The sequence below is a fragment of the Hyaloscypha bicolor genome (assembly GCF_002865645.1).
Source record: "Hyaloscypha bicolor E unplaced genomic scaffold K444scaffold_142, whole genome shotgun sequence".
Lineage (NCBI taxonomy): Eukaryota > Fungi > Ascomycota > Leotiomycetes > Helotiales > Hyaloscyphaceae > Hyaloscypha > Hyaloscypha bicolor.
Window position 1 is genome coordinate 771,570 of NW_020194644.1, and position 268,171 is coordinate 1,039,740.

The 268,171-nt window shown below is 36.6% G+C and overlaps 47 protein-coding genes across 47 annotated transcripts; 25 read left to right on the forward strand and 22 right to left on the reverse strand.

Annotated features, from left to right (window-relative positions):
- Positions 1-12,555: 12,555 nt before the first annotated feature.
- K444DRAFT_619087 (uncharacterized protein) lies at positions 12,556-13,154 on the reverse strand. Its single transcript, XM_024881453.1, has one exon. The coding sequence runs from the start codon at positions 13,143-13,145 to the stop codon at positions 12,735-12,737; it is 411 nt and encodes a 136-aa protein (XP_024730459.1). The 5' UTR covers positions 13,146-13,154; the 3' UTR covers positions 12,556-12,734.
- A 9,507-nt stretch (positions 13,155-22,661) lies between these two features.
- K444DRAFT_700794 (uncharacterized protein) lies at positions 22,662-23,441 on the reverse strand (the record flags this gene model as incomplete). The annotated part of the gene is made up of 1 exon (XM_024888023.1): positions 22,662-23,441. One exon carries the CDS (start codon positions 23,439-23,441, stop codon positions 22,662-22,664), a length of 780 nt encoding a protein of 259 aa, XP_024730460.1.
- A 2,421-nt stretch (positions 23,442-25,862) lies between these two features.
- On the forward strand, positions 25,863-26,324 carry K444DRAFT_635342 (uncharacterized protein; the record flags this gene model as incomplete). The annotated part of the gene is made up of 1 exon (XM_024883853.1): positions 25,863-26,324. One exon carries the CDS (start codon positions 25,863-25,865, stop codon positions 26,322-26,324), a length of 462 nt encoding a protein of 153 aa, XP_024730461.1.
- Positions 26,325-26,531: 207 nt separating this feature from the next.
- On the reverse strand, positions 26,532-27,938 carry K444DRAFT_700796 (uncharacterized protein; the record flags this gene model as incomplete). Its single annotated transcript, XM_024888024.1, has 1 exon — positions 26,532-27,938. One exon carries the CDS (start codon positions 27,936-27,938, stop codon positions 26,532-26,534), a length of 1,407 nt encoding a protein of 468 aa, XP_024730462.1.
- A 2,449-nt stretch (positions 27,939-30,387) lies between these two features.
- K444DRAFT_668131 (cysteine proteinase) lies at positions 30,388-31,579 on the forward strand (the record flags this gene model as incomplete). The annotated part of the gene is made up of 2 exons (XM_024887374.1): positions 30,388-31,468; positions 31,548-31,579. 2 exons carry the CDS (start codon positions 30,388-30,390, stop codon positions 31,577-31,579), a joined length of 1,113 nt encoding a protein of 370 aa, XP_024730463.1.
- A 19,112-nt stretch (positions 31,580-50,691) lies between these two features.
- K444DRAFT_484197 (HET-domain-containing protein) lies at positions 50,692-51,804 on the reverse strand (the record flags this gene model as incomplete). Its single annotated transcript, XM_024873069.1, has 1 exon — positions 50,692-51,804. A coding segment is annotated over one exon (1,113 nt), but the record flags the coding sequence as incomplete, so codon positions are not given.
- K444DRAFT_149971 (uncharacterized protein) lies at positions 51,702-52,781 on the reverse strand. Its single transcript, XM_024870597.1, has one exon. The coding sequence runs from the start codon at positions 52,559-52,561 to the stop codon at positions 51,920-51,922; it is 642 nt and encodes a 213-aa protein (XP_024730465.1). The 5' UTR covers positions 52,562-52,781; the 3' UTR covers positions 51,702-51,919.
- A 20,035-nt stretch (positions 52,782-72,816) lies between these two features.
- On the forward strand, positions 72,817-75,057 carry K444DRAFT_541350 (uncharacterized protein; the record flags this gene model as incomplete). Its single annotated transcript, XM_024875790.1, has 3 exons — positions 72,817-73,521; positions 73,602-74,262; positions 74,384-75,057. 3 exons carry the CDS (start codon positions 72,817-72,819, stop codon positions 75,055-75,057), a joined length of 2,040 nt encoding a protein of 679 aa, XP_024730466.1.
- Positions 75,058-80,735: 5,678 nt separating this feature from the next.
- Positions 80,736-83,839, forward strand: K444DRAFT_655979 (uncharacterized protein; the record flags this gene model as incomplete). Its single annotated transcript, XM_024886052.1, has 4 exons — positions 80,736-80,855; positions 80,898-81,195; positions 81,253-82,177; positions 82,242-83,839. 4 exons carry the CDS (start codon positions 80,736-80,738, stop codon positions 83,680-83,682), a joined length of 2,784 nt encoding a protein of 927 aa, XP_024730467.1. The 3' UTR covers positions 83,683-83,839.
- Positions 83,840-112,500: 28,661 nt separating this feature from the next.
- K444DRAFT_150037 (ATP-binding cassette sub-family D protein-like protein member 1) lies at positions 112,501-114,977 on the forward strand. Its single transcript, XM_024870598.1, has 5 exons — positions 112,501-113,104; positions 113,159-113,417; positions 113,466-113,693; positions 113,742-114,144; positions 114,190-114,977. The coding sequence occupies exons 1-5, from the start codon at positions 112,592-112,594 to the stop codon at positions 114,914-114,916; spliced, it is 2,130 nt and encodes a 709-aa protein (XP_024730468.1). The 5' UTR covers positions 112,501-112,591; the 3' UTR covers positions 114,917-114,977.
- On the reverse strand, positions 114,915-115,774 carry K444DRAFT_150049 (uncharacterized protein). Its single transcript, XM_024870599.1, has one exon. It carries the CDS (start codon positions 115,714-115,716, stop codon positions 115,039-115,041), a length of 678 nt encoding a protein of 225 aa, XP_024730469.1. The 5' UTR covers positions 115,717-115,774; the 3' UTR covers positions 114,915-115,038.
- A 1,784-nt stretch (positions 115,775-117,558) lies between these two features.
- K444DRAFT_635349 (uncharacterized protein) lies at positions 117,559-117,909 on the forward strand (the record flags this gene model as incomplete). The annotated part of the gene is made up of 1 exon (XM_024883854.1): positions 117,559-117,909. One exon carries the CDS (start codon positions 117,559-117,561, stop codon positions 117,907-117,909), a length of 351 nt encoding a protein of 116 aa, XP_024730470.1.
- Positions 117,910-118,925: 1,016 nt separating this feature from the next.
- On the reverse strand, positions 118,926-120,951 carry K444DRAFT_668137 (uncharacterized protein). The gene is made up of 2 exons (XM_024887375.1): positions 120,824-120,951; positions 118,926-120,736 (listed from the first exon to the last, which is right to left on the reverse strand). The coding sequence occupies exons 1-2, from the start codon at positions 120,901-120,903 to the stop codon at positions 119,110-119,112; spliced, it is 1,707 nt and encodes a 568-aa protein (XP_024730471.1). The 5' UTR covers positions 120,904-120,951; the 3' UTR covers positions 118,926-119,109.
- A 1,185-nt stretch (positions 120,952-122,136) lies between these two features.
- On the reverse strand, positions 122,137-123,236 carry K444DRAFT_150090 (uncharacterized protein). The gene has a single exon (XM_024870600.1). The coding sequence runs from the start codon at positions 123,081-123,083 to the stop codon at positions 122,199-122,201; it is 885 nt and encodes a 294-aa protein (XP_024730472.1). The 5' UTR covers positions 123,084-123,236; the 3' UTR covers positions 122,137-122,198.
- A 5,574-nt stretch (positions 123,237-128,810) lies between these two features.
- Positions 128,811-129,380, forward strand: K444DRAFT_619096 (uncharacterized protein). The gene has a single exon (XM_024881454.1). It carries the CDS (start codon positions 129,035-129,037, stop codon positions 129,353-129,355), a length of 321 nt encoding a protein of 106 aa, XP_024730473.1. The 5' UTR covers positions 128,811-129,034; the 3' UTR covers positions 129,356-129,380.
- Positions 129,381-130,376: 996 nt separating this feature from the next.
- Positions 130,377-130,830, reverse strand: K444DRAFT_150117 (uncharacterized protein). The gene is made up of 2 exons (XM_024870602.1): positions 130,691-130,830; positions 130,377-130,633 (listed from the first exon to the last, which is right to left on the reverse strand). Exons 1-2 carry the CDS (start codon positions 130,737-130,739, stop codon positions 130,470-130,472), a joined length of 213 nt encoding a protein of 70 aa, XP_024730474.1. The 5' UTR covers positions 130,740-130,830; the 3' UTR covers positions 130,377-130,469.
- On the forward strand, positions 130,831-131,764 carry K444DRAFT_150116 (uncharacterized protein). Its single transcript, XM_024870601.1, has one exon. It carries the CDS (start codon positions 130,922-130,924, stop codon positions 131,528-131,530), a length of 609 nt encoding a protein of 202 aa, XP_024730475.1. The 5' UTR covers positions 130,831-130,921; the 3' UTR covers positions 131,531-131,764.
- On the reverse strand, positions 131,369-132,585 carry K444DRAFT_619098 (uncharacterized protein; the record flags this gene model as incomplete). Its single annotated transcript, XM_024881455.1, has 1 exon — positions 131,369-132,585. A coding segment is annotated over one exon (784 nt), but the record flags the coding sequence as incomplete, so codon positions are not given.
- Positions 132,586-132,978: 393 nt separating this feature from the next.
- Positions 132,979-133,652, reverse strand: K444DRAFT_646734 (putative 40S ribosomal protein S8-B; the record flags this gene model as incomplete). The annotated part of the gene is made up of 2 exons (XM_024885238.1): positions 132,979-133,520; positions 133,589-133,652. The coding sequence occupies 2 exons, from the start codon at positions 133,650-133,652 to the stop codon at positions 132,979-132,981; spliced, it is 606 nt and encodes a 201-aa protein (XP_024730477.1).
- A 2,981-nt stretch (positions 133,653-136,633) lies between these two features.
- K444DRAFT_619102 (uncharacterized protein) lies at positions 136,634-137,160 on the forward strand. Its single transcript, XM_024881456.1, has 2 exons — positions 136,634-136,769; positions 136,822-137,160. The coding sequence occupies exons 1-2, from the start codon at positions 136,663-136,665 to the stop codon at positions 136,982-136,984; spliced, it is 270 nt and encodes an 89-aa protein (XP_024730478.1). The 5' UTR covers positions 136,634-136,662; the 3' UTR covers positions 136,985-137,160.
- A 222-nt stretch (positions 137,161-137,382) lies between these two features.
- On the forward strand, positions 137,383-141,963 carry K444DRAFT_635354 (uncharacterized protein; the record flags this gene model as incomplete). The annotated part of the gene is made up of 7 exons (XM_024883855.1): positions 137,383-137,769; positions 138,000-138,026; positions 138,072-138,342; positions 138,400-138,600; positions 138,652-140,404; positions 140,459-141,243; positions 141,305-141,963. The coding sequence occupies 7 exons, from the start codon at positions 137,383-137,385 to the stop codon at positions 141,961-141,963; spliced, it is 4,083 nt and encodes a 1,360-aa protein (XP_024730479.1).
- Positions 141,964-142,441: 478 nt separating this feature from the next.
- On the forward strand, positions 142,442-144,802 carry K444DRAFT_599409 (pyruvate decarboxylase; the record flags this gene model as incomplete). The annotated part of the gene is made up of 7 exons (XM_024878571.1): positions 142,442-142,486; positions 142,599-142,852; positions 142,929-143,156; positions 143,222-143,707; positions 143,760-144,028; positions 144,077-144,637; positions 144,686-144,802. The coding sequence occupies exons 2-7, from the start codon at positions 142,759-142,761 to the stop codon at positions 144,797-144,799; spliced, it is 1,752 nt and encodes a 583-aa protein (XP_024730480.1). The 5' UTR covers positions 142,442-142,486; positions 142,599-142,758.
- K444DRAFT_619105 (uncharacterized protein) lies at positions 144,711-145,657 on the reverse strand (the record flags this gene model as incomplete). The annotated part of the gene is made up of 2 exons (XM_024881457.1): positions 145,406-145,657; positions 144,711-145,348 (listed from the first exon to the last, which is right to left on the reverse strand). A coding segment is annotated over exon 2 (299 nt), but the record flags the coding sequence as incomplete, so codon positions are not given.
- Positions 145,658-145,891: 234 nt separating this feature from the next.
- On the forward strand, positions 145,892-147,066 carry K444DRAFT_599412 (uncharacterized protein). The gene is made up of 3 exons (XM_024878572.1): positions 145,892-146,048; positions 146,112-146,293; positions 146,356-147,066. The coding sequence occupies exons 1-3, from the start codon at positions 145,967-145,969 to the stop codon at positions 146,869-146,871; spliced, it is 780 nt and encodes a 259-aa protein (XP_024730482.1). The 5' UTR covers positions 145,892-145,966; the 3' UTR covers positions 146,872-147,066.
- Positions 147,067-147,082: 16 nt separating this feature from the next.
- K444DRAFT_700834 (uncharacterized protein) lies at positions 147,083-148,296 on the reverse strand (the record flags this gene model as incomplete). The annotated part of the gene is made up of 3 exons (XM_024888025.1): positions 147,083-147,702; positions 147,750-147,906; positions 148,036-148,296. 3 exons carry the CDS (start codon positions 148,294-148,296, stop codon positions 147,083-147,085), a joined length of 1,038 nt encoding a protein of 345 aa, XP_024730483.1.
- Positions 148,297-150,640: 2,344 nt separating this feature from the next.
- Positions 150,641-152,467, forward strand: K444DRAFT_635358 (HET-domain-containing protein; the record flags this gene model as incomplete). Its single annotated transcript, XM_024883856.1, has 2 exons — positions 150,641-152,327; positions 152,385-152,467. The coding sequence occupies 2 exons, from the start codon at positions 150,641-150,643 to the stop codon at positions 152,465-152,467; spliced, it is 1,770 nt and encodes a 589-aa protein (XP_024730484.1).
- A 12,509-nt stretch (positions 152,468-164,976) lies between these two features.
- On the reverse strand, positions 164,977-168,090 carry K444DRAFT_571585 (TPR-like protein). The gene is made up of 4 exons (XM_024877318.1): positions 167,645-168,090; positions 167,271-167,591; positions 166,981-167,210; positions 164,977-166,922 (listed from the first exon to the last, which is right to left on the reverse strand). The coding sequence occupies exons 1-4, from the start codon at positions 167,770-167,772 to the stop codon at positions 165,154-165,156; spliced, it is 2,448 nt and encodes an 815-aa protein (XP_024730485.1). The 5' UTR covers positions 167,773-168,090; the 3' UTR covers positions 164,977-165,153.
- A 1,096-nt stretch (positions 168,091-169,186) lies between these two features.
- Positions 169,187-171,244, forward strand: K444DRAFT_571589 (HET-domain-containing protein; the record flags this gene model as incomplete). Its single annotated transcript, XM_024877319.1, has 2 exons — positions 169,187-169,990; positions 170,828-171,244. Coding segments are annotated over exons 1-2 (1,131 nt in total), but the record flags the coding sequence as incomplete, so codon positions are not given.
- A 782-nt stretch (positions 171,245-172,026) lies between these two features.
- K444DRAFT_599424 (putative oxidoreductase) lies at positions 172,027-173,378 on the reverse strand. Its single transcript, XM_024878573.1, has 2 exons — positions 172,395-173,378; positions 172,027-172,339 (listed from the first exon to the last, which is right to left on the reverse strand). Exons 1-2 carry the CDS (start codon positions 173,089-173,091, stop codon positions 172,122-172,124), a joined length of 915 nt encoding a protein of 304 aa, XP_024730487.1. The 5' UTR covers positions 173,092-173,378; the 3' UTR covers positions 172,027-172,121.
- Positions 173,379-173,704: 326 nt separating this feature from the next.
- Positions 173,705-175,398, forward strand: K444DRAFT_655985 (uncharacterized protein; the record flags this gene model as incomplete). The annotated part of the gene is made up of 5 exons (XM_024886053.1): positions 173,705-173,818; positions 173,887-174,447; positions 174,508-174,534; positions 174,803-174,918; positions 174,971-175,398. The coding sequence occupies 5 exons, from the start codon at positions 173,705-173,707 to the stop codon at positions 175,335-175,337; spliced, it is 1,185 nt and encodes a 394-aa protein (XP_024730488.1). The 3' UTR covers positions 175,338-175,398.
- Positions 175,399-179,477: 4,079 nt separating this feature from the next.
- On the forward strand, positions 179,478-180,357 carry K444DRAFT_635365 (uncharacterized protein; the record flags this gene model as incomplete). The annotated part of the gene is made up of 4 exons (XM_024883857.1): positions 179,478-179,482; positions 179,577-179,664; positions 179,757-179,974; positions 180,165-180,357. The coding sequence occupies 4 exons, from the start codon at positions 179,478-179,480 to the stop codon at positions 180,355-180,357; spliced, it is 504 nt and encodes a 167-aa protein (XP_024730489.1).
- A 3,968-nt stretch (positions 180,358-184,325) lies between these two features.
- On the forward strand, positions 184,326-185,451 carry K444DRAFT_541272 (uncharacterized protein; the record flags this gene model as incomplete). The annotated part of the gene is made up of 3 exons (XM_024875781.1): positions 184,326-184,362; positions 184,416-184,640; positions 184,715-185,451. 3 exons carry the CDS (start codon positions 184,326-184,328, stop codon positions 185,449-185,451), a joined length of 999 nt encoding a protein of 332 aa, XP_024730490.1.
- A 276-nt stretch (positions 185,452-185,727) lies between these two features.
- On the reverse strand, positions 185,728-186,261 carry K444DRAFT_646739 (putative antigenic cell wall galactomanno protein; the record flags this gene model as incomplete). The annotated part of the gene is made up of 1 exon (XM_024885239.1): positions 185,728-186,261. One exon carries the CDS (start codon positions 186,259-186,261, stop codon positions 185,728-185,730), a length of 534 nt encoding a protein of 177 aa, XP_024730491.1.
- Positions 186,262-187,841: 1,580 nt separating this feature from the next.
- On the forward strand, positions 187,842-188,770 carry K444DRAFT_541279 (DUF125-domain-containing protein; the record flags this gene model as incomplete). The annotated part of the gene is made up of 4 exons (XM_024875782.1): positions 187,842-188,020; positions 188,068-188,335; positions 188,382-188,472; positions 188,523-188,770. 4 exons carry the CDS (start codon positions 187,842-187,844, stop codon positions 188,768-188,770), a joined length of 786 nt encoding a protein of 261 aa, XP_024730492.1.
- Positions 188,771-189,797: 1,027 nt separating this feature from the next.
- K444DRAFT_571599 (uncharacterized protein) lies at positions 189,798-196,684 on the forward strand. The gene is made up of 2 exons (XM_024877320.1): positions 189,798-195,594; positions 195,645-196,684. Exons 1-2 carry the CDS (start codon positions 190,056-190,058, stop codon positions 196,349-196,351), a joined length of 6,246 nt encoding a protein of 2,081 aa, XP_024730493.1. The 5' UTR covers positions 189,798-190,055; the 3' UTR covers positions 196,352-196,684.
- A 94-nt stretch (positions 196,685-196,778) lies between these two features.
- K444DRAFT_541453 (uncharacterized protein) lies at positions 196,779-196,946 on the forward strand (the record flags this gene model as incomplete). The annotated part of the gene is made up of 1 exon (XM_024875797.1): positions 196,779-196,946. One exon carries the CDS (start codon positions 196,779-196,781, stop codon positions 196,944-196,946), a length of 168 nt encoding a protein of 55 aa, XP_024730494.1.
- A 789-nt stretch (positions 196,947-197,735) lies between these two features.
- Positions 197,736-199,733, reverse strand: K444DRAFT_599434 (uncharacterized protein; the record flags this gene model as incomplete). Its single annotated transcript, XM_024878574.1, has 3 exons — positions 197,736-197,955; positions 198,016-199,438; positions 199,485-199,733. 3 exons carry the CDS (start codon positions 199,731-199,733, stop codon positions 197,804-197,806), a joined length of 1,824 nt encoding a protein of 607 aa, XP_024730495.1. The 3' UTR covers positions 197,736-197,803.
- A 5,249-nt stretch (positions 199,734-204,982) lies between these two features.
- K444DRAFT_700866 (uncharacterized protein) lies at positions 204,983-206,059 on the reverse strand (the record flags this gene model as incomplete). The annotated part of the gene is made up of 2 exons (XM_024888026.1): positions 204,983-205,267; positions 205,317-206,059. 2 exons carry the CDS (start codon positions 206,057-206,059, stop codon positions 204,988-204,990), a joined length of 1,023 nt encoding a protein of 340 aa, XP_024730496.1. The 3' UTR covers positions 204,983-204,987.
- A 4,108-nt stretch (positions 206,060-210,167) lies between these two features.
- K444DRAFT_700869 (uncharacterized protein) lies at positions 210,168-211,724 on the forward strand (the record flags this gene model as incomplete). Its single annotated transcript, XM_024888027.1, has 2 exons — positions 210,168-210,388; positions 210,907-211,724. Coding segments are annotated over 2 exons (1,039 nt in total), but the record flags the coding sequence as incomplete, so codon positions are not given.
- Positions 211,725-212,670: 946 nt separating this feature from the next.
- Positions 212,671-214,484, reverse strand: K444DRAFT_619114 (aquaporin). Its single transcript, XM_024881458.1, has 8 exons — positions 214,117-214,484; positions 213,999-214,067; positions 213,909-213,942; positions 213,805-213,848; positions 213,665-213,753; positions 213,296-213,604; positions 213,083-213,223; positions 212,671-213,002 (listed from the first exon to the last, which is right to left on the reverse strand). Exons 1-8 carry the CDS (start codon positions 214,383-214,385, stop codon positions 212,911-212,913), a joined length of 1,047 nt encoding a protein of 348 aa, XP_024730498.1. The 5' UTR covers positions 214,386-214,484; the 3' UTR covers positions 212,671-212,910.
- Positions 214,485-217,139: 2,655 nt separating this feature from the next.
- Positions 217,140-218,884, forward strand: K444DRAFT_541419 (putative glycerol kinase; the record flags this gene model as incomplete). Its single annotated transcript, XM_024875795.1, has 4 exons — positions 217,140-217,321; positions 217,369-218,357; positions 218,408-218,574; positions 218,642-218,884. 4 exons carry the CDS (start codon positions 217,140-217,142, stop codon positions 218,882-218,884), a joined length of 1,581 nt encoding a protein of 526 aa, XP_024730499.1.
- A 4,394-nt stretch (positions 218,885-223,278) lies between these two features.
- K444DRAFT_599444 (alpha/beta-hydrolase) lies at positions 223,279-225,003 on the forward strand (the record flags this gene model as incomplete). Its single annotated transcript, XM_024878575.1, has 5 exons — positions 223,279-223,835; positions 223,888-223,968; positions 224,020-224,083; positions 224,131-224,640; positions 224,668-225,003. 5 exons carry the CDS (start codon positions 223,279-223,281, stop codon positions 225,001-225,003), a joined length of 1,548 nt encoding a protein of 515 aa, XP_024730500.1.
- Positions 225,004-227,218: 2,215 nt separating this feature from the next.
- On the reverse strand, positions 227,219-230,415 carry K444DRAFT_541375 (uncharacterized protein; the record flags this gene model as incomplete). The annotated part of the gene is made up of 4 exons (XM_024875794.1): positions 227,219-227,987; positions 228,037-228,263; positions 228,328-230,078; positions 230,157-230,415. 4 exons carry the CDS (start codon positions 230,413-230,415, stop codon positions 227,219-227,221), a joined length of 3,006 nt encoding a protein of 1,001 aa, XP_024730501.1.
- A 1,772-nt stretch (positions 230,416-232,187) lies between these two features.
- Positions 232,188-233,872, reverse strand: K444DRAFT_541337 (putative glutamate-1-semialdehyde 2,1-aminomutase; the record flags this gene model as incomplete). The annotated part of the gene is made up of 3 exons (XM_024875788.1): positions 232,188-233,303; positions 233,375-233,559; positions 233,623-233,872. 3 exons carry the CDS (start codon positions 233,870-233,872, stop codon positions 232,188-232,190), a joined length of 1,551 nt encoding a protein of 516 aa, XP_024730502.1.
- Positions 233,873-234,224: 352 nt separating this feature from the next.
- On the forward strand, positions 234,225-234,905 carry K444DRAFT_541367 (uncharacterized protein; the record flags this gene model as incomplete). The annotated part of the gene is made up of 1 exon (XM_024875793.1): positions 234,225-234,905. One exon carries the CDS (start codon positions 234,225-234,227, stop codon positions 234,903-234,905), a length of 681 nt encoding a protein of 226 aa, XP_024730503.1.
- Positions 234,906-235,590: 685 nt separating this feature from the next.
- On the forward strand, positions 235,591-236,536 carry K444DRAFT_668157 (TauD-domain-containing protein). The gene is made up of 3 exons (XM_024887376.1): positions 235,591-235,817; positions 235,864-236,202; positions 236,280-236,536. Exons 1-3 carry the CDS (start codon positions 235,716-235,718, stop codon positions 236,451-236,453), a joined length of 615 nt encoding a protein of 204 aa, XP_024730504.1. The 5' UTR covers positions 235,591-235,715; the 3' UTR covers positions 236,454-236,536.
- Positions 236,537-242,773: 6,237 nt separating this feature from the next.
- On the reverse strand, positions 242,774-245,468 carry K444DRAFT_571618 (HET-domain-containing protein). The gene is made up of 3 exons (XM_024877321.1): positions 245,285-245,468; positions 245,086-245,234; positions 242,774-245,036 (listed from the first exon to the last, which is right to left on the reverse strand). The coding sequence occupies exons 1-3, from the start codon at positions 245,407-245,409 to the stop codon at positions 242,815-242,817; spliced, it is 2,496 nt and encodes an 831-aa protein (XP_024730505.1). The 5' UTR covers positions 245,410-245,468; the 3' UTR covers positions 242,774-242,814.
- Between the last annotated feature and the right edge of the window lie 22,703 nt (positions 245,469-268,171).

Sequence of the window (268,171 nt, forward strand, 5' to 3'; positions counted from 1 at the left end):
GAAATATATTCCCCTATAATTCCAATAATGATTATCGGGATTTGGACTTAGATAAAGGCTTAAGATATTATTCCGATTTTCATTATGTTCATATTAAGGAGGATAATAAGGGCGATAAAATGATTTCATATCATTTATTACGGGAATATTCTTGGGCCCTAATATCATAAGGATATCCTATTATTGGATAATATTCTTGAAGATAATTCAATTTCAATGATTCGGAAAATCTTTTCCCATATAAACTCCAATAAAGATCTAGAGTCCATATTTTTCTCTATATATGAGAAATTGAAGCCAATAATTATTCTTAATTTTTATTCTCATTATCCTCTCTCAAATTCTTCAATCTATCAATAAATCCGAATATTATTCACTCTTATATTCATATTATATTAATGAAAAAAGGGCTTTACGGAGGTTAAATAAAAGATAATATTACCGTATAATAAAGCTAGTATACAGTTTTTCCTATTAATAGCTACTAGCTTATATAACTTATTCCAATTATTTAATTAACTAGTATTTCCTTTATATTATATAAGAATATCCGAATTTAAGGAAAGTTTATAAATATTAGTAATACTAGAACTATTTCGGGTATTTAGAATATTTATAATCTGGTATCTAGCTTAAAGCTTCTAAATTTCTACTATTACCTTCTTAAGTACTACTAATTACTATAATATAATTAGTAATAGGGTATTATATTTAGTTATTCGGAATAAAGTACTATAAACTAAAAGAATTAAAATAATACTATTAGGTCTAGCGGAATTATTAATAGCCTTAAAAACTATTTAAAGTATAGTATTCTTATTAATTTTATTAATTTCGGCTATAATAATAAGGTAAGTATATTAAATTAGGCTATAATAGTATTTTATAATTCTAATAGAATTATAAGCTTCTATTAAAATGATTTTAACCTTAGTTCCTATAGTATTCGCAAGCTAAATAAACTTCTTACTAGTAAACTACTTTCCGGTATTTGCTATAATCTAATTAGGAAAGCCTAAATAAATATTAATCTAATACTATTTTAGGATATCCCAAATATATAATATACTAATATTTTAAAGCTATTAGCCGGCTTAATATCTAGTGCCTTTATTAATAATATAAAATATAAGTTTACTAAAAATATAGAAAATATTAATCATAATAGAATAATTAAAGCTAATATTATTTCTTAAATTAAACTTGAATTATTCTAGTAATTATTCGAATTTCTGGTATTACTTATAGTATTTTATGAGATACTTAAGGGCTTCTATATTAATATTATAGCCTGTTTATTCTAATATATTTCAGAGCTTACTAATAGATAAATAACTAAAATAGTAATATAAATATTATAATTTAATCTTTATAAGAAAGCAGGAATTATAAATAAAGAATTCGGAAATAAAGCTTTATAAAATAGTATTTTAAAGCAGGAAAAAATATCTAAAACATTATATTATAGATATAAAGCATCTAGTAAAAGTAATAAGATAATTAGTAAGATTATTAAAGTAAACTTCTAGCTTGTCTATATTAGTTAAGCTAAGTAGAAATAGAGTCTTTATAAGTATAATATAGAATTATACTTGCCTAATTAATATTCTTATTATTATAGATCTAATAAAGGATATAGATCCGATACTAAACTAGATATTAACTTAATCTTTAGTAGTTTTATTAAGTTAAATACTACTATTAGTCTATTATAAAGTTTGGAATTAGTTAGAACTAGTAATTAAGAATCTAGAGGCTTTAGTATTAATTATAACTCTATAAAAATAGTAAGTATTATATTTTAATATATTATTAATTATAAATATCTGGGTATTTTCTATTTATTTAATAGGCTCTAAAGTATAGTTTTTGTCTATTATTTAATATAAAAAAAAAGAGAAATAAGGTTATTTATAAAAGTATTAGTTATAGGAATAATAGAAATAAGGACTATAGAAATAGCTAAGAAGCTCTTAATAGAAGTAAAATAGAAATTAAAATAATATTTCTTTCCTTTATTTATTTCTGCTAATAAGGCTTTAAAAGTATTACTTACTAGTTTGTCCTTATTATTCTCGTTATTCTCTTCTTTTTTAAATTTAGTAATATACTATATATAAGTATTACTAAAGTATTTATTAAAATTGCGGGTATTTCGGGATCTAAATTAGTAAATATTTCTATTCTTGAATTAAGCCTTCTTAGCCTCTTATTTCTCTAGTATATGCTTTTATAAACGGTATTTAGGTCTCTTATATATAAAATACGACTTTAGAATATAATTATTATAATTACGGGGCTTAAAGTAATTATTACGGGTTCTAAAGTTATAACTAGGTCTATATTAATAATTTCTAAATAAATAGTAGTTTAGAGAGTTTTGAGAATAATATTATTAATTAGTAAAATAAGTTTTAGTAATAATTTATTACTTTTTCTTATAGGTAGTAATAAATAATTAGAGCTTATTAATAAGCTAGCCGAGATTATTAGAAAGGTCTAAGACTATATATTAGTATACTAGTAAGCCTTAATAAGAGGTAATAATTTTATTATATAGGAATTCGGTACTTTATAAGGCAGGAATAAGGCTATACTATAATTTATATAGGTTATTAATTAGTATTTAAATAAGCCTAAATATTGTCTTTTTAGGATTCTTTACTATTATAGTTACTAAGGTAATAGCGTTTTATTTATCTAAATTTCAATAATAGAAACCGGGGCTTTTAAAAAAGCTATAGATATTTATATAGGCCTCTTTATATATATGGCTTAAAAGCTAGTTATTATAAAAGTAGTCTTATATTAGGCCCTTTAATATAATAAAAAAAGCTCTTACTAGTATCTTTTCTGAAAGCTTTATATATTAGTAAATATTAAGAAAAATAGTAAGTTTATAATTGAAATTACTATTAGTTCTATTATATTTCTATATTTCCGAATATATCTTTATTATTTCCCTAATAAGCTTCCTAGTAGAAATAATAGATATTAATTAATAATAGTTCGGGTTTAGTAATAATACTAGTAATAGTAAAAGTAGAAGTAGTAAATAGCCTTAATTTAGAAAAGGTAAATAAATAGCTTAATTTCTTAACTAAGATTATCTAGTTCACTTATATCTAGTTTTATCTAAAGTAAAATAAACTAATATAATAGGTTCCTAAAGAAGATTTATTCTAATTAGATTATTATTAATAATATTAGCTTTATTTTATATATTCTTTATCTTTTCTTAGGTAAGATTAATAAAGAATTATATAATAATAAGGTTTCTATAGTTCTATTTAATATAGATACTATTATACTAAAGTTAGACTCAAAGATTTTATATAAGCATATAATTAATTAGACTATATACTATAGTATTAAAGTTTTTAAAGTTATTCTGGAATAGATCCTATAAATTATTATTACTTTTCTTATATAAAGTATACTAATATATTTTAGTAATTATATATTCCTGAAGTTCAGCCTTTATTATAGTTACTAGATTAATACTATTCTCCTATTTCTTAATTAGTTTCTTTCCCTTATTAGTATCTATACTAAACCGAGTTCAGGTTCTCCCTAGTATATATATATGGTTCGTAATAGGAGGGATTTAAAGATAAGGTAATTTATAATAGATTTGTGGAAAGGATTTAGTAATAAAGATATCCAGATATCTAGTTTAGATATCTGGTTAAGATACTAGATACCTGGTTTAGATACCTAATTAAGATACTAGATACCTGGTTATTAAGATACTAGATACCTAGTAGTTAAGATACCAGATATCTAGTAGGGTATTAAAGTAAATATTTTGCCTTTAAATATTTCGTCCGTAATAAGAAATTTAGGAAGTGAAATATCATGATTCCGAGAGGATCTAAAACTCAAAGAACTTGATTTAATAATAAAATCAAAGTAGTAGTTAAAGAGCTTTAAGAATATATATAAGATATATATTCTAGAGAAAGAGTCTTATAAATACGGGTATTATATAAGTAAAAAAAATAGTTTTCAAGAAAGTAGTCTTAGGGCTAAAAGAAGTTAGTTTTAAAAAATAGTAGAAGTTAAATAAATAAATAGTTAAATGGCTAATTACTTATTAATTAATAAGAGCTAGATATCTTCTTTATAAGCTACTAAATACTTTTATAAAATTAATAAGTAGTTCTTTCCTTTAATATAAAATAGACTAGATTTGTCTTAGGCTACTAAATACTTTTAGAACTAATCTAAAATCTTCTCTAATCTATATATATAAACTAATTAGTATTAGTTTACTAGTAATATATAGTACTATTATATAGGTATGAAAATACTAGTTATATTAGTTAGTAAAGTTATTATTATTTAGAAGTAAGAATTATAGAATTATAGTATTAATATATAATTCCTAAATCTACTAAGCCTAAAGGAATCTAGTTTACTAGTCGAGTTACTAATAGAATACGAGGTTATATAACTATATCCCGTATCCCATATCCTATTACCTATATCCTATTACTTATATCCCGTATCCCGTATCCCGTAACTATATACGTAACTCGTAAAGAAATAGCTATATTAATAATAATAGACCTAAGCTTTAAAAACTAAAAATAAATATAAAAATAATATACTTTTATTAATTTCTATAATATTTCTATTTTATTTATATAATATTTCTAAAATATAAAAATATATTTAAAAAGAAAATAATAAGAAGCTAAATCTAATTAGAATATATAAGTATTTTATTTAAATGAATCCTAGAATAAATATTTATATAATTAAGAATTAGATTTCTTTCTAGCTTTTTTGCTCTATATTTTATAAGCTAATTTTTATAATTTTATTATAAAATAAGGCTTTTTTTGGCTATTCTTTAGTTTCTAATATATATAAAATAAAATATATATTTCTTTATTTCTTATTTATAATTATTTAGGAAATATAGCCTTAAAAATACATATATATTTCTTATATTTCTTATATTTCTTTATTTAATAAGATATAGTTTATATAAATAAAAGGCCTAGCTTAAACTATAAAATTATGTCTTTATATAAGATATATAATAATAAGATAATATATAAATAATTAAAATAAGTAAGCTATAAAGTAATATTTATAAATATAACTAATTTCGAGATTTAATTCTAGTAAAAGCTAATTAATACTTTTTTCTAAAGCTAGAAGTATTTCCTTATATATTTCCTAATATTTAACTAAATATATAAAGCCCTTTATTTAATTAAGAAATATAATTCTATATAATTTATATAATTCTAATTATAAGTTTTATCTAAAATAAGAAACTAGATTTATAATATCTAATATTTATTTATATATTATTATATATATTTATTATATTAATTTCCTTTTTAGGCCCTTATTTCTAAAAGTCCTAAGTAAACTATAAATAGCTTTATAAATATTTCTTTAAAACTTTTCTAGTTTTAGCTTTTTCTAAAAACTTTTTATAATTACTTTATTATTATATTAGATAATAGAATTAAAAATACAATTTACTAATTCTATCTAATTAATTTATAAATTATTTTTAATAATTTCTTTTTATAAAAATAATACGAATATAATATATTATTATTAAATATAAAGCTTTTCCGGTTTTCTAATTAGTTTATGAATTCTAATTTAGCTTTTATTTATAAATAAATTATTATTTTATAGGCCCAAAAATTTAGAAAAATTAATTCGATTTTCTAGTTTATTTATAAATTTCTTTTTAAAATTTTCTAGATATTTCTAATATAGAACCGGTTCCGAATTTATAATTATTATTTGGAAAAAAAAATATTATAAAAAGGCCTTTTTTTCTCTATTAGCTAATCTTTTTTTCCTTTAACTATAATATTATATCTAGTTTTTCCTTATTTCTTACTTTTATTTTCTAAGTTTTTTTTAAGCTTTTTTTAAGCTTCTTTAAACTTCTTTTAAGCTTTCTTCTAATTTTTTTTTATTTCTTTATTTATTAAAATAAATTCTTTTCTTAATATTTATTAGCCTATTATTATCTATTTAGCTAATATTTCTATAGCCTTAATTTGCTTTTATTATTTTTAATATTTCAAGAATATTATTAAATTTCTCGACCTTATTTATATTCAGAATAATAATAATTTAATATATAATTACTATTATTCTAAAAATAAGAAATATAATCCTATAAGTTAGAAATTTTTCTTTTATTTCTTATTCTAATATTATTTAAAGTTTTTTTTAAATATATATAATATAATTGAACTATTCTTTTAAGCTATAAATATATATAAGTATTTTATTTAACTTTTATTTAAAAAAGAAAAGGCTATTATTACTTTTTTTTTATATTAAACTATATATATTTCTTATATTAAAGCTATTATTTAAAGCTAATAAATTTTTCTAATAATTCAAGAAATAAGTTAAATATAAAGTATTTTCAAAAATATAATTAATATTCTTTAATATTAAATAAGCTTATTTTCTTTTTCTTTTTTACTAATAAATAATAGCTTTTTAGATTAATTACTATTTATTTCTCGAGAAAATCCTAATAAGAATAATAATAAGAATAATAGAAAGTAATTATAAGAATAAGATATTTATAAAATATAGAAATTAGAGTTTTTAAAGTTTTTAATAATTTTTATATAGTTTTTCTAAGAATAAATATATGATTTTTTAATAGTTTTCTAATAAAAGTATTTATTTTTTATATTTCTATTTAGCTAATAATATTATAATATTACTTTCTTTTAAGTATTCTTATAATTCTTAAGCTATATTTTCTCGATTATTTAATAATTCTTATATATTATTTACTAATAAATAAAATATTCTCTTTCTTTTCTATTTTTTTTATAAACTATAATAGATTTTATTTTAAATTTCTTTTTATTTTTAATCTTAACTAGTTCTGGTTCTACTATAGTACTAGCTTATAGGTATTATAATTCTAAAAAAGAAATATAGAAAATATTATAGATATAATATAATAGTAATAATTCTAAGTAATATATTTATTTATATATTTCTATAATTTCTAGAATTTTAAAAAAGGTAAGATATTTTTTTACTAGCTTTATATTAAATTATAGCTATTAAATATTCTTTATATAAAATATAACTTTATTATATATATTAAACTTCTTATTAATATATTTTTTATTATAATACTTTTTCTATATATTTATTATTTCTTACTATTATTTCTCTAGTATTTCCTGTTTCATTTAAATTCTTTATACTTTTTCTTATATTACTAAATTTTCTATATATTTATTATTTCTTACTATTATTTCTCTAGTATTTCCTGTTTCATTTAAATTCTTTATACTTTTTCTTATATTACTAATACTTTTCTTTCTAGAATATTATTCTTAATATATAATTTAATACTAGAATAAAATTTATATAATATATAAAATAGAGAAATCTCTATTATTAAATATATAAAGTTATTATATATAAATTTTATAAAAATAAGCTTTATTATCTAGTTATTTTATTAGTAATTAGTATAATATCTTAAATATTATTCTAGAATTTAGTTTAAATTCTTTATTTATTTATTAGTTTATAAATAAAATATTTTATTTAATTATTATTAAATCTTTAAATAAAAATATAAACTTAATTAGAACTTATTTATAAAAATAAATTTTTTATTAAAGGTTATATTTATAAATATATTAAAGTTTTTAATAATATAATATATAAATAGCTTTACTAGTTTAGAAATCGAAATCTTTTTAGTAATTAGAATATATTATATTATTTTTATATATTTATTAATAATAATAAATATAAAATTATATATCTTATTATAAAACCTAAAAAGAAATCGCCCTATAATAAAATCTATAGTAATTTTTTATTATAGCTTAGAAAAGATAAAAAATAAACTAAATATATTATATAATAAACACTTTTTTTAGAAATACTTTTTTTTAGAAATACTTTTTTTTAGAAATACTTTTTTTTAGAAATACTTTTTTTTAGAAATACTTTTTTTTTAGAAAATTTCTAATATTTTACTAATACTAAAATATTTACTTATAGAATTATTATAATTCGTTTATAATAATTCTTTTTTAGGAGCTAGTTTATTTAGTATATAAATAATATTCTAGGATTTTAATAACTCAAATATATTAAGTTCCTAAATCTTAATAATTCTAATAAAAATTCTTTTTAAAAACTATTTATATTATTAGTATTATACTAATAAATTAAGCCTTTAATATTATAATAGTAATTTAAATAATATCTTTTTGCTTTTCTTATATTCTATTTGAACTTAGTTATTTATATAGCTAGAATTTATAATATATATTATTTATAACTAGTTATACTAGTAATAAACTCAAGTAATAATATTTCTAATATTATTTTATTACTAAAATAGACTTTTCGTTTCAGAATTCCTTAATATTTTACTATTAAGAAATATTTATTTTTTCTTTTTTGGGCCTTATATTATAATATTATAAAAATAATATAATATTCTATTACTATTATTTATAAGGCTTTCTATTTTATATTTTATAGCTTATTATAAAATATAAATAATAAAATATTTCTATTTATATTTATTATAAAGTCTGGTTTCTTTAATAACCTATTAGTAAAGTTATTATATTCTAGCTAATATTTTAAAATAAAGTTAAAAATAGCTAGTTTTTTTACTTATTTTACTTATTTTATTTATTAATTATTTAGTTTTCTTCTAGTTATAAAATATTTTAAATTATTATAATTTATTTTAATAATAATACTATATTAAATATATATTAGATAATATTACTAAATATAAAATACTAGAATAATAACTAAAAATTTAGAATTATATATTTTATATTTATTCTTAATTATAATTATTTTTTTATTAAAAAGCTAGGAAATTATATTTATAATTACGAATCCTAAAGTATTTATTTTTATATAAATCTTTATAACTAGATTAAAATAATAAAGAATTAATATTATTATAAATATAATTTTTAGTTTTCTAAAAGTCTTATTTATTTTATTTATCTAGCTAAAATAATATTATAGTTTTCTATTAGTTTTTAATAAATTAGTTAATTCTTTTATTATCCTAAAGTATTTATAGATAAACCTTTAGTAAAAGTTAATAAAACCTAGTAATACTTAGATTTTCTAAATATTATTTTTCGGGGCTAGTTATTTCCTAATAGCTATAATCCGGCTAGCTTTTATTTCTATATTATCTGGGCTAATTATAAATTTTAGGAACTTTATTTTTTTTATATTAAACTCGTATTTTACTAAATTTATAAAGAACTAGTATTATTATATATTATTTTAGGTTTTCTAAATAAATTATATAAATAATATCTATAAGGCCTATTAATATATAATTAATATATACCTGAAATATTATTAAAATATTAGAGAATTTAAAAAATATAATATAATACTTAAAATAATTATAATATATTTATTTTTTTATTTTTTATTTTTTATTCTCTCGGATTTATAACTAATAATAAGTATTTTTTTAAGTTTAGCTTTATATATATCTTTATTTTATAAAGTCTATTTATTATTTTACTAATAAGTAATAATAGTATTTAGTTCTTAATAGTAATCCTATTTAGATTCCAGTAATTAATATATAAATATAGGCTGCTTTTTTTTATTAGAATAAATATAATTAGAATACTAGCTAGACTAATAAAATAATAGACTTATTTTCTTTTTAAGCTAATATTAAAATATTCCCGAAAAGCTTTAAGCTTTCTTTTTAATAAAATATATATAAAGCTATATAATAGTTAGAATTCTAATTCTGGGTTTATATAATATTTTATTATATAATAATTAGATAATATATTTATAGTTTCTATAAAAAAATATTTAGAAAAAATTCTAATATTTTCTAGAAAATATAGTTATTTCATTTATAATAATAGTAATAATTCTTTAGTTATTTATTATAGAATAAGTAATTAATAGAAAAATATATATCTTATATTTTATTATTTTAGTAAACTTTCTAGTATTTAGAACTTTAATTTTCTATAATTAAATCTAGTATTTTTATATTATTTTCCTAAAGGAAATTAGAGAATTAACCTAGTAAAGCTATAGGAATTCAAGTATTATATTAATATAATTTAGATTAAAATTATATAATATAAAATATATATTAGCTTTTCTTTAGTTCCCTAATATATTCTTAGTAATAATTCTAAAAATATAATCTTTATATAAATAAATCCCGGTTTTCTCTAATAAAATTAGGGGAATTATTTTTAATATTAATAGAATTCCTATATCTAAAGCTAGCTTTCTCTTTATATAATTAGCTTCTATATTCGAATTAATTAATATTATAAAAAAGAAACTATAATAAAACGAAAACCTATATAAAGTATACTAGAATATAAAACGTGACTTAATAGTAAAATAATAAGATTAAAAGTATAAATAGTAAAGTATAAATAGTATATAGTATATAAAAGCTTAATTAATTAAATATAGTAAAGGAATTATTATCTAGAACTATAGAAAAACCAGCTTTCTTATATAATTCCTATAAGTTATATATAAAAGGCCGCGGCCTTTATTATATAACTAAAATATTAAAACTATTAAAATAAAGCAATTTTAATAAAGTATAGCTTGCTATATTATAATACTTTAATCCGGTATTTACCTTTCCTTATTTTAATAATAACTTTAATTATTATTCTCGTTTTATAGGCTTTGCCTTTTATAATATAAATAAATATAACTATTATAGAATATATCTATTTCCTGGCTTTTTTAGTTTTAGGTATTTATATATTTTATAGCTAGACTTATTATAGTTATAATAAGTTAGTTTTTTCTAATTTAGGCAAGTAATAATATAATAACTCTTTTTTAATAAATAAAGCAAATTATATCCGGTTTTATAAACCCTAATATAAGTATTATATTAGATTCTATTACTATATTTTTATTATTCCGGTTTTATAAACCTTATAATAGAAATCTATTTCTCTTCTATTTCTCTTTATTATTTCTTTTTTTCTTCTTCTATTTTATTTCTTATATTATTTTATTAGCTTATTATTATATTTCTATTAAATAAATAAGTTTAAGTTATTTTTAATTCTTATAGCTATAGAAATAAGCTTTTTTCTTTCTTATAAAATATTCTTTTAATAATTAATCTTATTCCGAATCTCTTATCTTAAGCTATTAAATAAATTATTTTATTTTTATAATAAACTTATATATTCTAAATTATTTAATAGACTATCTAAATAAAATATAAAGGCTTAAATACTTTAGCCTAGTTACTATTTAATATTTTTAAACTTAATAAAGATATTATTACTATAGTTTCCTAGATCCAAAATAGAATTCTTTATAAATTTAATAAAGGTTTCCTAATTTGTAATATTAATACTTACTAATTACTTCTTATATTTCTAGATATCTCTAGTTATATTCTTAAAACAGGAAGTATAATATATAACCTTTATTATATTTATAGCTTAGGTAATTCTACTATTTTTATATTACTTTAGCTTTACCTAATAAAAGAAGTCCTAGGCTTCTTTAATACTTTTCCTTTTATAAATTAGTAGTTCTCGGGTTTTTAAAGCTCTTTAAACTAAAAATACTACCGGAAATATAATAGGCTCTATATTAGATATCTAAATATCTTTAAAATAACGAATCTAAACTTCTAGCTTTTCTAGATCCTTTTTCTATTATATCTCTGCTTCTAACTTAATAATATAATAGTAAGCCGCTACTAATTTCTCTATTATTATTATTCTACTAGCTAGTTCTAGAGGCGTCTAAGTTCTATTTCCTTTTTCTAATTAGGTAATACAAAGAATACCTAATTAGGCATTTCTCTAAATACCCGGCTAGGTCGCCCTAGTAGTAATAAAGGCGCTTCTTCTAGTTAATATTCTGGCTATTAATAATTTTGTCTATTAATGGCTTAACTATCTTATAATAAACTACTTCCTGAAGGTTAAATTAATTAGAATATAAGATATGTAATAGCAGGGTAATATATAAGTAGTTAAGGTAAGTAAGCTATAGAGTAATACTTATAAGTATAACTAATTCTAAGAATTAATTCTAGTAAAAGACTAATTAATGCCCCTTTCCAAAGCTAGGAGCATCTCCCTATATATTCCCTAGTACTTAGCCAAGTATGCGAAGCCCTTTACTTAATTAGGAAATACGATCCCATGCAATCCGTACGATTCTGATTACAAGATTTACCCAAAATAGGAAACTAGATCCATGACATCTGATACCTGTCCATGCGCCACCACGTGTGCCCATTACACTTTGCTTAAAAAGTTATTAGTTATCTATTACCTTTTCGCCCTGAGCCAGGCCCCCTTACTAGCGTGGACTATGTCTTACCGGACGAAGGGATATGTATATATACGCTCCTGTAAAGCGCCGAAGGCGCCGAACGCCGTGCCCCTAGCCTATTAAGGTCCTAATATTAGTAGAGAAATAAGCTTTAGAACTCCCAGAACTAGCGCTCTGTCTAGTTATACTCGAAGAATCACGATTGGCACCCTAAAATCTGTCTGGGGGATTCGATTGAACAGCTACATATCGACTAAACACAACACGAAACCACATTTAACGGAATCATTCCAAATACCTCCAACAAAAGAAAAGGAGATCCTCCTCACCAACACCACAATCACCCATTTTGTCCTCCTCTACGCTCCATCGGGCTCATGCGACATCCCATAAAATCAAGCAAAGCCGTGCTTCTGTCTCTGATGAGTTCTCAACTTCTCGGCACGGCAATATCCCCTTCCGCCATTGTTGGTGCATCCAATCCAGAGGCAATGGTATTTGATCCCGAGATGGACAGCCTCGATGTGACGCTGGAGGTCACTTGGTCGAGTGAAGGATTCCGTGCAAGATGGCCACGAACAGGGCATGCGTTGGACGACCGGCGTGGTCAGAGAAATTGGCGCGAAGCTCGCCGCCATTTGGGACTGCATCATCTGTGTGGGATCCTGGGCCCAGGAGTTCTGTTGTTGCATCGGCAACGGGGTAAACTCCATAGGATATACCTGGTTCTGGAAAGCTTGAGGACTTCCCATTGCCATGCTGTGATCCCAGTTGTTCGAGTAAGGTTGGAACACCGTACTCGCCATCAAAGGTCCCATGCTATCGAAGTAGGGAGGAACTGAAGATGCGGCTTGTTCGTGGTAGACAAGGGAACTCAGTGGTTGTGGTTGTGGTTGCGTGCCGACAGGATGATGATGACTATCCTGCGTGGGCATGAGTAGGCTCCCATTGAGGCCCATCGAAGCACCATTGAGATTGGCAACTCCGAGATTCTGAGGGTAGCCATTGGGCGTCTGCACATGGCTATTCAGGACCTGAGTATAATGTGGCCCCTGCGGCAAGATTTGCTGATCGTGGAACGGCTCTTGGTGGAAGTCTAAGGTTCCATGAGGGTAATCCCTTGCTTCAATCTCGGTTGGGATCTGTGAATACTCATCGGAAGCGACACCAGCTGACGGTACGTTGATGTCAAAGTTGGGGATAACCGGAAGTGACCGATCAGGTCCATGCCACGTGACTTCGCCCAGCTTAGGCAGAGGTGAAGGGAGAAACCATATTGAAGGCCTACACAATGCTTAGTAAAAAAAATTAAGACTCACCTGGCTGGGTGGCCAGGGTGTGTCACATGATCCTGAAATCCATTGGTTGTGGGTTCCTGGAAGGATGAGGCGGACGGTGGTGGCGAGGAGGGCGAGGGCGAGGGCGAGGGCATGATGAGTGACAAGGATGTTTTGGGGCCAATGAAAGGTCGAAAGAAAAATCACGAAAGTGGATAGAAGTTCGCTTCAATTGGACAACTGGCCAAAAATCAATTGAAAATTGGGGAGGGAGAACTCGCCCTTTTCTAATCGCGGATGGAGTAGTCGCCTTGCTCCGTTAGCTAGTTGCGCCTCAATTTACAGCCTTGCCACGTATCTTAACTTGGACCTTGTCCGTGGGGTAGCATACTTGGTAGTCCTCATAACTAGACTCACAACTAGCGCAGAAAGTTGTTATGCTCAGGTGTCCATACAAAGGTGTCTGGCCACACTTATATTTCTCCTCAAATTTGACACGACGAAAGAGCACTTGAAGCTCTCCTCCGTCAATCATACCCCGTCATCTGACCATCATGATCAGGCTCCGGCAGACCGAAACTCGTTGGGCAAGGAGCTTTCCAACACTTGTCGCATCGTCAATTGCATCGTATACTTGCACCTACGAGCGTGGGAAGGGTCCTTGTAACAAAGTATTTTCCAGGAAATGTGATCTACAGTCGGTCTCCAAACCCTTTCGTTACCATGTGACTAATATCTCTTCAAGCCGTCATTAAAGAAACCATACCAAACCTTCAAAGTGTCTCAAGTGCAACAGGGGCTTTCCATCACCCAAGGACCTCGACCGACACGATAGTTGTGTGCACAACAAAACAGTGATATACTTCTGTCCCCACGACTGGTGCAGAGACTCCATAAAACCCACCGCAGAGCACTGGTTGATCTACGGCTTTCCAAGAAAGGATCATTGGCAGAAGCACATGAAGCAAGAGCACTCCGCGTCGCGGGATCTAATACAAGCTCTGCAAACGCAGGGTATTCCAATGGCGGTTCTGAAAGATGACAGCTGGATCCTTGTCTTGCCCAAGCAGTTAGGGACTGGCTCTAGGGAACCTGGAAATGTCGGCATTCAACATGGAGGACCCAGTTAAAACGCAAGATCATTCCTCATTTGAGGTCAAGATGTGTGCCATACGATCACGACACATATAAAACTCGCAAACAATCAGATGGCAAACATAGCTTCGAGTTCTGGCTGTCACAAATCTATATCTCGAAGACAATCTTCCCTCTTGTCTTCCTACTCTCCGCCTTCAATAAGGCATTCTCCAACTTTTCCAACGGCGGTACACTATCGAGCACCGGCAGAAATCTTCCTCCGTCCATCAACCTCGTCACCCCACTCAGCTGTTTTCCGTCTGGCTCCATGACGAAAAACATGTTCTTCACATACTTCGCCTGCAACCTTCAGGTCTGTTCTGCTCGGCGGCTGGAAAACTATGACCAATATCCCACCGTCCTTCACAACCCACCATGCATCCTCCAGTCCTTTGCCACCAAAACAGTCAACTGTCAAATTCGCCTTTTCCCCCTCCTCCCCTGCCAAGCCCTCACATCAGTGCTCCTATAGTCCAACACCTCCTTCGCACCAAAAGTTTTTACAAACTCCACATTCCCAGCACTACAGGTTCCCACAACCTCAGCACCATATCAAATCACTAACCTCACAACCCATGTCCCCACCACTCCACTAGCAGCAGTGACAAAAACCTTCTTCCCTTCCCTCTTTTCCCAGCCTCGGCTTTCGGCCCTCCATGAACAAACAGGGCCGGCCACGCTGTCTGGGCACTCATCGGCACACTGGCCGCTTCAGCTCAACCCAGTCTCTTGGCTTGAGTGCCTGCTCATCGGTTGTCACAATCGTGTATTCCCGACCCGCACCAGCCCGCAAATAATTTGTGCGAGCCCAAACTTTAGAGCCGGGTTTGGATGGATAGCCTGCGGGAGAGGTGATATTGTTCCGGACACGTCGTAGCATGGGACTGCCCAGACTGGGAGTTTAGTGTCTGAAGAGGGAGGTGGAGCGGGAAAGTTGGTAGGCTAGGCTAGTTAGTTGTTGGTGATTGCGACGGCATGGACGCGGAGGAGGTCTTCGGTTTTGTTTGGTACTGGGATGGGTAGCGGGGAGTTGCTAAGAATATTCGTTAAGGGTGAGGGCCAGGCTTGAGGAAAGTACGGATGGTGGTTGGAAGGTTTGAGGTAGCCCTATTTTGAATGTGGGTTTCGGAAAGTTTGGGGATGGTGTAATTCATTTGGTCTAATGGCTTGGATTTGACGACTGAGATTTATCATGAAAACAAGTCCCTTGGGATTGAAAGATGCAGTTATGAAACATGGACTTACTCTCATATTCAATGCTTCTTTTTGCAGACATTATCTGATGGCCATGAGCACAACTTGGTTCCATCTCTCCGCCCTCTCCGAAGTGTTGGGCATGGGTTCTAATAAGGAGACATCCGCAGAGGCTGTAACTTCTCATGAGTCATGACGCTGGCGCACATTCCAAGGTGCATTCCGTAGCGGTACGGCCTCAGTAAAGTGTATCCCATGGACACCTATCACTTATTACGGACCGTATATCACGCAGTTCGAGCAGGGATACCAGGGAAACCAAGACTCCCAGGTCGATGTGCGTGTGTCAAATCTTGACCAAGAGAAAAAATTGCGCTCTAGTCACAATCTTCGATATCGACGTCTGTCCCTCTACTTTGAATATATATGGCCCCGGGTATGCATCCATCGAATTAACCGGTCACATACTGCCAGTAATGTACGATCCAGAACAAGAATTATGGGAGTCACCCGTTATCACTATGGCGCATTTTGGTCCGAAAGGACTGAATTCAGATATGACATTTCCACAGAGATTTCCGGCATTCTGGCAGCGAGTTCTTCCACAACCATTTCTGTCTGGCTCTCTATGGGGGTAATTATCTCTCCAGGGTTTGGGTATATAGTGGGAACGCAGGTCGTTTGCCTTCTCCTCCAGCTCGTTGAGGGGCATACCACTATTTTCAAAGGGCGAGGGATTGTTACAAGAGTAGAGAGAGTTCTGCTTCTTTAATGTATGCGCTTGAATGTCAGACAGGTGGATTGTAGGGCTGGAAAGGCTGAGAATTCACCGTGGATTTGATGATAAAGGTTACTCGACAAGAGGAATAGCGGGGACCTCGCTACTACGAGGGCGGTGTGGATTTTGTTTTGTTGAATTTAAATAATTTGTAGAAGATTGATATCATAAACAACACCGCTTTTGCTCCTTGTGCCTATTAGTTGTTACTTGTTGTCTCCCTCCCCTAGGCTAAGGAGAGAATATAAACGCAAGTATAACTATGGATAAACATTTGTCTTTTGGTGTTAAATGAGTTAATCTTCAACCTGCTATAGACGATCCTCAAAAACAAAAAGAAAATGCACCATATGGATCGTGCCGCTCCTATCAAATCAGCGCAATGCCAAGAAATTAGTATACCGTCATCTCCTTCCCGTATAACCTAAGTATATGTCGAGTGAGTGTAATACTACGAAAGATCCTAAGAGTCGATTAATATTGCTCTTGATATATCATTCCACTCCCCCACACCAATTATTCTCATGTCTATGGCTTCTAGTGCAAATTAATGGCAATATCCCCCTAGATAGAGGATTTATTATTCCCATGCCTGAGAGAATGTTATAGATAACGCTGATGATGATGATATTTATTTCCGTCCATAGGCTATGGTTGGCCAACCTCCCGAAGGGCATGGGGACGTACTAAGCTTATGGAAATGTTTATATTCAGAGTTATCCCCGTAGACCTTATAGAAAGCATTTTAACCCGGCGAACCCGGCGTACCGAAGCATATGACTTGGACCTCCCACGGCCAGCTGGGGTGGCCACCAGAGAATATAAGCTTGACCGTAGAAAGGTGTCTAGAACCTTTGTATCAAGTCCCAGTTGCCCGAACGGGATTAAAAGCTTCTAGACAGACCTACTACCGATATTCCAAACCCTTTCTTACGGCAGTGAGTAGGTAGGCACGCGCAAAGGCGCAATATTCAAAGCCCGCCCAAGTCCAAAACCGCCCTCCTAACATCTCTCAACGTGAACTCCAGAAGAAAACCACAGAAATGGCAACTTCTTATCATCTTCGGTCCGAAGTCTCTCCTTCAAAGCTTTCACCAGTTGCTGTATAATATAGGTCATTTCTTTAATAAGCCCGAAATTTGATCACAGCCACGGACCACGGTTGAGGTCTGGAATCTCGGTGACTAGCTTCTTCAACAATGGGCATTGAAGGGCCAAATAGTTCATGAGCCAGAGCGAGTCACGCTCATAGTCCAAGTATATAGGGCCCCAGGCCGCCTTTAGTGAGACCGCTGAATGGCAACTGATATCCTCGCAGAGCTGCTTGGCGGGCCTCTTGGCTGACATGGAGAAGCGGGGTGGGAAGAGAATGAGCATCCATGCACCGATATCTCCGTGTGATGAACTTGTCAATTTCCATTGTTGAGTAACCTAACCCGCCTTACAGACTTTGAGGATTCTGAGGACGGGGAGTGCCAAGTCCCAGACCTCATCTCGAAGCTCTTTCGGTAGCTTGGGGAATAAGGCGAACTTGGAGAGGGCAACGATGAATGTTTCGACATAATCGTTTGATCTTCCGAAGCCATATTACTTAGGCCCTGTTTCGCACGGACGCACGTCTTTTGATTGCTAGCAACTGCCAACAACCATTACTAGAGTTCAATACTCAATATTCAAAGCTAGTATTCGTATAATTTAGAGGTGTTTCGCAAGATACAAATACTTAATAATTATTGTAATTACGGAGGTTTTAGCTTTTTTTCTACTAGCTAATTTAGCCTCGATTTTAGCCTTATTAATCTCTTATTTATTTCTTTCTTAATTAGCTATCTTCTAATTCAAAGTACTTTCTTCTTTACTAATATTTCAGTACTATTTATAATAGTATATAATTGCTCTTAATACTAGTATAAATAGTTATAATTAAAGAGGTTTAATAACTTATAATAATTTTTTTAAGAAGAAGTTCTTATTAGAATTTTATTATAATATATAATAGTCGGTATTATTAATAGTAGTTTAAATAATAATTAACTTGAATTTAGTATTAAACTTATTCTAGAATAACTTTATTATATTAAGAAATAATATAATTAATAATTAAATAAAAGTATACAATAAAGCTTTCTAGAATTAGGGCATTAATAATATATATAATTACCTAAGGCCGAGCTTTAAATATTTAGTTTTTTTAGAACTGCTTATAATAAGTAATTCTAAAAAGACTAGGATTTATATAAGAATAAATACTAGTAATTAAATACTAGTAATAATTACTAGTATATAAAAATTTATGAAATACTAAAATCCCTTATAATTAAAAGCTAGTATTTAATTATTAACCAAATACTACTATTTAAAAGTTATAAAACAGGGCCTTAAGTAATTTATGAATTTGAAATAAATAGTAAAAATATATATTCTAAAAGTATTTTAGTATTTATTAGTAATAATAGGCTTAAATATATAATTAGTAATAAAGAATATTAAGAAATAGCTATTTTACTAATAATAAAAGCTAAATATAAAAATAAAGTAGCCTTTATTAGAGAATTAATACAAGAATTATTTTGAGATATTCGAAATAAATTTAAAAATAAAGAATTAATTTATTTATTATATATATTAATAATAAGAACTTATAGTAAATTCGTAATTATAAATCTTATTTATATAGAGATTATAATATAAAGTATTAGAAATACAAGGTATTTTCTTATAATATATTATATATAAGTTATTAAAGGGCTTATAAAGTTTTATTTCAATTTCTTTATAGCTTTTCTTGTTTTTATAAGCTTTTATGAGTTTATATAGCTTAATAAATACTAAATACCCTCGAATTCTTATAAATATAAATAAGTTTAATAATTAGCTTTATAATATATTTCTTTATATATTTTTTATTCTGAATTCTAATTCTAATTTATTAAATAGCTAATTAAAACTCTTTTTTTCTTCTAATTTAATAAATTCTTTAAATATATAAAAAATAAAAAGAATATATAATATAATTTACTATTTAATTCAAATAATAAAAATAATAAATTACTTATATTAGTTTATATTCTTCTAGTATTTTCATTTATTACTTTTATATTCTTTATAATTAGCCTTAAAAAGCATTTAATTAATACTAGAATTAAAGCTATTTATATATTTAAAAACAAGAAATCTTTAAACTAAATTAGAAAAATAATAAAAATACCTAAAATAGCTTTTTATTAATTTATTATTATTATTAGAAAGTTTAAATAATAAAAGAATAAAAATATATTATAATCTAATTAACTTGTAATTCTTTTTAATATAATTAAATATATTCTTAAAGTTATTTTTTTAAAATTCAATAATAAAAGACTTTTCTTATATAATAATTATATTAAAATATTTTAAAAAGTTCTTATATATATTAAAGCTATTTTTAATATAAATTAATAATTAAACTTAATTCAAATAACCTAAATATATTAAACTAATTAGCTTAGTATTTAAAAAAAGTATTAGATATTTAAGAAATAAAAAAAATATTATTATTATAAATAAGATTATAATATAATTAAAAAATAAAAAAAATAAAAATATAAAAATTATTTAAAGACATATATAATAAGTATTATATAAATTAATATTAGAAAGGCTTTTCTGAATTTATATTTTGGAATTACTTTTATATAATAAAAAAAAGCCTCATTATATATAAGAAAAAAGATTTCTTAAAAAAAGAGAAATAGAAAAGCTAATTTAAATATAATGAATTTATTAATTAAGAAGGCAAATAAATAGAAATAAAAAAATGTAAAGGAAATAGCTAAATAATTAAATAAAAGCATATAAATAAATTCTTAAAAATATATAAAAAACTTGAAAATATAGTAAGATTATTAATATATTTATAATAAAGAATAATTAATATAATACTAATTAGAATAAGTATTAAAAGATAATTCTTATTAAGAAACTCTTGCTTTTTATAAAAGAATATTAAAAGAATTAATTCGATATAATTATTTAAAAATATTATATTAATATATAAATCTTATTATTAAGAAATAATTTATAACTTATAAGAGATTATAAAAATACTTTAGTTAATAAACTTATCTAATCTTAATATAATTAAAAAGACTTGATTTTATATAAAAAAGGAAATAATAAAGCAAGAGCTAATAACTAATAAAAAGAAGCTTAAAGTAAAGTAAGAGAAGTACTAATAATACTTACTTTAAAATAAGATTTAAGAGTAAATTGAGGTAATTCCTTATTATATAAAAGAGATAATTTATTTAAAAGGGGGCAATAAGTATAAATTTTCTCTTAAAGAAGAGAAAAAGAAGGGTGAAGAAAAAGTTCCTATATACTAGATTTAGAGATTTGTATATTGTGACGGCTGGTGTCACATGGTTGCTACGGGTTGGTTTCAGCTAAGGTTCCAAGCTAAGTTCCCAAGCTAAGGTTTAAACCAAGCTCGGGTTCCAAACCAAGCTCGGCGTTTTCAGTGGTCTTGGCCATATCTACTTATTCACTGCCACACCTCACTCCTTTTCCCCTTAGCTTTAGATCCTCAAGACATTGGAATCTTAGATCTCTGTGCATTTGCCATTGCTTTGTTCCTGCCGTCACATATATATAGAATCAAAGTTATCAAAAAACAATTAAAATTAGAGGCTTTATAAGCAATAGCGGGGTAAGCCACACTTTCAGAGAATCCTTACAGGGCTTACAGGAGACCAGGAATAGCTATAGGGAGATTAAAGTAAGACCTTACAGGCCCTTTAGTGGCCTACATAAAATATATTATGAAAAACACCCTGTATTCCCGATACTTTATGCCGCTATCTACGTACTGTAGATTGAACTCGCGTCATAGAAATTTATCGTGGATCTAAAATTTGAAAATGAAAGTATGACAAAGATTACGGAGATCGCGGCATAAAGTGACGGGATTATAGGGCATTTCGACACCGAGCCCACTGTAGAGTTCAATTCAGGTGTTGCGCACGCTATAAGGCCCTATATCTCCAGGCTATATGCCCTAAAAACACACCGTGAAACATTTGCAAGGTTACGGGGATCTTTAAGGGCATTTAGCACTGCTGGCAGAGCAACTATAGCGCTTGGATACTAAAGGGCTAATTCTGTTAAGGTAATTAGCAAGTAAGCCCTTGTAAATACTGGGGATAGGCTCTTGAAAGATGTGGCACCCGTTATCAAAGGCTTATGGCTTGTTTTCAGGGCAGTAGCCTAGAAATACAAGGGCTTTTAGCGGCTGAGTTCGCTAGGAAACGAGTGCTACGGTGGAGTTCTAGTATTAAGGCCCTATAATCCCGTCACTTTATGCCGCGATCTCCGTACGTGCCCCTCCCCCCGTTTCCCGCACGAGTCACTGCATCAAGACGCGACATCATCTAGTCTTCTCAACAAGCATCATCCCACGGTCGCGAACAGAGTAGCCTACTTTCTGCGAATCAAAGAGGAAACTGAAACACGTACCGACCACTTGGAAAACTTAAGATCAAATGCCGTCCTCTCACTTCTGTGTTTAGAATAAGCCCAAGGAAAAGAAAGAAGCTTCGATGGTGTTGATTATAGAGCGAAATTTCTCGCACCGGAAACAATATCACATCGAAACTGGGTTCTCACAATACATTCATCACTGACAGCGAATAACATGGATGAAATCCCAATGCATTCCTTATGAAGCTATGGCTTAATAAGCATTATCGGGCGCCTATCTAGATAAATATCCCCTGGGGTGTTACTCCCGTGGCCTGTCATCCCCATGGTCTATCAATATTTGTTATCCTTGCCATATTGTTCATGCAAGAGGCCAATCTATCGCAGTTCCGCACTCAATAGCGAGACACCTCCAGCAGTTAACTGAGTCACTTCCCAAGGTAGCTATACGGACTTCCAAGAATGGGAAGACGCACCATCTAGTCACCGATTCTTGCCTTCATTTGTTCTTCGGTAACGAACTCCATCTGTGGAAGTGTACCCTCTTTCTCAATATGCATTTTCTTTTTCCATAAATATTTGAGGCTTTCCCGGATCTGCAATTCCTGAATTTGCCTGTAGAGAACTTCCCGTGAGCCCCATCCTTCTAGTGGAGGCCACACCCACGTCACAGCGGATAGCTTCGGAAACCCACACAAAAATTCGACTATATCTTCTCGGTCGAGGTAGAAGAGAGGTATCCGGTGAATGGCCATGTGTTGGATCTTTGCTCGCATAACTTCAACATCTTGAGGAAGTGTCGGTGTGCTAGCCAGTCGACGCCATCCGCCCGTGAAAGCCGCAAAGCTGGTCTTGAGCTTAATATAGACTGTGTCGCGCTCCCAATCGAAGTAAATGGGATGATTCAACAGACCATCGAAAGCGCGCTCGTATCTGCCGAGTGCGATCTGGCGGGAACGGGAACAGGTATGGAGAAGAGGAGTCGCGACCACATTGATGTTGGCTTTGCTTACGGGGTCATGGCTGAACAGAATGGGTTCTTGGTCTGTGTGGGTAGGTCGGTGACATAGTAGAGGTAGGATGCGGGGATCTGGAAACGTGAATTTCCAGACCATGTCTCTGAGCTCTGGGGGGAGTTTTGGGAAGAGAGTGAACTCTCTAGATGCATCGGACGCGGTGTTCGCGACAGCGACTGAAGCGACCGGAGCACGGGGCTCTATGTTTGCAATCGCCCGGGACTCTCTGGTTGTTACCTCCATCTATGAATAACGTAAGCTCAGATGCTCGATGCTGTAACGATCTTTCTGCTGGCAGTAAACTCCAAGGAATGCGATTTGGGTTCACTTTCAAGAGTACGGCATGTTGAGGTGGAAGGTTCGTTGGTAAAAGAGGACGGTACTTGCATTTAAATACTTGGAAGTCTGGGTTGTTCCTGTTAAGGTTGTTCTGATGTGGCGACAGTGCGAAAAAAATTCCTGTTCCCTGGGTTAAGGGGTCTAATTTATGCATCCCCTGAGAGATGTAAGCAAATAACTGTTTAAATTCCTATTCACATTTAATACGGCGAGTTTTGGCTCTGCGGAATAAACAGGTTTCGTTGTGCCCAACATTAAATATTGAAGTGAGGTTATTGTAAGATCACGCTCTGGTGACAATGCGCCTCCCTGATGGCGGCGTCAACGAGCACGATCCCTCATAATCCAACTCGTAGATAACAAGTTTCTCTTCTGTTCTTGTCCTGAACCTGGTAGTGACCCATTGCTAATGCAACGCAAGTCCTATGTCCAAAGCCTTCCTCCAACTTTAGCACCCTGAGCTGTATGTACATTATTCATCTCCGTTGCTGCCGTGTTGCGTCGTTGATGAATACGATAGTGGGAGGCTTTCTGTAACTTCTCTTAACTTTTTAATCTTTCAACCAATGTCGCTGAAACTTTGGCATAAATTCTGCTTTCGTGATCAGAAAACTTTCAGAACCCTCCCCTTTCGGCTGCTGGATAGTGATTGTTTCCAAAGAATCTATCCAGGTCTGTACCGTCAGTATGAACATTAATAGGCTTCTAGCAGCAGCGAATTCGAAATGTCGATGTTTTGTTTCGCACTCGAGATCGATATAAGGGGGGCGTCCTCTATATCCCTTTGGCGAATTTGTTCGAGGACCGAAAATCAGTGAAGCGCAAAGTTTCCTACCTCCAATCAAAGTAAAATGGCGCACCAAATTGATTCTTGAAAGCAAGCTCGTATTGACAAAGAGCTATGTTTCGGGGGCGGGAGCAAGTGTGGAGGAGAGGCGTGGCAATTCCATCGGCGTCGGCTCTCCATTTGCAGACTTCATGATGAGTGGCATTAACTGTGACGTTTCGAGGAGCCGAATCAAGAAGGAGAAGGAAAATGAGAGGATATGCAACGAGAACAAAACGGTGATAACAGAGATGGCCGAGCATAAGAGAATATGCGACGGGAAGAAGAAGGGACGGCAGAGAGGGTTGATAGAGCAGGGGAAATCAGAAAGACGATAAGCAGAATTTAGTACTCATTATGGCAAAAAAAATGGCAAAAAAATCTTAAATCCTTATCCGTTTCACTTTCAACTTCAAAAGGTGTTCACTGTTAAGCCTTTGAGATTTTTGAGACAGTTCCATCTGTCTTTCAACCATTCAAAGGATCCTTCATTGTAGACCTTGTTCATAGATCAATGTTATAAATGGCAGCATTGCGCGCTTTGTTCACGATGTTGCCTTCTTTCTACCTGTGTAAAGAAAGAGAAATCCCCATTATCTCATGACTAAATTGTCTTCTGCTGGCTGGTAAAACCGAGCAAAGGCCATACAACATGTATGAAAAACTCCAATCAAGAACAGGTCATTCTTGCACTTGAATATCAATTTCTTTCTCCAAATCCTTCCTGCAGTAGAGTCTCAAGTCTATTTGACCAATACTCTTCAAGAATGCTGAGACTGAGCAAGCTATACAACCCTATTCATGAATTGAGCAGTGGGCAACCGACCAAATCCTCTGTGCCTCTGCGCTTTTTGAACCCCTTGAGGGGATGGTCTTTCATCAAAGGGACCGATCCATACGTGCGCCAACTCAATTATAACCTTCAATACCTTGTAAAGGGGGAAGGGGTAGGAGACACGTGGTCCAGGACTTCCTCTCCACTACGTGCAAGAAACCAGAGTTCTTGCTTCCAGTTCCTGATTGCAGGTATCTTCGCCACAGTGTCACCCACTTTGCCATCTACATTCTCAACCTTTACTTTAAGTAGGCCACTCTCTAGTTGCTTGGCTCTTCCGTGCTGTCGTCTTCGAAAAGAGAGTCCATGCTAAAATAATCCCCATAACCCACAGTTTGACTTTCGAGTCCCCTCCTTCCTCTGAAGAGTAATTCCCGTAAAGGAAATCCAGGTCATCCCAGTTTCCCTCCTCGTTCTGTCCTTGCTGAAGATTTTCGACATACCTCCTTGCCTCCCATATTAGTTTCGGATAATCGCCATCTTTATCCTCGCTTTCTGGTTGATCTTCCTCTCCTGCTAGTCTGTTCTGAATTCACAATTAGAACATTATCAGAACAACCAAAGGCTAAAGCAGTAAATAATTCACTTCCTGTTTATATAATGTATAATTGCTCGCAACTAGGACTAGTTTCTTAACAACTAATTCTATCCGGAAGAGCCTACAATGGCCAGACTTTCAAAGATTGCCGGATATGTCATTGCAGCTGTTGTTGTACTCACAATTGTCCTTTCCGAAATTGCTGAACGCAAAGAGGCCGCAGATATAAATGCAGCTCTCGACGATCTCTTGGCGTCTCTGACAAAGATTTGTGCACGACTTGAGCTCGAGAAACTCAACCGCATAACAAGGAGTCCATGGATCGTGGCTGCCACCATTCCGCAACCCTGGGAGATACCTCAGCCCTACCGTAAAACGCCCGGAGATTGCGAACCAGACTGGGCAGCTATTGGCTTTGAAGAAGCCGGATCCATCTACTTCGACTTGATACATGGCAATTCGTCCTGTGCTACCACGTCAGAGAAGCCAGCAAGTGCTCTGGCTTCCCATACAGCAGCTTATATTTCGGAACAGCCAACTTCAACTAGCAAGTTTCCTCGGGAGACAGGTCTTTTGAGTGGTGGCTGAGTCCGAATGAAACAATTATTTGGAGGAACTTATATCCATAGATAGACCAAAATAATGGCCCTCGGGCATTCTAAAAAAGCTCAAAACTGCTTTGTGACATTAGGGCAGATGAAAATTTAGCTCAAATTGGATGGAAAGACTTTATGAAAATATCCGAGATATTGAATTAATTCGACTTAAATTTGAAAAGGGACCTTGATTATTTTATCATTTTCGTCTTTTTCGAGGACGTTCATCTCCTTCAACGCGTTGTCTGTCGGGGTTACGTTTCCTCGCCCGGGCTCTCGATGTGGCAGCAGCAGGTGGGTTGTTTGTGGCTAGACTGTTCCCTGCATCTAACAGTGAGTCGTTCCCAGTTTCCGTTGACGGGGTGTTTGCGATTGTCGAGTTGGTTTCTGCTACCTCGGGCTGACTTTGGACTCGAACTTGAAGTTCATCCGGTTCCACATCAATGGCTTGCTCGGTAGTCCCCAAGTGGCTCAGTAAAGCATGTGTTCCAGGTCGGCGTGCTGGCTGTGGTGGCGATGAATTGTCTACTTCTGTCTCAGCTTGACTCCGAGAAGCCAGGGAATTTTGCACGACCCCCCGAAGTCGGATATTGCTTCTTGTGCCGGTTCGTTTTTCAAGCCACTCGGGAACATCAAAGAGTTCTTCCGGTCTGAAAATCCATGGTGGAGGTCGATCGCCCTTTTGCTCATCATCATCAGAATCTGACAGTATTGAGCTTGATGCGTTGCTATTGAATTCCTGCTGGTGCCTCCAATATCTGTCATAAAAGTCTGGCACTTCTCGCAAGTCCCGGAACCAGACGTTGCAGAGTGGGCACTTGAAGACTTCTTTCTCATCGGACTCTGCTCTCTGGGCAAATAGCTCTTCCATGCAGTTCAAGTGGAACATGTGTCCGCAAGGGAGGGAGTGTGGACCGCCACATTCTTCTATGTTGTCCAGTGGGTACTGACACATTGCGCAGTTGTCAATCGGTTGGGCTAGAGAAATAACGAACACTTTGCTGAAGAGGTCCATGTAAGGGTTTTCAACGCCCCCTATGATGAATGGCTGTTTACCGACCGCCATTCTTACTTTCACTGCCCGATATTGTTCGTCGCGAATATTCTGGACCCATCTCTCCGTCCTTCTCTTTGCTCTCAATCGTCGCACTTCCTTTCTGTTTTTGAATCTCAATCTTCGCTGGGTCCTGAGCGTTCCTGAATTCGGAGTCTGCTCTTTTGTTCTTGCATCTGCAAGACTAATCTCCTCCAGAGCCCTTCGATTGTACAATGCGGCTGCCTCGTCAAACCGCGCATTGTAGACCTCATCTGGTTCTCCTAGAGTCATTCCTTCTTTCACCTTTTCAAACAATAATGATCGCGGTCCTTCATTCTCGGGAATTGGATGCTGTGTTCCGAATCCATGCTCCTGTCCCAGTCCACAGAAAGAACAGCGCTTGTCTTTCCCTGCCCAGAACCAGTAGTCTATCTTTCTGTCGTATATGCAGTTGTTGTTGCATTTTCCCCCTGATTTGGGAGTCCGATGGTAGTTATGAGAGGTTGCATGCCCGCATTTGGAAAAGTAGAATGTAAACTGGCCGCAGTGGGGTTGAAATGAAGTTGGCATAGTTGCATTTGAAATTTGCTGTGAAAAATCTCTCAGAATCGTTCAAAATTGAGGCTTTTATTTTCCCCAACAATTCAGATTTGCACATAAGTAGTCATGCGTTCCGCGGTGACCTAAGGCTCCCCTTTATCTCTTCGTCCTCTGAAAGCGTACTTGTGGGACATGATTTGGTTTTCGAATAAAGACACTTGACCTTCGGCGGCACCACCGACAATGAGAATAAAGTAATAGTAGTTGCGCTAGTATGATTCTCAATCCGAAGGCTGAACAACAAAGAAGACTATGAAACTCTGCCGAATTTCCAGGCTCTGCAAAGAAAAGAACCTACTTCAAATAAGGGGTTGTGGAGCCTGAGAGTTTCTAAAACTAATAAATTCGGTTTCATCTGGTTTCGGCAAGTATTTATTTTGGTCTTTATTTTGAGCACCCTCCTGTATTTTCAGGCGGGACTGACACCGACGTTACCGCCTATACTTAACACAATTTAGGTGGATTCGAGCCTTTTTAATATTACTTTCTTATTTAGAAATTTGAGGCTAGTTTCTAAGTTCTTAAGATTTTTAAATATAACTTTTTTAATTTTTAATTTTTTAAAATTATTTAAATTCTTATATATATAATTATAAAAGTAATAAGAGCTTTAATAAGCTTAATATATATAAAAAAAAATTCTGAAAAGACTTTAGTATAATTTAAGTAAAGCGGCCGTAAAATAGTTATTAAAACTTATATATTTTTAACTTTTCTTTGTTTTGATTTAAAAAAAATATTAAATTTAATTACTTATATAAGATCTTTAAAAATAGCCCATATAAATCTATAGAGAATTTAATAGAGAATTAAATTAATTAATAGGAATTTAAATAATTACTTTATTTAAAAATCTCAAAAGCCAAGTGCAATGTGCGAATGCGCAATGTCATGAAAAATCGGGGTTTTGGCAGTACAGGGTTAGAGGCCTCGGTAGATAGCGCTAGTATGTTTTTAGATTCAGTAACAAGGCGAGGCTCCACCACAACCACTGCTTTTATCACCCCCACAAGCAAGAACTCCCCATTCCCTTCCTAAATCCCAACACCAACACCCAGACCACCCATCCCCAATTCCCAAGTTTCTGGACGCCATAGGTGACTCCAACCCGCCGCTGCTCGTTAAAGAGCACCCAAAACAGCCTCAGCTGAGGAATGTCAAGCTGCCCATCTAATGAACCACGCAGAAAACGCAACAACCCTCCCCGCTCAAGATCCCGCCCATCTGAGACAACTACTGATACCGCGGAACGGCACGCGCGTTTTCTGTCTGTCGGTTGCAGGCCTAGGCCGGTCTGATGGCTTGCGGGGTGGGGCGAGAATGACTTGAACCTTGACGAATCAGTAAATCAATCCTGCACCATAGGTCCCAGTTCATAGAAAACAGTAACAGCTGAAACCCAGATGCAAGCCATCAAAGATGTGGCTCGAATGGGCATTCGCATGGATCGCTCGACCGTCGAAGACAATGAGCTACAGGGGTGGTAAAGATTAGTGATAGTTAATAAGCCGGCACTTCTCGCAGAGTCTCCTACGATACCGACACAGGCAGTCTCGGGGCAGCATGCCAGACGATGTCTTTGCAGAGGGAGGCTTGGTCTTCGCCTTGTAAGGCGATACACGTTGTATATGGAGGATAGTATATCAAAGCTAGAATATCGGAGCTATTGAGAAGATTGCTTGATTACGGTTTGTTTGGTGAAGTTATCTGGGAGTAATCGATATTTATATAAATGTTGTTAGGGGAGGGGCTTTCTGCTTCTCTAATATTTTAGGCAGGTCCTCGTCGCATAGAAAACAACCAAGCTTCGTACGCCCCACATATCCCATGACAGATGACAAATGGTTTTAGCACGCCGTTTCCAGGTGTGAGAGGCTATCTTCGCACCCATACGGCGAATTCTAGCTCCGACTACATTTGTTCAAACCCGAAGGCCTAGATCCTCTTGGCCGCAGTGCGTTGTGATGCTGCTAAAATGAGGTCTACCAATGGGATGATGTTGTCGATCAGTGTACGAGGTTCATCAAGGGTCTAAGTCGCATAAAGCCTCCATGCGCCGACTTACCTAGGCTAAGCTATCCTGAATCTCAAAGCTGTGGCATTTAAACCGAGTAGATTATCGATTCATTGGTACCGGATGGAGTTGTCTGCTCAACGGAACAAGCCGTCTATACCCGGGGCATTGCCCATCGGGCTCAACTTCAGCTACGCCACCACGTTCAGCCTACTTGTTATCGAGAGACAAAGCCTTCAACAATACTAGCCAGCTGTTCTAGATCTACAGCTACAAACAAGAGTTGAGCATAAGTAGCACTCCAAATCTCTCAATCTTTGCCCTCTCGATAGATATATATCTGAAACTCATCCATTCAAAACAAGCTTTCCAATCTCAATTTCATCTTAGCGGTTTCCGAGGACAATGGCAAAAGAGGGCTATAGATTGGGGAATCTTCCCGATGAATACGATTCGCGTGATTATCCAATCTTCCCTGCAAGCGAAGTTCAAGACCTCCCATCTATCATGACGAGTACTTCAGAAGCTGGCCATGGCCCTCCAAAGCCTTTCATCCTTCCAGATCTCCCGCCAATCTATAATCAACTTTACATTGGTAGCTGTACAGCAAATGCATCATGCGCCGCATTGCGTTATGCAGAAAGGAAGTCTTCAGGCAGGCAGTACAAAGACTTTGAGCCATCTAGGCTCTTCGCCTACTACTATGGCCGTATTGATCGTCGCCCCGAAGAGCTTGGGAAAACCGAAGAGCTCGCAGACATCGAAAAGCGGATCCAAGAGAGGATCAAAAAGGATACAGGGTCCAACAACCGCAAAATCATCCACACTTTCCTGACGCAAGGAATCTGCACAGACGCCCTGTGGCCTTACGGTACGCCATCCAGTGACAAAAGCACCCACCTATTCAACGACACCTCGAAGCTGCCTAACCCGTGTGAGCCCAAGGACTGGAACAAGGTATCCTGGCAAGCCAATCCTGTCAGTCACCCCCACGACGGCAAAGGCCCCGCTGGCGAGAAGGACTTGATTCCTCGCAACATCAGCTATTACCGCATCTACGACCCAAGTGTCACACCCACGGTGGATCCCAAAACTCAGATGCCTATCTCAAACTGGCAGATCATCTACAACAACCCCCCAGTGGCCTTGCTTGAAAAATCCCTGTCCAGCGGCTTCCCCTTCATCTTCGGCTCTCGGCTGTACACTGGTGCCAGTCTGGAAAGCAGCGAGATCGACAAGAACGGGGTCTTCGTTAAGCCGCCGACAAAAAACTTCAAAGATGAAGGAGGACATGCGCTGATGGCGGTGGGCTTTGACTCCTCGAAGAGATTATTCTTGGTACAGAATTCCTGGGGTAAGGATTGGCCGGCTGATTGTAAGGATGAGAAGATGAAGGGTCGTTTCTGGATGCCGTATGAGTGGTTTGAGGCAGTGGTGGATGGGTTACCGATTACGTATGATTTCTGGGTTATCAAGTGTGGGACTGGTAAGTAATTGTTATAAGTAGGTATAGGTACAGATTCGTCAGGTATTCTATTAATAATTATTTATTATAAATAAAAAAGCTTATATTTTTGAGAAAATTAAAAAGATTTAAAAGTAATTTATTTTTTATAATTATATAGGGCTAATAATTTTAATAATTTCAATAATATTAAAGAAAATAATAAAATTAGTAAAATAATTATAAAAAGCTTTTAATTATATTTATATAAGCTTAACTTTTTTTTTAAAAAAAAAGTATTATAAATTCTATTATTAAATAGCTATATTATATTATTCTAATATTATTAAAAGTATATAATTAATATAATTAAGGCAAAACTTAATTAAAAAAACATATTAAATCTAATTTAAATTAAATTTAAAACTTCAACTTCGAATTTTTTAGAATAATATAATAAGCTTTTCTTAATTATATATATTTTGTAAAATATTTTTATTTTACTAGTTATTAGAAGCTTAAAAAGCTTTTATTTTATTTTATTTATATATTAAAATATTCGAATTTAGACTCTAATTTAATTTAAAGAAATAAGAAATAATATTATATAAGCTCGGACTAATTAAATAAAAATATTTTTATTAGCTAAATTATTAAAATTATTATAATAAAATTAAGTTTTTTATCTAAGGAATATAATAATTTATTTAATAAAAGCTGGTTTAGGAATTTCGAATTAATTAATAATTTTTTAATAATACTATTAAAAACTTATATATTATTATTTTAAACTAGTTATAAAAATATTAGTTTTCGGGCTTTATTAAAATTATTAACTAAATTATAGCTTTATTCTCTTCTTATTTCTTCTTTAAATTAGCTTTTTTTTATATATAAAAATAAGGTAATTAGTCTAAATATATTTCTTAATTTAATATATAAAAATTAATAAAGTTATGGTTTTTAATTAAATATATAATTATCTTAAATTCTTATATATATATATATCTTTATTTTTCGACTTGGAGTTTTTCTAGTGAAATTTCAAAGCTTATTATGCGACTATACAAATTTCTACTAAGCGGTAATAGCGCTAGAAATATTGGCAGAATCAAGCTTATTAGTGGAATTAGAGACAGTCGGACTGCGGAATGAATTGTCTCGAGACAGTTCGCCTGGGGTACTGAGGCCCACAGCTAGCTAGCGGACAAATCCGAGAAGCGAAAAGTGATTTTCTGATTTTCTGATTTTCGCACTGGCGCCCCGCAAAACGCAAAAATAGTAAGGGCGTGCTTGCTTATCTAATTAACGAAGTAAAGAGCCCTATACACTACCGTGTAAAATCGTGCCAAAATTAGGCCGGATAAGGATAAATTATGAAATGAGTATTTATTACAAATACTATATAGTTAGGTAACCACAGGCTATAAGCCCTTCTAGGATAACAGCTAATAATAGGGGTCTAATAACTTCCTTAATCATTTTTCCCGAGATTAGAAATAAGAAAATAAAACTATTCAAAATAACTAAGAAGCCGGCTAATTACTTTTTTTTGTAATTAATTAATAAAATCATATAGGGATAATATTACTCGAGTTTTTAGTACTTATATTACAAAAAGATATATTATAATAGTTAAGACATACCCTGAACTTAATTCCTATTAAAATAACTTAGTGAATTTTATTAAAATAATACTATAACTTTTAATAAATCTATTATTATATTATAAAGCTATTACTAAATAGGCTTATATAAATATTAATTAAGAAGAAATTACAAATAGATTAAAAGATTTATATAGAATCTTAGTTAATCTGTATATGGTCTAATAGTAATTATAAGAATGAAATATCTAAATATATACTTAAATAGTAGATATGCCTTTTCTTTATATATAGATTATAATCCTGTATTATCTAGGAGATATAGATAAGGAAATACTTGAGGATCTTGAGAATTATAGTTATATAGCTTTAATTACTAGAGTTATCCGTATATATAAGAAGCTTGGTCTTATTTATTATATAACTATAATAAATAGGCAAGTAGTAGACAAGTAACTATTTATAATACTATAGAGTAAGCTAAATAATAGGCGGGTTATAGGTTATAGATAGCGGTATTTATATATATACTTCCATTAATAAGGTTTATTAGTAATCTAATTAGTTTTTCTATACTTTACTATTTTGCCCTAGCTTAGAAGGTTAGGGCCTTGTTTACTAATATATTTTATTATCTATAGGAAGAGCTTATATATAATATTATGACTCCTGGATCCTAAAGTAATTATACTATAAATATAACGGATATAGTCTAAGAAAAGAAAATATATTATATCTAGGCCAGACTAGATTTAGTTAATTAATAGATATAATAAGCTATTACTATTTGGAATTAAGATATATGCTTATATTAATACTTATTTATATAATATTATCTGAATATATATCGGAATCTCTAATTAAACTACCTATTCGGTTATATAGTAATATCTTTAGATTTGTATTTAAATAGGCTATTACTCTTACTTCTTTAGGGCTAATCAAGGCTCTGAACTTTCCCTTATTACTAAAGTATACTTTATATTCTTGCAGATAGCTAATCCGTTAGTTATATATATAGAGAATTACTTTATTTCTGGGAAAAGTACCGAGAATTAGCAGGTTGAATCCTAGTAGCAGGAGCTTTAGAAGAGCTAGCTATACTAGTAGTATATAAGTAATTCTGTTTCCCTATATCTGCCTTTTATTCTTTCTATTATTAGGAGAAAGTATTAGATACTAATAATTATACTACTTTTTATTAAGGCTATTAGGTTTAGTATTATAGTACCGGATTATATAACTAATTCTGATTAGTATATATAGAACTACTTTTAGGAACTGGCTTATACCGGGAATTATAATTACTAATACCTATAGGACCGGATTACTTTACTAGTACTTTATATATAATAGATCTAAAATAAGGTATATAGGTTTATGGACTTATGAAATATCTATAGGATTAGAAAAGACAAATCTAGGCCTAATATAGTAGCCGGCAAGCTATTTAGACTATATATGAGGCCCCTAGGCGGGATATAGTACTAGGATTACCCTATAGATATAGAGCTTTATAATATAATCCTTAATAATTATTTAGTTTAGAATAAGTAATATAATCTTATATAGCTCTATATAAATAGTTTATTTATATACTAATATAAATATTAATAAGTTTCTACTAAGAGAAATATTAGAGTAATACTATTAGAAGCTTATATCTTATAGTATAAATATAGCTAATATTTATATAGAAGATACTAATAGAAACGGCAACTAACTATATATTTAAGCTTATTACTAGCTCTAATATATAGTCCGGATATATATAGCCTTAGGGCAGCTACTAATATTAGGAGAGTCCAAGAAGCTAACTAGTAAATATAATACTACTATTATACGGAATAGAATCCTTAAGTAAGTTGTCCTAATAAATACAAAGTATATAAATAATATATAAGCCGGAAGAATATCCGTATAGTTTCTAATAATCTAGAACTTTACCCAGAAATAGCCCTTTATTAGTAATACTTCTAATAATATGGGATAATTAAACGAGCCAGTTATAAAGTAACTAGGTATATTAAGATAAGTATTATTTATTATTAAATATATTATTTTCGAAACCCTTTTCTTACTTTTAAAAATAGTATTAATAGAATTATTAAGTTTATTTACTATATAAATATTCTATATTCTTAAATTCTTATCTCTTAAAATAGTACTATTATTTCTCAAAACCTGCCCTAATACTATATATCCTATAGCCAAATACTAGTATAGTAATATCTAATATTACAAGTTCTATTAATCTACTAATAATAAATATAATATAGAGGCCGCTGCTTTACTTGCCTAGAGTAATAATACTAGTAGACTTAAATCTTATAGCTCTGGAATTCCGTCCGTATTTGCCCTTCTCTTTATACCTGAAATACTTTAGATCTCTAGCTTTTCTTAGTATTCTTATCCTGTATCTTTTCTTCCAGGAATATCTATTATACCTATTCCTCTAGTTACTATTACTATATAGCTACTAGATACTAGTTCTGTTCTATTCCAGGCTCCTCCTATTCTAATAGCCCTATAACTACTCTCTTCTATATTTCCTTTTATTACAAGCTATATTACTTAATCTAACTATTTTTCTAGTAGTACTTATACTACTATATAAGCTTAACGGGCTATAAATACGAGAGTTATTTAGGCTACTACCCAGGCTATAGCTCCTTATACCGGTAATAGGCTACCTGGAGCCCTTTAAGGTCTTATAAATCAAAATATAGCCGGATCTAGTTTTATGAAATTATAGACCGTGGTTTTATAGCTAGTTCTCTATAAGTAGACATTTAATAATATAAAGAATTAGAGAGCTAAGTAAAGAACTATCTAACTTTCTAAAGAAGTTAGTAATAAGTTTTCTTCTATTTCTTTTACTAGATTCTTTATATAAATTCTAATAAATATTTTTTAATAAATAGCTTTTAATTTAAAATAAATAATTAAGTCTTTTCTATTCTTTCTAATATAGTTTCTTAATAGCTATTCCCTTACTTCTTTCTCTATATTAGCGGACCTATCTGCTATTATTAATTTATTAATAATATAAATAAACTAGTATTCTATACTAGTTCTAATAGTAAAAGAGCCCAGGAACTTATAATCTTGCCAGGTTCTATCTAAACTATCTTTAACCTTTCCTGCTATAGTATATATCTAGGCCCTAAGAATATCTGAATAATTTTCCTTGTTTTATACTAGGATAAGACTCTATATAAAGATATCCGTTTTGAAATTATTTATAAAAAGCTAGAAAATACTTAGAAAAAGACTTTATATAAAGATCTCTATCTTAAAATTACTTATAAAGAGCTAGAAAATACTTAGAAGATATAATAACTTAAGGAAATTAAATAATAAACTAAGAAGGCCCAGAGAGCCTAGGAGAATATTACCTGCTAGTATAGATATAAGACTTTGAAAGTAAGAAGGAATCTAATAAACTAGTAGGTAAATAAAGATATATATATAATTCTTTTCTTTAATTCTGGCTTTTATTCTTTATTTCTTCTATAGACTCTTTTTTATTTTTAGGTTTAATTAACTTATATATACTAGGATTTTTCTCTATTTACTAACTTCTAAAAGCTATAAGATAATATAGAAAGTACTACTAAAAGTATTACTAAAGCTAATCCTAATAGTAATAATAATAATAATAATAGTAGGCTATTAAATTCTTCTTTAATTTTACTATTCTTTCCTCTAGTAAAGGGAACTATAATTAATCTCATAAACCATATAAGTATTACTTTATAATAATAGGTATATTAGAGATATAAATATACTATTTCTCTTCCTTATTAGATATAGAGAATTAACGAGTATAATATCTTTAGCTTTATAAGTAAAACCCAAGATATCCGGGCTATTATTAGTACTTTACCTATTATCCCGGACGGAAGTCTAACTATTATTATTAAACTTTCCAGACTAATTAACCTTATTTCTCCTAAGCAAACCTATTATATAAAATCTAATAAATTATATATAAATATCCGCCAAAGTTAAGGTAATTAAGAAAAAATAGGCCTAATATTTAATATACTTTTTCCTATATCTTATAATTAGCTTAGTACTATTTTGGATCTTATTTCCTTATAAATATATATATACTTAGAATTTATAATTAATACTTTAAAGTAATACTCTTTAATTAGTTCTTATATAATTTAAAAGTCAGACTACTAAATTTAATACTTTTATAATACTTAAATTTACTCAAGTTTATAAAGTCTTATAATTATTAGAGCCTTTATAATTCTTTGCCTTTTAAGTTTAATACCTAAATAATATTATATACTTTGCCTTTAATATAGAAGAGGCTCCTAAAAGTCTAGAGTTATAAAGGAATTTTTATATTAAGGATATATTATATTATAATAATAAAATTACAGGTATTTATATATAAATATATAATATATTAGACTAGCTATACTAAAAATCATACTATATTTATATATAAAGTTACTAATTACTTTATATTAATACTAGACCTATATAGTTATATAATTTTATATAATTAGCTAGCTATAGAAAAGCCCTAAAGCCCAAAACTCATAAAGAGTCTCAAGGGCTTTAGTGCTTCCGGACTATTACTAGTATCCGGTACTTTTTGGGAAAAAAGTATAATATATTTTATAATAAATAATCTATTATGAATTATTTAACCTTTAAGTTAAGCAGGAAATCTGAGGGCCAGGCTCGTAATTCAAGTCTTATTAAGATTATTAAAGTCTTTACTAGCTAGTACTATAGATTTAATAAAAATATTACGGGAATTCTATAGGTTCTATTCTAATCTATCTAGAAAGTATATATAATATATCTCCTTATTTATTTCAATATTTATATATAATTCCTAAGAGCCAAACTATTACCTAAGGAAAGAGTAAGAAGGCTAGACTAATACTTTTAAAAACCAAGGCCTTAATAAGTTTATCTAGAAAAGCTTACTAATTTTTCTAAAGATAACCTAAGAAAAGTTTAAGTTTATTATATATTATAACTTATATAACTAGAGATAGGGACTACTCTAATAGGCTAGAAAGAGTTTCTTATATAACTCACTTTATAAGGTATTTATTAGTAGGCAATAAGATAATAGAATAAATTAGTATATTATAAAACTATAGTATTAAATTCAGTATAGAACTAATCTCTGTCTCTTCTATAAGGTCCAGGGAAGCCCCCTCTAAATAGGAGGCCCCGATAGCATATATATAATTAGTAATTTATAAGCCTAATATATATAATATAAATAGTAGTTAGTTGGGATATTAAAGGGCTACCGAACTCCCTAATTAATACCTATAATATCCGAGGTTTATTATATATCCTTAAGTTATATATAATCCTGTATATATTATAACTATACTTCTTTTCTAGGATCTTATCCCCAAGATCCATTAATCTATCCTAGTAAATATTTAATTAATTATTTATTTAATTAATATAAACTTCTAGTATCTTAGGAGGTAGTTTTACTAATATAATCTAGATAATAGATATAAAAATTATCTAATTAGATCAGGGCTAAGTAAGCGAAAAGGAAGGGTAATTATATCCCAGGTATAGGAGCTAGCCAGTAATTATAATTTCGTTTAGGATCTAAGTATTCTAATTAGCTCGATCCAAAGTACTAAGATACTATCCTATAAAACTAATACTACTTATTAGATCTTGTATTAGAATAATCTAAATAGCTATATAAAAAGTATTTAATAAATATTTATATAAGAAACCTATATAAATATTTCTGAGGTCTTAGAGATTATTTATAGGCTCCTGGGAGTATATATTAATTAGTTATACTAGTTTCTGATTAGGACTAGTACGAAAACTAGTAGTTAATCCAGGTAATTCTCTACTTCTATAAAAGAACTTCTTTATATTACTATATACTCTTTTCCTTTCTAATAACTATATATATAACTTTTTCTATTATTACCTTCTAGCCTCTTCTTCTGCCTTTCTCTAAGTCTTCTTTAATTATTTTTAATTAATTCTATAATATCTTCTTCTAGCTTTATTATTTATTCCTATAATAATAAGTATAAAGGTAATCTTATAGCCTTCTTTCTTATTACTAGTAAATACTTGAAATATTTCAAGTATTTACTTATTAATTCCTTTATCTTATATATTATAGTACCTGGTAAGAAGAATTATAACTATTATAATAAGAGTTCTAAGTCTTATATATTAGTAAGTTCTTTAGCTTTAATATTTATTAAAGCTAATATAATTTCAGATTCCTTACTATTTATTAGAGGCTTACTAGTCCTGGGAAGATATTATTATAACTTTTAAGAAATTTCTTAAAATATATCCTAAATAGTATTATACTAATAAGAATAATATTATTAATTGGATTTTCGAAAACTAGAAGAATACTAATAAGCTTCGGAATTCTTCTTCCTGTCTTAATAAGGCAGATAATAATATTACTTAGGTTAGTATTCCAAAAGTAAGTTTTTTCTAATATACTTAGATATTTACTAATTCCTTAAAGGAATACTATAATATCTACCTTTAAGGTATTAACCTTATTACCAAGCTTACTACCGAGATTACTAAGTAATCTACTACTAGTACTTTAAGTACTAATAATATAATATTTATAGCTATTTGGGATCTGACTTTAGAAATTCGGGCCTTCTATAAGGTATATATAGCTATTATAAGTTCCTTACTTGCTTCTTTTAATATCCTTAATACTAATATTATTATAGTATAATTATATCTTATTAAGAGATAAGCGGATTCCGGAAAGTATTAGCTAATTCTTTACTAAGTCCTAAATAGGACCGGTATTTGGTATTCTTATTTTAGGAATTAGAAATTTATAAGAATTAGAGTTTATTTATTTAAGATACCTATAGCTAGTCTATCTATAATAAATCTTTCTTAATCCTAAATCTTTTTCTAATAATTTAAATATAATTCTTATAAGCCTTAATAAAACTCTAGAAAACCTTTATAAGTAAAAAACCCAGGGAAAGAATATCTCTATTACTATTCCGGGCCTTTTCTTGGCTATTTAGGTCTTCTCTTTCTTTTAAGTAGCCTTTTTCTTAATAGTCCAGAATTCTTTTTAACCTTAAGAGATTATTAAGAAATAGTTTTGGATTCTAAGCTATGGTTTCGGTTATATGATTTTAGAAGTTTCTTGGAATTTTCAAGATTAGAGAAAGTAGATAACTAGATATTATAATCTTTAGGCTAGACTTTTTATTTAATTAAATACTATTACTTCTTGCTTCTATTATCTTATTAGTAATTAATAATAGCTTCTATTTCCTATTCTTATTCTTTATTATTATTTACTAATTCCGGAAGTTCTCCGGAAGAATATAGGTATGGCTCCTAATTCTTTTTTGCTATATACTTTTTAAGAAAAGAAATATAGAAAGTTAGATATAAATAATTATATATACTTGGTAGTTCTAACTTATATACCGAATTACTAATATATTTAAGGATCCTAAATAGACCTATAAATTTTGGCTTAAGCTTTCTTGCCTTAAGTTTAATATTTCTCGTTAATAGTATTACTCAGGCTTCTTTAGAATAGTATTTAGCTAACTAGTACTTATTATAATAGGTTTCCCAGTTATTTTATATATAATACTATAAATTCTTAAGTTTTCTCTATTTTATTTTAAGGGTTTCTAGCCTCCTATATATAGCTAGTACCTTTTTTATAATCCTGTCCTTAGGATTTCATAGAAATTAAAAGTAGTATCTATAATATATATAAAAAGATATATTTTATAAAACCTAATATTTTGAGTTATTATATATAAATTCCGTAAAAAATAACTTCTTAAACTAGTTATTCTTTTAGGTATTATAATAATATCTCAGATAGTATTCTAGGGCCTAGTTCTACTTTTCTATCTAACTATCTATCTAAGGATAGTAAGCTATACTTAAATACTATTTATATATTAAGTAGAAGTAGAAAGCGGACTAGAACTAGCTAGTAAATACCGTTTTTTGGTCGGAAATAATTCTATTAGGGAAGCTAAAGATTAAGAAAACATATTCCTATATAATCTTAGTAAGCTCCGGAGAATTAATAGTCTTATAATATATAATATATCTTACTATTTTAGAGTACTAATTAATAATTATAAGAATTATATTAAAATCAGGATCTCTTACCGGGTTCTTATATAGTAGTAGACCTATAATAAAATCTATAGAGATCTTATCCCAGAGTCTTTTAGGCTATAGTAAACTGCCAAGCAGGCTATATAGCAAATGCCTCTTTATCTTAATTCTCTAGTAAATATTATATTCTTAATAATAATTACAAATATCTCCTTCTATATTCTCCTAATATTAGGATCTTCTAAGAAGTTCAAGAGTTTTCTCTATTCTATAATATCTAGCTATTAGGTTATTATAATAAAGCTTTATAACTTCTTAATATAAAGCGGGATTATTAGGTATAATAATTCTTAAATAGTACCTAAGTAGGCCCGAATTATTTTTCTAGATTTCTTTTCCCTTAGTATCTTTCTTACTAAGCCTCTATTTTATAATATTCTAATATCGAGAATTATTTCTCTAAGCTACCTAGATAATATCCAGAAGGAATTTAGATAAAGGGGCTAGTACTATGGTTCTTTTAGTAGCTATATATATTTATATATAGGGAATTAGATATTTATAACTATCTAATTTAAAAACTCGGAAGACTAAAAAGTCTTTAGTTCTATTAAGTAATATAATTATAGATATTCTTATTACCTTAGCTATAATAGCAGAGCCTTTAAGGCATTTCCCTATATCTTGCTTTTTAACTAATTTTATAGTTAAGGAATCTATAAGATAATTTATCTATTTATCTTATAGTAAATATTTCTCCTTAGCTACTATAGATATAGTAAGTATTAAATAATACCTATTCCAAAGAGAGAACTCTTTAGATATCTATAAGGACCTCTGAATCATAACTATAAAAGCTTCCTTTAACTTATTCTAAAAGGTCAGAAGCCAAGTTATATTAATAGAACCTTCTTTATAATTAGGTCTTCTACTAGGCCCGTCCGCTGGATTTAAGGCGCCTCTATAGTAAATAATATTAAAATTATATATTATAAGGTATATTATCTAATATACTTAATAGCTCTCTAGATACTTTATTTCTATAAAGTATTAAAGGTTATTATAGTCTATAATAACCTTAATTATAAACCTGGACCCTTTAAGATAATAGCGCCAATATTTAAAGGCTTTAATAATTATAAGCAGCTTCCTATTATGGGTGCTATAGTTATATTTAGCTCTGGAGAGTTTCTGGGACTAGAATATTACTAGATACTAGTATTTTTTTGGGCTATTACTAGGATTAACTTATTATAAAATAGTACTAGTAATTACGAATTTCGATATATTAGTTTTAATACGAATCTTCTTAGAAGAATTAAAATAGACTAGGACAGGTATTATAATAAAAGCTTTTTTTAAAGTCTTAAAGCTTTTAGCTACTTTATCTATTTATATAAAGGGACCGGATTTCCGGCCCTTTTCCATTCCTTTTAAGAGGTCTATTAAGCCTATAGTTACCTGAGAGTAATAGTAAATAAACCTATAGTAGAAATTAGCAAATCTAAGAAATACTTAAATATTATAGAATAACTCTGGTTCTGGCCATTTAATAATACTATGGACCCGTTTAGGATCCGTATAAATACCTTCTATTCTAATAAGGAAGCCCAAAAATTTGACTTCCTTAATATTAAACTCGTATTTACTAAGTTTATAAAATAGGTTATTTTTATATAGCCTAGTAAGTACCTAGTAAACGTAATTATGGTATTTATTCTTATTTTGGGAGTAAATAAGAATATTATCCAAATAAATAACTATAAAATAATCTAGAAGCCCTATAAGTATAATATTAATATATACTTGAAATATGGCTAGTATATTAGTTAGCCTAAAAGATATTATAAGATATTTAAAATGGCTATAGTAGGTCCTAAAAGCCATCTTCTACTTATATTCTTTACGAATTCTTATCTAATAATATATATCTTTAAGATCTAGCTTTATAAAGATCTTAGCTTCTCGGAGCCGGTTAAGGGTCTTATTAATAAGAGAAAGCAGATACTAATTCTTGATTATAACTTGGTTAAGTCTATAATAATTAATATAATGGTATAGTTCTCTATTCTTCTTAGGAATAAAAAGAATAGGTATTCCTGCTAGGCTTTTACTAGGCCTTATCTAATATTTATAAAGTATATCATGCAAATATAGATATAATACTTCTAGTTAGGTCTCTAATAAATTATATAAAAGCCCGTACGGGACCGTACTATTTATATTAATAGAGTATTTAATACTACTAAGATTAGGAAGTTCTAAAGCTTTATTAGGATTAAAAACCTCTAAGAAGTCTTTATATTTATTATCCCGGAGATAGATAGGTACTTCTAAGGTCCCTTTCCGGAAAGTATTAATTTGCTATATTAAAAACTCCTATTTAGTATTACTAGAACCGTATAATAAAGTAGAGACCTAGTAACTATTATAAATATATAAAGCCTACTATTTAGGATAGTTATATTTGCCTTTAGTCAAGAATAAGACTTGAGGTACTAGCTCAGGATACCGGTTAAGCTCCTTACCGAATTCTTTTAATATTAGGATCTTAATATTATTAGGCTATATAGGTATATATATCTATTATTTCTTAATATAGTCTATATATTATATAAGGGTTACTTTATAAAATTCTATACTAAAGACGAGGCTATAAGAGCCAATATTCTTATATCTATAAAACTAGAGCTTAAAAGAATATATCTTACTATAATTATCTATAATAAATACTTTAAGATTATAGGCTTAATAGACCTTAAATCTATTTCTATAAAAGGTTATAAACTCTTGGTTATATTTAGCTAAGGTAGTAAAGCCCCGGCTTTGAGTCTAATTATTATTAAGGAAGTTATAGTCTAATCCGGTATTACCGAGTCTGCTATATACTTCTGAGATACCTACTTCTAGCTATATTAATCTTACTTAAATAGTTATATAAAGTAATATACCTTTTTTATTATAGCTAAAATTATTAATATTTAAGATTTGGCCTTCCCTTTTCCCTATTTCTTAGAAGGGTTTTCTCTAGAGTACTTTTCTATAATAATAGTATTAACCTACTTTTATAGACGCCTTAATTCTTCTATGATTTTGGCCTTATTAGGGTTCTACCGAGCCTATTTAGTATACTTGAAATACTTTATACTTCCTGAGAAGTATCCTTTCTATTTATAAGTCTAATAAACTATACCTAAAGTAGAACTAGTACTTTATTAAGGCCTTAAAGAGGCCAAAGTACTACCTGAGGGTTTCTTATATAATTTTCGGAACTTATTCTTCCTTTTTTAATAGCCTTATAAATCAGAATTTACTAAGTCAGAGTTCTTAGGGGTAGAATTGCCCTTACTAGACTCCCCTACCTTTACTTTCCTTAATTTAGAATAAGTAGTATATTCTGCTTTCTAAGCTTTCTTAAGCTATTCAGAAATAGATACTACCTTATTTTCTAAGAGAATAGATATAAGTATCTAATGAGTCTTATAATTAGATAAAGTAGTATTAAGAGTCCGGATCCGGTTCCTTTTAGGGCATGGGTCCTAGTTAACTTCGAGACTAATTATCCGAGTATATAACTCGGTAACTATCTTACTATCCTTCTAATAAAGATCTCGGAGTTCCTTAAAGGCGTCTTATTAACGGGTTTGAGGTACTTAGAATATATTAGCCAAGTAGGCCTTAAATTACTCCTAATAGACCTTATATAATAGTAGGCTTTGCTTTATTATAGTCTCCCAAGTATTATAAGGTTTGTCCCTAAAGGCACTTATAGCAGAGTTAACTCTAGAAAAGTATCTATTATAAGTCTAAGGCTAGGTTCTAAAGACTGCCTCCTAGAAGGATATAAATATCCTCTATTTCTTAAGGGACTTTCTATAATATAAGTCAGGTATCCGGACCTTGAGAAGCTTCTCTCGGTCTAAATATATCTTTAGGATATTATATAGTAGCTCCTAATAAATAGTATCGAGATTACTCTCAAAGCTTATTATATTAGGAAAGGAAGTAGGTTCTAATCCTATTTCAGGAAGTTCCCTGGTAGGAATTACCGAGGAAAAAAAAGTGAACTTATAAATAGAGTTTCTATAAGATATAATAAACCGTAAGATATCCCTAAAAATACCCTTATATTACTCTAACTATAGGATATACTAGTTAATTATATCTACTAATTCTTGCTTTCGTTAGAGCGCTTCGACTTTAGTATGCAAGCCCTATTCCGTAGCTTGGGCAGTAGTAATTCGGGCATTAATCTCGGCGTCTTAATTATTACCGGAATTATTTCCGTTATTATTACTAGCTCTCGGAGGCTCCTGAGGGGCCCTATTAAAAGTATTAGACAAGCCTTTACTATTACCCATATCGGGATTAATCTAATTGACTTCCTCTATAGGAATAGCTTTAGTAAGGGGTCATATATTTCGCAGATTTCGAGATATAATTACTTATTAAACTACTTTCTTTAAGGGTAGAGAGATTAGCTTATAAGGTATTTATTAGTAGGCAATAAGATAATAGAATAAATTAGTATATTATAAAACTATAGTATTAAATTCAGTATAGAACTAATCTCTGTCCCTCCTATAAGGTCCAGGGAAGCCCCCTCTAAATAGGAGGCCCCGATGGCATATATATAATTAGTGATTTATAAGCCTAATATATATAATATAAATAGTAATTAGTTAGGATATTAAAGGGCTACCGAACTCCCTAATTAATACCCGCGATATCCGAGGTTCGTTATATGCCCTTAAGTCACATACGACCCTGTACACATTACATACTTATATAACTAGAGACAGGAACTTGAGTTCATTATATGAAATTATCTATATATAGAGACTCCTGCTATAAACTCCTTATTTAGATTAATTAGTTAAATCTATTTTTAATACTAAGTCTTTATTAAGGCAATTTCCCGCTTCCAGAGGCTTTAGATAAAATAGCTAATAAGTTTCTTAGCTATTAGCTAAGACTTATTAGCTAGAAAATCTATAAGTAGTAAATAAGATTATAAAACAGAACTCTCCTAACTATAATACTAAGACATTTTACTATAGTATAAAGTAATTAGATATAGAAGCCTTATTAAATATAATATATCTTAAACTATAAGTTTATAAGATAAATATAGGAAGTCTTAGTACTTAACTAGTATTATAGTCTAGCCTGAAGGCGCCTATTATTCTTTATATCTAATTTAATAGGAATAAGAAGTACCTATACTTTAACTCAAGAAATAATTAGGACTTTTATATAAACTTAGAATAGCGGTTTATTTTATAGAAAGAGAATAGACCAGAAATACTTATACTATATTAATCTTTGGAAAGGGTTATAGTAAATACTATAACTCCTGAAATATTTTCGAGAAAGCTTTCCCGAACCAAAATAAACTAGTTTATAATCCCGAAAGATCTATAGAAGTCTTATATATCCGAGAATATAAGTATTTAAGGTAAATACTATTTGAATTCTAACCTATAATAAAAGGAAAATAAAATATATAAAATAAAATATATAAAATAAAAGTAAAACAAAATACCCGGGTATTTAATAAATAGAAAGCCCAACTATAAGTTATAAGAACTAGTACTAACTAGGCATATATATAGTAATATTAAAGAAGAAGTAAAGTAAGAGAAACTAAAAAGTAAGTTAGTATATATTCCGTAAAAGCAAATAAAAAGACATCTAAATAGCCCAAAGGCAAAAAGTATATATTAAAGAAATCGAGATCAGAGAGAGAAGAGCTATTTCTTATAAGAATAAATTAGTATATATTCCAAGATAAAGAATAGGAGTACTTAGTAGTAGCCCAAAGGCTTTTATAAGTATTAAAGGAGAGGAGGAGGTATTAAAGTTCGGAGGAATCTAAATAGGAATTAGCCTCTTTTTTAGAAGTTTAAAAGAGGATATTCCTAAAGGGCCCAAAAGTATAAGAGATATTAGAAAAGAAGAGAAGGAGATATTAGAGAAAAAGAGGAGGGATCTAAAATTTAGCTTTCTAAGAAATAAGTAGATTAAAGACTTATAATATAGGAGTTCTAAATAAAAGTAACCCGGAAGTAGTAGTCAGGTACTAGCTTTTGGTATTATTAGTAGAAGTATTAAAAGAGGAGGGGTTTAGAGGAGGGATTTAGAAAAGGGGTTTAGAGGGGTTCAGAGGAGGAAAAGAAGGTTATAAAGTAATTAGATGCCAGCTCTTAATATTAATAGAAGAAGTATTAAAGGAGGAGGGGTAAGGAAAAGGGATTCGGAGAAGGGGTAAGGAGGAGTTCGGAAAAGGAAAGGAAGGTTATAAGGCAATTAGATACCAGCTCTTAGTATTAATAAAGGTATTAATAAAGGTATTAATAGAGAAGGTATTAGTAGAGGGCAGAAGCTCTTGGTATTAATAGCAAAGTCGAAAAAATATAGAAAAAGAATAGAAGTTTTAGAGTAAAAATAGAATAGAATTATAGTTTTATAGAAAATAAAGTTATTAGTATAAGATAGTTATATTATTATATAATTCTATATTTACTTTTGCTATTTATTAAGGATATATATTTCTCAGGAGAAAGTATTACTTAGAATTCTTGAGCCTCTCTAATTTAATAACTATATATTTAAAAAAATAAGAAATAAATATAATTATATATACTAGAATAAGAGAATTCTTCTTATCTAAAAATTATAATTATAGTATTACTAAATATAGAGATATAGAAGTTTATATAATAAGCTATATATAGAGATTTAAGGAGATTTAAATTATCTCGAATTATTTATAATTAGTAAAGTAAATTAGCTAACTATATGAATTAAATATAGTTTAATTATTATTAGTATACCTTAGCTTTTGCGAATTAGTAAAAGAAAGAATATTTATATCTTTATTTTTATAACTATAATATCTAAAATTATAATTTTTTTAATATTTAAATATATTTAATCTAGGGCTATTAAATACTAATATTTCCATTTTCAGGTATTATTTATTATAAATTTATTCGGATTTAAATAATTATATTAAATATATATCTTTATATCCTAAAAGTAAATAATAAAAATATAGCTATACTAGCTTTAATCTTAGCCTTAACCTTAACCTTAACCTCCTTCTAAAAATAACTTTAATTCTAATATATAATACTATTATTAAAGCTTTCCTTTATTAAAGACATATTAAATATGGCTTTAGATAGCGGCTCTAGTAAAGGCAAAAGTAATAGAAAAGGCAATAAAGCTATAAATAAGTAGAAAGATAATATTTATAATATGCCCTCTAATAATCCAGACTCAGTTTATAATATCCTCTCCTATTAATATGTTTAATTAATAAACCCCTTTACTTCTTAATCTTCTCCTTATATATAACCTCCTCCTTCTCTTCTATAATAATACTTTAATCTTCTTATACTATCTAATAATACTACTAAAGTAGTAAAGCAAATTAATAATAAGGCTAAAATTAGAGAGATAAAGCTATACCAGGGCAGGAAGCTAAAGGAATTAGGAAAAGGCAAGGCAAATCTAGAGGCAAGCTTAGTATATACTTGCGAAACCAAATCCTCTCAAGTTTATACTACTTATAGTAATAAGAAGAGACCGAGGGGCCCTTTTAAATACTATATAATTATAGAAAGCGAATTTAATAGTACTTATATAAATTATAGATATAATAATAATAGTAAAGTCTATACTTTCTATTAACTTAATACTAATCCTACTAAGTCTAGAAAGCCTTGCTTTATATCTGCAAAACCCTTTATACCAAAGCCTCGACCGCCTATAAAATATAGAAAGCGAGTATAAAGACAGATATAAGATCAGAAGATAATAGGAAAGAAGATTATAGCAGAAGAGGGTGAGAATACTAGAGGAGAAAAGAACGAAGAAGATATAGATAATTCGAGTAATATAGGCAGTACGGAGGATATAGAGAGTAAGGGAGATAGAGATATGCCTCGTAATCCATAGGATTTGCCTTACAGACCACGCAAGCTAAGGGGGGGTTAGAAGTAGTCGAGAATAAGGCGTGTATACTATACTTTTTTTTTTGGGTATGGGCGCAAAAATCAGAAAATCAGAAAATCACTTTTCGCTTCTCGGATTTGTCTGCTAGCCCGCTAATGGCCTCAGTATGGGGACTGCTCAGGTGAGCTGGCTGAGCCGAGGCTGAGCCGAGAAAGGGTTTTGTTTTTGCTAATTATACTTTATTTTCATTGAGTTATAATAATAATAATTAAAGAACCTAAATTATTCTTAAAAACTTGAAATAAATACTTTCTTAAAAAACGGAAATTTAATATTTAATACTTTATTTATAATATATTAAAAAGATTCTATTATAATATTTTATAATTAAATAAAAAACTTATTAAAGTTATAAAGGTAAATTAGTTTAAGAGCTTTTATAATAAGAATATTAATAATGTTATTAATATAATTCTTTTTATTTCTAATTAAATAATTAGAAAATATTTAAATATATTTCAAAGTAAGAAATAATATTCTATATATAAATAAAGCAGAAGTATTATTAAGATAATTAGTTAGCTATAAGAAAGTTTATTATTTCCGATTATTATTTAAGATATATTATTCGAAACTGCTAGATTCCCGGCACTTTCCGCGAGCTCAGCAGTTCCCTAAGTCATTGCTAATTCATTGCTAGTAGCAGTAACAGATGGCTCGAGAGGTGTTCTTAATAGAGTGAGAAAGAATTACTGACATCTCGCCCTTAAATCAGTATATCGATCCCCGTTTATCTCATTTATCCTTTTATATTTACTCGAAGTACCTTTTCAAATGTTACAGATTTCTTTTGTTAAATATTTATAGAGTTTAATATCCGAAAAATCTGGGTAAGATATGCCGAAACAAATATTGATGTGGTAATAAATTATAGTTCAGGGCGCTTGAGGCAACTCTTGCAGCAGCTGAACGGATTATTTGAATGGGCTTCATGTGAGGGCAGGGCGGCAAACATTATAACTTACGGTTTAAACAGTATCTCTCTCGCCATATTTTCTATACCACTGTAATTGTTTGTACAGGGGCGCTATGAAGCCATTCTAAATCTTCTTGAGTTCTGCGGTGCTCATCCAAGTCATACAGCCGCCACGCCTCGACGTTAATGTTAAATACTCCCAGCCTCGAGAAATTCGAGTCGGGCCTTTCTCTAAAGATAAAACCATAATGCACCGTTATCCGTGATTCGAAATTATCAGGAGCAGTCATCTTCAAGAGAAAGACGGGAATAGAATTGGTAACGGAGTTTGAAAATTCCTCCTCCAGTGCATCCAAATATACCTTCGCAGTAGAATATTCAGATTTTGATCTCTTGATGACCTGTCCACGGTCATTGTCGGGAAGTCGCGTGAGCTCTGCTGGCCGTAACCTGCCTTTGAGTACTAAATACCCACTATCAACAGCGCCAAATAGCGGGCTCTGAGCTTTCCTCATGGACTGATGATTAACCCTGCAATCCAGAACCTGGAAGCAATCGTCCAGCCACATAGCTGCCTCGGTATCATCATCTATACAACTGATCGGGGAATTGATAGCGGCCCAGGACCATGATGGGCCTTGGTACTTCACAGGACGTGGTTGGAGGTTCCCTGAATAGTTGGCCCAAAGCAATTCAGTAGGCATCGTCTCTGGGTCCCACGTTCCGGCTTTATACTCAGATCCAATGACTTTTCCAAATTGTGCTGCAATACCAGATATTGCGGGGAGGCGATCAAACCCAAAAGTGAGGGTGCGAGCAGTATAGGCCGAGACGACAAGCCGCCAAAGATCAAGAGCTTTTCTGATATTCCTCTGATCGGTACTGTCCAAAGATTTATTTGATAGGAGAGCTTTAGCCTTTGGGAAAACCCAATCGAATCTCACTTCATTGATTACGGCTTCCTCTTTATATCCATCCGTAAAGCTCAATCCAGTAGAACCAGCCTCCTGTCGAACGTCACTGTGCTGGCATACCCATCGCGTTTGAGTCTCACCGTAGTCGAGAACGCGGCGTGACAGAAATCGTTCTTGTAATGCCCAAGCACGGAAGTCCAATGGTTCAATAATTTCATAATCTGTAGAATAGCCCAAAAAAACAAGAACTGATCCTATCTGGCCTGTGCTGCACTGATATTGTATTAGTGCAGGTCTGGGGGTCTGACACTCTATCGATGCTCTGTCTTGTAGAAATCCAGCTTCTACACCGCTGGCTCGACTTGCTGCAATGGTAAAAACCGATTGACCATATACTAGAGGCATTTGAGCAATTTCCCGCGCCTTATCTTCTAGATCATCTTGAATGACGCAGAATGCGTCTATCCAGAGGTTCATAACTTGGAGCTTTTCTGTGACTGTTACTGCATCCCTTATAGTTGGTGGAAGTTCTTCAAAACTGATGCCCGCGAGATATCTCTGGAGTGTATTGGAGGTAGTCTGAACGAGTTGATCTCCGCCCCAACAATAACTTAACGCCACATAAGGTACTGCCTGATCTTTAGTCTCTCGAAGTCGAAGCTGCAGCCGACCTTGTGTATAGAAGATTTCAATAAGCCGGGTTGGAACAAAGTTGAGCCGGGGTAATGAGCAATTTGGATGTGTTTCTAAACAGTTTCGTAGCCATGTCTTAGCTATAGCAAAAGAACTCTCCGATCCTGGGTGGATATTGATATATCTGTTCGGAACTTCAAGGGCTGCACAATTGTCTGGGATAATGCTAGTCAGTGAATTTACGACATATGTCAGATGCAAAACCAGGGAACCAGTCTTACTAACCTGCAGCGGCGAAAAGTTTCAGAAATCCGCGATGAGACTTGGGTTTAAATTTGAAGAAGAAATGGTGGCGACTTGGGTCATCTTTAGTAAATTCTAATCCCAATATTCCCCGCTCGAGAATTCCTGGCCTAAGTTCACACTTTTCATCAAGTCCAGACCTGTTCCCCGTTGCTACGATAAAGCCATCTGGGCTTGTGCTTTCTTCTTCATGGTGTCGCCAATCTTTCAAGAAATAAGAGCAAAAGAGGCATTCCTTGGAAGAATTAAGTCTCGCCTCTGATAGGGTACAGTCGAGAATATATATTCCTGAAAGCGAACGCAACACTTCCAATCGTGGAAACTCTTGACCGGGTCTGTCGGACACGTCGAATCCATCGGCCGCCTTAGAAGTATCGTACTTCGCGTGAGCCGCGTGATCTGTACCAGCATCTCCAGCCCACTTTCGGGATCCAATTTCCAGCTGCTCGCAAATCCAATCCCTAACACGTTTGCTGAGGGCTTTCTCCCCTTCACTATCTTCAGAAACAGGCTCCAGCTGCTTCTCCCACCAATGCTCATCTCCAGTGGCGAGTACTAATCGACTGCAGAACTCGCATGAGTGAGGGACGGGAGGAGTGGAGGATTGAGTGACGTCCATGACTGCGGAGAACTGCTCGAGATTTGGGGTTCAGTCCTTCCAAGAGTGTAGATAAGTTGGAATGATGGAAGTTGCGAAGGCTCGACTGCCTTAAAGTTGGGGCCGTATACGCGCAGCGTGAATAAAGTGTCAGCTTGGAATAAGGCGTTTTCTTCTCTATGACTAACCATTATCCGGGAATTTTATGGGTGGTCATTGGCTACGGCGAGCGGAAGCGCACCCATTTAGAACAACCAATGAGTTGTTATTTGAGCAAAGTTTGTGAGAAAAGTACACATTGTGATTGGCTCAATAATAAAAGATGTAAGCGCTTTGATGCTGCGGCGGTGAGGGCCAGACTCTGTTCCCATCAAACGCCAGCGTTATGTCTTTTATTCCTTTGGCTAATGGTTCGGGTGCCGATGCCGATGAAATTCTGCCTTACCGGGGTTTACTTAAATCTCCCAAAGTAACTAAAGTTTACACTCTAGTATAACTCCTCCTTAACTTAATATAGCAGCTAAAAATCTCACGACAATTAGCTATTATAATGGCTATCTAATTAACTATTAATACCTTATATAGTCTCTTATACCTTCTTTAATTACTATATTAGACGTCTATAATAGAGTAGTTATATAAGCAAAAATGCATAGAATAAATAAAAAATAATTTATAAATAGAGGTTATATATTCGAATCTAATAGTATTAAATTACTTTTTTAGTTAAGGTAGTAGTATTTTAATTCCCGAATCCGGGATAGTTATATTGCTATTCTTGGGTATTAGAATACCAAAATTAAGCGAGCATTATTAGAGGCAGCCAAATATAGAGGGCCTTATCCTTATTATTATAGCTATTACCTGAATAACTCTCTATTCTTTCTCGATATCCTTTTCTTATATAAGTAGAGCAGGCCTTAGTACTCTCCGATCTCAATACCTAATCTTCTCTTATCCTCTATTCCTATAAATATATCTGTCTCTTTATAGGTATAGCAGATCTTAGCTTATAAAGTCCAGTTATCCTCTATTACTCTCTTCTATTAATATCCCTTGCTATCTCTCTGAAGTTAAGCAAAGGCTATAGGCATGGCAGTTAATATCTTGCCCCGACTATCCCTAGTCCGAAAATAATATTAACTAATCTAATTATAATAACTATTATATTACTAGGGATATTATATAAAGTAAAGTAGCCAAATTTGAGAATAGAGATAACTATTATTAAGATATCTAAAGTATAAGAATAATCGTATTAAAGGAATTTAAATATCTAGCTAACTAAGCTAGTACTAATAAGGGAAACTAGTACCGGTATATGTAATTACTAACTAATAGACTCTTCTAGGTTTTAATACCCTTAGTAAGACCTGGTAATAAGAATATCCCGAAAGAAATATAAATATTAGGTTTTATTCCTAGTTTTAGAATAAGTAAAGAAATAAAATCAAGGTAGTATATAGAGTAGTACTTTATATATATATTCTAGCCGGGCAGTTCTAATTCGAAAATTAATATATTTACTTCCTAATTAGGAAATAATAAGGCCAGATATATATATTAATACTACTAGAGAACGAATTATATATAATAGTAATAATTATAAATAAATTAATAGTATTTTTAGTCCGATATATTTGGCCGGATAAAACCAGGTATTTTAGGCCATATATAGCTATTATTAAGTCTTGTATTACTATTAAGTATATAGTCTTATTATAGAGAACTTGAGAATACTACTAGAATATAGTAGTATATTAATTTTAATAGAAAATTTAATAAGAAATAATATTAAATAAGTATAAGTACTAGAATAGTTAATTGGCTAGTTAGAATAGTTTCTTGGTTCCTAGTTACTAAATAAACGAGGGCTTGGCAGGTTTATAGAAAGAAAGAAGTATAGAGAAGGCTATTATATAACTAGAATTAATTAGGTAATATAAGTAATAGTAGATATATATAGTTATATGTTTCCGAATTATATAGAAATAAGATAATAATAATAATAATAATAATAATAGTAATAGTAATAGTAATAATAAAAGAAAAAGTAATATAATAAATTAGGAATTAGTATATACCTTAATAATAAAAGTTACTTTATTTACTTTAAAAAAATAGTATTAAAAGTAAAAGAATTATACTAGGGAATTAGTAATGAGAATTAGTAATGGGAATTATAATATAGTATCTTACTTAGCTAGATTCAGATAGTAACTTCTTACTAGAGAGAATATATTAAGCTTTATAATATATATAAGATTCTAGTATATCTAGTAGTTTAATAGTAATACCTATAAAACCAGTTTTCTAGATTAATTCTATTAATAAAGAAAATAACTAGCTTTTAGGCAACTAGTTTATAATTTATAAATACCAGGATTTGATCTAAAACTAGATCTCAAACTTCTATTATATAACCGAATTACTTAATAAATTACTACTATATATATTTTACCTTAATATAATTCAACTATTACTAACCCTCGTTTTTTATTATTCTACTATCTCTAGAATCGAATTCTACCGGGTTTAATTAGTTTCCCAACCTGCAGGGAATCTAATATTACCTCTTAATATCTAAAAGGCCCTAATCCGTATATTATAATAAACAGGAACTACTAAATTAGCTATATAACTCAGAGCCTTCTATAAAACTAATTATGACTTTATAAACTATATCTTATCAGAAACCTTTATAGTAATTAAATAAATCAGAGAAGAAATTAAAAGAGACTCTTTACTCCTATATTATTAAACCCGAGCTAAATCTAAAAGCTTTTCTCTAAAAGTAATATAATTCTTAAAAGCCTGGGTCTATATAAGAGTTATATTCCGAGCTACTATTCGCAAATTCGAATACCTATTTAATATTAAACCTGTGCCTTTAGATTCTAGTAAATCAGGATTTAATAGACTATTAAATTAGAGATCCTCTTTAGGCTTTACTTTAGTAAGTACCTCTAATACTCTAATAGGAATCCTGCTAATTAAGAACCCGGTATCTTATATAGGGAACCCATCCGAGATTCCTATAAATCTAATTAAGAGGCTTATAGAAACTATAAGTATAAATAGTTATAGTATAGGAAATATAAATAGAGGCAGAGGCAGAAATAATTAGATAATCCTGGCCCGGGAAATCTTACTAATAATTAGTAAGCTATTACTTTAATAATTATAAATATTATTTTCTAGCTTTAGTAAAATAATGCTACTACTATTTTATAATAGGAACCCTAGTAGAATTAAAGCCAAAATAACTATATTTACTTCGAGGATATAAGAGTTTTTAACCCGGATCTAAAGGATATTAAAATTAATAGTTCAGGAATTATTAGTATTAGAAAGCTTATGATTTATACTAATATCTATATTTTTATAAATAGAATTCGGGAAATTATAAATAAGAAAAGCAATTAAGTAGTTCAAGAAAACTGGACTTTATAGCTTTATAATAAAGGAATTATATAATATATATATAAGCTTTCCAATTTGAAATAAGACCTCTTAACTAATACTTTAGTTAATAAGATCTATAGTATACTTATAAAGCAATTTAAGGAATCTATAAGTAGTATAATAAAATATATAAGAAAGACTTAATTTGGCCTAGCTAATCTTTAGAAAGAAGAATCTATATATAGCTTTATATAAACTGTATTCCAATATACTAAGATAGCTAGTATAAAATCCGATTTCTTTTAGTTAATAGTAGCCTATAATATACTAGAGCTTTCTATCTAAGTAAATATATTAGTACTTATAGAATTAATAGCTAAGGAAAAATAGTTAAAGAGGTAGATTCTAAATTAATACTCTTCGAAAATATAATAGAAGAAATAAATACTAGTAGTTAATACTTCTCGAAAAGTAAATAGCTTTAATTTACTAGCTATAGCTCTTTATATTTCGGTCTCTATTTCTAGAACTTTTAGTATTCTCAGAATCAGTTTCCTTAAACTATATATTAAAATAATTCTCAGTAGTCAGGATCTTTCTAGTATTCTTAGTAATTCCAAAATTACTAAAGTTATTATAACTATAGTAATTTCGAAAATTAAGGTTATAGAGAATTCCAAACTGGAATAAATCGAGGTTTCTAATAATAGAGCTATACTAATTATCCCTAAAATCAGATTTCTAACCTATAGTAAGAAGCCTAAAAGGCTTTACTAGCTCCCTGCCTATAGCTATAAATTATTAGTACTTTTCTTACTAATAGTATATTTATTTTAATACCGAGATTAGTAAGAAGGAATTCCAGGAACTAGAAAGTAGTAATTCATTTTATAGTAAATCTATTGAACTACCTATAAACTTTAGTAAGGAGAATTATAAAAACGATTATATATATAATTATAATAAAGAGAATTTTAATAATAAACCGGTCGGAAACTTTACTACCGTAAATTTCGCCTTTTTAAGTAAAGTTAAAAAGGAAGTTATATATAAGAAATATAAGAAATTATTCTTAAGTAATAATTAATTATATAACTATATTTATAAAGATAATTGCAAGTATTCAGGAATTCTGAAATTGGCAAGAAATCAGGCTATAGTTAAATCTAATACTAAAGAAACTACTAAAAAGTTACTAGTAATAAAGAAACCAGAAATTAGTTTAGCTCTTACTATAATTCCAGTTATTAAATCTGCTATAAATTCGAAGTCAGATATCGGAACTGGATTCGGATTCAGAAACTAGTACTTTATAACTATAATATTCAAGTTTTCTATTAAGGGTATAATATATAAAGTATATATAGATATAGGATATTTAATAACCTTAATTAATTAAAAATAGTTATTAACTAATTAACCCGATATCCCGCTTCGGATTATATTAAAGCCTTTACTAATTAGAGGAATTAGAAGCAAGGTTTAGTTATAGGAATATATAATACTAGATATGTTTTTCCCTAATATAGATACTAAATCTGGTAAGGAGGTTTTGGCCAAGATTATAAGAGAAGTATACCTTACTAATAACCTAGTAATAAAACTCCTTATTAGTATAGATATTATAATTCCAGAGAATATTAATATTATAATTTTAAAGAAATCGGGATATATTAGAAGCTATAGTATTAATATTATAATTAAAGTCTCTTAAAAGAAAGGCATTCTGAAATCTCTAGCCTATATAATAGCGGGTTTTATAATTCCTGCTTTTATATTAATAGTAGTTCTAATCCATTATTCTATTACTATTAAGGATTATAATCTGCTATTTAAACCTAATAAAACGTCGGTTACTCTATTTATTTAGCTAGTAAATAAGGATATAAAAACGATACTAGCCAGAAATAATTCGAGAAAGCCAGTATTCTTATCTACTATCTAGGAAACCTTATAGATATTAAATATAATAGCAGATTCCCTATTCTAAATACAGATATTACAGATTTAATAGCCTGCTTCCCAAAGAATTCTACTATAAAGATCCCATAACTATATAGTAAGAATTCTAATATAGAAATGAAATAATATACTAGTACTATAATTTACAGAAATATAAAGACTATAGAAATGTTTTCTGACTTTCTGGATAAGTTTCCAGAAAACCTTTTTAATAATATCGGATTTATTAACCTACTAGAAGACTACTAGATAAAGATTAACCTATATCCCGATTAGATAAACAGGATTTCTAGTAAGATAAAGATCTATAAGGCCAGAATCCGTAACTAAGAAATTATTAATAAGACATATAAAAAGCTAGAAGATTAGAATAGGCTATACTAAATAAAATAGCAGGTTCCTATAGCTTTTCCAATATTTATAGTTTATAAATACGTATCTGGACAGGAATAGCTAGTAAGTCGAGTTATAATTAATATATAGGAGCTAAATAATATAGTAATCCCAGACGCCTACCCAATACCCTTATAAGAGGAAATACTTCAAGGAATTATGGGATATAAATTTATTATAGTAGTTAAATACAACTTTTTTTTTCTTTGTCCCAAGGTCGGTTAGTAAGCTTACTACTTTTACTCAGGCACTAATTACCTTTAGCTTACCCTCTTCTTACCCAGCTTACCTGAGTAACCTGAGTAACCTGAGTAACCTGAGTAACCTGAGTAACCTGAGTAACCTGAGTAACCTGAGTAACCTGAGTAACCTGAGTAACCTGAGCAGGTACCTATTATTTACTTATATATCTAATCTCTAACTAGGCTGGATATAGACTAGGACCTTTTCATTTTATTTTTATTAAGTTTTAGTAATAATACCTAGAGAGCCTAAACAGGTTTTTAAAGATCTCAAACTAGACTCTTATAAAAATAGATCTATATTATATTATAAGTAATTACCTATAGTATTAAATTATAAAGGTCTTATTTAAAGAAAGAAATTTACTACTATTTTCTATAAACTCTCTTTCTACCTCTATTTATAACCTGAATTCCTGCTTTCTAACTTAATTACTAGGCTATTTCTAATTTCTCTTTTCAGGTATTACTATATAATCTATACTATTTTATTTCTATTTATTTCTTTATTATATATATTTTATTCTTATTACTTTATAATTCTTTATAATACTAAAGTATAAATTACCTAAAGATTTCTTTAAAAAAGCCTATAAAAATAGCTCTAAAAAGAATAAAGATATTATTATTACCAGAGAAGAAGTTAAAAGAATACTTAAACTATATATACTAAAGAGATATTACTATATACTAGTAATATAGAAATAATAAGGTCTTTATAATCTAAAGTAAAATATTTCTAATACTTAGTTCTTTATTTAATAAATATATATTTGAAAATCCTAGTATTACTTTATATAATATAAAAATACTATAAGATTTTACTATAGATATAGTATATAGTATTAATAGAGCTTATAGTAATTCTATAATATATATAAGTATAATTATCTTATATTTAAAGGATTTTTCTAATAGCTTAAGAAATAATAGATAGCTCGAACTTAATAAAGTATTAATTATAAGTACTAGAAATATATATAATTTCTTTTTTCTAGAAATATAAATTCTAATTACTAATATAGTTTAATTTATATAAAGTCCTTTACTAGAATTACTTAAAATAATATATTAAAAGCAGAAAAGGAAATATAATATAATAGTTTATTTTAAATACTTTAGAACTCAATTCTAGTAATATAATTAGAATAGATCTTTAGAGCAAGATTCAGGTAAATATCTTCTTATTATTAAGAGTTAAAAAGTATATAGAATTTACTTATTAACCTGATTCTAATTAAGGCCTCTGTTATTAAATAAGTCTCTTAGTACTTAAATAATAATTAGATACTATAACTAATAGTTTTTATTAGAATATTAAGTTCGAACTATTTTAAAACAAGAATAAAAACCCAGAATTTATTATATAGCTTATATAAGATATAAAAAATATAACTAATACCTTATATAAAAGATTTACTTAATTAAAAGATACTAAAACTAATTAAGGGCTAATAATTTAATAGACTATAGTACTTTTTATATAAGAAGTTAGTACTTATACTATTATTTTAAAATCCAATTCTTATATATTTTATTATTTTAATCTTAAAGAGTACTTTTAGAATATATAAGATAATAAAGGTACTTTTTAATCTTAAACTATTACTAGATAATAAAATATATTAACTAAAGTAGAATCTAACTATTCTCGATATATCTTTTTTTTAGAGAAGTATTAGAAAGATTAATATAGCTAGTATATATAGTAAATATTTAAAGAATCTAGGTATTTACTTCTATTATATTATACTATCTATAAACTATAATTTCAGAGTAAAAGGCTTATAAATTATTAGTATATTCTATTTATACTAATTAGAAATATTCGGCTTCTAACTATTATATATAAATAAGCTATATTTATTAATTCAGAGAATAAAATATAGTAGATATATAAATAAGAATACCTATTATAATTATTATATTTTAAATAATACTAGAATTAATAGTTAAAATACATATTTTAGTACTCTAGTATATAGCCTTTCTAGTAACCTATTTCGGGACTTAACTATATCCCGTAATTTAGAACTATAATAGTTTCTTCCTACTAAAAAGTAGAATGAGTTCGAGAATAGTCCGGAATTCAGGGCTATTAAAGATAAGTTAGAAAATCTTTTTTTATTCTCTAAAAATAATTTAGTAATAAAGAATTAATAAAAAGAATTATAGATATAAAAGAGAAAGCTAGTTATAGAAGAACTTTATAAATACCAGATATACTAACTAAAAGAGCTTTCTTCTAAAAATAATAAGTCTGATTTAATTAAATATTACCGGATTTTATTTTCTTATATTTATACTCTAATACTAGAATATAATTATCTAGTAAATAATATATTTATTATTATTCCTATTTATAGTAATATAGGGCAAGTAGTTTTTTATAATCTAATTACTTTCTATTAATAAGATATTAAAGTTATATACTACCTTAACTTAAAGCTAGAAAAATACTTCTATTTAATAATAGATTATAAGTATAAGATATTTAAATTAATACTATAGCTTTTTTTATTATTATTTTTTATTATAGGCCTAGCTAATATAAGCTCTATTAATAGTAAACTAGCTTTATAAAAATAGTAGTATATATATAGTTACTATAAAAAGCATCTTATAATAAGTAATAATTTTATTAAACTATACTTCTTTTATAATAAATAGGTTATAGGAAACCAGGCCTAAAAGAACTATTACTAAGCCTATTTAGATAATTATAAATCTCTTCTAATATAGTATAACTCGTTTATTTATAATAGAATACTTGTTTTGGTTAATATATATTTCTTTTATTAAGGTAATATAGTACTATTAGTAATAAAATAAATTTAATTATTTCCTAATCTTATTTTATAAAAAGAGTATTTATCTAGTTATTATATAACTCTTAAAAAATAAAGCTTAAATAACTTCAAATTATTTAAATATCCAGATATTTCTTTATTATAATATAAAGACGCTTTTAAGTCTATTTAAAAGATTAAATTTCACCTTTAGAATATTTATTATAATGAGTTTATTAAGGTATTAAAAAGATCTAAGCTAGTAGATAATATAGGTACTAGATCCTATAATTATAAGATAAATAGAACTACTTTTAAGTAAAACTCAGATATTAATATTAGAGAATATATAATATATATATATATATAAATTTATTAATTAGATAATAGAATAAAATAACTAGAAAAGGTATAGAATATTAATATTCTTAATCTATTATTTAAAGTCTTTATTAATAGTACTTTTAACTACTCTATTAACTTCTTTATTAATAGACTCGGGGAGTTTAATATTATTAACTAAATAGGCTAGAAATAAGTCTAAAAGTAAGACCTATATACCGGTTTAGCTATTATACTCTAATATATTTAAAAGTATTAACCCGAGCCTTTTTTCTTAATTAGCTATTTTATTTATTAGAAATAATATAATTATTTTATTACTATATTAAAGCTTTACTACTGGCTCTAATAAATTAAGCTCTTATAAGATATATACTATAGTATTAGGCTATAATATAATTGAGATAGAGAACCTTATAGACCTTAACTAGAAGAAATCCCATATTTTAGAACCTAGAGATTCTCTTATAAATTTTACTATAGCTTCTAATATATATTAATAATACTAATATTTTTAGAGAATTAAGTCTAATTAAAATATAAGAGCTTTTATTTCTCTAATTAATAATACTAATTAATTTAATTTTTTAATTATTAGAAATACTCTTTTTATAGAAAGGCTAGTAATAAACTTAACTAATATTTTAACTTATAAAGATATAGCTATTAAATAAGGTTATAATTATCTTAATAAAGATTTTATTATTATTAGTAACTTATTAAATCTAGATAACTTGAAATTATTTATTTAATATATAGTTATTTATTATAGACTAGATCCGGGAAATAATCTTAATAGTAAGAAGCTATTTAATTCTCAGATTAGTAAAGCTAATAAGACTTTTAGTAATAACTCTATAAGACCTATTTCTTATTAAAATCCAGAATATTCTCTACTTAGTAAATAAGCTATTTAAAACCCCAGGCTATCTACTATAGTCTCTAATAATAACTAGTTTAAAGTTAAATAAGTTATAAATAATTAAGTTATTCCGGTTAAACGGAAAAGATATAAGAAGATAATTATTTAATACTAAATTAAGTAGAAAGGATATTTAGAAGATAAAAATAGCTAGATTACTAATATATATAATAATTTTATTAAGGCTTATATAGCAGGAAAGAGCTTAGTTTAAAGTTATATTATATATAAGATTATATAAAAATATTATTTTAGTTATTTTAATAATTTTTTATTATATTATATATATATATAGTTATATTCTCTGTCTTTTTTAGATAAATTAATTAATTCTTAACTATTTCTAGAACTTTAATATATTAGCTAGTAAGGTTTAAAGAATTAATTACTTTCTTTTAAGAAATATTATTTCTAATTCTAAATCTAAAATCATATAACTTTTTATTACTTAGTCTCAGATTTATAAGATTAATACTTTACTAAGGCTTGCCTTTAGTAAGGTAACTAGAAGATTATTTCCTAAAATATTATATTATTAAAAAACTATAAATAATAAGAAAATTTCAAATATTTAAAAATAAAAAGCTAATTTCTCTTTTATTTAACTTTCCTTAATCTCTTAAAATTAACTATAGCTTATTTAATAATAGTTATTTCTTTTATTTACTATCTATATTAACTATTTTAATAGTATCTATAACTATTTCCTCTATAATAATTCTTTTATTTAAGATAACTATCTTAATCTTTTTATATAAGAAATATAAAACTAAACTTATAGATATATTATTAATACTTTTAATACTTAGAATATAATTCTAATTAGGCTTACTATTCTATTCCAGTTTAATATAATAGTTATTATAGATAGTTAATAGTCTTATTAATAGTATATTCCGTTTTAGTAGGTTCTTATATTTAATTCTTATAAGAAAAGTACTAAGAGATCTAGTAATTTCCTTACTTATAATTCATTTCTACTAATCTCTATTTTCTTTAAAATTATAATTAATATAAGAGATATTAATTTTTATTTTAGTTTTAGATTTTATACTATTATATTTCTTTTCTATAATAATAAAATTAAACCTTAATTATTTAAGGTTTTATTATATTAAATAGTAAAGAAAATAGTAAGAATAAACTAGGATTTTATTTAAGGCTAATTTAGAGAGTAAGAGCTATTAAAATAGTACTAGAAAAAGTATTTAGATATAATAAATAATTTTTAGGACTTTTTTAAACTTAGCTTATTCTATAGTTTATTAACTTATTTAAATCTTCCTTTAACCTATATTTAACTAATTAGTTAGTTATATTAGTATTAATTAATATAATTAAAAAGTATATATTCTTATATTATCTCAAGTTTATATATTAATAGTCTATAAATAAAGAGAGCTAGAAAAGATATCTTCCCAAGAACTAATATAGTTCGAGGTCTAAAAACGGCTTATATTAATCTTCTATTAGCTACTGTTTAAAGCTCTTATTAAATAAACCTATAGACAGAAACTATTTAAATAAATAAATTAATCTTACTATATTAAAGCTATAAAAGAAAAGAAAAAAAGAACTAGAATTAAAGAACTAGAATTAAAGAAATAAATATTATATATAAATAAAAAAGGGCTTTTATTATATATTATAAAAGAGTAAGTATAAAAAGCTATATTTTTATAGTTTTAGTCTATTAATAGTAATATTACTTATAAGATAAGCTATTATATTTTATTTAGAAGAGAAATTAAGTATAATAAATAGTATTATCTTTAAGAAATAATAGAAAATAGTAGCTAATATTCTCTTATATTATATCTAGTTTATAATTCTATTCTCTCTATATCCTAGTTCTATATCCTAGTTCTATACTCTTATTTTACTTAAATTTACTTATATAAAGTAAATAATAATTAAAAACTTCTCTAGTTTCTCTATTTCCGGAAATATAGATTAGTCTAATATAATAGTAGTCTTATTTACTTGAGAATTATATAAAATTCTATTAGTATACTTATTAGATATATAATATATCTGGTATATATTAATAGTCTTATAGCTAGTAAATTTTAACCGGGTAGTATTTAAATAGAAATAAGTTTAAACTTAAACTTAATAAATAAATAATAATTTAAATAGGATAAGAGCCTTATTTATTAATTCTTCTCTTTTATAATTAAAGATTATAAACTTATAATAGTAATATTATTAAGCTTTATTTATTAGTTATTAAGAAAGTAAACTTAACTTTGGGTTTATTCTAGTAGAACTAATATATATAAGCTATTAGAAAATAGATATATATAGTATATAGTTAACTTATACTAAAATATAGTAATTATAGTCTAGGACTTCTAGATTAAAAACCCTATTAACTATTTTATAATTCTTAATAGCTTTACTAGTAAGTACTATAATAAAAATAAAAAGAATATAATTCTATAAGTTATAGATTACTTTAGTATATCCTTTTTTTAAGTTTATTTAGATTTCTAGCTTCCTGTTTTAATTCTATTTAACTTATATAACTATATTCTATTAAATAATATTAGCTTAAATATTATTTATAATCTATTAATAGAAGTTATTTATATAATAGTATAATTCTGTTTTAGTAATTCCTTGAGTTAATTTAAAGTTTAATATTTAGATCTTTTTAGAATTACTAAATAGTATAATATAGGAAATAGATATCTCTTATATATTAGAGTAAATATTATAATTCTAAGGTATTTTCTTTATAAAAGTTACTACTTTTGGTTTTATTAAATAAAGATAGATAAAAATAGATAAAAGTAAATAAAAGTAAATAAAGGCAAATAAGAATAAATAAGAATAGATAAGAATAAATAAAGAAGGTAAAGAGAGAAAATAAATAAAAATAGAAAACAGAAAATTAATAAGTTTATATATATATAAGCTATTCCTTAATAGCCGGAATTATATTAGGCTTTATAGTAGGATAAGTATTACTATAAACCTAATTACTAAATAGATTTATTCCGGTAATTTATATTAAGATATTTTATTAATATAATTTCTATTATTATATAAATCTTATATAATTATAGGTATACTTATTTCGAACCTTTCTATAGGACTAATATATTACCTTATTTATATAAATACTACTTTTTTAAAGTAACCTATATTTTTAATACTATTTCTCCTTAATATAATTTTATATTAAAAGAACCTTATAATAATTAGGCAAATATTTTAGATATAGTTATAAGTAATATTTCTAAAATAAAGGAACTTATCTTTAAATATATAAATAAGCCTATAAATAAATAAAGCTAAAAATATTTAGTAATCCAAATATATAAATTAAACTAGTAAAAACAACTATAAAATAGAATATTTAATAGCTATATCTATAAATATTATATTATAATTAGTATTATCTTTCCGGAATTCTTATTATATAAACTATAGCTTCTAGAAAATTAAGTATTATTATAATTAGTATATATATTAGACTTATTCTATAGTTCTGAATCTCTTAACTATAAATAATAAGCCTATATATTATAAAGACTATAACTGAAAGGCTCAGAGAAGTATATATTATAGTTTAATTATTATAATACCGGGCTCTGGGCTTGGAAAGCAAAATAGAGTGGCTCTTAATCCGAGGATTCTAAATTAAAGAAAGAAGCTCGTATATATAAGAGCTTTGATATTCTAAATACTAGCCCCAGCCGCATACGTTATTGCGTAATTACGTAATACTAAATTTACTAATAAAGCGGTAGAGTATAATATTACTCCCCTCTTTAGGAAAGCTTGTCCCGAGTACTCGAAAATAAGCCCTCTATAGCTTCTATAAATCATATAATCTCGTATACCCTACTTCCGGCATCCTCTATTTATACGATCTACTAGTTCCTAATATGCCAGTTCCTCTATATCCGAATCTGAATCAGAATTAGGGCTATAGGGTCCAATTAAGTAATTAGAATCATAGCTATTAGAATTAGAATTATTAACTATACAGATTCTGACTTTTCTACCGTTCTTATCTACTATAACCTTTAGTCCTGGCAGAGGTGCTTTCTCCTTTCCTGTCTCCTTATATGATTCAATTTTACAGTCCTTTATCCAGTATTTACTACTACTATAGTATATATACTTGCCTTGCTTATAAAGCTACTAGTGCTCTGCCGGAGATATAGATCGTATTTGACTATTTGTATAGAAGGGAAAGTATTATAGAGAGAAGGGTTATAGAGGCTCGGTAATTATACTAATAATATTAATAATTAATATATCTATAGTATTGCCTTTTAAATAGTAAGGCTTCTTCTCAGAGTCGTAGTATTCGTATATACTAGAGCGTCCAGCTAGCTATTATATCGTTTCAATAAACTTAGTATAGGTATGAGGGAGGTTTAGCTATTGAGCTAGCCTATTCTTGATCGTAGTATTAAGCCCTTGGCAGAAAGCCGTAATCTTATTAATATTATTCCAGTCTTGCCCTTATGCCTTATAAAGTATATATTCAAACTTAGTAATAAATGTATAGAGCGAATTAGTACCTTGTTTAAGAGAGTATAGCTTGTCTTCTGCCTCCTGTATCTTGTTCGGATTCGAATAGATACGAGAGAGTTAGTTGAGAATCAAAATATAGGACCAGGTTTAGTCTTTTTAAGCCTGGGAAAGCTAAGGAAGAACTATTACTTGGATATGGGATTCTAGATTAAAGTAGATATAGTAGAACTAAGCAGTAGTATCGCTAATAGCCTTACTATTAACTTGTAGTTTGGCCTTAATTAAAGGAAGCCAGGTATTAAACTTATGGACTTGGCTATTAAATTTTTCGGGATATAAAAGAGAGGATTTCGGTTTCGTATTTATAGAAGGGTGAGTTCGTAAGAAGAGAAGTTTATTACTTTACTAAGAGAGCTAATTACCCTGTTATTGAAGTAGCTCAGCTTAATATTAAACCTCTGCTTGAAGCTCGGTAATTGCAGTAGTAATCTGGATCTGCAAAGGTTACTCTATAGTAAAAACTTGAAGTAAGAGAGAGCCTAATAAGCTCTTGATCTCTCTAAAGGGGTATAGTAGTTCCGTAACTATATATATTAATAGTACTATTATTAAATTACTATAAAAATCATACTTATATATAAAATATAAGAGTAGTTTTACTTCCTTTATAGAAACAAGAATAAGTTTAGAATAATATTATAATACCGGGTTCTGGGCTTAGAAAGCAAAATAGAATAGCTCTTAATCCGAGGATTTTAAACTAAGAAAGAAAGCTTATATATATAGAAGCTTTAGTATTCTAAATACTAGCCCTAGCTATATATATTATTATATAATTATATAATACTAAATTTACTAGTAAAGTAGCAGAATATAATATTAATATAATTTAAGGACTAGATATTAAAAATTTAGAACTAAGGTTATTATAGTATAAACTAAAGTTAAGATAGAAATTATAGCCTAATATAGTTTTTATAAATTTAGATTATAATAGAACCTATAGTAAACTAAAGAGACTATTAATTCCTATATAAAAATAGTAATTCCTAGATAATTAAATTAGTTCTAATATATTATTACCTTTTTATTATAATTTAATATAATATAGAAAAGAAAGAAAAAAATATAAAATTATCTTAAAAAAGAATATTATAAAGCTAATTATATTATTTACTTAAATAGTTATATAATAATTATATATTCTTGTATATATAGAAAAAATTATAAAAAAAATAATACTAAGAAAATAAAAGTAAATATTTATAATCTTATTATAAATATATTATAAGCTACTTAGTAACTCTCGAAAAGATTTAAATATAGGTTAATATCTAGTAAGAATAAATTTATTATCTTATTACTAGCTAGATAAGTTATTTTATTATAGGAATATATAATAGCTATTTCGGCTTCTAGTTTACTTAGATTTATAAACTATTAGTTAATCTGTAATATATCTCTATAAGTATAAATTTAGTTCGAATACTATATCTAAAGTAATTATTTATCGAGAGAATATTTCTTTAAAAATATTTAAAATATTTTATTATACTAAAAATTTAAATAGTTATTATTAAAAAGTAATAGAGTTAAAAGGAGACCTTTTAAAAATAGATATTATAGCTTGAGAGTTCAAAAACAGTTCTATAATATATTATACTTTCTTAAATAAGCTAAGTAGTATATTAGTATTTATTTAAAACTCTTATAATAACTTCTGGCTTTTAATTTCTTAGTACTATATATTAAATAGCCCTAATTAGATTAAGTAACCTTAAATATAGTAAGTAAAGAAATAGGTATTAAAAAGATTTATTAAAGTATATTTATAAGTCTATCTTTATATATTTCTTTTAGTTCTTATTAATAAAACTTTAGAGAATGAAATAGGAATCTCAATTAAACTATTATAAGTTTATTTTATAATAGGAACTAATAATTCTTATATATAGAAAGTCTTACTAGAGAAAAAGTATCTCTTTTTAAAAAATATAAGTAATTATTTAATTAGTATATATAAGGAATTATATAAAGGAATTAGTATTATATTCGAGGCTATATTTATAAGTATAGTAACCGGAACAGATTTAATAGACTATATTTAGAAGATTCTTATATCTATAAAAATATAAAAATAATTCGAGTTTCTAAATATAGCTAATAAACTTATTTAGCCTATATAAGTAAGCTTTAGTATAAAGATAGATGAATTATATAGAGAAAATATAATATTTAAATAAGAACTAAAATAATAGAGAAATTAGACTACTATAGAATCCGAACTTTAATAATAGTTTAAATAAGAATCAAAAGAGTTTATAATTACTAATTAGATATTCCAGTAGAATTTATAAAAGAGTATAATAGTAATAGATTATTTTAGAAGTAATATATATAAGTACATTTATATAGTAAATAGGGTAATACTATTAATAGATAAGTTAAGAACTAGATTAATATTAAATAAAGGTTCTAGTAAATTAGAGCTTTTACTAGGCCCTATTATATAAAGTCACACTTGACTTTTAAGCTATATTAGATAGACTTTAGCCTACTAGTAGAATATAAATAAATCAATTAACTAAAAAAGGCTATATAAATAAAAATACTTATAGAGAAAGCTATAACTAAGCTATAATACAGGTAGTAAAGCTTTCCCAAACTATTATACTTACTATTTTCAGATATATTAATTTATTACTAAAGATTAGAAAGTAAGTAGATACTAAAAGAAAATCCCTATATATAAAAGTATTTAAGGCCAGATTCTTCTTTAGTATTTCAAGTAACTAATTTCGGTTCTAATACTATTTTAGTTCCTAATCCAGAATTTTATAAAGACTAGATAATTAGAAGTATTTTAAATTCAAATAATTAAACCTATATTTAAATAAAAGGCTTAAATAAATAAATAGTCAGGTTACTAATATAAGGAAAAGTTATAACTAAAAGTTTAAAATCAGAAGATATAATAACTTCTCTCTTTCTTTATTATATTATATCTTACTTTATTTCGGATCTCTTACTAGATTCTGGTAGCTTAATATAAATATATTATTTACTATAGTACTAATAGTACTAGTATCTAGTACTAAGGTAAATACTATAATTATTTTAGCTAAAGCCTATTTCTTTCTGTTTCTATAGTATCTAATAAGCTCTAGAGACTCTTATTAACTTGAATAATATATATTTCTATTTATTATTCCAACTAGTAGAAATAAAATATATAGGCTTAGAATAAGTATTTTAGTCTCTTTATTTAAGTTAGTAGTTAAATAAAGCTAGTCTAACTTAACTATACTAGCTATATCTTAACTATAGGAAATAAATATAATAGCTATAATATTAATAGTATTAATATTCTATCCTATCTAACTATTCTAAGTATAACTGTCTTTAAATTTAGAAATAATAAAGTATAATCTGGTTATACTATATCTAAGAATTACTTAATAGATAGAGTTAGAGAGACTACCCCAGGCTATAACTTTGATACTATAAGAATCTTTAATATTTCCCTATAATAATTTCTTATTAGATAAAAATTAACTTTTAATCTAAAAGTTAATAATTCCCAAGTCTTTACTAGTAATAGAAGTAAGGAAGTCCTAATAAGTATAATATATAGTAATAGTTACTATATTCTATCCGGCTATAGTACTATAAATATAATAAAACTTAATATAAATAGTCCTACTAATAATATATAAAATAATCTTAATAAGTCAAATATATTAACTAGTCTTTTCGGTACTAGTATTAAACGGAGACTGGAGTATTAGTATATAGTAATAGAACCGGAGAATATTATTAACTATATAAAAGGTAAAAACAGGAATATATAATAAGTCTTTACTTAAGGCTTTAACCTTAATACTACCTATAGCTTAGAATACTTTATATCCTCAAGAATAGCTTATAATAAGTATTAGCTCTACTATTACTAGAGGACTATATACTATTCTTTTAGACTTCCTATAGATAGTTAGCGGGCTAGCTAAACTAAGAGGGACTTATATAAAGCTAATACAGTTCTTAATCTTAATATCTTTTATGTCCTTATTATAGTAAGAGGGTAATATCTCTACTACTTTTTCTAAATTTTATATTCGATCTATTATATATACTACTAGTATAATAAAATATAGAAGTAGAAGAAATCTAATAGAGGCGGAGAGACAGCAAATTATTAATAGGTGACCTGTTAAAGAGTTCAAGAGTAATACTAGATCCATAATTTCTGCTGCCTTATAGATTAAATAGTATTATAAGGTTTGAAAGTCGCTAAGTTCTTGATCTATCCTTTTTAGCAATTCTTCCCAAGTTATTTACAGGCCAAAAAAAAAAATTTATTACATTAAACAGATGTTAGGGATCAGCGTCTCAGTTCCGGTGTGTGCAGGGCGCACAAACAGGGTGCACAAACAGGGTGCAGATACTAGTGGCGTAGGCAGGGGCAGAGGCTTTTGTAAGTGCTACGTTTTGTCATATAACGTCCATCCCTGCGTAGCGGAAACCCTACGTGCCGGAAAAATTAACCGGTACATTGACTCCAAGTATCATAAAATCCATGCAGACCGCAATATCTCTTATTACTTTTTGTAATTTATATTCTATAGTCACTCTCGAACACCCTAGTTGCCTCCGACTTAAAAATTACGTTCGCGTCGTCGCCCTCACGCCTGATTTGCGGAGTGTCTCCTTTTGTAGCGTAATAGACTTCCTCTCCTACAGCTGCACCACCGAGCTTGTACCGCCTTCAAAACCTATAGAAGGGCCTTAACCGAGTTCTTAGGCCTCCCTGCTATGCAGGAGATCGTCAACAGCGTTGTAGCGGCTGTGGCGTGTAGATTCATGCAAAATCGCCATGCGAGTCGGTACCTCGGATCGAAGCGAGTGACGATTCTTTGGTGGGGGAATAGCCCTACTCTATCTAAGACCAATACGCCGGCCGGCCTGTGCATGTGACCTTCTCCCCCGTACAAATCTCCAAAGATGTGAAGTACATACGTGAACGTCGGGCGAAGGTGCGGTACGGTACGGTAGTTCCCAAGGCCCTCTACGACAGAAGGCCCATCATCTTTCACTTGCTCTCCATAGTCGACAGAGTGCCCAGCCACAGTCCAAAGGCTCTCCCTATCCAGGAACTGGGCACTCTACCTCGCGCAATTTCCCTCCCAGGCGCGCCTGTTCCAATTTGGACATCTCCTGCTGTGCTGCAGCTGTCGTCTTACTTGAATCTTGCAATGGCCAAAAGTTTCGCGCCCTCCCTCTCCAAGTGGAGATCGTACATGCACGTTTTGTGACTACTGTACCACCAGCTCCTTCTTCACCCTTCAAGCAAGGAAGGAAGACCCCGCAGACCCAGGCTTAAGCCTTCCAGAAGCGTCATCCAGCACTCAAATCACGAAGCATGAAGGCGATGAACTGGAACCGCCATTATGGAGTGCAGATGGCAATGGTACGAAGAAGCTTCTTGGGGCCTGGTGGGGGCAAAAATACAGCCTGCATGAGGTACAGGGTTAATGATTCGCCCACGTTACCGCCACGACTGCTGGGTTTCAGTTCAGCTGCCGAGCCTCACCCTCGTCCATCTTCCCACCTTTCATGAACTTGTACCCATCTTATCCGTTTCCTATAGAGAATCACGATTCACAGTGCTGGGGTCGTAACCAGTGGTGGCTAATTGCACATATCCGATTTCGTACTTTGCCTTTGGTGATGGCGAGCTCGCCACCCGCGGGAAGCCTGCTCCAGGAGCCAAAACTACAGTTTAGCTTAAGGGAAAGATTTAATAGAGTGAAAGGGAAGCTCTCCTCGCCTCAATCGAAGGGTAATGTCGTCGATCCTAGTCCGGCCGTAGCTACTCCCGACACCGGAGCCCAGGCCATCGCTCGAGATCAAAACGTTGGAAAGGCAATAGAGCCTAGGACAGGTCCAACATCCCAGGATCATTTGTCGCCTGACAGTCAGCTCCCGACTAGAGACAGTGACACCGGGGAGAACACATCACAAACCCCCTATGAAGTAGCATCAGCTGAAACTCACGTCCCGGAGATTCCTGAGCAAGTCTTCAAGCCAATACGCGAGGTCTGGAATGAAGCCTACGAAGACCTCAAAGCACAAGATGAAGATCTCATCACTAAGTACGAGGTCAGGTTGCGGTACAATGTGTACGGTGCACTGGCATCAAAGGCTCTGAAAGTAGAAAGAGCCGAGCTGATGAAGAGTGTCGTGGACATGAAGCTGGAACAGTACAAGGAGGACGCCTGGAAAGTAAAGGCCCTTGGGGAAGAATTTCTTGTTAAAAATATGGCAAAGCCTTTAGTGGGAGTTCTGAAATGGGCAGACCAATATGTGGGTGATGCACTAAAGAGCAATCCAATGGCTTCTTTCGGATGGGCTGGAGTGATGGTTTTCGTGCCAGTAAGTTTTCTTCGCGCCAGCTCCAGTGGTCAATTGGGTGTGAATCAAACAGAGCTAAAGTAAATTGCGATGATTGATAGTTACTCCTCAATCCGTCTACACAAGAGAAAGCTCTATTAGAAGGACTTGCTAGTGTCTCCGGTGTTCTCGTTCGCAGCACAATGCAAGAGAATTTGTATTTTCGACGGTGGGAGGCAAACGCGGACAAAAATGATAGGGCTAATTTTATGCCATCGCATAAAGAATACAGAGACACCCTAAAAGCGCTATATGTCCTCGTGCTAAGGTATCAAGCGACAAGTGTTTGCTATTTCACCAAGAATGGAGGACTTCGAGTACTCGCGGATATGGTGAAGTGGCACGCATGGGAAGATATGCTGAAAGACGTCAAGAAGCAGGATGAAGCCATGTGCCGTACTTATGACTTGTTGAGCGATGTGAAGATCGAAGAGGAATTCGAGAAACTGGATAAGAGACATGGGGAGATGGTGGAAATCTTCAAATCAGGATTCAGTGATGTTGTGGCACTCCGGAAAGCTATCGAGACAGCGCGACTCGACTACAACCATACCGAATTGCTGAGCTGGCTGAGCTCGGTGGATCCTTCGCAGAATTACAACAACGCTCGAGGCAAATACGAGAACGGCGGGCACGGCACGGGGGACTGGCTGGTACGGAACAATGAAGACTTCAAAAGGTGGAAAACTGCACCCAATTCTCTTATGTGGCTTAACGGGAAAGGTCGGTTCTAGATTCGAGACTATGATTTCGCCCGTAATGCTGACATCGATAACATGTAGCCGGTTCCGGAAAATCGGTCCTAAGGCAAGTTTCCATACTTTCGGGTTACTAGATCAATGAGCGCTGACAAACGCTAGTTCTTCAGTGATCAGCCACTTGAAAGAAGCTCATCAAGGAGACCCTCAAGTAGCCTTGGCATACTTCTACATCAGCTTCAACGACGAGCAGAAACAAACTGCTGTCGGAATGATCGAATCAATCGTTAAACAGATATGTTGCTGTCGGCCTGATACTCCTCTATCAATCAAAGCATTAGAGGACTTGAAGGCGAGAGGTCATCGACCTGACCTCCAAACGCTGCAGAGTATTCTCGTCGAGACGCTCCAAGGCTTCTCCAGCGTCTATGTGATAGTCGATGCGCTTGATGAGTGCCCCGACGTAGACTACGGCCGGGATGTTTTGTTAAGTTGTCTTGCCACTATTCATCAGAAGAGCTCAAGGAATCTGCATATGTTCTGGACAAGTCGGAGGGAGAAGGACATTGAAATTTCATACCGTTCAATTGAATCCCGATTCGAAAAATGGGACATTGATCTATCAGCCTACAAACCTGCCCTCGACCACGACATTGGATTGTTCATCGACCGTACTCTATCCTCAATAACTTATAACTCATGGCCTAGAGAGCTCAAAGACGAAACGAGGAAAGGACTCATCGAGAAGTCCGATGGCATGTATGTCCTCTGGTTCCGGAAGCATCTTATGCACGACGTAAAAGAGATCCAAAAATCCTAACATGAAACATAGGTTCCAATACATATCTTGTCAGTTCGAAGCCCTACGGCCACTCAGAGGGGCAGCAAAAATCAAAAAAGCACTGGACGATCTTCCCAAAGGCCTGGATGCAACATACAATCGCATGCTTCAACGCATAAACCGAGAAGACCAGAAGCATGCTGCAAGGGTGCTAGAGTGGCTCTCGTTTTCTCTTCGACCTCTCTTGCTGGAAGAAATTGCGGAGATATTCACCCTCGACATTGAAGCCGACGAACCGTTTGATGCAGACAATCGTCTTGTGACTCCTATCGCTGTATTGGACTTCTTAGCCGGCCTTGTCACAGAGGTTCCTCGACATATAGGAGATGAAGACGATGATCACCACGCTAGGAAGAACGCAGACGTGATTGAAATAAGGCTTGCACACTTCTCAATCAAGGAATATTTAATATCTCCCCGGATGTCGTCAAACAGCTCTGCGACATTTGGCATCAAGGAAACAGACGCAAACATACACATCGCCGAGTCATGCCTAGCTTGCCACCTGCACTTGAGCAAGACTATACTTGCGACACCATACCTCCTTCGGGAATATCCTCTTTGGGAATATGTTGTTGCATACTGGCCAAAACATCTTGACCTAATTCCTTCTGACAAACGCACCCCCTCAGTCACAAAAGGAGTTCTACAGGTCTTCACGCGGAGATCTCAGAGTCTTCTGAACATGGCGCGAATCCGAGATCCAGATCATCCGGACTGTGACCCAGATTATCACAAAACAGCAGACAAACTCGTTCTGCCACTCTACTATGCTTGCTCAATCGATGCACTGAAGCTCGCTGGAATCATTATCGAAGCAGAAGGCATTTCCACCATCGGCGAAGTATCAGACAATGGTAGTTATGGAAATGCACTTCAAGCAGCTGCCTGGCATGGACACGAAAGAGTCGTGCAGCTCTTGCTCGACAGGGGTGCTAATGTAAACGCCCAAGGAGGATCCTATGGAAACGCACTTCAAGCAGCTTCCTATCGTGGGTACGAAAGCATCGTGCAGCTCTTACTCGACAGGGGTGCTAATGTAAACGCCCAAGGAGGATCCTATGGAAACGCACTTCAAGCAGCTTCTTACTCGGGGAAAGAAAGCATAGTGCAAGTCTTACTCGACAAGGGTGCTGATGTGAATGTGACAGGAGGACCTTATGGAAATGCACTCCAAGCAGCTTCCTACTGGAGTAAAAAAAGCATAGCGCAGCTCTTACTAGACAGGGGTGCTGACGTGAATGTGAAGGGAGGAAGGTGGGGAAATGCCGTACAAGCTGCCGTGGCGTGGGGCCATTGGGAAGTTGGAGAGCTGCTTCTTTCAAAATGCGCCAAGGTTGACCTGCCGGGACCGGAGTGGGGGGAATTGCTCGCCAGCGTAGAAGCAGAGAGGGGCACAAAGTGGGGCACCATCTTTTTGAATCGATTGCGGAAGTTGCAGGAGAATCCGAGAGTGGAAGGACTGTTACAGATGCGGAAGGAGGAAGAGAAGGAGGAGGAGAGACGCAAAGCAGAGGAAAGATGGTTGGCAGAGGAAGGCAAGGGACTAAACTCCGATTCTAGTAGTGATAGTGATGCAGAATTTTCTGATATATCATTGGACGAGTATTCTTGAGAGCGAGGCCAACGATCCCAGAGACTTAGACCAACAAGAGCCAAAATAGCTAGAACAATATCCTAGAGCCTTCTTATTACTTTGAAGCGGACCATTCTATCCTGAAAAGACAATGAAAACTCGAGCGAGCTACCTGCTCTGAGATGAACAACTAAGCGAGCGAGGCAAACAACAGCACTGGGACCAGGAACCCAACCACCGTCAAGGTGCAAAGTCCCTAGACACGCCAAGAAGAAAGGATACCTGGTTGTTGCATGATCTGGTATGATGCTCCGGGAACAAAACCCAAGTCCCTAGGTCTGCTTCACCAAAGTACCAAGGTTCCAAGTTGAGGGGCAACAGGCAACAAAGCAACCCCCACTCCCTCCCCCCCCGGTTAATACCTCAAGAGTGTCGAAAGCACGGCAAATCTTGGAACTTTCAAGCCTCATGATATCGTATTTTATACAAAATGGCTACAGATAGGTTAGTATATAGCATACAGCTCTTCAAGCCTTGATCTACCTCTTCATATGGAACAACCTGTGGCCCTCCTTCTGGGTCGTCTGGCCTTACTTACACGTCTCCTTCCTTCCATACATCGGGATATAAACCCTTCGCCCACTCTTCCACGAGATCCTTCCCGTGCTGACTTAGGATGCAATTATAGAATTTTCCCAATCTGTTATATAAAGTCAGCAAGAATATTGTCAAGTGTGGGAAGGAAAGGGGACATACATCAGCATATTCAACTTAAGCGACGAATCGTTCTCCATGACTTCTAGCACGTCTCTCGCCGCCTCAAACTTCCCCTGAACAGACAATGCACTAATATACGCCGCAGAAACCTCGCCCGTAACCTCAATCTCCATCCTGCGCATTTTGGTTCAGATATCCCGCGCTTTACGGTCACCAAACGGCTTGCGCCCATAAGCCCAGAACTCGATTTCTTGAGACTTGTAGATTAGGCCTTCATTAGTATTGGTAATGTTGTCCCAGAAATCCAGAGCGCGATCTGTACCGTCGTAGGCTGTGTGTGTAAGGCAGCATCAGCGAGTTGTAAAGTCTCGTGTTGGGCTCAATCGAGATGTCCATTTTGAGACGTTGTGCACCATATCCAAGCTCTCGCGGTCCTCGCACTTCGCGATGCCCACGAAGCATTGAACATAAGTTTCCAGTTTGGGGCGACGGTTGAGGATGGAATGTTGGCGCATGTGGCCGAAGACGTGGCAAGCCATGTTAGATCGGTTGCGGGAGAAAACTTCGTTCATCATCTGCGTGCGCTGTTCGGTGGCCGTTTCGTCGAAGACTTGGCGATCAATTAGTGCCTATGCAACAACCGCAACATTTGGCTGCACCTCGGTCTCCAATACCGTCGCAGTATCCAGACCTTTCAAAATGCCACTCGACTTCCCAGTAGGGATTCCATTATACAGCCCATTAATAATCTCCAACGCCGCCAGCTCCGAAGACAGTGTCTGGTCTCCTGCTACTAGTATTGGATTATTACCCTAACTCTTATCCTCCTCGTCCGCTATAATAGTATCGTCTCTATTATGAAATTCAGTCTCGGTATCTGTTTGCGGCTCTTCGGTCGCTTTCTGTTAGTACCGCGAGGGCGAGCTTACTATCTTTCGTATTTCTTCTTGGTTATAAACTCGAAGATTGAGTAATGCTTCCGATAGCTGTATTACCGGCGGCGATCGGGCCTGAGCTACTATCTCGGTTAGTGCTAATGCCATCCCATTAGGGTCTGGCTCGTTCCTGTTCTCCTCGATCGTAGTACTCGAGGTTTCTCCTATTTTTCCGACGGAAAGAAAATTCGTTATTAGTATAAGCTATAGATTAGGGTAGTAGCGAAGGAGGCAGCGGTATCTGCTCTAGTAACATATCTTCCTTAACTGAAATTCTCTTCGAGTTCGATATATTATTTGAGGTATTAGTCTTTACGGATAGCTTAGTCCTAAATAGCGAATCGGCTTCTAATAGTGGTATATACCTTTATAGTAGGTTGGATTTGAATGGTATGTCTGATTTCGAGGAGGGCTATACCCCGAAGAATAGTACTAATTTGAAATCTTTAATATTAGATTCGATACCCGCGCTTTCCTTCTCTTTAACCTCTAAGGCTGCCAATTCTTTAACGAGAGTCTTGTTATCTACTAGAGAAACTTCGTAGTACTCTAACAGTTTCTTAGCAGTAACTATCTCCTGCTTCGTATCCAATAGCTCGATAAATTTCATTTATTGCCACTTTAAGCAATATGCCGTATTATATAGCGCTGCTCTTTTCATAAAGTCTACCTAGTCTCCCAGTACCTTAAATAATCTTTCTATACTAATCTCAAACTACTCCTAATAAGTACTAGTATATTCTCTGCCATAATTATACCTCCGCTCCCGGCGCCACTCCTTAATTAGCTCGTAGTAAGTAAGAGTCTCTGCTCGTCGTATATATAGTACGTTATCTACTTTAAATAAAAGGTTTGGATTATACCCGTACTTAGACTATTATATGAGGCCGTCCGCAACTAACCATATAGTATAACTAATCTTAATATAGCCTGGTGAGGAATATTAATCGAATATATAGAGTGAGCTAGTCCGGAAGTCATTATCTATAAGAAACTCGAGGAGCTTCTGAGAGACCTTATTACCGGGGCCAGGGCTTATAATATACGGAGCGAACTCAGATTACGGGGCCCGGTAAATCGAGGCCAGAGATAATGTGGAATCTATTAATATATTAGAGTTACTGGGACAAAGGTTATACCGAGTCTGGCCTTTAAATAATTGAATTATAGAGATAGCGTCTATACTAGGATACTTGGGTAATGAGTTTGTAATAGGCTTGGGAGGTATTCCATTAATAATGAATATTAATTGGTTAGATCCAAAGCTCGAGTTAATTATAGTATGGTTCGGGCTTAATACTTGCGTAGTACTAGTACTATAATTATTATTATTATTCTCCTCGGATATAGGAATAGAGGAAGTAGAATAGTATATTATAGTAGTAGCGTATCTCTAGACCTTATCTAGCCATTACTTAGCCAGCGGTAATAATTCTTAACGGTTCCCTATACGAATTTAATATTTTGCCTGGCCTAATATATAGTAGTAGTATAAGATATAATCTATTAGTAAGTCGAGATTAATAGTCCCATATGGCAGTATACTAATTAGTCTATATAGTTTAATAGCTCTTTCGTTATTATTAGATAGCCAGGTATATCTCTCTTCTTTTTGGGTATAATATATGTATTTACGGTCTGTTAATGGATCAAGTTCATGGAATGCGATATACTACTCTGGCCCAGGATAGAAAGGCATATGTATTATTATCGCTAGCGTGAAAGTTGATACGAATAGAGAAATGAATTATACGGTTTACTAGAGGGTAGAGAGAGGGGCTTTTATATATTTTAATATGGTATTAATGACCTCTGCAAGGGATTTACTAGCGCGGTCGCTCATAACTTATGGCGATAATGGAGATAGGAATAGGAACGATTGAGTCGCAGCTCCCAGAGCAAAATCGGGCACGTGGCTGCTCTTGGAAAGTTCTAGAAGAACGCCACACTTTATCTGCATTCGGTATAATATGCAATATAATACGGCTAGATGACTATTAATACGGTATCATATTAGCGCGATAAATTCGCTTGGCGTTATATGCCTCCCCTTCGTCCGGATAAACTCGGCGCGTACGTTTCCTTGTAGTCTGAGTCTTCAAAACTTGGAGCTATATTCTTTCTTGATACAGCAGAAGGCGAAATAGGTGTCGTTTATTTTTCAGATACTGTAATTATTTTACCGAGCTCCGTTTCCGAACACTTGCGGCTGTGCACCTCTGCCCCGTTACGGCGGTCGCCCCGCGAAGCCTGTGGAAGCAAACAGTGACGGTCTGCAGTGGTGACCCCACACTTTACGTTGTGCATCATGCGGGGTTCTTCTCATGATAACATGCCCACACCATTGCGATATTGTGTTCCCCTCTTGACATTGCCTTTCCGGAGAGGGTACTGTAAAAGACAGTCCCACAGCCTCGAGGCTCATCCCAATGGCCCGCGTCCGAATCATTACTTCACTCCCCGCGTCGTCGGGCTCCAGCGACGCCTTGGAATGGCGTTTCCCTCCTGACCTAGAGTCTGAGATTACCACCCTGGCCGCCTTGTGCCAAGTTAAATAACAGCAGAGAGTACCTATCGCTCCTTCTACCCAGGAGGGGGATGATGATGTGGACAATTCGGCGGAGGACGATAAGTGTACTAATTTCTTCTCTCGACTCTCCCTGGATGACGACACCGAAATTAAGAGCGGCTTTCTCGATCGACTCGCCGAGTTGCTTTGCTATAAGAAAGACCCCGCATTGATTGCCAGCACGGCCTTAATATACAGTGACGAGGAGGCTACTATCGTCGCCGCCCGGAACTCGTCTTCGGGCGGGGACACGTGGTCACATAGGGACTGCAGGATGCTCGAAGACCTATCCGAAATCCTTGAAAGAATATCCTTTGATGGTCTGTATCTTTCTGGAAACTTACCTTACCCGTCCACGGAATTGACGCTTGGCGCAGATACTTTCGAGTCTCACCCACTTCCTCGGCTACAGCGCACTTTGGTCGAATATTATTGCGAACGGATTCGGCACCACGCCCAAATTGTCATGTCCATAGAGAATGGGAAGACGGGATTAACGTTCTTCAAAGAGGACGGATGTGGTGGAGTTGCTTCCGGCCGTCTGGATGTTTACCAATTTGCTAAAACCGTCGAGGACTTGTCTCACAACACCGACTTTTATGCAAAACTAAAGGCCAATCTGACATCTACGAAGCTCCGGCGCATTGTGGATGAGTTGGGGTTTATCAGAAGGCCAATGCAAGGCGTAGTTGATCTCTTCCTCGTCGCTCAGAGGTGCTCTGGTTTTCGCAATATCAAGATCATCTTGCTGAACAGTCTCCCAGCTAGGAAAGTCAAGGCATGGCAGCTGCCCGAGGCAGATACTTCCCTCACTGCCCAACTAAAAGCGAGGTTCTACACAGAGGCCAAAAAGAAAAAGAACATTCATGCCGAAATGATGCTGATGATGTATCTCCTTGGCCTCCGGACCCCTAGATTGGAGGTTTTCCCATATCTTGGGATCAGCAAGAAAACGTGCCTTCTTTGTGGCCACGTACTTAAGGAGATAGGTCAATTCGAGACTCGAGGGAACCACGGCAAGTGTTATTCTCAATGGACACTTCCCTCAACGCTGTGGACCGAGCCTGAGACCACTGAGAAACTAGACATGGCCGTCCAGCGTTTAAGAGATATCCTTCGAGAGGAAACGACGGAAGAGGTTCCTCATATGGATGCAGAGAAGGAATCGGTGATTGCAGCCCCAATCCCGCCAATATATAGGAAGGTGACGACGATTTTCAATGCCGTGGTTGAGGACCCCAGACTTCCAGGGAGGGAAGCAGAGTGGATTTCGGCGTTTCGTAGGCGTGGTAGCGAAATCGGGTCCGTCGCCCAGTCTTACTCGTTAGCTCATCCTTAGCTGCTCATTATACTAACAATATACTAGAACGGCTCCTACCGAGGATGGACGCCCCGTCATTTCCGACTTGAGGCATGACAAGGCAGGCGCGCCGAGGGGAGATACCGAGAGTCCCAAGATTGCTAATCCAACAGCTTGCTCGTTCTGCAAAGTCACCGGCGAACTCGCCAATACCTGTACAAATTGTGGTATTGCCGCCTACTGCGATATCGATTGCTGCCATGCGGATTGGTATCGACACAAGTTTTCTTGCAGCCTAGGGAGGCCAATCGATGTTACAGATTACTTGGTGCTCGCCTGCCACACGAACCAGTATCCGCAGGAAGATGATGTAGCCGAACAATACGGCTTTATGTGCTTTGCCACTGGGAAGGATCGGTCGAGGCTCTTCAAGCTTTACCGCCGGCTCGTAATTGAGTGGAACATAGATGAGGAGGAGCTGCGTGCTGCGGTGAAGCAGAACAGGCTCAAAGAGATGCTTACTTTTCGGTGCGGTCAAACCGGAGATTTCGTAATGTCAAGTGACAAGCAGTGGCTGGAGAGCCAAGAGGGATTCGGAGTCAACGGCAAAAGCCAGGGGCTCATCACTATCATTGAAGCGGCTCAAGAAGAGCTCTTGAGGTCCGACGAAAGAAAATTGCCGTTTACCGAACTTCAGCCCCCCGAAAAGCGAAGTGCACTTCTGTTCTATGTCCAGATTCGCAATGGATTCAAGCCAGATGTTGACGAGGACAACTGGATCTTGTTGGGATTTTGCACAGCCCCGGACGCCATCTCGGAAGATCGACTCTGCTCTGCATATGAATTACTTGTTGGGCGCTGCACGTTTAATGAGTTCGTGAGTTCTATGACAGAGTCGGGCATCGTGGAATTGTTCGGCATATACGGGCTTGCGGACCGAATCTTGTGCATGCGCAATTTCAAGGATTTCATGGCCACAGTAAAGAAATGGCACCAAAGCGTATGGGAGCTTAAGCGATTTACACGCATGAACGTGTCTGATCCGTTCCGAGCCGTTGTGGTTGACTACGGCTTTATGAATTGCAAGGAAGCACGCCAACGGATGCAGCTTCGAAAGATGTACCAGGAGTACTTCGAAAGGGGAGAAAATGAGATGAAGCTCCACGAGGCTTGCATCGCCGGGAAACTGGCAAGCTTCCTCCAGTCAGTCTGTGGTAGACTGCTGATGCCCCCGGACTTTCTCAGCAATCCGTACCCGTTGGAAAACTACCCTCTGATGGGGATGGTGGCGCATTCCGTTACAATGTGTCCTGAGTCTGCATTGGATCAAGTTAGGGCTCTAGAGTTGGCCCGAGGGGACGAGTCAATGATAATAACTATTCCAAATGCTGAGGATGAAGCTCACATTCGCTTCCTTCATGACAGAGCTGCGTTTCTAGGAACGGGACTGAGAAAGCGATACTATTCTGGTTCAGATGAGAGATATATTACGGAGTTTACGATATAGTTAGGAAGGCTGTGTTTGTAGGTATTTCCTGGCTTGTTTTGTTTCGTCTTGTTTCTTTGCTGTTGCTAGGTACAAGCCAGTTATCAACTGGTTGTGTGGAGGTCTGAGCGAATGGGTGTTGCTGTGCTGAGTAAACTATTAATCAGAAGTAATTCACTCTGATCACGTCTCACTCACCTACGTCATGTGCAAGCTTCTACATGTGAGAAGTGATGGTCTTTGGTCGGCCAGAACCATTTGAGGTTGCTTTGGTTGAACCGAAGCGTAGTAGGTTTGGCGCCGCACAACACGCAGAGAACAGGTGGCGAGTATTGGCTGCTAATTCATTAGTGGGTTCTTTTTCACCCTGTAGATTACTCCTCTATTATGTTCTGAATCAGAAAATGCTGCGAAAAGTGCGAGATTTGATGTCATCAGAATGGCAAACATTGGCTCGGCTCTGTGACGACAGCTAGCAGTGGTACCTTTGGAGTACAGCTGGGCAGGTGCACAGCCACAAGGGTCTTGATATAGACCCCTCTAAAAATAATTAACTAAAAATTTAGCGACACCCATTTCGCCTTCTACTGTAGTACCTTTGTGCCGTGGCCCCGAAACTTGGAGACAGGCTAATAGTCACGATAGAGCAGGGGGGAACAGCCGAAGAGGCTTTCGATGCCGTCGACGGGACGATCGATAGCATGACTACAACAGCCTTGTTTTCTCACTACAACCGAATCCTTATAGAGAAATAGCTAAAGAACAATAGCAAACTAATTATGACTTTATATATTTATGTGGTAGAGATTTGAGACCCCCAAACCATGAAGTCGTTCCGGCACGTAGGGTTTTCCGCCACGCAGGGATGGACGTTACCTTACTTGGAGATAGGGATGGGATTGGGACGGCTGAGTGGCAACTTCTTGCAGAACCGACAAACGTGGCTGCTGTGGAAGCTTCTACAAGGCGACACTGCGCCACACTTTCACGTGATAGCAATAAAATGCGGAATTAAAATACGATTCATGTGGCTGTAAATACAATATTAGGTGAGGGCGGTAAATCCTCCCTCGCTTATCAGGATGCGGCATTCTATATACCACCTACTTGTCCGGATAAATCCGGCAGGCAGGTTTCCCTATACTCTATGTCTTCAAACCTTAGAATTAGATTTGAACTCAATAGGAGCTCTATACTATAGGCCCGATTCCCGGGGATAGGCAATTTTTCACAACAAAGCAAGGGATCATAGCAATGGCAGCTTTTGCCGCTCTTAACAGAACAGTCGACAGCATGGCCAAACTATAGTAATTTTGTAATTGCAAGTCGAGCCCTTCTAGGGAAATAGCTAAAAAACAATGTTAAACTAACTAATACTCTATATATTTCTATGGTGGGAAGTTAAGAACCTCAGACTGTGAAGTCTTTCCGGCACACAAGGTTTTCCGGCACGCAGGGATGGACGTTACCCCCACTTTTCACAGTCCAAAAGAAGTAGGGCATAGGCTGTTCGCTTGACTCAATATTAGTTCGACGTCATTGGTTTGGCTACACTTAGGAAGTAGCTGGAGACAACAACACGTGACTGCTGTTGTCTGCACGTGTGATATCGAAGTGTAGAAAAGAAAGTTGATTCTATTGGTGTGAATAAATCCCAGTTTTTATGCAATATTACCCTTCGCACGCCAAATCAAGGGCCTAGATGTGGCTCGCTGGAATTTCAGACTATAAAGTAGCAACAAAATAACAGAACCTGAAGAGAGAGAGGGGAGGAGAAACTACTTGCTGTGAACCCCCTTATATAAAGATTAACATAAAAATTGTTAATAGCATCATAACTCCAGTATAAGCAACAGCTCCCATACACTGGCCAGTCACATCCCCTTTCTCTATCCCTATAATCAAATCAAAAGCCTGTATCTCCAATTATACTTAGTATAGAATAGCAGTGGATATAATAAAAGGAATAAAGTATAATACAGCTAATAAACAGACCCCTAATCTCAGAAAGAAAGCTGCAGTAGAAAGTATTAAATAGATAAATATAGCTACTATAATAGCTAAGAATTCCAAGCCGAAAATAAAAGAGCTTTAAATAATTACAGGTATAACTTTTACTATAATCCCTTCCAGCGGTTAAAGAGACTAGATAACTTTATTACTAATAAAGTTTATAATATTTTTTGGTATTATATTAGAAATATTTAATAGCAATTTGTAATATATTATATTATAAATAAACCTAATACAAAATTACTTAGTACTAAGTAAATAATTTCTTGGAATTAATACCCTAATTATATTAAGATCAGAAGCAGTAGCGCCTATACCACTCTAAACCTTACTAGTAGCAGCGGAAAGAGCTACTATTAGAGTACTTACGGCATTTTGAGCTTAGCTTTAGAGCGGTTAAATAAGGTCGGGAATAGTATACGGCTTAATTAAGAGATTTAGTAAATAGATATTAGTAAAATTACTAAAGTTAAACTGCAGTTAAGAATTTATTAGCTGAAACAAGAAGGGAAGGGGATAGAGTTTATATAGTTAAAGTTATAATACCTGCTTTTATAGTCTTATTCTAGGTAAGTAAATTAATTACTAATACTATATAATAGAGAGTAATAGAGGAGAAGACTACCAGGGCCGCTATTTTCAGTGAGCTTTTAATTTATAGTATTATAAGATGCGAATTTAAAGCTGATTTGAAATTGAGTAAGCCCGAACTTAGCTATAGTAAGAGTCTATACTCAGAAATAAATACAATTCAGGGTAGAGTATCCTTAAATAACTCCGGTCTAAGATTAGAATTTATATTCTTATAGAACTAAAAATAGTATATTTAGTATCTACTTAATTATAGGACCTATTCTAGTACCTGAGTATTACGAGACCGGGTCTCTGGGCTTGGAAAGCAAGGTAGAGTAGCTCTATTCCGAGGATTCTAAACTAAGGAGGGAAGCTCGTAAGTGCGGGAGCTTGGTGTTCTAAATACTAGCCAGCCGCATGCGTCATCGCGATCACGTGACGCTAAATTTACTAGTGAAGCGGCAGAGCGTAATACTGAGGATCCCATTTCTTCTACTAATACTCCTGCTTCTGGAAGTAGTACTAACGAGTTATATTTCACTCAAATATATTATCTTCCTATATATAAGCTACTATGGCTTATTTCCTGGTTATTTCCTAGTTAGTAAGTCTTCTAATTTATCTATTAATTTATAATAGAATAGTAAGTATTTTATAAGTATAAATTAATAATTATTATAATAAGAAGAATATTTAGATTCGTTATAAGGCAAGACTATATAATCTAATAAATAGTAGCTTTTATATAATAATATAATCTAAAGTTTTATTAACTAGAAATAGTAATAAATCTCAAGTATCTAAAAATACTACTTTCTATATTAAGAAACCAAATAAATATATATTCTTAAAGGCCTTTTACTAAAACTAATTCTTTATATAGCTTGCCTATTAATCTTAACCCTAGCTTCGGGAATATTAGCTAGTAGTTATACTAACTTCTTATTATAACTCTATTTCTCTAGTATTAGTCTATTATATATTAAGTCCTTAAAGCTATTAGTATATATATTACTAAAGGTACTATTAGAATATTTAGAATTTGTATCTTAAATACTATTATTATTAAGTTTATAATTTTAAATTATAATATTATTATTATAGAAAATAAAATAAGTAAAAATAATACTAAATCTTTTTTAGGGATATATAGCTAGTAAAAGATAAAAGAAGAGGATATCTTTAGTATTTATAGTATTTATAATGATTTTATTATAGTAGAAGACTTAAAATATAAAATAAAACATTTCGAGATAACTAAAATATATTAGATACTAATTGAGATTTTTAAAGAAAGCTTATATATTAAAAGATTCGTTTTTACTTTAATAAAATAAGTTATTTTATAAGAATTAAAAGAGAATTAAACTCTTTTTAAACTTATATAAACTCGTATTAATAGTTTAGATCCCTTCGAGTTTTATAGCTTCTGAAAATAATAAGATTCTTATATATATTTTAAATATACTAGTCTATATACTATATAACTCTCTATATTCTATTTCTATACTCTAGCTTCTTTACCTCTTTTTATATCTTATATTATAAAAAAGACTAAAACATTTACTATACCTAGTATAAGAAAGGATATAGGCTATAGTAAGAGGCTATAACTTAATTAATATTTATAAGAGAATTTGAGATTTATTTTTCTAGACTAGAAATAATAATAGTATATTTATATTTATTTTATTTTATAGATAATTAAAAACAGGAAAAATAATAAGAAATAAAAGTAAGAATAACTATTAATATAATAAATTCCAATTTATAATATAATTCATTTATAGCTTTCTTTATCTCTTTTCTTTATTTCTATAAGTAATATATACTTTTATTAATTTCTATAATACTTATAAGCTTTTTAATACTAAAAGCTCTTATTTAGAAATACTAGAAAGTATTTTAGTTTTACTAATTAGTATTTAGGAGATATAAGCTATCTTTTAGATAATATAAAGAAAGCTATTTTAGATAATTCTAGTTATTACTAAAGTTATTATATAATAAGAATTCCTGGATATCTTATTAACTTTCTAGACTAAGAAATTAATAGGCTTAACTCGGGATTTATAATTATACTATAATAGTAGTAGTAAGAATAATAATAATACTAATAATATTCTAAAAGTATATTTTAAAATAAGTTAATAAAATATTTATCTAGATCTAGTTAATTATTTATTTGTATTATTTTTAATAGAAGTTAATTATAAGATAGTTATAATAATAATAGTAAATATAACTAGTTTAATACTTAATTACTATATTCTAATTTATTATTATAATCTAGTAAAATTTATAATAATTATATAATAATTTTATTCTAAAATAGAATTTTATAATAGTATTAGAAATAGATTTCTCTTTTTAAAACTAGAATTAGCTTTAAAAAAGATACTTTTTTTTAATAATTATATATTTTCTTTTCTAAATCGAATTACTTATAAACCTTAATATATCTTTAATTATAATAATTAGAATATAGAATTAGAATATAGAAATATAATATAGAGATAGGATATAGAAATAAGATATAACTTAGTATACTTAAAATATATATAAGATTTTATTATCTCTAGTTCTTTTTTAAATAAACTAGTTTCTAATTAAGATTAATAATAGCTATTAAAAATAGTAAATAAATTTAAGCCATAAAATTTAAACTTTTTAATAATAATTATATATAGGGTAAAGATTACTATATTTTATAAATACTATATTTAAATATTAGATTTATTACTTTTAGAATTATAAAATAAATAATTAGTCTAAATAATTTCAATTATATATATAAGTAATAAAACTCGAAGAATAGATAATTATAGACTTTTAAAGCCTTTCTCCTAAATTAAATATAGCTATAACTTTATATAAATAAGAAAATATTAATAATTTTACTATTTAGATTAAAGAATATAAAATAGGATATAGCTAAAACTTTTTAAAAACTAAAAGTACTAATACTTTATAATATATATATTTATTAAAATAATATAATAGCTCGCTTACTATTTTATATTTATAAGAAATATAGAATTAAGAGTATTATTTAAAAATAAAACTCGATTTATTAGAAATCTCTTTAAGAATATTTATTTATTTTTTCCTAGTAAAATAGAGTTATTTTATCTTACTATATTATATTATATCTAGTCTATAAGTTTAATTACTAGATCTAGTAAGAGAGTTATATTAAAGGAAAGAAACTTTAATATCTGAATTTGGGTATTTAGAAATTATATAATAGAAGTAATATAAGATTATAAATAAAGAATTCATTATATACTTAAAGAATTCCGGATAATTAGTTCCTTTATAAGAATTATTGAATTCTCTACTAGTATAACTATAGCCTATATGCTAGTATTTCTTATAAAATATTAAATATTTCTCGAGTTTATATAAAACTTCTAAATTAATTTAAAGATATATTCTTTTTATATCTTAACTCTAATATAAATCTAAAAGTATAAATATAATAAGTAAAAACTAATATAATATATAGCTATTTCTATTACTATTTCATTTTACTATTTACTATAATAGCTTTAAATTATCTTACTTTTAGTATAAATCTCTTTATTATTTACTAATTCAAATATCTATTTTATATTTTATTAGAAATTTTAATCCGGTTATACCTAAGGATTATATCTTAAAGTTTATAAAGAGATATAAGAATTATTTAATAATATACTATTTAGATACTTATTTTATACTAAGAAATAAAATATTTTAAAAGGCTATACTAGATTTTATAAAAGAATAGCTAAAAATAAATATAATAGATAGACTAGAAATTCTTTAAATAAAAGTCAAATTAAGTAGTATTAACTTTATATAAATTAATATAAATCGTTTATTTAGAAGATATTAAAAGAAATATTAGCTTTAGAATAACTTTAAATAAGAAAAAGAAGTAAGTTTTTATTTATTATTTATAAAGTCCTATAAGAGTTCTCTATTTTATATTAGGGAAAGTTATTATAAAATTTCTCTTTTACTTCTTTATTTAATCTATAAATACTATTAGTCTAGTCTATTATTCTAGTTATAATATTATAATATTAAAGCCATAATAAGTAAAATAATAATTATAAATAATAAGATTATAATATTACTAATTAAATATATATATATCTTAATATTCTTTTATTATATATATTTATATATTTTATTACTACTATTATAAGAGTTATAAGAAGTTATAAATAGTTTATTAGTTCTATTTTTAAATAAATCTAGATATTTCTTTTATTCTAGTAAATTATTTATAGTTTCTTATATAATATAAATAGTAATATTAATTTAAGCTTATAAAGTACTTACTATTTTATTATAAATTAATAAACTTAAAAAAAAGTTATTTAGGAGAAATATCTAATATTATAAGAACTCAATTAAATAATATAAATATAATTTATTAGTATTATATTTAAATATAAAGATATTAGAAGAAAAAAACGGCTTTTCTAATACTAGATTTAATTTATAAAACTAAAATTATTCTTAGAAAGAGCTATTTAAGAATCCTACTATTTATAGAATATAGTATTATTAAAAATAGCAATATACTAGATAAAAATAAATATATTAATAATATAAAATATTTGGGTTTACTTTTAGTAATACTATAATAGGAATTATATAGACGCGGCTATTATATGAGACCCAAATAAAGTAAAATAAAAGTATAGCTCAGATAGCTCTATTATTCTTTTTTCCTTAGTAAATTATATTAGCTTTTAATTTCTTCTATTTATATTAGTTATATTTCCTCTATAATATAAGATAAAAATAAAGTATATATATCTAAATATATTACTTTAAGAATTCCTAATTAAACTCTAAGGTAATTAGAACTTTTGCTTCTTTAGATATCTAAATCCGAATATTCTAATTCTTAGTAATAAGAAATTATATAATAAAATTATTATTATTAGAATTAAGAGATCTTTCTAATTATATTTCAGTAATATATTCTATTATAAAGTCTTTGGATTAAAGAATCTCTATTTAAACTACTATTATATAATTAGATAAATATAAAATTCTATTATTTATATATAAAATTACTAATATCTCAAAATTTTATTATATAATATAATATATTCTCGAATATTATTAAATCTGGTTTATTATTTCTAATCTAGATCTTTATTTTATTCTTTAATAAATACTAACTATATTAATATTTCTATTTTTAAATACTATAAATATATAAGATAATAACTTTAAAAGTAATTTAATATTATTATTAGCTAGAATTATAATTAAAGTTATAATTCTTGAAATAGCTTTATATATTTATTAGTATTTATTAGTAAAACCAGTAGTTATAACTTGAATTCTTAGATTAATACTATATACTAGTTTAGTAATTTATAATAAGTCACTTTTAATAATTAATATAAGAATCTTATAAGGCTTTATTATAAGGTAATTTTATAAATATAGCCTAAAGTTATTATATTAATCTTTATAATAGATTATTAAAATAATATAAATAATATTATCTAAAATATAAATAAGATTATTAGATAATAAAATAGATCTAAAAGTTTAAGAAAATATATAATTAATAATAAGGTAAATATAATAGTAAAGTCTAAATATATTATTAAATAGACTTCTATAATAAATCTTAATATATAGCCTATAAACTTATAATAGTATAATAAAATAAATAAAATAAATAATAAGTATTATTTAAATATAATAGATATTTCTATATATAAGATTACTAGAAGATTTATTAGATTCTCTAAATATTATTAAAAGCTAATATTTTATATATCTATTATTATTTATAATATAAGATAGTTTCTAATAAAAGAAATAGTTTTATAAATAGTTATATTTATTTATAAATAAGATATCTCTTATCTAATATTATATTTTTAGATAATTCTAATTCTATTAGATTATATAAATAAATAATAATAGAGCTTTTCTTATTCTTACTTTTTAATAGAAGTCTTATAGGAATCTCTTTTTAGACTAGTAAAGATATAAGATAATATATAATAAAGCTTATTAATATATAACTATTTTCTATATTACTTAATATATAAAATAATAGTTATTTCTTTCTAGTATTTCTTTTTATTATTAAAACTTATTAATTAAAATAGCAAGTACTCTTATAGCTTAAGATCTATAATATAAATTCCTATTATATATAGCTATATTATTTATATAGTTATAGTAATTATAGTTTTATTATAATTCGGGTATTAATAAATAAAATAGGAAATATACTAATAATAGTATCTTATTTATTCAGTTATCTAGGTTTACTTATAAGCTTATCTTATTTATAAGCTTATTTTTATTCTTAATATCTAATTACTCTTATATATAAATTTCAGATATCTATATTTTATAAACCTTAATTATTACTAAAGTCTTATAAAAATAATTAGAAATTCTAGCTTATAATTATTAGTAAAAGTAAATTAGATAAATAAATAAATTATAAACTATAAATTAGATTATTCTAGATAATAAATATTAATTAACTAGTACTAATTTAGTATATTACTAAATTATATTCTATATTATAAGGGCTAAGATATTCTAATTTTTTGAAATAAATACTCTAAAATTTAGTATTATTTATATAATTATATCCTATAATAAGTTTTATTAAATAAATTTATAATGAATTATATATACTAATCTAATAGGAATCTATAATTAGACTATACTAATAATTATTCTAGCTATTATAATATTATACTAATAATTATTCTAGCTATTATAATATTATACTAATAATTTACTTGAAATATAAAATAATAATATTTTATAAATAATATTAGAAGATTAATATTTATAAGAAAATAATTCTAATTATTATTTATTAGTATTCTATAATATATTTATAATACTACCTCTATAATTTAGTCTCTAATAAATTATAGGAAACTAGAAGTAGCCTCTTTTAAAATAGAAAGTAAAGTTCTAAATTTATTAATATATTTATATTTAATAGACTAATAAAATAATAAAATAGTTATATATATAATATATAGGTTCCTATTAGTTATAGGTGACTTAATAGATTATAGCCTCAGGCTTTATTACTAATTCAAATTATTTATTAATAGAATCGAATTCTGGAATTAGTACTAGGTAGTAATTATTAGCTAGTAAACTAACTAATTTTTATTTAATATAGTATTAAATAATATCTTAAATAGTTCCGGAAATATATTTATAAAAATAGTAATAATTATTACTATATCCTAAAACTCTAGTATATTTATTAACTATTACTCTCATTCTGCCCGTATCTCTAATTCTTTTATTTATTTCTATTTATTAATCTAGTAGTAATATAAATCCACTTCTTATTTCTTTCTCTTTCTAGTTAATATAGCCTTATATTAAGTAAACTGAAATATCTAAAAAGTTAAATAGTAAAACTTAATATAAAAAAATAAAAGTAAATAAGTTATTTATATTATCTATATAGTCTAACTAATTATTAATAGGAATACGGCTATAAGATATTAAGAAAGAGTAATTATGACTTTTTTTTTTATAGAAATATATATTTATAATAAATTATATTTAAAAATATAAATACTAAATTTAAATATTTATTTCTTTTTCTAATTAATAATACTTCTAGTAAAGAGATATAGCTCTCTTTTTCTAGTATATTATAAAGCTAACTTAAGTTAAGTTTCTATAAACTAGGAAATAAAAACGAAAATAAAAATAATTATAAGAACCTAAAAATCTATCTAGTTCCATTTTATTCGAGCTCTATTAAAAATAATAACAGATATCTCTTATTATTAAGGATATATCTAACCGAGAAATAATAAGTAATATTAATAATAATAAGACTAATTTAATTAGTTACTAGAATAAAGAGAAATACTAACCTAAAGAATATTTTAACTAAAATAATTAGACTAGAAGAAATCTTGAAATATATAATAAGATATTCTAGATAATAGAAATAGAATTAAATTACTTATTTATAAAAAGAAAGTTATTATCTTCTCTTTATAGTAAATAATTAGAAGCTAGTTCTATTATATCTAGCTCTATAATACCTAGTAATTAAAAGCTAAAAGAAGTAAAAAGTGCCTTTTATATATATTTGAATTATATAACTATTTTTATAACTAAGAATAGCTTTATAAATAAGTCCGACTTGAATATTATAAATATAAATAAGAATCTCTACTAAACTTTACTAAAAAAAGAATAAATAGTTCTTTAAGGCTTTTTATTTTATAGTAATATATTTAAAAAAAAAAAGCTTATTAAAAGATATAAAATAAGAATAAGATAAAAGTAATTTAAGATATTACTTAATTAATTATTTCTTTTATAGAAACCCTAGCTATATATAGTACTATATATTTTAATTCTTTAATTAAAAGTATTAATAAAGACTAGAATAACACCGAATCTTTTTATAGTTCTTACTTATAGCCTAATTATTCTATAGGTTTTAGATAATCTATATTTATAAATAATTAGCTAAAAAAGCTTTAATCTTTTATTAGTAAGCTTCTAGATACTTTTATATCTTATTTTATAACTATTTAGTAAATATATTTTCTATTCCTAACCTATAAGATTAAATATAGTATTATAGTACTTAATATTATAGACTAATAAAATACTTATAGTATAATTCTAGTAATAAGAAATATTATTAAACTCTTTAGATTTATAAAATATAAAAATAAGCTTTACTAGAAAATACTTATTTTTTTAATCTTATATAATTACTAGATAATAAGAATCTATAGCTATTACTTTATAATTAATAGAAAAAAGACTACTTTCTATTACTATTTAATCTATAAGTTTAGCTTTATAATATTAAATAATAAAGAGAAATAAATAATATATAAATACTAATTTACCTAAAAAAAAATCTATTTAGTTATTAATATATTATCTAATTTTAAGGTTTTATAGTAATCTAAGCTAGGAGAATTCGGACTTTTATAGGTATTAGAAAGCTATAATCTCTTAAAGCCTTTAAATTAGAATATTTTATTTCTATTAGAGAAAGCTAATAGTTAATTAAGTTATATTAAAAAGGTTATTTTAAAGACTTCTATATTCTAGAGAATTAAGAGAAAAGTATTTAAAAAGCTAAAAAAAAGAAATTAGCCTGAATTATATTAGTAAATAGTCTTATTAGCTATAAGTTAGTATTTAAGATATATTATTTATTATAAAGTATTTTAGAAAGCTATATAATATAATAAAACTATTAAAATAAATAATTTATTAGTTAATATTATAATACTTATAATATAAGAAATATCTATTAGCTTTAGTAATTATAAGTCTTTAAATCTGCTTCTAAATTTCTTTTATAATGTTCTATCTAATATATCTTTCTCTAATCTTATATTATTTTTTATTTAAAGCTACTTCTTATTTATATCTATCTGTATTTAAGTTCTAAAGCCATACTATAAACCTATTTATTAAACTCCTTTATACTAGTTAGTCTAGATCTAAGCCTCTATATATAATTTATTAATAGCCTTAAATAATACCTAAAAACCTACTATCTTTAAAAATATTTAAAATATACCTAATTACTAACCTTAACTATAAATTATTAGCTTTAATAATATTATAATATAATATAAGCTAAAAGTATTATAACTTATAATAAATACTAATATATCTTTTTTTATTTTATATTATTTCCTTATATTATTATATATTTCCTAATATATAATATAATTTAAGGAAGTCCTAAACTAAGCTTTTATATATTTATTTTTTTCTCTATTATTTCTTTATAAATTAAGCTAGTTAGAAGAACTTAGTACTTCTATATACTTTTTTATAAATAGATTCTATTTCTATAAACTAACCTAACTTCTTTTACTAAGATATAAGTTTAATATTACTATAGTCTCTTTTCCGGAATACCTTCTTATTTAAATAGATTATTATTATATTTAGGAAAATCGAGGTAAGTACTAGTATAATCTAGTACTTTAATTTGCCTTAAGCCTGCCTTCTATAAACTAACTAGCCGGTTTAGATAACTGGCATTTATTACTAATATTACCGGATAATTAAAAAGATTTATTTCTATAAGAAATTAAAAGTTTCATATAAATAAGATAAGATAAAATTATCTTAATAATAAAATTATATTAATTAAATAGACTTAGAATAGCTAGTATATCTACTAATTATAATTAAGTTTAGATAATAGTAATATTATATTAAAGAAGAAATTATACTAAGGCTAAGGTTATTTTTTATTTAATATAAAAAAAAAGAGAAATTAAATATAAATAAAGTTCTATTTTCTGGAATATTCTAAACCTTTATATAAATAAGATTAGCTATAGAAATTATACTAGTAATCTTATATTTCCTTTATTAGTAAACTATATTACTAGTATAATTCTATCTTATTTTCCTAATATTACTAGCCCTTAATATAACTATTTCTGAATATAGTATTACTATTATATAAATCTCTATTTCTATTTAATTCCGGCCTAGCTAATCCTATATTCTTACTAGTAAATTATACTACTAATATAGTTCTATATTATTAGGATTTATATAAATCTACTAGTACTATTAGCTCCTTATATAACTTTTTTATAATATTATTATTATATAAATCTCTATTTCTATTTGGCTTATATCTAGCTAATCCTATATTCTTTTATTACTAAACTATATTACTAGTATAATTCTATTTTACTAGAATTTATATAAATCTCCTAGTATTACTAGCCCTTAGTATAACTTCTGGAATATAGTATTAATATTATATAAATCTCTATTTCTATCTAATATCTTACCTAATTCTTATTCTCTTTCTTTTATTAATAAAGCTCTAGTACTAATATAATTCTAGACTATTAGAATTTATATAAATCTTCTAGTATTATTAGATACTAGTATAACTACTTCCTAATATAATATTACTATTAATAGGTTTAGCTACTAGTAATTTCCCCTTTTATAGTTCTACTAATATAATTATCTCTTATATAATATATATAATTTCTTTTCCGAGCTTTAGTATAATTTTTTAGTAAGATAATCTTATAGCTATATAAATCTTATAATAATTAACTAGTAAACTAGTTATTCTTATTCTAATTATTTACTAAAATAGAATTAGTATAAGCTTCTTTCTAAAATAATATTATATATATATATATAAATAGTATAAGAATTAAACTCGCTATTAGAATACCTTAACCCTTTATTCTTTATAAATAAAATAAAACTTAGAAGAAAAAGAAAGAAAAAGGAAATAGGAAAATATAATATTAAAATATATAAAAGTAAAAAAAAGAAATTTAAATACTACTAAAATTCGTATTATATAAAATTACTCTTATAAATATTAATAAGATATTATAGAATAATAAGGCTAATATATTTATTATATATATATAAATAAATATAAATCTAAAAATAGTTCTAAAAATAGTTCAGGGAAATCTTAGTTATAAAAGAACTAAAATAAGATTTATACTTAGAAATAAAATAAGGAAAGTATAACCAAGTATTAAAAAAGCCGGAATAAGTTCCTATAGGAGCTAAAATAATCTCTTAATATATATTTAGGCTAATTCTATTATATATTATAGGAAAGAAACTATAATAAAACAAAAACCCATATAAAATATATTAGAATATAAAATATAACTTAATAGTAAAATAATAAATTAAAAATATAAATAGTAAAATATAAATAATATATAATATATAAAAGCTTAATTAATTAAATACTTATAAAGAATTATTCTCTAGAACTATAGAAAAACTAGCTTTCTTATATAATTTCTATAAGTTATATATAAAAGGCTATAGCCTTTATTATATAATCTAAACCTTAAAACTACTAAAATAATATAATTTTTGAAAGGTATAGTTTATTATACTATATCTAATTCTCTATTTATTTATACTTGTTTTCTAAATACTAAAAATAATAGAAAAATCCTATTTAGAATCCAAAATAATAAAATAATTAGAATCTTTCTCTATTAGCTAATCTAATTTCTTTTTTATATATCTAAAATAAGACTTATTATTTTTAAATAGTCTTATTTTATACTCTCGAACTTGCTTAAAGATAATCCAAATCTGCTTAACTATATTCTTATATTAAATCCAATATAGTTCTTTATATTAATTAGTATTTGCTTTTAATTATTACTTAATTTCTGCCTTTATTACTAGATACTAAGGAAACTTATTATAGCGAATTATATTATAGATTATACTAATATACTCTAAATAAATAGTTTCTTTAAATTTCGTATTATTTATAGTATTCTTAAATTAGCTTTTAATAAGAGGAGAAAGCTCTAGATAAGAAGCTTTAATAACTTTATAGGAAACTTTATTTTTATATATTTTGTCCTTAATAGTAACTAGACTTATTAGAATTATAATAAAAGGCCTATTAAGTAGCAAATTATTATTAAACTATCTTTTGACTTCTATATTATTCGAGAATTAATACTTATTTATAATTTCAGACTTATAAATTACCTAGCTAAAAATATTTATTTATCTAGTTAAATAAACTATATTTAAAATCTTTCCTCTTATTATTTTTAGTAAATACTCGCTTATTTTTTTTTAGCTATTTCCGACTTAAATTTATTAGAAATAAAAAAGTAATTAATATCTTTAAAGAACTTCTTATTAAAAGTAATAGTTTTTTTGCGATTTATAAGAAAAATATAACTAATATTTTAATACTCTTTACTAAGATAGAATTCGCTATTTAAAGCTTTAGTAATAGCCAGATCTTTAGTATTATTTTTATATTAATTATAATTAATATTTCCAGAAATATAGTATCTAGTTAGCTAAAAGTAAATAACTAGATAAATAGGGTATTTATTTAATGTTTTATAAAATCCGTACTATATTAATAGATCTGCTATTAAGAGTTAAGAGGCTAAGATAAAATAACTATTACCTAGATCTTTATATTTTAATATATTATTTTTTCGGAAATAGAACTATAGTATTTCTATTTTCTTTATTAAAAGCTCTCGAATACTAAACTTCTTAATTTATTTTAGGTAATCTTTCTTATAAATATAGTTATTTATACTTAGATTAGTAATACTAGACTCAGGAACAGGAACTATAATATTGAATTAGAGTTATAAATTTAGGTAAAATTAATTAGAAATATAATACTTATATTTATATTTCTTAATTTCCTAGATTTTAAAAAAGAAATCCCGTATTTCCTTATTTATTTAAATAACGAAAATATACTTCTTGCCTTTAGTAACTTTATAGATCTTAGTAATTAGCTTTAGAATATCTTTAATATCTTATATATTAATAGAGAAAGTATTAGTAAATTACTAAATATATATTATATAAGAAGCTTTAAGGAATCTATTATTAATCTTATAGTATTCTCGCTTATAAATAGGTTCTAAAATACTATTATATATTTCCTTAAAGATATATTTATTTTATTAAGTAAATATTAACTTCTATTTAGCTAATATCTTATAAATATATTAGATATCTTTTTCAAGTTCTCTAGACTTAATATCTTTAGTCTTTTGCTTCTTAGTTCTAGATATAAATACGGGAGTTTTTCTAGATAATATTTTTTTCTTTAGAATAGAAAATTTCTCCTTATTTAACTCTTTATTTTCCTTTATTTTACTAGCCTTATATTTGAACTAGTATTTAGATTTTTATTATTCTTTAGAAGTCTTAGGCTTAGCTTACTTTCTATTCTTACTAGATTCTTCTTATCTAGTTATATTAGTTCTACTAGTTTTACTAATAGATTTATTACTAGGCTATATTAAATTAGCTCTATTTTTATTAGCTAGATCTAATTGAATTAAAACTAAAATTTAATAGGGGCCTATTCTTTAGGCTTATTTCGAAAAGTAGGAAAAGGCTTATTACTATAAACTCTCTTAATTAGAATTCCAGAAATATTAAAAATATACTATCTAGCTTTAAAATTATTAGCTAATAGTAATTTAAAAACCAATTCTCCAGGTTCTGAAATAGCTTTAGTATACTTAAATACCTTAATAATATCTAATTTAGTAAATATACTAATATTCCAATATTTCTTATTTTTAATATACTCTAAAATAGCTTTATTAATTAACTAAATAGCTTTATATACTAAAGCTTTTATCTTAAAAAGAAAATATAATTTCTTATAGATATTTTTATTAAGATTATTACAGATATTATTAATATATTAGCTAAAGGCTTTATTATATAATATAATTCTATTTTGACTTTTAGTATTAAAACTATTTATTATAGTCTTAATCTTATTAAGCTTCTTTTATCTGCCTTTAGAAATGCCTTTAATAATATTCTTGAATTTCTTATTATTATCTTAGTAGTTCTTTAGTTTCTCTTTAGTTAATTCTAGTCTAGTTTCGTTTCTAATAAAGGTTTTCTATTTCAAAAACTTATTATATATATTATTTAGTTTATCTAGGATATTTATATTAAATTTAGTAATTATAGCTATTTTTTCTGGTATTAGTAGGCCTTCTATAATTATCTAAGCTTCTTTAATACTCTGAATTTTAATACTATTAATCTATAGGCTTTTAATAATACTATAGCTTATAAGAACTAATTATTATATTTCGCTAGTTTAAAGAATTTATTCTTTGGCTATTTTATTATTCTTAATAAGTTATAAGTTATAAAGTTAAAGGTTCTCGAGGTTATAAGAATTTCTTTTAAATATATTTCAAAATAAAGAATAAATTAGAATAGACTTGGATTATATAAAAGTATTATATATATTCGAGTATTTCTTTTTTCCTAATAAGAAAACAAAGCTAAAATAGTAGTATATATAATAGGGAAAATAGATATAATAATTAGATATATTTAAAGTAATATAGTTATAAATTAGGAATAATTATAAAAAATAAAATATAAAATTAGGCTTCTATTATAAAAAAGAATATAAATATATATACTTAAGGAAATATAATTAAGGAAATAATTAGGGCAGGTTAAACTAAATAGTAATAATAGGAAAATAAGAAAGTAATATAATAGAAATATAAATATAGTAATAGTATTTAAAGTATTAGAATATAAAAGAAAATAATAAAAATAACGAAAATTTTATAATATAGATATATTCCGACTTTTTATTTATTTAGAAACATTCTTGTTAACTCAAAAAAATAGTATAAAAGAAGAGAAATAATATAGGAAATATATAAAAGATAAGATATATAAATATACTAAAGATATTAGAAAAATATAAAATAAATATTAATAGAAAAGAAATTAGAATAATAGAATTAAGAAATAATTTAGAATAAAGTATTACTTTTTCTAAAACTAATTCATATTTCTTCTAAAAGCCAATTATATTTATTTAGTATTTATTAAAATCGACTTTATATAATATAAAATGGCTTAGTTAACTAGGACTTTAAAGTAATATTTATATCTATAAAAGTAATATTAAAGATATTAGAGTTTATAAAAAAAAGAACTATAAGATAATATAAATGGGATTTATAATACTATTATTAAGTTTGAAATAGTTAATATTAAAGTTAATATAGAATATAGAAAGATTAGGTATTCCGAATTAGTATTAAGGATATAGGAATTATTTAAATAATATTTAATAGTAAGAAATAGATTAATAGTAAGAAATAGATTAATAGTAAAAAATAGATTAATAGTAAGAAATAGATTAATAGTAAGAAATAGATTAATAGTAAGAAATAGATTAATAGTAAGAAATAGATTAATAGTAAGAATTAGTAAATTATACTAGCTTTTTAAAGAAATAATTAGTTTCTAGTAATGAAATAATATTATAGTCTAAAAAAGGGTTCTATATAAAAGAAGTTCTCTTTATATAGAAACAGAAATATATAATATACTAACTAAGCTTTAATATATGCCTTAAATATAGCTATAATTATATTAAAGAAGAAATGGGTTTTCTAATATAAAATGGGCTTTAAATAAATAGATTTAGTTTATTTAATATCTGAGAAATTCCCAGAATTATATATTATTAAATACTTTTAGAAATAACTATTAGATTTAATAAGGTTTTCCTTTTCTCTTATAGGGCTTCTAGTTCGGCTATTTTATTTATATATAACTTCTAATTAGGAAGTTTATTTAAATATTATAAATAAACTTATAATAATAATTCAAGTTAAAATTAAGATCTATAAATATTATAGTTAAGCTTTAGACTAATATAAGCTATAAGAATAGCTAATTAAAAAGGCAAATAAAGCTTCTAAAAGGTTTCTAGTTTATTAGAATATATATAAAAGGCTTTCTTTCTTCTTTTCTTCTTTTCTTATCTTTAAATATAATTATTATTTATTACTATAATTCGGAATTAAGAGTTTATAAAATAACCTCTCGACTTTTTATTTATTTTTATACTAAAAGAAATATTTCATATTTGATTTCTAAGATCTAGTAATAAAATCTTATATTAAGAATACTATCTAGTAGTAATAATTAGATAATAGTAAGAAATAAGTAATAGTAAAGCTCGTCTAATTTCTAGAATAATAATCTAATAATAATATTCTCTAAAAATTATAAAAAATAATTAAAAGAAAAAATTAAAAAATATATAAAGAATTAAAGGTAATAAGCTTTATTTCAGGTTAAGAAAAGCTTCTATTATTAGATACTTTTTTCTAATTCTTTATAAAAGAAACATATTTTACTTTCTCTAATTCTAGTAATTCTAAAATATATATAATAATACTAGTAGCTTTTTTAATTTCCTAAATACTATTCCGTTTATAGTATTCTATAACTATATCCTTTTCTAGTTCTATATCTATTTTAAAATATTTATTTATAAATATATACTTATTATTAACTTTATTTTTAGGGAAATACCAGAATTTATTTCTTTTAATAAATTACTTAAATTAATTCCCGGTATATATCCTTTAAAATATAGTACTATTAAGCTTTTCTAGTATATAATATCTTTTTAGTTAATTCATATATCTTATTCTATATAGGCTAAGCTATTAATATAATAGCTTTATATTCCTTGACTTATCTTAATCTATTAATTTAATATTATATATAAGAACTAGATTCTTTTCGGAAATAAGCTTTAAATAAATCTGGTAAGTAATATTAAATTACTTCTTTCTCTCTTAATATCTTTTATTTTTCTTTATTCTGGCTTTTTTAATATCTTTATCTTTTATTTATATTTATTTTATATATATTTCTAAAAGTATTTCTCTATTATAAACTTTATTTTATTTAAGTATTCTTTAGGTTAGAAAGCATATTTCTATAAATAGTATAATTTCCCTATTATAGACTATATAAAAAGAAATAAATCCAGTCGGTTTATATATAATAACTCGGTTAATAAATAGAATATATAGTAATAAATCTATTTAAGGCTTCTTTTTATTTATTATAAATATAATAAATACTTAAATAATTAATTAATATCTTTTTTTAATTATATTATTTTCCTTAAAATTATAGACCAAAATAATAATTCTATTAATTCCTAGCTTATTAAGTTCCTGAATTACTATTTCTTTAAATTCCAATTTACTATTTATCTTAAGCTACCTAAATAAACTATATTTATAAATGATTTCTTCCTAAATAAACTTAGCAATCTTTTTACTAGTTAGATTCTTTAAAAATCTAGCTTTAATTCATCCTGAGAAGTTATCTTTAGTAATAACTAGTAAGTTATATTTCTTATAATCTAATAATTTAATTATATTAATCCCAAGATAATAGAAAAGAAATATAGCTTTTATTAGATATAAAGCTTTTTCTTATTTTCTTTTATTCTTATACTAATAGATCTTATAAGTATTAATATATTTCCGTATATAGTTATAATAGCTTTCTTAATAATAGTAGCTAGCTATTAAATAAAAAGTATTTTCTTTTCTAGTATATCTAATCTTATTATATAGCTCTTTAATAATAATCTCTCTTTACTTTTAGTTATTAATAATAAATTAAGGCGAATATATTTTGAATATAACTTTTTATAGTAATTAATCTCTTATATTATAATTTAAAACTTCTTTACTTAACTTTCGAAACTCGATTCTAGATATTTCTTCTAATCTAGAAAGTATTATAAGATATTATATAATATTCTAGTATTATTCGAAATAGCTATTACTTAAGAAATCTAGTAAAATAATCGAGTTATTAAATAAAATATAGAAGTTAGTATTATTATTTATTATTTTACTAGAGATTATATATAAAAGGCTATAGCTTTTACTATATAACTTCTGAATATTATTATTTTTTAATACTATTAATTTGCTATTAGATATAATAAGGCTTTAATTATTAATTTCTAATAACTAGATACTATTATTCAAATATCTAGTAAAGGTCTTGGGAATCTAATTTCTTAAAATAATATTATATTACTAAACCGGATCTATTTTCTTTAATTAAACTTTTTGTCTAATAAATATTATTCTAATAGTATTAAGCTCTATTACTAACTATTTATTAATATCCTTATTATTTTCGGTATTACTTTCTTATTATAAATATCTTAATAATCTATTAGTAATAGTATACTTAGTTCTTTTAATATACTTGATTTTAAAATCGAATAATTAAATTTATATTAGCTAATAAGTAACTAGAGCTCTAGGAAAATCTATAGCCACTTTACTTAGCTATATAACAAGTATATTAGTATCTAGTTTAAGAATAAAGTAAACTCTATATAGCTAGAATTATACTTTCTATAGATATTTTACTAGCCTTTAATATTCTCTCTTAGTAATATTATATTTCTATTTAGTATTATTCCAGATTCTAGACTTATATTATATAATTTTCTTCTTCTCTTTATTATTATATTAACTAAGAATTCTGCTCTATTTATTTAGACTAGTATTTATTACTAATATAATTATTTTCTAATTTTCTAATAAATTATAATATAGCTTATAAAATATTAAAATAATAATAAGCTTTTCTTAAAGAATTTATATAGCTAGTATTTATTTATTACCCTAGTTCTATATTATACTTTTCTTTATTAAGTAGTAAATAGGTTTAGTAATAATTATAAAGCCTTTAATCCAAATATAATAGTAAATAATAATTCTAATAAATACCTTACTTTTAGTTATATTATTATAATATTTCTATCTTAAGATCTTAATAATTCCTGAGTTTAAAAGGCTTCTTCTAAGTATTTTACAAATAAAGCTAATAATAACTATATTATTATAATAGAACTATAATTTTTCTCTAATACTAACTCTAGCTTATTTAATTTTATCTAAGATTATATCTAGGTTTTAAAAGTATTTAAATATAAAATACCGAATTCTAGATAAAATAAGCTATCTATTATAATTTATATAAGGTTTCTTAATTCTAATATTATTAATAAATAATATAGCAATTTTAGGAAATAGATTCTCTAGAATAGTTATAATAATTCATATAAATTATATAACGAAATTAGTAGCTTTCTGAGATAGTATAATTATTCTTAATAGCCCTAGAAATATTATAAATATAGTTAAATCTTTATTATAAGTATCTAGTATAAATTAATTATATCCGGAAAAGAAATTAATTAGAAAATTATAAATATATCTAGTAAATTTTTCTGAGATCTTATTAGTAAATAGGAATAAATTAATATCTTATAGAATTATTAAATTTATTTTTATAATAGTATTAATTAGTCTATAAGTTCTAATAACCTTTTTTATAATTAAGAACTATAGATTTTAGTAAGATCTATTATATTTCTTAAAAACTCTATAATTTAGGTATTCTAATAATATTTTTATTATTACTAGTATTAGAGCTTTGGGATATAAGAAATTCTTCTTTTACTAGGCTTTATATTTAATAGTCTTAATTAAAATAAATAGGCTAATATTTTTATAAACTTTTCTTATTTCTTTTTAATTAAATATAATTATATTTTCTAATATATTCTTATAAATATTTTCTAGTTTTGGATCTCTTAAACTAGTTCGGATATTTACTAGAGCCTTCTCTAGTTCTATTATTAGTATTTACTAATTAAACTTTCTTATTTTTTATTTTATATATTTCTATAACTAGAAATAAATTATAATTATTATTCTTTTTTTTAAGTACTTTAATTATTTTCTCTAGTACTTTTTTTATCTAATCTCCGGAATTTATAATCTTTCTATTTAGTTTCTTTTTATCTAGTATTTTAATATATATTTTTTAAGCTCTTATATATTCCAGAATTCTTTCTAGTTTTAGGTTCTATATTTCTTAGTTTCGGAAATATATTTCTTTATTATTAGGAAATACTATTCTATTTCTTTTTTAGAAATATTTTTACTTAATATTCTTTTTGCTTTTTTTTTATTAAATCCAAAATTACTCTTAATAATATTCTAATTAGAGCCTTTTCTATTTTAGTTTCTCTAAAAATATTATTTAATTTCCTAAACTTCTAAACCTAAAATAAAAGAATCTATAAGAAATCCTAATATCTTCTTATTTCTTCTAATATTATTACTAGTTATAATACCAGATTCTATTTTTCTTTTTTACTTTTAATTTCCTGCTTTATATTATTTAATTTCTTAATTCTAGAAGCTTAATATTTTTAAACTATTACTTTTTTCTATTTCCTAGTATTTTTTAAAAATAGAATAATTATAATAATATAGGTATTCTAGTTATTTTTAGAATTAATAAATCTTTTATTCTATAAACTATTACTTTTATATATAATTTTTATTTTTATTTTTACTAAAAATAATTAACTAAGTAAGATCTTTAAAGCTTTTTTAATTAGGAAAAATATATTTTTATATTTTACTTTATTTATAATCTTAGCTCTAAGCTTTATTATTTTTATAAATTCAAATTCTATTTTCGTAATAATAAATATTTAATAATCTATAGTATTATATATTATTTTACTAATATTTCTGGAAATTTTTTCGAGAAAAATATTAACTTTAGTTCTAGTATTAATTATTTCTTTATATTTAATACTTTTTTAAGATTCTTAAAATATAAATTAGAGATATAGAAATTATATAATATATTTATAAGCTAGTAATATCCGAATATTAATACTATTATTTTTAAATTAAATAATTCTATTAGTATTAAATACCTAAACTAGTATTTCTAATTCCTTAAATATTTTATCTATTATATAAGCTATAGCTACTAGTTTTATAGATCTTCTAATATATCTAACTATACTTAATATAATAGTATTTCCTATTTATAAGATAATAAGATAGAAAGTATTATCCTTAATTTATTAGTTCTAAAATATAATAATTAGATCTAGTATTTTTAAGATATTAATAAGTATTTTCGTTTTTTTCTAAATCTTTAGAAATAAAATAATTATTTTCTTTAGTAGTTTTATTAGAATATTATTAACTTTAGAAATCTTATATTTATTATAGTTAAGAGTATACTAGGTTCCTAATTTATTCTATTTATTTCCGGAAATATTAATATTTATATTTTTAGCTGGGCTATTTCCTTATTTATTATTTCTTAAAATAGTATTCTTCTGGCCTCTTATATAAAATAGCTTTTCTTTTATTCTAGCTTATTTTTAGAAAACCTCTTTAGCTATTTCTTTTTCTTTTCTTTTTTTCTTTAATAAGAAACCTATTATAGTATTAATAGAAATGCTATTTATAGCCAAATCTTAATACTATTTATTAATTCTAGAACCTGAAATATTAGTAATTTTAATATAATTTCCTCTAAGATAAAGCAGTTATTTAGATTCCCTAGATATAACTTACTTGCTTCTATATATAGATCCCGGTTAGCTAGTTTCTTTTTTTTCTTCTTATCTAGTAAACTAGATATTTCTTATTAATCTCTAGATATTTTTAGGTTAAGTATTTAAATTATAATTAAATTCTTTTTCTCGGACTTAGGAAATAATTTAGTTAAACTACTAGTACTTATTAATAAAGAAAAAGAAAACACTTTCTTATTTAGGCTTAAATAGTTCTTTATATTATTTTCTATTAAATTAATAAGTATATTTATAATTTATAAGCTCTTCTATTAGTAAGTAATAGAATTAAGAAATATAAATATATTCTAGATTAATATTATTATTCTCATTTCTATTATAATACCTATAATAAATTTGTTTTCTTAGTTCTAGATTTATATTATAGGCTATATTAACTTAAATAGTATTCTTTAATTATATTTAAGACTAACTTTTTTTAAAATATAGTTATCTAGACTCTTTACCTATTCTAGCTTAATTACTATAGCTACTATAATATTCTTTATAACCTTTATTATAACTTCTAGTATATTTTCTCTAAAGACCCGAATTATATTTACTAGACTATTAATACTATAGTATTTATTATAATTAGCTAGATTATATAAATAGGCTATAGATATTCTCTCGAATTATAATAGTAGCTATATTAAGTTATTTTTATAGGTTCTCTTGAATTATAATAATAATAGATAGTTTTTCTAGGCTTTTTACTAGCTAGTTAATATTATTTCTTTTAGGTTTACTACTTTTAGTAGGTTTTATATAATTAGCTATAAGCTAGGTTTTCTTTTTACTTATATTTATAATAGCTTTAGGAAATATAATAGGAAAAACTAGTAAAAAATAATTATTTTCTGGCTTAGGAACTATATTATAAACTATTATATCTAAGTATTCTTATCTAAGTCTAGATATATCTAGGTTATTAGTAATATTAAAATAATATTTCTTTTTTTTATATTAATAGGATATTATTATCTTCTTATATATCTTACTATATTTATAAATAGAAACGTTTATAGACTCGAAATTCGTATTTTTAAAAATATAATCTCTTATTAGAATAAATAACTCTTTTATAAATTCTCGGTATTAAATAATTTTATTTATTTATTTTTTCTTTAGTAATTTCTTTAATATTTTATTAAATATATTAATATAAGATTTGGATAAGATTTCTCTATTTTGGGCTTATATAATAATCTAATTAAGAAAGTTATAGCTAATTTTAAATATTTTCTAGTTATATTCTCGGAATTTCTTTAGTAAGGCCTTAAAGAACTTAATTTCTTAGTAATTTTCTAGGTTATTAGTATAATATTCTAGTATAGCCTTAATCTAATTCTTATAAATAAAAGAAATATAATAAATAATTCTTTCTTTTTTAATATTATTAGGAATATAATAATTCTTATATATATTTATATATTATTTCAAGAATATAGAAATATTACTTTCCTGAAATTATAGTATTTTAGAAGCTTCTATAAATAATAGATTTAAATCCGGTATTAATATATACTTATTCTTAATTATATTAATCTTAATAATTTTTTCTATAATTAATTATAGGATTTCCGTATCTAAAGCTTTTACTAATAAGGTTCCTAAAGAACTAACTTCCTGTTTAAATATATTTTTTAGTTTAGGAACTAGAATTAGAAAGAAACTAGTTAATAATAATAAATATAATTAAGATTCGAGTTTTAGTATTAGTAATAATAAAATAATAGCTTTTCTAGTTTTATTTCTATTACTTATACTTTCTTTTCTATTTCATTAACTTAATACCTATAGTATTTTCTCTTAATTTTACTAAATTAAATATATCTAATAATACTATTAAAAGTAATAATAAAAATAATAAATACAATTTTACTAATTTTTCTGACTTTTCTAAATTCTCTTTCTTTTCTTTACTTAGTATTCTTTTCTTTCTCTAGAAGCTTCTCTAGATTATCTATATAATTTCTTATTTCCGATTTCTTTTTTATTTTTATTTCTAATTTCTATTTATTATTTTATTTAAAATTAAAAGTATTTCCTCTTTTAGGTATCTTTTCCGGATTTAGAAATAAGCTTTTCTACTAAAACTAATACTACTTCTATTCCGGTCTTTATTATAACTAAAAATAATATATAAATTAATAATATAACTTTATTTCCAAATACTAAAGTCTATTTCTAACTAAGATCTAATTTATATTATCTTAGTATAATATTTCTTATTTTATTTCCTTTGCTTCTTTTCCTTCTATAGTTAGCCTCTATTTCTACTACTCCTATATACTATACTAGTAACTATATCTTATAGCTAACCCGTATCCAAGTTACTAGATATATCGGAAATTAATATAAGATACTAAAATTAATACTTATATATCCTTAATATTTTGGCCTTAGGCTTAAGGTATTATAATAGCCCTTTTCTCCCCTAACTTATTAAGCTAATAATCCGCCTTGCAGACATCCCTCAGAACTTTATAAGAGTATTACCTTAACTGCAAAGTTTCTATTCTCCCTGTATTACTTACTATAAAATATATGGAAGGGAAACTATAATAAGACAAAAACCCATATAAAGTATACCAGAGCACAAAACGTGAATTAATAGTAAAATAATAAATCAAAAGTATAAATAGTAAAGTATAAATAGTATATAGTATATAAAAGCTTAATTAATTAAATACTCATAAAGGATTATTCTCTAGGACTACAGAAAAACCAGCTTTCTTATGTGATTTCCGCAAGTCACGTGTAAAAGGCTGCGGCCTTTGCCATGTGACCTAAACCTCAAAACCGCCAAAACAATATGATTTTTGGAGAGTACGGCCTGCCGTACCACAGTATATGGAGCTTATAAAGGCATATAGAGCTTATGGCATATAGAGCCTGCGATACGAAGGGCATACGAAGGGCGTACGAGAGCTTAGGCTCTTGGGAACAAGAGCCCAGAAAGGGAGGCAATATAATACATATATTAATAGCGAGCGTCCAGCTGGATTTGGTAGCCTAATTAGGCTAGTGCTTATGTGGGATCGCACTCCCTAATTGGGACTAGTGCTTCCGTATATCCAGCGGAATACTAGATTCTATATATAGAGGTATGCGAGCTTGGGAAATTGGCATTAATTAGTTTATTACTAAGAACCAGTTCTTGGAATCAATTATACTTCCACGCTTTATTCCATACTTTACCCTATATTCCACCCCTTACCTTGACTACTTGCGTAGCACCCTGCTATATTGTGCGCCTCACATTATAGAAAACGGATTTTATACTAATTTCACTAAGTTAAGGCTTAGATCTATTAGAATTAACTAGTTAATAATTACTATTAGGAAAATAGAAAGGCCTAGAGCAAAGTATATAAAGAAATAGTAGTAGAACTAATAGACAAATAGCCTTATAGGACTAAATATAAGAAATATTATACTGACTTTAATATGGTTAGAATAGTAGTAATTAATAGGCAATAATAACTGCTAGTAATAATATATACTTGCTTGGGTACTATTAGGCAGTAGCTCAAGTAATCTGGCTAAGCCGAGGGTGACCCGAGTATGGTTAGTACCTGAGTAGAAGCGGCCATACTTACTAATCGAATATGGGATAAAGATTAAAGGATTAGAGTTAGATTATTAAAAAAGTTATAATCCAAAACAATATTTCTAATTATCTTCGAGGCCAGAGTAGGAGATTAAGGGTTCTCGGCTTCGAGCGTATCTCAGCTATAGCGAGGCCGATAGCAGTATACGTGGGTGGGTCTAGGTGAGAGGCATAGACAGCGTATAATAGAGAGGCCCGAGCGAGCAGTCGAGCAGCTAGAGGACGGAGCGTTATGCTATGTAAAAGCGGCGGCTAGCCCGTAGACGCACCTTACCCGAAGCAGCCAGCTTAAACCCGGGAGGGCAAACACCACACCTGAAATTACTGTTCGGTAAATTGTGAGCTGAGTTGCTTGTCACGTGTTTATAATAAGAGGGATCCAAAATTAGCTCGGCAGAAAACCCTACGGGGGGAGTAGAAACGAATTCCAAGGCAAAGTTCGGTAAGGAAACTGTAGCCAGGGCACACTGAAGGCCAGAACTCTCGGCTCAGGCTCTGCTTGGGCATCTTTAGCCTCAGCTCAAGTCAAAGCAGCTGCTACTCACTAAAACGGAACCAGCGAAAATGAGATTAGAGTCTGGCTTTGGTGGTACTTCATGTGAAAAACGTAGCCCACAGCGAGTGACATGTGAATACCCATTTTCTGGGGAACACCCCTGCTTGCCGAGGGCAAGCAGCACCAACCAACTTTCCGCGCATCACCACCACAGCACAACGTAACGACAACATTACACCAAGAGTCAATCATCCTGAAACTCACTCAGCACAAGGTCTTCACGACGACATGGCCCTTCCCTTGGAATCCCGCAGATGAGGCCCACAACGCAGCTCTCCGAAGCATGACCTGAAGCTCCCAACATTCCCCGCGCCCCCCGACTCGACCCTCGACATCGAGTCTAACAATGGCAGCACAGTCGAAGCTGCGTCTCCTCCCTCCAGACCGAACCCTGAAGAGTCTTGTCAACTCCCTCACAGCTCACTACCTCGCACACCGCACCGCCATCTCCCGAACCGTCTACCTGACCCTCTTCTTCGCCCTCCTAAACCGCATCCGTTCCGCCATCTCCGAACAAAAGGCCTCTGCACTGCGGCAAGCAGCTGCCAGACAACGAGGGTCTACATCTCTCTCCCACAGTCATGGCGGGAAGAAGCCGAAGGTTGAGCTCAACCGGGAGTTCTTCAAGAATCTCTTTAGGTTGCTCAAGATATGCATACCAGGTTGGAGAAGCAAGGAGTTGCGACTGTTGATCAGCCATAGCGTGTTCTTGGTTATTAGGACCCTAATTAGTCTGAAGGTTGCAGCGATGGATGGGCAGCTTGTAAGTAGTTTGGTCAGAGGGCGCGGGAGAGACTTTTTGATCGGGATTGTCTGGTGGATGGCTATTGCAGTGCCGGCGACTTTTACGAATTCAATGGTAAGAAGATCTTGGTTAGAGACTGGGGTGTATGCTAATGCGGTGGATTGGCAGCTTTCGTACCATCAATGTCAACTTTCTCTCCAATACCGAACACGATTGACGAATTACATACACGATAAATACCTCTCGAACATGACCTTCTACTCCCTGTCTGCGCTGGATGATCGGATAAAGAATGCGGACCAGTTGGTCACGGTCGACGTATCGAAATTTGCGAACAGTCTAGCGGAATTATATGGGAATCTGGCGAAACCTACATTAGATATGTTGATTTATAACTACTCTCTTTCCAAGAGCGTTGGTGGCGAAGGTCAGAATATTACCTCTCTTGGTAAGGACACATACTGATTTGTTTTAGGCCTTTTCTTCATGTCACTACTGGTGCAATTATCAGCGAACGTTATGCGAGCGTTGACTCCTCCATTCGGGAAATACGTTGCAGACGAAGCACGATTAGAAGGCGAATTCCGGTTTGAACATTCAAGATTAATAGACTATAGCGAAGAAATTGCTTTGTACAATGGACACGAAGCGGAAAAGGATACGTTGGATAAAGGATACTTCACATTGATCAAGCACGTCAATTGTAAGTGGAGTTATCTCTGGCCGTTTTTACTTCTCCTGACTTTTATAGACATATTACGGCGGCGCTTTACACATGGAATAATGGAAGACTTCATCATAAAATACGTCTGGGGAGCTTTGGGACTCATTCTTTGCAGTGTCCCGGTCTTCTTCAAGATCCCGGGAGCAGTTGCGCAAACTATGGGTGACAGAACAGAAAGTTTTGTAACTAATCGAAGGCTGCTATTATCGAGTTCAGATGCTTTTGGGCGGGTTATGTTCTCGTACAAGGAGGTCACTGAGCTGGCCGGTTACACTTCTCGAGTTGCTACCCTGCTGGAAGTCATGGATGATATCAAAGCTGGACATTTCGAGAAGACGCTTGTCTCAGACGAGAGCTCTGCCGAACAATTGGATCTGATGAAAGGACGGGGGACCGTGATCGAGAGCGAAGACATAGAATTCATTAATGTGTAAGTCACTGCCCCGAACATTCCACCTTAAGCTAATATACCCAGCCCCATCATCACCCCCGGCGGCAGTGTCCTCGTCAAAGCACTCTCCTTCTCTATGAAACGCGGCGACCACGTCCTGGTCGTCGGCCCCAATGGCTGCGGCAAATCTTCCCTCTTCCGGATCCTGGGTGGGTTATGGCCCGTCTACGGCGGCACCGTTCGAAAGCCCTCTCTCTCACAAGTCTTCTACGTCCCGCAACGACCATACCTCTCCTCCGGCTCTCTCCGCCAACAAATTATCTACCCTGATTCCCTACGCATCATGCGCTCAAAGGGAATCACAGACACCGATCTCCTCGCCATCCTCAAAATCCTGGATCTCGATCACCTCGTCTCCTCTTTCCCTGAAGGCTGGGACGCAGAGGCCGAGTGGCGAGACGTCCTATCCGGTGGTCTCCAACAACGTGTAGCAATGGCACGGCTCTTCTACAATCGCCCTAAATACGCCATTCTCGATGAATGCACATCCAGCGTGACGCTCGAGATGGAGAAAGTTATGTATGATCATGCGAAGGCGTTGGGGATTACGCTTATGACGGTAAGTCATAGAAGGAGTCTGTGGAAGTATCATAGTAAGATATTGCAATTCGATGGGCAGGGACATTATATTTTTACGGGTTTGGATGCGGACAAGAGGTTGAAGCTTGAGGATGAAAGGGAGGAATTGGAAGTGCTACTTAGGGGTGTGCCGGAGGTAGAGAGGAGGGTTGCGGAGCTGACTGCCGCTTAATCACCCCCCAATTTCCACCGGCCATCGGTTTGTACATATCACTCTTTCTCTTCTACATTGGGATATCTTTGTGATATGAGGGAACAGGATATCTCTCAACATCCCCTTCCCGTCCTCTCGATTTAGTCCTCGCAACTCATCCCGAACTCGCACCTCATCTCCACACCCTCTACCCCTCCTTCTAACACCACACTCCCTAACCCAGCCCCCCTATCTCGCAACGCAACATCCAAGTCTTCTATCGCCCTCTCGAACAACCTGAACAGGAATCCTAGTTCACCTGCCGCTATCCCTTCAACATCTTGGTGGTCCTCCCCCTTTTCTCCTTCCTCTGGCACTATTATCAGACTCAAACCAAGCGCAACGGTGAATTTCCGCTGGGAAGCGATCCTGTGTTTTGTGGATGAAGATAGTTGGAGCGGCTTAGACGGGTCGGAGAATGTTATCCCAACTGGATGCTCGGTTAGTATCTTGGAGGAGAGGTTCTTGAGCATGTTTTGCGAGGCTGGATGACGCGGTGCGCAGGTGGAAGTGTTGACGGTGAAGGAGAGCGGGACGTGGTGGTGGAGGGGAGAGCGCATGTGGATTATTCCGTGGATGGGGGATGAGTTGTGGCATGGTTGTGTTGGGTGGGGTGGTGTGGGAGGCAGGATGAGGAAAGGGTGTTGGTTTTGGCTTTGGTGAGAAGCGGAGATGGCGAGGTGGAAGTTTTGCGGGAAGGGTAGTTTTGGGTGTGCGGATATTGGGGCGGTGTATATAATTCCCAGAAGTATACAAAGTTGGAAGAATGAAATGTGCATTTTGAATATTACAGATCCAGAGTAAAGAATTCAAGCAAAGTGAGACACTTCAGCTGGGAACTACTTCCTTTCATATCTACGAGAAACAAATAATTTAATCTTAGCATGTTGGTGTGAAGGTACACAAGTTGGTGTTTTGTCCCCCAGCCTCGTTGAGAGGCGAGGGTCCCTGGAAGCGGTGGCCGCCCAATCCCAGTTCTTGCAGCGCGTGAAACATTGGCGGTTGGATGATTGGGCCCCTTCAAGGCAGCCATTTTTTTTGTTAAGAATGAGCTGTCGAGTGAAATTTGATTGAAGTGGTGCAGGGGGAGGGTTGACATTTTGTTGAAGAAATAAGGAGAATATTACTTGCAACGAGCACGCGACAGGTGCAACAAGAACCTCTTTTCGAATCCTCAATCTTACTTCGATCCTAACTACAGTAACTGATTGGAAGAATGTAGAAACCGAGCAGCGTGATTATAAAAATAGATCTAAAAGTGGTCAATCTAGATCTGGCTACCCAATTCACAACTGTTCAAACATCACCTGATGCCAAACATGGCCTGTCTCCAACCCTCACTCACCCGCAGGAACGCCACCATCTCCACCTTTAAACCTCTTTTCGGCCATCCCTGGACAGACTCATCCCTCACTCGCTGAATTGTATGGAAAATCCCCATTATTACGAACTGGCATGTGGGATTCGCTGCCTTCTGCCGTCCATGACGGAATGTCATGCCTTGCAACCGGGTGTTCCACAGAAGAAAATTCTCCATCGGTCTATCTTTATATTAAATATCTCACCCCTGCTTCCCTTTCCTTTGAAAATATCAGAACATCGAGACTCAAACCGGAGCCTCTATTCAATCAATTGAAGCGAAGTGAACTGAAGCAAAGCAACACAAAAGCGAATGGCAGCCTCACGAAACGGCTGCAGCTGGGCCGTAGTACTGAAGTTCGCACTTATCATCATTATCAGTGCCTGTATTGCCGGTATTGTGGGAGGGGTTACAAGTCAGGATTCTAAAGTTCAAGGCTGCAAGTGTTGTGCTCACGCCGGCGAATACTACGGCGAATAGGACGATGACGGGGGTGAGGATGGTGGAGAGGGTGTGGGTTGGTTGATGGAGCATGAAGAGAGATGATTGAAATGGAAATTGTAATTATAGGAGCGGCGCCGGGAGTGAAGGAGGAAGAATGAAGGTACGTGAGTGATAGAAGTTAAAGGGATGGTGTGCTGACTTTGAATCTAGCACCGCGAGATCAAAAGCCTCGGCAGAACGAAGCCCCCTCACAACCCAGGAGGCCACGAGAGGAGGACCTTGACTGAGGAGAGCATAGTTGCTGGGAAGATTTGGGTTGCAGAAAGCAGAGCGACTTGCCCCTCCACGAAACAATTGAAGGATGGACTGGTTGCATCGCCACTTTCAACGTGGCAATCTTCGACAACACGCCAGGCTCTTGGATGAATGCAAAGAAATCAATTAGAACTATAAGGCTGAAATCACCATACGCCAAAGTCTTGCGTGCTTCCTATTTTCAAACCCCTTCACCATCCCAGCTGCTCCACAACTCCGACTGATACCCTCTTTGCCCATCTCGAAGCATTACCCAATGACCGCTCCCAGACACTGACATTCAGACCGCTGATAAGCCAATCCAGTCGTGATATCAGCCACTGCACACACTCCTGCAGACTGAAAGGCAGCAGGCAGTTGGCTGAGAAACGGACAAACACAGCTTTTGACAAAGTTCGGGCCGAAACCGGCGCCAAAACAGTTCGGCTGGAAGATGCCGAAGTCTTGTTGAATGAAGCTGAGAACACAGGAGGGAATAGCGCTTTCGTAAAGTATGCAAGGAATGGCTATACATGTTACGCTTGCGGGTATGGTTGTTGCCGTCGCGGTTGCGGGAAGGATGATGGATTGGACCACTGTGACCGTCACAGTGGAGGCTAGGATTGCTGGGTTGGAGGCCGAGGTTGATCGAGAAGTGGGAGTGGAGGTAGACACGCTCGTTGTACGACTAGACGAAGAACTTTTCGCGGTAGTGAAGCTCGTGGAGGAAGTCTTCGATGCAGTGGTAGCCGCGTTGATGCAAGAACAAGCGCTGAGGATCTTCGAGGACGAGGATTTGCAACCCGAGTTGATCGCGGAAGGAGTTGAGATTGCCATATTCGTTGCATATGTGCTGCAGAAGGAAGATGCCTGAGCAAGATCGGAGTGAAGCGCCTTGAGGCACTTTTCGTTATTGCAGTTGGCAGACGCGTCGAGGACAAACAATGAAACAATGCAGAAAATAGCAGTATGCACGGGGGAGCTTTGAGTCGCCGAGGAGAAAAACATGATTGAACTCTGACCAAGGAAAAGAAATGGAAAGCAAAGGATAGTGGGTATGATGAGGAAAAGTTAATGCTTCTCAAGTACTCCCTTTATGCTCCTCCACCGTGACTGACGATGCTGGTGAGAATTCTATACCTGGCAGCGATTCCAAACAGCTGAGGGGCTGGGGATATAAAATTATTTTGGGGCAGCCTGAAAGGGCATGTCCAGGGGCCGCATCATGAGGGTGACAGTACTGAAGAGGTGCATTGGATGTTGCTGTCAGAACCGTTGTCAAACGATTCTGTGGCGGGCTGAAGGCTGAGGCGAAGCTTCACGGAAAGTGGGAAATATCCGTGCTACAGACGCCAGTGATGAGGAATCAATCCTTTTGTGTTCAAATAACGAAGAAAAGACAGGTGATATGACAGCCGTAACTGCCCATGGTCGGTCATGCAAGGCAGAAAAGAGGTTCGGTTTGGATCAAGATGCGATGTTGTGGATGAGAAATTTCGAGGTTCTAGACAAGTGAGATGAAGAGTTCTGTGGACCGGAGCTATCCATACTCGGACTAGTCAATGGCTAAAAATAACTCTACGTGCTTCTCTCCCTCCCGACCCCCTTCATTCACTCTAGTTCCAATACAAGTTTTCACACCGGCAGCCAGTGCATACGCGGTATGAAGTCACATAAGACATACAGTGTTGAGGTTTGGAGATAGCTATCGGGAGCAGCTTTGCTGGACTGACCGGGGTCTCACGTGATGCGAGACTTGTTGAAGTTGGCGTGAACTTGGCTCCCAATTTTGCAATGATCGTCTCTAAAGTTTTGAGGTGTGGGACTTCTTCCGTCTGTGTCTTCCGTCTGTGTACGTATCACGCCATTTACAATGCACTCAAAGCTGATCTGCTTGCATCCAGGTCCATGTAGCTACAGTAATATTTTTGAGCACCTCATCCCATAGTTCTTAAACCAGCTTAGATTCGGAGTTTCAGTCAAGTTCCCCGAAAACAAAATACGCTGTATTTCAGCATCTTGAATCTGAACTGGACCCCGCCATATCGAATGACTCCCCACATCTGTCATCTTTTCACCAAGTAATCGTCTGCCTCCTCTCCCGCGTCGACTTCCCATTCGGCGTCAAAATCGGCTGGTTACACACCAACTCCGCTCTCCGATTCAGCAGACTGAAACTCGTACCCACGTACTTGACTCTTGCCCATCCAGGCACATACCCATCCTCCATATTCTCCTCCTCAATACCTACAATCCATTCTGCCGACTTCCCCGCGAACAAACTATCAGACACCCCCTCTCTTCTTGGCCACGCGAGCAAGACGCTGATTGCTCGTCTCCTGATCTTCGGGACACGGCAACTGAGGGCAGTGAAGTAGAGCGGCAAGATCGTCCCACTGTCGAATGTGAAAACGACTTTCTGGTCAGCCTTTTTGTGCAGCAGGACAAGCGTCTTTTCACAATGTTCCACAATCTCGACAAATTCCTTCGTGTACTGGTCATATATTGTGGCATCACCCGCCAACGCAGTACTGAGATGCAAGTTCGTAGTCATGAAACATAGCTCCAGCAGCGCCGTAGCCAACGTATTCTTCTGCGCCGGCTCTCTCTCAAGAAAGTTATCGAAGCAGTATTTCCAGTGGTAGAATTCCTCAAGGTGGAAACGGTGCTGTGCCGCGCGGTCAGAGACAGAGCTTCCGCTCTCCGGGGAGAGGTGCCGGAGTTGGCTGTGGTCGACACACGATGTGGCGCCCCAGACTTCCTTCTCTTCGTCCACGTCGCGGGAAATAGGCGGGCTGTAGTTTGCGCCGATGCAGAATTGCCAGTGCTGGAGTCGTCGGAGGATCAGCGCTTGGTAGATCTTGGCGTCGTAGATGTTGTCGAAGCAGTCGGGCATGTTGCGGATGATGGCTGTTCCCTCGTTCCGGAGCTTCCAGTGCATGGCTGGGGTTCGTGGGTCACCGGCAAAACAAAGGGATTGCACTTCCAGTTGGCCAAACACTTGGATCAGTTGGTCTTCGACAATATCTGGAGCGGGTGATGAGAAGCCAAGTGGGTGCTGATGTGCGTATGGAAATGAACGTCTCCAGTTGTCTATCAGAGCAATCCCGTTGTGAATTTGAGCATCTGCCAATCGATAGTTTCCGTGGAAATACTCGAAGCATACAATTACCAAACATGTCAGAAGCGTCGTCCTCAGTGATGGCTGTCCGCTCGCAACTTCATCTTTCATGATCCGAATGGCTTTGATATACTCCTTGATGGCGTTCTGATGATGGGAGGTGGGGTTTACGGTGTGGCGGTCGAAGCACAGAGCTCGTTGATCATTGACAGTCATACACGTCTTGTCGAGGGCACCAATGGCAATGACTGCATGCCGAATCGAAGAGATATCACAAGCTTGCAGAATCAAGGTGCGGAAAGGCGTCTGGTCGAAATATGGGATGATTTGGAAGATAGTCTTGTCGCGGAACAACGAGAAGTACTGAAATTCGTCCTCACTATCGAAGGAGTAGGTGTTTGGGAGGTCTAGGAGAGCGATTGCCGCGTCCAGGGGCGCTGACCAATAATTGGAGGGGCGCCTAGGAGGGCTTGCTTGCCGTTGCCTGGGTTCATTTGGAGGATACCCGTCGCATTTGATGCCGAATTTCACACACCGCTTACAGATTGGCCGTGTCTCATCACACTTCACTCTTCGAATCCTAAAGTTTCGTTAGCCTACCATTCAAATTGAGTGAGTCGCCTTGCAAGAGATTCTAGCGGGATGAGGTTCATTCGGGATAGCTCACTTGCAGGTTCCACAGCCCTTCCTCGAATGCTTCCCACTCGCCCTCTTCCTTTTTATCGTCACCTGTTTCGGCTCATTCATATTGGCAATCAATTCCCGCCATATCCGTCCCGACTCGCGGGGTCCGGGAGGACTGGAGGTAGCTGCAGACCAGCGGCACAAGCAAAGTTTGAGATGAAGGAGAAATGAAGTTCCTTTAACGTTCCCGGCAAGATGGGACCCTGTAAGCACTACCCCAAGTTTATTTCTGGAAGTGAACAAGGTTCCTGAACAAGCCGCAATTCTCTTACTATCCCCCCCCCTAAATAATTATGAGTGGGTCCTTTAGTAACGCCACACTGAAACTTCGTTAATATCCCCGAATTAGGAAATATCAGGTGCTTTCGAACGCTCCTATTCGCTATAGACCCTTGACTGCGCGCCTTTAGTGGTGTGAATTGTGGCATGAGAGTGTGGTGAATATTGGACCCACTCGTAATTGTTTAAGGGGGGGGATAGTACGTGAGATCAGTGTGGCAAATCAGACCCCTGTTCCTGCGAGCTCCTAGCTGCCGAGGTCTAGTTTGCCCCTTGAGTGGGGAATATGAAAAACGACACCCCCTCGGGTGTCGTTGATGGGGGCCAGGGTATTTAGAGACCTTAAGTTAGATTCTTTAATATAAGTATAGGGCTAGTATTTATAAGGCTTATCATATAATCATGTGCTTCTTAACTTATAATAAAACGATTTCTTAAATTAGATTTTTGATTTATAGGACTTTGTATGCTAATTAATTAAGTTCTAGTTCCTAGGTCCTATAAGGCCCTATGTATTAGGGACTTATAGGGCTCTCATGTCCGGTTTTAGGGACTTATTCGCTAAATTTCTAGGCTTACTTAAGCTTACTTTTAGGCTATAAAATATTTACTTTTTAACTTCTTTAATTTAAATAACTATTACTAATTTATATTTTGTAAAATGGTCATATTTTAATAATCCTAAATTAGCGCTATAAGAAAATTAAACAGGTATTAAAATCTATTAATTCCTTATAAAATTAACTTAAATTAAAGACAAAGCTAGATTTTTGGTGCTCCTATCCAAGCGCCTCTGCTTTGGGTTAGTGGCCCCAAATCGACACCCGAGGGGGTGTCGTTTTACATTTTCCCCGCCTTCGCCTATACTTTTAAGAAAAGACGCTGGTCGCAGTCTCTTGACCAACATCGCGATCCTTCATTCGCTTTCTTGATCTCGTTTTCACGCGAAAGCTGACAAATGATGGCGGCGTGATTCTTGACTGGGAGAAAATGTCACCGCAACGAACTTCTCACCCCTTCCAATAGTATTTTGAAATTCCCGTTGAACATCCGACCAGCTTTCGGCTCATTTATTCCTCTTACTTATAGAGTCGATTCTGCCGATTTTTCCAACGCTGTCCTACAGGGAGATCCTCACTGCACGTTGCTCTCTCAGCCGTGTAATCCCCGTGTCGAAAGCCCGAAGTAGTAACCGACCAGAAAGCAGTTGGATAGCAATCCTCGACCAACGACATACAGCGAGCATCAGCATATTCCAACTCCGAGTCCCAGCTTCCTGGTATATCTTCACTTCTGTCAGAAAGAGGTTGCAAATCCTCAACGAGGATCGTAACGTCATCGCTGTAAAACCCGTAGTAAACTGTGAAGGTTCGATAGATGCCTCTCCGGTGCCAGTCCCGCTCCACGACCATACCTCCCGGATGCAGTCTTTCCTCCTCACGGAAGTACGAATGTAGAATAATGCCACATTGGAACAAGCAGAGAAGCCAAGCGTGTATCAAGCATTCCTTGTTGATTTCGATGGACGGCCAAGCAGGATAATGCCCATCACCAAGCAAACGATCCAGAGCCGTCGCTCCAAACTCATCAGCGAAATGGAGGTCTGCACCCGCTTTGATCAGCTCCGAAACAAACCTTATTTCCGTTCTGGAGATGCACGTATGTTGAAAGACGCTCGCAAGTCGTCTCGCAGCGCCAACAAGAAACGTCATTCGCCCCATGATTGTGGGCCATTCCTGCAACGCCAGCTGGCTTGGAAACGACTCAAGGGTCGAGGCTCGGATCAAGGTAGGAGTCACTGGTAAAGGTGAACTCGCAAGCTTCTGGAGAGCAGTCTGCCCCTGGCGATCCACGTGGGAGAGGTCCACAACAAAATACTCTTGCGAGTGGATTAAATATTGATACGGCTCCACGGCGCCCATAAAGTTATGCAGAGCGGTTTGCCCTGCTTTGCTGATCGCCATGGGGTCGATGTTGCCCGCTTCAACTAACACCCTTATTGTTTCACGGAGTTGGTCTCCCTGACGATTTTGTAAGCTGACTGAAGCTCCTGCGTTGTGGAGTGCCGTCCTTTTTTGGAGTCGTTAGTGTTAGTCTTGGAAAGGTTTAAAGGGAAAGGAGGCAGCGCGAGCTCGGGGTTAGGTCAAACTAACCTCATACTTATGTCGACAGCATTGGAATTAATGCCTTGCTCTATAAGCCATTTGCATAAATTCGCATTCGAATTGGAAGCTGCGTACTAGAAGTAATAAGGATTAGTCCCCAGCCGCTTAAACAGAAAAGCAGGCGGCGCAATGAGGGAAACTTACGTGAAGTAGAGTGCATCCAGTGGGTGCTGTGTCATTTATCGAAACCAAACCATCTTTGACATAACTCCTCACAGTCTCGTCCTGTCCCGAATAGATAGCATCGAAGACCGGATGGCTATACCGCAGCACGCGGATCGATCTGAATGTGTATTTCCAGCCCCCCCTACTGTTCATGCTTTGGAAAGCAAATGCCTTCAATCGCAACCAATATGCTGGCAGAATTCTGCATTCGGTAACGGTAGTGGTGTCCTCGTACTGGTTGTCGGGGTCAATTGTGGAGGAGGGCCGGCGGCTTGATGCAAACCGTTTAGTTGTGTACTGATAAAGGTAAAAGCTGAGGAAAGGCCAATAGAGTGCTGTTCTGGCCGTAAAGTGGTCTATCCTGTGCGTGACAGTCCTCGTTGACGGGGATGCTTGGTCGGGTCTTCTAGATGGCTGAAGAGCGTCATCGTGCTCACCAAGGATTGGGCTTTTAGATAAGAGCATTGCCATTAGGCGGTGATTTGAGGACCTGTAAAAGGGTTAACTCCGTGCGCATTCTCCTTCTCGCCCACGTCGGGAAAACCCTCACATACAACGCACAGCAATTAACCGCCAAATTGAGCATCGACTTCGCCCTCTCAAGCCTTTGCTGCAGTTCCCAAATTTCTCTTTTCCCCAAAACCACTTTTAATTTACCCCATTGTCTCATTCCTCTCCCTAATCCCCCCTCCAACCCCCTTTGCAGCTTCTTCGTGATCTCTTCAAGCTCCTCTGCCGTTTTCTGGCAGTACCCAAGACTCTTTGCCCCAGGACGGCGCTCATTTTGACGCCCAATATCGCCTTGCAATTGCAAGAGGGTATCCCCAAGGATTTCCAGTTCTTCGAGTGTGGCTGCAAGGCTGGCGGGGCCACCACGAATGTCGCGCCACAAATCGTGCAGGCTGCGGATGCTGCGAACGATTTGCTCTGCAAGTTGACTCAGGGCAATACCGCTTGCGAGAAAGCCAATTGCTTCTGCCATTGTGCGTTCATTGATCGCGTGCCTTGATGGAAGAGAGTATCTGCCAGAAAGCATTATTTGTGATGACAAATATGCGATTCCAGCTGTACTGCAACCTCACGGTGAGGCTGAGGCTATGCATATGTGCCCAACGTCTCGAACACCTTTGTGCAAGATGATTCGCTAGCATCGTCTAATCAGTTTTCTTGGTCCTTGCCAAGGCAGATTTTAGATATTTGAGATATATCCGTGTGAGTCTAACCGTGGGGTCGTCTTTCCAGATCAATGGTTTCAGGGGAGACAGGACTGAGACGCAAAGTTAATGACACAATGCCTGGAACTTATTGAGCTCGAGAAATGTCTAGTTCTGGGAAGCCAATGCTGAGTGGGGATGCAGCCCCACTATATAAAGAAAATTCAAAAACTCGTCTTGAATGGCATTAACGGCCACGTACAGGGAATGGCTTCGCTTGAAGTAAAGTAGACAGAATTGCATTGGCGGCGGATGAACCGCTGGAGTGGTCCACTGCGATATTCCCAAGGAAATTATTGTCGGCCGGGGAAGCCGATCTGTGACCCCCCATATACCAATACGAGCGATTTCCCAATCGGGGCCCCCGATTAGGGAATCGGACGCTACGATTAGGGAATGGGAGCTTCTTTACGAATCGGGCCCCCGATTCCCAATCGCTCGATATTTGGGTATCGGGCCTGAAGGAGCTGAATTCCCCTTATTTACTAGCTCATTCAGCCCTATATTCTTTACTCCACCACACCTCATATTTTGATTCTATAGGTTATAGTTTAATTTATTAATTTAAGATATTAAAGGAGGTAATAATAGGAGTAAAGACACTTCTCTAGAGCTCCCAAATATGTATGGGGCCTCTGCTCCCTTACTACCTAGACACAGTTCACAGCACAAGCACCAACTTTCCAAGCATAACCACTGATTTTATATACCTCTCAATTAATTACCTTACTTCTAATATATCTCTTTCAACCCTTCGTTCATCCCCATCCCCACGTACGCCTCGTCAGCGTACTTATGGGAGAGCAGAGCAATATTTTGATATTACTGCTCCAGGGGCTCGTTCTTCCGGCACCCAGTTTTTACCCTCCCCTATTACTAAAGAGCCTACTGATAATTGGTCTGCTGAAGACGAAGCTGCATGGGATCAGAGGCTTGCTAAGGGGGGTAGTAAGAAAATTCTTACTGCTAGGAAACGTATGGATATCAGATGGTGGTTGCAAAATCCTAATGCTCCGCTTCCTAGCGGAACCAAGGCAGAGAAACGCTACCAGGCTAATATCAAGTACGATTCCCTTCTCTATGAGCTTCAGGACGGCCAGGTGTATCGCAAGGAATACTACGATAATCGATGTAGAGAGCTTGTTCCCGCCCGGTATACCGTTTGCTATAACGACGCTTTTGAGATTCTTACTACTGTCTATGAGAAATTAATACACCCTGGTTAGTACCCTCTAAAAGCTACTAATTTTTATACTAATTAAAAAATAGGCTCTAATACTATATTTGAGCATATACGGAAAATTTGGCATGGCCCATCCCGTAATGATCATGTATGGATAAGTATATGATACGCTTACTGTAATAAAGAGAAGGCTCAAAAGAATAATACGGGAGTATAGCCTATCCAATCTCATTATCCAGGCCAGCATATGGTTCTGGATTTAATGGATTTCCGTATAAGTATCCCTTAAGTCATATAATTTACCCCTATATTCCTGCATTTCCTGCATTTCCTACGTTTCCTGCGTTTTTGAGCTTTTCCTGCGATTTTCGCGAATTTCGCAAATTCCGAACCTTTTTATCCACACTTCATTAATACTATTATAGCATGATTTAGACGGAGAATACACGTGGATTTGGTAATTGAAATGCCACTTTTCCAAGTTCGTTTGGATCCGTAGGCTCAAGGCTAAAACTGCGGATAAAGCTGCGGACGAGCTTATCAAATGGCTAAATAATAATGGGTATATCTCTATCCTAGCCTATAATAATAGAAGAGAGTTCAAAGGCAAAGTCATTAAGGTTTGTAAGCAAAGAGGGATAAAGATTATCCGTAGACGAGCTTACTATCCTCAATTACAAGGCTCTATTGAGATTACTAATCGCATATTTAAAAGGCGCCTGCAAGCTATACGAGCGGATACTGGTATTCAATCGTAGATATAATTACTTCCATTAATTGCATGGGTTATTAATACCACTCCTACCTCTGCTTTACCTAAGGGTAATACGCTATATGAGATATGGTTTAGATAAAAGCCACCTACCAATTTTCAAGACCACAAAGGGAACGCTCGGCGTATACGTACGGCACTAGGGGGGGGAATGAGAGTGGTACTTCTAGAGAATCGTCTATAATTGAGGTTACTAAAGGAGAGGAGGATAATGAGAATGAGGATAGCTTATTTATTAATCAGGGAGCTGAACTGGAGGAAGCGGCAGAGGAGATGATTTTATCTGAACTAACCAAGAGGGTTACGGAGCATATAAGGAAGTAGTAAGAGAAGATGGTAAAGAAGGCAAATTCCAAGGCTCTTGAGTATACCGATCAAGAGATTATAACGCTTTAGATACCAAAACAGTATCGATTTAGTACGGAGATGGCAAGGATACTAGTAAGAGTTCTGGAGAAAACTTTAAAGGTATATACCCTATATAAATATACTTACTAAAGCTAATAAATATAGGAATACCGGCTTACTACCAAATATAGTAAACTTACCACTCTCTGGCCGCATGGTACCCTCAATAAAGTTACCTCCCAATTAACTTATTCTGAATTACCTATTACTGGGGCAGTTTACAAAAAGGATAAGATTACCTTACCAAAGGCAGTTGCCTTGGAAAATAGCCGTAGATTAATCTCGTCAGTTCAGAAGGCTGGAAGGGTATCTGAGAGAGCAAAGAAGAGAGTAGCTACTGAGCAAGCACGTAAGGATAGAGCTGGAGGAGGAGAATCAGGTAATCAAGTAGAGGGGAGGGCACCAAAAAGGGCTAAGGTAGCTATGGGAGCACCTAGACGTAGTGGGAGGCATGGCCAGTAAAGCTTAGTATGGGTGAAGTGTCTTTAATATATCCTCATTTTGTTATTCCCGATACCCAAATATTACCCGATTGGGCAATCGGGCCCCTGATTCCCTAATCGGACGCCCGATTCGTAAAGAAGCTCCCATTCCCTAATCGTAGCGTCCGATTCCCTAATCGGGGGCCCCGATTGGGAAATCGCTCGTATTGGTGTATGGGGGGTCACAGATCACGGTAACGAGTTGAAACCAGGTCCAAATGAATCCACCTAACCACACGTCTCGGTCCCAAAGCTGAGTTGTCTATCCAACGCTCCACCGGCAGTTTGTGGGCCAAAACAAGCCCTCGTGTTTGTGACATTGGTGATCACACGTGTATGATGAAAGTTGTGAAAGATATACAGAGCAACCGGATGAATCCTGTGGGCCTGAAGAACTAATTGGACTTGGCTGAGTGTTGGTACCGGGAAAAACTTCAGCCATGGCATGTCGTGGCAGGAGCCTGCCCCTGTGCTGCATGTTTCCCCGCGGGGGAGATCGTCTCCAGCCTCGGGACTTCGTGAAGGTGTCCGCGTTCGGTCATAGTATGGGGGCGAGCTTGGACTTCTCGAATAAACGTTCCAGGGGTACGTGTAGACTATGTATGTGTCGTAAATTAAATAAGCGGGGAAGCTTAAATGTAGAGGTCCAACTTTTGAAGATGGAGAGGCGCGGTCACCTCGGGCGGCTAAAATCAGAATAGTCTCCTTCCCGAACGCATAAGCTGGTTGGGTCTGCCGATTGAAACAAATTGAAATTTTGGGTTTCGGGTAAAAGAATTTCTGGTAGTCTGGCTAGAGAGGCATAGCAGGCAATAATATGGTGGTGCCGCGGAGATCTCTGATAGTTTCGGAAAATATTAATTCCAGATGCCAGCTCAAAGTGGACCTGATCGCCAGGGCTCTAAAAGTATATAACTTATCGCTCCAGCAAAAGCCCCACATGGAAAAACGCCCCAGGTTACGTGCACTATAGATCCGATATCAGATCAATAAATTCCGCGTGAGATTGGTGACATGAACTTGCGACCTGGGGTTATCCCATATTTAACTTACCTCAGCAAGGAACAACTCCTTTCACAAGATCTAAGTTACTCACGTGATGGTAAGATTTTCCACTAGTGGAGGAGGAAGAAGAAAAACGAGGTTTTCCCGGCCTCGCCTTCCCCTACTCTATGTGAGGGAGCGGGGTGGAGCTTGTCCCTTCGTCTCTTTTTCCATCTTCCTCGCCACCACGTTCAACATCGATCCTTGCCCACGGACTCCTTCGCCTCAACTCGATTCCATATCTCCTCAAAATAAATGGGATGAGAGCCATGAGTATTGCCAGGCAGGGGAGAAGACTGGTGGCGCCTTGATTGCCGAGCTTGTGGTACTTCTGAGTTCCGAAGAGGGGAAATCCAGCTCCTAATAGGCGCAAATCAGAACAATACCGGCGAGGCTGAGGCAGAGTATGTCTCTAAGAAATCAGAGAATGATCGTCAAGGAAGAGGGAAAACTCATCTTGTACGAGTCTCCCGTGTAAGTATATGTCGTCAGAATCAACGTATAGAAACTCCAGCCCCGAAGCGTCGACGTGGGATAGAAACGATCCAACGGATACTTTTATAGCCAGTCCAGACAAACCAGAACAAGTTGATCAGGAACGTGATCCCAGCAACTATACCTATCCTCACCCTCCCCTCCGGCATCTTTCTCCCTCCATTCCTCCTCACCTCCACCCGAGAAACCCCCTCCCGGAATACCGCATTCGTAACACCGAACATTATCCCGACACAGATCCCCAGACAACACAACCCCATCCCAATAGACGCAAACCAATGTCATTCCGGCCCCAAAACAATCGGTGATTGGGGAACTTGTTTATAGGTTGTGAGAGTTTGGGGTGCGTTGTGGTGTGGTTTGGGTGTGGGGGTGTTAAGTGGTTTGCAGACAGTGTGTCAAATGATTTAGTTTGATTTGATTATAGCCTCTGAATCAAATCAAATCAAGTCAAAATCTACTTAATCAAATCATAATCAACTATAATCAACTATAGTTGATTATAGTTAATTATTTAGTCACGTGAGCGTGCACGTGCGCTCGGAGGTTCGAAAGCGAGATAAGGCTAAAATTAGGCTTAGGCTAGTCCGTATCCGGTATCGCTTAAGGCGCTCCTTACTAAATCGGGTATCGCGCTGCTTGGTAAGCGAAGCGGCGCGAGCCGAAGGCGCTAAAACCTTCTCGATTTTCTAGTAATTCTTCGCCACCTTATAAATCTTATTATTATAAATAAATTAGCTAAAAATAGGCTCTCTTACAAATAGATACTTTAAAATTAGAGGGTTATATCTAATTAGACGCTTATTAAATAATCTTCTATATTCTAGAGGATTTACATATAAATAAGTGATTTTCCTCAGGTTGCTTTCTTCCCCCTTTACTTTATATATAAATATCTCAACAATTATAGCTCTAATTAAGAAGCTTTCGACTATAAACTTACTTATTTTTACTCAATATATTCGAAAATGTCTCAATAATCTTTAATTAACCTTAATATCCCTCAAAATAGAGAGAAATAAAAAAGGATAAATAAGAATAAAAAAGATAAAGAGGTTTCTAAGAAAGATATGCAGTTTTTTATACCCGATTTAGACTAACTTTATACTCTTATATATATTCTATAAGTTTTGTTTATAACTTATTAATATAGCCGTTAATTATTAATAATCTTTTAAGTTACTTGAGAAATTCAAGTTTTCTTAGTATCACGTAATGATTATAGTTAATTATAATTAATTATAATCATAATCAAATCAAATCAAGTCAAAATTTGCTGAATCAAATCATAATCGACTATAATTAACTATAGTTAATTATAATTAATTAGCCTTGATTTTTTTTTGACACACTGTTTGCAGAGGGGGTTAATCCGGAGGAGGCCATTCTCGCTGTCTGGAAATAGAAAAAAATCCTCTCAACTCACGCTACAAAATCTAGAATTAAAAAAAGGTGGCCAAATACTGTGGAACGAAACAGAATACAAGGAAACCATTCTTCGGGAAGTCGGTTGATCTTCAGGCCATGATGACGATTCGTGGATCGAGTTGGTGCTGGTGCTAAAGTCACTAGACTCAAGGTAGTTTCTGTTGAAGTGAAGCATCAGCCTTGCTTAGACTCGTGCTGAGGATCCATAATAGTACCGAGATGGATAAGCAGTAACAGTAGAGAACCGAAAGAATCGATCCCCATTGCTGATAGTTGAAGATCCCAGCTGAAGAGAACAATAGTTCGTTAATTCGTGACTCCCTACCCTACGCATACAAAACTTGATAAGCATTATAAACAATTGTCGTCCCGTTCCTCGCATAACTCGCAGTAGCAACAATGCTGTTCAACCAACTATATTTCTCATCGCCAGACTCGAACGTCAAATGCAACCGAATCCGATATTCACCCGGCGGATGCTTATCCTTCTCTCCCAGTCCATCTGGGATCGCTTTCTTTCCCGTTCTCGTGCCCATAGTCTTCAAGAACATCTAGACTCCATCGTGAGTAAGAAAGATGTATCTTGTGTCCAGTTGATCCGTTTGCTGAACACCATCGTGGTCGTGAATCGTTGCTCAATCTCCGCCACCTCGGAGTATGCTTCCACAAAGCTTAGGCCTTCGAAACGACCATCTTTAAGATTACTGTGCTTCGATCTCCATGTCCCCTACCTCCGATGTGGCGGAAGCTTTCCGTGTCGCATTCGAGGTGGAAGGGGAACTACAGGGACGGGACAGGGAGGAGAAGTTTGGTTTGGCCCTGTGAGGTTAGATTCAGTTCGTCAAGCCTCGCCATCCACCGAATGGAGGTGTGTTAGGTACGAGGAAAACGTACACGTTGTACTAGTGAGAGATGGTGTTGGATGTGACTGTTCCACTGTGCCCGGCTTCAAGGATTCTGCATTTATCGACATGGTGCAAGTACTTTTCAACCTCGGAAATTGCTTAGACTGCTCTGGGCGTCTCCCGGTACTTCTTATATCTCCTTCGAAATAATCCATCCTTCAAAGCTTCCAGGCTAGCCTCGACCGCCATGACGTCGCCAAGCAGAGCGCGAAGATATGCCATTTCAGGTCAACGACCCAGACCGCAAAGCTGTTGAGGTCGACTTTTGGGCAGATTTAATATGCTATACGGGACCAGCCACGATATGGAGGTTTTCGAAGCCCCTCGCATGGTATCTTCTTGGATGATCCGCAGACGCTGCAAAGGACAGGGCCCATCCGACTTGGCATGCCAAAGAGGCAAACCTTCCCCACCAAGCCCATCAGCTGGTTGCAGATGCTGCTGTATGCACCGAACTCGAAGAAGGATCTGATCCTGTCGCCGTAGAAGAGCCTCCAAGATCCTCAGGCTGGTGCTCCGTATTCGTAGTTTCCTGTTCAACATCAACAGCTTTCCCCTTCCCTTTGTCATTGTCCTCTGTATCGTGCATCTCCGTATCGCCCTCCGCATCCACAACCCTCATCTCCTCCCTGACACCCGGCTCTTGATCCACCACTTTGCCTTCTTCATCACCCTGACCTTGCTTCTCCCCGCCCTCCTCCTCAAACTCACTATCCGTCTCCCACTCACTCCCACTCCCACTCCCACTCTGACTCTGACTCCCCCCACCATTCGCCAACCGAATCGTCTCTCCAAGCACCAAGAAATCCCTCTCCAGCATCTCCGCCCAATTCTGCACATTCCCCAACTCCTTCACCATCCTCTGCCCCTCATCCGCCCACTTCCTTAGCTTCTCTGTCTCCTTCTTCAGCCCATCTGTCGCTTTAATAACGTCCTTTTGCTGCTTGTCCAGTTGTGCGGTGTTTGCGTGTAGGTTTTGGGCTCGGGATTGCAGAGAGGAGAAGTGCTGGTTGCCGATATTGGTCATGGATGCTTCGAGGGCGGCGCGCGCTTCGGCGATTTGGCGCGCTGTTTCGGGGGAGTGGAGGGGTGGAGAGGGGTGCGTTTGCGAGGAGGAGGTTGAGGGGAGGGTTGGGGAGATGGAGGGTGGTTCGGGGGAGGGAAGGGTAGGTGCATCGCGAGAGGATGAGGCTTCGGCGGACATGTTGGGCGTGTTGTGGCGTAGATAGAACCTTCAGGTGTATATTTGGCTGTGTAAGGATGAAAGAAGACCGAGCCTGCAATATCTAAAATATCTTGAGTTGGCGTTGATGGTTGTCAGGCAATGTTGTGTAGGAAGATTGGGCCTGTGATGAGCGAGGCTGAAGATTGGCTGCGGGGTCTGCAGAGATTCTGTAGCCAACCACAACTTGCCGAAAACAGGAATCAGAAACAACAAGCAGTGCCGTCACAAAGATCTACGAAGGTGTGATTTGGTATGCTTTTTTATTGCTCATTTGCCTGCACTGAAATCGCTCTCTACTAGCAGTCTGCAAATGCAACTCCATCCCATGATTTCCACAGAAGTACAATCCCATACCAGCCCCGTAGAAAATCCTCTACTTGCGCAATTGTCTTTGGTAGAAAGCCAACTCCTCGCCCTCCAGGATGTATCCATCGACACGGCCACTTTGTCCAGGTCTAGACGAAACGACAGCCAAAAGACGACCGGCCTCGAACTGCTTCTCCAAAGCTGCCTCAACCTTTCCCTTCGCAGCCAATCGATCAGCCTGCTTCTTCTGTACCCCCTTGCTCTTCTTCTCAGGCTCGTCGGCGGCAGCCTTCTGTTGGCGTCTTCGGCCGAGGTTGGTTCCGTAGTGGGCCTCATACCATTGTCGGAAAGGGGCAGCATCGACGTGGACGACGGCAGACTTGGTGAGGGTGTTTGTTCGGACGAGTTCGTTGTTGGAAGGATGGAAAGCGACGACAATCACACGGACTTTGCGGGCAATGCCCTCAGAAGCCCACGAGAAGTTGCCGGATTCGAGACGGAGAGCACGGAACTTTCGGTTGCCACCACGGGTACGGACGAGGTGGATTCTCTTGGCTCCGATACGGGTGTTGGATTCTTGTCGGCCGGCTTCGAAAGCGCGCTTCTTCCCTGTAAAAATTTCTCAGTTTTCAGGTCGGAACACATGTCTGAAGACAAGTGGGCTTTCTACTACGCACGGTAATATGCACGCTTGGCGCCAGAGGCGGAGCGCTTGTGTCTGCTGTCACGAGAAATACCCATGATCGCGGTTTCTGTTGTGTGCAGAGGGGTTAGCAAAGGACTGGTAGGTGAGGGTCTAGAAAATGAATTTGATTTGACAAGCTGTCGAAAGCACAGAATCATTCACACAACCAGAGTATTTCGCAGATTCCAGATAGCAGCAGACGTGCAGAAAGCGCTCGATAGCACAAGCCGAGTCCTTAGAGACAGCTTTGCAATTCGAAATTGCTGAATGCGACCTCATTTGCAATCTTCCAATTCACCTCCGCAGACTCTGGTTGCGATTCGATTCCAAAATATTCGACGGCTAGGTGTATGATGAATCGCAAATACTGACCTGATGAGTTCGAAGATCACCAGCACAATCGTGATGTTGTTGTCGTGTGAGGTTGGTCGTAACCTTGAAAAGAGCGGAAAATTATGCTTGGTGGGTTTTGGAGAATTAGCGTTGTTCTAAGCGACGCAAGACTCTGGTCACGTGCAAGACAGGGCTTACCGAATTTTCAACTTCTTCTCTTCCTTCCCTGCCGTCTTCTCTTAACGAAAGCTTAATTGAATCATGGCCTCAAGAATCACCCAAAGGCGATTCTTTTCTTCTGCTTGTTGACCGAACTCTTCTCGCTGAAGCGGGAAAGGATACTCATGTTCAAGGTGCACCGTGTAACAATTTCTTCGGTTCAGGATTGACAGAAGACCGAGCAATCATCTGCATTGCTATACAGTAGAAACTCGCTATAACGATCCCCGATATAGCGATATCCTTAGTAATACGATACGGCCGTACGGTCCCGTGCTTTTTTAGCCTTAGGCTTACGATATCCTTAGTAATACGATTATTGTTAGGTTCTTCGGTCCCAACCCTTGATTTTTGGTGGTGTATCGTTCTAAATTAGCCTGAGCAATGGATCAATTTATCGATATTCCAGAGCCCTCAGGGCTATCCGCTCCCTCTCAGGCTCTTACCTCTGGCTCTCTAGCCCCCGAACAGCCTAAAAAACGACGAAGAGGCATGACAGAAGCTAATCGCCGAGCTCTACGGAGGCATAAGCAATCCCATCCCAAAGCTACACACGCTGATCTTATTGAGTGGTTCCAGGACGAGTTTAACCACAAGATCAACCAGTCGACTGTTTCCCTTAGCCTTAGCCCTCAATTCGATTACCTCGATACCGATATACGAAAAGATACGAGCCTTACGCTTCAACGTTTAAGCCAATCTAATTGGCCTGATCTTGAAGCGGCACTCTTTGAATAGCAACAGAAGATGCAAGGGCAGAAGGCAGTAATTACGGGCGATACTCTCAAGCAGAAGGCATACGAGATCTGGCACCTTCTCCCTCAATATCACGAGCAACCAGAGCCTAAATGGTCTAATGGGTGGTTGACCAACTTCAAGAATCGCTTCCATATCAAGGAATACGTCTGCTATGGCGAAGGGGGCACGGCAGATATTGATAGCCCTAAGAATATTAAGCAAATGCAGGAGAATCGAGACTTGGCAGCCACATACCCTCCTGAGAACGTCTTGAATATGGATAAGACTGGTTTATTCTGGAAACTGTTACCAAACCGTATACTAGCAACTGAGGCTAGTAATGGAGGCAGAAAGAGTAAAGACCGAATTACTCTTGCTCTTACGGTCAATACTACGGGTACTGATAAGTAGGAGCCTTGGTTGATTAGAAAGAGCGAAAACCCTCGGTGTTTTAAGCATATTAATCGATAACTCTTAGGTATATAATACCGGTATAATAACTCTAAGTGGATGACTGGTATTATCTGTACAGAATACCTCCACTGGGTTAATCGCAAGTGCTCTGCTCAAGGCCGGTACGTTCTTCTATTTATGGACAACTTCTCAGGGCACCAATATGGTATTGATCTCGTTGGTAGAAAACAAGCTCTCTTATACGTACGAGTGGAATGGCTACCTCCCAATATAACATCGTACTAGTAACCGGCAGATCAAGGTATTATTAGTACCTTCAAGCTTTATTATCGCAAGCAGTGGGTTAGCTATATGATCAAGTAATTTGAGGCGGATAAGGATCCCAATAAGACAGTCACTCTCCTCTATACGGTTAACTGGATAGTACATGCCTGGAATAACCACGTCAAAGCTTCCACGATTACGAATTGCTGGTATAAATCAAGCCTTATCGCAAAACCTCTCCTTGGTGGAGATCTCGATACCTACGGCGAAATTGATCTAGAATGGGCTACTCAGCAAGCAAAGGATCGAGAGATAATCGAAACCCTCCAATCGACCATTCAGTATACCACTCAATTTAATGATCCTCTCCCTATTAGCCAGTTTATTATACCAATTAACGAGGAAATCGTGGAGGATGAGAATATGACTCTAGAGGTGATTGTGAATCGCTATATACAGGGAGGTTCAAGGGACACTTAGTCTGATATAGAGGAGGAGGAGGAGCAGGAGGAGATTAGGGAAGTGAAGTTGGTTGAAGCGATAGCTGCACTTGATTTACTGAATCTATATGAGAAGCAACAGGAGGATGGACAAAGTGAGGTTATACGTAAGCTTGACGCTATAAAAGCTACGTATATCCAAAGGAAGGCAGCAAAGGCAAGGCAAGCTTATTTGGAGTTCTCGGGAGGTTCTTTGCAAGTAGTGAGGCGTTAGGGTTGAGAGGTTCTTTATATATCTTCAGTCCCTTCTATATTTAGTACATATGCACGTGATCCTTGATTGAACGATACCTCGGTGTATCGTAAGAAAATGGCGCTAAAAATGGTATCGTTATAGCGAGTTTCTACTGTAGTCGCAGTCTATTGTCCTTCCTCGAATACAATTGGTCGTTGAGTATCTATGCCAATGGACCAAAGCAGCATGCTCAACGTGACTTCTCTCTCGGCCCAACACTTTCCACCTCGCTGCAAATCAAAAACCACATTCTCCTCCAAGAACGACAAATGAAAGACCGAAAGCGGCGACGAGCTATTCCTCGCGATGTGTTGAGATTCTGGGAACATCGCCAGCCCCCCCCCCCCCCTCCACCAGCATAACATGAGTCGCGGACTCACCATTACTGGTATATTACAACTCATAATTCGCAGCCCTCTTTCGGGTTTTCCGAGAATTTTCTATCCTTCTTGCTTCTCGTTGGCTGATCACTTGGTCAACGTCAACATGTGTCTATGATGAACTCCTCACGATTTTACTTACCATCTCCTTCGCTGCTCTCTGCATCAACTCGTCCTTGCCAACAAGCAAAACATCTGGCGCATCTCCTGATGTTGTAGCTGGGGCTTCCAAGTCTCCTCAAGAAGGGCGATCATCTTTCGTTTCTATGAACACCGTAACGATCGTTTGGGTACTCATTAATTAAATCAGATCAGAAATAAAGTGGGGTCTTTGAGGTTTTGTACAACCCTCACCCTGTAGCAACCCCGCACAAGCACAAATTATGGTGCACTTCCGGCCATCCGTTCTAATGCCGTCTCCGGGAGGGGAATAGACGGGTCCATCTCGATTATTTCGATGAGAGATAAGGGCGGTTTAAGAGCTCTGATGGGGATGTTTTATTAATGGAGTACTTCATAAATGGATAGGAGAAAGGGGCTTTGCACAGCCTGATGGATTGGTCTTGGGTCCGCCCGGTGGCGGTGGCTGTGAAGTCAGCCTCACAATCCGGTTTTCTATCGATTATCTGGGACAAGAAAACTTCATTCTACTTCTACAAGTCAAGGCAGAACGGCGCTCTCTCGAACCTGAGATCCATCAGCGATGGCATCGGAGCTATGCAGTACCGCGGACACTGGCACGGAGATAGATATCCAACGCGACCAGTCTGCAGCCGAGGCAGATCACGAAGATACCAAAGCCTCGTCGGTGTTTCTTCAAGCACAGCGGCAATTCTTGGATTCAATCCCAGAAGAAGAAAAGAGCAGATACTCCACAAGTTCGTCAGCAGAAGATCTACTCCAGGATCTGAGAAAGATACTGGCGGACGCAAAAACTTTCGAGCAAAAGCGTACCGCATCTGTGCTTTTGAAAAGGATTAAAACACTCAGCGACAGCCTAGAGCCCTACTTCCGAATCGTTGAAATCGTTATTCAATCTAATCCAGAGTTCGCGGCTATCGCATGGGGGGCTTTTCGTTTGATCGTTCAGGTAATTTACTCAGGTCTCGTAGTAGGTGGAAATTTTCTAACAAGACAGTTTGCGAGCAATTTTGCGGAGTTTTTTGAGAAGCTGGCCATTGCAATCGAACGGATTGCAGCAGTGTTTCCTGGATATTGGGGCATTGAAAGATATATCGATCTAAGAAAGGTTTCAAAATCATTCAAGTCCTCACTATGCGCCATTTACCTCGATTTGTTCGACTTTTTTTCGATCTCTAGTTCGTGTATTTATCAAGGATAACGGCAGTAAGTTTCTTTCAATCCCTAGGCGCTTCTGGAGTTTGGCTCAAGTACTTGACAGAGCGGAAGAGAACACCAATTGTCATTGGTAGTCTCGTTTGGAAACCGTTCGATATCAGGTTTCGGCAGATTTTGGAGCGACTAGATATGCACCAAGAGATTGTAAAGGACGAGTTGTTCCTAAGCGGATTTCGAAGCTTTACAATTGCAGAAAGGGACGCGGCAGAGGAGCGGCAAAATGCTGTAGCTGCTCGGTATAAAACTCAAATCCACCAGCATCTTACCGGGCAGGTTTTGACCGACATGGAAGCGGAGCTGAAGAGTATGTTTCAACCAATTTATCTTTGGATTATAACCTATGCTGATTCTGAAACTTTAGAGCAGACTTTCAGCAGATTGCAAGCCTGGTTGAATCCCCCAAATTTCATGGAAAGACTGGACGAGGCGCGACGTTTGCAGCAAGATGGGACGGCCGTATGGCTGTTCGAAGAGGCCACCTTTGTAAATTGGAGAGGTTCTGATGAGACGGCTGAACAATATCCCTTCCCATCTGAAGGTTCAAAGTTTTTGTGGGTGAAAGGTAAGATTCTTCTTCTCCCGTCATCTTTATTCTTCTCTTAACGATGCAAAGGAAACCCTGGTTGTGGGAAAACGGTCCTGGCTAGTTCGACGGTCCGGGAGCTTCGAAACCTACCATTCACCTCTTCAGCTATCGTTTGCTACTATTTCTTCAGCCAGAACGTATCCGAAGGCAATTCAATCGCTGGTGCGTACCGAGCGATTCTAGCTCAGATCCTTCAACGCAAGCGGAATGACACAAAAATTCTCGATGCTTTCGCGTTCATGACAAACCAAGAGACTGGAGGTCAGATGATTGGGTCTAGATCAGAAATGACAGAGTTGTTGAGAGTTTGTCTACAGTCCTTGGGCAAAGTATTTATCGTACTCGATGCCATCGACGAATGCGACGATGAAGCTGGACTATTGAAGGATTTGACAGACATCGCCGAAGGATCAGACGTCAACATCATATTCTTCAGCAGACCAAATTCTGCCCATTTACCTTTTCTAGTAGCAGAAGACAAGTGCATCTCGATGAGCGGGGATCTCATTAAGCAAGACATCGAACTCTTCCTTTCCAATAACATCCATGACTTGGTTCGACGCCGTCTGCTGATGCGGTCCGACGGAGAAGAAGAGATCGTCAAGAGACTGCTTCAAGGCTCGGATGGCATGTTTCTTTGGGCTCGCCTAATGATAAACTACCTAGGATCCCCGGCACTAACTCCAGCTCAATGCTTGAAAGCTATTCATACCGTAACCCTCCCCGAGCGACTTGAGGACATGTATCAAAGAGCCCTGGGCCTCATCACAGCCGCCACCAAGCCGGAACAGGAGCTTGCTAAGCGTGTTTTCAGCTGGTTTGCCTATGGTCAATCGGAATTGGGAATCCAGGAGCTACACGAGGCGCTCACGTCACTGCCAGGAAAGTCCCCAGCGTCGACAAAGTTCGTGGACATCGAACGGAGTATCGTATTGTCATGTGCCGGCCTTGTACATACTTCCAGCTCGAAAACCTGCCATTTCGTTCATCTTTCGGCCCTTGAATTCTTTCTCTCAGCGCACAAGTCATTGCTCAATAGACGATACTCAGATAAATATCCACAACCTCCCTGGCTAGATTTAATCCCGACAAAATTTGAAGGCCACTTAGAAATTTTAGCAGCTTGTCTCAGCTACTTGACTTTCCAAACCCCTTCTCAGCCTTTGAGTGGGAAATTGAGTGATCCGGCTTCCTCGATAGATTTGCACAAAGCATTTCCGCTATTGAAATATTCCTCCACCCACTGGATGTATCATCTTCAAAGCACCATCCCCACTCATGAGTTTACTCGCATAAGAAGAGTAGACCAAGGAATTCCAATGGACATAGTCGACGATATATTTGGGGTGTTATCAGCATTTCTCCCGCAGAAGACTACTCTAACGGCCATGATGGAAGCATTCTATGTTTTCGGAAAGGGCCAGCCGCCTAATACAAAGGCTCTACGTTCATGGAGCGACTGGGCACTCAAATACGCTTCTCGAGAAAATTTGGGAGACCTTCGAAAGCTCGCCGAGGATGTCCGGGAGTTCGGGTGGGATCTTGATAACTTACACACGCTGTGGGGCCCAAGTCTTGCCGCAGCACCGCAGATTATTTGGGAGGACATCACAGCCTACACTCCAAGCAGATTCTTTGCCCAAACAAATGCTACTGCTGTTACATCATTGACACCACTATTCCCCAAACACGAGGATTTGAGCACCAACCCCCTGAGCACTATCTCCGCAGTGTCAGCTAGCTCCCGCGAATTGGGCGTACTAAGTATTTGGCCACCTCGGTGAGTTACTCCACCTTGGAGCTAATGAAGGTTTGAAAGATTAACAAAACACAGTGCATACGAAGATTGGGCGAAAAATTTAGAGCCCAAAAGCCATATCAGTGACCTGGGAGACATTTGCGCTGGATGGATTGCCAAGTTCGAGATCTGGACCACAGACCAGACACCTACTCTAACAACAGACCTTCAAATTCCGCTAAATGAGAACGAGATTCGTCTACACATCTGTCAATCTCTGTCTCGCTACATACTTCCCTCTCTCCAAGGTTCTGCTGACACGGAATGGAAATTACAGTTCCCACTAGAGATAAGCAAGGACCTGAGAATCGTCATAATACTAAGAACTGCCGTCTTTCTGGACGAATCGGCTACAAAGACCCACACCCTCAAGCCTAAATACACGGTGACAACCGTCCCGACACTACCATTTGGACCTACAAGAGAACGGTGGACTGAACGGGCTTGCGACGTTCGGAACTGTTCGATAAAGCAGAGGACCGGGGGATATCAGTCAGCTTACCACGGACTTTATGAGTACTTCTTCCTCCTCAGCCCTGATAATCGATTCCTCTTCTTTGCTGATAAGGATCACGATCGTCAAAACTTCAACATCGATAAAGAGAGTAGACCCTTTATCTCAACTTTCGGTTTTGCTGGCATTGTTGCTGTGTACCGGCTTTGCCCCGGACCCCGTGGCACTCGGATAGTATTCGCAGACTCACTACCTGTTATAATGTCGAACATAAGGTTTCAAAATGTCGCTTTCCACCCAAAAGTACCCTTTGTTTCTTTCGTAGCCTACGATAAAATATACATGTGGGCCTTTGGTTGTGGCGTTAGTAAGTTTGTCCTTCTAAATTTCACTGATGAGAGACTGATGCTTAGCTACTTGCATAGAAGAGAACCATTCGTCTAGAGATCCCAGAACAGCAGTTATTCGAGGGATTTATTTTTCAGAATGCGGGACGCAGCTCGGTGTCATCAGTCATACTCTTTCTGTGCCAATTGTAATCGCGGTTGAGCCCGAAGAAATGTTCCGACTAGCGCAACGGTTCATTGATCGATTTTCACTACCGTCTACATCATCAAGTGGCTCTCAGGCAGTCTCGAAAAGTTTACAACCGGGAGAGATTGTTGTTGGCAGGCCGCCGACAGCGGGTGTTAACTTTGCAGTCTGGTTAGATCAAATGAATGAACTCTGTTACGAGGCATATGCATCGAAGACGACGAGTTGGAGGTCATCCGCACACAGCATAAAGCGCATCGCTATTGGTGACGTTTATATATCAGTCCAGCATGTGACAAGTTTGCCAAGCTGGCCAGGCCTTGATGTTGCTCATGCAACCGTCGTTGGGTCGGACCCCGAAGATGATAGGCTCAAGATTGTCCTGAACAAAGTCGCGCGGCACTGGTCAGGGATGTCTGACGAGAAGAATTCACAACTTCCACTTATGGTCTCGAAGGATCACAGAGCGCTGCAACAACCAACGCGTCGAGCTATCCCAATTCCTACGATAAACCATTCGACGTATGAGGTAGCTATTAGTAATTCTTCGTAGGAACTTGAATTCTTGCATTCGAAGAAAAGAAGATGAACGTAATTCTTTGCAGGAATGATATCGAGCTAGGTTATCAAGTGGAACTAACTATGATGCTCCTCAGGGGCTGCTTGAGTGAGAATGGACCCCGACTGGGATACTTTTGACAAGTAGTCAACAAAGCTTAATTCACCTTTCACGGTCAAACCCAACCGAACTCGCAGGATGGATTGTCCCCCATTTAAATCGGCTTCGTGAATCATCATCTTCTCTGAGATTGCATTACTTGAGTATATCTTCAAGTATCCTCCAGGGTTCATATGTTGATTTTTGCATTTGAATAGGGGAAAGCCGAGGATAGCCGAGGCGGTCTCCGGCTAGAGAGGGGTAAATGAGGTGGGCGAGCTGGGCGAGCTGGGCTAGCTGACTCAGCCACCGCAACTTCCTCAACTGACACGCAAACATTCCGCGCCTCTGCGGAGCTTCTCACATGATGGAAGCATCTCCTTGACCAATCATTGAAGCTTGGTGCTTAATACCGACGGTAAGCTTTCAATATCCGAATCTGGGCATTTCAAGCCGTCTGACGGCTCTTCGGAAGCTCGGGTTCACTGCACGCCCTTGCTTGGACGAGTTTAGAAATAACTTTTTCACAGCTCATTCACCAATCACAGTTTTTCTTACAAATTTAAGCTTCGAGGTCTCCGAAAAAGTTTTGTTACATACAACATATCTGCCTCTCGATCCCACTTTCGATCCTCAACATAGCTGACAACTGTTATCATCCTACCCAATCACCTCTCATCAGCCACCAAAATGGCAGCAACAATATCTATGGGACAGTATCTCTTTAAGAGAGTTGCTGAGTTGGGGAACGAACATGTCTTTGGTGTTCCGGGAGACTTTAATCGTAAGTCATCCTATTAACATTTTAAACTGCATTAAAACCCAGGGAATGCGCATGAATGAAGACTGATATTCCCCAGTCTCACTTTTGGATGAGCTTTTCAAGATGCCTGAACTCAAATGGCTTGGAACGTGTAATGAACTCAATGCGGCATATGCAACTGACGGATATGCACGCATCAAAGGCATGCCAGCGGCTCTGGTCACAACATATGCCGTGGGAGAATTGTCGGCGATGAACGGTGTTGCTGGAGCTTACGCTGAACATGCGGGCATGATCCATATCGTGGGCATGCCGGCAAGAATGGGTACGTACTCTTGGCCAAGTGAATAAACATCGCCGCCGAAATTCTGGCTGATACATCATGCACAGTCCAAAAGGCTCGATTGATGCTGCATCATACAATGGAGCCAGGTATGGATCATGCTATCTACGTCAGAATGGCTGGTCCTATCCGCAAAGCGTATACCGTGTTGATGGATGAGAAGACCATGGCCCAAGAAATTGACCGAGTCATCGAGGAAGGGTTACGGAGCAGACTGCCAGTTTACATCTACGTTCCCATGGACGTAGCCGGTATCCAGCTAGATGCCAAGCGCTTGGCGACTCCCTTGAAGACGGTGGTCACAAATCCTAACAAAGATGTCGAAGATGAAATCGTTAAGTCAACGCTTGAGTTGATCAAAGCTGCTTCCGCTCCTGCAATTTTGGCAGATGTCTTGACAATACGTCATGGCGGAAAGAAGTTAGCGGAAGAGCTCATGAACTTGACGAGATTCCCAACGTACTCTACTCCCCTTTCAAAAGGCGTTGTTGATGAGACGAGCCCATACTTCAATGGTCTTTACAACGGTGAAGGTAACCTGCTCGAATCTCTCATTCGGGAACCTAAGCTAACAGATGACTTTAGTCTCATTCGATGGCGTTGCTAGTGCTATAGAAAGTTCAGATTTGGTATTGGATATTGGCCCAATCCACTCAGATTCTAATACCGGCGGCTTTACGAGAAACATTACGGATGACCACAACATCATTTTGGCACATGACTACTGCCAGATTCGCGGCAAGAGATATGAAGGAGTTCACTTTTTGCCAGTCTTGAAGCGCATTGTCGAAGAACTTGAGAAGGAACCGGCACAATATGACGTTCCTAAAAAGCAGTCCTGGACAAAACTGGAGGTAAGTTCATCCCCAATTGACCCCTGACGGAATTCTGATGGCGGCCAGCCTCCGCTATTGAATAGTTCCACGTCAGGACCAATCACTCAATCTTTCATCTGGCAAAGGATCGGTCGATTTTTGAAGCCCGGTGATATCGTCCTCGCTGAATCTGGCACCGCCCAATTTGGAATGCCCGATTCTCCATTCCCAGGAAACATAGGCTACATCACGCAAACATTCTGGTCTTCAATTGGCTACACCGTTGGTGCTTGTCTCGGCGCTTGCGTTGCCGCCAAAGAGCTGAATCGTCTAGGAAGAGTAGTTTTGCTCGTCGGAGAAGGCTCGCTCCAAATGACAGTCCAAGAGATTGGCTCATACATCCGCTTTGGATTCAAGCCGATTGTTTTTGTTATCAATAATAACGGATACTCAATTGAGAGAGCAATCAATGGACCGGAACAAACTTACAATGATGTCAGTATGCTGTGGGATCATCAGAAGATGTTAGAGTTCTTTGGTGCGAGAAAGGAGACCGGGATCCAGAGCAAGAGCTTCGCTTGCAAGACTGTGGAAGAACTGGAGATTGTACTGAAAGATGAAGATTTTAACAGTGCCAATTGCATTCAGGTATGCCCCTCCCTAGATTTGAGCGTCCCTCGGTTCTGATTGTTTCAGGTTTGCGAGGTATTCATGGACCCTTTGGATTACCCTTGGCGCTTGTCTACACAGGTAGGAGTAACTAGAGCGAAGATGGCGAAAGCTGCCGCTGCCTTGAAAGCAGCACAGTGAAACTCCTGGCCGGAGATTCTAAGAATTGGCGTTACGTCAGATTAGATTCTTTGCGTTTTGAATATTAAGAAATTTGATTATGACTGCAAGCTCATCTGGTACGTGAACAGGGCCCCGCTCAACGTTCTATCATCTCTCTCAAGAAACACCACGCTCTGCCAACCCCTAATCATGATGAGCCCTCAATGGCACTCCCTCAGAATCAAGCAATCCCTCCTTCCTCCTCCGATACAACTCTTCCTCCCAAGCACTCTTCTCCTTCCACCACTCATAAATTGGCCACCATCCAGCATGCCACCACTTCTTCTCCAGTCGAGCCTTGTAGTTTCTGAGCCAGGCCTTTTTCTCTCGCTTCAGCGCATCCTTTTTCGCCTGCTCGTCTTGTTTCTTCTTTCGTTTTTCTTCCCTCCTTTGTCGGGCTGCTTCACGCTGAGCTGGCGTCATGGGAGTGCTGCTACCGGCCCCCATGGTTTCTGAGCTGTCTGATATGACGTTGGGTTTGCAATGGTGGGTGAGTTAGCTGGATCTGGAGTTTGGCAATGGCCGTTGCTGCTGCGAGGGTTAAAATGTTGTTAGACATTGATGCCTGGGAGTAGATGTACTTACTAAATAGAAATGACACGTGAGGTTTCTCAAAAATCTGGACTTCTGGAGTTTGAAAAACGGATTCAACCCCTCTTTATATAATACTTGACGGCTTTTAAGATCGACGAAGTCTGGCTATCAATCCGCCTGTCGCCCGACACGGTTCATGACCCTGTTACATATCGCGCTGCACTGCCAATCTTATCGTCAGATTACAGCCCCAAGTCCCAAGAATATTATCGCAAGAGGGAACATTTCGCGAGAGTTTGTCTCAGATCAGGATGAAGAGGGTGGCTGAGTGCAGCCAAGCAAGCCTCAATTCTCTCCCCCACTCAAGTCCTCTCGGTTGAATGGAAACCTTGCATAAGATCAACCACGCGGGACCCTGTGATTGGAATAACGGTGGAACCCCATCCCGTTGATTTTTCCGAGGCGGATAGGCAGCAACTTTTGGGTATCCGACTAGGATCTTCGCATTCAGGTCATATCTGGTTGGTTGAGCCCCGGCTCGCCCCCTTTCTCTAATTCAACGTCGCAACTTTCTCTGGATAGCAGATCGCTGAGGGGTCGCATTGCATTGCGATGGATGAGAAATTTCCACCCCAAACAATGGCTGCACCCATAGAAGTTCTCGCCCTTGGCTTGTGTCGCACGGGGACATTTTGTAAGCCTCCACTTGCATTTCACCCGTTTTGGATACTTGGCTAATAACAGTACAAATGCATAGCAATGAAAATAGCCTTAGAAGAGCTAGGATACAAGAAAGTGTACCACTTCTTCACCGTGGATGAAGATCCTTCGCATGCGGATTTATGGATATCAGCGTTGAGGAGGAAGTATGAGCCACAGTGTGGAAACTCAACCGAAGATTTGAAGACCGATTGGAATCAATTATTGGGAGACTATAATGTAGATACCTCCTCAATTTAAGCTATGGAGGAATGAACATTACTGATCATCTGATAATCCAGGCAGTCACAGACATCCCGGCGGCATGTTTCGGCCCAGATCTAATCGCAGCATATCCAAACGCCAAGATTATTCTCACGACTCGATCAGCAGCCAGCTGGCAAAAGTCTATGCTAAACACTATACACGCCCTTCAGTCATCGCACATAAATCGCTTCTTGCTGTTATTTGTGAATGAGAGGAAAAGAAACCTCTCTCACTTGGTAGATCTTATCATCCAGTACTACTTTCGCGGAAGCATACGCCGCAATGGGATAGAAGTCTTTGGACAGCATAATGATATGATCAAAGAAATTGCTTTGAGAGACAAGAGGGAGTTTCTGGAGTTCGGATTGGGTGACGGGTGGGAGCCGTTGTGTGAATTTTTGGGAAAGCCTATACCTGAACATGAATTTCCGAGAGAAAATGATACCAGGTCTTGGAGGAAGGCTTTCAGGCTTGATTGGTACATTAAAATTGGGGTGATCTTAGGAAGTTTGGGGATATTCTTGATCTCTTGTGCTATGTCTAAGATATAAGCAGAGGAGGAAATTCCTTGGCATGGTATCGCCGGGCAACTTATTTCTTTGGTATTATGTTACAAAGCATCTTCGGTCCCTGAATTGACGGAATGGGATCTCTACACTTCAAGAGAGCCTCTGCACGAGAGTTTTAGTCAACTGGCTTATCAACAGGGGAAATTAGCAGATCGTCCCACCAATATCTTGCCAAGCTCCAAGTCCCAGCTGTTCATTTCTTCCCGTATACCCAAGAATGCTTGTTCTCCGTGGCCAATCTCTTTCCATTGACAGTTGACCAAGGATACTGAACAATACCATGAAAACTCCACTCAACGAAATCTATCAGATCATTGAGCTTCACGCGCAACGTTTTCTCTGGCAGCTTCCACATATCTCTGAGACTGAGCTTCTCGTTACCTTGCCAACCGAGTATGCGGAGGTTCATTGCCTTGAGGGTACCTGCAAAAACAAAAGGTATGGCCTCCTCCGCAGTTTTGTCCCCAGCCATCTTCTTGCAGAAGTAGATGAGCTTCTGGAGGCTGTAATCGTTGACTTGCAGTAGCCGATAAGGGCGCGGAGCAGGCTGACCACTCTCTGGATACTGGAAGAGAATCCGATCGTTTTGGTATTTGGTCCAAGGCGTGACGGGCTCATTGTATCCATACTGGGCGCCTGTGATATCGACCGCAAACACCTCTCCTGAGCGCAACGTGACCTTCAACATCTCGTGGGTGATTCCACCAGTATCACGCACAATTTCTTCAATAGGGGTTGTCATTGAATAGCAACGTGTGCGCAGCTTGTCGTTTTTGGTCTTGTAAACGACATGAGTCGAAGTAGTGACGATCCCTTCCAAATGTTAATGTCCGTCCCTCACAAGTGTTTAATTTTCTTACCCTTTAGCATGCCCTCGACGAATTCCACAGTCCACATATATCCCTCTATACAAGCAAGGAAGACCAATATTGAATTCTTGTCTTCCTTGGATGATACGAGTTGGGAGGGAAAGACCCGGTAATCTGCGGGCCAGGTGGTTTCCATTCGATCGCTTGTCTGCAGCAACTTGGTTAGCAGCTGTGGCAACTAATTTGCGAAGGGTCAAAAGTGGAAGGGGGAAGACGGAGGCAAAGGAAAACGGGGTTGGAAACATGCCTTTCCACGCAAGATAAGATGCTTTCCGACCTTCTCGACCTTCTCAATGTCGAGGTAGATCCAAGTCAATTCACGATTGACGTAGAATAGCCTCTGAGCCATCTCTACGACGCTATAGAGGACAATACGATCTTGAAGACGTCGACAAGTTGCTTTGTGCTGAGTCCAGTTGGCTTTCTGGCACCCCGCGTTGCAATAGTGAACGGAAGGAGCGTCGCCTTCGAGGACAGTAGCTCCTTTGCATCCACTACATGCTAGAGTGGCGGGCTTTTTGCAAGTCGCGCACTCCATTTTGAGTCTGAAAGAGTTAGAGTGCAGCTGGAGGGTTGTGGGGGAGTGGAAAGAGGAGGGCTGTAAGGAAGTTGAGATCTGGCGTCGACCTGAAATTTGATGGCGACAGAACGCATTCACTTGCCACTTCCTCAAAGACAAAGGTGACCCGCTGAGACCCAAAGAGCGTCCGAGTCTTTCTATTGATCTTTCATTGTTTTCAAAGGTTAAATCATTCCAAGCTACATTGATTAGCACGATTTTTTTTTTAATCTTTAATATATATATATATTAGGTAGACAGTTACTGCCTTTGGGACTGAGAAAGCAAGCAGAACAGTAGAACATAAGGAAGAAACCTCCTGAGGGATGGGCTATAGCCGTCGCTAATGCAAGTTCCAAATATCCGCCCTTGATTTATTTGATTACTATATCTGAAGAAACCTAGGGACGGCCAAGTATCGCTGTCACCCGTCCTCTCAAAAATGAAATAATCAAATTGAGCACTAAACACACATTACATTTCCCAATAATAAAACGGGCTAATATATTATTGAACTCAAAGCTTAGCTACCGCATACATTTTGAGAATAATTTTAACGTTCTTTGATTAACTTTTATACAATAACGAGAAGGATTTGATGCGGGCAGTTTTAAATCTGCATAGGAAGACGCTGGCAACCCATCCCTTTCTAGTTTTGCCAAGTAAATTCTATCAGGATTCTGATTCAAATCAAATTAAAGTCAAGTTGAAATGGTTAGGAAAGAAAAAGAAGCAAGAGATTTATACGAGACTAAGAAGGGGGACGCATGTTAGTTTATACTAATTATGTAAGCTCTCAACATTAACTATAGGAATCTACAAATAGCCATAATGTTCTTGGCTTATGCCTTGAGATCTTTTTAATTTTTGAGATTGATCTTGGCACAGTTTGTTATACATTACACGTATGACAGGTCGTGGGAAATGAAAGTAACGAGAGACCATAGAAATTCGTTGGCGAGAAAGGGGCATGAAAAACTTTCCTGGAGCTCAAAAAGTAGTTTCAAACTAGCTTTATCTTCTAAAATCGTATCCGCTTAACTTGTTTCGTTCATAATATATGTTTATATTACATCCGCAAAGTGAAGTGCTTGACCTGGGCTTGCTAGCACGTAGGCATGCCCCAAAAAACATCGTCAACAGGCTTGTATGGCTGACAAGCTGAGGTGAGACATGCCTGCAGGACAACTTTTCCCGCTGAGCCCCACGACTTCAGGCATCGTTCCAGTTGGTGCGCCACTAACCCCTCCCTGGGCAGTGCCGTGCTGAGCCTCCACAAACTTTCGGCACGTGGGGCAGGCCCGTCCAACGACAGGAACGACATAAAGCTCCACAACATATAACTGTGTCTCACAGACAAGGCTGCCATCTCGGTAAATGCGAGTAAAACGTATAAATTTTCAATATAGAGCAATGTTTCATCTTATTTCTCACTTCCTAATCTGATCTTGTGCTTCTGCTCTCTCATAAATACGTCCGGACCCTGCATATAATAATGATGGTGGGGTAAATAGATTGTGCTTTGAACTTGTTCTTTATTAGACTTTTTCTTTGCTTATTATATTTATTCTACGGTTTTACTATTTCTCGACGATAACTTTGCATCCTCAAAATTGAACATTATTTAGAGCCACCTTCCTATTCGATAAAGATATAATTCTTTTTCTATTTTAGCGAACATACAGCTATTATAGTGGAGGGTTCTTAGGATAAGAAAGATACCCTATTATCTTACCAAAGTCTGGCCCAAGAAGCACTAATCTTCAAATGACTACCTGCCCCTGCGTGGAAGTATTCACTGGCCACCCACCCATACCACTCAACTGCCCAGCGCCCATGTCTTGTCTTTACCCCTGTCAGAACACCAACAATTTGAGAATTCTTCAAAGGCTTAGAAAATTTCCAAAATTTGTACGGCTAGTATGCTAAGCTCGTTGATTACGACTATCTACTCAAAAGTTTGCTTTTATGCTATTGTTGTGGTGAAATGAAACCTGGGGGTTGAGTGGGTCTGGCCGGTTGGCCGGTGAACCTTCCGAGATCAAATAATTATTACTAAATTTAATCTGGGCAATCCTGATCGCCGAACTGTTTGACAATTGTTTCGACCATGGTCAGGCGACCAACATTCTACCCAAAACGTCAGGGCCGCCTCGTTCGCCGTTGAGACTCTACGGACTAACCAGGCTATGCCTCGAGCTCAAATCTTTCGAGCCTTCATCCTTGCAGCGCAATGTTTGCTGCAACCATTATTGCTTGCTGACAGCCCACTTGCTTCGGAGGGTTTTACCTCATCCCCTCGAAATTTAGTGGTGCAAACATCATGTCCATCTTAGAGCCACCAACGTTCAAATACGATCCTTTGGACCAAAAGGAACCTCAGTTCAGGCTGCTTACCATTTACCCTGCTCCAAAAAGAGACGACCCGCTTCACTGCAGACTATCTTCCGAGTATTTCTATGATGTTGACCGACCATCATATGAAGCCCTATCGTATACTTGGGGTACTCTAACAAATAAACAAAAGCTGATCGTCAACGACAATACATTCACCGTGACTGAGAACCTTGACTGTGCCCTCCGCTATCTAAGACGCACCGACCAAGAACGATGTATCTGGGCTGACGCAATCTGCATCGACCAGAGCAACATTCCCGAGAAGAACTACATGGTCTATTGGATGCACTGTTTCTATCAAGACGCAAGCCGCACCGTGCTGTGGCTGGGCGAAAAGTCGATTGACAGCGACGAAGCACTCGACGTGATCGAAACCATCGGCCAGGATTCAAGCCTCGCGTTTGCAGCATCGATCCTCAACACACAAGAGACCAAGCGCCGACTACTCGCCAATGAAGCAATCAGCCCCGCTCACGTAGCGCAGTGGAGCGCCGTTGCGAATCTCTTTTTCCGGCCTTGGTGGACGCGCGCGTGGGTGCTCCAGGAAATGAACCATGCACAGAGATGCATCGTGCAGTGCGGAGACCGTACGCTGGATAGGGACGTCATCGCTCATTTCATTACCCGCCTAAACGCATGCATAGGTGCTACGCTAGGCTATGGCATCATTCCCAAGGCCAGTATCTTGAGGTTTACCCAGATTCAAAAGATCACGCCGCTATTTAAAGGCAGCTATCCTTCCCTGGGAGCGGTGCTGGGTCGTACACGGCCCTGCCAGTCTACAGATCCCAGAGACAAGGTCTACGCCTGTTTAAACAATGTGCAGCCGAGACCCACAAACCTGAAGGCTGACTATAGCAAGAGCGTAGTTGAGGTTTACATCGATGCTACAAAGGCGGTGATTCTCCAGGACAACAATTTACGTATATTGGCCTTTTGTGAGCGCATTTCAGCAGACACTCCTCTTCTTGATGGCAGGGAGAGACAACTGATACAGAACCTCCCGTCATGGGTCCCCGATTTCGCAAACGAACGACTTTCTGCTCCTCTATTTGGAGGATACGAGCATTGGAAAAGAGAAACAATTCAGAAAGAATTTATCCCGTTTCGAGTGTCTGGCAATTTAGCCTCTACTATATCCATAGGGCATCTGGACGGATTGGAACTCTTGTTCTTAGTGGTCAGCGGGGTCATTCTGGACAGAGTAGACAACATTACCAGCCACAACTATACTGGTAATTTGGCAGAATGTATGAGTGAAGGCCTGAGGATTATAGAGGAAAAGGATGGAATTTTGAACCCTGATGGTGAATCTATAACCGAAGTTCTTTTGCGCACTATGGCAATTGATAGAACTACAGAGGGAGAACTTTTGTCCCCGGAGGCAGCCAACTCGATAATTACGCCGGACAATCCTACGTTTAGAAGCTGTGGGAGAGCATTGCCAGGCCGAATGCTGTTTACAACCTCCGCGGGCTTCCTAGGGTTAGGACCCCAAGCAGTGGAGAAGGACGATGTGATTGCTGTTATTTTTGGTTGCCATGTTCCAATGGTGCTTAGGCCGCACCAAATTGACGAGACCAGGACTTGTTTTGAAGTTATAGGTGAAGCCTGTAGGCATTTAAAACCCCAATCATGACACATATCCAGCTGCTAACCCGAAGAGACAGATGTCCATGGACTCATGACTGGGAAGGTCGTGGAACTAGTCGAAGCCGGTAAATACGACTCTGTCCTGCTCCATCTTCGATAGGTGCCGCACATAGTCTCAGCCTCAATTTAGACCTCTTCACCTTATTCGTGGCTCATGCATTTCATCGCCCAAGCTTTGGAATTTGGGCATGCTTGACAGCTGAAAACAAGAAAATGGTGGCTATGCCAAGATATTGGGGTTACACAGAGCCCTGTTTCGCCACCACCAAAAGCCTTCCCCCACTCTTTGCATAATTTCGCAGCAAGTTGTCGGACTCAACAGCGAATCGAGAATTGTTTCAGCCTTAACAACCCCAAACGGTCTCTGTGCGTGTCCACGTCGATTTGCGAAATTCTCCCCATTGGCTTTGCAAAACGGTCAGGCTTTCGATTCCATTGCTACTGCAGGTTGCTGGAAGCAGCCACAGTCGCTAATTCGCGGAAACTGTTGTTGCTGAGACATTTCGAGGGCTGCGCCGTAATCCTCTGAGTCGGCTGCTCTTATCAAGTCCAATGGCCTAAATTAGTTCAATTGAGAGGTGTGTGGCGCTCTTTTGGGCCCCTCCATTTCTTCGGTCACACACAGCCATTTTGCTTTTAGCAAATCCCTTATCAGCTCTGAAGTGCAAGCTAAGATTAGGCCATCAAGCTGTTTCATACTCTCATTTATTCATTTGTTAAGTTGCGCTGGGCTATGCAAGCCAGGATCTTACTTAAGGGCAGCAAGCGAGCTTGAGCGTATGAGGCTGGGAGCCATTTCAAGGAAGATAAGAAGGCTGTTAAGACATAATGTTATCTATAGCCCCGGGTTTTCTCCATAAAATTCGCTACCCTTTCCCCGGTTTCGCATTTCTCTCCGCAACAAGTCTTTCCTTGATTCAAAATGGCCAACTACTCAAATACCAACCTTCTTCTGGGTGGATATAATTTCGGCTTTAACGAGAACAGCACCCAACTCTCTGGTAATCACTTCAAAGAACCCATCTTAGTCTCTGCAATAGCAGTGAATGGAATCTGTGTATTGTGTTTTGCAACATTAGGCATCATTTCTTGGTGGATGAAGGGTAGCAGATCGAAAGGTCGGAAGGTATTCGCTGTCTTATATGGATTGCTAGTTGCGATGTTTCTGTTCGTCTCCTGCTCCCAGTCGCAAATCTGTCTGTATAAATTGGGCTTACATTTGCCAGTGCATATGGCCGCACAATGGCCGACGAGATTATCCACGAATACAGGCTCAACATGACAGGTTCATATCTTATACTTCCGATTCTCAAGCAGGTCCTATCGAACGGAACAGATACAACCCTCATATATGTTGTTTACAGCGTTATCAAAAACCGCTTTATCTATTGCAACCCAGAACAAGGCGGATATAAGGCAATCCAAAACATCCACCTGGGAATCTGGATCCTGATTCTCCTCGTTGGTATTGCGGACACTGTGCTCTACTCTTATGCCCAAGTATACATATCCAATCACATCAACAACGCGAAAGCAGTCAGCATTTCGAACTGGTACAGCAGTATCCATCTTCCTTACGTTACAGCATATTGCGCTATCAGTGTTGAGATGTTTGCAAGCGCGTGTGTCATCTGGAGAGATTCAAGACCGATACAGACCAGGGTGAGCTAGATGCAAAAATTTACCGTCTGGGCTAATATTTTCTTTTTCTAAACACCTAGATTTCGAAGCTCCTAATGCTGATAATAACGCCGTTTCTTGTTTTCCGATCGGCTTCTAATCTCGCTATGACCATTATCTACGTCCACCTCGGTTGGAAAGAGCAAAAATCAACGGGTCTCATGATAAGTCTTCTCCTTGGTATCACCTCCATCGTGGTTTATAGTGGGCTGCTAGTTATCGGATTTGACGAGGGGTGGGATTTGAAGGACCTTCCTGGACTCTCACATGTGGATGGAGTTGTTACTGTGGCTCAGCATTTCGACAACGTGGGGAAATTTTTTTCGTCGATATTTTAAGGACGCTGAATTATCCCCTTTAAAAAGCATGCACACTAATGTTGGAGAAATACTATTCTTTTGAACTCCCAATTAATTAATACTACAGAGACGAAAATATTGTCGGGTCATCGGTAATTTTGCACTACCTTATCCACGTTGCTCCTATCTCCGCAATTGATAGCCGATTTTCCAAGTCTCTCCACTTCGTCGGGAACACGGTGCTAAGCCTGACCGGCGCTGAGTAGTCACCGTCCCATTTTGGAAGAGGAGCTGGTACCTCTGAGAAGTATCAGGCCTTGTGGAGTGCTTGGGGTTGGTGAGACGTGCAGACCTTGATCGTTGCAAAAAAGTTAAAACTTCCGGCCAATTCTTATTCCAAATGTGAGGTTTCTCAAACTCGATTTTGTGGTGGGTATAGAGATATCCAAGATCGTTAATATAGACCAAGATGGGTTGAATCTAAAAGGTAAGAGATGGGTCGAGGTAATCATTTCTAATCTTTACTTATACGGCATCGATTTTACGCCCTTTCTTGTTCTTGTGTCTATACGAAGTACTACTATGGTCTTATATTACTATTATTCGAGCAGGTCTGAGATTATATATAATAAATAAGGTCACTAGTTCCCTTCCTTGGTAAATAAAAGAAGGGTCACGAATAAATGATCTCCTCAAATGAATAGGAAGTTGCTTTTTACTAAGGCACAAGGAAGAGCATTCTTCTTATAGCACTACTACTCAATATAGAGAAATGAAGTTATGTATAGCTAGCCGAGACAGCTAATTGCTAGCCCTGTTTATTTAGGCCCTGTTTGGCAACGCGCAAATGCTAGTATTTGGTCCAGCTTTTAAGGCCAGCTTTTATATATTAGTAATTAAAGTATCTGAATAATTTCAAATACTAGCGCTCGAAACTAGGTATTAAATACTTAATATTCGTCCCATACTAATCTCAGAATTCTGGAACTTATTTATAATAAGTGAGTTTTTAGTTTCTTAGTATTTAAAGCTATCTTTTACGAGCCTGGTGCCCACTAGTCTGTGGATTATAGGGCATATTTAGGCGGACGCACACCTTCCAAAAACACACACACAATGGATCGTCCAAGCACTCCTCCTATGCCTGAACACGTTCCTGGTAAAGAGATCCCTACGAAACACAAAGAAGCTATCTGTCAGCTTTATAAGCAAGCCAAGTTTATGCCTGCATACCTCTCTATCTTATATCATGTGGGCGAATCGATAATTAATTGTATTTTGTAATATAATTAGCCCGAGCGAGCTTGACCAGATCGCACTGGCCTAGCCTATAAACTCAATAATATATATATTAATTGGATAATTGAGTACCTTAGCGAGACGTATATGCAAAGGATATTAAATTGGGTATAATTATATAACGAGTTAGGGCTTACTTATTCTATAAAAACCCTAGTATAATGGCTCAAGTAGCGGGGTTATTTCAGATATGTCGCTTGTTAAAGGCCCTATCTCACTCCCGATTAAGTCCGTACTCGATTTCTCTGGGCGATTATATATATATTCTGGCATTTGGAGTAGAGGAAGGTTCTATAATCGGACGAGGTCACATTTTTAATTAGTGGAAGGATAGTAAAGGAGAGAGTGACAAGAAAGAGAGGGGAGAGGACTTGTCTAACGTATATTTAATACCAGTTTTACCAGGGCCATACTTCACTAGTTAATATATGGGGTATAATTAGATATAGATATAAGAGTTCCTTACTATTTCTTTACGGTTCTAGCAAGTCAAGAGCTTTAACTTAGGCTAATTATTTAGTATAAGTCTTAGAGCCGTATATTCAAGGTTTTATAGAAAAATATAAAACAACCTCCCTATTTCCCCGGGTATTAATAAGGGATATTAATAAACTTGTAATTAGTTACCTAAGCTCTGTAACGGCAGGATTAATGCAATGGTCGAAGGCTCAAAGTTCAAAGAATCTCATGTATTGGAAAATACTAAGCTATGGAATAAAGTAGGGAGGATGCCTTAACCTTTAGTATTGTTCCGCCCAAGCAATTCCGGCTTAGCTTCGTTTTGTGCCTGTTTCCGATATCCTGTCCTTGGCAGATCTGTGACCCCCCGTTCACCAATCCGAGCGATTCCCCAATCGGGGCCCCCGATTCCCAAATCGGACGCTACGATTAGGAAATGGGAGGTTCTTTACGAATCGGGCCCCCGATTCCCAATCGGATAATATTTCGGTATCGGGGCTAAAGAAGCTGAATTCCCCCTATTTACTAGCTCATTCAGCCCTATATTCTTCACTTTACCATACCTTACATTTTGATTCTATAGGTTATAGTTTAATTCATTAATTTAAGATATTAAAGGAGGTAATAATAGGAGTAAAGATACTTCTCCAGAGCTCCCAAATATATATAGGGCCTCTGCTCCCTTACTACCTAGACACAGTTCATAGTACAAGCACTAACTTTCCAAGTATAACCACTAATTTTATATACCTCTTAATTAATTACCTTACTTCCAATATGTCTCTTTTAACTCTTCGTTTATCCCCATCCCCACATACGCCTCATTAGCGTACTTATAGGCGAGCAGAGCAATATTTTAATATTACTGCTCCAGGCGCTCGTTCTTCCAGTATCTAGTTTTTACCCTCTCCTATTACTGAAGAGCCTACTAATAATTAGTCTGCTAAAGACGAAGCTGCTTGGGATCAGAGGCTTACTAAGGGAAATAGTAAGAAAATTCTTATTACTAGGAAACATATAAATATTAGATAATGGCTATAAAATCCTAATGCTCCGCTTCCTAGCAGAACCAAGGCCGAGAAGCGCTACTAGGCTAATATCAAGTATAATTCCCTTCTCTATAAGCTTTAGGACGGCCAAGTATATTACAAGGAACACTACGATAATTAACATAGAGAGCTTGTTCCCGCCCGGTATACCGTTTACTATAATAATGCTTTTGAGATTCTTACTACTATCCATAAGAAATTAATATATCCTAGTTAGTATCCCTCTTTCTAAAAGCTACTAGTTTTAATTAAAAAATAGGCTCTAATATTATATTTGAGCATGCACGGAAAATTTAGTATAGCCTATCCCGTAATAATTATATATAGATTAGTATACGATATGCTTATTATAATAAAGAGAAGGTTTAAAAGAATAATATAGGAGTATAGCCTATCTAATCTTATTATCCAGGCCAGCGTATAGTTCTGAATTTAATAGATTTCCGTATAAGTATCCCTTAAGTCATATAATTTACTCCTATATTCCTATATTTCCTATATTTCGTATGTTTTTAAGCTTTTCCTATAATTTTCGCGATTTTCGCGAATTCTGAACCTTTTTATTTATACTTTATTAATACTATTATTAATATTATTATAGTATAATTTAGACGGAGAATATATATAGATCTAGTAATTAAAATGCCACTTTTCCAAGTTCGTTTGGATCCGTAGGCTCAAGGCTAAAACTGCGGATAAAGCTATAAACGAGCTTATTAAATAGCTAAATAATAATGGGTATATCTCTATTCTAGCCTATAATAATAGAGAAAAGTTTAAAGGCAAAGTTATTGAGATCTATAAGCAAAGAGGAATAAAGATTATCCGTAGACAAGCTTACTATCCTTAATTACAAGGCTCTATTAAGATCGCTAATCATATATTCAAGAGACGCTTGCAAGCTATATAAGCGGATACTAGTATCTAATTATAGATATAATTACTTCTATTAATTATATGGGTTATTAATACCACTCCTATCTCTGCTTTACCTAAGGGTAATATACCATACGAGGTATGGTTTGGACGAAAGTGTGAGGTATTTATTAGTAGGTAATAAGACAATAGAATGAATTAGTTAGTTATGAAACCACAGTATCAAATTCAGTATAGAACTAATCTCTGTCCCTCCTATAAGGTCCAGGGAAGCCCCCTCTAAATAGGAGGCCCCAATAACGTATATATAATTAGTGATTTATAAGCCTAATACTTATAATATAAATAGTGGTTGGTTGTGAAGTCGAAGGGCCTCTAATCTCCCTAATTAATACCCGCAATATCCGAGGTTCGTTACATGTCCTTAAGTCACGTGCGTCCCTATATATATTACAGGAAGCCACCTACTAATTTTCAAGACTATAAAGGGAACGCTCGGTACATACATACGGTACTAGGGGGGGAGAATGAGAGTAATGCTTCTGGAGAATCGTCTATAATTAAGATTACTAAAGGAGAGGAGGATAAAGAGAATAGCTTATTTATTAATTAGGAAGCTGAACTAGAGGAAGCGGCAGAGGAGATGATTTTATCTAAACTAACTAAGAGGGTTACGGAGCATATAAGGAAGTAGCAAGAGAAGATAGTAAAGAAGGCGAATTCCAAGGCTCTTGAATATGCCAATTAAGAGATTATAATGCTTCAGATACCAAAATAATATTAATTTAGTACGGAGATAGTAAGGATACTAGTGAGAGTTCTGGAGAAAACTTTAAAGATATATATCCTATATAAATATACTTACTAAAGCTAATAAATATAGGGATATTGGCTTACTACCAAGTATAGTAAACTTACTACTCTCTGGCCGTATAGTGCCCTTAATAAGGTCACTTCCCAATTAACTTATCCTGAATTACCTACTACTAGAGTAGTTCACAAAAAGAATAAAATTACTCTCTCTAAAGCAGTGGCAAAGGAGAATAATCATGGTTTAATTACGTCCGTTCAGAAGGCTGGAAGGGCATCTGAGAGAGCAAAGAAGAGAGTAGCTGAGGAGCAAGCACGTGAGAATAGAGCTAGAGAGGAAGAATCGGGTAATTAAGTAGAGGGGAGGGTACCAAAAAGGGCTAAGGTAGCTATAGAAGCATCTAGACGTAGTAGGAGGAGGCATGGATAGTAAAGCTTAGTATGGGTGAAGTGTCTTTAATATATCTTTATTTTGTTATTCGTTCCCGATACCGAAATATTACCCGATTGGGTAATGGGGACCCCGATTCCCAAATCGGGGGCCTGATTCGTAAAGAACCTCCCATTTCCTAATCATAGCATCCGATTTGGGAATCGGGGGCCCCGATTGGGGAATCGCTCGGATTAGTAAACGGGGGGTCACAGATCATGCCCTTACGCCAGCCGTTACAAGCTCTTTAAAAATCTTAGGTTATATTTTTTAATATAAGTATAAGCTAGTATATTATAACCCCAGTATTATTATTACGTGCTTTTTAACTTATAATAAAAAGATTCCTTAAAATAGAATTTTAATTTAAGGAAGTTTATATACTAATTAATTAGGTTCTAGTTTTTGAACCCTATAAGGCCCTATAAAATAGGGGCTTATAGGGCTCTTATATTTGGTTTTAGGGACTTATTTACTAAATTTCTAGGCTTTCTTAAGCTTATCTTTAGGCTATAAAATATGAATTTTTTGACTTCTTTAATTAAAAGAGCTATTACTAATCCAAAGTCTATAAAAAGCTTATATTTAAATAGCGCTTAATTAGTGCTATAACAAAGTAAAACAAGTATTAAATTATATTAATTCCTTACAAAATTGTATTAAATTATAGAAATAGTCAAAGTTTTGGTATTCCTGTCCGAGTGCCTCTACTTTAGGTTACAGTCGGTCCGACCCAAACACGACAAAACGGTCGCTCTTTTACGCCTATAATAACTTTTTAACCACAACCTTTATTAATTTATACTAAGTAATGCGATTATAGAATAGAACCAGGCGAAAAATACCTATTAATCAGATTTTTGATATAATTTGTGATTCATTAATAATTAAGGCCTAAAATATACGGACCCTTTTTACTTTTTTGATTTTTCGTTATATAAAGCGCAAAAATATTTGCTCGCTAAGGTCACGTGAGCCCGGACTTCAGGGAGAGATTAGGGCATCTCACCAGCCTTATTATTAATAAAATAATAATAATTAAGCCCTATAATCTTAATTAAACCTTCCTAAGTACTAAATATGTCTTTTTCTAGTACTATATATATTATATATATGGTAGGACTATAATTAAATAGGTTTCAAGCTTACTTTTAGCTAAACTAAATCCATAAACTTAGCTTCTTATTTAGCTACCTTCTTTCCCTTCCTTTTATATATTATCCTATTTATCCATTACCTTTTTAGATATTATTCTATAGCGTTTTTGCTTCTTTACATACCAAGCAGCTTGTTTAATACTTAATCCCTTCCGATATATATCTATCCAGCGGAATATACAGTTGCAAAACCTCCGTATAGTCTCAATTAAATAAGCTTCAAGTGCCTCTACTACCTTAACCTTAGTATCTGGGAAGCTAACCTTCTTTACTTGACGAAATCGAGTTTTGCTATATCCCTAGTATATCTCAATTGGATTGATTTTGTAGTAGAACTTCGGTAGAAATATAGCCTTATATCTCCGCTCTATAATAAGCTCTTTAATTTGACTCTTCTCCTTAAAGAAGTCTTTGTGATTCGAGAGTATACGAGCTAAATAGTACGTTTGTTCGATAGCGGGAGGGTATTTAAGGGGTGCAGTATACTTAGCACCCTTTGGATACTTAAATCTTAAGCCAGGGATATTGTACTCTCGCTTAATAAGAATCTATTCCATGCCCTTAGGCTCTCTTTCTCTATTCGGATTAAGTTGCCAAAGGACTTGTATGGTACCCTGTAACCCCGGAATCGTATACTCCGGTGGGAAATACGTATCCCTCCTATAGGGCTTAATATTACCCTTTTTAATCCCTCCTGGTATCTTGTTTATACCAAAGGCGTTCAGTGCACCTTCGCCATGTAAAGCGTATACAGAAGACTGATTAAATATTAGAATAGCTATGCAATTTTGGTACTTCTATTCAAATATATTAAGCGTTCTAGCAACCTGTACTAGTAGCTATTTTATATTCTACCAGGGATCTCCATTTGAGCCTGGATATATAATTTAACGGGCATCCAAATCGGGGTCGTCCGGAATAAAAATGCCTTTATTATTCGGTACCCTAATATGCCTCTCAGGCCCTATAAATTCAGAATCGTGAATTAGCCTCCCTTTACTCTTTCCTGGCATTTTTTACTGACTATCTACTAGCCAGAGGCTCTTTTTATAGTCAAAACCATAGAAACAGCTCTTATTATAGAAGTATATAACGTATACCTGAACTCTAATTGGGAGTAAAGGTTAAATCATATACCATATACTAGCTTTATTCTCCTTGTACTAGACTATATATAATAAAAGCTCGTTTATTAATAGTAAAAATATCTCTTAACGATGCTAAATCATATTAGATCGTTCGTATCTATCTATATAAAGCCCTTTCTTAGTCTCATGATAATAAAAGCCGAGCCTAGGGAGCCATAAGTAAGCTGTGCTACAAGTAATTGGCCTTTTGATTATTGATAATAATCGAGGTAAAATCTCCTGATTAACGGTATTTAGGAAATCGTTTAGTAATATCGTTCCAAGCTCTTGATTAATTAACTAAGTACGGCAAGCTAAAAAGATGTCCTTATTATCCAGATAAGAGATACCATCTCTTTTACCACCCCTAGCCTCCAGTGGAATGCCATGCCACTGTCAATAGTAATTAAATAACCCCCTAATTCGCCGAGCTAGTATCTTTCTATTATTAAAGCGGTAATTACTGGAAGCTACTAAGAGCGATGCATCGATTCTCCCTAGTTAATACTGCCCTGGTTTCAGGAGCTATTAGGTATATTGCCGGAATAGGTATAAGTCAGTAACTATATATAGAGTATATAAGTCTTTTATCTGTACTAGCTTTATATCCATATCGTCAAGGACTTCCTAATAAGTCATTCGTATGTCTAGAGCTTCGTTATCTCCGCAAGCGTTTCTAATAAGGGTATCCAAAAGGAGCTCGTTTATTCTATTGTCTTTATCCTCAAGCCTTTGCTCTTTTCTTAATTATATATCCCTAGGAATATTAATTAGCCTCTTAATAATGCCGAATTATAGCTTCTTTTATTTAAAAGACGGTATAATTATAGGGATCTTGAGCCTAGCGACTTGAGTATCTTTTGCCCTCTGATCGTATATATGCTTTTATTGAGTTCTCAATGGCTTTGCTGATTCCTTTATTAATTTGGAGACATACGAGCCTCTGGAAGCTAGAAATAGTATTAGTATACTTATATTATAATATAAAGATAAGAAACTTACTAGTCTGTACCGTAAGTCTTTGCTCTCGCTGTGCAAATATAGGCTTCTCCAAAATAATCGTCTTATTACCACTAATAATAAGCTTCCGCTGAACCCAAAAGAGAGTTGAATCTTCAAGCTCTAATTAATCGCCTTATTCAATATCTAAACCATTAGAATCGTCCTCTATATTAGAGGGTTTCCCATGCCGTTCGTCAAGAGTTGCTTGGATTGCAGCTTCTTTAGCTAGAGTAAGAACTATAATTGAATCAAGAGTTGAATCAGCTCGCTTGCACTTCTGAAGGCTTATAGAGGTAGCTATTGGAAGTATTTAAAAAGGGCACTTGATTGGGTTTGTGGTTATTGAGATATTAATATAATTATGGAAGAGCGGTCAATCTGGGGGGGGGGAGTCACGTAATAGCCAAAGTAAAAAAATGACTATATAAAGCGCAAAAATATTTACTCGCTTAATTACATATATTATAACTCCCTTAATAATAAAGATATTATAATTTTGAGACTATAGAATTGATTCCTAGCGTATATAGTATAGTTTTAATTAATACGATTTATATCAATTAGTATTATAGTGGTTTTTATTTTTTTTGTCGTATTTGGGTCGGACCGACTATAGTTCGGCCCCTAATCGATCCCCCGGGGGGGGGGGGTCGTTTTACATTTTCCCGGTTTTGTGGACGACTTTGCGATGACTACCCACTAGCTTGATCCCGCAGTAGAGCCTCTATTTATGGAGGACGGCAACTCTGCCTATGGCCACAAATCTATACGAAATTGCTATGTAAGGTAGAGAACAGCTTACGGGATTATCCTTATGCCTCACCCGTTAACTTTACCGGATATGAACCCAATTGAGAAGTATTGGAGGTGGATAAAGCAAAGGTTATACCGCCGGTAGCACCAACCAACGAATGAGGAAGAGATGCAAGCCGCGGTAAGGGAGAAGTGGGATGCAATTCCACAGGAATGGATTAATAGCTTGATTAATAAGCAGGAGCATTGGGTTCATGTACTTGATTAATTTGATTGATTTGATTTAGTCATAGAATACAGAGCCTTCGGAGTGGCTATAAAGCATATGTCTAAATTATTTAGTGCCCTCAGGACCCCCTATGCACCCCTAAGGACTATAATAGCACATCGCAGGGTACTAAAACACCACTTTTCCTTGTATATTCCCTCCCTTTCTAGGCTAAAGAAGTTCTCAAAGGTCTTGAAATCTTAGGCTGTAAACCCGGCTCCCGTTGCGAAGTTTGTAGCTCGCTCTATATATCTTGATTATAATATCGTCTTGCCGTACGGCTAATATGGTCGTATGTAGCTTATAGCTCAATGAAGCATGAAGTGAAAAGAGATTATAATTGCGCCGTATGCATGTCTTATGTTTCTGGTCTTATATGGTATAGAGCTTTTATTGAAGAGGCCCAAATGCGAATAGAAATGCTGTATATATGAGCTACGGGCTCTGCCCGTAGTAAATGTATTCTCAATTGTCCAACAGGTAGACTTCTCTGCAGAGAGCCTAGCTTTATAAATAGCCGTTAATGTGGTCTGATTCCCGGGTCGTTAGCCGTAGGCCTCGCCGTTTGACTGATCTCGTGGTTGTGGTGTAGTAAAATCGAGGAAATGGAGCCCGGAATGCGCGAGGAAAGCAAGACGCGTGTGCTCAAGTTATCGTTATTGTGAAATGTATCGTGTGTTGGGAAAAAGGATGTGTCGTGACTGCGTAGTCGTGATCTTTGAGTCTGGCATCGTGGACTCGAGCGGTCGAGGGAGGAGGATCGGGCTTGCGTTCTCACCAACGCGTCGATCGTAGTCGTAATCGCAATTGCAGTCTTGCCGAAGGATCGTAATTGTGATCGTGGTTCTGGTGTTATTGATTATGGTATCGATTAGGGAGCGGTCCGCCAAGTCGCTCGCAGGTTGACGCGTATCGATCGAAAGGACTCAATCTTGGCTCTCCAGATACTGCCTCGACAGTAGTACTGAAGGTTCGTAGGGGGCACCGCGTACAGGTGTTGAGTCTTCGTCCCCAGGGTTTATGTACTTATGGAGCGATTTGGGTAGGCTACTCCTAATTAAATGCTGCAATTATACTTAATCGCGATGATTTTGCTCGCTAAGCGCCCCTATAATCCATAGACTAGTGGGCACCAGGCTCGTTATTACTTTTATAAGCCTCCTTTAAAAGTAAGAACTTAGTTATTCTAATTATTATATAAATATTGCACTTCTCGTATAATTCATTTCGCCACTATATTTTTATTGAAATTTATAAGAGCGAAATTTATAAATTACTTACTTTTGCCTTACAAAAAGAATAAGTATTATACCTTAATGCTTTATAATTTTAGGGGAGTTATTACTAAAGAATAGTAACCCCAAGGATTAATAGTGCCGGAGATTACTCTGAAACCCCCCGAGCCGTAATTAAATACTTAGTAATTGGTCCTCCCGAACGCTCCTAATTAAGACAAATACTGGCTTTGATTATCTAGTATTAAAAGCTAGAGTTGGTTGCTATGCCCTTAGACATAACTAAGACCTCGCGGTATTAACCGAACCCAAGCCGGGAAACCCATCCTATATCCCACCAAGTTAGTACTTGGAATCTTCTCTACTCGTCAAAGGTGCATTTGCCTCCATTTCCTTGCTTTCTGAAATCGAATCCTCTAGCACATTGATACACGACTCCATGTCATCGATATCCGGACGACAAGCGTTGCCAGAACCGTCCGTCATCCATAGTCTACGAACCACGTCCCGGTACAAGTTGATAGCGTCTCCGACCCGTTGGCACACCTGATAGCACTCGCCAAGATCATAGCAGACTCTGAGAGTGTATGGATAGCCCCAGCCATAGGCGACTGATCTATCCCGAAGGACCTCCCAATACCACTTGATAGCTTCATCGTAACATTCCCTCAACATCAACACCCGGGCAAGTCCGCATTTGCTGTTCGCTAAGCCCTGAGGCTCTGTACTGCCACTGATGTCTGACTCAGTAGCAATGATTTCTCTGAAAAGCTTCTCACTGCCTGATAAATCGCCTCCCTTTGTCATGTTCCGAGCTAAGGCTACCTGAGTTCCCAGGATGTCCGGGTGTTCGTCCCCTAACACGCGGTGAAATTTCTCTAATGCCTTCTGGGCTAATTGGCAGCCTTCCATGTGCGTATCTTGGACCCAGAATGCTGCCGAGAGGTTCGTCATTGCTCTGCAAGCTTCCTCGTCAGTAGCGTCAGATCCCTCGAGATGAAGATGAACTGCAGTCCTCAGCAACATGTCTCCTCCTGGGCCTTTCGTCAGCGCGAGAAGGTATCCTAACTGTGTCATCGCATGGAGCGACCTCTTATCTCGTGGGCCGCAGTAAGTAAGCCAGAGTTGGAGAACCTGTCGGAGAATACTCTCGGCCTCATCGATGCGGCCGAGCTCTTCCGCAATCAAGGCATTATTAGTTAGCATGTGGGCAATCCGTGGGGTACCCAGATGGCCAATTCGGATGAGTGCAGAAAACAAACTGCGATTCAAAGAGCGTGCTTCGTAAAACTTCCCTTGTGCGACGAGAGAATCGACAAGACATTGGGTTGCATCCAGAGTTCTCAGATTCTCGCTTCCCAGCTCTTTCGAATACAGTTTTTTAAGTTTTCTGTCTAGCACCTCAGCTTCAGCATATTTCCTACGGTCGTAGTAAGTTTGGGAAAGACTCTCCATAGCCGCAACAAGTGAGGGGTCGCCTCTGCCGCAAAGCGGTTGTAGCTTTGTGAACTTCGTTTTGAAGTCGCTCTCCTGTGAGGCGAGAGAAGCCCAGACCGTCCTATGAGAAAGATCAACCTCAACTGGGGTACTGGAGGGACTACCAGAGAAAACATAGAGCTCATTGAGTGGGCTTGCAGGGTGCCCAAAAAACACAGCTGCTGCAAAATCCTGAAGCTCTGCTATCTGCGACGTGTGGCTAATCGGTACCAACGGGAGTGGCGGCGAAGGTTTGCATTGCCCGGAAGAATACAGATTATTGCCACTGGAATTGATGACCTTATTGTCGTCATTGAAAAGGTCCTGGATTTGGCGTTCCGATATACATCTTGGCACTTCGGGCAGATATCCGGGTTCGAGTGACAACGCTGGCACGGGATTCTCGCATTCGATCTTCAAAGCCATAAAGAGCCGTGACAAACCAGGAGACTGAGGAACTTCGACAGAGGACCAGTTTATTAACCATGAATCTTCACTCGGAGTTGCAGTCCCCGAAACAGAACTTGAGGGTGACTGGACTGATGGTGAACTTTGCAGAGTCCTTGGGCTGGAACCGTCATCAAGACCCTCTGAATTCATTTGTTGGTCTGAAGTTGGGGAAGTCACCCTCGTATCTGATTTCACAAGATTTGTCACTGAAAGCTCGTGTTGCGGAGCTAAAGCTAAACTCACCCAAGGCAGACGACTGAGGTTGGACAAAATGACATGGCTGTTCGTCGACATCGTCCCTATACCTCTTCCTCCAACTCCTCAATTTCTCGGGCTTCAGTCTCGGATCACCGGGATACAATGATGAAGGTACATTACAATCAGGAAGAGATTGCAGGATGCCTCGTCGCTCAGAGCTCGATACGTTCTTTCGAAATCCCCATTCGGCTATCTTCCTCGAGAACTGGCGTTTTCTAACGCATCCGTTAGTATCTGAGCCCCAGATATTATATGGAGTAAATTTGCAATCATACGTAGTCTCAAATCCGTGCTGGGTCAAGAGAAGGTTCGCGAGATATGGGTAAGGTCTGTCTTCTTCTACGTAAACGCGCTGAATGAGAGGTTTCAACTCCTCCCAACGCTGTCGAGCCGCTTCGCGTACTCCAAGACTTCTTGGGTCGAAATCGTAGAGCCTGTTGCTTGCTTCAAACGCGCAATGCCGATCCTTTGTTTGGTTGGCTATGTTTTGGTTAACGAATGGGAAGGTGCTCGCTGAGGCTGTCGGGAATGAGGGTGTTGAATGGTTCATCGTGAGAAAATGAGGTTCGTCGTTTAGAATCGGCCGTATAGCGGGACTAAGCAATCGGATTACTTAACGTACAGAGAGATGAGGGCAGTGGCGAAAAACCTCGCTTTAAGTCTCTCTGTTTGCTCTGTCTCCACCCTTGTGAGCTTGCGAGGTGATGTGTCGTCGAAGCCCATAAGCGATTGGGCATGGACAAAAGTACCATATCTTCCCGGAAAGGGATAGCGCATTTTCCCAGCACATTCTGCAGCCTTACCAAAAGAATCGGGCGAGGAATCCACACCTTAGCCTCTTGTGAACTTCACGGGCGGGACACTGTGCCATAACTGCCTATAGTCAGGGCGTAATGTATTTGTAGCCCTTAGATGAAGGCTAAGACAGCTGCAAGCCGAAAATAACTCGGCACACGCATACTTGGCCAATGCCGTTAAGGTAACTGCACGGCGCTCGACTGTTGCGGTACTTTTTCCGACTGGTTCGACACGGCTTGCATCCTGGATTACTATTGTTGACGTAACGGTAATTGTGGTTCTTGGAGTTGAGTTGGTGATAACTGGAGTATTAAGCAGAATATGTAGTAAAGAGCTGTCCCTTCGTCTGGCGAGACATAGTCCACGCTAGCAAGGGGGCCTGGCTCAGACTGGAAAGTTGTCCCTTTGCTTATAAACTTATTAGTCATCTATCGCCTTTTCGCCCTGAGCCAGGCCCCCTTGCTAGCGTGGACTATGTCTCGCCAGACGAAGGGATAGAATGAAGTGGTAGGTGCGCCTAAGATTTTGAAGACTATAAATACATTAACGATAGCTTGGCGGTTGACAGCTCTTCGCTGTTCTGTGACGACTCACGAGGCTTCTGGGACGGGCGGAAACACAAGTGTTGAGAGTCAAAGTAACCTTTCCCCCTAATGTTTCAAAGGGAGAATATACTTACTTAGCGGGTGGCGGGAACCTTTGAGCTTTCACCAATTCGTAAGACCGAATCAAAATGCGGATGGTGGAATGTAAAATATTCTCGAATTTGCAGAATCTTTTAATGAACTATATTATGGGGCTTCTAGCGTCTGCCTCCACTCTGAACCTACAGTGGACCAATAGTGTATCTCGGCCGGGCATGCCCTGAAGTCGCATGATTTTATACCAAGACATCCGTACCTTGTTTACTTCAAACTGAACTCAAAATATCAGGACAAGCACTTGATTGAGTTGAACGGGAAACAAAACAAATTGAATTCTGACTCATAGAGTATTTGATTTCATCTGAAATAGTAACTGCTGTTGTTTAATCAGAATAATCACCTTATTTAGCGTGCTCCCCGGGTCACATCGCACGTGACCCTTTGCCATTTGCTCACCTGTTGAAATTAGGGGCCTGAGGCCCCTAATAGGCTTACTGGAATACCCTGTACGGCTGGAATACCCTGTATAGCTGGAATCGGTTCAGCTGGCATAGGGATTTAGTGCATGTGATTTAGGGGGTTCAGGGCTATATATACGGGCTACTTACCACTGTAGAACAGCAGTCAACTCAGTATCGTTTACTTGGTTTACATTGCAAGCACGTGACCCTAGCTTCTTTATTTAGCTAGTTCAACATCACCCTCGTTTCATGTCGCGCCCACTCTTCCTTACCATCACCTCACACAATTTTCGTGCAGTCTTCACTATCTTATCTCTGCTCATCAACCCTCTGGTAGCTCGAAATTTTCACTACTTCCTAACTACGAGTACAAGTGTCATGCCTCTCAGTCGCTTTAGCTACAAGGTTCTAAATGAGAACCTGCGCGAGTTTCGGCTCCTCACAGTTCAGCCACGATCGTCCCTTGACGAACCCATTTATGTTTCAATAGAGATACATAAATTATCGGCTCCTCCACCTTATGAGGCTTTGTCTTATGTATGGGGCGCTTCCGCCCCAAACAATCCTCCCATCGTCTTAATTGGGGAGGAGGAGGGACTTGAAGTCACCCCAAATCTATTCTATATACTCATGAAACTCAGTCTCACGGAAAAGGAGCGAGTGATGTGGATTGATGCGATTTGTATCGACCAAGATGATCTGGATGAAAGATCATCGCAGGTGCAACTTATGAGGGACATATACATGAAGGCTACGAGGACTATTGTCTTTCTTGGGGATGATTCTCTAGGAACCCACTGGATTCTACCTATTCTTAAGGAGATAACCTGGAGTCAAACTTGGAAAACCGATGAGGAGAGACAGGTTCGAATTGAAACAAAGACAAAATTTCAGCAACAACTGTCAACCACGCGTGGGGTGAAGGGGATGCTCTCAGAGGGGTTTTATGGTGATATTGCTACTCGCCCATTTTGGACCAGGATGTGGATTGTCCAAGAGGTTGTATTGTCAAGAAATCCAATCATCATGTTTGGTGACCACGAGGTGCCCTGGGATAGCTTTGCGGATAGCAGTTGGATATTGGATCAAGTTGTGCGAGATATTTTTCCAGAAATCAGCACTGAATCTCACGGCCTTGCAAACATGAAATCTATTCAAACCATTCGGGAAATATACAAGCTAGGATTTCAGGTATCCATTTGTGACCTATTGGCCTGCCTTCGAGGGACGAGATCCACTGATCTGAAAGACATGGTTTATGGCTTGCTAGGATTAGTAGAGACGCCAATTATAGCTGATTATAACGTCTCTACAACTAAAATAGTATACGTCAATGTTGTTGAACATTCTATCACAAAGGATCGATCACTGGATGTCATAACTATGAGGAGGGCTCCAAGTTTATTGAACGGACTACCAAGCTGGGCACCGGATTGGTCTGCTTCTGCCATCAGCGATTTTTCACAGGAAGGGGACTTGATAGATGGCTTGAACAGGATAGCGGAGCCTTTGGTGCTGCGATACGTGGACGGGGATCTTATGAGAATGTGCTTGAAAGTAGACGAAGCACCAATAGTCAGCTCCGATGGGGAGACTATATTGGATATCAAACCTTTCAATGCAAGTGCTGGACGAACACTATCAACCAACGAAGTGGTCGTTGACAGAAATCTCATGACTCTACAGGTCAAGGGCATCTTAGTTGGGACCATTTACGATATTGGAAGCGTTCTTGATCGAGAGGAAGCAAGTGGGGAGATCTTTTTCCATCAGGTCTTCCGAGATTGGGAGGAAGTTTTTCGACGTCAGTATGGAAATTGCCAAATAGACGTTTGTGGGCTCGTTTTCACGATTGTTGATGCACTCAGTCGAATCTACAACTTTTTGACGACATATTTGGCCGACATTAGGGTTGATTTTAGCTCGGAGACTTGGAAGGTGGAATATTTCCAGAAGTACAAAGATAGTCGCACAGAAAGTAGCCCGACGACGAGAAACTTTAGAGAGCCACGCCCAGTGGAGGCATTTGTGCGAACGCTTTTTGCAGATCGGGACTCGGATTTCCAACGCATAAGCTTAGGTCATTTTGAAGAGTTCTGGACGAACCCTCCCGTGAGCAAATCTACATGGCCCATGGAGGTTTATTCCATGACTTTTGCAACGAATCGCCGGTTTTTTGTTACCTGTGATGGAGAGATGGGCCTTGCGCCTATGAGGGCACGAAAAAATGACATCGTTTGTGTGCTCTACGGTTGCTCTGTGCCTATTGTCTTAAGGGAGGAAGAAACGGGAAGGTTTACGTTTATCGGAGAGTGTTTTCTGCATGGTTTTATGGATGGTGAGGCTATGGACATGCAAAAAAAATACAATTTAAAAGAACAGAAATGGGTTATCTATTAGCAATGTCGAATTCGTGTAGCTTTAGCTACCTATACATAGCACGCATAAACCATCTCCTGTCTAATCTTTCGTGAGGCAATCTCATACCTGGACGAATCTCAGGACGATTAGCTTGCGAACTGGTTACCCTAACTACTTACTGAGATGGAACTGGCGCAGCCTCTAATTTTATGTCCGATGTAACACCAAATCTGTGCGAAAAAAATCTGCCATCGAAGCAACTTAGCCTTTTATATTCTACAGGCAGGAACAAAAGTTAGGATAAAAGAAAAGAAAAACAAGAGTAAAATATACCATTAAAATATCCGAAGCATAGAGAAGCGAGCCAAAAACCACCGAAATTTAAATCATACGAAATCTTCCGCCGTTCCTCGAAGATACTAAGGAGACGTTTGTGAATGTTAAATCCAAAAATGGCTCGGGGGGGATTCTGGCCGGAGCGAAAACGGAACCTGTGTTTATAACATAGAGATAAGATAGGAAGATCGCAAATGAGCCTCAAGGGAACCGCTTTGGGCGCTAAAATGGCCTCTCCCTCTTCCTGCATGCTCAAGCTGACTGCCACCGTCTACTTTGCTCACCACTACACACCTACTTCCCTCCTTCGCCTCACCCTTACTCACCTTAGCTCACCTAACATTATCGATAAAGCAACCCTGCTCACTCTTTCGAACAGAAACAGATTTTTTGCAGGTAATAATTTAGGTTAAACAACCCGCTGTTATTATGAAAAGGTTGATACATTGAAGTGGAATAATTGAACAATTGGTTGCTTCTCCATATAATCATACGTTCTTATTCCTCTAATCTTCTTCTTACCTAGCTAAGCACTACTAATAGTCTTCGACTTCCAAGTGTCCTTCCAACTGCCCTCCTCAAACGGCCATCCAACAAGCCCAATACTAAGCTGCGTACTCGCTTCAACCTCTTTAGCTCGGGCCTTGAGTTCGTCTACATTCGAGTTTGCCCACAGAAACTTGCCCTTTAGGAAACGCGCTTCGGTGCTTGCAAGCCAAACATTGAAGCTCGCAGGTAGCGAAACTAAGTCAAAGTCAGCTTCATAATACTCTACTCAGCAAACCATCATTCCACTTACTGTGGTCTTCGAAACCGACCGCTTCGATACCGCCCGCTTCCTTGTTCATGGCAGTGTCCACCACGCCAGGCTGGATATGGAAGATGCTTAGCTCCGGGTTCGTAAAGGCCAGAGAATCCCAGAGCCGGAATGTCGCCAGCTTGGCGACGCTATATGATGCAAACCCAGGACCAAAATTCAGATGTGCAGCGGACGAAGAAACGTCAATGGCGACCGCGTCCCTCGACGCGTAGCGAAGGAACGCCTGCGCAACATACAATGACCCTGTGAGGTTTTGCTGAATGGCATCGAGGAATTCGTCACTGCTCGCATCCCCCGCGGGCTCCTGGGGCCCTATGATCGCCGCACCACTGACCAAAACATGGATTTTGCCGTCGCCAGCGAACTTCGCGAAGGCTGCATCCACTTCGCTCTTCTTCGTGACATCGGTGGGGGCCACAAATACCTCGACATTAGCGAACTTGTGCCCGATGGAAGCTTGGGTGTCGAGAAGGGGTTGTTCTCTACGACCAAGGAGGGCGATCCGAGACGCGCCGGCTTCGGCGAAGTAGCGAGCGGTCTCTGCACCAATTCCAGTGCCCCCTCCTGTTACTACCACAGTCTTGCCTTTGGCGGAGAGCTCGGGTCGGGTGGGAGATAGAGATTGGTATGTTTTCGTGTGCCACGTTGAGGTTGGGGATGGAAAAGGAGCAGCCATGGTGATTGTAAGATGTATGGATGATTGGGGACGATGGGCGATTGTTCGATGAGAAGCAGTTTTTTGGGCGAAGAATGCTCATCTTTATATTTTTTTGAGTTTGCAACTCCAATTCAGCAACAGCGCTGTGCAATTTGTGAAGCCCGGTGTGGTAGTCGCGTTGCGAAAGACTGTGTGGGCTCCACCGCACAGCGAAATCCAATGGTGCCTGAGAAGAGGGTTCTGGATCCTTGGAATTGAAGCGTGCCCGGCATTGGCAAAATGTTTCGCCCAACGGACTATCCTGCATTCAGACAAAAGAGTGTTCCAGGGATGCTCGGCGGTTTTCCTGTACAAAATGTCCCGCCCGGTTTGCGCCACTGGGCTGACAAATGCTGCTGACAAAAAGTGACGACGTTTCATACACTGTACCTTTTGTAGGCATTTCACTTGAAAATTCCCATGACTTGCTGAGGTCTAATTCGAAATGTACGAAGGAGAAGTGCAATCTGTTCTGCGGTGCGGGCAATGCAATAAACCGTTCGATAAGCGTGAGTTACAATTCCCATTTTAACTGGTGATGCCGAGCCATACTCACAATGTGGCGCTTCACTTGAGTCCGCGCTGAAGAGACATGGATACTACTGTCGGTCTCGAAGAGCTGGCAATACCACTCGGTCTCGGGCTTGTATTTCTTGTGCAGGAGGGAAGGCGCGTTGCGATAACAGGCGGCCTGGATGCTCGAGGTGTATCACGAAGGGCATCGAATGCCATTATCCAACGAAGACGCCCAAAGTTACACTGCCAAGGATTCAGCACAGTGATTATGCGCCGACCGAACAACGGAAGAGAGCGCCTTCATTGGAGGCAACTACTCCCAGTATCGAGAATCGTCAAGAAGCAAGCAACGATCGTGAGATAATTTCCGATACTGGGGTAATTGTATCAGACCCAGAATTCACAGATATTGGAGGAGAATATCTTGACTGGAATGGCCCAGATATCGATTTCGCCGACCTTTTGAATCCTCAGGCGAACGATGAAACAGTCCCATACTCCTCATTGAGGTCGTCATCCTTAGTGCGTCACTCGAAACCTTCGGTCGATCAAACAGTTCAAGCAATCTTACAACAAGCCCCCTCTTCTCCCAAGGTATCGATACCAACAGTACCAACTTCTATTTTCCGGTCATTTATCCAGCGACCAAAAATGAAGGCTGGGACACCAAGAATCGCCAATCTTATACTCCACACCCTCAAATCTTATCCCCTGATGATGATGCGCCACAACACCCTTCCACTCTTCCTCTATCCGCGTGTGATATCTTCCGATGTCGAGAATGACGACATGGAGCCACTAACCAACTGTCTTAGTCTGGTGCATATGATCAGCAGCGGGTTCCATGGGAGCCGAAAGCTGTTCTGAAAAAATGTGCAGATGGAGTGTGAACGTTTGTGCGAAGAGGTACGTTGACTTTTAACAAATTAATAGTTCTGGAAGGATACTCGCAAGAAGCTAACGGGTACTTTCAGCGTCTGAAGTTAAACAAATGGGAACTGCTTGCTGCCATGCAAGCTCTCCTCATTTACATTCTCATCAGGCTGGATGAAGGCTAGACGGACCACAATAACTATGATTCTCTATTACTCGCAACGGCGGCAGTGGGTCCAGCTCTCTCCCTCTCCCTTCTACTTTCCTCTTACCTTACCTTGGCTCTACTGAAATATTAAAGGCAATGGCTAAACAGCTCATCCGTAGCGACATCGAATGCAGCACGCGGTCTGCGCTGCGTAATTGCGGTCTCGGAATTAGCTGGAAAGATTGGATTTTTGATGAGTCCACACGGAGGTTCGGTTTCCACCCACCCTTTTAAATGAAAAAGAAACTAATTCAAGCCAAGATTATCCATAGTCTATCAAGTTATAGATATGCTAGTGTATTTCGATCCAGCCGCGATGTGCGAGCTGCCAACGGACCTTATTCTAGTACCGCTGCCAGCGAAGAAACAACTATGGGAAGCAGGTGACGAGTTTGTGTGGAAGACGGAATGGGAGAGGGAACCTGGGGTCCAGACTGACTTTGGCTTGGCTGCAAACGGTGAACTGGACAAAGTAGATCAAAGCTGGTACTGCGGTGATGCATCGCAGGTCCATAATTCCTTGGGTGCCAGGATTTCGTCAAGGAGCACTGGGAATTGGGAGGAGTGGTGCTCGGAAATGGATGGGTTTGGTGGGCTTGTCATGCTTGCTGCTTCTTTGATAGTGTAGTACTTTTCAAATACTAAGCCGGGTTTTGGAACGCCTACACTAAATTGCTAGACGTTGTTCGGCTGCTTACCCATACTCGTCAACCTAAGGGAGTGCTCAAGATTTCTCTTTCACCAGCCTTGCTGGAAACCACTTCTCTCCATATTTCGCCATTAAACGCTTCCCATTCGCCGTCCCCCAACGATGATTGTTTCTCTTGCCCTCAGCATGGTATTTCCACTCAACAAAGTCCACCAGCTCATCAATCAAGTTTTGATATTGCTCCATAGGAAAGCCGAGTAACTCCTCGATGCCGAGAACTTTGCGGTACTGCCACTCCACCATGTGAGCATTGAACTTCTCGAGGAAATCGACGTTACAGTCCCGCCCTCTCTGGTTATCGTTTGCCATTGCAAGTTTTCTGGAAGCGATGACGTCCTCGAGGCCGTAATTATGCGGACGCAACACTCCTTGTGGTGATTTCAGTGGAACGCTTATTCCGAAGTATTCTAAGAAAACATGCTGATGGTAGTACTCGCTCCACGCTGTAACTGGCTCATAATATCCGTACTGTGCTCCAGCTAGATCAACGGCAAACATTTCTCCTGATTGAAGGATGACTTTCAGGATATGGTGCGTAACGCCTCTGGTGTCGGCCTCGATGTCGGCTTTCGAGGTGTGAAGGGGGTAGCAGCGGGTTCGGAGTTTATCGTTCTTGGTCTTGAAACAGACTTGGTCTGTCGCAAGGACGATATCTAGGTGTGTTAGCTAGGCACGCTTATAGATATATCACATCCGTACCTTTCAGCATTCCCTCTATAAATTCATTCATCCATTGCATGGCATCGATGCAGCCCAAGTAGCTCAAGGCCGCCTCTCTATGATTTGCGCTCGTGAAAAGCTCGGATGGGAATGCCCTGTAGTCCACTGGCCATTTGGAATACTCGCTGAGCTAGCACGAAGGGTTTGTCAGCTCGTAAGTTCATGCCAATCACAAGGCCATATCCCAGTCAGAGGCAGTTCTAAGAGAACCGAATCTGAAATCCTCTAGGAGCCTATACACTACCGCGAAGAACTAGATTGTCTCCTATCTTCTCGACTTGCTTCACTTTCACTTGTGCCCACGTCAATTCGCGATAAACGTAGAACAGCTTCTGGGCCATGGCGGAAACCCGGTAGAGTTTTCGGCGATCTCGAAGGCGATGGCATCTCACAAAGTGACGGCCTCGATCGACCTCCTCGCTTTGGAAGGGTAAGTCAAAAGTCTCAAGGTTTGAACTGGGAAATGAATATACCATTTGCCACTGCAGTAGTGAACGATAGGTTCGTCATATTTCAGGGCCGGGCAATCTTGACAGCGACTGCAGGCCCTCGCAGCTGTCTTCTTGCAGGTTGCGCACAGCATATTGACTCGTGGGTGTAGCTGAAGTGGTGTTGTACTCTGGTGTTGCATGAGGACTCAGGTCGATCAGCAAGGGGGACGTGGTTGAGGTCGAAAAAGACAGCAGAATATTAATAAATGGCATTCACCAAGAAGAGCAAGTTTGGATACTTGCCATGCATCTTTAATAGGGCCGAGCTGTCTGCAAAGGTGAATGTTTATTTATGATGCCCCTCTCTTCAAAGTTAACAATTGTTTAGGCTTCCAGGACAATCTCGAATCTCCCTGTTCATAGGCCCAGCAGCGTTGTTTTAACAAAGAAAGCAGGGGAGGGAATCGAACGGTAGAAAAGCGAATGATCGAATTGTAGCACTTGCCACCTATATCTTCTCAATTCATGGTACCAGAGACATCTATCAATGCCAAGGATAGAAATTACGAAGCCTGCCAACCTCTGTGTTACAGGGCATCTGCGATATCCTCTGAAGGAGTTGCCTCCCCAATACCCTCCTATCGCTCCGTATATCTATATTCACAGGTATCTTGCACAGGAGCATCAACAGAGTCTTCCTGGACCCAAGCTACTTCCTCCAAGAGTTGGGTGGCCCCCCATACCCTTCTAACCTTCCCCTATCCTGAACAAGTTGCAACCACTCCACCTTCATTTGTCTTCTTGCATTGTCCGAAGATACCACCTACCAACCAGCTCTTCCATCAGCTCAACCACTCCTCCGTATTCTCGCCGTCGTGCGAGATACCTAGCTTTTAACTCGAACCAACCTCGCCTTCCTCTTCATCACCCAAAGGATTTCACGTTGGCAGGAAAGAAGCGAAGAACTTCTCGATATCGTGCAGCTCCATACGCCAGCCCTAATTACGTCCAGCCCCTCCCCCGGAGAAAGCTCTGCCCTTTTCTTCCACTCCGTTAAGTGCTGTCTCGAGTCTCAATACCATTGCTCCCTCAGCAACCACGTCTCTCCTTCAATGTCCGCGGCAGCAAATCAGTTTCGACATGTCTGTATTTTATTCTGGTCTCCGGATCTTGCCTCCTCGGTCTCGTTCGCAGAGTGGGAGGGTTGCTCGGAGACGGCAGAGAAGAGAGAGGGGTTAATTGCTCTGCTCTGTGGAAAGTCAGCTTTGAACATTGTGTCAGAGGAGTACATAGCTGCAGTTCCAGTACAGGGGGAGGTGGAGCGCGAGAAGGAGCCCAGGGAGGTCAACAGTCTGCAGTGAATGTTCATAATCTCCACAAATCTACGACATCGTTGCTGCAACCGGATTGACGAGAGAGGGATATGAAGATGAGGTGAAGAGGAGATTAGAGAGTCGTGAAAAAGGAGAATTGGAATGGGGTGTGGAGGTTGGTCCAGGTGTGACTGCGTACAGTACATGTGGTGTTGAAGAGGATGCGAGAAGGAACGAGGTGGGGAGCTCCCCAGGACTAGAAGCTGAGGAGAGACAAGACGATAGAAGTTCGGAGCAAACGGCATTCGCTGGACCGGGAAGGGGAAAGGAGGATACGCGCTGGAAGCATGCTGGCTTGGAGTTGAAATGATGGATGCGATGGGAAAGAGCGGCTGAAATAGCGAATATCGGGCGGCAGAGAGACCCAGGAACCGCGATGCCAGCAGCGACGGAAACAGACCGTGGATATGGTGTTAGATGAATATGCGGCCGAGAGCTTCCGTTGCACAGCACAAAGACATTTCGAGACGCGTCGATGCAAGAAGGACCTCGAGTACAGCAAATAATCGAGACGCGACAGTGGAAGACAACAGAAGGCAAGGTCGCGAAGTCACAGCGGGTCAAGGACATCACAAACAAGAGGAGCACAGATGATGGAGAAGAATTTGCATTGATCTATCTAGGAGTCTGTTGGTATCTCGAGCATGCAAGCTGCGAGACTTAACACCCAACGCCACGTGAAGGCCAGACTCATGTTGGGCGCGATCCGGTCGCAGAGGTTCTCAAGCCCGTGGGCAAGAGAGTGCCTCTGCTCCCGAACCTGGTCAAAAGTCAGCCAATGTCCAACAAAAGCAAACCGAATCCCGAAGACCTCTACACCCAATCCGCACGACGCAGGGAGGCCGACCGATGGTTCCCCGAAGGTTGGCCGTGGCAAGCCATGTCTAGCTCTGATGAATCGAGGCGCGCAAAGGAGTGATCGTTATTTCAGAGTCTGCTGCAATGCACGCCCCCTTCATGAACCACCGGTCTGCCCCTACTTCGCCACCTGCGCCAGATAGGCATGATGGACAATTAAGGCTCACTCAGTAACTACCGGGACTGGCCATCCTCGCCCGTAGACGATTAGGTACCCTCCAGGAACCCCCCGAAGGTGGGAAGCAAGGAGTCACCTTTCATTGACGACGTCGTGATGCCATCGCCGTGTGCGGAAAGGGGAAAGAGAACTGTACTGACCTGCTATGATTCCATTGGAGTGCAGAAGTGTCGAGCTTGGGATGGCGTTGGTGTTGTGATGATGCTGCGCGGTGCAAAGAAACGCTGCTGCGAAGCTGATGTTGAAGGAAGGAAGATGGATTCTTCGCAACCAAAGGCGTGAATTTATAGTCGAGCCTGAGACTCGGATCAACTACTTAGCGCGGGAAGCTCGCAGCATCCCATTGGTTGGCGTAGCAGTTACTAACAGTGCAAACCATTTTGCATCCTCGCAAAACACTCGCAGTGCTGGTTGATTGCCGAGCATAGCGTGAGGCTGCGAATGCTGGGCCCAGCGAGGCTGCGAGACGCGGCTGCGAGCCGACACGCTCTTGGAAGGAATGCGGTGAGTACTTGCAGCTGCGCCCAACTGTCTGTCAAAGGCTATGTCCATGAGAAAATAATTGAGAAGTGACTGGGGCTTGCTGGATTGAGGTCAGCGCAAGGAGAATTTGCGTATTCACGATCGCGGTCTGGAGTCTCGATGTCACCGTCGAGCTTCGATACAGCACGGCTTCTGCAGTCTCGGTATGTAATCGTCAATCCTACAACAAGAATATTAAGCTTATCCATTTTATCTGCGGTGATATCCCTCGAGTTTCTCTCTAAACACTTCAAAGTATTTCTCCACCGATGCCTCCCACTGCCTTCGCGACGCGCAGCGCCATCTCGCCTCTCCCACCGCTCAAATTCTACCACCATCAGTTCCTTCCTCAGCATTGATACGATTTCATACCTTCTGCGTCGTCAACAAAGAAAGTGGGCCGTCGAAAGGGGGAGTCACGATGATTGGGCGACGTGCCGACCCGCGATGTGGCGTTGAATACGAGAATACGACGTATTCGAGCAACATCAATTCCACCACCCCGCATTCCTCGACCCCGCAACCCCCGGCGATGAATTAACAGCAAGTTCCAGCTGGAAGGGAGATTACACTGCTGAGGTATCCAAGGTGCGATGTTTCCGCTAAGCTCCTCTTCGCTGCCCGTTGTAGCATTCGCCAAGATGCATAGCGCTGACCTATCCAGTACATCATCTCTGCCAACCCCTCCACTGTACCGCGCGAAAGAATTCCACCAGGACGAGACATGGCCGAAAATACACGAAGAGAAGAGGGGGTGGATAGGGGTTGTCGATGGGAAAGAGAACAGAATATCTTCGAACATTGGCAAACACCAGAAGTCAATTAGGGGTGTAAATAATACAACAGAAGAGAAGTAGGAGGGAAGAAGGAGCGCCTTCAAGGATAATATATCGCAGGCTAAGCTCTGAATATCAGCGCGATTCCTCGAATACTCCGGAGCTTTCCAACCACCTCCTCGTGACAAATAAAGCTCTCAGAGAAACACTGAGGCCAGAAGGGCTGGAAAATGTGCTGCAAGATTATATGCGGCGGAAGATAGCTCATATATCTGGAATTAGTTGTAGAAGGGGTAGGTAGGCGTGTAGTGTTCATTCCGTAACAACAAATATTCGGTCCACTACTTCCTCTTCGAGGTGTGATTCAAGTAGGCAGGGGAGCACAATCACGAATCCCTGTTCCTCCTGAGCACAAAACGCCAGCCAATCTCTCACCATTACTCCTTCTTCTAGATGTCCCCTTGTATTTTCCTCCTCCCACGAGCACCACATCGATATCAAACACGGGGCAATATGTCAACCTACTCCCAAAGGGACTTTCAGACGGAAATCGAAGAGCATTTCGCAATTCAGGGATTGCGGGAGATTCCCTTGGGCCTTAGGTTTCCTCAGAATATGAGGTCTGTTCGTCCTGTTTCTTTCTTTTCTTTCCCGGGCACCAAATAAGCGCATTCTGCTAACCATTAACAGTGCCCAAGTACCGGACAATGTGTGAGCAGAGACTGCCTCAGATCGTCAGAGCCAGACAGAGCCGCACTTGAGAGGAGGATGTATTCCTATGCCTTGTCCGTGCGGAGATGGGGGAATGCTGGCTGGGGGTTTGCGCCGTGATGTGAATTGAGCTTGAACATTCTCGAGGACGGAAGGGGAGGTTGTGAGGACGGAAAGAAGGGGGAGTTAGATGAGGAGACATACTGAGAAAGTTATCCAATGAAACGTTGAGCTACTAGTACAACGACTTGTTTTCCAAGAGTGATGACATGCATGTATGAGCTACTTCTGGGGTATGCGTGATTGTTCCACGTAAGCCTAGCACAAAGTAAAGTACAGTAGAAACTATCTCTTCGGCGTATAGATAGATAGGTAGATATTTCAAGGCATCGCGGCATCCTGAGCTATGCTTCGGTGTATGTTGTGCTCGCGTAGAGGGTAGACAATCGTCGCATACGTGGTGACAGCGATTTGGTTTGCGGCCGTCACGGCAGAGGCTGTCACAAGGTACGTCGTCAGAGCAAATGTTGTGCTTGGTTCATCCGCTGGTGCCGTCTGAGCATAGCCCGTCAAAGCATATGCCATCTCAGCAGGGGCTGTCTCGAGCGAAGCTGTTATGACGTAGGTTGTCCTAGCAAAGGCCGTCTGGGAGAAAATTGGAAGAATGAGCTGATTGTGGGTTGGGGAGTAGAACGATGGAAGCATGCTGATGAGGTTAGTATCCGTCTGCGAACATGGGATGGGATGGAATTTTACATCGTTGTGGGACTGGATTGGTGAGATGCTGCGAGAGCTGTGAGGTCTTGCGGAGTGTTGGTGAAGAAAGGAAGGGTGGGGGTGGTGAGAGTAGAGGGAAAGAGGGTTTGGCTTCCAGTTAACGTGAGAGTGAGGAGAGTGGACGGCAGGAGGGTCTGACTCCCGGGCAGATTAAGAGTTGATGGCAGAAGAGTATGGCTTCTGGGAATTGTAAGAGTGGTAAGAATTGACGGCAGAAGGGTTTGGCTTCCAGGAAGAGTAATTGGAAGCGAATTTGTCCTGATAGCGTGAGTATTTATCTACGAATAGGATAATATATGGGGCGATCACTAGTGCTGCTGCCATGCTAACCGCTGAGACAGCGATGAAGCTGAAAATTGAGTGCTTCATTTTCGGAGGTACAAAATGATTTGAGGAAGTGTGTTCAAATTTCGGGGCTAGTGCATGAGGTTTAGAAGGCAGGTGATAAAGTCTAGCAAAAGGACAGGAGAGAAAGGCAAGTTTTATAGACTCAAGAAGTGGCACAGCTTCCTAGATCTGAAGACTGTCCGCCTCAAAAATCTATATAAATACAGTCTATTTCGAATCTCGTGTTTAGCGGCACAGTTCACTAGGTTGAAGCTACAGAAGCGTTCCTGTAGCTGACGGTGACATGGCAAGGGGGAAGACTATCCCAAGAACTACCCCATTCTCCAACACTCGCGGGTAGGGCATATTTGACTAAACAAAGCACGGAATCCCCACGAGATCTTGCGATGGAGAAAGATCAATCGAAGCTGCCACGCATTTAAAAGGTTTCATGCCAAGAGGCACAGCTCGATACGAAGAAACATGCGGCTGACTCGAAGGTGAGTTGGGAACGCCAAGCATGATGACGCGGACCTTGATAGTCAGTGAAAAAAAAAAAAACCAACAAGATAGGAGACGCAACGAAATCCCCAGATTGATTAAAGTCGTCGATTTATAAGAGATCCCCATGTCTCAAGATTCATGCATATTGACGGTGCTATGGAGTGAGAAGATCAGTGTGGGAAATGAGTAGAGTAGAGTAGAGTAGTGGGACCTACTCATATTCTACTCAAATAAATTTCTCACTACTCATACTCTACTCAATACTCTACTCAACTACTCTAGAATATTTTAGAGTAGTTGAGTAGTACGCACGTGATGGTACACGTGACGCGCACGTGACGCGCTAGCCTAATTGGGTAAGGATCCGGGGTGGCCCGAGTCTAGCGCCACTACACTGCCCAATCAAGTAGTGGCAAGGCTTGGTAAGCAAGGTAGAACCATAATATATTCTTAGGCTTCCTCGGCTATTAAGGGCAAACTCTTCTCTCAAGGTGCTCTTATTATATCTAAATTACATAATGGACTTAATAAGAGTACTATTAAGATAATATCTTGCTTAAAAAGTTAGGGGTTATTTAAAGACGAATTAGAAGAAGTAAGGGGGGAAGGAAAAAAGAAGGAAAAGAAAGATTCCGAGAAGGGAAATCTGTTTTTTATAAAAAAAAAAATAGTATTTAAATAGCCTTATATAAGCTCTAGTTTAAATTATATACTGCTACTTAATGGGTACCTTATTTATTTATTAATAATTAAATAAATACCGATTTACTACATTCACGTGACTACTCTTGAGTTACTCTAGAGTAGTACTCTACTCTACTCTACTCAAGACTACTCTAGAGTAGCTTGAGTAGCTTGAGTAGTTTTTGCCCACACTGGAGAAGATTCAAAAACTTCTGGAAGCGAGGATCCGATTCCTTGCTGACCAGTGACCCTCGTCCCAATTTTAGGCCTATGGTGATGAGACCGAAGAAAAGCTTCACAGAAGAACTGAACCATTTGCCGAAGCCTGCACAAGACGGCTCCTAGCTTCGAAGGAGGGAGGGAAATGCAAGCACGGCGAGAACAAAACGTTAAAGCCCTTTTCTGAAATACCGCTACTGCACTCGGACAACAATCTTTCTGGAAGTGAGACGCTACGTGGATCTGAACCTCTGACTGGTAAAGGGGGCGGACGCATCGGAGCGAACTCCTGTAAGGTGATCATATGTCGCTGTGCTGTTGCCATAGAGGCTTTTACACCTAAAAGTTTAGTAGACAGGGTGTGCACGTGCTTTCACTATAGCAACACCCGTCTCCGACATATAGCTGCACGTACAGGAGTTCGCTCCGATGCGTCCGCCCCCTTTACTGCGGATCAGCTTGGCGCGTTCTCACAAGTGGGGCGAGTAAAGATACTACTGTAATAAGATGCATGACATTGCCCAGGGTTTGAGAGGCGTAGTGCAGTAGACACTCAAAAATCTTCAATGAGAAATTCAGAGCGCTGAATATGGGCTTCCAGGCACTCGTGAATACATTTTCGCCGAAGCACCGATGGAGAAGACTTGAATACGGAGGAGAACGAGAGGTTGCGAAAATACAGGGGCTCGACAAATGGACCTCGGCAGATCCTTCCACTCACGTGCGACGCGACACCTCGCCAAATCAACAAAACTTCTGAGCTCAGCTCAACAAGTTGCCAACATCCCCACCATCTCTAGAGCTTCGCAGATTCAGTGAGAATCACGATGGCACCTCCAGTAACCCTCAAAGTCTCTAGCCGCAGTATGCGGCCCCAAATCCCCTTCAATTGACTGGTCAATGCTGATTGAAGACAGTCCCGAAAAAGCCAATCAAGAAACTCCCGACCAGCATCGAGATCACGGACAAGACCACCGTGCAAGATGTGAAGGATACTTTGGCAAAGCGGGCTGGCGGATGGGATCCGAATCGATTCGGGCTGTATGAGCCAGAGAAGAAGAAGTTGCTGAAGGATCGAAGGGCGTTGATCTCTCAGCAAGAGTCTGTGTTGTCTGGGAAGGAGATTTTGGTTAAAGATCTTGGTATACCTCCATCACATCCCCGGATTCCGATCCCAACATCTGAGGAAGTATGCTAATACGACGACGGAATACAGGCCCCCAATTATCCTGGACAACAGTTTTCATGATCGAATACTCGGGCCCTATCATAATCCACCTCCTCTTTCCCTTCCTCCTCCGACCCTACCTCTACAAGCTGTCTCTCCCTTACCTGCCCTACACGTCCAGCTCACTGCCTCCACTCTCTACATCCCAACTCCTCGCATGCGCCATAATCGTCCTGCATTTCGTGAAGAGAGAGTACGAGACCCTGTTCATCCACCGCTTCTCACTAGCCACCATGCCACTCTTCAACATCTTCAAAAACTCCGCACACTACTGGTTCCTATCCGGTGCATGGCTTGCATATTGGATCTACGCTCCTGGTTCCTACACCGCTCTCGAAACACCACTCACCCAGAAACTCGACATTATCGGACTGGTACTCTACATCTTCGGCGAAGTCAGCAATTTCCATACCCATGTTACATTATCGAAATTACGGAGTCCAGGAGGGACCGAGAGAGGGGTCCCGAAAGGGTATGGCTTTGGACTGGTTACGTGCCCGAATTATTTGTTTGAGATGATTGCGTGGACAGGTGTTTTGTTGGTGACGAGGAGTAGTGCGACATTGTTGTTTATGGTGGTTGCTTTTGTGCAGATGCATATTTGGGCTCTTAAGAAGGAGAAGGCGTTGCGCACGGAGTTCCCAAAGGAATACAGAAAAAAGAAGTACCAGATCATCCCGGGTCCGGCGGCGCTGGTGGGGTATTTGAGTGGGAAGGCGAAGTAAGGGGTAAGAGAGATGGTAAGGGTTGTGGAAGCTGAGACACGGGATACGCTCCGGACATGGAGTGGAGGGCTTCTTTACAGGACGCAAAGTGCACAGACGGCGCGGGCATTATTATATAGGTGGGTAGAACATTGCTTGTCTTCCACGTTTCACAGATTGCATTTATTGTAAGTAGAATGATAATGCTAATACACCTACTAACCACCCAAATTAGCCACCCTTATTTACACCGTTTCCCCCTCTCCTCCCTACTTTGGCGCCCCCTCCCCCTTATTATCACAAAGCAAACTCCCCATAGGTAGCAATAGCACTATTAAACGCATCATCGATCGGCGCCAGCAAATTCTGCGCCGTGGCCTGTAACGCAGCGGGGACCTTCGCCACAACCGCAGCCCCAAAGCTATCCGTCGCGCTCTTCTCCGACTTCAAATTGAGGAGAATAACCGGTGACACAACGACCAGTTTGTCGAACTTGGGCTTGGAATTGACAATATTCGTCAAGGTGGATTCGACCATTGAGGCGAGCGAGATGGTCGATTGTGCTAGGGAGATGGCTTCCAGAAGAGTGAGGTTGGCGGAGGCTTGCGCGATGTGCGTTGCGGCGTTGATGTCGTTCAGCAGAGAGATGGAGTCGGTGAGCAGGCCCCCGACGTCGAGGAGGTCGAGGAGCGGGTTGTCGGGGAAGGAGGAGACGGTGCTGTTCAGCTTGACGGTTGCGTTGCCGATGGTTGTCATGGCTGCTACTATTGCCGCGCCGTCTGCCAAAGCTCTTGCAACGAGCAGAGAGATGGGGAGGAGAGAGATGTGCATTTTGATGTTTGTCTTTTTGGGGTGGAAAATGCTTGGAATGAGGTCTTTTTTTTGTTTTTGTGGAGATGGGTGAGGTGGGACGAGCCTCAAGGAGGGAAGGGAACACAAGAAGATATACTGCTCTTGCAAGCGGTGAAGATCATCCATCAGCTCGGTGAAAGGACCTTGTCCGTTGGATACCCCGCAAAGTACTGGCTTGTGATGCTGATGATCTGAACGATTCCGTACTCTCCTCCGCAAAACGTGCAAGGTTGTACAATCTTATTTCTTGGAACTGGGATGAAGGAACATCCTCATTGGAGGGAAATGTGCCGGAGAGAAGATGAAAGGGGAAAGCGATGAGAGGACTTTACGGGGTATGGGATAGGGGGAACAATAAGCACCAGGGATTCTGCAGGTACTGGGGACGGACGATTGGACAGTGACAGGGATGAAGATGGCGAAGATCGTGTGGAGAACCTTGCCTGCCGCGGCTTGGGCTGTGCGGTGGCGACATGTGACGCGTGGAGGAATAGATGGGGCAGAGTTTTGGGAGATTCGATGAGGTAACTCGTGGAAGGTAGAGACAGGATTGAGGCGCTTGCACTCGAATTTTCAGCAAAGAAGACATGGAGGTGTAAATGGAAGGCCTGGCTTGCTTGAGGGCATGTGAGACGCGAAAACGATGAAAAACGCGATCCCCTTCCCTTCCTTATCGGACAAAATGGACCGGAACATGAGAGAAAGCAAAGCTTCATGAAATCGAATACAAGATACGGTTCGGATCATTTACCATCGCAGTTGGCAGTTGGCAGTTGGCAGATGTCAAAAAGATTTCAAAGGATGAAAGACAGGGCGCTTCCGAGTCAAACTGTTTTCGGCTCAGTGTTCCAGTCACGTGAGCTTAGTCAGCAGCTAAGACATGCAATGCATGAGCTTGCAATTAGCATCAATCTAATTTATCTAAACCTAAACTCTATTCCTCGTCACTCTCTTTCGTTTGGAAGGAAGCAAGGGAAGTTATTTTATTGTTGGTTATGTCAGCACTCCTTCCTACAGTACTGTGAAGCGACTGATCCCTCTGCCTCCTGCTGCAGAGTTCGGCTTGCCACACCAGCCACTCAGAGGCTGCTTACAATTCCCTGTCTTGCGATTGGCCAGTGTGCAGCTCAGCTTTCCAGTTTGCCGTCGCCTCACAGTGTTGCGTGGTCTTCATGTTGTCTGCCAGCGACACACAGAATGACTCGCTTCCCCGTGCATTGGCCCATGAGGCAGGTGCCGCAGCCATAAGATGTCATTGCGAGCAGTCTGGCCTTTTAGTGAAAAGATGTCTTTCATCTTTGTGCCGCATGCAACCAGTTCTTTAAGAATGCTGCTCTCGCCATTGAACAACAGTCGCGTAAGAGTCACCGTTACTGCTGCCACGAGCAAACATTGAACGGGCCTGTACCTGGCGACATTTGTCTTTTCTGTAGCGCTCTGCGCTCAGTGCACTAGCTCGCCTTGGAGCCTTTCAAAATAGTTCGATATAAGAAGTTGAGATGACTTCTTCTTCCTTCCACAGCGAGAAGACTGCGGTCAATCCCCAACCTCCTTTCACGATGAGCTCCTCGAATACCACCCTCGACCCAACTGCAGAGCCTCGATCGGAGTTGGCTAAACAGGTCGAAGAAGATCATGCGGAGAGGCACTCGACCCATGGAGAAGTCCTTCGCGACATTATACTTGGCGTTGCTGATGGCTTGACCGTTCCGTTCGCCTTGACTGCCGGCCTCTCTTCGTATGTCCTCCTGTTCTCTTTTTTCTACCAATGCTAACAAGGTACAGACTGGGCTCTTCCAATTTGGTTGTCATCGGTGGACTGGCTGAACTCTTTAGCGGGGCAATCTCAATGGGTCTCGGCGCGTACCTGGCAGCTGTCTCGGACAGTGATCACTATGATGCTGAGTACGAGAGAGAACGAAGAGAGGTTGAGGCATTCCCCAAGACGGAGGAACGGGAGTGCTACGAGATCTTGGAAAAATACAACATCCCACATGACACCCTCACCCCTGTTATCAAAGCATTGGTTTCAGATGAGGCTCAATGGATTCAGGTACGCGCTCCTTCGGTTGGTATCCAGGCGAAACTAACGCATTTAGTTCATGATGGATTTCGAGCTCAAGCTTGAGAAGCCCAAATGGTATCGTAAATACGTCTCTGCTCTCACTATGGGTCTATCCTACTTGATTGGTATGCTCTTCTTCGTCCCTCCCTCCGACTTCCAGGACTGACAATCTCAGGTGGACTTATCCCGATGATTCCTTACTTCGCCATGTCCGACGTCACCCACGCCCTCTTCGTCTCCATTGGCATCACGGCCGTCGTCCTCCTCGTCTTCGGATACATCAAGAACTGGGTGACGGTTGGCACAAAGCGGTCTGCGTTCTACGGAGCTTTCCAGACGCTCATCGTTGGAGCTGCGGCGGCTGGAACCAGTTACGGAATCGTTCGTGGCCTGGATAGCGAGCATCCGGTTTCGACTCAGTGAGCGATGGAGGTGTCATGGCTTGACACCATCAGCTTCCGTGTCTCGGGGGTTTGACTAGAGAGCGTGGATTGCAATGGCTTCGACTGCTCACAATACCCCCTCGAGAGCGATGTTACGATTTGATGACTTTCCTTTCCTGGTGGCGTATTCGGCGGTACAACACTCATCTCAAGACAGGAATTTGCATTTGGAGGGCGTTTCGATTGTCTGTATGAGAACCAAAGAGAAAATAAACAAAACAGAAATGAAAACCAACATCTCCCGTGCCTTGTAACTCCTCCGGATCAATATCTTCAGCCCCGTGCCCCATACTGCCCATCATCTCGGGAGGATTAACCTTAGCTCTCCTCGATATATTGATCTGTAACGCCTTCAACGGTCTGCACCGCGAAGCGAGAGCTCTGCCATTGGCCAATTGCAGAGGGTCCGTGAGCGGGCTTTCCACGTGTCTCCTGTTCCCAACTAGGCCATTTACGTACAGATTATTAAATAGGGATAGGGGGTCCTGGTGGTCTGTATACTCCGGGAAGAATTGTTGTCAAGCCCTATCGAGCAGCGGGCAGCGATTGTCTCCTATGCAGTCCACCGCTCTCCACGTGCTCCAGTACCTGATGCTGTGCCTCTGCCATACAGCCCATACTGTACTGACTTTAGAACCCCTGATCTATCCCCTAGCTTGCCGCTCGCGCCCACATAAGCGATACCGTAGCAGGAAACGAGCACACCCCTCAACTCTAATACGGCTCTCGAAACAGAGAGGAAAAAGCATTTGTTTGCCTCCCAAACATCGAAAAAGCAAGTGTGCAACGTTTGCTCTGCAAACGTCGCCGTCCTTTGGCATTATTTATTGGACATTGGACAATTGACTCGCGAACACGAGAGACAGGGAGCAAGACTGCAGTTTTTCAGGGGCGTGAAAAAGGCGAGCAAGCGAGGGGATCGGCAGACAAGCAGCAATAATCACCACCTCCACTCCACTCCCAGCAGCCTGTGGTCTCACATCACAAAAATAATCTGTGCGCTCTGACTTCTTTCTCTCCACATCCATCCTAACCTCAACCTCAGTCGACAATCCCATCCAGACCCCAGTGTCCTCCACAACCTAGTTCTTCATCAGCAGATATCGATTAGCAGCCCGCAAACGAAACAAACATTCCTCATGAATCCGCCCCCCGCGATCCCGATAATCGACCAATCACGACCCCGTTCCTGAGCCCGCAGCGCGCTCTCGGAACATTCCTCGACTCTCCCTCGATTCTTCGACTAGAGCATAGAAAAGGGAGCAATGCCCTGGCAGCCCCTCCCACGCATCGCTTTCGCCGTCGCAACGTTTCCCTTCGCGGCCCACGAGCCCGCAGACCTCCCACTCGAGCTCGGCGACGAACTCTACATCATCGAGCAAGGCGGACGCAATGGGGACTGGTTCCGTGGATACCTGGTCGCGCCGCCGAGTTTGCTGGCAGGGTTGACGAGCGTGAAGGGGCAGACTCTGGAGGCGCGTGTTTTCTCTGGCATATTTCCAAGATCATGTGTGGAGGTCCGCGAGGTGCTGGGTGAGGATGAGGAGGGAGACGAGGAGGATGGGCAAGTGAATGGGGAAGCGCAGTCAGGGGGGTATAGGGGGAGCGGCGTCAATGCAGATGGGAGTCCGCTGGCCAGCCCGCTGAGCTCGCAGTTGCGCAAACGGGTCTCGGGCAGACCTTCGGGGGGGAAGGGAAGCAGGCCTGGGGGGAAGATCAAGAAGAAGAATCCGCAGCAGCAGCAGCAGCTCATGAATGGGAATCATGCTACGCTTGCGCTGTCTGTCAATGCCCCACGCGAGCCGGACCAACCTAAACCGCCAGCTCCAGTGCCGATGCTCAAGATTGGCGACGAGACGCCGACCTCTGCTTCCGAGCCGCTGGTGGACGAAATCGCGAGCTGTTTGAGGGAATGGCATTCTACGAATCTACATGAGTTGTTGTTAAGCAGGCAGTATCCGCTGCTGGATAAGATGTCTACACTGGTGCATGGTCTAGATTTGTCGAGGAGGCAGTTTCTCCACAATGTGCTAACAACACATGAGTTGGGCAGTTTGAGGGAGAAGACGGTCTGGGATTTGGTCAGGGGGAACAAGGTGTTTAATGGGGAGGTCGTTGTACGGGATCCGGCGCAACGGGGGAGAGTGCTGACGGGCGAAGACTCGGCGGTCGAAATCACGAAGCTGCAGTCTATGATGAGCCTACTGGACGAACGGCCGCAACCTCCTGCCAATGAGAACCCCACGTTATACCATTTGTTGATTGATGTTAAGGCTTTTGTGGGCGCGAATACCGAATCGACTACCTTGGTGTTCTTTCTTGCTTCAAAAACTCCGGGACAAGCTGCCGTGGCATTGAGCGAGAGTTATATTGTGGAGGTTCCACCAAGTGGCGCCCTGACAGGTTTGGCAAAGGCTGGGCAGATGCGGACACTTTTCACGAATCTTGCTTCGGCCGATATTGGAGACTTGCCCTCTACGGATACCGAGCTCTTTCTGGTAGTCAAAATTCGATCGACCGCGCAGGTCATTGCAGGCAAACCAGGTTCAAGGAGTGGCCTGGTATCAAGAGATGGCTCGACTACAAAAAGCGAGAAGTCTCAGTCTTCAGGTGGTGGAAGCAAGTCTGGACGACGAAGCCTGATGTGGGGCCAGAAATCACAAAGATCAGCATTCTCGAGAAATGCACCAATATCGTCCAAGCTGAACTCTCTCTCTGAGCATGAAGGTACAGATGATGGTCAAGATCCCCCAAGTACTGCCGATTCTCGAGGGCCTGCTGCAAGTGAGCAGAGAGGGACTGTCAGCCGAATCGTTAACAGAACAATGGGAATTGGAGCTCTGAAGGTCAATTCGATCATGAAGCAAGCAGATGAAGTGGAGTCTGTCATGACCATCTGGTCTCCGTCTATTGGTTTTGGGCACGAGAAGCAGGAAGATGGCTGGGAAGACGTTATCAAGGATTTGATGGAGAGCAAGTCGGGTCACTTCGAGAAAACACGAAGAGCAGAGCGGTTACAGATACATCTGAAGCCCTTCGAGAATCCGGATGCAGATGCGCTCATCAAAGCCACCCCAACCCTCCTCTCTGGGGTTGCCAGGACGAGTAAGATGGGCTTCTCGGGTGCTCCTACCAAGCCAAGATCAGATATCTATGTTACAATTGATGAGGCATTCTTACCTCGTCACGCTCTCCTCTCCCGGTCCGCTGGCAGCGCAACGCCGCTTTCTTCTGGTATCACCGGATCAAACCTTCAGATCACGTTGGAAGTCCGACGTGCAAACGGGGAACGAATGGAAGGCGCAATCTTCCCCTCATCAAATTCTGAATCTCAATCGACATGGGAATCCACGGCAGCTGAACGTGGCGATGGCTGGAACCAGAATCTTCGCCTTGCTATATCTCCAGGGGATGTTCCAGGCTCCCACATTGTCATGATGCTCTCCGATGCCCCGAATTCACCGTTTGCGATTTGTTACATGCCTCTCTGGGACCAAGGGGCTTTCATGCGCGATGGCCACCACAGCTTGCTGCTTTACAGATATGATGATACCACCAGCTCTACAAGGGGTAAAGGAGAAGGCAGAACCGGATATCTCAATCTGAATTGGAATGCGAGGGGCAAGGATGATGTCAGCAAGGACGAAGCTGTAACGGGGCCAATTGCCACACTCAGAGTGCAGACCTATCTTTGCAGTACTCGATTCTCGCAGGACAAGGTGCTCCTCGGATTGTTGAAATGGAAAGAGCAGCCACCAGGAGATGTCCAGGAACTGCTGAAGCGGCTAGTCTTTGTCCCGGAAATTGAAGTCGTGAAGCTGCTCAATGATGTCTTTGACGCCATCTTCGGCATCTTAGTTGAGAATACTGGCAATGACGATTACGAGGATCTCATTTTTAGTGCGTTGGTCACCGTTCTGGGCATTGTTCATGATCGTAGATTCAACCTCGGACCCCTGGTTGACCAGTATGCGGAGAACAAATTCAACTACCCTTTCGCGACGCCATGTTTGGTGAGATCTTTCACCCGATTGCTTGCGAAGCCTTCGGATCCGGATACCTCGAGGAAGTTGAGAGCGACATTTAAAGTTGTGAGACATATTCTCAAGTTCATCACCCATGCACGGGGCCAGCAGAAAGCCAAGGAAGCTGGGATCGGCATCATGAGCACATCTCCAGGTTTCACACGGCATCTGCGAGGTATCTTCAAAGCGCTGGATGGATTAATGCGAAACAATGCTCCAATTCTTGTTGGGAGTCAGACGTTGGCTGTTCAACACTTTCATACTTGGTTACCTGAACTCACGGGTCTGCTCAGCACAGAAGAGATTCTACATATCGCCATCGATTTCATGGACTCGTGTTCTGAGGTCAGGGGGAAGTTGATCCTGTATAAACTTGTCCTGGTCATCAACTACTCGAAGCTGGACCTCTTCTCGCACCCTGAGCAAAAGGCTGCCCTCAGCGCGAATACAGTTCGATGGATTGCACCCCATTGGGGCAAGACGGCAGAAGTCACTGAGCAGTGGAGAGAACAGGTCCGGCTCTGCTGCTCGATTCTGTCGACGCAAGTCGCTGGCCTTGGTCCCGAGATTCCGGACTACATTCCAAAGATTATCGACTCTTACCTCGCTCTCCAAGCACCCCCGAAACCGCCGAAGACGCGATTATCATTGCTCTTCCCAACCACATACCCCTTCCCGAGCAAGCCGATTTCGGGAGACTCTCAATTTGATGAGGTTCTCATCGAGCTGTCTGCTATCCTCTCAGCAATTTCCAACCGACCTGCTGGCATGCAGCTTGAGCTTGCTGAGGATGAAATGGCTACCCTTCTCGAAGACACGCTACATGTTCATCTCAGCATCCTGGAATGTGAAGCCTTCCCTGCAAATTGGCTGAGTGTGCATATCTACCACCACAAATCGACGATGAGGATTCTTGAATACCTTGCTGGGATCCTGTTGGAGTCGTTCCTACCACATCCTGACGAAGCCGAGAGCTACAACACTGAGCTGTGGAAGGTCTTCTTCACGGTTCTGCTGAAGCTGGTGGGTAGCGACGCCCTTGCTCTCGAGACATTCCCCGAGCAGAAACGAAGAGCAGTATGGAAGATTGCTGGTGATGTCAGAGAACATGGTGCTGAGCTTCTGCGGCATACTTGGGAAGCTATTGGATGGGAGACAAGTTTTGATGAGAAGCAAAGATACGGCTTGACGAAGATGGGTGGTTACCAAGTACAATATGTACCTGTGCTTGTTGGTCCCATCGTTGAACTCTGTCTCAGTGTGCACGAGGGTCTGCGAGGGGTCGCTGTCGAGGTTCTGCAAACGATGATTGTCAGCGAGTGGACTCTCAGCGAGGACTTGTCTGTTATCCAGACTGAGATGATTGATTGTTTGGATCGATTATTCAAGTCAAAACCGTTGACTGAAAGCATTCTTCAGAAGTTATTTATCAATGAACTTCTCGGTCTCTTCGATACTCTCGGTCAGGTTGAGGATGATCCGCTCTATGCTGGGTTGAAGGAACTGATAGCAACCATCCATGAATTCCTCGATCTCTTGGTGGCGGTACACAGTACCGATGTCACCGGCGAAGCTTCACACATGATTCATCGTCTACGACTCATGGAGTTCCTCCGGGATATGCAGAAAGAAGAGATATTTATCCGTTACGTCCACCAACTAGCACAACTCCAAGACGATGCTCGAAACCCCACAGAAGCAGGTCTTGCACTCCGCTTGCATGCCGACCTCTACGACTGGGACCCGACAAAAATCCTCCCGCCTCTCATCGACCCGGAATTCCCTGCTCAGTCACATTTCGAACGAAAAGAGAAGATCTACTTCGACATCATCAAGCATTTCGAAGATGGGGAAGCGTGGAGTAGTGCACTCAGCGCTTATCAGGAATTGCAAGAGCAGTACCAGAATAATGTGTACGATCTCCCCAAATTGGCGAGGACGCAACGAGCTATTGCAACCATCTACGAAACGATTTCCAAGAGCAATAAGCTGGTGCCTAAATACTTCCGCGTCGTGTACAAGGGGATGGGCTTCCCGCCATCTTTGCGCGATAAAGAGTTTGTATGCGAAGGTTCACCAACCGAGAGGACCACACAATTCACGGATCGCATGCAAGAACAGCATCCGTCTGCGCAGATCGTCACAAGTGGTGAGGTTGAGGACGTCGAAGGGCAATTCCTGCAGATCTCAGCACTATCACCGCACCGCGATCTCGAGCACCATGTCTTCCAGCGAGCGAGAGTTCCCCAAGTTGTGCGTGATTATCTTCTCTCAACCAACCCACAAGACTTCTCAGTGACCAGCAAGCGCAACACTTCTGGTCCAGTAACCGAACACAGCGCCGAGAAGATCATCTACAAGACCCTCGAGCCATTCCCAACCATCCTGCGGCGGTCAGAAATCATCTCCACCGACAGGATTCACCTCTCTCCCGTGCAAACAGCGCTCGAAAGAATCATCCGTAAGACGACAGAGATGGTGGTCGTCGAGAAGAAAGTCAGCGATGGGGAGGCGGACATGGCACCCTTACTCATCGATGCGCTGAATATTTCCGTGGCGGCGAACTCAGAGACGACTGTTGCGCGGTATAGGGAGCTACTACCGACCCTGATTGAGAATGGCGAGGTTGAGGAAGTGGAACTGAGTCCGCTTGAGAATGCGCTGAAGGTTGCGTTGATTGATCATGCTGTCATGATCAAGAGATGTCTTACTTTGCTTGGCAAGCTGCCAAAAGCTTCGCTGGCGGGCTCAAGTCTTACGGTCGAAGAGTTGAGTCAAAGTACATTCCCCATCCCACCCAACTTTGAGAATCAAAGCTGATAGAAGTAGATTTCGAATCAACTTTTGCCCCCGAACTAGCATCCTTCACATTCCCCCAAGCCGTTCGCGATCCGACACCAGTCCCAAGTTGGGCCATCTCCTCCCCCGTGCTCAGCGACCGCTCCCTCCGAAACTCGCAAATGCTCCGCGGCCTCCCGAACTCCAACACAAACGGTACCCTCGCCACACAAGCAACAGACATTCTCGATACGCCTGGCCACCGCACCGCTCGCTCTAGACTCTCCTTCCTGCAGCGAAAGCCAGTAGCGTCGAAAGAAGAACGGGAAGCGAATGAAGCCGTTCTCGTGAACGGGAACGGGAATGGGAACCGCAAATCCGGCCGTGGGAGAGGCAACAGTGAGGATGGCAGCGAACGTTCTCGCTCGAAGGAAAATCGAAAATCGTTCTTCAGTGGCGGAGGCGTTGGTTCCATCGGGCGTGGAAGGGGAAGGGAGTTGAGTGAGCAGAGTGAGTGGGTTACTGAGAGTGATTTTGGGACTGCTAGACGAAGCTCGTCCGAGCAGAGACCGAAGACTAGTGGAGGGAAGAGTGGGAAGAGTGGGAAGGGGGGGAGAGGGGAGGCAGGGGGGCTGAGTCGAGAGGGCTCAGTTGGGTCAAGGGTGGGGAGTGTACGGAAAAGGCTAAGCAGGTTGACGTTAGGGAAGAAGACTAGTAAGGCGAGTGTGCTGGTTGGGAGTGTTGCTGAGGAGGAGTAGACTCCCTTGATCTTGGGTGCATGGACGTCAAGGGGTGATTTGGGTACATACCAACGAATTGCGGGATAGGATACAGATGCAGATTTTCAGCGTGGAGCTGGGGGATATTACTTTGTTATGTTTATGTTTGGGATACGGATGGATCGAATACCCGATGTCGACTTCTTTTCTTGTTCTTTTGTTGGTTGGTTGGCCTGGGATTTGGTGGTTGTAGATGAAAGAAAAAATTTTCAGCGCTCAGGGGAAGGAAGAGAAAAGGGAAAAGGAAGAGCGATATAATAGATGAGTCTTGGTGTCTATAATGAGATGAGATTCTTCACCACATTACCTGGCTTGTCTTCTGTAGTTTTGCGTTGAATCACGTGTCTCCAACCAATCGTCCGGTTTATCCTTTTCTCATATACCCTTCTCCCACGCATCGCAGAACATGGCCCAGCCCTCGTGGCCATGCTCACGTCTCCCATTCCTGGGCAAGCCCTTCTCGGGGATGAAAGAATGCGTGCAATATTGCTCGTCTCTATCACAGACGCCAGAGCTAAGTTCAGCCAAGGATGCATTCCCTTCGGTCAGTGGGTGGAGGAGGGTTTGTAGGTGATGCTGATGCGCTGGTCGAAGGGCAAGAGGGAAGAGGCATCGTTGCAGTCATTGGAGAGGGAACCTTTAGGAGTGTGGAGACGGGGACGAGTTGGGCATCTGGAGATTTGGGCGGATCCGCTGAGTGCTTGGGTTGCTGTTGGGAGAGGAGAGGTTGTTGAGCAGTGAGGTTCCATGTATAGCAGCTAAGGTGAAGGAGATACCAAAGAATATAGAGTAGAACGAAATGCAGTGGAGGAAGTGATGGAATTGATTGTACTTCTAACTTGAAGATCAACGAGGGTGTATGCGTTAGGTTTGCAACTGTATTGGACTTTGGAAACAATGCAATGCTCCGAAGACTTCGGTCAAGCGTCCGATTTTGTCCGACCAGAAAGTGTCATAGTTCAAATCCTCCGCAAAAAAAAATAGAATTCTTCCAGTCGAGACTTAAGATCTGCTTAACGATCTTCCTGAGTTCGTCTACTTCGAGTACTCTTCTGGCATTCTGCGGATCGGAATCGAGAATAACTTCCCCCACTGCTCGTTTCTCTCCATATATACACGGCGGAATGAGTCACGACCTGTTGAAGCCGAGAATACTCAAGCATTGTTTGGTCATTGTATCCTCTGTTTGGGTTGCACCTGGGCGCACAATGGTGAAGATCTTCTTCCGGGTTTTAAGTGTCGTTTCGTCTCCACACAAATCGGTAAGGATCCCGTCTATATCCTCTCCGCCGTCGCAATCTGGAAGGTAGTCTAGATGAGGGACACGGCTGAGCCATTCAAGAATGGGATCATCTGGATAACTGTGGTTTTGCAATGAATACATGTAAAAGAACGCCCGCAAGTGCATCTAGTTCGCGGCCTTCATAATCGTCAATTTTTAGAAGGAGATAGAGATCGCAAACGCTGCCCAACCCGGCCAAGTGTCTTCCGCAGAGTATCTCTTGCCCTCGAAACTCGCCTATCTGCCATTATTCTTGTTCCAACGGGCATTGCTGATATAAGATACTGCTTGGCGTTGTCCACTACAAGTTGTTCGTCAGCCGAGTTGCAATCAAAAAAAGAGTTTCTTGATGGGGACTTACGTTGGTGCAGTTTGTTTACGCGATCTTCAACCTCCTCGAAGGAAAGATTTGTCATTGCAAAGGCAATTGCTAGGTACTCTTTTGGCCTTTCATAAGCCGGACCTTGAGTTTGCGCCAGGGGGATGCCGAACAGTTTCTTGCTCACAATGAGGTTGCGGATTTTGAGGTACTTGTCGAGTTGTTCTCGGGCTGTTGCAGAAACATTCAAGTCGGTCTGCTTTCTTTCCGCAACCTTCTTTTGAAGCCAGCCTTCGACATCGAACTTTCTTGCATCCCCCAAATTTAGATCTGCCATTTGCGCAAAATCAGTAGCGAGATTGACAAGAAAGTCTCGGTAATCTAGAGCGCTGTCCATGTAGTCAAGGGTCATGTCGTCGAAATTGTCGTCTCCTTGGAGAAGGGATCGCAGTAGAGCATGAAGAACTATATTGTTTCCCGAATTATCGGCGCCGGGAAAGGTGTTCATGTAGACAAAAGCTCTTTCTCGCAGAATGTTGAGCTTTGGGTCTCCACCAGTCAGTTGCTTGGCCCCCTCAAATAGAGATATTTCTGGGCCACTCGGGGCACTTCTCAACATCTCCCATCGGCTTTGGTAGTTAACCAGCGGGAAGCTGGTCCGTCTCCGCCATGCAATATCCCAGTTGTCATCTTTCGCCGCAAATGTAATCCCGTGTCTTTGCTCAAACGTAAAGCCAGGGTCGAGATCTCTCATTGCTTCGTAAACGGATTTGGCGAGGCTGATGTATGTGGGTTCACACCGGATAGATTCTCCATCGTCGGTTTCTTTGACCACCGAGTCAAATGCCTCGCACATATGGGCAAATCCCGGAGTCTTTTGTGAAGTGGCCATCAAAGCGTTCATCACAGCTGTAGCGAAGATGCTCCCTCCTGCCCGTTTCCCAATTGACTGACTCGTAGCCCATGCCCAACTGAGTTGCTCAGCACTGGCCGCTGTCATTCCGGATATGTTGAAAGGGAGCGAAGGCTGAAATGGCCGAACTCTTGGTTTCGTCACCCAACCGCCCGAGTAGCAAGATGTTATCATGAGAGTCACATTAACGTCTTTCCTCAAACACTTTTCGAATTCCCCCATCACAAGTCGAGGGGCATTGCGTTGGAAGTCACCACCAATTGCAACTCCATGATCGTCGCTATCACCATGCCCGAAAACGAGAACAAGAACTGGCTGATTGTGTTCTGCTGCATTCTTGATTTCATCCTTCAACGTGGACAGGAATCTTTCGAGGAGTTGCATCGAGTTGATGATTCGAATATTGCCACACTTCTCGAGATCATCCAGCATTGCTAAATCGAGAACGACTCGTCGATCACGGTGCCGATGTCCGTGAACGAACTCTTTATAATTTGCAACGAGGCTTCGTGGATTGGCACAGGTCAGCCAGACTTGGTTTGCGGAACGGAACTTTGCTGGAAGGAAAAGAAGTCAGTTTCATTTTCACGAAACGGACCGGGAACTTACGGCTGTCTTGAAGAAGATGATGATACAAGAAAAAATCCGAGAAGATCCACCCATCTTTATCGGGACTACCATAGCCTGTCGTGTCAGATGCGCCACAAACCGCGATGATTCTGGTGTTTGGTTGAACATCAGGAGGGCAGTGGGAAGCGAATTCGTCGTTCACGAAGCCTCCAAGATTGCCTTCTCCTCTTCCAAACCCGCGGAAGTCACCGGGCTTGAGGGTTTGGGGAATCGACATGATGAGACGTGGAAATATGGCTGAGGATGTTGGAATGTGTTCCTGATATCGAAAGGAGAATGTGTCGAAGAGTTTGACTGAGCTGGTTGGTGTTCTGGATTCTGGAATGTTGTTGAAAGAAGAAGAAGAGGAAAGTTGGAAGCGAAGTGAAAGGCTCATCTTTACAGAAGCTTCAATCTCACAAATTCGTGGTTGCCATGAATCATATTTTCTGGATTCGTTTCGGGCACTCTGGAACCATTCGAAAATGGACTAATTGGAAAGGGCTACCGTGGACGCGCCTTCCTTAGCGAGCTACACTAGCTGTACTTATCACCCCTCACACACCATCAATTGATATCATTATCTCCCCCAATTATCTGCTACCCTGTCTTTTTGGCCAAAAACTGGTAAAATACGGCTCCCACCTCACCATTTTTGGTTTGAGAACCGGAACTTCATTCGGAAATTGCCTGATTGGCAAGAACTGGTCCGCTAATATGCCTAAAACGGGCAGGGTATGGCATCTGTTGAATTCGTGGTACACTAGCCTGGCTAGTCTATTATTCCTTCCAGCACAGGCTCAACCACTAATTTAGTTGTCCACACTCTCATTTATCATGTGTCACTTGCGAGAGCTTATTAGTTCATTAACATCGTCATTTAATTCGTTATGTACGGAAAGAATGTTCACTAGAACGGTTGTGTTTGGACTCGACGTGATCGACTATTCCGATGAGAAGTTCACCAGCTAGTGCTAGGAGATGGGACTCAATGGCTTGTGCTGTGTTGGCAGCGCTTTGGCTTTTTTATGTTTTGATTTGTAGGGAACTAGCCATTATACTACAGTCGGTCCGATCCAAAAGCGACAAAACGGTCGCTCTTTTACGCCCATAATAACTTTTTGACCACAACCCCAATTAATTAATACTAAGTAATGCGATTATAGAGTAGAACCAGGCGAAAAATACCTATTAATTAGATTTTTAATATAATTTGTGGTTTATTAATAATCGAGGTTCAAAGTATACGGACCCTTTTTACTTTTTTTTATTTTTCCTTATATAAAACGCTAATATATTTGCTTGCTAAGGTTACGTAATCCCGGACTTCAGAGAGAGATTGCAGTATCTTACTAGCCTTATTATTAATATAATAATAATAATTAAGCCCTATAAGCTTAATTAAACCTTCCTAAATACTAAATATAGCTTTTTCTAGTATTATATATATTATATATATAGTAGGGCCCTAATTATATGGGTTTCAAGCTAACTTTTGGCCGAACTAAATCCATAAACCTTACTTATTACTTAGCTACCTTCTTTCCCTTACTTTTATATATTATCCTATTTGTCTATTACTTTTTTAGATATTATTCTATAGTATTTTTACTTCCGTATATACCAAGTAGCTTGTTTAATACTTAATTCCTTCCGATATATATCTATCTAGCGGAATATATGGTTACAAAATCTTCATATAGTCTTAATTAAATAAGATTCAAGTGCCTCTATTATTTTAATTTTAGTATCTGGGAAGCTAGCCTTCTTTACTTAATAATATCGAGTTTTGCTATATCCCTAGTATATCTTAATTAGGTTAATTTCGCAGTAAAACTTCGGTAAAAATACTGCCTTATATTCCCGATCTATAATAAGCTCTTTAACTTGGGACTTCTCTTTAAAGAAGTCTTGGTAATTTAATAGTATACAAGCTAAATAGTACGTTTATTCGATAGCAGGAGGGTATTTAAGGGATATAGTATACTTAGTACTCTTTGAATATTTAAATCTTAAGCCAGGTATATTATAATCTTGCTTAATAAGAATCTATTCCATATCCTTAGGCTTTCTTTCTCTATTCGGATTAAGTTACTAAAGGACTTGAATAGTGCCCTATAATTCCGGAATTATATACTCTAGTAAAAAGTATATATCCCTTCTATAGGCCTTAATATTACCCTTTTTAACCCCTCCTAGTGCCTTATTTATACTAAAGGCATTTAGTATACCTTTACTATACGAAGCATATATAGAGAACTAATTAAATATTAGAATAGCTATATAGTTTGAGTGCTTCTATTCAAATATATTAAGCGTTCTAGTAATCTGTACTAGTAGCTATTTTATATCCTACTAGGGGTCCCTATTTGAGCCTGGATATATAATTTTGCAGGTATCCAAATCGGGATTATCCGGAATAAAAATGCCTTTATTATTTGGTACTCTAATACGCTCTTTAGGGCCTACGAATTCAGAATCATGAATTAGCCTTCCTTTATTCTTTCCGGGCATTTTTTACTAATTATTTACTAGCCAGAGGCTCTTTTTATAGTTATACCTATAGAAATAACTCTTATTATAGAAATATATTACGTATATCTGAACTCTAATTAGAAATAGAGGTTAAATTATATATTACGTACTAGCTTTATCTTCCTTATATTAAACTATATATAATAAAAGCTTCTTTATTAATAGTAAAAACACCTCTTAATAATACTAAATTATATTAGGGCATTCGTATCTATCCATATAAAGCCCTTTCTTAGTCTTATGGTAATAAAAGCCGAGTCTAGAGAGCCATAAGTAAGCTATACTACAAGTAATAGGCTTTTCTATTATTAATAATAATCGGGATAAAATCTCCTAATTAATGGCATTTAGGAAATCGTTTAGTAATATTATTCCAAGCTTTTAATTAATTAACCAAGTACGGCAAGCTAAAAAAATATCCTTATTATCCAGATAGGAGGTACTAGCTCTTTTACTACTCCTAGTTTCCTATAGAATGCCATGCCACTATTAATAGTAATTAAATAGCCCCCTAATTCGCCGAGCTAGTATCTTTCTATTATTAAAGTAATAATTACTAGAAGCTACTAAGAGTAATATATTAACTTTTCCAAGTTAATATTGCCCTAGCTTTAGAAGCTATTGAGTATATTACCAGAGTAAGTATAAGTCAGTAATTATATATAGAGTATATAGCTCTTTGGTTTAAGCTAACTTAATATCTATATTATTAAGGACTTCTTAGTAAGTTATTCGTATATCTAGAGCTTTATTATCTCCGCAAGTATTCCAAATAAGGGCATTTAAAAGTAGCTTATTAGTTCTATTATCTTTATTTTTAAGCCTTTGCTCTTCCCTTAATTATATATCCCTAAAGATATTAATTAGTCTCCTAATAATATCGAATTATAGCTTCTTTTATTTAAGGGGTAGTATAATTATAGGAGTCTTAAGCCTACTAGATTATTCTATAACTTGAGTATCTTTTGCCTTCTAATTATATATATATCTTTATTAAGTTCTTAATAGCTTTACTAATTCCTTTATTATTTTAGAGAAATAGGAGCCTCTGAAAGCTAGAAATAATATTAGTATACTTATATTATAATATAAAAATAAGAAAATAAAATATGAAACTTACTAGTCTATTCTATAAGTCTTTACTCTTACTATATGAATATAGGCTTCTCCAAAATAATCGTCTTATTACTACTAATAAAAAGCTTCCGCTAAACCCAAAAGAGTATCGAATCTTTAAGCTCTACTTTATTACTTGGTTCAATATCTGAATTATCAGAATTATCCTCTATATTAGAGGGTTTCCCATACCATTCGTTAATAGTCGCTTGGATTACAGCTTCTTTAGCTAGGGTGAGAACTATAATTAAATCAAGAGTTAAATTAGCTTGCTTGCGTTTCTGAAGCCTTATAGAGGTAGCTATTAGAAGTATATAAAAGGGGCACTTAATTAGGTTTGTGGTTATTAAGGTATTAATATAATTATAGAAGAGCGGTCAACTTAGGGGGGCAGTCACGTAACAACCAAAGTAAAAAAACGACCATATAAAACGCCAATATATTTGCTCGCTTAATCACGTGCATTATAACTTCCTTAATAATAAAGATATTATAATTTTGAGAACATAGAATTAATTCCTATAGTATATAGTATAGTTTTAATTAATACGATTTATATCAATTAGTACTGTGGTGGTTTTTTTTTTGTTTTGTCGCTTTTGGATCGGACCGACTGTAATTCCGGGAGTTCTAAAGCTTATCTCTACTAATACTGGGGGCTTACCTAACCTTATAGGCTAGAGGCACCCAGTCGCGCGCCGGAGGCGCGCAACTACGTGCGGAGCGCATTCATATACGGAGCATATTTATATTTAGGTAGAGTTATAAGTATAGAAAATGAAGCTATTCGCAAGGCTTAGCGAAAGGCATACCCTAGAGAGGAGCAGTGGACGTGCGTCATATCTAAAAAAGCGAGTGCGCGAGCAGGGCCGCTAGATAGCAAACAAGAAATAAGGCATTTAATGGAAACCCCCAGAGAATCAATTATTTAGGAACGTGGGAGGTCAGGAGGGCCAAAATAATTCTCTCTTTGCATTACCACCCTTCCAGGGCTGCCCTGAAAGGGTGCTTACATGTATTTAAAAAGAGTTGAGGTCAAAAACTACTACTTTGGGCGAACGACCCTGGTTTGGGAATCCTACGCGAGCTTAATAGGGGGTTTTGCAGGGGCCCACTGGATTTTATATCTATCCCTTCGTCTGGCAAGAAGTGGTCCGTACTAGCAGGGGGGCCTGGCTCAGGGCGAAAAGGCGTGCCTTTACTTACGGTAGAAACTTATTAGTCATTTATCGCCTTTTCGCCCTGAGCCAGGCCCCCCTGCTAGTACGGACCACTTCTTGCCAGACGAAGGGATAGTGCTGAGAAGACATTGCACGACAGGCACAGCCACAAAATTCGCTTCACGATGTTGCACACCACCAAAGCAAGCCTACTGCGGAAAGTAAAAGCGGCACTTAGTTTCAATGTCCAAAGTCGGGGTTGGACTTTTGTCTCACCTTTTTTCGTCGAATATAGTATTTTGAAATTTCAGAAAGATTCCAAGACGTAGAATTTGAGCATCTTAAGAGTCGAGGGGAGAAGAGTAGAATATATAGATAAGCGTTAAGATATACAACTTTGACTTGTGACATTGAAAATCAGTACCTCTTTGTCTTCCACGAAGTAAGCTTGTTTTCTAACTACTCCCGATCTTTAAAAACCAATCATTACCTAAACGCGGATCTGTTTATTATAAGATTAAGTCGATATAAATAGTTGATAAGATCTTGAAATTGAATAGAGCGAATACACTTGAGCAGATCTAAGACGGAGCTGAGCTGTGTCTAAGCCCAGGCGCTGGCCACTTGAGACATACTACCAGGAAAACAAACATTAAGGTGTTATAAAGATATCCCTCTCAATTAATACCTATCTTTAGAGCATCGTCTAATGTAAATGTATCGTTGTTCTGCAACATCCCTTGGAAGTTCAAGTTTTTGACCCCTGTACGAAAAGTATTGTTCCACCTCAGACATCCCAAGAACTACACTCTGCAAGACTTCCGGCAGCACTGGCCAAATGATTTGCAGATTTCGCTCCGTATGCTGATAGTTGTTGAATAACTCAAGAGCAGCAATACATTGCTCCTGATTAAGAGCCTTTGCTGGGTCTTTCTTTTTGTGTTGATTTCGGCCACACGCACTTGAAACTATTAATAAAGCAAGTATCAAATTGCAACATACCAACTTACACCGAGTGGTCTGAATCCCTAATACATGTGCGATAACAGGAACAGTCGCCCATGATCGACTTGAATAGGTCGGATACTTCGACTTGCTCTTTCTTTAGAGCCCATGGCTGCGACGAATACTCGGATGTCATGATCATGTCAAAACATGTCAAAGCGTCTTGACACCATGCGTGGCTGGTTGGATTCGATCGAAAATGACCACCATGGCGCTCCTCATAAGCTTTCAGTTGAGCCAAAGTCCGATCGATCATATTAAAAGCCGTCAAAACATAGGTCCCTCTCCAGTATATGTTAGGCTTTTCGTGGCTGATTCGTGGCATATTATACAAGCACGGTGTCGGCCCACTACTTGTTGTCATCCCAACACTTAGCACCCACGCCCCTCGCTGTATATGGCCGCTATGTTTTGTCGGAAAAGGGAGTATGACGCCTCCAGTAGTTTCAAATTGTTCCCGGTAGAATGGTGGGTATCCCTCGATAATTCGATCGATTTCGAATTTAGTAAGTTGTGTGTTGGTCGGCATCGGACCCGATGTTGGGAGATGAAGAGTCACTAGACCACGAGAACGTTGAATTTCTAGTAATGTCACCGCATCCTCAGTCTCACAACCTCGACATACGTCGGTTGTAAGCAGAAGGAATGCTTTGAGGGTTTGGATGTCTGTTTGGATGTAGTCCTCGTTCAGGGCGGGCTGATGGGGCTTTTTGGCAGTATACTTGGCAACGTCCGAGTCCGCGTTCATGAAGCAGCAAGCGCGGTTGAAAATTTGGCCCAGCGTTTGATCCCAGCAGCCTGTTACACTGTGAAGTCTGGTTGATCGAACGTTGACATGTGAACATCCTCGCGGATCGCACAGATGAAGTAGCCCCTCCTGGACATCACCCCATAGGAACCGTCGACAACGACCTTGAGCAGGCCAGATCAGACAATTTAACCACCTGGAGGCTTTCTCCAGGAATACAGTCGGTCCGACCCAAACACGACAAAACGGTCGCTCTTTTACGCCCATAATAACTTTTCAACTACAACCTTCATTAATTTATACTAAGTAATATGATTATAGAATAGAAGCAGGCGAAAAATACCTATTAATTGGATTTTTAATATAATTCGTGATTTATTAATAATTAAGGCCTAAAGTATACCGACTCTTTTTACTTAATTGATTTTTGACTATATAAAGCGCAAAAATATTTGCTTGCTAAGGTCACGTGAGCCCGGACTTTAGGGAGAGATTAGGGTATTTTACTAGCCTTATTATTAATAGAATAATAATAATTAAGCCCTATAAGCTTAATAGAACCTTCCCAAGTACTAAATATAGCTTTTTCTAGTACTATATATATTATATATATAGTAGGGCTATAATTATATAGGTTTCAAGCTTACTTTTAGCTAAACTAAATCTATAAACCTAGCTTCTTATTTAGCTACCTTCTTTCCCTTTCTTTTATATATTATCTTATTTATTTATTACTTTTTTAGATATTATTCTATAGTATTTTTGTTTCTTTATATACTAAGTAGCTTATTTAATACTTAATCTCTTCTAATATATATCTATCTAGTGAAATATATAGTTGCAAAACCTTTATATAGTCTTAATTAAATAAGCTTTAAATATCTTTACTACTTTAACCTTAGTATCTGGAAAGCTAATCTTCTTTACTTAACGAAATCGAGTTTTGCTATATTTCTAGTATATCTTAATTAGGTTAATTTCGTAATAGAACTTTGGTAGAAATATAGCCTTATATCCCTGCTTTATAATAAGCTCTTTAATTTGATTCTTTTTCTTTAAAAAGTCTTTGTAATTCGAGAGTATACGAGCTAAATAGTATATTTATTTAATAGCAGAAAGATATTTAAGGGATATAATATATTTAGTACTCTTTGGATACTTAAATCTTAAGCTAGGTATATTATATCCTCGCTTAATAAGAATCTATTTCATGCCCTTAGGCTCTTTTTTTCTATTTGAATTAAGTTACTAAAGAACTTATATAGTGCCCTATAATTCCGGAATTATATATTCTAGTAGGAAATATATATTTTTCTTATAGGGCTTAATATTACTCTTTTTAATTTCTCCTGGTATCTTGTTTATACTAAAAGTATTTAGTATATCTTTACTATATAAAGTATATATAGAAAACTAATTAAATATTAGAATAGCTATATAATTTGGGTGCTTTTATTTAAATATATTAAGCGTCCTAGTAACCTGTACTAGTAGCTATTTTATATCCTATTAGGGGTCTCTATTTAAGCCTGGATATATAATTTAATAGGTATCTAAATCAGGGTTATCCGGAATAAAAATGCCTTTATTATTTAGTACCCTAATATGCCCCTTAGGCCCTATAAATTTAGAATCATGAATTAGTCTCTCTTTATTTTTTCCTGGTATTTTTTACTAACTATCTATTAGCTAGAGACTCTTTTTATAATTAAAATTATAGAAATAGCTCTTATTATAAAAGTATATTATATATACCCAAACTCTAATTAGAAGTAAAGATTAAATTATATGCCATATACTAGCTTTATTTTCCTTATACTAGATTATATATAATAAAAGCTTGTTTATTAATAGTAAAAATATCTCTTAATAATACTAAATTATATTAGGTTATTTATATCTATTTATATAAAGCCCTTTCTTAGTCTTATAGTAATAAAAGCCGAGCCTAGGAAGCTATAAGTAAGCTATACTATAAGCAATTAGCCTTTTAATTATTAATAATAATTAAGGTAAAATCTTTTAATTAATAGTATTTAGGAAATCGTTTAGTAATATTATTCCAAGCTCTTAATTAATTAACTAAGTTTGGTAGACTAGAAAAATATTTTTATTATCTAGATAAGAGGTACTATTTCTTTTATTATTTCTAGCCTCTAGTAAAATGCCATGCTACTATTAATAGTAATTAAATAACTCTCTAATTTACCGAGCTAGTATCTTTCTATTATTAAAGTAGTAATTACTAGAAGCTATTAAGAGTAATATATTAATTCTGCCTAGTTAATACTGCCCTAGTTTTAGGAGCTATTAGATATATTACTAGAGTAAGTATAAGTTAGTAACTATATATAAAGTATATAAGTCTTTTATTTATATTAGCTTTATATTTATATTATTAAGAACTTCCTAATAAGTTATTCATATATCTAGAGCTTTATTATCTCTATAAGCGTTTCTAATAAGGGTATCTAAAAGTAGCTCGTTTATTCTATTATCTTTATCCTTAAATCTTTATTCTTTTCTTAATTATATATTTCTAGAAATATTAATTAGTCTCTTAATAATACCGAATTATAGCTTCTTTTATTTAAAAGATAATATAATTATAGGGGTTTTGAGCCTAGTAACTTGAGTATCTTTGCCTTCTAATTATATATATATTTTTATTAAGTTCTTAATAGCTTTGCTAATTTCTTTATTAATTTGAAGATATATAAGCCTCTAGAAGCTAGAAATAGTATTAGTATACTTATATTATAATATAAAGATAAGAAACTTACTAGTCTATATTATAAGTCTTTACTCTTATTATACGAATATAGGCTTCTCTAAAATAATTATCTTATTACTACTAATAATAAGCTTCTACTAAACCTAAAAGAGAATTAAATCTTTAAGCTCTAATTTATTACTTTATTTAATATCTAAACTATTAGAATCGTCCTCTATAGTAGAGGGTTTCTTATACCGTTTATTAAGAGTTATTTGGATTATAGCTTCTTTAGCTAGGGTAAGAATTATAATTGAATTAAGAGTTGAATTAGCTCGCTTGCGCTTCTAAAGGCTTATAGAGGTAGCTATTAGAAGTATTCAAAAAGGGCACTTAATTAGGTTTATAGTTATTAAGATATTAATATAATTATGGAAGAGCGGTTAATCTGGGGGGGGGCAGTTATGTAATAACTAAAGTAAAAAAATAACTATATAAAGTGCAAAAATATTTGCTTGCTTAATTATATATATTATAACTTCCTTAATAATAAAGATATTATAATTTTGAGACCATAGAATTAATTCCTAGTATATATAGTATAGTTTTAATTAATAAGATTTATATTAATTAGTATTATAGTGGTTTTTATTTTTTTTTGTTGTGTTTGGGTCGGACCGACTGTACCACCGCATTCCTTGACGGCGGCTATCGTGAGTATCCCCAGCCCCTGAATAAGGAATACCTCTTAACATTCGGAAACAATCAACCTCGATATCGCGGCTAAAGCCTACCAAAGAGCCAAAACATTCGTCTCCCCTTGAACAACATACAAAAGATTGCCATAGTTATTGCTTCCAGCTTCACAAGTGACAATTCCTCCTGGGATGCATACAGAAACACCGATAGTATATCTGGCCTCAACTTCTATATATTTGTTCTGTGTTTCCCATAGGCAATGCCAACCCGACGACTTGGGACCGAGATTGATTGCAGCGCTTCTCAGTTCCAAACTATTGGGGAGGAATCCTTCGCGACTAGTTACAACGCTATGAATAGTGCCTTGCTCGGCCCTCTCCGCCGTGTGCCGAAAGGTATGAAAATATAGATTACATCATGTTGAAATATTACTACTTACCAAGGGTTAGGTGGTCATTAAAACTAAGCTTTCTCTCCTGACCCGTTCCTCTCAGGGGTAGCAGCATCTACTGGTATCAAGGCACAAAATGCAGCCGGAGTTATCATAGGTAGGCGACATTTCCTACATTACGAGTAAGAGTGCAACCGAACTGGCAGCATGGGTTCGAGCAGCTCTGTCTATCTTCCAACATGGACGAAAAAAATCTACACGAAATTTAGATGTGGCCCCGAGAAGATGCGATCGATGTCTGGGCAATGGCTATTCGCTCTGTTCTACCTTACTATTTCGTTGGCCTTAATACATCGGACATGCCTGCTTCCACTAACTATAATACCTACCGCAATGTTCGTGGAAACCACAGCTCTCTTATTCGAAAGATTGGTGGCGATGGTATTGGTCTCCTTAAGAATGATAACACTAGTGGCGGTGGTCTTCCACTTAACAAGCCTCACCCGATTCCCTATCCCTTCGTCGGGTGAGTAATTACTAGTGTATCAGCCACAGCTATGGCACCCAATAAAATTCCTGAAGCCACATAATTTTATGCCCCGCCAGCCAAGCCAGAGCCCCCGCCCACGCCAGTAATGTCTCACCGGACGAAGGGATACCGTGTTTACGCGGGTCCAGCTATGGCTGGTGAGTATCTGCCTTCGTCCTATGAATAACATTTCTAGTTCTGGCATACGTCCCAACTTGGCATGGAGTGTCCAAGGTACAGATGCCAATATCTTCCAAGGTCATCCGGTCAGTGGTGGTGGCTCTGGTCAACTTTCTCTTCCTTACCTCGTCACCCTTTCCAGTCTCCTACACGGCGATCTACGAATGACGACTCTATAATCTGGTGGATCATGAACAACAGTGAGCTCACCACCTTCTCATCAAGACTTAAGCTAACGCTGTCAGCATACACCAGCACGAGCAACGGTCAAACATTCGGAATTGGAGGCGGTACCGGTGTCCCTCGTTCGCTGACCGAATATGCATCCCAATCAGCCGTTTGCCTCGTTTCATCAATTCATGGTCGGAAGAGGGTGCTGATCGAAGCGAACTTTCCAACACTGACCAGGACAACTTGGTTCTCACCGTTGCCGAGAACTGCAACAATACCATCGCCGTAGTCCACGTTTCTAGTTCTCGAGCTCTCGAGGCTTGGATCGAAAACGGCAACACCACAGCACTTATCTACTCGGGCCTCTTTGGTCAGGAGTCCGGAAACATTATCGCTGATAGTCTCTATGGCGATGTCAACCTGAGCGGAAAATGGATCCATACCATTGCCAAGAACGCATCCGATTATCCTACTTCAGTCTGCATGGAAATTGAATGCCCTTTCTCTGAGGGTGTATATGTCGATTACCGCTGGCTTGATAAGGAGGACATTGAGCTACGATTTCCACTCGGTCACGGTCTCAGCTACACTACATTCAGCTACGGAGAAGTCACGACTGCAATTACCAATAGCTTATCTCTGGCTTCTACAAATCCAACTGGACAGCTTGGTTTCGGTGACCGAGTCGACTTCTACGATGAAATGGTCTCGGTAAACACCACCGTGCAAAATACTGGATCCTTGATCGGTGCCGAAGTCGCTCAATTGTACCTGAGCTTCCTAGATGAAGCTGATCAGCTAGTCCGTGGCTTGAGAGGATTTGAGAAGTTCAATATTACACCTGGCCAGACTGCCGATATTTCGTTCAGCCTTCATCGTCGTGATATCAGTTACCGGGACATCTCAGGGCAAAAGTGGGCGATTGCCAGCGGCACACACCTTTTCCCTCGGTTCCAGCTCACGCGATCTGCAAGCAAACACTACCTTCATCATTTAAATCCTGGTATCTGTGAGTTTGGGGGTGGTAATGGGGGTTGATTAAAACATTTTTGTACATACCTACCTTAGACACTTCAAAAGTTTGCATCTTCCTTGATTATTGAATTCCATCCCACTTGGTAGCTGAGATCATCATATGGCTCGGAGCCATATTGCTATACTCAATGGGTTTGGAGATTTTGTTGTTGTTGGAAACGTTTAAAGTGTTGGGCGCATCTGGGACAATACATGCGGCAAACTGCGCCTCACCTCTACTAGCCGCATCTTATAAATGCCCATTTTCAAGCAAATTCATCAAGGGCAAACCGTGTGCCTAAGGCAGGCCCTCGGGACACGGTGAACCCATCTCCGGCTTCACACTACTCCTTTCATCTGCTATAGAACCTCGTCAAACTCCCCAAACCGCGGCTCAACAACATTCGTCATCATGGCAAAGCTCAAGACCCAATTTTGGGAGACACACTGGGACATCCTGTCTCTCCCACTTCATAAGAAGTTGACATAGACCTTCATGCTAACCATGAAATTAGCAAGAGGTTTTGAATGGGATTGGAGGGATTGCATATGGCTTTTGAAACCCAAGTATGATACCGAATTGCTTTAATTGCAAAGTTTGGCTTTGTTATCATGTAATTTTGAAAATTCCACACAATGCGTTTACTGGTAGACTAAAAGTAATGCGAGGACAGGCTGTGGCTATTCTAACATATTCTTTACGACTGCAAATGATCCTTGACATCTCGCGGACATGAAGTACCCAGCAATTAGAGGTTATCTGCGCCCATCTTGGTGAACAATACTGAGAGAGAACGTATACATAGGCACTGCAGGGCTGCAAAGTCGGTGCTCCGGTAACAAATGTACAAAGCCCGAGCTGGCAGGTGCCGAAAAGGCGAGGAGGACTTAGATCTAGACAATCACGAGAGGTTGACGATATCAGTAAGCTACCTATTTGAAAATTTGGAACGGGTATTTTCTTCTAGTGAGAACCCGACTATAACGCCGTAACCACCGTTTTTTTGTCAAGCATCAATCATGGATCATCCACGCCACTCTCGTATTTTCAGCTCCCAAGGCAACCACACAAGCCAACGCCACTCCACCAGGATGCTACCCTGCCATCTACTCTTGAACTGTCACTGTTCTCGCACTCTTTTATCATCAGCCTGTCAAACATGGCTCTCAATCTTCTTGCTCTTCCCACTCCCTGGCCTCAATATCCGCTTCCACCCCATCCAAGGCGTATTAATCGGACTCTCGCCTGTTAATATCATTTGTCAGCATCTCTCCCCCTTGACCTCACACAATATAAATAACATAAGCAAGGGGAGGCGTAACCACCTGTGAAGATGAACATATCATAAAGCCACCCGCCAAACGTGCACCCGCAGAACGGTGCCACCATCGGAATCCAAAAATAGTAGTTACCCGCGCTCCACACTTCGTGGCCGTAGCCGAGCATGTATGATACCAACCTCGGACCTATTTATCTCGTTAGCTCACATCCCAACTTCACCTCCTTTCTTCATCCCTGTGGGTTCATGAGGGATTTACCGAAGTCCCTAGCCAAATTGATAGCATACCCCGTCTCCCACCCAAAACAAGCGCCAATCCCAAAAATAACAAAAAATAACATCAAGGGTGTTAAATTCGCTGCGCCCAGATTCCCATTATCCTGCAACGCATAGATAAGGAACATTAGTATGGTTGATGCGATGAACTCGGAGAAGAATTGCCCGGTGCGTGTCATGAAGGAGGCGGGGTAGGTGCAGAAGATTCCGGCAGTGCTGTGGTTGGAGAAGCCGGGGACGGTTCGGATGCCGGGCCCGCCTTCGTAAACGTCGATTGCGGATTTGTAGTTTCCTGTGAGGGGGATGAGTAAAGAGAAAAAGAGAGGGAAGGGCAGAGGAGGGAGTGACGTACCGTAGACGACGGCTGCGGCGCACATTGCGCCAAGGACTTGGGCAACTGCATATCCAGGCCATTTCTTCCACGGAAACTTGCGGTACACACTGCTCCTCTCAGTTTGTTTGCATGTCTCAAGTGAATGGATTGGAACTAACCAGTTTGCAAACGTGACCGCGGGGTTCAGATGAGCTCCGCTGACCTGTTCTCGGTTAGTGATTCGGCCCATCGGATGGTCCGGGGAGGGGATAGAAATGCTTACTCCTGCGGTATAGACACCCAGCATAACACCAAGACTAATCCCCGTGTTAGCAACCCCTTGTTTATGGGATGTTCGGATGACGAAACGTACCCCCAACCCCATGAAATCGATTGATATGATCCCTTCTCTCCGCCACTGAGAACCACCTGAGCGACGACACTGGGACAATGTTAGTCATTGGTAGAAATAGTGAGGATTCAGGGCTCACCCATCACCGAACAGAATCAGTATGAAGACACCAAAGAATTCCGCGAGAGGCTCGCGGAGAACGTGGCGAGTTCTGCTCCACCAGAGCTCTGGCTCGGCTTGTACGACTTCATCCTGTGGAATGTGGTGGTCAATTCCTGGACCGTGCTCCTCGTACGGTTTGCGTTCCGAGTCGGAGGAGCTTCCTTCGGCATTGAGGTGTTTTGCGTGCTCATCGTGAGAAATGGCTGGACTCGAGGGTCCGGGTTTTATTATCTTTTCTTCAGACATATTGTGAAGTAAAAATAAAAAGAGAAAAGGTGAAGTTACACCAAGGACGACGTAAGGTACAGACAAAGGCAACAGATCTGGGATCGACGTCCCAGAATCTTTATATCACACCCAGGAAATGAATGGTATAATGATGCTAGGCCAATAGAAGCAAGCTGACTTTCCGACTTTCTCTTGGGGAGCAACAGCTCCGTGAGCACCTCCACTAATCTTCTCGCCACCCGCACTTGGTCAAGAACGGACTGTCCCCGAGATCCGGTTAAGGAACTTGGGCCAGGCGATGCAGGATACCTTCGAGACCACTTGGCACTTGGTAGCGCCCTACTCGTGTTGACAGGTCAAATCGACTACGAGATAAGGCTACTGTAGGTGTGAACTCAAACTGATAAGAGCACAGTCGCCATGGGCTCATTCCTGAGTCGAACATCGAGACTACTTGAGGGGTAGTCGCCGGCGCTGTTCCGCTCTTCGACAAGCCGGTCCCAACTAGCCATTCGCGAGAGTTCTAGCGGCCGAGATGCATGATGCTCAGCTTTCAGAAGGCGGAGTATTATCCAAATAGGGGGTCTCGGTGTGAGGAAGAATGGGGATTTGGATAAATACCAATTTCGAGTGATGTGCTCAGAAATTCAGGGGAACTGTGGATCACGGCCATGTGACGAGTGGCTTCAGACGGTTCCCTTATCCTCATACACAGCTCTTCAGGAACGGCTCATGCAACTTCCCTATGGACAGTCACCAGCGTGCGAGTGCAGATCCACAATAATACCGAGTAATCCTTCAAATCTCTTTGAACTGTGGCCTTACCATGGAGCAGTAGCAGGCCTCGAGTCAGGCCTAGACTTATTAAGGTTTTCCACTGCATTGCGCGGCGCAAGTACCCAAGGGAACCTCGGATGCTCAACTAAACCAATCAGACGAATGCTGAGCCGACCCCGCGATCAACGACAATCTGATGGTTGCATCCTCCCGCAGACGCCGTGACGAAGTTTGATAAGAAGTGCTACTTTCAGCCGCTGGGCCGAGTATCTTGTGATTCTTGTCACACGTCGCACGAGCACATAGGGCTCATAGAGAAAGCAAGTAGCGAATTAATCTGATAAAGCATTGGCCAATTGGACCACAGCTTGATTTCAAAGAGACGAAAAGAAACGGACCATAAAGCGCAGCAATAACATAACGATGGTTCGTGACGGGTGCGGGATGAGGGGTGAGGGGTTCAGTGAGCACTGACTCCCTGACTGGGTGTTTTGGTGATCGCCATCTTCCGGCTCCCCCGCTCCCCGGCAGCCGTTGGAGGGCATGGAGACTAGTGAGTTCCACCAAAGCTGATGGTGCGAGTATGGCGCTGTGCTACTCGAGCTGCTGCAACTAGCAGAGCCCCTACCAGCCGCCGTGTTTGGACCGAGACGCCGAGCATCCCGGACTGACCGAAGGTGCAGGCAGCAGGATCAGGGATTGAGAGCGAGGAGAACGGCGGTAGCTGAGCGCGATGCACCTTGCACCCCACCTGCAAGTCCCCTTACCCCTCATCATGCAGTGTGCAGAGTCTGGAGGCGGTTTGAGGGGGCGGTCTCGATATTGTTGTTGCGGTGGAAATAAGGATGTTGAATTTGGACATAATGTGGCTTGATGAGCCGAGATGTGGCTTGCGATGGCTGGGACTAGAAAGGGGCGGCCTTTTCCTCTTCGAGCCTAGGCGCAACTCCTTTCAACGTCGAGCCTTCTGCAGGACTCCAACATCCACCCATCTCCAGAGCTATCGCAAACTACCTCTCCAGGCCCAAGTCCAAAATTGTTCTCGATCGAGCACTAACCACCCCCAGAGTTCTGCGTGCGACTGGCTCGACCCCGCACCAAGAGAGGCACTGCAGCAAGCGCCCAGCCGAGCGACCGAGACTTCCGCTGTCTGGCGGGTTTTGCTCACAACCCCCCGCTCCATCTCATCTCAGTCCACATCTGCAATCGCCCCCCCGGCAGTGAACCACTTACCCTCTTTTCCATATTTATATTCGTTGACGCAATTGCCAAGTGCGCACGCTGCGTGAAGTGGGGTCCGGATGTGCCCTAGTTCTGGATGCGTCCGAAGTTTTGATCCCATTGGACGCATCCAGACAAGGAGTGTCGTATGTTTCTCACCCAGTTCGCCCCTCCCGTCACCAGCAAGGTGTATGCACCGTCAGAACTCGAGCTTTTCCCAGCAGGTACCAGGTTTGTGACTACCCAAAGGAGGCACTCTAGTCCACGACTTCTCGGGAATCCACACTACGGACTCGATTCCGCATACACGAACCGTCGGTACCACCAACCCCCTGCCCTTCCCCCGTGTATTCCTGCGACCGACATCTCGCCAAGAAGATGTCCCAAGCTGATTACCTCTTACACACGAGATCGTATAGCTTCACCCAATGCTCTGGCTACACTAGGCTTAGCCAACCTGTCAGGTTTCGCCATCTGCTGCTGCTAGCTTCGGCCAATCTCCATTTCTAGTGTAGAGCTCGCATGCTTCTTGAAAGTTTACGGCATGCCCGTCTTGGGAAGGCTGGACCATCACATGCATGGTTTCCAGGGTTTGGGTGACAGTGATGAGTTGTGGAGTCCCCGGATCGGAGAGCTTCCCTCCTAATAAACTTCTTTCAGAGCTTCAGTTTTCTTGCGGAGCGTCCCTTCCTTCCTCTCGCTTCTGCATCATAAACCTCTCTTGAAGCTCATTCTTCTTGCCCAGCCTTTATCTCACCATCACCCCTTTGCACAATGTCGGTCTTGTCAGATAAATCAGACAATTCGGACTCTCCCGTCCTCGTAGCTCCCCATGATTCGTATGTTGGATCAATTGATCAAGGAACCACAAGCACGAGGTTTTTGATCTTCAATCGAGAGGGAGAGCCAGTTGCTTCGCACCAGATTGAGTTCAAGCAATACTATCCTCACCCAGGGTAAGGCACCGTTTGAAAATTTGCTGCATAATACTGAACGAAATTAGATGGCATGAACATGACCCGCTTGAAATCATCACTTCCATTGAAGATTGCATTGAAGGTGCCGTGAAGACCTTTGAGACCCAAGGCCACTCAGCCAGATCAATCAAAGCCGTTGGCATCACTAACCAACGAGAAACAACCGTCGTTTGGGATAACGAAACCGGCGAGCCTCTTTACAATGCGATTGTCTGGACCGATACCAGACATCAAAATCTCGTACGAAAACTTAAAGCTCGACTTGGGGCAGACAAGCTCCAAGATCTCTGCGGTCTCCCACTATCCACATACCCCTCAGTTGGCAAGCTCTTATGGATGATCGAGAATGTTCCCAAGGTGTCAGAAGCGTATGAAAAAGGCAGACTCGCTTTCGGCACAATAGATGCATGGGCTGTCTACCGCTTGAACGGGGGTCCAAAAGCAAACGTCTTCGTCACAGATCCCAGCAATGCTTCTAGAAGCATGTTCATGAACATCCACACCCTCAAATACGACGAACAGCTCCTCGATTTCTTCCGCTTCGACATGGCCAAGCTGAAGCTCCCAAAGATCGTCCGTTCTTCAGACTCAAAGGCATACGGTACTCTCACCACTGGCATTCTCAAGGGCATCCCGATCGCAGGCTGTCTCGGCGATCAATCCGCGGCCCTCGTCGGCCAAAAAGGTTTCTCCCCAGGGAGAGCCAAGAACACCTACGGTACAGGCTGTTTTTTACTCTACCACGTCGGTGACAAGCCGGTTATCTCCACGCACGGTCTCCTCACGACCGTCGCCTATGATTTCGATGGGAAGCCCCAGTACGCCCTTGAAGGCAGTATCGCCGTCGCCGGTTCCTCGATCAAATTCCTTCAAAATAATTTCGGCTTCATTGACTCGAGCAGTGAGATCAGCGTCCTTGCGGAAACGGTCGAGGATAATGGTGGTGTCACATTCGTGACGGCATTCAGTGGGCTCTTTGCTCCGTACTGGTATGATGATGCGCGTGGGACGATCTGTAAGCCCTTTCTACTTCCCAATCTTGCAGCTCAAACTGACAGCGAAAAGTCGGTATCACAGCCTACACCCAAAAAGGCCACGTCGCGCGCGCAACACTTGAAGCAACCTGCTTCCAAACCAAAGCCATCCTTGACGCCATGGCCAAAGACAGTGGAAGGCCCCTTGCTGAGTTGGCAGTCGATGGCGGAATGACGAACTCAGATCTCTGCATGCAGGTAGGTTCCTCTCTCCCCCCTTCTTTAATCCCAAAGTCTCTTTTCTGCCAAAGCTGACATCACGCAGACGCAAGCAGACCTAATCGGAATCCCCGTCGAGCGACCCCGCATGCTCGAGACCACCGCCCTTGGCGCCGCCATCGCAGCCGGCTTTGCCATCGGCGTCTGGCAGTCCTTTGACGAGCTCAAGAACGTTAACATTGCTGGTGTGAAGACGTTTGAGCCGAAGATTAACAAGGAGGAGAGGGAAAAGAAGTTCGGGAGGTGGGAGAAGGCGGTTGAGATGTGTAGGGGGTGGGCAAATGAGTGAGCTGGTTTGAACGAAGCTGTGAAGTGAAGTTGGGTTTGGTAAGGGGGAGTGTGGGTTGCGTGCGGGGGAGGGAACGGGGGAGAGGTAGGGAGGAAGAGGAGAGAGAGAGAGAGTGTGTGTGTGTACATATACCATTTTACGGAGGCGGCGCAATTCGATATCGTTCCTTCATTTTCCGTGGGGGTATGGGTGATGTTGTGTGGTGTGTCGTGAGATGAATGAAATTCCACCAATCAGATGCAAGAGGCGTCCTCCTTTCCTCGCCAAATCCGGAGCCTCAACATCATGCGGTCATCCTAAGAATCGAAAAAAAAGGTATGTCGAAAAATCGAACTATGAGTTATTCGTTTTCCGAGCGCTATATATATAAAGGACGGCTATCCAGTAAAGCCCGGTGATCCACGGTCTCCGCTCCTTCGCCTTCATTGAGACCTTCTCAGTCCAGCATTCCCCCACTAATGGTATTTGTATCACAAATGAAGTGGCACAATCTGAACAAGAAACTCGGAAGACTCTGGCCTCTTCGAGCCCGTCAGTGGATGTGAGTAGCCTAGTGGCGTGTCGAAAGGCATTCCTCTTTGTAGACCGGTTGCGGGCATTTCTCAGCTGCGTCAAGACGCCGAAGGACTTTAGATTGCAGTTTCGATTTTTCTTGCCGCCGACATACCGTTGCTCTCAGGTGCTATCTCATTGTTAATGCTTAGTGCCAATTTCCGCTTATAAATAGAGAAATTTTGGTGCTGGAGACGGTTTGATAGAGGGCAATGGAGATTATAAATATAGGGGAAGGAAGACGGATCAGCCAAGGGTGGATAGGCATTGAACCAATTTCCTATAATTGAGCAATTTAACTGGAGAAATCTTAAGCACCAACAGTCTTATACGAATTTCCCTGCAAATTCCTAGAATATCCGATTTAAGGCGCTAGTGCTGGTAAAAGATGCTCTCTAGAGGCACACTCGTATTCATTATATGTCACCCTTTACCTCTACCAGCCTGCTCCACCTTACATTGGAGAGGCTATAAAACAGTACGTATTTCTATTTCCCATACTATTTCCTTATGGTCGAAGCACTGGGAAAATGGGCTACTGATTCAAGATGTGCAAACCATGGCCAAACTACAGCTGGCGCCAAGGGGGGATAGCCGTCTTCCATTCTCACGAGACTTGGATTACGGAAATAAAATTCGGAATTTGGGTAGGTTGTCCCATATTGGTTGTGGCATTGTCAAATAAAGTGCTGTTGCCAGGGCTTTGGGCGGTTGTCACTTTTAAAGAGACACTTCTGTATCAACGTACAATGAAGTACGGCCCTGCGGACCCTTATATATAGCTCTGCGATCTTGAACTTTCTTCCAAATGACAATTAAATTTCAACGAATGCACTAGCCGGGAAGACTCATTCTTGTTCAGCATATGTCATGTACACGGTGCGGTGTCGATGATGAACACTTTCAACCTCAAGTTTGAGGGATTATATTGGCATTTGAGTTGGACGGCCCTCCATTCCCCGCAGGAGGTGAAAATAGTTTCACCGGACGTAGCAGCTTACTACAAGAGAACTGTTAGGCAAATCCTAGATCGCTCTTTTAGAAAATTACTGGATCTTAGATGACGAGTCCTTGACTCCTTGCCATACCACTCCTCCTATCACGCGCGAAGGAGGGTCTTTGAACGCCGCTAGGTTGTCATGCACTCAAATTTGAGTCACCTGCTGGGCGATTCTCGAGAGACCTCGGCTTCCAAAACTAATCATGCTTCGGTAGCTTGACCCCACATTTTTGTCAATTATAAAATCAGTAACTGAAGCATTGTACCGTACAGGCGTATCATTATACAGTTTCCCAAGCAGCTTCACTTCACCCAAGCTCCCATATTTAAAACGTGGAAGCTTTGTTCTCGTCCGAGCGATCGCAGAAAGTCATGCTATGGGTTGGAGAAGCCATTGGCCAAGAGAAGCTCTCAAAAAGGGGAGTAGCAATAATGGGCTTAAGTGGGTTGCTGTCAATAAGCTTCTTGTTGCTAATACTACTGATTTTACAAAGCTCGGCGCATGTCAATACGATCAAGCGTTATGGAAACTTCTCCTCAGAACCTAGTTCAACTCCCGATGTTCCGAAATCTGAGATAAAGGGCAGTCTGCCCTATTATCAATAACAAGTACTCGATCCTCCTTTTCCTTCGTATCAGGTAGAATCTACTAGAGTTCAAAAGGATATGAGTTGTGTGCTTTTATAATATATTGTACACAGACCGCGGGGCCTATGATGTAAAGAACCTGCTGGTTTAAGCAATTAGCCCGAGGAGGGAGCCTTAAACGTGCTCCTAATCGACTACTTTCCAATATCTTAACTGAGAGAATAGAGAAAAAGCAAGAAAATAAAGGCTACGATAACAACAACAAGAATAGCAAGCAACCCACAGCAAGAAGTAAAAGAAGATACAATAGCAGCGATAACAACCGGAGTAGTTTGCAATACTCTCCTATCTAGCAAGAAGAATAAAGGCGTAGAGTTAGCCTACCATAATCCATCTCTAGAGCCAAGTCAGGACAAGTTGTTGAGCTATAGCAATAATTGCAGCAATGAGCTAATATAACAATCCTGAATTGGACGACGATGATTAGGAACCATGTCCTGCTACGAGGAAACGACCATCCTCATCAAATATCGGCCCAATACACGAGAAGTGCAAGCACTATCTTGCGCAGAGGTCGACCCGACAACATAGACCACGCTCCACCCCCCTTTAAAAGTATACTATGTTAATAGAGAGTATTTCGAATTACTTAAGTTTGAGCAAAAGAGCTAAGTGGTTCTATTTTAATTAATTTTTAAAGATTGCGAAATTAAAACTCGCTTCTGTGTTTGGTCCTCTAGCTCGCTAATGACCCCAGTAATGGGACGTTTATTTTTATCCTCATCCTTCCAACGTCCAATGAGAGTGCGTTCTGTGCGATTACGACAAAGACTCTTTGAGGGTTGACGCATTTGCCTCATATCCCACGAATAAGCTCGTCGTGCAGATGCCAGGCCAAACACTTCTGGCACCTTACAATATAATGTGACAGAGAGTCATGGTTGGTCCCTGCACGGTGACTCAACTGTTCAGGTTTGCATGACAGTGGAGACAAGCCCCCTTCTTATTGGCCTCGTTCTTGTTCTCGTTCTCGTTTGCAGACGCCCTCCAAGGAAGGCAGACGCCATCAGACGGTTATGGGCATCAAGACCAGCCTTTCTTCCTTCCTATCACTAGAATTGAAGCCTCATACACGTGCACTTTGATTGGCGGTTTCGCTTAGAATGGGAGGTACTTGCCAATGGCGTGACAGCTCTACGAGGTGGAGCCTCGCGCAATAAAGAGTCTTTGTAGGAGGAGTTGTATTTACAAGAATACGATGCTAAGGAGAGAAAGAAAAAGGATGTCTGAGTATAATTACAGCATTTATACCTCTGATACGCACTAAGCATCGCTTAGCGTATAGGTGTTAAGTGCATACCATAATCACATAAGAATATCCACTATGATCAGGTGACGATCCACCAGAGCTTGTCAAAAAGATATATTAATGGGGCGATGATTCGAGCTAAGGCTATGGATCTCACATCATCTTCGCTAATGCAAGCTTTATCTCTTGCTAAGGATAAATCTAAGCTTCTTGCTCTGTTAAGCTTTATGCTGGTTTATAGGCATATGAGGCAATAAGATGGAGCTTCTCTAGCTAATCCCAGAACGCTAATCAATCCAGCTTAAATTAACTTGGTACCTCTAACTTAGTAAGCGCTCGCCCCTCCTGAAAATGAACGTTCAGCTTTAAGCATACATATCAATTTTCTCTGTAAGTAATTGTGCGTCAGGACTTGCACCAAAGCCCCTACGTCCCTGCAGGTTTAGTGCAGATCAGTGATATGGTCTTATTATAGCAATACTGCCATGCCTTGTAATTACTTCCTCAATTTCTCAAAATTGAAAGAAGTCAAAAATTGCGTAATTATCGGGCGCACCTCTGTATAATTTTTTGTTTAAAGATCTTTTATTACTTTGTAAGGTTATTTCAAATTCTAGATTCTTTTTGTTGGGGGAAAAAAGAGACCGTATCGCTGATACGCACTAAACCCACAGGGATGTAGGGGCTTTGGTGCAAGTCTTGACGCACGATTAAGGTACGGAGCAAAAAACCTTATGTGGATACGAAAACGAGAACCCTGCCGAATACTACTCAACCTTTATAAGAGCTGGGTGATAATCTCTTATGCCGGTAATTTGCTCGGCTGCTCCACTTACAAGTACGTAGCCTCTGTGGATTACTAGTAATATAAAAAGAGGGCGCTGAGATGGCTTTTAGCAACAGGTCGTTGATCCGCCACCTCGCGCCTGCGAGCGTACCGCTATAATGTTATGCCTCCGCCTCTCCGTTGTCTTGCTTCCGTTTTTTTCAAGCCATGTGCTTTCGCTCCCATTTCTTGGTCCATGCGACGAGGTCGTGGTGACGTCAGTTTCAGGGACATACACTGGTATTATCACTGACATCGCCCCACACGTCCGCCAATTTTTAAAAATGCCCTATGCGCTGTCACCCACTGAATCCCGCCGCTGGCTTCCCCCAATCAAGCCCTCTTCGAACTCCGGCTCCACCTACGATGCCACCACATTCCCACCTTCATGTCCCCAATATGTGTCCAGGGTTCCTACGGTACAATCACAGGATGTTCCCGAGTTCCAGATCTTCACGGATAGCCAAGGCACTACTGCTGGAGCGTCTGCGGCCGAGACATCGGAAGACTGCCTGTACTTGGCTGTCTGGACCCCGGCTGGCCTCGAGGTTTCCAATCTACCGGTGATCATGTTCATCACCGGGGGAGGCTTCTTAACGGGCGGGATAAACATTCCGTACCAGCTCCCACATCACTGGGTCGAGCGGACTCAGGCCCATATCGTCGTTACTATCAAGTCGGTACTAGACTGCCGCTAGGACTAGGACACGTCTCTGGCTTTCTTCTAGTTATCGTTTGAATATCATGGGCTTCCCTGATGCCGCGGGGCTTGAAATACAAAATATTGGTCTGCTAGATCAGCGGATGGCGTAAGTAGCTGATAGAGTTGCAAGCCGAGGGCATGGCTAAATCAGCAGCAGGCTCGAGTGGGTGCGTGACAACATCGCAGCATTTAGAGGGAATCCGAGCAGAATCATGCTCTGGGTACGTGGATATAGCTTGACCCTGCACTTCTCGCTGACTGTTCCCAGGGCCAGTCCGCAGGTGCAGATTCGGTCGATTTCCAAAACTTCGCCTTTCCCAACGACCCCATCGCCTCGAGCTTCTATATGTCCAGCGGGAACGCCTATCAGCCAATCGTCGTGTCTGATTCAGGGCATAAAAACTTCTCCTTTGTCGCCACTCATTTCGGCTGTGCAGGACTCGATTCATCCCAAGAACTAGATTGCATGCGTACCGTGCCTAGCGACGATTTACAGAACTTTGTCGGCCAATATATGGATAACTTCACCCTCGTAGATCCAACTCTGGCTCCTCTACGCTTTAACCCCACTGCAGACGAAGTTCTTGTATTCTCCAACTACACGGAAAGGTATGAAAAGGGTCTCGTTGCGGATCGTCCGGCAATAGTCTCCACGACAACAAACGAGGGTGTTGTCGCCGTTCCCTACCCTGGGACACCTGGCTCGTCTGCGGTGGGGCAGCCGCCTAATCAGACCGTTGTGGATTTTGCGACCCTACTATACTTCCTCCGTCCAGCAGTCTAAACTTCTGTTCTGCGTGCGAAGCTCAATCTAACAACGTATCGCATTCAGTACGCTGGAAACTTCAGCAACGTGTCACCTCGGCCGTGGCTGGGTGCGTATCACTTATCGGACTTGCCGCCTGTCTTTGGGACGCATGGGGATTTTCGCGGGAGCAGTACGCCGGAGGAGGTCGCAGTTTCTGAGTCTATGCAGAATAATGTGTTTATGCAAATGCAGGATCCGACTGCCAGGCTAGAAGGAGTTGAGTGGCCAAGCTATAAGGAGGGCGGTGCATTAGTGTTTGGGTTGAATGGAACAATTGTACAGAGGGTGAGTGTGAGCGAGATTGACAACGCTTGTGCGGGATTTGGAATATAAATATGTTTCGACTGAATACGCTTTTGCTGAATACTATTTCTGCTATTTACAGGACCTTTGCAAGATCTTCAAGTGTCTGATCAATAGCATCTTTTGGGAGCTGTAGTAATCTGCTCCATGAAAACGTCGAAAGAGGCGAGGGCAAGACTACTAGACTTCCAAGCGTATTTCTTAACGTGCCACATAACTCATCCTTTTTTCGTCTGTATATTCTGGATAGATATAGTACCCGAGGTCGGCAAGATATATCTCGTTGAAGTGCTTCTCTGCTACTGGTGTAGCGCTGCTGCTTCCTTTGAGAATTGTATCCAGTCTCTTGTAAACAAATCTCTTCCCTTCACGGATGAACCAACAGGCCGTTGCTGCCCAGATAAAGCGTCCACTAGCATATAGAACCAACTGTCTTAGAGCCTGCTCGCCAGGCCAGCCCGATCCGAGGGTCCACTCCTGCCCAATTATCCCCTGATTGTGTTTCAGGAATAGGGAGATATCATGGTTGATAATCGCCGGAGGTATGTTTTGGAGAACAAAGTCCTGGTGTTCAGATTATGGGATATGGAACATGCCATAGAGAATTAAAATTTCAGGTCTGCTGGTGAGAAGGAATCGGGTTTTAGCTCGGAGCTGCAGAATTATCTTAATGTGGGCTTCATTGTCGCACTCATTAAGGGCATCAATAATAAGCAGAGAGGAAGGCGAAGATAAGCGCCTGTCTAACCTATCCCTTATGGCTGCCTCTATCTACTCGTCTGGATTTAGCCCTCTCTAATATCTTTTTGCCTACTTAGTGCTCATGGCTTGCAGAACTGTGCAAATGCGAATATGAATATCTGAAATAGAAACGAAAAAAGAAGGCCTTCTGGGAGAAATGGGAGAGGCGAAGAGGGAGGGCATATGGGTGCAAGGATATATATAGAGAGATAATGTGAGAATCTGGGTCAGAAGGCAAGTAAGGAGATGTGCGAGAATATGGGTATGAAGCTAAAGAGAAAAGATATAAAGGCAAGAGGGAAACGGTTATTTATAGATCACGGGGCCCTAGGCAAAATGCGAGGACGGCACAAAGTATCCTGAAGTTGTAGAAAAAGATTCCACGCATGAAGACAGGCAGACCAGAATAACTGTCAGGGAATATGGTGGGAACAGATTTGGGACCGCTGGCTGGGAAAGGGGGCATTTTCGGGGCCACACGGGCCAGTGGGTTGGGAAGTATCGAAATTCCGGTCAAGAAACAGAGTAAACGCGCGGTTGTTATATTTACGCTTTTGGTTAGGAAACGGGAATGCAGTCTAGGTGACGTTGTATTGACTTAGAAATGCAGAGAGTGCAAGTACAGGCCTTTACATTTTAAGTCTCGGTTGCCCAGATTTTTTCCTTTGGCTAGGAAGACTGAGTTGCAAAGGCAGAGGTTTGTGGTTGAATTTAGAGTTTTGTTTCAGGCAGGTGTCGATCTATTATTATTGTTATGTTGAAAAGGCCAATCTCAAGCAGATTTGGAAGCGGGGAAACATATGCTGAGAGTGAAGGGGGGAAATTCATACACTGAATAAGTATAAGCAAACACTGAAGCAAGGGTAAAATAATGGCTTGAGTAAAATAATAACCTGGAAATTATCATATTTTGTTCCTCTCTATAATAGGATAACCCGAGCGGAATCGACCTCTCTTCTTTACTCAATTGATTTTGGTTCATAAAGAGCAAATTGGTTTGGGTGTACGGCAAAGTCGGGCAACTTGATTGCCCCACCCAATCTTTGATAGGAATGAGAGCCTGGAAGTAATTGTGAGATCTTCCTGTAGTGTGATCGGGGTAGCGGAAGGATTGCATAAAGTCAGAAAGCAATGCAAGCATAATCACGACCTGAGTTTTGAAATACGGCCTATTTGAATTTCCTATCTGCGAGGGAAACTAGGTGCAACTACTCTTTCCCCGACCTTCCCTCAATTTCCCGTGGAGTGTAATGAAGACAAAGGAAAACTTGCTTAAGAAATTATGGAAGAGTGTGTTATGATGTGAATAGGACGTTGGTATCCAAAATCTGCATTGCGGATAAATGTTACCACGATCTATTCCAGATCAACTAGAAAACTTTGCAGTTTCAAGGGAGATTGCCAAAAGCCCCGGCGCCAGATCGTGGACTTTGTGATGTTGAAGAACATGGAAGACTTTTGAGAGAGAAATTACAGGTCGATGATTGTTGAGGACACTCTCGACTCAGAGCCAATCATCCTCATTGAAGTCAAATATGTCTTCATCTTCAACCTCCAAAGTGGGCGCTGTTTCTTTCGGTTCGGATGCATCATTTTCGGTATTCTCAATCTCAGGCTCAATTCCCCAAGCTTTTTCCAGCTCCTCAAAATGAGGCTGGAGAGATTGTTGCAATCTTTTCTTCGCAAGCGAAGCATCTGGAGAAAGGGTCGTCTGTACTGGTTTTATACTGTGTCTCTCGACTACAACCACAAGATCTTCCCTGAGTTGAGTGTCGACAACATCGTAACTTGAATCGAACTTCTCTTGCAGCTTTTCCAGAAGCTCTTCAAGGGTCTCGCGAATTTCCTCTCCAGCACTCTGGTACATAGCCTTCCCTCCATCGCCTTTCACATGTTCTCTGTGGGCTCTCTTATTGCGGTGAAATAATCCTTTTCCACACTCGCATCCGCACTGATTATAGATATCTCTCCAAGCAGCCAAGACTGCAGGCTTTACAGTTCGGTGAGCTTCCTTCGATGCTTTGTTGATCCCTTCAAAGATAGCAGCTGCTTCGTCCTTAAGCATAGTGCGGAGACCGAGAATGTTTTCCCTTAAAGATTGAAGCGCTTCGTCGATTGCTGGGTGTAAATCGCGAGCAGAAGTCAACAGCGACTCCGTAAAAGCCTCGATAAGCTCATCTACTTGTGTCTCATATCTCTTAAGTAGTTCGGGGCGTTTTGTATGGAAGGTCTTAGTCCAAGACATGATGAGTGGGTCCAGGAAAAGGCCAGCCCTATGGATGTCAAACAAGTTTACACAGCACCATCGAAGACTAAACTTACAAATCTTCGTTCCAGTCATAACAAACTCTCCTAGAGCTTATCCATTCCCCCATGTTTCTGTTGATCGATTTATGCGTGTTCCAAGGCACTAGGCACCAGTCTAGTGTAACCTTTCTCATGGCCTCCGTCGCAGAATATTCTGCACACTCTTCGAGAATTTCGTAGATGTCGTTGTCAATAAGTTGATTGATTTCCTCGCAAGTGGTTGTATGCAAATCCGAGAATACCTGTGAGATATCAGGTTAGAACAATATTCAGCGACGGATTAGATTTCCATCAGGAGAAACATACTACCTCCAGCTTCTCGATTTCTGCATCCATTCGATCCTGTACAATTACTTTCTCTTGCTCTAGCATCTTATATTCGGAAGAAGTATCTGCTGACCACAATTTCATACGATTGTGGCAGCTCTCAACATCTTCATTGAATGATCGAGCATTATGTTGGCGGATCCCCCATGTCATTCCGATCAGTGCATCCCTAAGAGCGGGGATTCCCGTGTCAGCTTTGGTTGAGAATCCTTTGCTTATGGCTTCTTCTGCATTCTCCCCACAATGTCGAGTGAAAGCGGCTGAAGAGACGCTAAAGACTTCCAAAGGCTTCTCAGAATTTTGTTGACCCATCATTCGTCTAGCTATCTCATACTCATTTCTGGCGGCTTCAACATGAATCTGAGCACGATTCTGGATGCATGACTTGGTGACTCTACTCTTAGCTTGTTGGATTTCTTCTTGTAGATACTGAATTTTCTGGTTGAGAGTGTAAAGATCTCCCACTTCTTTGTCAACGATGGGAGTAAGCTCTGACCGCTTGTCTGTGAGTGCTCGCAACTTTTGGATCTGATCCTTCTGGGTGTCCTTGAGATCAGATTCGTCGGATGCTGCGAAATATGAGTAAGGGCAGATGTTGGGGCTTGCAGTGGTAATATATGCCGTACCTGTAACATCATCCAAGCGCTTTCGCTTGTGTCCAGCCGGAGCCATGTCTTCCAAGATTTTGGTAACCCGAGTGGCAAGCTTCTCGTGTGCTTTATTCATCTTACCAAGGTTTTCCACATTCTTCCGAAGCTTTGGTTCTCTCTTGCCAACCTCCCATCTCAGTTCTGAAACACTCTGCGTCTTGTCTCGAATTCGCTGCATATCATTTTTGTTCGAGTCCTGCAAGTTCTCATGATCTCTGATGTATGCTTTGTAATCCATCAGATCGTCAATCTTGGTAATGACAAAGAACAACGAATCGCTCGTGTATAGACCATCCAGCTGCATGTTCCTCCGCTCAACTGAACTGAGTAGCTCTTGAGCAACTCTGTCACTGCCGGCTCTTACTGCAGGCGCACAAACTACCGACGCAGTGAGATTCTTGCGGTAGTTGTCGGCTACGGCAACTCTTGCCACACTTGTATCGTGCGAACCAGGAAGATCGACAAGAATGATTCCGCACCTCAGAATATCAGATTTGACGTAGACTCTAACAACCTTGACCAGTGGCCATAAGGAAATTGCAGCTTTATCTCCCTGCTTGGGCTTGCTCGACTCGATGTATTTTTTGATACCGCGAGCAAATGATGGTTCCGAGGATGCTTGCACTTCCTCCTTGGAGTCCAGCATCTTTTGAACGTGCTGCTCATTGAGAAGAACCTCCGCTGATGTATTGTCGATATCATCGACGGTTTGCAAATATGGATATACCCACTTAATCTTTTCGATAGTGGTGAGCATTTGTTGATAAGCTTCGATATCAACCTCATCGTCTTCTCCTGCAGGAACTTTATCGTAGATTTCTTTGTTCTTAAAGAGATTTTTCACTTCTTTTGTGAATTCTTCCTTGCTGATACCTTCAATGACGGCTTTGAAGAGATGTTCAGGCTCGTTATCAATGTTGTATGAAACTTCAACGGGGACTGCAGTGCTCGCAACCTCTTCATTTCTCGGCAAAACTTCCATATGGAGGAGGGCGTTGATCAAAGAACTTTTCCCTGTACCAGTGCTTCCGAGAAAGCCGATGCGAACTTCGCAGTTTTTCTTGCGCTTGTGTATTGCAGCTGTCCGTTTGTTAGCATCCGGAGAAGATAAATGCCACCACGGGACTTTTAGAATAAGGAGTTTATCGGACGACCTACCAATTTCCTTGAGTCTGGTCTTGCACGAAACGACCTCGCTGGAATGTTTCTTGAGAAGGGTTTCCAAGTTTTCGAAGTATTTTCGTGAGTGCTCTGCAGCTTCTTCATTGATTTTGACTTGCTTGACTCGAGGCCTGTCATCGCAGAGCTTCCATACAGGTTCTATTTTATTGGTTGTATGCGCTTCTGGACACGTAGGGGATGGGTTCGCGTTCGCGGGAATGTTTGTTGCCTCCTGTGCGGCTCCAGGCTCGTCCATAATCTGTTTGTCCGCGTCCATGGAATTGCTCACCTGCACCGGCGGCAAGTCGCCCTCTACTTTCACTAGAGGTTCCGGCATTTTCTCAGCATGGAGATACTTTTGTGTCATGCGGGAAGGTGACTGTTGATGCGGAGGATAGCGTTGAAATGAGGGGGGAAGTACGCTTGCCAATGCCACTCGAGGTGAATGTGAACGGGAGGCGATAGAATGGTGGCTTTGCAAAACCAAAAAGACGGCTGCTCAACTTGAAGTTGAAGTTGAGGCTGTATAACGTGAGGTGAAAGGCGAGCGGACCACGATGATTGAGATGTTCAATGCAATGTCTAGAATGCTGAATCACCTTTCCCGTTCGGAGATCGACTGTGTTGAAGGGAGGACGTTTTAAGATAAGTCGATGATCAAAGGTAGTGATTGCCACTGAGGCAGAGGTGAGACAGATTCCGCAATAGAGCCTATGACGCACCGAGACCGCAAGGCCAGCAGAACCGCTTCCGTATTGTGTATTAAGGTGAGATGCGAAGAAGAGTAGACGCGGGATAGAGGATTGGGGTGGTGCAAGGGAAGCTACCCCGTTGAGGAAAGACGAGATGCAAGCAACCTGGGGAGCTGCGCTACATGAAGGATATTGTTTGATGGATGAAAAGTTGTGGCTGATGGATGGGGTTGCAAGAGGCAGATGGAAGGCGAAGTGCGTAGAATAAAGCAAGAAAGGCGGAGGATTTGACGTGGTGGAAGGGGCTGTAAGACGAAAGAAAAGAAAGGCAGTGGGAGAAGGTTCGTTTTTGTGTTGAGATGGCCTCGCTTAAGCGCCTCGAAATATCGAGAGTCGATGACGGTGATGAATATTGCGAACCGACAAGATGAAAGTAGTACCTCACCTTGGAAGAAACTATTCTGAACGGGCTGGCCTGGGGCGAAGTTCACCCTGTGCCTTGTGGTTGTGAGTGCATGGGACCGTCAAGGTCGAGTGAAAGCTGCTGCCAAATGGAAAGGGGTTTGAGAGGAATTCAAGTGTTTGGGCACTTCTAAGCTGCGGTCCCTGAAAGCAAATCTTTTTGTCTGAACTCGACCTGCCTGTCTATCGATGATATTATTCCCTCCCGAATGAGAAATTATAATCTATCATGGGTCAGAACGTCTGGAAATTCTGCACAAGGATTCGGCTCACTCGCTTCCTTTGATAATCATTTACTTTGCCACAAAGTTCAAGTAAAGCAGCGCACTTCTCCTTAACCTGGGTCTGCCCCTTTATTTCTCAACTTTGGAACATCGAGGTCGCGTGGCAATGCCCGGGGGGTGCTTAGCGTCTGGCAAGTCCTCAAGCTTTAGGAGTGCTTAACACCGCTGCTGAAAAGACGGATTTGAAACCAGACCCGAGGAGAATCTATTGGAAACACTTTGCGAAAAATTTTGAACGTATGCTTAACAGTAATATAGTTTGACAACGAACTGCCAATTGGTAGTGGGCTACTGGTGAAACTTTACTCGTATTATCGGCACCGAGAGAGGATATCGGACGCTCTTGAGGCAGGATATATTTCTTCGAGTGCCAGTACGACCGATTGATTTCGCAGGGCTTCGAGTACTGCCACCCGTAGCCACGTGAAAGAAGTAAATAGAAACATCTGAGTTACAGAAGTGGGCATTTAGTCTTCTTTAAAATATTCTACCTAAAGTGGAAACAGAATTCGAGACGAATATTGCAAGTCTTTAAGCGACTCGTATGCAAGTATAATCATATTGTTTCCCTCAGATTTGAAGATTTTCGCTCAATGTCCCAGGCCACCCTGGTACATCCCAACAAATCCCTCTGCCGCTTTCAAGAACTTCTCCACATGACTCTCATTTATCTCAATATTCAAAGCCACGAAACCTCTCTGAGCGAGGTAAATACCCTGTTCAAGCATATAATGCCAAAAAATTGATTGCAGACTTTTCTCACTCTCGCCAGAAAAATGTACATTCATTATACTTCCGCGACCAGAGACCCACATTCCTCCTTTTCTCGAATGGTGCGCAATCTTCGACTTCGTATTGCGAGGCTCGGAGAGCGAGAGGGATTCGACGGAAAGGGCAGTGTCTGGAGTGGAAGTATAACATTGGGTGCCAGTAAAGGGAGATTCGAGTTCGTTTTTTTGCGGACAGGGTTTGAAGACTGCTGGCTGTTCTTGGTCAATTTGGCAAGACCTTAACAGAATTGCTTGGAGGCCAGTCCGGAGAGAATCGCCGAGTGCGTTGAGGCGTTTGACTTCGGCTTCGTTGTACAGATTGATGCCCGTACATCCAGCAGCCATAGTGACAACATTGTTATTGAATGTCCCCGAATGTGCCAGTACACCGTCTCGAGGGTCAAACATGCTCATCACTCTCTTTCGGCCACCGAATGCGCCGAACGTCATGCCTCCGCCGACCCATTTCCCCAGTGTAACGAGGTCGGGTGTCAGGCCAAGTTCGGAGGAGAGGCCATGGTAGGAGAGCCTAGAGGTCATTACTTCGTCGACGATAAAGAGTGCACCCAACTTATTGGCTCTGGTATTGAGGAAGTGGAGGAAGTTTTCGTTGCCAGGAATAGCGCCGCCGCTTCCTTGAATGCATTCCACAATTATGGCGGCGAGGGAGTCCTTTGGTAGGCTGTCCAGAATAGTTTGAGTGCCGGAAATGTTGTTATACGGTGCGAGAATGAAGTCATGCGGAAGATTGGCGTTGATTTTGTTGGTGGTGAGCGGGAACGAAAGTGTGCCGCCGTGATATCCGTTCTTGAATGCTAGAACCTTCGTTCGTCCGGTATAAGCGACTGCTGCGGCAAGGGCCATTGTGTTGGCTTCAGTGCCGGAGTTGGTGAAGCGGACGAGCTCGATGCCGGAAGGACAAAAGCGCTTGGTGACCTGGAAAATCGGATCAGCCTGCCGGAAGACAAAGACCACACGTGACATGAAAACGAAGTCAAGCAGTTCACCTTCTTTGCAAGAGCTCTTTCATACATATTCGGCCCTCCATAGTTCCAACCGTTCTTCATCGCCTCAGAGACGGCCGCAGCGATCGCGGGGTTGGAGTGGCCATATATTCCGGCAGTGAATTCCCCGAGAAAATCGATGTAAACTTCACCATCCAGACTCGTCAGCTCGCAGCCCTCGCCTTTCACTATTGAGTGTTAGTGTTTGTTTGCCTCTCGGATCTGAATTATACCTGGTGTGGAATACTGACCAAATGTGATTGGAAACGGGCTGGAGTGTAGCACAGTCCTCGTATTTCCACCAGGAAAATCCTTGCACGCTTCATTGTGTGCCTCCAAGCTCTTTGGGTTTGCAACGGTATATCTAACCTGAGAGGAGGATAAAGCTGCGGATAGCGGGTCGAAGGAGGAATCAGGATTTCTTCCTGGCAATGTGATGGAGTCCCCCGATTCTCCAGGTGGGTGGGTGCCGTTGACCCCAGAAGTGGGGTACGATGACATGATACTGTTTGTGACAATGTGCGGCACTTTGCGAACCCCTTTTCAGACCGTTGTGCCTGGAATTGGCTGTTGACTGAAGTGTGAAAGGAGAGAGAGGGGCTGAAGACCACATGTTTGGAGCCATGTTTGTCGTTCTTCGGATTTCGTAGTGGAAGATTTCATTGAGAATCCTCACACAGCCGAAGCCAGATCCCCCGAACATCTCGCCGACCTCGATTCCTCCAAATTACAACAATACAACAACTCCATATAGCTCGTATAGAAGCATCACGACCTCTGCAACAGAGCATACATTTCCTCCTCCAGCTCCTCGAACTCAATTGACCCACGACCATTCGAATATCGCATCACAATGGCGGACCAAAGAGCCAAGGACACCGCCATGGCAGAGCGCATCATCAAACACATGAACAACGACCACGCAGACTCGATCTCCCTCTACCTCCGACACTACCGCAAGCTCTCTGCAAGCTCCGCCCGCGGCGCCATCATGACCGATATCTCTCTCTCCGCCATGACCTTCGAGACCACCGACGGCAAAACCCACATAATTTCACTGAAGCCTCCCATGGCCTCCTTCGCCGAAGCTCGCACACGATCAGTGGATATGGACCGCGAAGCCCGCTCTGCCCTCGACATCTCCCCCATAAAACTCACCTCCTACCTTCCTCCACGAAAACCCGCCCACATTATCGTTTTCGGCCTTTGCGCAATGGCATATGTCAACTTTGCTACGAAACACATGATGGTTCCGGGGACATTCTTCTACGATAAGGTTTTGCCGTGGTGGCCTGGCGGACCGGAATCATATCTATGGACTGTAGACAAAGTCTTTTATCCGATGTTGGCGATACATTTTACAGAAGCATTCTTGTTGGATCGGACGAAGCTCAGAAAATATGGTGTGGAGAGAGGGTCGGCGCTTTGGTGGAAGTGGATGGCTAGCGTCTTCATCGAAGGATGGGGCTGCTGGAAGAGGATTGATGCCGAGGTGGGGAGGAAAATGAAAGAGGCGGAAAAGGCCCAGCATTGAGATTTTGGAGTGGCGCTGCTTTGCTCCGCAGTGATATATGAGCTTTTGGCTGTTTATGAACCCCTAACATATCTTGTTGAGCCTCTCTGCCACTTGCATACCTGCGATCTCTGGCTGTAGTTACTGTAGCCGCTGCTATCCATCCCATTCCACCACTTAAAGGCTTCGTTGCTAAGCTTTGGTGCAAAGTTGCTCTCTGACTCTTTGATCAAGTGATGGTTTCTCATTTTATGTTGTTGCGTATTATTATTCATTTTTAGCTAATATGTATTTACAATTCATTGCCTTTCTCTCGTCTCCCCACTCTCTGTGCCCTACTTTTCTGACCATAGAACGTTCGGAGAAGTCGGAGCGTCAAGATTATCTCCGAGGATAACAACAAAGCACAGCTCCGTCAAGCAAGGAGCTAATAACATGAGATTCTATGGCGGATGCTGAAGCTAACTGGAATCTCCCAGTATCAAAGATCCAATCTTGGCTGTATGTGATGGTGTGCTTACAAGAACATATGCCAATTCCTACAAGAGCATGATCACAGACAGCTTTTTGGAGCGAAGTCGGCGTCCAAACGTCGAATTACCAATGGCATCTCAGGGATTGAAATGGGGGTTGCCCGGGGTTATCGAACAGTTAGATACATACAGCCAATGATGAACTGCTGCCCATGAGCTCGTGTGGATGGTATCATCTCGCGACCAAATGAGCAATTAGTGGGGTTAGTAAGTACAACATCGAAAATATATTTATTATCCACTCCATAACTCTATTATATTTGCAACCCCCTCCCAAATATCTACCAGAATCAACAACATGGCTCCCTCCGTTGCTCAAGAAGTTCCCAGTCAGGAATCATTGCAAGAAATTGCCGAGCTAAAGCTCAATCGTGCCTTCGACCCCTCTCAACACACCTCTGTAAATCCGCACTTCCCAACATTGACCCGATCTTAATATTTCACAGTACAAATACGAGCACTACCTTCCCGTCTACGATGAAACTACCAAATTCCCACCTACCGAGCCCTTTGAATTCGTCGACCGCGGAGTCAAAGCCGATCAATCCAAAACGCACCTTCTCGATCCTCAAAACACCGGGCTCGAGGTCACGAAATTGACTCCTCGCATCGGGACAGAGATCAAAGGCGTTCAGCTCTCCGAGTTGACTGATATCCAGAAAGACGAACTTGCGCTTCTGATCGCCGAGCGAGGCGTCGTCGTCTTTCGAGGCCAGGATTTCAAGGACATTGGCGTTGAGAAGCAGAAAGAGTTCGGCTCGTACTTTGGCAGACTCCACGTCCACGTAGGCGATCCTTCTTCCGCACCTGTCTTTTTTTCTCCTCAAATCCAAGCAGGATAAATGGCTGATGAATCTCTTAGCCCGTCGGAGCTCATGTCGAAGGTGCAATCGAGTTTCACAATATCTACCTCGGTCCTGGTTGCAACTACTTGGTGTACACAGAATCCTCTCAAGAATATGCGCTCCACCTCCAAGACCAAATGCACCACGTTTTGGTCCACTACAACCACAACCCCAAACGTCATGATTTATAAGCAAGTTGCAGTGACTGCAGTGAGCGAAGGTGTGTGCGTTACCGAGGCTACATACTACTAGATAGAGATATATTTAGTATCCGATCTTATCTCTTAAAGTAAAAGAGAATAAAGTAAAGCATATTACTAGGAAAAGGAATTAGAACTACTTGTAATATATTTGCCTTCCGAAAGAAGAGTCGGCTAAAAGTCGTCTTGTGGATTAGCGGCCCGTTTTGCCGAAACCTGTTCTCTAGATAAGTCTCCCGGATAATTATAGTAGGGTTAGATAGATGGTTTTGCTACTTTAGCAAGTACTTATTATTAGAGGAAGGTTAATGGTTTATTATTATATTATAAAATAGAGATATTCTTAATATTAGAATAGATCTCTATAGGTAATTAATATAAATTATAAGGCTAATTATAGCTATAGAGAAGGGGAATCTCCTAGCGGGTTTAATCTAAGGATAGCTAACGGGAGAAGTTCTAGATAATAAGGACAAATTTAGATACTATAGTCTTATAGTGTTTTTTATTATTTTAAAAGTAAAATAAGAAAATAAAAAGGTATTTCTATAGGATAGGACAAAATTTAGACTCAAAAAACTACTTTAGGTATTAGTAAAGAATATAGCTAAATAAAAATAAATTATCCTTAATTATAAACTTATTTCCCGGAGTTTTGAGAAATATACTAAATAGCTTTACTAGATTTTGGGAGGGGCTTTTATTTATTTATAAGCTATATCTACTTTAGTTCGAGTCTCGAATATCGAGGTTCTTTATAGAGATTTTTGAAAAATATTAAACCTTATATAAATAATTTAGTAAAATTAGATAAATAGGGAAGATATTAAGGGCTTTAATTATTAAGAAGTAAACCTGAGTTTATATTTAAGCAAATCCCTAAATACCTATTTAATAAAGATATTTAGCGAGTTCTCCTACTAGGATAATATTCCTGACTAGTAAACTTATTATTATTAGTCCTATTAGATATAATTATATTTATACTTATAATAAAGAATAAAAATTCGCTCTTGAAACCTTAATTCTTAGCTATGGTTTTATAAGAATATTATTTATGGAAGGGGAAAGCAAATTCCACATAGTAAGAATCAGGGTATTATGGGATTCGAGGGTGCTTCGGAATAAGATCCTTATCTACTCGTTACTGGGACTTCTAGATAGTAAGGTGTAAAGAATGTCCTGGTAGTGAGAAGGACTTTAATAGTGCCAGTAGCTCCCCAAAACTATTACCAAAGTCAGACTCAACTTTTTTTTTCGCTGGTTCTGTTTTAGTATCTGGACGTGAGCAGCTGCTGCTTTAACCTGAGCCGAGGGTGAGCATTCCTGAGCGTTCCTGAGCTTGGCCTGAGCTCGGCCTGAGCAACCTGAGCACACGGCAAAGTCAGCCTGAGCATACGCTAAGAGGCCATTTTAGCTCTCAAAGGGGCTCATTCTGGCTCCCTTGATGCCCGGTTAAACTTTCCTCATTGGATCTGTGAGGACAGATCCCATTTTGGCTCCCTTGCGACCGAGATTCCTCCGGAACCATTTTTGGATCCACGTTCGCTTATATTCACGTGATGAGTAGCTCAGCCTCATCATGTTGGAAATAGGTGCCTAAGGCTACTATGGCAATTCAGCTGTGCAGGCACAGCTGTTCAGCTATACAGGGGTTTTTAAGGGGTTTTCAGTAGCAATAGGGACCATTTGGATGTCTATAAGTATAGGCTTTAGATCACTGTAAAATGGATAGTCGTCCTGGAACCAGTTGCACGTGACCTTTTGCTCTGCCGTTCTAACTCATCATTCTATAACGTCTCCTTAATGTCTATAAGGGCGATTTTATATAAATACGAATTCCAGTAACATTTAATTTACTCCTCTTTACTGTGGATCTTTTTATATTATACTTTCCTTACGTGTTTCTTCTCTCTTTCTCCTGGTTTTTGTTCTGCTGGTAGAAGGCAAGGGGCCAAGGTGCTCTGATGGCGGGTTTGATTCACGCACATGCGGCATTACTTCCGGAAGGGGCTTGTACCAGTTCCACCTCAGCGGCTAGTTGGATAACTGCGGCGGATTGGGATGACTGGTTCGCAGGTTGATTGTTATGAGACTCATGCCGCTGCAAGATTACCCTACGAAGGGGTTACTACGGTTTAGGAGGGGGATCATGGCATGCCATGCGAGGGGCAATCGTATCAGCTGGACTGCAAGGGGAGATCGCCGGTGGCAAGTCTGCTGATGGTGACATTACATAGTAGTGGTGCCGCGTTAGGGACCAGTCGCACCAGTGCCCAGTGGTACTAGGAGATTCATGTAAATCCTAGTAGTCTAGGATCGTACTGGCACCGGAGCTTCACGAGCAATCTGGGGGGGAGGGTCAGCTGGTAGACGTCAGACAGAGGTGGAGATTCATGCAGGATCGATGCCGCATCCAAGAGTCACACCAAAGGCCAGTGGTACTAGGAGATTCATATAAATCCTGGCAAGGTAGAATCACGCTAGCGCTACAGTTCACTGAAAAAGAGTGCAGGATCAGCTGGGTAGGAGTTAAACGGAGGTGGAGATTCATGCAACGGCAGAGATTACGCCAATAAAAGATCTTAACGTGGGTCGCCAGGACAAAATCTGCCCGGAGATCAGGTTTGGAGGGATGCTCATCATACTACTAAGTATGATGTAATTCCGGCTACTAAAGATCGGCTTATACATATATAATCTCGTTGATCTTCCATCTTCCTCTCTTCCTCCCTCCTCACCTCTTCATCCATCTTCATTCATTTTTATTCATCTTCATTCAATAAAACCGAAAACATCATATTCTATTAATTCTCGCCATAGCCCTCGCGAGTAGAGCTATCAAGGATTACGAAACAGCCGACGGGATTTTTAACTTAGAAGCCCTAAGTTACAATCACTACATCTCAACATGGGAACCATATGCTGCGCGTACCTATCTTCCGATAGCCTATATACGTCGCCGAACAAGAACGAACCCAAAGTCAAGCTTACTCTCTAGATAGTTGACGACCGAAGCCCAACGACCTTGCTATAATAAGTTTACAGCTTTCGACTTTAGAGGCGAAGGATTAATGAGCAGTAATGCTTCTACCCTACTTAGATTGTTACCTAATTAAATTTAAGTTCGAGCTCGCCCTTATTCAAACGCCGACCGGCTGAGATTTGCTGGCCATACGACTGTTAATATATACCTGACTTACTATATGTCCAACGAGAGGGCTGACAGGATCTTAAGCCACGTATTTCAAAAGGATCAATTTCAGACGGGCGAGGAAAATCCCACGGCAGCAAACTCCAAAAGCCAGACGCTAACCGCAATTTCTCAGGAAAATTCTACCGCCAGTCATCCCCAAGTAGGCAAGACTGCGGTCACACGAGTCTTTTATAACGGATGCCTCCTCTCTCTTGGCCGAACCTACCCGTAACCAAATCAACCTTAATTGGGACAGCTAGTAATTTATTGAGCTCTCTTGCTATTTGCTGGCGGAGGGCACCGACGACAAACTTCAGGCTAGGGGTTTAAGGTGTGTAGCCGAGGACTCTATTCTACGAAAATTTCCAGTTACACACATCACCGTCTTTGCTCTAATACGATACACACCTGCCTCCCCACCCAACAACAATTTACATCACCTACTCCAAAATTATGTGATCTGCGAGAAAGCGAGGGATGGCCAATTGGAGATCGACTCTGATAGTGGTGTGGTGTGGCGGACGAAGTACCTTGAGAGGCGACATCGCAGGTCTACGCATGTCACAGCGCTTCGATCGCCGGTCCATCTCTGGGTGGACAGGTCTACTAGAGCCATTCAGTGATTTCAGCTGAAGGTTGGTTATAGGGTAGTGAGATTTGGAAGAAAGAGGCGCAGGCTTACAGATGGGGGCATAACGAGATGGCTACAGGTGAAATATTGTGGTTTATACAAGAAGCCCAATGCAGGACGACGATAGCTTCCTGCTGTGTGGGCCAGACGCAATATCCTTCGGCTCCATCAAGAGAACACCGTATCTTCTGGACTGGGCCAGCAGCTTGCCACGCAGTGACCATCTCTGGCATGATAAGAACGGGTCTTGGTCGATATACCATCTCACCAAAGTGCTAAAAGCGGAGACGGCGATGGGCCAGGAATTTACTACGTCGGGTTATCGACACGTCGCTATAGAGATGGGACGGAAATATGTGGGTGGGGATTTTGTGCGGGATTAGCGTAGGGGAGATGTAGGGGGAGATGAGATGCTGCCAGAGGGAGTAGATGTTATACCAGAGGCAGGTGTACTCGATAGTGCTATTTGTTGAAATTGGTACGCTACCATAGCTAGCTCACCAGTCCTTCCAGCACCAGGTTCAACCACTAATTTAGGGTTCTCCACTCTCATTTGTCATGCGTCACTCGCTGAGCTTACCAAGCTTACTAGTATATCGTCATTTTGATTACTTTTGATTTATCAGCTGATTGATAATGTATCGGAGAAAGCGGGCTCGGCATCACCGGTATCGCCGAAGGGTAATGGGAATAAATCCCTTACTTTAGACACTTTTCCTCTGTTTTTACACTTCACTCTCCTGTATCTAGTCATTCTACAGATTGTCAACCTCCAATATATCGATTTTCCATCAATAAATCGATCACTTTCCAATACTATTGATCTTGCCGCAGCTCACACGAGAGAGATGGCTCAGCGGTATAGGGTACGAGGGCACATCATTACGAATCTCACGGATGAGAGTCTCTAGGTCTTTGGATCGATCTGCTCGAGGTAGCATGACTTCTTGGGCTTGGATAGTCGCCAGCCGCCGGTTTGGATCAAGCATAGCAGGGGATCATCAGATGCAGCCGTGACGGAGACACCGATGAAGAGGTCGGCGGCACGAGGGGGGCTAACATTCCGACCATATTCCAGGCCAGCCAATCGATCCATGAGAGGAAGTCAGTCGACTTGCTCGATAGGGGTATGGACATCGATCCGGAGAGCAAGAACGAGCCGTCACTGCCGTCGGCTCAAACTAAGCAGCATCGATCATGTAGTATGGGATTACGGGGAGACGAGGTGGGCTCCAGTGCTTGTCGTCAGCGCTGACCACAGTGTGTGCTCTGACTTTACGAAGGTACCACTTACGGTTTCATGCTAGGAATCGAAAGCTGCTATGAAGGTCTATCATCGATGAGTGCCATCTCCCTTACAGGGTCAGCGATTATCGACAGAAATTGAGGCATCTACATCATCTACGGGTGCTAGGAGTATCAATTGTATTATTGACGGCCACGCTACTACTTACACGAGTATATAAGCTGGTCGATGCAATAAGCATCCACAATCCGATCATCATTCGGCGTAGCACGGTTCGGCCCAATATCCGATACATGGTGCAGTGGTGCTCCAACAAGGACTAACTCAAGATGGCTTGTGAGATAGCGCGGCTCCGCAGGCTCAAGAAAGGGATCACGGGATTTTTTATTGTCGTAGTAGGGATCAGGCAGAAGAGCTAGCGAAGCTGCTCGGATGTGGATTTTACTACTCTAATTCTGCTAGCAAGGAGGAGACCATCATCTTATAGATGGAAAATAGTGGGTTCTGTGCAGCCGCCGAGGCACTCGGAACGGGGGTGGACTTCCCGGGAATCGTGTAATCTTACATCGTGCACATCAGGATTCCATATGGAATGATCGACTTCGCGCAGGAGACAGGACGTGGAGGGGGCGCAACGGTGAAGATGTGGATTCGATTCTTCTACTGACGGACTTGGAGAGTCAGAAGTTACGGAAGACCGAAGCAGCCGAACTAAGCATCGACGAGATGGCGATGAAACGGTTCATCGAAATCAAAGAATGCCGTCGACTTGCCATGAGCGCGTATCTTGATGAAGAAGGGAAGACATGTAGAGATGTTAAAGGGCGGGCATGTGATCATTGTGGCGAAGGGATTGCGGGTTAGACGGCAACGCAGATGAGGAAGGTGGAAGAGATCTAGCGGCTGGAACGTGGAATGGATGGGGCACAACGATAGTGCAGGTTCTGATTGGTTATGTTTGGTGCCGACGCAGCAGATCACCCGCCGAACACGTGCAGCACCACACCAGGGCTGAATGTTACGATGATTGAGAAGCTAAGGAGCAGCATTGAATATGATCGGAGAAGCCTGTTGAATTTGTCAGTACTGCAAGCCCCTGGTCGGGACTGGGTATATAGTCAGCGATCCCCTACTGTATTCTAGAATAATGAGAACATGATGGTCAACCAATCAGAGCACCAAAAACATCAGTTCGCGCTTTGGATCACAACACACGTCGGCATCGCTCCTCAGGATGTGGTGCTAGCCCGTCAGGCAGAAAATGAATTATGAGATATAATCAGACTAATACAAATTGTTGTAGGGGGATGTTGCAACGCTGCTGGTGTTCGATCGCAGCGCCATGCATATAGTCCTGGAGATAGCATTCTCCAATGAATTCATACTGCACGGTCATATCAAGTTGTCTCCCACATTCCTCCCTTGCCCTCAGTATGAAAGGAACAGGTCCTCCGCACAGAATGACTATGATATCATTTGGCTGCGTCTTTGGTGGGCATAGTCCAAGAGAGCCATCTGAAGTTCTGAACAAAGGAGTCCCATGACATGGAAATGACCAACGATTCCCGAAATTGATTCCTCTAGTATCCCACGGAACTTCGTCGGGTAGCGTATCTGGCGGTGTATCCCAATGAGAAAAATAATGGTCCATGTATAACACTTTCTCTTCCTCTTTTCGAAGTTGATCATTGGTATTGCCAAAATTCCAAGTTCCGTATGATCCAGCAGGATCAAACAATCTGATATAGGCGCCATAAAGCTCGTCTTCTTCTGCCTTGTAAAACGGGTAGCGGTGGGTTGATGCAACAACACCAATTCTCAGACCAGTAAGGCTCAACTGTGAACTCGTAATATCCGAAGATTCTAGCGAGACAAGTGTATTGCCGGCTGCTTTATACAAGCGGGACATCCCAAGCGTTCTTTTTGCCCATCTACCATCGCCTTCATGCCAGAGTGCCCAGGAAGGGTGATCCACTGGCAAGGTGCTTTGTTTTGACATTGAAGAGGCACTGCAACCTAGTTCTTGCCAAGTTCGACCGGTGAGCGCGTGGATAGCAGACAGAATGACAAGTGACTTATGTTTTAAAATCCACCAACGGGTGAAGTCAACGAAGGTTTCGCTAGTAGTCTTGGTGTAATCCGAGCGGAGCGCCAATGGTGTGGGATTGGTACCCTGGGTCTCTTGACACATGCCCAGTAAGGAGTAGATCTTGTCTCTTGGATCAGTTGCATTTAAACTTATACTTTCAAGGATCAAGTCCAATAACTCAAGGCAGGGAAGCTGTTCCGACGTTTGCGCTATGTTTCGTATTTCTTGTCCGACTCCTGGGTTCCGTTTTCGTGCGTCTTCTTCGACCTCTAAGTTACGAACTCCAGCGAGCTTTGTCCAAATCGAGGGTAGCGTGTGGAGATTAAATCCTGGGAACCCTCCGCCATGGGCTTCTAACATCCAGAGGTTTGTTTGGATGATGGATTCCCACGGTACCGTATCATTTCCACAAGAAGCAATAGCCTTGCATGCTTTCCAAACTTCTTGCAGTACCCAAACCCGACCAAACCAGGGGTAGTTGAATAATTGTGATATATCCTTTAGTATTTTGTAATATGCAGTTCTGGAATCTTCACCATATTGCGCACCCCAATGGAGGTCTCGGTCAGATACGTCCCGAATTAACGCCATTGCTCTGGTGGAAGCTGCGTCACTTTCTCCCAACCATACACATACCAAATCCGCACGTGAATAAATATCCCCCATCATGTCTACTTGTGCCCCTCGCTCTTGAAGGTCACTTTGGTTGATGCAAACTGAATCAACCCAGAGAGTTCTGCTTCGACCATCGGAGTGTCGCAGGTGCCTCAAGGCACCATGAAGGCTACTCGTGATTGCGAAGACTTGATGTTGAGCGGAGCTTTCTAAAGTACTTGTATGTGAGAGCTTGATTTTTCTGGTGTCAGCCATGTTCCCCCAACAGTAGGACAAAGCCTCGAAGACTGGGGCAGGGCTTTTTGTAAGCGACGATGTGATTAGGTAACAGCAGATGGGATCTTCCAATAAACCTGGCTGGAGAACGAGAAGGCGCAGCTCTTGACGGTCTCTGTCTAATTTTTGGTAGTGTTGATAGTCATTTTGAATTGCCCTGACTGTCTGTGTAAGGTCTTTGGCAGGCATGGTGGTGGAACTGATCGCGGCCTTAATCATCCTGCAATGAAGATCAATTCGAGCGGATTCAACATAGTTGACCCAACACTTCCACTGAGCTCTCGGAATGATCCGGATTATGTCCCCACTTTGAATCCGTCCTATCCACTGCCGCTGAGATTCATCTGCGGTGCACAAATCCCAGGTGATGGTATGTGTTTTGAATTCAGAGTTGGCAGTTACGTTGCACTGGATCAAGTTCCGGGGAATACGATCAAGTCCGGCAGGTGTCGACACACTAGCCTCGAACCAAGTATATGAGCCTTCGTATGTCCCCACGAACTCGGGCTCGCCACAAAAGCCTGTGAAAGTGAGTCGGTCTACTGTGATGATGGATAGCACCCAACTAACCCTGATCGTGGGATCTAGTTATGAATTCGATGCGGTGAATTTCCTCTAGCCCGCCAGGGACTTGGAGCTCGATGTATGGTTTTCCTGGGCAATACCTTGAAATGCGGACCAACTCTTCACGACTTGCGCTATATACCCGGAATTGAGATCTTAAATCTGTTAATCAAATGCTACACGAGATTTTGAGCGGAGTGGATACCCCTGCAGCGCAATGGGACACAAAGTAGAACCACTCCGAGGCATAGCTGCTGAGATTACGGTGTTCGACAAGTTGTCACCAGGAGGGCGCTGTTTCTTGAAATCCTTTTTCAACATTTTGCTCATGTGGCTAAGGGTCGTGAGACTACTTCGATTTAAGGCTAGCGGTGTGCCTTTTTATGTACGAGTGAGACTTCACAGGAGGAGAATTTCGAGCTAACAGCGACTAGAGCGATAATATATTGCTTTTGACCACGAGGCTGCAAGGCGTCGAAACCAGATGCGGACTAAATGGGATGAGGTCGCAGTTGACACGTCATCTTGGTTACACAAAGCCTTGATGCACTGTACAGGGTGGATAGCCCATTCAGAATGCAGTAATATTTACTACATGCACGACTTATATAATCCCGACTACGGAGGTACAGCCCATAAGTATTGTAGTAGCGCTAGCAGGGATCTCACTTTGCTCCCCTTGCATCACAACCACAACGCATCACTAAAATATGAAAAAGGAAAAGTGTATAGTCCTCCTTGTTGAAATTAGGGGCCTGAGGCCCCTAATAGGCTTAGTAAGCCCTGGAACCGAACGCCATGGGGCTGTGCACTAGCTTAATACACTGTCCAGCTGGAATACCCTGTATGGCTGGAATACCCTGTATAGCTGGAATACCCTGTACAGCTGGAATACCCCGTATAGCTGGAATGCCCTGTATAGCTGGAATCGGTTCAGCTGGCATAGGGGTTTAGTGCATGTAATTTAGGGGGTTCAGGGTTATATATACGGGCTACTTACCACTGTAGAACAGCAGTCAATTCAGTACGTTTTACTTGGTTTACATTGCAAGCACGTGACCCTAGCTTCTTTACTTAGCTAGTTCAATAGGTTATGAGCACCGGACGCTACCTCTACGCACTATAAATTACTGAATCGGCTTACTAGCATCTACCGGAAATATCCTTCAGAAGTATACTATGGAAGACGACTTTAGTGTGGAGAAGCCCCGAATCGCCAGGCTTATAGGGCCCAATTATAGGCCCTGGAGCGTTCAGGTACGTAGGCTTTTAATTAGTGTAGTACGGCAGGCCGTACTCTCCAAAAATCATGTTGTTTTGGCAGTTTTGAGATTTTGGTCACATAGCAAAGGCTGCGGCCTTTTGTATATAACTTGCGGGAATTATATAAGAAAGCTGGTTTTTCTATAGTCCTAGAGAATAATCCCTCCTTTATATTTAATTAATTATGCTTTTATATACTATATACTATTTATACTTTACTATTTATGCTTTTAATCTTATTATTTTATTATTAAGTTACGTTTTGTACTCTAGTATACTTTATATGGGTTTTTGTCTTATTATAGTTTCCTTCTTATATATTTTATAATAAGTAATATAGGGAAGATTAAAACTTTATAATTAAGGTAATACTCTTATAAAGTTTTAAGGAATATTTATAAGGCGGATTATTAGCTTAGTAAGTTTAGGGAAAAAAGGGCTATTATAATATCTTAAGCCTAAGGCTAAAATATTAAGGATATATAAGTATTAATCTTAGTATCTTATATTAATTTCCGATATATCTAGTAACTTGAATATAGGTTAGTTATAAGATATAATTACTAGTATAGTATATAGAAGTAATAGAAATAGAAGCTAATTATAAAAAAAAAAGAAGTAGAAGAAATGAAATATGAAATATTATACTAAGATAATATAAGTCAAATCTTAGTTAGAAATAGACTTTAATACTCGGAAATAAAGTTATATTATTAATTTATATATTATTTTTAGTTATAGTAAAGACTAAAATAAAGATAGAATTAGTTTTAGTAGAAAAGCTTATTTCTAAATCCGAAAAAGATATCTAAAAGAGAAAATACTTTTAATTTTAAATAAAATAATAAATAGGAACCAGAAATAAAAATTAAAAAGAAATCGGAAATAAGAAATTATATAGATAATCTAGAGAAGCTTTTAGAGAAAGGAAAGAATACTAAATAAAAATAAAAAAGAGAATTCGGAAAAATTAAAGAAATTAGCGAAATTATATTTATTATTTTTATTATTACTTTTAATAATATTATTAGATATATCTAGTTTAGTAAAATTAAGAGAAAATACTATAGGTATTAAGCTAATAAAATAGAAATAAAACTAGAAAATCTATTACCTTATTACTACTAATACTAAAATTCAAATCTAGACTATATTTATTATTATTAACTAGTTTCTTTTAAATCCCGGTTCCCAAATTAAAAGATATATTTAAATAGCAAGTTAGCTTTTTAGAAATCTTATTAGTAATAATATTAGATATAGAAACTCTATAATTAATTATAAAAGAAATTATTAAGATTAATATAACTAAGAATATATATATACTAGTATTAGATTTAAACTTATTATTTATAGAAGCTTTTAAAATATTATAGTTTTTAAAAAAAACTTTCTATATTCTTGAAATAATATATAAATATATATAAGAATTATTATATCTCTTTTATTTATAAGAATTAAATTAAGGCTATACCGGAATATTATACTAATAATTTAGGAAATTATTAGGAAACTAAGTTCTTTAAGGCCTTACTAAAGAAATTCCGAGAATATAACTAGGAAATATTTAAAATTAACTGCGATTTTCTTAATTAGATTATTATATAAGCCCAGAATAAAAAAATCTCTTCTAAGTCTTATATTAATATATTTAATAAAGTATTAAAGAAGTTATTAAAAAGGAAAGAAATAAATAAAATTACTTAGTATTAAGAATTTATAAGGGAATTATTTATTCTAGTAAAAGATTATATTTTTAAGAATATAAACTTTAAGTCTATAAATATTTCTATTTATAAATATAATAAGATATATAAGAAAATAATAATATTTTATTAATATAAAAAAAAGAAATACTATTTTAATATTACTAATAATTCAGATATATTTAGATTTAGATAAGAATATTTAGATATAATAATTTATAATATAATTTCTAAACTAGAAAATAATTACTTTTTACTAGTTCCTTTTATTATATTTCCTAAAGCTACTATAGATATAAATAAGAAAAAAACCTAACTTATAGCTAATTATATAAAACTTACTAAAAGTAATAAACCTAAAAGAAATAATATTAACTAGCTAGTAAAAAGTTTAGAAAAACTATTTATTATTACTATAACTTAAAAGAACTTATAAAAATAACTTAATATAACTATTATTATAATTCGGGAAAATATCTATAGCCTATTTATATAATCTAGCTAACTATAGTAAATATAATAGTATTAATAGCCTAGTAAGTATAATTCGGGTTTTTAGAGAAAATATACTAGAAGTTATAATAGAGATTAAAGAAAATACTATAATAGCTATAATAATTAAGTTAGAATAAATAAAGAATTTAGATAATTATATTCTAGAAAAAGTTAGTCTCAAGTATAATTAGAAAATACTACTTAAATTAATATAGCGTATAATATAAATTCAAAACCGAGAAAACAAATTTATTATAAATACTATAATAGAAATAAGAATAATAATATTAATCTAAAATATATTTATATTTCTTAGTTCTATTATTTACTAATAAAAGAACTCATAAATTAAAAATATATTTACTAATTTAATAAAAGATAATATAAAGGGCTATTTAAGCCTAAATAAGAAAGTATTCCGTTTTTCTTTACTAGTAAATACTAGTAGTTTAACTAAATTATTTCCTAAGTCCGAAAAGAAGAATTTAATTATAACTTAAATATTTGATCTAAAAATATCTAGAGATTAATAGGAAATATTTAGTTTACTAGATAGAAAAAAGATAAGAGAACTAGCTAACCGGAATCTATATATAAAAGCAAGCAAGTTATATCTAGAGAATTTAAACCGCTGCTTTATTTTAGAGGAAATTATATTAGAATTACTAATATTTTAGATTCTAGAATTAATAAATAATATTAAGATTTAGTTATAAATAGTATTTCTATTAATATTATAATAGGTTTCTTATTAAGAAAAAAGAAAAAAGAGATAAAAATAGCTAAAGAGGGTTTCCGAAAAGAAGCTAAAGTAGAAGAAAAGCTATCTTATATAAGAGGCTAAAAGAATATTACTTTAAGAAATAATAAATAAAGAAATAGCCTAACTAAAAATATAAATATTAATATTTCCGGGAATAAATAGAATAAATTAGAAACCTAGTATACTCTTAATTATAATAAATATATAATTCTTAAAGTTAATAATATTCTAATAAGATTATTAAAGAAAGTAATTATTTTATTTCTAAAGACTTAGAAAGAAACAAGAATATTTATTAATACTTTAAAAACACCAGATCTAATTATTATATTTTAGAACTAATAAATTAAAAATAATACTTCTTATTATATTATTTTATAAATAGGAAATACTATTATATTAAGTATAATTAGATATACTAGAAAATTTATAAAGCTAGTAATTATAGCTTATATAATAAATAAAATATTTAAGAAATTAGAAATACTAGCTTAAATATTTAATACTAATAGAATTCTTTAATTGAAAAGTAATAGTATTAATATTCGAATATTACTAGTTTATAAATATATTATATAATCTCTATATCTCTAATTTATATTTCAAGAACCTTAAGAAAGTATTAAATATAAAGAAATAATTAATATTAGAGCTAAAATTAATATTTTCCTTAAAAAGATTTCTAGAAATATTAGTAAAATAGTATATAATACTATAAATTATTAAATATTTATTATTATTAGGGCTAAATTTGAATTTGCAGAAATAGTAAAGCTTAGAGCTAAAATTATAAATAAAATAGAATATAAAGATATATTTTTCCTAGTTAAAAAAACTTTAAAGATCTTGCTTAATTAATTATTCTTAGTAAAAGTAAAAATAAATATTATATATAGAAGTAATAATTTATAAAATAAAAGATTTACTAATCCTAAAAATAACTAGAATACCTATATTATTATAATTATTTTACTTTTAAAGAATACCGGAAAGTAAAAGAAAGTAATAGTTTAAAAATACTAAGCTTTTAAAATTAAGAAATTAAGTAATATAAAATAGGAAACTAAAAATAAAAAGAAAAAATAAAGCCTAGTATTATAACTAGTAGTAATATTAGGAGAAATAGGAAAATATTAGAATTTCTTACTAATTCTTTTATTTTGGGTTCAGGAATTTAGGAAATTAATATTATTTTTAGGGAAACTAAAATAAAAAAGGCTCTAGTTAGAATATTATTAAGAGTAGTTCCGGATTTAATAGAAAAAGAAATAAAAAAGATATTAAATAAAGATATTTCTAAAGAAAAAATAAAATAATATTTCTTAATAATAAAGAAATATATTTCCGAAACTATAAAACCTGGAATCTAAAACTAGAAAGAATTCTGAAATATATAAGAGCTTAAGAAAGATATATTAGAATACTAGATAAAAAGGCATTCTTTATACCTAAATAGAAAGAAGCTAAATAAGAAAGTTATAAATTCCGGAGATTAGATAAAAAGAATACTAGAGAAAATAGCTATAGCTTTTAAAAAAAAGATAATAATTATAATTTATTTCTAGTTATAAAAGTATATAAGATAAAGAATAAAAAGATTTAACTAGTAAATACTAATAATAGAACTAGAGAAAGCCCTAGTAAATATCCGGACTAGTTTAAGAGATCCAAAACTAGAAAATATTTATAGAAATATACTAGGAAATATAAGAACTACTTTTTATTAAGGATAATAACTATTTCAAGAAGTTTATAACTTATTCCGGACTATTTTAAATAATTAGATATTAGTAACTAGCTTTAGAAAAAGAAACTAGCTATATTCCGAGAATTAATAATTAATTAAGAAAATATAATTATATTTAATTAGAAAGAAATAAGAAAAGTTTATAAAAATATTAGTTTATTTATTCTAATTAAAACTATTAAGTATAAGGCCTAATAAGAAAAGAATTTCTTATATTCTAAGGCTCTAGTACTAATAATAGTAAAAATACTATTAAAATATCTAGACTATAAAGTTCTTAAAAAATATAATAAACCTTATTAGAATTTATAATTCTTGGTTATAAAAAAGGTTACTAGAACTTATAAACTAATTAATACTATTATAAAAATGAATTTAGTAATTCTAATAAATACTAACCTATTTTTATTTATTAATAAGATCTTAAAGAAATTTACTAGTTATATTTATATTTCTCTAATTAATTTCTTTTCTAAATATAATTAACTTATACTAGATACTTATAGTAAAGATTTAACTATATTTATAATACCTTTAGAACTATTAAGAATAATTATATTATTTTAGGAAGCTACTAATTCTATTATATAGTTTATATAAATTATTATAATTATTTTAGAGAATTTATTTCCTAAAATTACTATATTATTTATTAGTAATATTAGAGTTAAGAAACCTTATATAGATTATAATAAGTAGCTTATTTTATTTAGTATTTAGTATTTTATATTTAAATACCTTTAAAACCTAGATATAACCTTAGATAGAATTAAATAAATCAGAGCTAGTATTAGAGAAAAATTATAGTTCTATTATAATAGTATAATTATTATTAGCTTTATTTATAGAATACTTAGAAAAAGCCTTTTAAGCTTAGGAATTACTAAGATCTTAAGATAAGAATATTATAATAATATAACTAAAAATAAGGCATTTATTAGAATTATTATTTATTACTATATTTGAATTAAAGGCTTTATAATTATTACTAAACTTATTTACTACTTAATAAGAAAAGATATAATATAGAAATAGAGTAATAAGTAAATATAAGCTATATAAATTTTTTAAGAAAAGCTTATTATTACTTTAATACTTTATAAGTTATATTATAATTTATTAGAAAATTAGGGAATAATTATATTAGTAGTAAATACTAGCTTAGATAAATAAAGCGGAACTTTTAGTTAATATAATAATAAAGAAAAAAAGAAAGTTATATAATATAAATCTAAAATCTGAAATAATACTAATATACTTATTATATAGCTAAGTAAAGCGGCTATAAACTTTCCTAGAGCTCTAGTTACTTACTAGCTAGTATGAATTTAATTATTTGACTTTAAAATTTAGTATATTAAAGGAACCAAATATATTATTATTAATATATTATTAAGATATTTATAATAAAAAGGTAATACTAAAGATAATAAAAATATTAATAAATAATTAGTAATAAAGCTTAATATTATTAGAATAGTACTTATTAGATAGAAAGTTTAGTTAAAAGAAGTAGTTCTAGTTTAATTATATAATATTATTTTAAGAAATTAAATACCTAAAACCTTTATAAGATATTTGAATAATAGTATTTAGTTACTAGAAATTAATAATTAAAGCCTTACTATATCTAGAAGCAAATTAGTAGTATTAAAAAATAATAATATCCGGAAATTATATAATAAAAGCTATAGTCTTTTATATATAACTTCTAGTAAAATAGTAAATAATAATACTAACTCTTATATTTCACTTAATAACCCGATTATTTTATTAGATTCCCTAGATAATAGCTATTTTAAATAATACTAGAATATTATATAATACTTTATAATACTTTTTAGACTAGAAGAAATATCTAGAATCAAGTTTCAAAAGTTAAATAAAGAAGCTTTAAATTATAATATAAGAGATTAATTATTATAAAGAATTATATTTAAAGTATATCTACTTTAGCTTATTATTAATAATTAAGAATATAAAGAGATTATTATTAAAGAGCTATATAATAAGATTAGATATACTAGAAAAAAAAGTACTTTTTATTTAGTAGCTAGTTATTATTATTAGAAAAGTTATTATAATTATATATAAAAGTATATTAGTATCTATAAAGTTTATTAATATAAGAATAAAAAAAGACAAGAAAAAGCTTTATATTTATTAAAAGTTATATTTCTTTTCTATTATATTAGAATTAATATAATTAAACTACTAGATTATAAAAGATATAATTTATTAGTTATTACTAGAGATAATTTCTCAGAATAAGTTAAAGCTAGATTTTTAAAGAGCCTAACTAGTAAGAAAATCGCCAAGTTTATTTGGGAAGAAATTATTTATAGATATAATTTATTTAAGTAGCTTAAGATAAATAGCAGATCGGAATTTAAAGAAATAGTAATTTAGGAACTTAATAAGCTAGGAATTAATAGAATTATTATTTTGGCCTATAATTTCAAAAGAAATAATATAATAAAAAGAGGATATTAACTAATTATTTAAGTACTTATTATACTTATAATAAGTAAAAAGAAACCTTAAATAGATTTATTACTATATATTCTATTTACTAACCGAGTTATTATATATAAACTAACTGGATTTATTTTCTTTTATATAATCTATAATAGAAAAGCTATACTATTTATAAAAATATGCTTTCTAATCTAAAGAATACTTAAATAAAATAAAGTTTATAATAAAGAAATATTTCTGGAAATATATATAAAGCAAATATAAATAAAAAATAAAAATATTAAAAAGGCCAGGGTAAAGAAGAATAGGAGATATTAAGAGAAAAGGAAGTAATTTAATATTACTTATTAGATTTATTTAAAGCCTATTTCCAAAAAGAATCTAGTTCTTATATATAATATTAAATTAATAAATTAAAACAAGTTAAGAAATATAAAGCTACTATATTATTAGCTTGGCCCGTATAAAGTAAGATATATAAATTAACTAAAAGAATACTATATACTAGAAAAGCTTAATAATACTATATTCTAATAAATATATACTAGGAATTAATTTAAGTAATTTATTAAAAGAAATAAATTCTAGTACTTTTTTAAAAATAAAGTTAATAACTAATATATATCTATAAATAAATATTTTAAAACAGATATAAAATTAGAAAAGAAAGTAGTTATAGAATACTATAAGCAAAATAGTACTTAAGAAATTAAGAAAGCTACTAGTATTATTATATATATTCTAGAATTACTAAAATTAGAAAAAGTAAAATATATTTTCTTTATAAAGAACTAGGAGAAAGTATATAATAATAAAAGCTTATTACTTTTAATTCTTTATATATCTTTTATTTTTTTTCTTTCCGATTATTATTTATAGCCTTTAGAGAATATTATTATTAAATTACTATTTTGGAAATTAAACGAGCTTTATTATTACTTATTTCTTATTATTATCTAATTATTATTACTAGATAATATTTTTAATATAAGATTCTATTACTAGATCTTGAGAATTAAATATAAAGTATTTCTTTTAGTATAAAAATAAATAGAGAATTAAGAAGTTACCTTACAAATTCTTAATTCCGAACTATAGTACTTTCCAGAAAGTTCTTATAGTACAAATAGTTACTATATATAGAAAAGAGAAAAGAAAAAAAAAAGAAGGCCTTTTATATATTTCTAAGAAAAAGGAAATATTAAACTAGAAGTTTTTTAGAAGCTTTAATTATCTTTTTAGCTAGCTATTCTTGCGGCTTATACTAGTTTAAAGCTTAATTATAATACTTATAGATTTCGACTTTAACTTAAACTACTATTATAAGTTTATTTATAATATTTAAATAAACTTCCTAATTAGAAGTTATATATAAATAAAATAGCTAATTAGAAGCCTTATAAGAGAAAAGAGAAACCTTATTAAATCTAATAGTTATTTCCGAAAGTATTTAATAATATATAATTCTAGAAATCTCTTAAATATTAAATAAACTAAATCTGCCTATTTAAAGCCTATCTTATACTAGGAAACTTATCTTCTTTTTTATATAATTATAACTATACTTAAAACTTATATTAAGGTCTAGTTAATATATTATATATTTCTATTTCTATATAAAGAGAACTTCTCTTATATAAAACCTATTCCCTAATTATAATATTATCTTATTATTAGAAACTAATTACTTTTTTTTAAAAAGCTAGTATAATTTATTAATTCTTATTATTAATCTATTTCTTATTATTAAATATTATCTAAATAATTAGGAAGATATCTTTAACTTTATAATTCCTAATACTAATTTAGAATACTAGATTTTTCTATATTCTATATTAATTTTAATATTAACTATTTTAAACTTAATAATAATATTATAAATCCTATTTATATTATTTTATAATTCTTTTTTTTAATAATTTCTAAAGCTTTTAATATTACTTTCTTAAATATAAATATTATTTTAAAGTTCTAACTAATTAAATAGCCCTTTATTATATAAAATTAACTTTAATAAATACTAAATAAATATAATTAGCTTTTAGAAGAATTACGAATTAGTTTTAGAAGAAGTAATATCTTATTCTAAGTTATTTCTTAATTCTATTATTCTAATTTCTTTTCTATTAATACTTATTTTATATTTTTCTAATATTTTTAATATATTTATATACTTTATTTTTTATATATTCCCTATATAATTTTCTTTCTTTTATACTATTCTTTAAGTTAATAGAAACGTCTCTAAATAAATAGGGAATTAAAATATACCTATATTATAAATTTTTTATTATTTTCTTTTATATTTTAATACTTTAGATATTATTACTATATTTATATTTCTATTATATTATTTTCTTATTTCTTTATTATTACTATTTAGTTTAATCTGACTTAATTATTTCCTAGATTATATTTCCTTAGATATATATATTTATATTCTTTTCTATAATAAAAGCCTAATTTTATATTTTACTTTTTATAATTATTTCTAATTTATAATTATATTACCTTAAATATATCTAATTATTATATTTACTTTCTCTATTATATATATTACTATTTTAGCTTTATTTTCTTATTAGAAAGAAAGAAAAACTCGAATATATATAATACCTTTATATAATTTAAGTTTATTCTATTTTATTTTTTGTTTTAGAAAGTATTTAAAAAAAATTCTTATAATTTTAAAAACCTTTAATTTTATAACCTATAACTATTATACTAATAATATCTATATAACTTCTTTAAGAATAATAAAATAGCTAAAGAATAAATTTCTTAAACTAGTAAAATATAATAGCTAGTTCTTGCAAGCTATTATATTATTAAAAGCCTATAAATTAATAGTATTAAAGCTTAGAGTATTAAGAAAGTTTAGGTAATTATAAAAGGCCTACTAATACTAGAAAAAATAGCTATAATTACCGAATTTAATATGAATATTCTAGGCAAGCTAAATAATATATATAATAAGTTCTTAAAATAGAAAACCTTTATTAGAGACGGAATTAGACTAGAATTAACTAAAGAGAAACTAAAGAACTATTAAGCTAATAATAGGGAATTCGAGAATATTATTAAAGGCATTATTAAAGGCAAACAAAAAAAGCTTAATAAAATTAAAACTATAATAAATAGTCTAGAAACCGAGAATTAGAATAGAATTATATTATATAGTAAAGCTTTTGGCTAATATATTAATAATATCTATAATAATCTTAATAAGAATATTTATAAGAAATTATATTTCCTTTTTAAAATAAAAGCTTTAGTATATAAAGCTATTTTAGAATATATTAAGAATAAGAAATATTAAAATACTAGTATATTTACTAAATTAGATATTACTAAAGTACTTAAGTATATTAAAGCTATTTCGGAATCTAGAGAATTAGTTTTTAAGCTATTATTAGCTAATAATCTTAAGGCTAGATAATATACTTTTAATACTTCCGGAATTCTAATTAAGGAAGTTTATAGTAATAAGCCATTTCCTGCTTTCTGAGATAAGCCTAAAAAATAAGCCCCTATTATAATTTCAGGTTTAATTTAATTGGATTTAGCTAATAAGAATAGAGCTAATTTAATACAGCCTAGTAATAATTCTGCTAGTATAACTAGTTAAGAAGAATCTAGTAAGAAAGAAAAGTAAGCTAAGCCTAAAACTCTTAATAAATAGTAAAAATCCGAGTACTAGTCTAAATATAAGGCTAATAAAATAGAGGAAAATAAAAAAGAGGCAAGTAAGAAAGAATTCTTTATTTTAAAGAAAAAGATATTATCTAAAAAGACTTCTATAACTATATCTAAAACTAAGAAGCAGAAAACTAAGAATATTAAATCTAGAAAAATTGAAGGTAATAAATATACCTATAAAATACTAGCTAAATAGAAGTTAATACTTGCTTAATAAAATAAATATATTTTTAAGAAGATATATAATAGTATTTTAAGACTTATTTATAAATAAGAATACTATAAAATTACTAATAGATTTCTTAAAGCTTTTTATAAAATATATATTTACTAATTTACTAATACTTTCTCTATTAATATAAGAGATATTTATATTTGCGAGAATACTCTAAAGCTAATTACTAAAATCTATAAAGTTATTAAAGGCAAGAAATATATTTCTATTACTTAAATAAATAAGGAAATACGGGATTTCTTTTTAGAAAACCAGGAAATTAGGAAATATAAATATAAGAATTATATTTATAATTAATTTTACCCAAATCTATAGCTTTAATTTAATATTATAATTCCTATTTCTAAATCTAGTATTATTAATCTAGATATAAATAGTTATATTTATAAGAAAGATTATCTAAAATAAATTAAAAATCTTAGTATTTAAGAGCTTTTAATATAGGAAATAGAAATACTATAATTCTATTTCTAAAAAAAATAATATAATAAAGTATAGAGATCTAAATAATAGTTATTTTATTTTAGTTTCTTAATTCTTAATAATAGATCTATTAATATAACTCGGATTTTATAAGATATTAAATAAGTCTTTTATTTATTTAGTTATTTACTTTTAGCTAGCTAGATATTATATTTCTGGAAATATTAATTATAATTAGTATAAAAGTAATATTAAAGATCTGGCTATTACTAAAGCTTTAAATAGCGAATTCTATTTTAGTAAAAAGTATTAGAATATTAGCTATATTTTTCTTATAAACTATAAAAAAGCTATTACTTTTAGTAAAAAGTTCTTTAAGAATATTAATTACTTTTTTATTTCTAATAATTTTAAGCCGGAAATAGTAAAGAAAATAGATAAGTATTTACTAAAAGTAATAGAAAGAAAGACTTTAAATATAGTCTATTTAACTAGATAAATAAATACCTTTAACTAGATAATTTATAAGTCTGAAATTATAGGTAAGTAATAATTCTCGGATAATATAGAAACTAAAAAATAGCTTAATAATAATTTGCTATTTAATAGGCCTTTTACTATAATTCTAATAAATCTAGTTATTATTAAGAATAAAATATATGAAAATAAAGTCTTTTATAAAATTATTAAAGCCTTTTATCTAAAGCTTTCCCTTTTTATTAAAGATTAATTTAAGAATATTATAAATAATACGAAATTTAAAAAAGTTATTTATTTAAAATATATAAGTATAATTTATAATATAATTTACTATAATAAGCCTTCTTAATATCTAATAATAAAGGCGGAAATTAAATAATAATTAAAGATAGAAGCTAATTAATATAAAGAACTATATTAGATTTGGTATAAGAATATAGCTAAGCAAATTCGGATTATTTTTAAATAAGTTCAAGAATATAAAATAAAACTATTTAAAAATAATAGATCTTATTTTAGGTATATTAAGAAGAAATTAGATTAGCTAATAAAGGAGGATTCTAATTATTTTATTATTTCGGATTCTAAGTAGGATTTTTTTATTAGTCTTAATATTTAGGAAATAAGTATAAATAAATAAAAGATTAGATATAGTATAATAGATTATATTCTCTAAAAATTATATTATTTTAGTAGTTTTAAGGGTTTAGTTATATAATAAAGGCCGCAGCCTTTTATATATAACTTGCGGGAATTATATAAAAAAGCTAGTTTTTCTATAGTTCTAGAGAATAATTTCTTCTTTATATTTAATTAATTAAGCTTTTATATATTATATATTATTTATACTTTATTATTTATACTTTTAATTTTATTATTTTATTATTAAATTACGTTTTATATTCTGAAATACTTTATATGAGTTTTTGTCTTATTATAGTTTTTCTTTTATATTAGTTAAAACCTATAGAATATAATTAGCCTAGAAATAAAAACTACTATTATAAACCCGGGTTCTATAAGGAGTTTAGTAGCTTAAAGCTCTAGAAATAAGAGTAATTCTAAGGCCTTAAGATCTTCTAATAATTATATAGAAGTAAAAAATATTAAGGCAAGTACTATAATTATAAGTTTATATATTTAGGAAGCCTTATAGTATATATTACTTCTTGAAATAGCTAGGGAGTAATAAGAGATATTAGAAGCTTTATATATTCTTCTGGGTATATAATAGCTTAGTACTAAAATTCAGGCTTTTACTAGCTATAAGCTACTAGAATAGGGTACTATTATTATTATAGTAGCTATAGAATTAAGTATTTTATAGTACGAAATCGGAACTATTAATTCTATAGAAAAGCCTTCTAAAACCCTTAAAATATTAATTTCTTTTAGGGTTATTAAAGTACTAGATAAGTGCTTTATTCCCCTAATATTATAGCTTGAGATTAGTAAAAGCATTATTAATTATAGTATAATAATAGCTTGCTTTAGTAAATATAAATAGAGAATAAATTCAAAAGAAGCCCTAAAGAAATCTGTTTTACTAGCTAAAATAGGAGAAAAAGGCCCTAAAAAGGCCTTTTAGGAAAAGTACTTTAATTATAGTAAATAAGGCTATAGAAAATTTAATTATAAGAGCAAGAAAATAAAGAAGTAAGAAAATCAGGAAAAGAGCTCTAGTATAAGGCCTTTAGTAATTTCTAAAAAAGGCAAAGAACTCTCTTTAGGGCCTAAGAAGCTTATAGTAAATACTAGTAATACTAAAACTAGTTAGATAGCTCTAGTAAAGCCTATCTATAATAAAGATTTACTATAGGTTATTAATTCTGGAAGCTCCCGGTATATAACTTATTTATAGAAAGCTTTTACTAAGTATAAAATACTAGATATTTCTATACTAGTAATTATAGTAAATATAGCCCGAATTCCGGCTATTATAAAGAATACTATACTTTTATAAATAGCCCTAGAGGCCTTTATATAAACTATAAAGCTTACTAGAGTACTTTATATATCTAAGTTTACTAAAATACTTTATATATTTAAGCTTATTAGAGTACTTTATATATCTAAGCTTACTAGAATACTTTATATATCTAAACTTATTAGAAGCTTAATTTCGGTACTATATCTTTATAATAAGGATATTATTATATATATTACTACTAGTTTTACTACAAAGAAGCTCTTAATTAAGTTCTAGGAAATAGTAATAGGAATTACTAGCTACTTAAAAAGAATATATATTCTAAATAGTATTTTATAAAATACTAATATTAGACTAAAAGTAATTACTATATTAGAAAATTAAGCTAATTACTTCTAATATTACCGGTTTAACTATTTGAGCCTTATAAATCCAAAGCTAAAATATACTATTTCTATAGGGCTTAAAGAGTTTATTAGGGCTTTTTAGAAGCTTTATAAGTCCTATATTAAGGCTAAAATAGTAAAAGTAGTAAACCGAAAGGCCCCTAAAAAAGCTATAACTTTATTAGAATAGATTTATAGTAATTTTTAGGGCTTTTATAATATAGTTATATTAAAAGAAAACATTTATATACTTATATTTACGAATAACTATATCCGGAAATTATAGATATATTCTACTAAAACTAGGAAATAACTAAAAACTATATTTTTATAATTTAAGGCCCTAGTAAAGCTAGAATTAGAATATAAAATTAAGGCTATATATTATAATAATATCTCGAAATATAAGTTCTTAAAAGCTTTATTATTAGAAAACTATAATATATAGTTTAAATATTTTATTATTTATATTTTTAAATAAAATAGAATTTTTAAATACCTAAACCGGAATTTAATATTAGTAGCTAGTACTATATTATTAGATATTAAGCTTCCTATATAGTTCTAGAAAAAAATTATAATTATAGCCTATTATTTACGGAATTAAATACTAATAGGCTTTAATAAAAATACTTTTAAGAAAGCCTATAATAGGAAATACTCTAATATTAGATATTTTAGAATATATAAATATATAATATATATATATATTTCTAAAAAAAATTACTTGAAAATAAATAATATAGCTATTAAAGCTTATTTTATAGACTATATATTTATGTTAAAGTAATATAAGCTATATAAGTCTAAATAAAAGAAAATTATAATATTTATAATATCTGTTTTCTATAAAAATAAATAATTAAAATAAAACTAGAATAAAGAACTTATTAGAAAGAAAATAGTCTTATTTAATTCTATTCCTTTATTTACTAAGACATTACCACATTAGTAGCCACACGTGAATATCCCTAATTCGGCCAAAACATAATTCAAATTAGGGATATTCACGTCTGGCTACTAATATAGTAATGTCTCAGTAAATAAAGGAATAAAATCTATTAGGAAATAGCCTAAAGCTCCTATAATTATAAGGCCTTTAGGAAATATATATAATTCTTTTATCTTTATTTCTTTATTATCTAATTTCTAATAAAGTATTTTAGGCAAATATAAGAATGTTATAGTAGTAAATATAGGGGCTTTAAATTCTAATTTAGAAAATATTAATTTAGGGAACTCTAATTTCCCTAATTAGAAAGAACTATTAATTATAAGGCCTGGGCATTATATAAATACGGTAATTATAGGGTATTTAATTTCAAAAACTTATATTAAGGCTATAAATAATCCTATTTATAAAGCTTATTAGAAGTAAGTAATTAGTAAAGAACTTATTAAATTATAAGTCTTTAATATCTGGAAACTAGTATTATTATTTCCTAAAAAGAAATCTATAGGCTATAAATAAGTATTTACTATTAAATATATATTTATAAGCCTAATTAATTAGTATAAAGCTTGGCTAGTAGGCTAGGGCTTTAACTAGATTTCAGGAAATAATTTCCTGAAAACTTTTAATTCTATTATTAAAGCTAAAAGCCTAAGAATTTTACTAGCTTTAAAGATTTATAAAGATTTGGAAATATATTAAATTAATATAATTAATATATATCTATATTCTAAACTTTATACTAAGATATATATACAGGCCTCTTAAGCCCTAAAATATACTAAAGACTTAATATTTCTCTTATTTAATTTCCTATATAAGCTTAAATAATTAGAGAGAAAGTAATATATTAAAGCTTATATTAGGCTTAAAATTCTCGGTTTTAGTTCTTATTTTAATAAGCCAAGTATTTTTATTACTATAAATTATAATATAATTATAAGGCTTTATATAAATAATATACTAGTTCTAAACTATAATTTATAGACTATTTAGAAAATTATTAATAAAATAGCCTCTTTATAGAAAATTAAAAATTTAGGAAATATAGCCCTAATTCTAAATATTTAAATATATAAAATTATATTAAATATATTTTATATCTTAATTAGAATAAGTATATTACGGGTTTTATAAAAAAGTTTAGGCTAGAGAAAACTAAGCCTATAAACCTTTCTATAAATAATCGAAATATTATAATTATAAGGTAATTAGAGAAGAAATAGGCTAATTAGAACCTATATTAGGAAACTATAAACTATATTATATAGGTTTTAAAAAATTCTTATTCTAATATTATTTATATAATTAGATAATTAAGCTAATATTATAATAAATTTATTATATAATATTAGAAAAGCTAAAAGCTCTAAGCTTTAGGACTTTAGTAATACAAATTATATAAGTAATATAATAAATAAATACTTTATTATAAGATATTTATATTTATTTAATAAGAAACCTATTATATAGTTCTTTATTAAATAGTATTATATAGCTATTTCTATTATCTAATTAAAATATATTAGCTTATTAGAGGCTAGTAAATAGGACTAGTAAATTAGAGCTTTATTTAGAGAATTTAAATATATTTAATATTTAGGTATTATTTTTTTAATTCCTATATTTAATAATAATTAAGAATATATAATACTAGCTAGAAATCCTATAGCTTATAACTAAACTAAATATATTAATATTTATTACTATTATATTAGAAAGCTAATAGCTTTTAATAATATTATTATTAAATATATTTCTATTAAAGAAATAGTAACTAATATATTTATAAAATCTCTATTTTTAGTAGTATTTAGATATTATATAAAAGAGTTATTTATTTTATAATTAGAGGATTATAAATTATTTTTTAGGCTATTTTTTAATTTTTAGGTACTAAGGCTCTAAAAGCTTTAGTAAATAAAGTAGTAATTTTTGAAATTATTTTCTTAGAACTATTTTTAGTAATATATAAGAGAATTATTAAAATTAGGAGCCTAAGGCCCCTAATAGGCTTAGTAAATTCTAAAACCAAATATTATAAAGTTATATACTAGCTTAATATTCTATTTAGTTAAAATACCTTATATAATTAAAATATCTTATATAATTAAAATATTTTATATAACTAGAATACCCTATATAGCTAGAATATTTTATATAGCTAGAATACCCTATATAACTAAAATCGGTTTAGCTAATATAAGAATTTAATATATATTATTTAGGGAATTTAGGGCTATTATAAGAAGGAAACTATAATAAGACAAAAACCTGTATAAAGTATATTAGAATATAAAATATAACTTAATAATAAATTAATAAATTAAAAGTATAAATAATAAAGTATAAATAATATATAATATATAAAAGCTTAATTAATTAAATATTCAGGAAGAATTATTCTTTAGAACTATAGAAAAGCTAGTTTTTTTATATAATTTCCACAAGTTATATATAAAAGGCTATAGCCTTTACTATATAACTAAAACTTTAAAACTACTAAAATAATATAATTTTTAGAGAATATAATCTATTATACTATATCTAATCTTTTATTTATTTATACTTATTTCCTAAATACTAAAAATAATAGAAAAATTCTATTTAAAGTTCGAAATAATAAAATAATTAGAATTCTTTTTTATTAGTTAATCTAATTTCTTCTTAATATATCTAAAATAAGATCTATTATCCTTAAATAGTCTTATTTCATATTCCCGAACTTACTTAAAAATAATCCGAACTTGCTTAGCTATATTCTTATACTAAATCTAATATAGTTCTTTATATTAATTAGTATTTGCCTTTAACTATTACTTAATTTCTGCCTTTATTACTAGATATTAAAAAGACTTATTATAGTAAATAATATTATAAATTATACTAATATATTCTAAATAAATAGCTTTTTTAAATTTCGTATTATCTATAATATTCTTAAATTAACCTTTAATAAGAGAAAAAAGCTCTAGATAAGAGACTTTAATAACCTTATAAGAAACTTTATTTTTATATATTTTATTTTTAATAATAACTAGATTTATTAGAATTATAATAAAAGGCCTATTAAATAGTAAATTATTATTAAGCTATTCTTTAACTTATATATTATTCGAGAATTAATACTTATTTATAATTCCAGACTTATAAATTACCTAGCTAAAGGTATTTATTTATTTAGTTAAATAAATTATATTTGAAATCTTTTTTCCTATTATTTTTAGTAAATACTTACTTATTTCCTTAGCTATTTCTGGCTTAAAATTATTAGAAATAAAAAAGTAATTAATATTTTTAAAGAACTTTTTATTAAAGATAATAGCTTTCTTATAATTTATAAGAAAAATATAGCTAATATTCTAATACTCTTTATTGAGGTAGAATTCGCTACTTAGAGCTTTAGTAATAGTTAGATCTTTAGTATTATCTTTATATTAATTATAATTAATATTTCTAGAAATATAGTATCTAATTAGCTAAGAATAAGTAATTAGGTAAATAGAATACTTATTTAATATTTTGTAAAATCCGAGCTATATTAATAGATCTACTATTAAAAGTTAAGAAGCTAGGGTAAAATAGCTATTATCTAGATCTCTATATTTTATTATATTATTTTTTCGGAAATAGAATTATAATATCTTTATTTTCTTTATTAAGAGCTCTTAAATTACTTTAGATAATCTTTCTTATAAATATAACTATTTATACTTAGATTAGTAATACTAGACTTAGAAATAGAAACTATAATATTAAATTAGAGCTATAAATTTAGGCAAAATTAATTAGAAATATAATACTTATATTTATATTTCTTAATTTCCTGGGTTTTAAAAAAGAAATCCCGTATTTTCTTATTTACTCAAATAATAGAAATATATTTCTTATCTTTAGTAACTTTATAAATCTTAGTAACTAGCTTTAAAGCATTCTTAATAATATAAATATTTCCTATATTAATAGAAAGAATATTAGTAAGCTACTAAATATATGAGTTATAAGAAGCTTTAAGGAATTTATTAGTAATTCTATAATACTCTTATTTATAAATAGGTTCTAAAATACTACTATATATTTCCTTAAAGATATATTTATCTTACTAAGCAAGTATTAACTTCTATTTAGCTAATATCTTATAGGTATACTAGTTAACTTTAATTTTCCTAGACTTAATATTTTTAGTTTTCTGCTTTTTAGTTCTAGGTATAAATACGGGAGTTTTTCTAGATAATATCTTTCTCTTTAAAATAAAGAATTCCTTTTTACTTATTTCTTTATTTTCTTCTATTTTACTAGCCTTATACTTAGATTAGTACTCGGATTTTCGCTATTTATTAGAAGTCTTAGGCTTAGCTTACTCTCTATTCTTATTAGGTTTTTCTTATCTAGTTATATTAGTTTTACTAGTCTTACTAGCAGATTTATTACTAGGTTATATTAAATTAGCTCTATTTTTATTAGCTAGATTCGATTAAATTAAAGCTAAAATTATAATAGGGGCTTATTTTTTAGGCTTATCTCAGAAAATAAGAAAAGGCTTATTATTATAAACTCTCTTAATTAGAATTCCTAAAGTATTAAAAGTATACTATCTAGCCTTGAGATTATTAGCTAATAATAGCTTAAAAACCAATTCTTTAGGTTCCAAAATAGCTTTAGTATACTTAAGTACTTTAGTAATATCTAATTTAGTAAATATACTAGTATTCTAATATTTCTTATTTTTAATATATTCTAAAGTAGCTTTATTAATTAACTAAATAACTTTATATACTAAAGCTTTTATTTTAAAAAGGAAATATAATTTCTTATAAATGTTTTTACTAAGATTATTATAGATATTATTAATATATTAGCTAAAAGCTTTATTATATAATATAATTCTATTCTAATTCTTAGTTTCTAGACTATTTACTATAGTCTTAATCTTATTAAGCTTCTCTTATCTGTTTTTAGAAATGCTTTTAATAATATTCTCGAATTCCCTATTATTAGCTTAGTAATTCTTTAGCTCTTTCTTAGTTAATCCTAGTCTAGTTCCGTCTCTAATAAAGGTTTTCTATTTTAAGAACTTATTATATATATTACTTAGCTTATCTAGAATATTTGTATTAAATTTAGTAATTATAGCTATCTTTTCTAGTATTAGTAGGCCTTCTATAATTGCCTAAGTTTCTTTAATATTCTAAACTTTAATACTATTAATTTATAGGCTTTTAATAATACTATAGCTTATAAGAACTAGCTATTATACTTTACTAGCTTAAGAAATCTGTTTTTTAGCTATTTTATTATTCTTGAAAAATTATAAAGATATTATTAGTATATTAATTATAGGTTATAGAATTAAAAATTCTCGAGATTATAAGAATTTCTTTTAAGTACTTTCTAAAATAAAAAGTAAATTAGAATAGATTTGAATTATATAAAAGTATTATATATATTCGAGTTTTTCTTTCTTTCTAATAAGAAAATAAAGCTAAAATAATAATATATATAATAGGGAAAATAAGTATAATAATTAGATATATTTAAGGTAATATAATTATAAATTAAAAATAATTATAAAAGATAAAATATAGAATTAGGCTTTTATTATAGAAAAGAATATAAATATAATCTAGGAAATAATTAAGGTAAATTAAACTAAATAGTAATAATAAGAAAATAAGAAAATAATATAATAGAAATATAAATATAATAATACTATTTAAAGTATTAGAATATAGAAAAAAAAAAAAAACTTTATAATATAAATATATTTTAATTTTTTATTTATTTAAAAATATTTCTATTAATTTAAAGAATAATATAAAAGAAGAGAAATAGTATAGGAAATATATAAAAGATAAGATATATAAATATAGTAAAGATATTATAAAAATATAAAATAAGTATTAATAGAAAAGAAATTAGAATAATAGAATTAAAGAATAACTTAGAATAAGATATTACTTCTTTCAAAACTAATTCGTATTCTTTCTAAAAGCTAATTATATTTATTTAGTATTTACTAAAGTTAGCTTTATATAATATAAAACTATTTAGTTAGTTAGGACTTTAAAGTAATATTTATATTTATAAAAATAATATTAAAGGCTTTAGTAATTATAGAAAAAATAACTATAAGATAGTATAAATAGGATTTATAATACTATTATTAAGTTTAAAATAATTAATATTAAAGTTAATATAGAATATAAAAAGATTAGATATTCTAAATTAGTATTAAGAATATGAAATTAAAGATATTTTCTTAATTATTTAGATAATATTTAATAGTAAGAAATAGATTAATAATAAGAATTAATAAATTATACTAGCTTTCTAAAAAAGTAATTAGTTTCTAGTAATAAAATAGTATTATAGTTAGAAAAAGAATTTTATATAAAAGAAGTTTTTTTTATATAGAAATAAAAATACTTAATATACTAACTAAGCCTTAGTATTAGTTTTAAGTATAGCTATAATTATATAGAACGAAAAGTAGGTTTCTTAATATAAAATAGGCTTTAAATAGGCAGTTTTAGTT

Excerpts from the sequence above, each read along its gene's own strand:
- K444DRAFT_150090 (XM_024870600.1), bottom strand. The coding sequence starts at position 123,083 with ATGGCGATCAGCAAAGCAGGGCAAACCGCTCTGCATAACTTTATGGGC.
- K444DRAFT_571585 (XM_024877318.1), bottom strand. The coding sequence starts at position 167,772 with ATGCGCTATCCCTTTCCGGGAAGATATGGTACTTTTGTCCATGCCCAA. Across the intron at positions 167,211-167,270 it reads CAGCACGGATTTGAGACTAC|AAAACGCCAGTTCTCGAGGA; the intron begins GTATGATTGCAA and ends CGGATGCGTTAG. Across the intron at positions 166,923-166,980 it reads ACCTCAGTCGTCTGCCTTGG|ATACGAGGGTGACTTCCCCA; the intron begins GTGAGTTTAGCT and ends TTGTGAAATCAG.
- K444DRAFT_668157 (XM_024887376.1), top strand. The coding sequence starts at position 235,716 with ATGGCTCCCTCCGTTGCTCAAGAAGTTCCCAGTCAGGAATCATTGCAA. Across the intron at positions 235,818-235,863 it reads ACCCCTCTCAACACACCTCT|TACAAATACGAGCACTACCT; the intron begins GTAAATCCGCAC and ends AATATTTCACAG. Across the intron at positions 236,203-236,279 it reads TTGGCAGACTCCACGTCCAC|CCCGTCGGAGCTCATGTCGA; the intron begins GTAGGCGATCCT and ends TGAATCTCTTAG.
- K444DRAFT_619087 (XM_024881453.1), bottom strand. The coding sequence starts at position 13,145 with ATGGCGAGTACGGTGTTCCAACCTTACTCGAACAACTGGGATCACAGC.
- K444DRAFT_619114 (XM_024881458.1), bottom strand. The coding sequence starts at position 214,385 with ATGTCTGAAGAAAAGATAATAAAACCCGGACCCTCGAGTCCAGCCATT. Across the intron at positions 213,849-213,908 it reads TGGGTGTCTATACCGCAGGA|GTCAGCGGAGCTCATCTGAA; the intron begins GTAAGCATTTCT and ends AACCGAGAACAG. Across the intron at positions 213,754-213,804 it reads GCGGTCACGTTTGCAAACTG|TGTGTACCGCAAGTTTCCGT; the intron begins GTTAGTTCCAAT and ends TGAGAGGAGCAG.
- K444DRAFT_150049 (XM_024870599.1), bottom strand. The coding sequence starts at position 115,716 with ATGCACATTTCATTCTTCCAACTTTGTATACTTCTGGGAATTATATAC.
- K444DRAFT_571599 (XM_024877320.1), top strand. The coding sequence starts at position 190,056 with ATGCCCTGGCAGCCCCTCCCACGCATCGCTTTCGCCGTCGCAACGTTT. Across the intron at positions 195,595-195,644 it reads GGTCGAAGAGTTGAGTCAAA|ATTTCGAATCAACTTTTGCC; the intron begins GTACATTCCCCA and ends TGATAGAAGTAG.
- K444DRAFT_668137 (XM_024887375.1), bottom strand. The coding sequence starts at position 120,903 with ATGAATGAGCCGAAACAGGTGACGATAAAAAGGAAGAGGGCGAGTGGG. Across the intron at positions 120,737-120,823 it reads AAGGGCTGTGGAACCTGCAA|GATTCGAAGAGTGAAGTGTG; the intron begins GTGAGCTATCCC and ends ACGAAACTTTAG.
- K444DRAFT_619102 (XM_024881456.1), top strand. The coding sequence starts at position 136,663 with ATGAGTCGCGGACTCACCATTACTGGTATATTACAACTCATAATTCGC. Across the intron at positions 136,770-136,821 it reads TGCTTCTCGTTGGCTGATCA|CATCTCCTTCGCTGCTCTCT; the intron begins CTTGGTCAACGT and ends GATTTTACTTAC.
- K444DRAFT_150116 (XM_024870601.1), top strand. The coding sequence starts at position 130,922 with ATGCAACCGAATCCGATATTCACCCGGCGGATGCTTATCCTTCTCTCC.
- K444DRAFT_571618 (XM_024877321.1), bottom strand. The coding sequence starts at position 245,409 with ATGAGCAAAATGTTGAAAAAGGATTTCAAGAAACAGCGCCCTCCTGGT. Across the intron at positions 245,235-245,284 it reads TGTCCCATTGCGCTGCAGGG|ATCTCAATTCCGGGTATATA; the intron begins GTATCCACTCCG and ends AACAGATTTAAG. Across the intron at positions 245,037-245,085 it reads AACTAGATCCCACGATCAGG|GCTTTTGTGGCGAGCCCGAG; the intron begins GTTAGTTGGGTG and ends TCACTTTCACAG.
- K444DRAFT_599424 (XM_024878573.1), bottom strand. The coding sequence starts at position 173,091 with ATGGCTGCTCCTTTTCCATCCCCAACCTCAACGTGGCACACGAAAACA. Across the intron at positions 172,340-172,394 it reads GGTCGGTTTCGAAGACCACA|TTTCGCTACCTGCGAGCTTC; the intron begins GTAAGTGGAATG and ends ACTTTGACTTAG.
- K444DRAFT_149971 (XM_024870597.1), bottom strand. The coding sequence starts at position 52,561 with ATGGACGTCACTCAATCCTCCACTCCTCCCGTCCCTCACTCATGCGAG.
- K444DRAFT_150037 (XM_024870598.1), top strand. The coding sequence starts at position 112,592 with ATGGCAGCACAGTCGAAGCTGCGTCTCCTCCCTCCAGACCGAACCCTG. Across the intron at positions 113,105-113,158 it reads CGACTTTTACGAATTCAATG|CTTTCGTACCATCAATGTCA; the intron begins GTAAGAAGATCT and ends GTGGATTGGCAG. Across the intron at positions 113,694-113,741 it reads ATTGATCAAGCACGTCAATT|ACATATTACGGCGGCGCTTT; the intron begins GTAAGTGGAGTT and ends TGACTTTTATAG.
- K444DRAFT_619096 (XM_024881454.1), top strand. The coding sequence starts at position 129,035 with ATGTCGTCAGAATCAACGTATAGAAACTCCAGCCCCGAAGCGTCGACG.
- K444DRAFT_599412 (XM_024878572.1), top strand. The coding sequence starts at position 145,967 with ATGGATGAGAAATTTCCACCCCAAACAATGGCTGCACCCATAGAAGTT. Across the intron at positions 146,049-146,111 it reads GTGTCGCACGGGGACATTTT|CAATGAAAATAGCCTTAGAA; the intron begins GTAAGCCTCCAC and ends ACAAATGCATAG. Across the intron at positions 146,294-146,355 it reads AATTATTGGGAGACTATAAT|GCAGTCACAGACATCCCGGC; the intron begins GTAGATACCTCC and ends CTGATAATCCAG.
- K444DRAFT_150117 (XM_024870602.1), bottom strand. The coding sequence starts at position 130,739 with ATGGGGATCGATTCTTTCGGTTCTCTACTGTTACTGCTTATCCATCTC. Across the intron at positions 130,634-130,690 it reads GTTACTGCTTATCCATCTCG|AAACTACCTTGAGTCTAGTG; the intron begins GTACTATTATGG and ends TCACTTCAACAG.